Here is a 288,358-nt window from a genome sequence, read left to right on the forward strand (position 1 = left end):
GAGCGGCGGGTCAGACGCGGCTTTACCGGGAGCCCAGCATCCTGAGTCATCGCTCCACCCCCGAGTCCTCATGGACTGAAGATTCAGTCACTCAGGTGGGACATAGGCAGGGCTTTCAGCCTTTTCTCCACGGGGTGGGGCGCATGAGGGATGCTCTTCGAATGCACAACAGACACTCTCCCGGGGCTCATCTGGAGCCTGACAGACCCAGAGAGGCTGTGCAGGGGGTGAGCGGAAGCAGCAGCTCCTGAGCCCCAGATGAAGGATGACTCTTCAGTGCTGAGAGGGACAGAGAGAGCATCTCTGCCCATCTGCACTGAAATCGGCCCCCAGGGGTACTCGGAGGTTCCTGATGAAGATCCTGTTGTCTGTGTGGACTCCTGGATGGGAGTGAGCTGGAGGTAAGAGGTGAGCAGGGGCGGGGGGCGGGGCTGTTCTGGCTGGTCCCCGACCTCGCCACTTCCCTGGGCTCCGTGTTCTTCTCTACTGTGATGATGAACAAGCCGCCTTGGTCTTTGCATCTCTGCTTCCACAACCCAGTCTCAGCCTGTAGACTGAGAGAAATCAGTGACAAAGCCACGGGAGGGGGTGAAGAGAAATACCCGGGGTGTGTCCATGGCCTTTATGCCTGTGGGTAAAGGACAGGCTATTGCAGCACCTGGAATGAGCAGCAAAACATCACCTCTGGGCTTCTCTGGTGGCTCAGTGGTTGAGAGTCCGCCTGCCAATGCAGGGGACGTGGGTTCGTGCCCCGGTCCGGGAAGATCCCACATGCCGCGGAGCGGCTGGGCCCGTGAGCCATGGCCACTGAGCCTGCGCGTCCGGAGCCTGTGCTCCGCAACGGGAGAGGCCACAACGGTGAGAGACCCGCGTACCGCAAAAGAAAAACCAAAAAAAAAAAAAAACCCCAAAAAATCACCTCTCAGAAATCACCGTTCCTGCCAATCTGTATGTGATGTAACCATCACACTGAAAATCGTAGAGATAACCTGTTCCATAATTGACTTCCCATAACATCTGCCTTTGGAGAGGCTCACATAAATACGAACAGGGTGCAGGTGTGGAAAGGGATGCCAGAGTCCAAGAGCATCATTGCAGACCGAGAGGTGTGCTGATCCCAGTGCAATTCGGGGAAATGTGAAGTTCAGAAAACGGAACACTGTGATGACCTTCCTGCAATCTCACTTAACAGTAATAAAAACGATCCTTTAGAGAAATCAAGTAGGAAAAACGAGTCACCTTCCTTGCTTTGCATGAATATTAGTCATTTCCAGACGTGAAACTAAGACTGAGATTTCAGCTGCTGAATAATTCATCTTCATTTTGTTTTTTTTTTTTATTTTGCTGTACGCAGGCCTCTCACTGCTGTGGCCTCTCCCATTGCGGAGCACAGGCTCCGGACACGCAGGCTCAGCGGCCATGGTTCACGGGCCCAGCCGCTCTGTGGCATGTGGGATCCTCCCAGACTGGGGGACGAACCCGCGTCCCCTGCATCAGCAGGCGGACTCTCAACCACTGCACCACCAGGGAAGCCCATCTTCATTTTTTTGAAGAGAGGACTCAAAAAACTCCGCTGAAGTTGTAACATAAAGAGTTTCAACCGTACTTCTCCTCTGACACGCAAAGAGGCAGCAGCAATAATTTCTGCAACCCTGTCCCCAGGACACATGGGGAAAGTCACTGGTAACAGAACCAGGCTGTGTCATGGGGGTGTCAGCACCTCAGGTTTCCGACCTGGCTGTGCAGGAGCTGGGAGAACTGGGCCGTGGGAATATTGCAAGAGGAGGAAAAAAGGACCAAGAGCAAAGGCAGCAAACAGAGGGGGCCAGTGAGGGCCAAGGAGGGGATGCCAGAGTGTGTGTGTGTGTGTGTATGTGTGTGTGTGTGTGTGTGTGTGTACAGAGAGGGTAGCTGTGGATCCAGGAACCGTCCTCCACCCACCCCCTCCCTCCTCCATCCCCCTCCCTCCTCCATCCCCCTCCCTCCTCCATCCCCCCTCCCAGCTCCATCTCCTCCTCCCTCCTCCATCCCCCTCCCTCCTCCATCCCCTCTCCGTCTCCATCCCCCCTCCTTCTGCTCCCCCTCCCCCGGTCTCTTCCTCCTCCCACTTCTTCTTCTCTTCCTACTGGTGCAGGAAAGATAATTGAATCTTAGTCTCTTTAATGGATTCCAGTTGACAGCTGGAGAAGTGAGCCTTTTGAACAGGTATATGCTGGGTGTGAGTCACCTCTGCTCTCTGTAGAGGAGTTGTCCCCACCTGGGTTGTCAGGGCCTGAAGTTCCTGCAAAGGGAGGGTGTCAGGCACCTGTTTTGTTTCCATCCCCTTGAGCAAACGTAACACAACCACCCAGGACCTCGGGTCAGTGCCCCCCTCTCCCCACTGACCCTCCACCTCGCTCAAGAGCGGTGGGCGCTGTGTGTTTCCCAGCAGCCTCTAACCGTGCCCAAGCTTTGGCCCTTCCAGAATTCTCCAGGTCTGCTTAGACGTGCTCCTGAAGGAAGTCCACGGCGCTGTCCAAGACCCTGGGCTTCTCTCAGGAGCCATGAACTGTCACATCCCATGGGCAGCATGATTGACAGTTCCCGGGCCGTAAATACTAAGCAGGGGAGGGCGGGGGAGGGGGCCGTGAGAAAGGAGAGGAGAGGGAAGAGAAGCAGGCGGGAAACGGAGGTGAGGCGGCTGCTGACCACGTTTCCACTCCGGTGAGGCATGCAGGGGAATCAGTCCCAGAGCCGTTTCTCAAAACCGCCCCCCGCGAGCCTCAGGACCCCACTCTGAGCCACTCATGGCTGCGGAGGGTCGTCTTATTTGATGTCAGACACATGATCTGTGAGATTCATGTGTCCCCTTGTAACTGCCGTGTCCCCGCCCTGAGCTGGCCTTTCAGACACCGTCCTCTGCCACCGTCCGCAGGTGGCGTCTCTCCTGCCCCAGGACAGCTGACGGCCTCTCTCCCTCCCTGTGGCACTGGCCTGTGACTGCGGGTCATCTCTGCTGAGACAGGGATTAAAGCCATGAGCCTCTGATTAGCCCCTACAATTAGCCAGCGGCTCTCAGGGCGCCGCTGGAACTTGACCTCTGACCTCCTCTTCAGGACCATCACTGGGCCCCAAATGGTGATTCGATGTGGGCTTGGGGGGCTGACACACTGGGGTGCTTCCGCTGGTCTGGGAAGGCAGGGGCTGGAGATCAGGATGCATCCACGTCATTCCCACGACGTTCCCAAGGGGGAGGGTGACCAGGCCTCCTGTGTTGCACAGTGAGGGCCCGAGGGCCCGGGGGACTCCTGCCGCCCCTCAGAAGGAAGGAGAGGAGGCGTGACTCTTTCCATCTTAGAAGGGATACAGGGGCTCCAGGAGCAGCAGGACCACGAGACAGGGATGGTTTCGGTGCCGGTTTTGTTCCTGCAGCTGGAGGCCCCCAACAGTGCCCGGATCGCACATCCCTCAGTCCTGCAGCCGCCCTGCCAGGGGGTCTTACCTCCACCCCACAGAGCAGCAGACTAAGCCCATGGCTCCCAGGAGATGGAGCGGGGCTTGGCCTCAGTCTCTCTGACTCTCGTGTCACTGATGTGTCACTTCCGTCGCCGGGCGGGGAAGGAATAACTGGACATTGTGGGTCCATCAGTCTATGAGGACAAGGGAGCAGGAAACACACAGGCGATGGGGGAGCCCCTGGTGGTGCCAGAGATTGAGGAAGTGTGAACACACATGCCTACGGTGATGGGACAGGACACATGGCCCACCTGAAAGAGCTCCCGTGGCCAAAGTGGAAGAGCCCGTCTCCCCTGTGGTCTTTGGTGTTGGTAAAAGAAATGTTCACATATTGAGGTACAGGGAAGTCATTGTGGCTTATACATCAGTTCACTTGGATTTGATGTTAACTAAAATAGCCTGTTTGTGGCCTGTCAAACATACAGTGTACGTCTGCTTTAATTCGTAAAGAAAGGGGCACATTGACCAGGAGTCAGAACACCTATAAAGATTAAATGGCCCTCTTCCTGGGACACCAGCGCTGGTCCCCCTTTGATGATAAGACTCCCTCCCAGGTGCCAAGGCCACGCTGACTCGCTGCATACCTGCTGGTCTGGTCTTTTTTTTTTTTTTTTTTAAACTTTGAAGACCTGTAACCCTGACTTGTTTAATGTTCTTTTTTTTCTGACAAGACATAAAACTGTGCTGAGAACCCTGCTTCTCCAGAACTGTTTCTCAGAGTCATCTGGGAAGCAGGCTTCTACGCTAGTCCTCAGTTTGGCTCAAATAAAACTTTTTTTCTATTCTTATTATTGATTATTGATTATTTTCGTTGACAGTGTCCCTAGACACTCCTTGAAACATTGGGTAAAAACTAACGAAGAACGGATAAAGTGTGGACTTTAGTTACCAATAATATCAATATTAATTCACGAACTCTAACAAGTGCGCCACAGTCTGTGCGATGTTAGTGATGGGAAAGCCATCGGTGAGGTACAGGAGAACACTGCACCATCTTCACAGCTTTTCAGTAAAACGAACACTATTCTGGAATAAAAGGTTTCTTTAAAAATGTACATAACTACTGGGTGAGAGTTTGGGCTGCCAATCAGAGACGAGGGGCTGTGACGCCCTGAAACTGTTCCCCCCAGGGAGATGATTGAACACAGTGCGGGCAGCTGAGCTGGGCTGATCATATCCACGACTGCCCAGACGCCGTTACCCCAGGGAAGGGGACTGTGGACATTTCTTTTGCCTTTATCTCCCCAAATAAGACATGCCTATGGTTAAAACTGTAGAGTATAAAACAGGATACAGTGGAGAGAAAAGGAGCTTCTTCTTTGTGACTTTGACCACAGAGTCTCCCTGTCGGCCTCACCAAACGCAGCCATCGTCATCGTGTTTTCAAGGTCTTTCCAGAGATGCTCCAACCAAGAACAAGCATGTAGAAGAATAAGCACGAATGGGATAAACATATACATGTATATGTATTTCTGTATATTCCACAAATGGTAGCACACGTATACGTCTTTATATTATACAACCTTCCTCTTCACAATGAACAGAAATCTCGAAGATTCTTCCACATTGCTGGAACTACCTTGCTGTCGTTACGGTCAAAGGCTGCAGAGCGGCCATTGTACAGACGCCCACAGTTCACTGAAGTGGTTCCCTATCTGCAGACGTTTACCTCAGTCTTTTGTTACACCAGACAAGCCTGCAGTGAACATCCGCGCACAGACGGTCTTATGCGCATCACAGCACTATTTTTACTGCTGCTTGGAGAGCTGTGAGAATACTGCACAATAATTTATTTAATGGGTCCCTGTTTTTAAACCTTTTGATTGTCTCCAATTTCTCCACCATTATAAATAGCATTGCTATGAGCATAAATCTTCACACGCATCCCTGAATACTTCCTTGGGATGAATCTCTAGAAGGAGCTGCTGGGCAAACACGTTTTAACCTTGAAGCTGCTTCAAGCCCATTTCCCGAGGCCTGAGACAGGGCTGCCCCGCTGGGGGTGCAGGTTGCCCACGGCTCAGAGGTCCCAGAAGGGGCAGGAAGGGGCTGAGGAGGAGCCTGTGGTCCACTCCGCAGGCATCCAGGTGCCCCCTGGAGCAGGTAACTTTTTCGAGTCTGCACAGAGGCACAGAAATTGCTCCCACTGAGCCGTGTGTAACCTGCACCCCCAGCGGGGCAGCCCTGTCTCAGGCCTCGGGAAATGGGCTTGAAAGCTTTAGGGTTAAAACGTGTTTGCCCAGCAGCTCCTTCTAGAGATTCATCCCATGATTGTATGCCAAGATTAATGAGCATAACAGTGCTGTTTATAATGGTGGAAGTACTGGAGAGAATCTAAATGTTTAAAATCGGGGATGCATTATATAAATTATTGTACATTATCCTAACAGCATTCCACGCAGATGAAAATAATGCTGTCATGTGCATCAGAATATCTGAACAAAGGCGTTCATTATGTTGCTATTTGTGGTAAAGACAGAGATAAATGTCTGTTGATAGAGAATTGCTTAAATAAATTACGGGGCATCTATACTAAAGGACATTCTGAAACCATGAAAAATAATGAGTGCTGTGAATGTACTTATTTGAGGAATTGTATAATATAAAAAAATGTATATGCACAGGCTGGGGTGTGTGTATGTGCATGTGTGTGTATATGTGTACGTGTGTATAAGTGTATGTGTGTGTGCGTGCGTATATGTTTATGTATGTGTATACGCGTGTAATGTGTGTGCTTATGCATGTGTGTACATGTGTATGTGTACATGTGTGTGATGTGTTTGTATCCCTGTGTATCCTGTGTGTTTATGCATGTCTGTGCATGTGTGTGTGTGCATGTGTACCTGTGTGCATGTGTGTGTGCGCATGTGTACCTGTGTGTATATGTGTACATGTACATGTGTGCCCTTGTTCACGTTCGTACCGTCTCTGGAAAGATTCTCAGAAACAGGGTGACAGCCGCTGCTTTCGGCGAGGCCAACAGGAGACTTGTGGTCACAGTAACAAAGGAGAAACGCTTTTCTCCCCACTGGGTCCCATTTTATTTGAGAGATAAGAGAAAGAGAAAGATGACAATTGAATATGCGACCATCTTAGGATGGGGCAACGGCTTCTGAGCTGAGGCAGGAAACGCTGAGCTCGGCCCGGGGGCCCTCCGTGTCCAGCTCACCTCCATGCGGGGAGGAGTTTCAGGGGACCACAGCTCCTCGCCTCCAGCTACACACCCCGACACCAACCACATTCCATACTTTAAAGACGCTTTCAATTTTAGAGCAGCTCCAGATCGACTGAAAACTTGGGGCAATTACACAGAGCCTCTCACGGCCGCCCAGTTTCCCCCCCCTGCTCACCTCTCATGGGACCGCAGTGCATTAGTCCCCATTAAGGAACCAGTACTGATACATTATTACTAACCAAGCCCTTACTTTGCTCACCTTCCCTCGTTTTTCCCTAATGTCCTCTTCTGGCCCCAGAGCCCCTCCAGGGACGGAATTACACAGGGTCGATGTGTCCGCTTGGCTGTATTTCGGCTGGGCCCCGGCACAGCGCTCCTACGGCCGTCTGTGCCCCCGACACGTGGGGCGGGGAGGGCCTGGGAGGGGCGGCTTTCGGGGGGTCCCAGGAAGCAGGGCCCCTCAGGGCCTGGGGCTCCTGTCACTGAGGGAACGGCAGGAGCTCCTGGGGTCAGAGCGAGTCGGGGTGCTCAGTGCACAGACCCAGGGTCAGAGGAACCCGGGACTGGGCCTCCGTCGCCCATGTGCCGGGTGGCGGCAGCCGCGTCGCACTGGAGGGGGTGATGACTGGACCAGTAACAGGCAGAGCAGGCCCAGTGCCGGCGCCCAGCAAGCAGGAATAACTGGGGGGGGGTGGGGAGGAGGGCTTCTGAGAGGCGCAGGACGAGCCCCAGGTCCCACGGCATGGGGTGCGGTTAAAGGCTGTTATGGGATGAATTGCGTCCCCCAAAATTCACATGCTGAACCCCTGGCCCCCGGGACCTCAGGATGTGACTGTGTGTGGAGACGGGGCCTTTAAATGGGTGACTGAGGTAGAACAAGGTCAATAGGGTAGGGCCGAATCCCACGGGACTGGTGTCCTTAGAAGAGCAGGCGATTGGGACACAGACACGCACACGGGGAAGACCATGCGAGGACGGTGGGGGAGACGGCTGTCTACACACCAAGGGGAGAGGCCTCAGAGGGAACCAGCCCCGCGACACCTTGCTCTTGGACTTCCAGCCTCCGGGACCTGGGACTGTAAATGTCTACTGTTAGAGCTGCCCGCTCTGATGCTGCGGGGGGCACGCCCAACCCAGCCCCGCCCCCGTGCCCACACCCAGACCCCTCCTGGGAACGGAGGGTGGAGCGTGGCCCTCACCCAAGAGACCTGGTCACTGCACCAGCAGAGGGTGGCCGTCACAGGGCAGTGGGCGCGGCTGGACGGGACCGAGGGCCCCAGGGCCCCAGCACCCAGGAGGCAGGGGACAGTCAGGCAGGATGGTGGTGGACAGAGTCAAATATAAAATTGTGACAGGTTTCAAGATGACATCCACAGAGCATTAAACCCCACGCAGGGCCCTTCTGAGGGTGGACTAGGCCACCGGCCCGGCAGACGCATCTGCACTGGGCGTCCCGAGAGCGAGAAACACTTTTATTCTGAAGACGCTGAAATCGCAGGAAGTGCTCCCACAGCATTACCCTGACTGGTGGAGAACTATGGTCGGTGTTCCCATTTCACAGAGGAGGAAACTGAGGCTTGGGGCAAGCCTGGGGACTCAGGAGGTAACAGCAAACCTGGGTCCCCAGCCAGGCTGTTGAGCCCTGCTGGGTGCTGAGGGCTCGGTGATTACAGGTGTTGCTACACCATCCTTGATGTCAGCCTGACCTGGTGGCCCATGTCCCAAGCCCTGCCCACCCAGAGTGCTGGAATCTTGGGGGGGGGGGCACCCTGCTTTCGCAGGCCGCGCTTCCCAGGCAGGAATGTCTGCCCTGTTTCAGCTCTCTTTGGAGAAAGACTTAACACATTCTGACACAGATGGACTTTCTCTTTGACTTTGTCACTGATTTCTCTCAGTCTACAGGCTGAGACTGGGTTCTGGAAGCAGAGATGCAAAGACCAAGGCGGCTTGTTCATCATCACAGTAGAGAAGAACACGGAGCCCAGGGAAGTGGCGAGGTCGGGGACCAGCCAGAACAGCCCCGCCCCCCGCCCCTGCTCACCTCTTACCTCCAGCTCACTCCCATCCAGGAGCCCACACAGACAACAGGATCTTCATCAGGAACCTCTGAGTACCCCTGGGGGCCGATTTCGGTGCAGATGGGCAGAGATGCTCTCTCTGTCCCTCTCAGCACTGAAGAGTCATCCTTCACCTGGGGCTCAGGAGCTGCTGCTTCCACTCACCCCCTGCACAGCCTCTCTGGGTCTGTCAGGCTCCAGATGAGCCCCGGGAGAGTGTCTGTTGTGCATTCGAAGAGCATCCCTCATGCGCCCCACCCCGTGGAGAAAAGGCTGAAAGCCCTGCCTACGTCCCACCTGAGTGACTGAATCTTCAGTCCATGAGGACTCGGGGGTGGAGCGATGACTCAGGGTGCTGGGCTCCCGGTAAAGCCGCGTCTGACCCGCCGCTCGGGGGCCGCATCCCCAGAGCTGTAGACGCGCCCTTACCTCCTGGCAGTGTGCTTGCTGCAGTTCGTTGCCCCAGGATTCACGCCGAAGCTGTTTTCCTGCTCGTGGTTCAGACCGTGCAGAGGCCGAGTGAGAAAGGTCCTGACCAGGCACCACCCAAGGCGGCTTTGCCCCCGTCATTAATGCTGCCTGGGCCTGTGCCCGTGCTCTGGGGGCAGAGGAAAGAAAAGCCGGACTCTCAGTTGGAGCCGGTGGGGAAGAGCCTGGGATTCGGGAGAGGAGGCCCCGTGGCCTCCATGTGCCGGGGGTTCCGGGACCTGCTGGCAGGACACCCAGGTCTGGGGCAGGAGGACGTGCAGCTCGCAGCCGCGTGCCGTGGGCAATGACGTCACCGCTCCGACTCTCAGCTTGCCCGTCTGTGAAATGGGGACAGGCATCATGTTGACGTCACTGAGTCGTGAGGAGTAGACGGACAACCCCGCTAAAGCGGCACAGACAGCACAGCCTCCATCAGGGGGCGCTCGTTCCCCGTCTCACCTCGAGCCCCGCGCCGCCTGGGCGCCCCTCCTTTGGGCTCGTCTCAGCACCACCTTCTCCTGTCTGCATCCTCAGCTCTTCTAGAACAGAGCTGAAGACTTTCCTCCACGACCTCTGTCTGGCCAACCCAGAGTCAGGCCCTGGCGCCCCACCCCAGCCGGGCCCCACCTCCCAGGGGAGAGACCCGTTAGTCCAGCCACGTCGTGCATGTTTACTGAGCACAGACCGCGCCCACGCTGCTCTGAGCAGTGGGATTACACGCGTGAGGGAAACGGGAAAAGCCCACCTTGTAGAGAACATCCTGCAATGAGCTCACATACAGACGAGTCACCCATCCTCAGCCTCCCCTCCAACCCACCGGCCCTCTTGGGAACGGGGGGAGGGGCCCTGGCTCCCGGGGAGGAGACTGAAGCAGAACGGAGCTCAGGAGATGCTGTCCCGGGCCGGCTTCATTCTGGAGCAGCGTGTTTTGATCTGCAGGTTCTCAGAGGTCATTGGACTGCCCAGCTGTGGCCCCCAGCCCGGTGGGAATGAGTCCGTGGCCCTACTCTGAGGTCAGCGAGCTGGCTCACTCCTGATTCCTTGCGGGATGAGGGGTGCTTGTGTGTCTCCATGGAGCTCTCGAATTCCCTGGGGAGGGCACAGTTGGTGGACCCGTGACACTGTCACGCCTGTGGATCCCAGCACTCTGGTTTGGATAAAGCTCACCTCCCTCTGGCCCTGGAAGACTTTACCCAGCCCCTCCTTCCTACCCCCAGCCCAGCCAGAGCCCTGCATCTCTGTCTGCCCAGAGGGCCTGGCTGGAGTCGCCTGGGGTCTGTTTCCCTGAGCCTCCGTCACGGGTCAGACAGGTGGGGCTCTCATTCCCCATGTAATTCTGTAATATATTTTGATAAGATACAGCCAAAGATTACGTGTGCATGAGCCAGTGTGAGTGTGTATTAATGTGTGTGCCACTGTTGATACAATAACTGGATTCAAGCATTTGCATTGATCCTACAATGAATAATAATGATGTCACACAATTTACATGCTCCTACTGTCTGCCAGGTGATGTACTAAGCATAGATAGATAAACAGATGATAGATAGAGAGATAAATAGATGATAGGGAAAATATTTTCATTTATTCACCTCAACACCTTACAGATACATAAAGTGTGGTACATGTGAATTCTACACAGCAGTGAATGAACAAATGAGCCACCACTACAGTCTTTACCTCACTGAGAAGAGCATATGTTGAATAAAATATGCAAATCGCAGACAAGCATGGGCTGGGTGACTTTGTCATATAAGTGAACAGTGAGTGACAACGATAAACTATTTATGTTAAGGGTCCATGAAAAGATGGAAAAGTAAAAATAAGATCAAGGAACTGATAGATGCAAAGTGAAGGATGAGGGAAGAGGGGGTTGAACTTGGGAGGCGCTCAGGAGGGGTCTGAACACCACCCACTGCAGGGTGCGCCAGCCACATGGGGCTGTGTCCATTTAAACTTAACCCAAACTTGAATAAAATTGCAGGTTCATTTCCTCAATCACAGGACTCACGTTTTCAGCGCTCTGTGGGCCCCCGTGTGGAGTGCTGTGCCGGGAGAGCAGATACAGGTCATCTCATCGCTACAGGAAGTTCGGACAACACCGTCCTAGGACTTGACCTGGGAGGGAATACACAGGTATGTTTAATTCTCTAATGTACACAAGCCATTTTATACAAGGTGTGACGACACTTCTCAATTCAAACTGTATTTCTGGAATACAGGAGGTGACGGTGTGATGGAGAGACACAGGTTCTATCTCTAGGATGACGGGGACGGGTCCTCTGAAGAGCTGACTTTTCAGCTGAGAGCCTCATGTTGAGGAGAAGCCCGCACGTGCAGGGCTGGGTGGAAGGGTGTCCTGGCAGAGGGAACAGCATGTGCAAAGGCCCCACTGTGATCCAGGACCAGAAAGAGGTCCCAGGGGCTGAGTCCTTAGGAGTGCAGGGCGGAGACGTCCAAGGTGAGCTCACAAGACTCTCAGGGGTCTCTGCACCCTCAGCTCAGGTCACCCCTTCCTCCTGTCCTGCCCATGACCACGGAGGCGGCAGTGATGGCAGACGGGGGGCGTGGAGCTCAGGTGCGGTTCCTTCCTGGTCCCACCTGTGACCTCGTCTCCCCTCTGTCCTCTCATGGCGGGTCCTGGATGGTCAGGGCCCAGCGTTCAAAGTGGCTTTAGACCTGACTCCCCAGGGCGATTACGTTACTAAATTAACCTAAACTCATCATCCCATCTGCACTAGTGTGGAGACCACAGGTGGGGGTTGCTACGGCACCATCACCATGCTACCCGGGCAGCCAATGACTTACATCTATTGTGTGTCTGTGGAGGGCAGCAAACAGCATCAGTGTCAGCGCTGCAGGATGCCCGCGGGATGTGAGCCTCTGCCTCACCTCTGTCCCCTGATCCCCCCTCCTGGGGACATCCAGGGCCCCTAACCTCCTCTCTACTTGCGCCTGGGGCCACAGGACCAGGTGTGCACTGCAGGGTCCCTCTCGTCTATTCTCCCAGGACTCTGCCTGTGCCCCCTCCATGCCCCACAGAGGGCTTCCACCTGCATCTTCCATCCAATTAATTAATTGGATGTGCCCGGCCTCCTGCCAGCTGCTCTGAGGGCATCTCTACGGCAATCCCCACAGGGACCCTACAGCGCAGGCCTGTCCTCAGCCCCATTCTCCTGACCAGGAAGCCGAGGCTCAGACCTGCCCAGGCCACACGCCAGTGTCTGAGCCCCGGCCCCGCCAGGCTGAGCCCAGAGCCCTGCTCAGAACAGATGCCCTCCCGCACTGATGGAGTTAGAGGAAAATGAGCAGATACTGTGGGACCCGCTCTGCTCCTCTCTCTGGAAACAGCGCTGACACTGGAGCTCCTGGCCGTTTTGGAGATGAATGAACTTAATCTTCCAGAGAGTTGGTGAACCTGCATTATCTCTGGTTTCCTCGTAAAGTTTAACAACTTCCATCCAATTAATTACCAGGATGAAACACAGAACCAGAAATCATCTTGGATTCCAAAACTTTCATTGCTCTCAACGCAATTTAACCCTCTTCCTCCTGCCAAATTAGAAATCCCATCAGCAGCCTTATGGGTTTGCCTTTAAACAGCCCATTGCACTGTCTCATTAATTAGCAAGTGTCCTCGGGGCTGTGTCTCTCCTCCTGGCTGGTGGCGAGAGGAGCAGCCCCTGAGAAAACAGCCCAGGTGACGTGTGATGAAGACGGGGAGACAGCCCAGGGTGCGGTGGGGCAGCGTGGGTGACGTGAGGCTAAGGCGGCCAGCTCTCCTCCCCGTGTGGCCTCTGAGGGGTCCATCCATGTTTGCCTGTTTCAGGCGTTGCTTCCTTGGGACCCGCAGACTCATGAGGAGAGAAAGCCTGATGGGCATCTTGGGTGCTGGGAGATGGCGGCCACCACTTCCGCAGGAGGAGTTTCTAAAGCCCAGGGTGACAGGGCCACGGGAACCCTGGAGAGACGCGGGGAGACCTGGGCTCCTTCCTTCTTCTGGCTCCCCAGGGTCCCACCCCGCACTCTGCCCATGTGGTCTGTGTGAGGCGGACTCCACCCCCCAGGCCCAAGGGAGCTCACGTGACTCAGGCCTATGCAGACTAGAACATCCCATCCCCGTGGCCTGGACGGTTGATGCAGGGTGGGCAGTAGGATGGGCCTGCTTGGAGAAGAGAATTTGTTTCAGTGAACATAATCCCGGGGAGATGCTGGCCTGGAAGGGACATGGACACAGGAAACCTGAGCCACAAGGTAAAGAGGGGTCAGGCCCTGAAGTCAGTGTTTGAGCTGCTGGATCAGACTGTGCCTGACGCTGCTCCTTCAGGCTCCTTCAGGCATCCTGCATCCTGAGCTTTTCAGTACACTTGTCTTATGCCTGGGCCTGTTTGGGTGTTTTCTCATTCCTGGCTCATAAGCCCACCTGTGAGACATCAGGACCTGCTACCCGTCAGGGGCTGGTCCCCAAAACCATCTCTGGGAGCCTCTGCAGTATTTCTCATGACTCACTCATTCAGTCCTGATGCTCTGAGCTGGCTCTGCCTTGCCCCCTGCAGGTTGTCACTCAGTCCCCAACATTGTGCTGGGGTTTGAGCCCCAGGGATGTCCCTGCCCCTCCCCCTGCTGCTTTGAGCCAAGGGCCCCCTCACCACTGGTCACCTCCCCCAAGGACACGCCCCACCAGTTTGTCCTCAGGGCGCCCTGCAGCTCAGGGTCTGCTGTGGGGGGCTGGGAGGGGAGGAGACGCCCTGTGAGGAGCAGCCCTGCCACCCCTGGCATCTCTGCTGGACCCACAGGTGTCCCCCTCAGGGTCTGTCTCAGGGGCCTCCTCCCAGGAGGAGAATCAGGACACAGCCACTCAGAACAGGTGGCAGGTGGAGATGGAACAGAGAAGGCTGGAGCGCACCCCACTGGTCTAGAGGGTCTGCGTCTACATCCAGCCATCAGGGGAGGTGGCTCCCTGGGGGGCGGGTGTGCAGGGACCCCAAGTCACCATGGGGGCTCCCCTGCACTGGCTCCTTCAGCCACCTACCAGCCTTGTGAGCACCCAGCTCCCCACATTAACCCCTCTCTGACCTAACGTCACTGGGAGCTTCGTCCCCACCCTGACCTGACGGAGGCAGCAGAAGCTGGGATCACGGTCGCTACACGGGTCTCAGGGATGGGGGGCATCTCCGCCAGGGTCTGCAGGGGTGCAGAGACCCCAGGCACCCACCGGCCCCTCTTTCCTTTCAGCCCGGGTGGATTCCCGTGTAGCCGCAGGAAGTCGCCCCAGGAGCAGCAGGGAGGCACATGAGGGCAGAGCTGTGATGCCTCCAACAGCTGCTGCTCCTTCCTGGGGCCCCGAGTGAGCGCAGGGGGCGCTCTGTGCCCCTCGGCCTCCTCCTGGGGCACTGATGCCAGAGGCTTTCCCAGCAAGGACAGTCCAGGGACTGGAGCCTCAGAGAGGCTCCTGAGTTCCCAGGCTGAGTCGCGGGGCTTCCTCCTCATTACAAAAGATGAGGAGAGACACCCTGGAGGCCCGTTATTTTTTCACCCCTAAATTGGGCTGTAGATTTTCAGGGGACGTTTCTGCGGAGCAGGCCTGCCCTCTCTCTTCCCCTTTATGTCCCAGAGACCATTTGCTCACTGGGAAGAGGGAGGGGACTGTCTGTATGCTTATCTCTGACCTGGAGTGAGGGTTCTGAACACCACGGTGCTCATCCTGCCAGGTGGGGGCTGAAGGATTCCCACCTGTTCACTCATTTACCCTCAAGACAGCCCCGCGAGGCTCCCCTGCTGTGACTTTCACTCCCATTTTACAGATGAGGAGACCGAGGCTCAGAGAGGCTGAGTGGCCCCGCTGGCTCTCCAGCTGGTACCTGGAGGGGGTTTGACTCAGGTCACGGAGGCCGAGTCACCTAGTGGCTCCACCCTGAGCTGACCATTCAGGGCCGGCCACTGCCCCCCGCATCCCCTGGTCCAGTGCTCACCACGTGCCCGGGCAGGGGTCACCGTCATCTCAGCCTGTGCACCGCCTGGGCCCGTCTGCTGACTGTGGTCTTTGCTGAGTCTCCTTCTGGGCACTGAGGTTAAAGGGCAGCTCTCCTGACCCTGCCCTGGGGAGGCTCCTGGTCTCCACCCAGAGACGGGAGGGGGGCGGGTGAACCCCTGAGGGTGGTCATGACAGGCGTGCCTGGGTAAGGAGGGGCCTGGACTCGCCCCAGAGGAACGGGGAGCCAGGGAAGGGCGTAGAGGAAGGTCAGGCAGCCCCCAGAATCCCCGGGGGGCCTCTGGCCACTGTGGAGGCTTTATCCACATCCTTCCACGCAGCTGGGCCCTCTGACCCCCTCCCGCCCTGAGATCTGTCACCTCTGCCCTTGGTGAGGTCACAGCTGCTGGGAGGGCCCTGGGGCCGGATGTTCCAAGCTACAAATAGCTCCACTCAATGCCCCTGTGTCTGCGAGGCTAGAGACCCGAGCTAGAAATAGCCCGACAGCGACCCCACACGGTGCGGGCCGTCCGGCCACCGTGGCCAGGCCGCCTGCCTGCTCAGGAGGGAGGAGATCGGCGCCTGGGAGGCTGGTCCCAAACACGGCCGCCTTGTGTGGCTCCCGGAGGGCCTTTCAACATCCGCCTCCCGCAGCTGCAGCCCCACCTCCAAGGACCTGGGGTCCCTTCCTCGGCGCCAGGCCAGGAGGCAGAACAGACGGGGCAGGGTGAGCGGGCCCAAGGATGAGCCCAGCGCTCAGGGGTCCCACAGCTATCCAGCAGCCCCTCCTACCCCCGGGCCCCTCCCAGGTGAGGGCCTGTCGGGGGCACAGGGTCTGTCAGCTGCTAACCTACAGGGAGGAGAAAAGGGAAGGCGAGAAACAGGGCAGGACGGCGGCCCTCGAGCAGTGTCCTGCGCGTGCCGCTGCCCGTGCGCCAGGGCGTCCAGCTCCGGAGGTTTCCGTTTCAGGCCGACCCTGCGGGTGCCCATAACAGCCCGCGGTGGTGTCAGCACCCCGGGAGGGGCCCCTTTCCTGCCCTCCTCCCAGGACCCCCGCAGACCGGGCCCTGGAGGCAGGCGCGGTGCGCAGGGTCGCAGGAGGGCCGCCCTCGCCGCTTCCCGGCCGCGCAGGCTGGTGGTGCTCCTGCGCACGATCGCCTATCGATGGACCCATGGATCGGCGGGCGGACGGGCGGTCTAGCGATGATTGCTCTGAGCAGGCCAGGCCTTCAAGGACAGCAAATCGGGGCGCGCTGTCCACCTGCCGCCGTGTCCCCAGAGCTCCTCTAGGTCATCGTGTCCCTCTCAGGCCTGTCCAGCTCCATCACCAGCATCAGCTGCCCCCACGTGCTCCTCCAGAAGGTTCTGGAACATGCCCCTGAGCCCTCAGTCTCCTGACACGATGGGGGACATGTCCTGTGGCTGCAGACCTTCCCATCTTGGGGGAAGCTGGCTCCGGAATGTCTTAAAGGTGTGACGTCCTGGGCTCCAGGGTCCCGGGAGCCCTCCCCCTGCGCAGGACCCCGGAGGCTCTCGGGACGGTGACCTCCGAGGCTCCGGAGGTTCGGCGGCAGCTGCTTCTGGAGGAGCAGAGCCGGTCCCGGCCCAGCGGGGCCTGGATCTGCGAGGTTTGCAGAATGAGGCAGATGGGGACCAACTCGGGGACAGAAAGTCCTTTTCAAGTGCATGAAGCAGATGGAGAGGTGGTGGTGGTGCTTCCCGCACTGTGTGTGCGTGTGTGCGTGTCAGTGTGTGTACAGGTGTGCTTGTGTACCTGCGTGTGCACGTGTATATGTGTGCCTGTGTATGGGCATGTGTGTGTGTGCATGTGGTGTGTGTGCATGTGGTATATGTGTGTGCGTGGTTTTGTGTACAGGTATGCGTGTATACATGTATATATGTGTGCGTGTGTATGCCCCTGTGTGTGCATGCGTGTATGTGCATGTGTGTGTGTGCACGCGTGCTGGTCTGTGTCCGAGGTGCAGAGTTGGCCCCGGCCACCCCTGCGGTCGGCGAGCACCCTGTTCTCTCTTCCACCCACTCTGGCCCCGCCCACGAGCTCGCCTGGCACTGAGCTTGGGCTCTCACGCCAGCTCCTCCCACCTCCGCCCTGGGCACCAGGCAGTAGAGCACGGACGCCGGCACTAAATGAACCCAGAGCAAAGGGAGGTAAGAGTCCAAGGTGCCACCTGCTGGCGTCCGAGGCTCAGAGTCAGGTCCAGCCCTGCCGACCCCCCTGCTGCTGAGGAAACAGCCTCGCCAATGGGCATCTCCTTCCCGGCGGGAAATCACGAGAGCCTCTGTCTGGGAGAAGTTTGCACTTATCTGCTCTCCAGCATCATCCTGAGCAGAAGGTGGGGAGAGTGGAGCGCAGCTCCTGGGGGTGCCCAGGAGCCCAGCCCTGGAGGAGCCGGAGGGACGCCGCTCTTCTGCTTTGCCCACGCTGGTCTCTGGGAAGACCGTCTTCCTCGAGAGGCTGCGTTTGTGGGGACCGCACCTGAGAATAGAAGCTTCCTAAAGGCCTTGAGAATAGTGCACATTCCTGGGCCCCAGCCCAGGCTCCCGGATCAGAATATGGGGGGAGAGACCCAGGCACTCGCATTTTAACAAGCTCCCCAGTTGTTCACGTGTCTCTAACGTGTGAGGACCAGTGCTGTAGGAAGAGCTGTGGGGTCCGTGCAGGAGACGTGCTTCTTCTTCCCTTCCTCCCTTCTTTCCTCCCTTCCTTCCTCCCTTCCTTCCTTCCTTCCTTCCTTCCTTCCTCCCTTCCTTCCTTCCTCCATCTAATTCATCAGTGCCGGGGACATAGTGACTGGGGCAACCAGGCTGGTGCTCGCGGTATCCATGCTCCAGTGGGAAGACGGGGTGTCAGTGTGGGCCCCACGGGAAACGGGGAATCCAAGGGCCACCTGAGGGAGTGTGAGGGAGTCTGAGGCTTGGACCAGGCGGTGATGCCAGCAGGGCAGAGCAGGTGGTCTGAGAGTGACAGCGTCTGAGAACCCGGGGGCGCCAGAGGCTGCCGAGGCCTCACCGACAGCACAGCTGAAAGGCTTTTCGGGCCACTGGCCCCTGCGTGCGTGACGCAGCATGAGCCCCCGCGGCCTCTCCACCCTCGAGAGGCTGCTGACTGCGCAGGAGGCTGCTCTGAGCGCCAGCGGCTGCCGTGCTCGCGGTTAATTATGGACGGCTTTTAGAGTTTCTCCTGCACAGCCGGGCCCATCGAATATTCATAGCAGCCAGACATCTGCCTCCCAGCAAGTCGGAGGCATTGGGGGAAAAGGACACCGGCGTGAGGGGGGCACAGGACAAGCTGGGCACCCGAAGCCTGCTTGTGAGACTCCAGCAACACTGACCCACAGGCCCTCCCTACGGGATTCCAGAGAGGAGCCGGGTGGTTGGTAACCAGAGGGTTCATTCATTCATCCGGAAACACTCACTGAGCACCTGCTCTGTGCAGGTCCCGCACTAGGCGTGGAGGAGCCGCAGTGAACGAGAGGCCAGGACCGTGTGCTGACGGAGGCCACGTTCCGGGCGTGGGGAAGGCAGGATGCCCAACTGGACTGGAGTCCCGGGGACGCCCGGAGCAGCAGAGTGGATGTCGGACCCGCTTCCCTGATGGGGAAGGCTAAGAGGAGATGGGACGGAACTCGAGTTTGCTTTGCGCAGGTTGGGCGATGGGAGTCTCGGTTATTGGTCCCGAGACAGGTCCAGCACCCACGGGGCCTTGGGTGGGGCTGTGTGTCCTCCGGAAATGAACAGCTCAGGATTCCAGTCGTGGACCCCCTGGATAATGCAAGGATATGGTACATTCTGGTTCCCAGCTATTGGGAAACTGGTAGATCAGGAGGACAGACCCCGCACACGATGCAGGTTTGAGTCAACATTTCATTATTCCGGGTGGAAAGAGGGACCCGAGGGCACAGTCCATTCTGGGGAGCCGCACCTCCCCCCTCACCGTCCTCGCGCACCACTGATGCTCATGAGAAGACCCGCCAGGGGCCGGGCCAACTCCTCGGTGATAAACAGCTTCTCTTAATGAGGAGCCTTAGAGCGAGAGCGGGTGCAGTCAGCGTGCCGTTCTCTCCAGGCGCTGGGGGCCGGAGGAGAGAAATAACTTATTATTAGAACTTTCATATCAGAGGCTTCACTCATTTTCCAGGAAGGAAGATATGGGCTGAGAAAGTCGGAAATCATCTTTCTTCTGTTGTTTTTGGATTTAATTTCTAATGATCTTCTCTCTGCAAATGACTTTGAGTATAAGAGCTGGTGGACATTTCATTTAGTTTACTTGAAGTCTTGGTGAAATCCACTGATTAACTTGGAGATCCCACATTAAATTATATAAAGAAGCTATTTTCCTGACATTCTTTGCTACACAAAAATCACAAAGCAGACCCCTTCCCACTCCTGGTGCTAGTTAGCTCAACTCTCAGGCCTGGTACATGGGCACTATTTTTTTTCTTAAAATAGAAACAAAAATATTAGATAAAATAATTACACAATGAGAATTGTGTTGAACAGTCCTGTGTAAGTAGTTTGAAGGGGAGAGGATTTATAATTCATCTGTCCACTTAAGCTCTGCTCTCAAACCAGGATCTTCCTGGATCAGAGTTGGATTTCCAAGATGATAACTTTATACTCTCTCTGCTTCTTCCCGCACTGTTCCATGTGCATATAGAGTTTAAATTACCCCTGGGTATGTTTGTTGTCTGAGAATAACATCTGGTCATTTCAGATCTTTGAAGCATCTGGAAGTCTATAAGGGCTTGAGAATCTAATCTTGAAACACTAATGAAGATAAAACTTGTGTAAGACCAGCACCGTAAGCTGCCTCTCCACCTCAATTATTCATGAAATGAACTCGTTCAATGTAGATCGTCATGGTAACAAGCGGTAGGAACAACATTTTACAAAGTTTGGAAAAGATAATCTTGGTTGTAAGTGACCGAGAGCGGGTTCTTGCTGGATCAAGGGGAAAAGTGTTTCTTTGTTTGGGGGAATGTTTGTTTGCACACCTTAAAAGGCCAATGACTTCTGCCGTTCCTGCAATCAGGGCTCAGCATTCTCATCAGGACGAGAATCTCTTCATGGAGGGTCTCTGCCTTCTGCTGCATTGCAGACAGTGTCAGTCTCCATGTGGCCTCTCTTGAAAGCCCCAGCTCTGAGCCTTGGTATCAGGAATCCCAGAGTCTAAACAAATAATCACCAGATGGCCACTTTCTGATGAATACCACAAAAGCAAAGTACTGAAGAAAGGAATTTGATAAAGTCGGGGTGGGGGGCAGTATAGGGAACGTGTCCCTGAAGAAGTGACACTAACCCAAAAGCTCAAGAATAAGTACGAACTAAACCAAAAGGTGGTGCAGGGAGCGCATTCCAGGCGGAGGGAATTGCAAATGCTGAGGCTCCGGTTCTGTTAAGATCCCAACTACCTGGAGAACTGATTCAAGGTCTGAGGCAGGCGATGTACTTGATGAGCTTGGGTCATCTTGAATTTTCATTTGTCAACAGGACACAAGAGCCAGCTGGGTGGACCTCTCACTGGACAGGGGTGGGTTAAATCAAACATCAAAAAGAATGACTGTAACATGGAGACCACACATGTGGTTGCCAAGGGGGAGGGGGTGGGGGAGGGATGGACTGGGAATGTGGGATTAGCAGATGCAAACTATTATAGGTACAATGGATAAATAACAATGTCCTACTGTATAACACAGGGAGCTATATTCGATATCCTGTGATAAACTATACTGAAAGAGAATATAAAAAAGAATGTATATATATATGTGTGTAACTGAATCACTTTGCTGTAGCAATTAACAGTAGCAATTAACACAACAGTAGCAATTAACACAACAGTAGCAATTAACACAACTTTGTAAGTCAACTGTACTTCAACAACAACAAAAGAATGGCTGTAATAGATTAAAAGACATTAAGCATGTAAAGAACTATGATTAAAATCAGAAATGAAAATGAGCACAATTATCCACCCACAGAAATGAAAGGATTACAAACAAGAGTAGAAACAGCTGTACACCAACAAATTAGACACCCTAGAAACAAAAAACAAATTCTGAGAAACAATAATAAAAACTGACTCAAGAAGAAATAGAAAATTTGAACAGACCTATAACAAGCAAAGAGATTGAATCAGTAATCAAAAATCTTCCCGTGAAGAAATTTCAAGACAAGATGACTGTACTGGTGAAAACTACCAAACATTTAAAAGAACTAACACCAAGCTCATAAAAAATGGAATATGAGGAAACAGTTTCTAACTCATTTTATGAGGCCAGCCTTATCCTTATACCAAAGCCAGATAAAGACAACAAAAGAAGAGAAAACTATACACCAATATCCCTTATGACTATTGATGCATAGATTATCAACAAAATACTAGAGAGCCTAATCTAGCAGCATATTAAAAGCATTATTAAATTCCATGACCAAATGGGATTTATCTCAGGGATGTGAGGACGGCTAAACATACCAAAACCATTCAATATTATATAACACAAAAGCAAGGGAAAAAATATGATCATCTCAATCAATACAGAAAAAGGTTTTGACAAAACCCAACAGCCTTTCATGATGAAAAATATACAGCTTTCCAGTTAAGTTCAGGAGCAAAACAGGATGCCACTTCTATTCAACACTGCATTGTTCTAAACGGAACAATTAGGCAAGAAAAAGAAATAAAAGGCATAAAAATTGGAAATGAAGAAGTAAAACTATCTCTATTCAAAGATGACTTGATTTTATATATATAGAAAATCCTAAATAATTCACAAAAAAAACTATTAGAGCTAATAAAAGAATTTAGCAAAGTTACAGGATACAAATTCAACACATTAAAAACTAGTTGTATTTTTATACCCTAGCAATGAATGATCCCAAAGTGAAATTAAGAAAGCAATTTCATATGAAAGAGTATCAGAAAGAATAATATACTTAAGAATAAATTTAATCAAAGAGGTGTAAGACGTGTACGCTGGAAACTACTAAACATTGATCAACTTGATTAGAGAAGACGTAATAAAGGGAAATATATCCTGTGTTCACAGATTGAAAGATTTAATATTGTGAAGATGTCAAACTCCCCAAAGTATACACGAATGAAACGGAATCCCTGTCAAAACGTCTATGGCTTTTATTTTTTTAGATCTGGTAAAAGCCAGATCTTAAAATTCGTACGGAATTGCAAGTTATCCTAAATAGTCAAAACAATACTGAAAAATAAGAACTAAGTTGGAGGACTCACAGTTCTCTATTTCAAAACGGATACATCGCTACATTAATCAAAAACACGGTGGTACTGGCAGAAGGATATACTTATAGACTGGTGGAATAGAAGTGAGAGTCCAGGATTAAACTCCTACTTCCATGGTCAGTTGGTTTTTGACGAGCATGTCAAGACAGTTCAATAGAGAAAGAATAGTCTTTTCAAAAAAAAAAAAATGACGGGAAAACTGGATTTCCAGATGCAAGAGAATGAAATTGAACTCCTATCTCATTCTATATGAAAAAATCAACTCAGAATAGATCAAAGAGCTAAATGGAAAAGCTAAAAGTACAAAAAGATTAGAAGAAAACCTAGGAGTAAATCTTCATGACTTTAGATTTGACAATGGATTCTCATGGCACCAAAAGCATAAACAACAAAAGGAAAAAATGGATAAATTGGACTTCATCAAAATGAAATATTTTGTGCATCAAAGGAAATGAAAAAACAACCTACAGGATGAGAGAAGATATTTGCAAATCACATATATGCTAAGGGTCTGAAATACAGAATATATAAAGAACTCTTACAACTCAACATCAAAAAGACAAATAACCCATTTTTTTAAAAAATTAGGCAAAGTACTTGAATAGATATTTCTCCAAAGAAGATATACGAGCAGTCAACGAGCACATGAAAAGATGTTCAATATCTCGAATCATTAGGGCAAATGCAAATCAAACCACAAGGAGACACCACTTCATTCTAAATAGCGTGGCAATTAATAATAATAACAACAACAACAGTAACGGAAAATAGGAAATGTATTCTCTATCTATACTGATAGATAATACAACATGGTTGAACCTCAAAAACATTATTCTAAGTAAAAGAAGCCCGAAAAATAGTCATATGTTATATGATTTCATTTATATTGAATGTGCAGAATCATTAAATTCATAGAGTCAGAAGGCAGATTGATCAGTGGTCACCATGGGGTGTGGGACCACTTCAATAATAAAACCTATGAGCAAAAAAAAAGAAAAAAAAAAAGAACTTGTGAGGGGTGGTGAGGAGGTGCAGGACTCACTGTGTACCCCTGAGGTTGCTAAGATGCCAACCTCTTAATCCGAAAACGGTAAACAAAGGGGAAAATTAAGGATGGATCCTGGCATTCTGGTATGACTTCTATTTCATGGGAGACTCCCAAGGACCTGGGGTTCTTCATGACAGATGCAGCGGGAAGCCGCCAAGGGAGAGGCGGAGTCTAAAACCCAGCGCACCTTGGCCGGTACACTGAGCATCTTCACGCAGCCACAGGTGTACCAGGAGCCGCCATCACAACACATCCATCCTGGGATGGATGGCGAAGGAGGGAAGCGGGGGCAGAAGGTGATGGTGAAGAAGAAGGCTTGGAAGCGATCAGTGAAGAAAGGGACGCGGACAAAGGAGAAGGTGATGAAAAGGATGATGAGGGAGGAAGCGGGGGATGGGGAGGTGGCCCAGAGCCTCTGATGCATCCAACCTCACACTCACTTCCCAGCTCCTCCACCCTCTGTGCTCGCTTTGTCCTTTAGGTCTCTCTTCTCTCCTTTACACCTGGGCTCTCAACTGACATTTGGAGAAACACCTTGAAAGGAACACAATGGGAAAAGAATCTGTATGCATTTCCGTTCCAAGTTCATTTCCATCTTTTCCTGCCTCACACAAACTTCCTGGCTCCATATCTGGGAAGTTCTGAGAAGGGCTTAGGTGCAGCTGATCCAGGGTTCACTGATGTCCGTGGGATGACACGATTCCTCAGCTCCAGGTGGGGACCTTCCCTCCTCCCGCAAAGAAAGAGAAGAAGCTGGCACGGGGATATAAAGGACCATCTGGAGAGATGGAGAAAACCCAGGGAAGGTTGGTTTGCCACAGGTCGAGAATAGAGGGGCCACCTCATCTCTGATGCTCCCAACGTGCCTGCTTCGTTATTGGTTCCCGGCAGGTTAGATTTCTCAGGAGCTCCACCTGCTGGGCGGAAATGGTCCCGAAGCTCTTGCACCTCTTCCAGTTTAGAGACCAGCCCGCTTTCAGGTGGAATCTCCTGGCTCCAAGGTCACCTTCCCAGGAAGAGGACTCCATTGCCCAGCTCTGGCTGGGTGTCCACACGGGCTGGTCAGCTGGGGCTGGAGGACAGAGTCACATTGTGACCCAATGTGACGGATCACCCAGGTCCTCTGATTCACCCATCCCAACAGCCAGGGTCCCACGGGTGACCTCTCACCATAGAAACTGTACACAGGGGGGAGATGCCTTCACTCTGCCATCCCATGAGGCACACGGATGCGTCAAGTTTGCCTTCAGAAATGCAGACAGAAAAGGCCTCCCGCAAAAATGTGACTAAATTGTCTTTTCTCCTCATGAGCCCATTGCAGGAAGGAAACCTCAGCTCAGAATGGATTCTTTCACAAAGCACTTCCTTCAGGCCAACATGACGATTACATTTCACTACTGAGCCCCCAAGTTTCCCCTTGGAGGACCCACCGTCTGAGCCCTTCATGAGCACAGGCACCTGCCTGAGCAGAGCATCGCCAGCTCCTTCCCCGGGTGACCTGCGCTGCCCACGCTGGGCTGGGGGAGGCTCAGGGCTGCCCTCCCATCGGGACCCCATGGTGCACCTGCTGCCCTCACCTGGGCCGCTGCGGCTGCCCCCTTCCCGACTTCAGCCTCTGTTTCTTTAGACTCATTAATCAAGCTGACAAAATCTGCTCAGAACGGACGTTTATGGTTTTGGTTCTCCGGCCGGTGCTCTCTGATCACAAACTACCCAATCTCCTCACTGTCCGTTGGTACCAAGGGCTCTTCTTTCTGACTGAATGAGAATTGGGCCAGAGCCTGGACTTCCCCTGAGGCCAGCCCCTGAAACATGCTTCTGTTTACTGAGAGACACAAAACCATGCACCAGGCAGGTCGAGGCTGGGGACACACTATTCCATTTCCCAAGATATTTAATGCAGAAGTTCTCGAGGCATAACTTCCTGGTGACCTACCATGAGATGTGCTGTGAAGGATGCTGCTTTCAGCAACGTGTACCATACACCAGAGACAATGTTACTAAACGTGTATTTTGGACAGAATGGAAACATCCAAACTGGGCTCAAACAACACCCGTGGTATTTGCCTCCAGCCTGAGCCCTGTAGGTGACCACAGAAGTGGTAGGAGATGTGACCCAAGAAATCAATCCTGGCTGCCCAGCCTCTGCCTCATTTCAGAGTGACGGTGGGGATGGACGTTCAGCTGTTGATTCCCAGTGTTTCTGGAAAGATTTGAATGACACTAGCACATGCTTCTACACTGTTTTTATTTCTAATTGGTTTTTTCACTGGACTGATTCCTTGTGGAAAGAAAATAAAGCAACATAATTTAAAAAAAACCCTCTATCCTAAGCTCCTAGAAGCCAAATGAAACACATACTCTTGTAAATTAAAACATGCCCTTCTCAGATATGAATTCAAGGGGAAACGTCTACATTGGAACTGTAATGCTTTCATTTACCGGCCTTCAAGATTTAAAAATTCTTCAATGATCCTTGTCGAGCAAATCTAATGATTTCCTTCTGTTACTGTGACCAGCCCACCGAATTTGGGAAGAAGAAAGCGAGTGTATCAGGGTATGGGAAGGCCGTCACAAATTATAGCACAGAGACTTTTGCAAGGTGAAAAAAACTATTGCAGGCAAGCAAAAAAAGAAAAACTGGTTGTTACAGTCTGAAAGTTTGTGTTTCCCCCAAATGCATATGTTGAAATCCAAACCCCCAAGGTGAAGGTATTAGGAGGTGGGGCCTTTGGGAGGTGATTAGGTCATGAGGGTGGAGCCCTCATGAATGGGATTAGTGCCCTTATAAAAAAGAGACCCCCCCCATGGGCTTCCCTGGTGGCGCAGTGGTTGGGAGTCCGCCTGCCGATGCAGGGGACGCGGGTTCGTGCCCCGGTCCGGGAAGATCCCACATGCCGCGGAGCGGCTGGGCCCGTGAGCCATGGCTGCTGAGCCTGCGTGTCCGGAGCCTGTGCTCTGCAACGGGAGAGGCCACAACAGTGAGAGGCCCGCGTACCACAAAAAAAAAAAAAAAGAGACCCCCGAGTTCCTTCACCCCTTCTGCCATGTGAGGTCACAGTGAGCAGATGGCATCTATGAACCAGGAATCAGGTCCTCACCAGACACCGAGCCCGCCAGCTCCTTGATCTTGGATTTCCAGCCTCCAGAGCTGAGGTAAGTAAATCTCTGTTGTTTATGAGCCACCCAGGCTCTGTTGTTGTTGTTGTTTTTTCCTTCATAGTAGCCCAAGCAGACTAAGACACTTGTGGTCCATGGCAACAGAACTTACAGCCAGCTTCTCTCTCTTCTTCCCCAAGCAAAGGCATATAAAGGCATAAAGTTGGAGGAGTCTTTGTTCAATATAGTAATCATTGCTGGAAGGACCCGTGATGTGATGATAATTCATTACTCGCCAATGCTGGGAACATCAGCCGATCTTCAATAAGAGGGAAACATCCTGAGGAATCACAGGGATGAGGAGAGGTTTGTGAAGGAGAAGATGAGTCTAATGTGTCTTGAGACCATCCCCAAGGGCACGAAGACCTTGTGGGCTGAGCTGTCTTATAATTACTACTCACTCTGAAGAGTGTTACCAGATGCCTCACGTGGTTGGCTGTTCTTAACAGGATATTTATTTTCATTTCTGAAGCAAATGGTCAGTGTGCTGAGTAACACATTGACGTACGTAACATGCGGGAAAAGTCAGTCTCCTCTCCCTGCCCCTGTGTCCACCCCATGGACAGGCACTTTGACCAGATTCTCAACTCCAAGAGGTGGACCCAACCCACTTCTCCTGAGCACTTACTCCTATGATGCACGATGCTAGGGGCAGGGGTCAAAGGCCACCTTGTCACTTCAAGGTCAAACAAGATGCTGTCTTGACGGCTGCATCTCTTGAGTTTTCTTGTACCTTCATGATCATAAATACCGGCTGCTCCTTCGTATTTGCCCACAGGCATGTGTGATGCCGGATAAAATCACAGAACCATAGACTTGCCGGGAATCTCAGGGGATACTAATCCTCCTTCCACTGACTTACTGACCTGTCTGTGGATGAGAGATGAAGTTAAAGTCTGTGACAGTGGAGAGCGCGAGGCATCGCGATTAATCATCAGTGCGTCACCCAGATGTAACCACTTTCCTTCCTCATATCTCCCACGGAGCCCCTCAGGCTCAGGGCGCGATCGATCTGTAATTCATCACAAAGGTTCCACTGGGATTAAATAGCCCGAGGATGACACTCCAGATGTGGGGACGTGGTGGGGAGAAGCGAAAACTGGCATGAGTGGAAGGATGGTGAGCGCTGCCCGTGCGCGTGAGCGGAGGGACCGCCCAAGCCCATCCACCCAGGACGCTGTTTCAGCAACACCCTGGGCAGATGGGAGAGAAATACGAGGATATTTCCAAACGTGCTTCTTCCAGCAGGACATCTCCTGAGAAATAGTCCAGAAGCTTCCAGTCGGAAAAGAAAAGAAGTGGGGCGGGTGGCAGGGGGTGTTGGGGGAAGCCTTAGGATAAAAGGCACAGACATATTGATAAAAGGCTCAGAAAAAAAAAGACGAAGTTGTGATTTTTCTGTGGTTGCTTTGGAAACCAAAACATCCTGATGTTGGGGAAAAGCGGGAAAAAAGATTTATTTGTTTGGTGCTTGGGTTGTTGTTTATGATGAAACGTGGCTTTCCTTTTTCTGAGGTTTTTTTCTTCCAGAAATTATGTGATGAGGGAGCGAAAGGAAAGAGACACCGGTTTGCCTCCTGGAGAGGCTGTGGAGGTCGGGAAGGGAGCGAAGGCTTAGAAGGCAGCGACTACCCTGATCGGCTAAGGCAAAACGGGGCACTTATCCACTAGACGAAGGCCTCGGATTTGCCTGAATCCTGCGGCTCAAACTACGATACAAGAAATGTATGTCCCTCTTCCCTCTGCTCGTCTTTCTTCCGCAATAGCTCAACATTTTGGTAAGCTTTCCTGGGCACGTGGCCAAGAGGTGGCTGTAAATGCTCGAGGCTTCCCTTCTGTCCACTGAGCGCGGCCGTCCTGGACAGAGTCCCTGGGTTCTGATTGTACAGGTCGGGGGTGGGCAGCCCACCTCAACCACAGGAAATGAGTGTGGAGGATGGTTCTCAAGGGGCGCTGAGGCAGGCTGCTGAGTGATGTTGATGCTGAGGAAACCGAGGCAGCCCCAGGCTCTGCACCCTCCCTGCTGGGCTCTCCCTCTTCCTGCCGTAAAAGAGGAAAGCAAAGCAGAGAGGACAGAGGGGAGGAAATGAAAAGGACCGGGGAGAGGAGAAGGGAGCGGAGGATGGAGGGAGGGAGGGATGGAGGGAGGGGAGGGGAGAGAGAGGGTGGAGGGAGGGGAAAGGAAAGGGAAGGGGAGGGGAGAATTGGGGATGACAAATTTCAAACCAGGGTTGTAAAAACAGTGGCAGGTTTTCCGTGTTAATACAAGCAGCTTAGAACTTTGGAGACACAAAGGCAGGATGCATTATAATTGTGCTATGCACATGACATTGAACAGACTTGTGAATACTTTCATTCACGCGCCTCTGTGGAAAGTGTGGTCTCATTAGTAACGGGAGGCTGGATGCTGGCAGAGGGAGCCTCCCTTGCATTCAGCCTGTGTCTCCCTGGTGACGGTCCCACAACCTCATTATCTCATTCTGAGATAATTTCAAGATTCTGAATTGAATGTCCTTGGGTAAAGTCGGCCTGCAAACAGCCACCCACCTCTCTCCTCCACCCCAAACAGGGCTTGAGGGGACTGAGACACCAGGTACACATTTTCATCCGAAGAATCAGCAGATCTGTGAATATTGTAATAGAACTTGGAGTATCCAACAAAAATCACACTGTTCCTGGGTTTCTGTCTCTCATTTTTCTTTAGTTTTAGTTTTTCTTCTTTTTAAAATTCCCTCCCCTCCATCTTTCCGTCTTCCTTTCTCTCCAGGTTTCCTCCCAGGCTGTGTTGTGCTCTCACCATCTCTTCTGGACACAGGCACTGCTGACGGCGCATTTCCCCCACCTGCAAGCCTCCCAGGTGCCCAGGACGGTCCATCTGCTCCAGGGCGAGGGGCAGGGGCCACTGCATCCCCCCATCCCGGGACACCAGGTACTCAGAGCTGGCTGAACTTGATACCGACCAGGGTTCTTCGCTTTCCCCAATCAATAGAAATTGATCAGAGGCCAGACAAGAAATCCAGGCAAGGCTTTACTGGGGTCCCTGCTGCTGCACGGGGAGCAAAAACAAGCATCAGGTTCCCTTGTTTGCCTGCTGCCTGGGGGGGGGTGCCAGCTGGTTCCTTATATGGCGTGAGGGTAGGGGTGTGCTGGGGGGTGGGGCTGGAGACGTGGCTTAGGTGGTCTGCCCCACCCCCCCGCTTTGGTGGTGTTGATTGCCGGGGGCCTGCGCAGTGCCCGTCTTTTGCTCCCCACCTCCTGCTTTTGCTCCTGGCTCTTCAGAAGTAGCAGTTGGGTTTTTTTGGTCTTTTTGTATCTTGTTGTCCACAATTTGCCCCAGCTAGGCATGCATGCACTTATTTTTAGTCCCTTATAGTTTCTTTGTATTTTGCAGCTCGAGGAGACGTGTGTCCAGGTGCAGGCACTGCTGCAAAGGGTCCCAGGTCCCAGGTCCCAGCCGGTCTCAGACAGGGACCCGTCTGTCTCCTCTTCATCGTGGTGTGGCTGTGTGGAGTGTGACCCTCACCTCAGCCGGCTTCTCTCTGCTCTAAACTAAAAAGGGGAGCAGCTCTCGGACCACCGGGATAGACCAGGGCTCCGGCCAGGCCATTGGTAATTGTTTCTGCCTCTCACCGCCCTTCCTCTTGTGGTGATGGGATGGGGCAGGTGGGAAGGGGGCTGTGCCTTCATTCCATGTCCTTCTCCTTGGCGCCCCCGGGAGGGCAGGGGGGAAGGGGACCCCACTGGACAACTGATGGCAAAGACCGCTTGGTTTGTTTGTTTCATTTTCTTCCTGTCCATCCTCAGGGTTCCCGGCCAGCAGACAAGGGCCCTCTCCTGCCAGAGCAACTGACGCCTGGTGTTCCCGCATTTGGGGTCGGTCCTCCCCGGGGTTGTCCAAGGTGCTGAGTGTGGAGCTGACACACAGGCTTGGGGTCTGGGCCTCATCCTCCAGCATCACCTTATCCTCTTGCACCTGAGCTCTGAGGTGGTGGCCCGGGTGTGAGCACAATGTTCTCCAGCCACTGGCCTGGATGGATTCCTGATGGCCCTGAGGCCCTGGCTCTCAGGTCAGTCCCTTTGTCCTGTGGGTTCCAGGTGCTGGACATCAACTCGAGAGCCACTGACTCCCCGGAGCCCCTTCCCCTGGGCAGATGCTTCCCTGGCTTATGTCCCTCCCACCCTCCCCTGGTGTCCTTCCCCCATCACTGTCCCTGCCCTGCCATCAGACTGTGAGCTCCCCAGGGGCAGGTCATCTGGGTCCCCTTTGCAGCCCCAGTACCCAGCACATGGCCCTGCTACATGAGGACTCATGCATTCACTCCTTCATTTGTTCAAGTGATATTTATTAAATTCAGGTGACACCCCTGCTCCGAGGGTCCATACAATGTGGTGGGAGAGACAGGCAGTAAACAAGCAAACCACGAAGAAGACAGCTCAGCTCCAAGTGGATGAAGCAGCATGGGAGACGGGGCCATAGTCGGGAGGAGTCCCTGCCACATGCTGGGGGCCCCTCATCGGCCGGCTGAATCTGGTTCCCACCACTACCGCCCCTCCCCCTCCTCTTTCCCCTCTTCTACCTTCTCCTCCCCTCCCCGTCTCCCTCCCCCAGCCCTCTCCTCCCCAGCCCCTGGAGGACCCCAAGCCTGCGGGCCTGGATGTGAGCTCCCTGCAGACAGAGCTCTAGGCTGGTTTCTAGCAGCCTCCATCCATCTTCCTGCCAGCTTCCCCTTAATGAATTTCATCAGCGGCTCAGGAGCTGTGTTCTTCGCTCTGATTGGGCTAGACTTGGCTCTGGGCCTAAGAACAGGCCATCTGCAGGTGGCTGGCCTCTCTCTACCTGCAGTTATTAATTAGGAAGGCGGTGGAGGCTGACCCAGGGCCCCAGGAGGTCACCCTGCAGGGAGGGCCCCTCAGAGAGGCCGCTTCTCCGCAGATTTCCTCCCTGCTCTTACACCGACCCTCAAACCACCTGAAGCTGGTGGGAGTGGCACCAAAGGAACACCTTCCACTGACTGTCCTTCAGATGCCAGGCCCCCTGCATTTCGTGGTAAGGACTGTTGTCACCCCCATTTTACAAACAAGGCAGCTGAGCCTCAGAGAGGTAAACTGACTGCCCAACGTCACCCAGCTCTGGATCAGCAGAACCTGGGTTTCAACCAGGGAGTCTGGTCCCACATTTGGGATCAGATAAGACCATCCCACGGCCTCCCAGACACACAGGCCACCGACATGCTGACCTGGCCTCTCATCCTTACACAGATTATCTTCCACGTATCTGGAGACACAGGAAGTAGGAGGGTAGTGGGACAAATTCATGGTCATCAAATCCTACTATGGAAGAATCTTGCATTTGTATGTGGTCAGAACTAGGGAAAATGTGTCTGGGTTGCAGACACACTCTGACTTGGCACAAAGCTAGCTGTTACTCAGAAGAGACTGTGAGGCATCAGCTCCAGGCATTCGGTGCCTTGCCAGGAAGCTCTGTTTTCCGTTTCCCTTTCATTGCCATTTCAAATTTTTAATCAAGGTAGACTTGTGAGAGTCTAAAATTGTCCTCACTACAAAGGATGGGTGGTGTTCTAGACAGAGAGAACAGGAGGGACTGAATTCCAAGTGGAGGTAAAAGAAAGCTACATGTGAGATGCTCAGGCTGACCCTATAATCATTCTCAGCTTCCAGCGGCTCCAGCGGAAGCCCGAAGAGCAGCTGCAGTTGGTGGGAGTGGGGTCCTGACCCTCCCCTGCGGGTCCTGATACGCTGATGCTCTGGAACACCCTGGGCTTCACAGTTGGTGCGAGTGGGGTCCTGACCCTCCCCTGCGGGTCCCGATGCCCTGATGCTCTGGAGCCCCCTGGGCTTCATCTACGCAGGGTTTCTACCCCGCAGGAGCCAAACTAGGTGGATCAGTGAATGGCCAGCGTCAATGCTCAGCAAGAACAGGCGCTGGCTCCTCCTGGCTCCTGTGCTTTGCTCCAGAGGTGGAGGTCTCAGCACACTCAGGGCTTAGTCACAGTATTTCCAGAACCTGGAGCTGGGTCTGCGCTGCACCCATGGAATCCAGCAGCATCCACGTGATGGAGTCCTTAGGTTATGTTGCCCAGGAGCAGGGCCTCAGGGACATCCGCTTCCTCATGCAGAGGAAACTGTGGTCTCAGCTCTTTGCACCTGGTCAGGCACCAGCCCTGCCCCTGGATCCAATCTCTTCACGCTAGACTGTGAATGCAGGTGCACATCAGCTCTAGACCCTGGGCTGGGCTCCTGAGCCCTTCACTGGCAGAGGGAGCAGAGGAGGAGGCTGCTGTGCTCAGGGTGGCTGGGGGTCCTGAATTCCTCACTGACGATCAAGTTCGGGAAGCTATTTATTAAGTTATTTATTAACAATTTCCTGAGACAAGGGGGACATCAGTTCATTGACCAATAGGCAATTGTTAATCACACTGTTATTCAAACAATATAACATCAAAAATGCTTTTGTGTTAAGTAGATATAACCGCAGCCAAAGTGTAGAAAGTAGAATTGAACCATAAAATACATGTATACGGAAAAAAATAGTACTGGGAGGCAACAGACAAAATGACATTTTATTGTGCTGCGCTGCTGGTATTTTGGACACCTTTCTCCTGACTTCCCCAGACTTCCTGTAATGAGCTGCCCTGTCCTACATGTATAGCAGGAGCCTTGCAGAGTCAGGCCAGCTCTCCAGGAAGGTGGTTCATTAAAGCTGGCAGTCAGGAGGGCCTGTGGAGCTGACTGTGCCACCAGGGCCCCTGGAGCCAGGAGCTTCCTTCCTTCCTCCCCTCCCTCCCCCTCCTCCCCTCCCTTCCCCCTCCCCTCCCCCCCTCCTCCCCGCCCCAGCCCTCCCCCTCCCCGCCTCCGTCCCCTCCCCTCCCCCTCCTCCTCCTCCTTCCCCTCCCCCTCCCCTCCCCCCTCCTCCTCCTCCTCCTCCTCCCTTAGCCTGGAGGGACCAGCTGAGATTCCCCAGGCACATGCTCTGGTAGATGGGAGCCTTGGCCGCTGAGGCACAAATAGTCCCAAGTACTGACTCAGGGGGTTCTTTTGTTTCCCTCCTTTTTCCAGGGATCTGAGAGATGCAGTGTCCTGGTCAGGAGCCCTTTCTCCTGACCACCCCCTGGAGGGGAGGGTCAGTGGGTGGAAAGGGACCTTTGCTGTCTCTTCTCCCCCCCACTTCCCTGCAGGGGAGCAGAGGGAGAGACCGTGCTCAGGGCGCTGATCGGACAGAGGCCCTGGGCAGGCGCCGCTGCTTTCTGAGCAGCTGCAAGTGTTGTTTTCAGAAATAAGCCAGATTCTCAGTCAAGGTCCTCAGAACCCACGTGTGCGTGTGGAAGGGGTGGGGATGGAGGTGCGTTTCCGATGTGTGCTCTGCAGAACAAAGTCCCCCGACAGCTGGGGCGGGAACCGCTGCCTCTCAGCCTCCCTGTCTGAGATCCACATTAGCTCATAAAAGGGAGCTGCACAGCGTATCTAGGGGCTCAAGTGACGTTCTCAAGATTTTGTCTTCCTTTTGCTGTCTCACATAGATTTCTCCATTTGTGCTTTGCTGCTTTGCATATGGTACCAAGATAGCTGCCTGGGTCTGAGTCTCACTAGCACCTGCGTCTTCTCAGAAGCTCAGCATTTTTCTTTCTCAACAGTTTCAATGAAAACTCCAGAACTGTGTCTCCTTGGTCCACCCACTGCTACATGCCTACCCCTGGGGAGATCTCTGGCAGGGGGATCTGATGAGGCAGTTATCCGGGCTCGGGTCACGTCACTGTCTTAGATCGGGAGGGGATCCAGCCCCCCGACCTCACGGAATGATGGGGGTGATGGTTCACCGAGGAGAACGCAGGTTCGGCTTCTAGATGGAGGAGGACTTGGTGTAGACCCAGCAGCACCAGCAGGTGGCCGTCGCCCTTCAAGTCCAGCCCGTCGTTGCCCCTTCCTTCCTCCCCAGACCTCCTACCGGCTGGCCTGCTTCCTGCCCCCCCTCCCCGCTGCAGGTCCCGCTGTCCCGGGCCATCCACGCTGACACGGCTCCTGGGGTGTGCGCGTGGTGTCTGTGTGGTTAGACTCTGGGCTCTCGGAAGGGCTGTGTCTCATCTCACGTCTGCTCTGTGACCCCAACTCTTAGCACATCGTGTCTGCATCTGTCGAGTGTCAAGGTCGTGCTTCAGGAATGGACGGAAGGAGGACTGGAAGGGAGCCTGAGTCAGCCAACGTGCTTTCCTGCTCTGACGTTTTGCAGGTTCTCGTGTCTTGGTCTGTATCACGTCCCCATCGTCGGCCTGGGACAGCTGCAGAGAGGGCGTGAAGTCAGGCAGGAGGACCCGTGTGCTGCCTGACCCTGCGGACTATCGTGACCTCCGTGGGCGAGGTCACCTCAGGTCTGGATGTCCACTGTCTTGGTCCAGAGCATCGTTCCATGTGGGGATGGCTGCGGGGTATTTAAGGCTGCTTTTTCCTTTGTTTTGGCTTGTGATTCTTTGCAAGCCCTGGGCAGGAAGGGCCAGGAGGACTGGGAGGCAAGTCCAGCTCAGACACACACATCTGGTCACACACAATTGTGTGACCCTGTCGCTGATTTGGGGTGGCCGCCACAGAGCTGGTGTACAATAAGGTAGGGGAGGCTTACCATTCCCGTTGTTTTTTACAAGAAGGTAGAGATTTTTGTGGTCCGAGATCCCTTGCTGCCACTTGGATATTACAGCTTGTGTGAAGCCACAGTTGAATCAGAACAGGGATGGGTTTGGGTTAAGAGCCCAAGCTAGGTTCCTAAGTTCCAAAGAGATTATTTCCCTTCCTTACAAGAAACTGAAAACCGTTTTACTTCAAATGCCTTTAGGAAGCTACTCCCTCACATCAGCCAGGCTGAGGAGGCACTGAGCGGAAATGTTAAAAGAAAACATCAAGAGCGTTTATGAAGAGAAAGGGAATTGAACAGTTGTTACAGCTTCAGGATGAGAGAATTTTTCGGCTGAATTGCTAAAATGGGAGGAATCTGGCCTTTTCTACTTGAGGAAGACAATGCTCTGGAGATGAAGCACTTACAGAAAGCGCCGAGTGCGAACTGAAACAAGAAGGATTAAACAACCATTGTTCTCGCCCATTCCTTGCAGTCCTGGAATGTTTCCGAAGTTGAGGCGCTAATTAAAAGAAGAATGTTCTCCTCAGACACATCTCAATGGCATTTGTTCCATTTTATCCCTTTATCCCGTAGGGAGCTTGTGGCCTCCGGGCCGTGCACAAGCGCGTGGTGTCTGGACTCCAGGGTCTGTGTCTGTGTCTGACCCAGCAAAGGTCCCGAAGCTCACCGAGTGTCTGTGGAGGGCCGGGGATCTGAAGGTCCTCACCCACTTAACGTTCTGCACGAAAATGGTGGAAAGCACAGGCTTCCTCTTGCAGAATCCCCACCCTCCCAGGGAGCTTGGGTTGGAGCTGCCCCTTTGCAGAGGGACCGCCAGACTCGACGTGAGTTTCCATGTTAAGTGCCGCGTCCTCAGACGGGAGGCTCTTTTCTCCAGGCTCTGGGTTCCAGACGGGAACGAGCCTCTTACAGGCGCTGTCACCTGTCTGGGGCATTTCGTGTCTCCTGGTCCAGGAGGTCTCGGGGGAGGACGCGGGCAGCAAGGCAGGGTGCAGGCGTGGACTCGGGTCCCCGAACGTCCCTGGGCCTCAGCTTCCTCCTCTGCAGGGTGGGGTCATCACAGCGCCTGCCTCAGCGGCGCCGTGGGGTTACGGGGGGCGGTGCTGTGCTGTCAGGGGGCTGCGCTGGGTGAGCATGTGTGAGTGAGTGACCAGGCAGCCCTGCAGGGACATCCACGTCCTGCGTCCGTGAGGATGCGCCGTGCGCCTCACCGGATCCTGGCAGGTGTGCCAGGCCCCCGGCGCTGCCCCCAGATCCAGGGAGGTGACGTGTCTCAGGGACCCCGGGATCTTGGCGGTTCTGATGCTCTGGAGAGGAAGATGGTAGTCCTGCCTGAGTTCCTGGAATCGCGTCTCATAAGCTGTCGATGGTTAAGCGCAATCTCGTTTCAGACCAAATCCTCCACCACCTTCCCCGTCCGGAACCGTCTTCAGGAATCTAAACAGCCACTGCCTCAGGGAGCAGCATCTCCAGCCCCTCCTGCGGCTTCCTGCCGCCCTGAGGTGGGGAGGGACTGCCAGTAGCCTGCAGAAAGCCTCAGGGAGTTGGGATGGTTGTGACGTGATCTGAGCCCATTTGGTCATGGACAAGGGTTCGGTTATCTTTTTATTTTTTTATTTTTTGCGGTACGTGGGCCTCTCACTGCTGTGGCCTCTCCCATTGCGGAGCACAGGCTCCGGACGCGCAGGCTCAGTGGCCACGGCTCACGGGCCCAACCACTCTGCGGCATGTGGGATCTTCCCGGACCGGGGCACGAACCCGCGTCCCCTGCATCGGCAGGCGGACTCTCAACCACTGCACCACCAGGGAAGCCCATTTCTCTACTTTTGATTGGACCTTTTACAGAAGAGTGTGGCCGGCCCTAGTTAGAGAGCGGTCCTCCCGAGAGGCTTGCTAGATTCATACCTGTCCATGCCAGCTTCCTCACCTGTGCGCCCAGGGTAAGTTCTGCACATTGCTTCCCCACGTGCAAGATGACTGAGCTATGGCCCCAGTTTCTTACCCCTCCCTGTGGGGTGTCCACCCTTTGACCTTGACTTTGGGTTTAAGCTCTGGCCAGTTGAATGAGGAAGGAATGATGGTGACCACTAGGTCTTCCAGCTTATGAGTCCCCAGCTCTGCACTGTGCCGGGAATCCTGAAAGCAGTAAGAGGGGACCGTCCTCTACTGCATTCTCTGAAGATGCCAGGCTTCTGTGGGCTGACGTGCTTGTATACACTTAACAGGTAATTTACAGCCCATGTATAACAAACACAGAATTACTGCTTATGGATGTTTTATGACTGAGGAAATATATTTCTGATTAGAGGATTCTAAGTAAGAAAGATTGTCCCTCCACAGGCTCCTCCTGAACAGTCATTTGCGATGCACTTACTCACAAGGAATGATCAGATTGTGCTAAGTTTTATATTCAGAGCACAGACACATCTGTAAAACAGTCCTCAGTGGGATGGTCTGATCATGCTGGCAAGTCATCAGAAGTGTGAGGAGAAAGCCCATTCCCGGGAACGGATTTCTAATCAGCACAAGCAGCCCCGAACTCGGAGATGTGGGCTCCCTGGGGTGGCGGAGTCTGGGGCACATTGTGGGGAACTAACAAAAATGCTTTAAGCCTATTTTGGGCCCCACAGGAGGCAGAGATAAGACCCAATGGATCAGGAATCGCCACGTCTGCCCCCAGGGTGGGCAGTAGGGACTGTGATGTCCGAGTCCAGCGGAGGACACAGCAGGTCTGGGCTATCAGTTGTGCAGAGGGCAGCCCTGGGGTCCCACGCTGCTGCATCCGGAGGAGATTAGATGGCTTTTCTGAAATATTGTTTCCCTTCTGCTTTCGCCTCCGTGGATGGAATATCCATGCCCTTGAACTCTGGGCTTGGTCATCTAAGGTGTTTGGCCAATGAAGTATTAGTGGAAAGATGCCCCCACAGGCTTGGAAGGGCTTTTGTACGATCAGACCAGCTCCCTGTGCCTCTGCAGTCACCATGAGAACAGCCGGCTGATCCAGAAGGATGGGAGACGCACGGAGCAGAGCTGACCACAGACGGAGCAGAGCTGACCACAGACGGAGCAGAGCTGACCACAGACGGAGCAGAGCTGACATACAAGCTGCCCAGCTGAGCTTCCTCGAGATTAGCCAGCATAAAGCCAACCCTCGGATCCTTGAAGGAGCCCCACCGAGCTGAGCTAAGCGACCCCAGCCTACCTGCAGACCCCGGGGGAATAAGTCCTTGTCATCTGTGCCACTGAGCTTCGCGATTGGTCGTTACACAGCAAGACCCGACCAATAGGGATTTCTTCCACTCGTTCTGCTCCCGGATCGGGCAGCTTCCTTCGCTCCGGGGCCACGAAGCACCGCGAGCAACCCAAAGCCCCCCATTTTTTGTTGTTGTTCATTTTGTTTTGTATTTAACAAATTTAGAGACGGAGAAAATTTGCTGTGCCTTCAGCAAAGCCTTCTCTGTGTCCATGTTGGCTGGTATCCAAAGGACATGCTCTGAGCTTCACTCGCGGATTTATTTATTTTTTGCGGTACGCGGGCCTCTCCCCGCCGCGGCCTCTCCCCGCGCGGAGCACAGGCTCCGGACGCGCAGGCTCAGCGGCCATGGCTCACGGGCCCAGCCGCTCCGTGGCATGTGGGATCTTCCCAGACCGGGGCACGAACCCGCGCCCCCTGCATCGGCAGGCGGACCCCCAACCACAGCGCCACCAGGGAAGCCCTTCCCTCGGGGATTTTGAGGGCTGCGTTCTCGGTGGGACTTTGCCCGGTGTGTAGGGCCTGCTTTGCCCACTGCTTGGGTACTCTACAAATTAAGTCAAGCGAGGAGGACAGTAACAAGGTGCACTCTTTTCTCTGGGCTTTGGAAGCTAGTTCAGAGAAGCAAGAACATGAAAGGGAGGACCACTAAGTCCCCTGCCCTTTACGCTAAGTCCCCTCCCTCCAAGTCCGAGCAGAATGGAGGCAGAGGTCAGGGTGCCCCCCACCTCCATCTGCCCCCACATGTCCCACCTCTTTGCTGATGGGCAGGGCCATGTGACTAGTTCTGGCCAATAGGCTGAGGGCAGGGGTGCTGCAATGATACCTGGGATGAGGTAGAGAAGAGCCAGGCTGTATCCCTCCCCCTGCATCTTTCCTGCTGCCATGACCAAGGGGGTCACGGACTCCTGAGACTGCGGTTATGACGGTTGGAGACTCTGTCCATCTGGGACCCTGGGTGGCTTGGAGCTGAGCCTCCCCCTGCTGTGTCCATGTGAGCGAGAAACTAACTCAGGTTACGTGATGCTGCTGAAACTTTGGAGATGCTCGTTACAACCGCAGAAGCTAACTACTACAGGGATCACAGACCTGGGACCCCTAGCTCAGTGTGTCTTATAAACTCTGTCTGTCTTACTGTCCTCATCTGTAAAGTGAGAATAATGATGAGGATGACTGTAGTGGAATAACTGAGGACATGGAAAGGAGACGTGACCCATGGGCCAGAACCCCTCTGCAAGGCAAGGGGCTGGTACCTCTCGGCAAACCGAGGGCGGGCGAATAAGCCGGGACTGCAGGCAGTCCTGGGTACTTTGGGCACCGATCCATGAAATGACCTCAGTCTAATCAGAACACAAGGAAACGTCCCTGTGCTGCTTTGGTATAATCAGAATGATGGGAACACGAGGAGATGTCCTCGTGCTGCTTCTGAGCTCAAGGACGAATCGCGGCATGTCTTCAGGGAAGCCCATTGTTGCCTGTATAATCAATAGACGCATATGTTGCTGCTGCGGCATTTCTGGAATGTTAAGAAAACAAGTCTTAAGATGTAAACATAGATAATGCGTAAATAAAAGTGACCACAGCAGGACAGACGGCGCTGTCGTGCCTGAGCGAGCGGCAGCCCTCTGCTGTGCCTCGGCACGATTCATCTCGCAGGATGAGGTTGCTTTCGGCCCTGTCCTGAGATAAGCTGCAACAGATGATGGGGATGGGGATGGTGATAATACTACTAATCCCCACCTCAGATAAAGTGACACAGGCCATGTTTGAAGTACACTGGGCTGCAAATGCAGTCGCCATGTCAGCGTTGGCTCTCGTAACGGGAATCAACCAGGCTGAGAGGTTGGGCTTCATTTCACAGACCTCCCTTCTTCATAGTGTCTTTGGCAAGCACTCATTCTGCAGATATTAACACCTGTTGCATGAAAACAGTATTCTGTGATTTCTTTTTTTTTGAGAAACACTTGAGATGAAGCAGAATGAATGCATTTGTTTATGCGGAGTTTACTGCCTTTAAGATAAGAGATGGAGCTAACAGGGGCTGGCGGACAGGGATTTAACACTCATTTTTGTCAAATCATTCACCTCGGCTGGGAGAAGGTGGGAGGCACTTGGCAGACTCTGCTCTGATCTCTGAACCCAGCAAACAGGCTTCCTCCTTGGAGCTGCCGGGCCAGGTGACAGCATCACCGGTTCCTGTGCCTGATGTGAGATGTGCGCCTGCCGGGGTTGAGTCTGCACCGTGTGAAGTGGAGCCTGTTCTCTGCTGGCCCTTCTGAGACTGAACGACTGTATTCTCACCAAATCCACGTTTAATTCCTAAGAATTCAAATATATGCATTTTGCCAGAAAAAAAAGAGAGAAATCAAATTGAGCTGTAAAATGAAATGTACACATGTACTGTTTATGACACGCTGTTCGTTTCGGTACGCATTCTGCATTCTGAATACATTTGCATCTATTCTGTACGCGTTTTGCAAAGCTGTTGGGTATTGGTTTCATGGCTGATCTCAGAGATTTGTAGAGATCCCCACTTAATGTGCTTTTATCCTGAGCCAGGCATTGGGACAGAGCGCGTCTAGCTCAGAACCCCAGCTCCCTGGACAAGAGCCCAGCCCAGCCTCCTGGACACAGAGCCCATGCGGAAGCTGCAGGAACATAACTGCCCTTTCGTGAGTTTGGAGCAGCTGCGGGTTCCAGCTCTTGAAAGGCTGCAGGGTCACTGCCCAGTGGGAGACCATTAACTTGAGTGAAGAGGAAGAACCCCAGAGAGGGTTGCTCTCGTCCCTGTGGAGGCCGAGGGCAGGTTTGTTGGGACAGCAGGGGTACGTCCTCCCTCACTTCGCAGACCCTACAGGGGCCCCTGCCCCCTTACTCTGGAGGAAATGCCTATAGACGCCATGGACACAAGGGCATCTCTTGTTGGTTCAGGCTTATCCCCTCAGCCCCTGAGATTTCGCAGTTGGCAGAATTTCCCATCAGTGTGGCAGGGACTCATTTCTGGATTTCTAATCCATCCATGAGGTCTGTCCTAGGTTCTCTTTAACTCCTTGGCTGGGAAGCCTGGAGGTGGGGTTAGGGGGCTCTTCCTTTTTTCCCAGGGCAGCAGAGTGGGGTGTGGAGGATGAAGAGAAAGTAGCAGAAGGAGGTGGGTCCCAGGTGGATGCTAAACCTTGTCCTGGCCCCCTCTCTCTGCCCTGGGCAGCTGGAGGGGGTGAGCCTGAGATGGTCAGGGCCCTGTAGCCAGTGTCCCCACACACTGCCCAAGGGGTGTAGGGCCATCACAGTGTCTTAGCCACTCAGACCAGCTGTCAGAGACCTGCCGTTCCTCCATCCTCATGATCCAGGATGGCATATACTCATCCACTCCCATCTGGGAAACAAGAGAGGAAGGGAGGAGAGAATTTAGAGAGAAGCTGGAAGTAGAACTTATTTCCTTTCTCACCCCATTGGCCAGAACTTGATCATGTGACCATGTCTCACTGGGAATTGTACTCTTTATTCTGGGAGACCGTGTGCCCGGCTAAACCTTGGGTGTCCTTAGCTACAGCACAAGGAAGAGAAATGGACTTTGGGGCGCAGAGTCACTGCCCCAGGGGTGGGCCCAGAGGATGTTTCCAAGCCATATGGGCCCTTTCCATTTGTAATTAAATCATTGAAGGAGATTGGCCAAGCTGGTATAGTAGAAGAACTCTGAGCTCACCTCTCATGGGTACACCAGAATTGCAACTATTTACAGAACAATCACCAATGAGGATTGAAGAATAAAAACCATATGATCATCTCAATGGATGCAGCAAAAGCTTTTGACAAAATTCAACATCCAGTTATGATAAAAACTCTCCAGGAAGTGGGTATAGAGGGAACCTACCTCAACATAATAAAGGTGAGACATGATAAGCCCACATCTAATATCACTTAATGGTAAAAAGCTGAAAACATTCCCTCTAACATCAGGAACAAGAAGACCTGCTCTCACCACTTTTATTCAACATAGTCTTGACAGTCCTAGCCAGAGCAATAAAACAAGAAAAAGAAATAAAAGGAATCCAAGTTGGAAAGGATGAAGTAAAACTGTCACTGTTTGAAGATGACGGGATACTATACTTAGAAAATCCTAAAGACACCACCAAAAAGCTACTAGAGATCAGCAATGAGGTTGGTAAAGTTGCAGGACACAAAATTAATTTACGGAAATATGTTGCCCTTCTATACACTAACAATGAACTATTGGAAAGAGAAATTAAGAAAACAATCTCATTCACCATCTCATCAAAAAGAATAAAATGCCTAGGAATAAATCTACCTAAAGAGGTGAAAGAACTTTACTTGAACAACTATAAAACACTGAGGAAAGAAACTGAAGACAACATAAACAGATGGAAAGATAGCCCATGCTCTTGGATTGGAACAATTAATAGTGTTAAAATGATCACACTACCCAAGAAAATCTATAGATTCAATGCAATCCCTATCAAAATACCAAGGGCATTTTTCATAGAACTAGAAAAAATAATTTTTAAATTTGTATGGAAACACAAAAAGACCCCTAAGAGCCAAAACAATCTTGGGGACGAAGAACAGAGCTGGAAGAATCATGCGCCCTGACTTCAGACTATACTACAAAGTTACAGTAATCAAAAAAGTATGGTACTGGTACAAAAAACAGACACATAGATGAATGGAACAGAACAGAGAACCCAGAAAAAAACCCACACACAGTCAATTAATCTATGACAAATCAGGCAAGAATACACAGTGGAGAAATAGTCTCTTCAACAAGTAGTGCTGGGAAAACTGGACAGCTACATGTAAAAGAATGAAATTAGAACGTTCTGTAATATCATATACAAAAATAAACTCAAAATGGATTAAAGGGCTTCCCTGGTAGTGCAGTGGTTGAGAGTCCACCTGCCGATGCAGAGGACATGGGTTTGTGCCCCGGTCCGGGAAGATCCCACATGCCGTGGAGCGGCTGGGCCTGTGAGCCATGGCCGCTGAGCCTGCACATCCGGAGCCTGTGCTCCGCAACGGGAGAGGCCACAACAGTGAGAGGCCCACGTACCGCAAAAAAAAAAAAAAAAAAGGATTAAAGACCTAAATGTAAGACTGGAAATCATTAAGCTCCTAGAAGAAAACATGGGCAGAACACTCTTGGACATAAAGTATAGCAATATTTTTTCAGATCTGTCTCCTATGGCAAAGGAAACAAAAGCAAAAATAAACAAATGAGACCTAATTAAACTTAAAAGCAAAGGAAACCATCAATGAAATGAAAAGACTACCTACTAAATGGGAGAAAATATTTGCAAATGATACGACCAATAAGGGGTTAATTGCAAAAAGATAGAAACAGTTCATACAACTCAATATCAAAACTCAATTTCTCCTCAGAGAAATGCAAAGCAAAGCCACAATGAAATATCACCTCACATCTGTCAGAATGGCTGTCATCAAAAAATAACACAAATCGGGCTTCCCTGGTGGTGCAGTGGTTGAGAGTCCGCCTGCCGATGCAGGGGACACGGGTTCGTGCCCCGGTCCGGGAAGATCCCACATGCCGCGGAGCGACTGGGCCCGTGAGCCATGGCCGCTGAGCCTGCGCGTCCGGAGCCTGTGCTCCGCAACGGGAGAGGCCACAACAGTGAGAGGTCCGTGTACCGCAAAAAAAAAAAGAAAAAAGAAAAAAAAATAACACAAATAACAAATGTTGACTAGGATGTGGAGAAAAGGGAACACTTGTACACTGTTGGTGGGAATGTAAATTGGTATAGCCACTGTGGCAAACATTATGGAGGGCCGTTAGAAAACTAAAGATAGAACTACCATATCATCCCACAATTCCGCTCCTGGGTATATATCCAAAGAAAATGAAAACATTAATTCCAAAAGATACAGGAACCCCCAGGTTCATTAGTGGCACTGTTTACAGTAGCCAAGATATGGAAGCAACCTAAGTGTCCAGCACCACGTGAATGGATAAAGAAGATGTGGAATACACACACACACACACACACACACTATACATACATATATGTATATATATACATACATACATACAATGGAACAATACTCAGCCATAAAAAAGAATGAAATTTTGCAACAACATGGATGGACTTGGAGAGTATTAAGGTTAGTGAAATGTCAGACAGAGAATGACAAATATTGTACGTTATCCCTTATATGTGGACTCCAAAAAATTGAAGCAAATTTAGAGAACAAATTAATGGTTACCAGGAGGGAAGGGTGCGGGCCAGATAGGGATAGGGGGTTAAGAGATACAAACGACTATGTATGAAATAAATAAGCTAGAAGGATATATTGAACGGCACAGGGAATATTTTATAACTGTAAATGGAGTATAATCTTTAAAAGTTATGAATCACCATACTGTATACCTGAAACATATAATATTGTAAATCAATTATACTTCGATAAATAAATTTTAATAAAATAAATAATAAATTATTTAATAAAATACAATAAATGGCATGGCTAAAGAGATAGATGAATGAGGCAGAATCTGAGAGAGTGAGTTCAGCTGGGTACAGGCGGTTACCGATAAGGTTAGGAAGAGAGCTCAGACAGATGATTTCGAACAAAGAGAATTTTAGGCCCGTGAGACCCATAAGTAATTGGATGATACAAATTTAAAATTTAAAAACAAAAAGAAGACAGGCAGTTCCACATAGAAGGGAGATGCAAATTGCTTTTTAAAACATTTATGCCACAGCAGCCAGGAGAGCCCACAAGGAATGTTTGATGATATTTTAAGTAGCTCTTGTGCTGCTGGACTCTCCTTAACAGTCATTGCTTTTATTATTTGTCACAAAGACAAGCTGTCCTCAACTCTCCTCCCTCTCAATGTTAAGTCCAAACACACCGTTCCCTCAAACGGCCCTTCCCTTCCATGCTTCCACGACCTCTGACACCACCTGGTGAAGCTTATCGTGGGGCGACAGGATGCTGTGTCCAGATACTCACGCAGATCTAATCACCCAGACATGGGACGCCTCTTCTCACTGTGCACCAGACCCAGACTTCACGCAGGGAAGTTGTCATCGGAAAGGAGCATTGGGATGCAGAGCTAGTCCGACGCTTGTCCTGCTGAGACATTTAAAAATGAGCGTTCCCCGTATCTGCACACTCAAGTCGGTGCTGACTACTGTGGAAGGTCAGCTCTCTATTTACGGTGATTTACAGGCACAGCGGCCTCTAACCTTTCACTTCTAGGAACAATGGTCCACCTGGGTGCCAGATAAAATCGTCTCAACTGTATAGTCCAGGAGTGCAAGAGTGTGCTTTCACACTCAGGCATCTACGTCATCTTTCTGAACGAGCGTCGACATTTTTGCTGTCGACATCTAAGTCTGTCCTTGAGACGCAGCTCCTGAAAAGTCCCCAGGAAGCGCAGGTACACAGACACTTGTGTCCAAATCTGGGATGATGATCTAGAGAGTAGACACCCAGTTACACTTCTAATTGTGCATTTCAGGAATGCCAGGAAAGTAGTATATCACTCTTTCACTTAAAATAAGGAGAGAAATTGCAGCCCGAGAGTCAGTAACCTCTGGTCCTTTCTTCGGAAAGGTGAGAAGACAGAGAAGCAGCGGCGTCAAGGTGACCCTCACGTCAACGCTGACAACACTCGGGGATCCAGGAGCCCCGGCTTCTGGGTCTAGGATGGAGGTACTTCAGACTGGACCCCCTGAGCTTTCTGGGGCGCAGGCCTCCAGAGAGGCCCCGAGAGGGTCCAAGGACCCCCAGGCTGGGGCAGATCAGCTCAGGTGGTGGTTTGCGCATCTCTGCAGCAAGGAGGGTGCTAGAAGGCTTCAGACCAGTTCTCGTCCCCTGGCTCTGGACCCGTCATATGCCAGCTGTTGTTTCCACAGAAGTCGGAGCTCCAGGCCCCAGTGAGTCATGGGGTGACCTGTGGTTCTGCAGCCAGTCCTGACAGAAGCACGGAGTGTCTTACAGGGCAGATGTAGGGGCATGTCCCTGTGGGCAGGTGCTACGGCATCGAATTATCATAGAACTCGTTTCTCCTGGGCTTCCTAATACAGCACGTGCTTTCCCGTCAGACTCTCCTTCAAGTTGAGGCTCTGAACCAAATGTTTGACATGGATGGCGTCATCAAAGGACACTTTGTCTCTCTGTAAGGAAGACTGGAGCTTGTGGTACCACCTCTATGAGGGCGTGCGTTCCTGGGCCCCTGGACCTTACGCAGGGCAAGCAGGTGACCCAGGAGCACATTCAGGGAGGTCCCCACCTGACGCCACGTGAGGAGCCTGCTCTGCTATCAGCTCCTCCTGGGCCCCTGGCCCCGCCCTCCAGGCCAGCATGGCTCAACTGCCCTGTGTCCTGTTTAAAGAACTCAGGGCTCTGCCCGGGCAGTCAGGTCTCCGTGGTGCAGACTCCCCTCAGGTCACTCAGTCAGGGAGGGGAGATTCAGGGTCCATTGCCTCTCAGGCCCTCAGGGGTCCAGGACAGGAGCGCCCATACCCCATTCCAGGAACCTCCCCTTCCCAGGGAGAAGGTCCAGCTGGACTGGGGTGCACCTCACAATGTCCCTTGGGGACCTGGCGAAGCAGCAGCCAGTTGACCCCCGAAGCATCGTCTGTGGACTCCAGGGAGGCTGGACTGGGGGGCGCTCAGCACCACTGCATCCATCCCCAGCGTCTTCTTCTCTGTGCCAAGCGACTCACCCAGGGTCTTAACTCTAATAAGTGTCAGAGCCTGGAGTGACCCAGGTAGGCAGGCTCTGGGGTCCCTGCCCTTCGCCTCAGGGCTGTAAGGATGCTGGCCTGACCTTGTCGGGGGGCTTGTCCCTGAGTCCCATCACTCTCCCCGCAGTGCTCAACTTCTGCTCTTGGATGTATCACCCAAGAGCGTTAACAGAGGCCACAGTGGTCCTTCACTGCCTCCCCCTTCTCTCCCTGCAGGGGGAAGTCCTCCCTCATCAGTACATCTTACGTGTGGCTTCTACGTCCTTGAGAACTTTACTTTCTAGCTTGGCTACCAAATCCCTTCATTCTGCAGCAAAATTTAACCACATTCATCCTGTTCCCTCCCCTTTTCTCACTCCATTATTCTGTACGGATAACCTTTACTTAGAAGACTCAATTCACGTATCATCCATTATATGAAGCCTCTGCGCACCTGGAATAGAAGCCCTTTTTCTGTCACCAAGTTCTTCTCTCCATAATTCATTCATTCATTCACTCATTTATTCATTCATTAAACATTTATTGAGCACCCACTAAGCACCAGGAACTGCCTGGGGACACAGAGAGCAATTAGCTCAGAACCCCTTCTCGCTGTCCTTGACCAACACATGCCCCACTGGCGTTTAGAACTGTGTTTCTGTTGCCTGAAACTAGGAGTTCTGCCAATTCAGTCTGTTTCCATGACTGTCTCCCTGTTGGACTATAATCTTCTCAAGGACCATGCCTAGCTCAGGTCCTGGTATACAGTAGGTGCTCAACATTTAATGAATGGCTGGTTGGATGGACACTAAAGTCTAAGGCATGGCTACAGCATCCTTACAGATGCTACCAGAAGACTGATAACCTTTGGCCTGGTTGCATCACGAGTCCTTAGGTGAAAAACAGCACATTTTGATCTCTTCCAAGTTTGGCTGCAATAGAGTTAGGAAGAGGCTGGGGAAGCCGTCACAGAGCCTCTCTTTTATGGAGACTACTGCCAAGCAGGGTACCGGTCTCCCAGCGTCATTCAACTAATAGTTTAAATGAAAGGATAAAAGGGAACGAGTGACTTCCCCATGTCCTTGGGAAGCGATGTGCCCCTCCTACAGAATTACCACCCCTCTATGACCTCAGAAGGGCAGTGGGTCAACCACGTAGCTCCCAGCTCTCCCCAGGAGCATCATGACTCAGTGACACTTCATTCCATGGTCCCACCTCATCACTAACCAGACTAGATCTCTAAGTGTGAGCCAACCTCAGGTCCCAGACATCAGACCCCTACTTGGATGGTGGACAAACCTACCCCCCTGAAGACAGGTCAGCTGTTCCTAATGCTGCGAGGCTTGGTGTCTGTGCTGCTGGGGAAGCACCGCTGGGGAGCTGGAAACGGACAGACCAGTCCATGCAGCTTCAGGGTGAAATCTGGGAGAAATGCCAAGAGTCTGTGCACAGGTGACCCTGATTCTCCGGGGAGTTTACAGTTCTGTCACCAAGGCAGCATTGATCGTTCTCCAGTTGAGTCTCAGCTCGTCAACGTGTCTGAAAGATCCCGGTCCCACCCTCCCAGGCAATTCCCCTAACAGTGATTGTGTTTGCTGTGGAAAGTTCTCCCAGCTGGGACAGCCTGTGACCCAGTCTCACGCACCCCCGTACAAGGTCAGCAATAGCCTCTAACCCACGCTCTGTGTCAGGGAGGGGGCTTCTGCAGAGGAGCAAACGCGGCTGAGCTCCAGCAGATGTCAGTGAGAACCCAGCTGGCACGCCCCACTTTTGCGCATTAAATAAGGTGGTTTGAGCTCCTCACGGAACCCAAAGCTGAGCTCGGCTCAGGACTGATTCCAAGAGCTGCTGAGTGCTAGGTGTCTCCTCGTGAAGATGTGGTAACCTGGCAATGGTCGCAAAGCCACAGATGCCGGGACTGCGTTCCCCACGGTGCTCTCCTCTGGGCTGTGAGCTGGTCCAGGCAGGAGGAAGCGTGCCCCTTGGGCTCCATCGCAGGGTGGTTTTGTGGCTACAGGGAGACAAGCTGCTTTTCCAGGACTGACAGGGAAGGGGAGAGAGAATGAATGAATGAATACGGAGCCTGTGAACTCAGCTAAGCCACTACTTTGAAATACATTGGAATATAAATCATTTTTCATCCTGACCAATAACACATCCTACTCTACACATGCAGTCTTTTCTTATCTTAATTTCTAGAAACATTTGCCGCTTCATCATACAATCTCTCAGTAAAGCCCAGAAGCCTCTGAGAAAGCCTTGAGGGGTTCCTCCCCTGGGGCTGACAAGCACCTCTTAGTTAACCCCCTCGAATGTACCATCGGCTCTCTCTGGATGGTGGGAAGGGTCCCGGTGAACGTTCTATTACATGCCACTCTGAGGATAAAATTTCCAACAGCATGTTCAAGTTCTGCAATTTCCAAAGAAAGACAGTTATTTTTTATTGCAGTGGGGCTGGGATTGGAATCCACACCGTCCAGGCCCAGACTCCCATCTCTGTTCCTTTATAGGAGCTATCACACATGTGGAGCTCTAGCTCCACGTCTCCATTCCCTTCTCTGAGACTCTTGGAATCCAGGCCCTGGGTCGGGTGCTGGTACCCCTGCTGGGCGAGCTGTGTTCACCTTTCCAGTTGCCACTAGCGTAAAGGTCAGATATAATGAAAATGACAAAGGGGTCTCACGGAAGTCGTTTCATGCACAGATTAAATGAGCGTGGGCAACACCTGAGTCATTTCTCTTCTCATAATGTGCCCAGGCCATTTCTCTGGCACTGATTTCAGCACAACTTCCTTTACCAGAACCCAAAGCTGAAAACTCATGTTGGAGGGTGGACTAGATGATCTATCCTGTGGCCCATCTTGGCCAAATGTGGCAGCGAATTCAATCACAGGTCCAAACGTTAATATAAGAGGAAGTTTTAAGAAAATTTTGCATAGATGCCTGGATATCAGCCCGTAGGAATGTCCATACAGGTATTCCTGGTTTCCTGTCACGTGCTAAACTCTTTGTTTTAATGTGATCAACTCCCGATGTCTTCAGGGCTAATGAATCAGTTTAGATTAATGCAAAATGCTCATTTTCCCAGTCCTACTTCCCTAGGACCATCCATTTGTCCAGTGGATGCCGGGCAACAGACCAACAAGGCAGCGGACCCTCCAGCGTCCACCACAAGGGGGCTGGACTGTGACTGACCATGAAAACTGAACTCATGGGGGGAACTTAGGCGCCATCCTTCTGTTCTGAGTGAGAGGCAGGAGCGTGGCAGATGAGAGGGTGGGCAGGGATCCCCAGGCCGAGACAGGAACGAGAAGCACAGGGACCCATCCTGGGCCCAGACGCCTCCTTGGCTGTGAGCAACGAGCGAGCTGGGGATCTGAAGCCGAGGCAGATGCGGGCACAGTGTCCAGAGTGCCTCTGGGAGGGTGCCACTCACCCAACAGGGACAGGGCTGTGAGAGGGGGTCTCTGTACCTCCAGTGGCAGCCGAGGGGGCCTCAGCCGACCCAGGGTCCCAGGGGAGATGGAGGGAGAGGGAGCCTGGCTAAGGAGGCTGCTTCCTAGAAAGCGACCTCCACGGAGACTCCTAGAATCCCATAACCCTCCACTCTGAATCCTTAGGGAGAGGAGTCTATTTTATCAGGCCAAGGTGACCAGCTGGTTTGATCAGCAGCTGTGCTTTACACTGTAAATTAATAACCTGGGGCTCTGCTCCTATAGGCAGATGTGTAGTGGTCAAGGCCACGGATCCTGGAGCCAGACGCTGGGTTCTGCACCCGCTCTGTTGTCTACAAGCTGTGGGGCAGCAGGAAAGTTGCTTAATCTCTCTGTGTCCCCATTTCTTCATCTGCAGAACAGGCTTCTGTGTGCAGGTAATTTGAACAGTGCTGACACATAGAATGTGCCCTGTGTTAGTTATACTATACATTTCCATCCCTCAAACACGGAGTTAGTAGAAGTCTCCTTTACGAATGTGCCGATCATTTCTGCCAACAAGTTCTTCCTGTTCCTAATGACTTGGCCTGACCCCAGAACTATAGAGGGATCCCTCAGGCAGTAGATCCCTTTAGAAAAACTGTACCCGTTTTTAATGGAATAGGTGAGTTACGTCTTTTTCAGAAGAAAGTTCTAAAGTCAGTACACGGGATGAAATCGTGAATAACCAAAGTTGCCCTTGATGTTATACCTTAGATAGTCCCTGAACTGCAGTGTGAGGACACAGCATCTCTCAGTGCCTCTCACAGTTTTCCGGCAGTGATGGACCAGATCCCTGTTTCTGTAGCTGAGCGTCAGATAAGGGAGACAGCTTGCGTTTAAGAGCCACGTTGTATGAAAGACGTGGGTCTGCATGTGCTACAAGTACGCGTGGCAAAGTATCCACGCTGAGGGACTCACAGGACCTGACGCTGACCCAGGATGAGCAGGTTCACGTCTGCACCTCACATACTTTGCTACTAAGTCCCCAAAGCTTCCCTGTGGCGGACCCACTGTCTGAACCTCTCATGATCACAGGTGTCACTATCACCAGCTCCTTCCCTGGGGTGACCTGGGGAGGCTCAGGGCTGCCTTCCCACCAGGACCCCACAGCTGGTCCCCCCCGTTCTCATAAAGTCTACTGAGTACTGTCCCATTCCCGATACCAATTTCTACTTTTTGAGGCAACAGAGTGCAAAGTATATTCAGAGGTATTATTTGAACGTACTCACTTGGTTCAAAAATGGAGTTCATGGTTTGGATTTTTCTCTCCAATTCTCTGATCACAAGCTGTCTGAGCTCACCACTGTCCATTGGAATTCAGGGCTGTTCTTGCTGGTTGAATGAGAACTGGGACAGATGCTGAATTCCCCTGGAGGCGGGCCATTGAAAAGTCTGTTCCTATTTACTGCAAAGACACAAACCCATGCACCAGAAGGGATCCGGGACACACTGTTCTGTTCCCCCCAAAATTCTGGGCAGATGTCCCTGAGACACAAGTTCTGTTTGCCTACCATGAAACGTGCCTGAAAATGGTGCTGCACTAGACAACGCACGCCACACATCAGAGACAAACCTTCCTGAAGAAGTACTCGGCTGTGAGTGGGAGTATCCAGAGCTGGGCATAAAGTACATAAACCATGAAGGGTGCTGCATTTCGCATAAGGGCTGCATGTCTCCATAGAAACGACACAAAATCTGACCAAGGAAATGAATGCTGAATGTAAAGTATTTGTCTCATTTTAATGTGAGTAGTTTTTAAGCTGTTTATTCCCAATGCTATTGAAATATTCACATGGTAACGGTAAATGCCTTTAATCTCTTTGGGTTTTAAATTGGTTTTTCTGGTGGACTGACTCCTTCTGGTGAATAAAGGGTGGACACGAAGCAATGTAAACAGAGCCAAAATCATAGACGATGAAAGGGCAAATGCAAACAGAGTCCAGTGGGATTTGTAATTAGAACCAACCCATCTCAGGCACAGATCCCGGAGACCCCTCTACTCCAGAACTTCAGTTCTATCAATGCTGGCCCTTCAACATTTCTAACCTATTGCTTTTAATTATATTTTCCTGACATATTGAGTAGTGGTCTCTCTGATTACAGTTGCCATCTGCTGGATTTCAGAGCAAAGCTTGCCTTGAGTGGGAGGGGCAGGAGGGGTCTTCTGCTCAGGGCTGCTTCCTGAGCTGAGGGCAGGTCACCCAGGTGTGCTCACTCTGTGGAAACCTACTGGGCTGTGCACTTGTGATTTGTAATTATATTTCACTAAAGAGAAAAATGAGCCATTCCCTGAGATAATCGAGGACATCTATTTTAAGAAAGAGGTTGTGATGGGTTCCATTGTCTTTATTAGCTTCTCATCCCCGGGAGAGGACCACGTATCCCCACCTGCTCAACTCAGGTGTGCTCTAGTGCCTTGGCCAAATCAATGGGGGAGGGACAGTGTGTGTCACTTCGACCAGAAGCTTTAAGAATCCCTCTCTCCCCCTGCATTTCTCTCCCTCACCCCCATCCCTGTCTCCCTCCCTCCTCTCTGTCCCCCTCCCTCACCTGCCTGTCCTTTGGTTGGTGGTGCCTTTTACCTGTGCCACTGGATGACACCCCATGGGAAAGGCATAGGGGAAAAGCCTCCAGGGGGAGAGACAAAAGCCGTGTGGCATGGTAAAGAGAGCCTGGGGTAGCAGGCAAAAGGAGGAAGGAAAGGGAAGGAGGAGAAGGAAGAGGGGAAGAGAGGAGGAAGAAGGTACCAGGGAGAAGGAGGGAGGACGCAGGGAGGGATCCACAGCCCGCACAGTGGGGATTGGGGCTCCTGCTGGGGGGAAGAGCCTGAGAGTGACACAGTCAAGTGGAGGGGCAGGTTAGTGAGGTGATGAGCTGATTAGGGGTGTGTGACAACATGGATGCGTCCAGTGCACTTGACAAGGGGCTGGGATTGGGGATAAGAAGATCACATATCTGCATCAAAGTCAGACCAACCCTCGCACTTTGCATACCACACCTGTATGACCGCCTTTGCTAACACTTTTTTACTTTCTATAAAATGACCCACTTTTAACACGTGGAATTTGATACAGGGTACCATTCACACTAGCACCTCCCAAAATGGAATACTTAGGTATAAATCTAACAAAATATAAGAAGATCTATATGAGGAAAATTAAAAATCTCTGATGAATGATATCAAAAAACTAAATAAATGGAAAAATACTCCACGCTCATAAATAAGGAGATTCAACATTGTCACGATGTTAGTTTTTTCCCAAATTGATCTTTAGATTCAATTCAATCTCATTGAAAATTCAAGCAAGTTATTTCATCACTGTCGACAAACTGATTCTAAGGTTTATACGGAGAAGCAAAAGACCCTGAAGAACCTGCACCATATTGAAGGAGAACAGAGTTGGAGGGCTGGTGCTACCCAACTTCAAGGCTTAATGTAAACTACAGTATTAGGACAGTGTGATGCTGGTAAAGGAATAGACAAATGGATCAGTGGAACAAAATGGAGAGCCCAGAAACAGATCCACGGAAATAGAGTCCACCGATCTCTGACAAGGAGCAAAGGCAACACAATGGAGCAAAGATAGTCTTCTCAACAAATTGTGCTGGAACAGCTGGGCATCCAGATGAAAAACAAACTGAATCTAGATACAGATCTTATACGTTTCACAAAAATGTACTCGGAATGGATCTTAAGGCAAAATATAAAATGCAAAGCTATAAAACTCCTAGAAGATAGCTTAGGAAAAAGCCTAGATAACCTTAGGTGTGGTGATGACTTTTTAGATATGGTATCAAAGGCGTGGTTCATGGAGGAAATAATTGATAAACTGGATTTGATTAAAATTTAAAACTTCTGTTCTGTGAAAGATATTACCAAATGATGTTAAAGACAAGCCACATCTGATACAAGACTGTTACACAAAGAACTACTAAAATGGAAAAATAAGAAAATAAACTATTCAAAATGGGCCAGAGACCTAAACATATATCCCACCAAAGACAAGACATACAGGTGGAAAATAAGCATATAAAAATGCTCCACATCATATGTCATCAGATAAATGCAAGTTAAAACAATGAGGTATCACTACATGCCTATTAGAATGGTCAAAGTCCAGAACAGTGAAAATACCAGAAAGGATGTGGAGCAACAGGAGCTCTCATACATTGCTGGTGGGAATGCAAAACTATACAATCACCTTGGAAGACAATTTGGTGGTTTCTTACAAAACTAAACATAGTCTTATCATATGCTCAACCACTTAAGCTCCTTAGTATTTATCCAAAGGGGTTGAAAAGCTGTGTCCACACAAAAGTCTGAACAAAGATGTTTATAGCAGCTTTCTTAATAATTGCCAAACCTTGGACGCAAAGAATATGTTCTTCATTAGGTGAATGGATAAATAACTGTGATAAATACAGAAAATGGAATATTATTCAGTGTTAAACAGAAATGAGCTGGAGGGTGATGCCCACAACACCATGGCCTAAGATGTCCCTCTATTTTGTCTCCCCTCAACAATAAAAATTAACAAAGATAAAATTGACGAAACTAGTTAGACTAAGGAAAAAAAAGAGACATCTCAAATAAATAAAATCAGAAGTGAAAGAGGAGCGATTACAACAGACACCAAAGAAATACAAAGGATCATATGAATAATCAAAGGCCAACAAATTGGATAACGTAGAAAAAATGAATAAATTCCTAGAAATACACAACCTACTAAGATTGCATCAGGAAGAATAAGAAGATCTGAACAGGCCAATAACAGGTAAGAAGATTCAGTCAGTAATCAAAAGCCTCCCAATACAAAAAAAAGCCTAGAAACAGATGGCTTCACTGGTGAATTCTACCAAACATGTAAAGAATAATTAGTGACAATCTTTCTCAAACTCATCCACAAAATAGAAGAGGGAGAAACATTCCCAAACTCTTTTTACAAGGCCAGCATTACTGTGATAGTAAAGCTCTAGACCAGGATCCCTGATGGATTTAGAGGTAAAATTGTCGTCCAAATAGTAGCAAATTGAATTCAATGGCACGATTAAAAGGATTGTACATCGTGATCAACAGTGATTCATCCCTAGAATGCAAGGATGGTTCAACATACAAAAAAATCAGTAAATGTGATACATCACATTAACAGGATGAAAGATGAAATTCATATGATCATCTCAATATACGTAGGAAACACATTTGGCAAAATACAATATCTCTTCTTGATAAAAAAAATAAACTCAATGAACTGGATATAGACTGTACCTCAACACAACAAAGGTGATGTATGACAAGCCCACAGCTAATATCATACTCAATGGTGAAAGGTTAAAAGCTTTTCCTCTAAGATCAAGAATAAGGTAAGGGTGAACACTCTCACCACTCTTATTCAACATATTACTGAAAATCCTAACCAGAGCAATCAGGTAAGAAAAAGAAATAAAGGCATCGAAATCATAGAAGAAGAAGTACAATTTTCTGTTTGCAGATGATATGATGTCATGTATAGAAAATCTGAAAAACTCCACCAAAAAACGTTTAGAACTAATCAATGAATTCAGCAAAGTTGCAGGATACCCAATCAATACACAGAAGTCAATTGTGTTTCTCTACACTAAAAATGAAATATCTTAAAAAGCAAATTATCTCATTCACAATACCATCAGAAATAATAAAATACTCAGGAAGGAATCCAGCAAGGAAGTGAAAGTATTGCACAATAAAAACGACAAGACTTTGATGAAGGAAATTGAACAAGACATACAGATGGAAAAATATCCTGTGTTCCTGGATTGGAAGAATTAATATTGTTAAAATGTCCATCATACCGTTAAAAGGATCATACGTCATCTGCAGATTTAATTCAATCCCTATGAAAATTCCAGTTAAATTTAATTCAATCCCTATCAAAATTCCGATCATACATCATCTGCAGATTTAATTCAATCCCTATCAAAATTCACAGAAATAGAAAAATCCTAAAATTTGTATGGAACTATGAAAATTCCTGAATAGCTAAAGCCATCCAAAGAAGAGAACAATGCTACAGGCATCACACTTCCTATTTCAAACCTATAATACAAAGCTATAATTATCAAGACATCATGGTACTGGCATAAAATCAAACACATCAATGAGACAAAGTTGAGAGCTCAGAAATAAACCCTTGCATAAAACTGATCTTTGACAAGGGAGCCAAGATTACTCAATGGGGTGAGGATAGTCTCTTCAATAAACAGTGTTGGGGAAACTGAGTAACTACATGCAGAAGAATGAAATTAGACCCCTATCTTACACCACTCACAAACATAGATCGAAATTGATTAAAGACTTAAACATAGTACCTGAAGTTATAAAACTCCTAGAAGAAAACATAGGGAAGAAGTTCCTTGACATTGGTCTTGGCAACAATGTTCAGGATATCACACCAAACTCACAAGCAACAAAAGCAAAATTAATAACTGGAACTAAATCAAACTAAAATGCTTCAGAAGAGCAAAATAAAAAATCAACAAAATGAAAGGGCAAACTGTAGCATGTGAGAAAATATTTACAAATCATACATCTGATAAGGGGTTAATATACAAGATGTATAAAGAAATCATACAACACAATAGCAAAAAAAAAAACCCACCCCAATTTAAAACCAGCCAGGGGAACTGAACAAACATCTTTGCAAAGAAGACACCCAGATGCTCAGGAGAAGAAAGGGCTCTGGTTAGACTGCCTCATGCCATGTGCTCCTAAAGGCGGTTCCGCTGCGCCCTGGAGGGTGAGGTCAGATTGTGCGCATGTGGCAGGAGGTCCACCCCTTAGTGTCTGTATCTCCAGGTCCCCAGACACACCCTTTCCAATGGCCACCCTCCAAATTTTGCCAGGGGTGTGCCCTTTATGGAGAAGTCCATTCACTGTTGCGATTCCACAGGGCATGCCGTTAACTTATGCAACGGGCCATCAGAAATTCAGACCTCAGGCTACTGATGGGGTCGCAGAATTCTCCCCTCCAGTCAGACAACCTCAAGTCAGAACTGAGTCTTTCACGCTGCACGCCAGTTCGGGTCAGCACGACACAGTTACACTTGGCTACCGATTCACCCAAAGTTAACCCGTCGTGGACCCATTGTCTGACTCTCTCATGATCACAGGCATTTGCACCAGCAGCTCCTTCCCCTTGGGTGAACTGCGCTGCCCACACTGAGCTGGGGGTGCTCAGGACTGCCCTCCCTCCAGGACGATAAACACCCTCTGTGAGCAGAGCGAGTACATCTAACGCCTCTGAAACGATTAGCACTCTGTTGCCTCAAAAAGCAGAAACTGGTATCGGCAGGTACGCGTCTATGTGTGTGTGTGGCGGAGGGGTGACCTACCTAATGCAGAGCCCTGAGCAGGGAGGGGCCGGGATAAACGCCCACCTCCCCTCCTCGTTCCCTCCGTCCTCCTGCTGGCAGCCCTGATGTCCAAATCCCGCAGAGGCCAGCGGGCAGGGAGCCCGGGAATGCTGTCCATGGAGGTCGGAGGTCAGCCCCTCAGCCAGCGCAGGGCAGGGGGTGTGGGGAGGTGAGTGGAGGGGAGAATGCAGAGTCCAGGGCAGAGGGCATGGGGTAGCTCCGCCCTCCCTCCTCCTGCACCCGGCCTGCTGCACCCCTGCCTGACCCTCCTAGACCCCAAATGTCTCAGGGCCAGACTCTCTGCCAACCGGCTGCCTGAAACCAGGCTTGACACCGGGGCGTCTTGCCGCCCTCACGTCCGCCTGCCTCCTGTTCCTCGCCAGGTCAGGGCACGGCTGCCCTTTGTCTGATGCCCCCACAGACGCCGACCCTGGCCCTCCTGCCCCGGGCACCTGAGCACCCAGGACCTGCCCCAGAAGTTGGGGCCCTCAGAGCCTGAGAAAAACAGTCTCCTTCCCTCCCTCCCCTTTCACTGGAAAACCGGGGCCACCACAAGTTTACTTTTAGAAACTAATATTCATTAAAAATCTAATAGTCTGAATTTATGGTTGCACTGGAGGGCGAATTAAAGGAATAAATAATCCACACGTCTTTAAACGTGTTGTCCTTAAGCCGAAATAGCTCCAGCTTGATTTCCATGCTTCCTACTGAATTATTTAAAGTAAGATGACTCGGGCACTTGGGTCTTGTCTGCAACCTGCAAGTCAGCCCGCTCCCCGAGGCAGAGACTGTCACGGGCAGCGCTGGGCAGAATGCAGGTGGGAAATGCTTTGCAGGCCCTGCAGAGCGAGTTCGGGGGCATCAAGGCCCAGAGCCCCTTGAGGGTCCAGGTCACCGCTGCCTGGGGCTCCATCAGGTGCCCCTGGGTGTTCTGGGCACCTCACCTGGACAGAGCCCCTCCCCCAGGCTCCCCGAGGCCCGCTCTCCACCCCTGATGGGACTAAGCACAGGCAGGAGAAAACCTGGCCTGGTCACCTGAGCCCATAGCTCCTCCCACCTTCTGGGCCCTGTGCTGACATCACTGCGACCAGCAGAGAGTGGGTTCCGGAGTCACGTCCTGTGGGAATCTGGGGATCCAGCAGTTTCCCCCGGGTGGAGGATCTGCTCCTGACAGGGGTTGCAGAGCCGTGCTGGGGGCCCCTCCTAGGACTGGGCATGTCCGGCCACCTGGGCATCTCTGCCCACTGGGAGCACAGAGCCTGCTGCCACCTGCCGCCTGCTCATCCAGACGCCGCCCGCAGGTCCCGTCCTGAAGGAGAGCGATGCTGAGGGGCTGCCGCGTGGACTCAGCTCCCTGCGCCTCATCCTCTGCCCCCCATGTGTGCACAGACGGACTGGGGACTCGGGGTTGACTTGGGTCCTGACGGTCAGTCCACACACATCACAGCACCCGATGTGGACCCTGCTCCCCACTGGAGTTTGCTTTCAAAGCAGGACCATCTGCCGACTGCTCGAGGAGGGTTGACTCGCTCAGTGCGTGCCTAGTTGTCACAGCGGGAAGACCCCGTCCTGCAGGACGATGCCATGGGCTGGGGACAGACTTCTCCGAGCGCCGCCTCCTCCTGGGGCTTCCTGCTGGGGTGTCACTGTCCAGGACTCATCTCCAGAGGCTGGACGCTCAAGACCCCCAGGGCTAGGGCCCTTGTCTCATAGCCCAGGGGCCGGGAGAGGGGAAGGGGGCACTGATCTCCCTGTTTGAGCATCTGCCTGGAGCTGGAGCTGTTCCGGGCACTGGGATGGAGACCCCTGCCCTCCTGGAGCCCTGTCTGCGTGGAGCAGGGTCCGAGGTCAATCCCAGGCCTGGGCTCTCAGACCCCAAGAATCAGGACCCTCAGATCCGGGAGCAGCTGCAGAGGCAAGGGCATCCTTGGGCCCCACCCCAGACCCTGAGTCAGATTCTGCAGGGAGAAGCCAAAACCCTGACATGCTAAAGCTTCCCAGATGCCATTTCCAACATTTATCATCAGGGAACCTGATGGAGAGGAAGGTCCAACTTCTCCCCAAGGACTGAGCTGCAGATCAGTCACCCCATCTCTCTTGAACCCTCCCAGTGATGGGGAGCTCACCACCTGTGGAGCAGCCCTTACATGGGATTGTGAGAAACTCCTTCCCTGCGGGCCCAGGACAGCCGTCCTCAGCCCTCACCCAGCCCAGCTCTGCAGATGGCGCTGCCCCACCCTCCTCCCGCAGGGCTCCTGCCTGTCCTGAGGCTTGTCCCCCGGCAGAGCCCCTGCACACCCTGGCCCCAGAGCAGGTATGTGTCCCAGGGCTCCGGCTCCAGCTGCCGCCTCTCCCCGCAGACCTCCCCCCACTTCCCTCCTACAGCCTAGGGGGGCAGAGCCAACCCCCCCATCACCCCTCAGATCAGGCGTCGGGGCCGTTTTGACAGCTCGGGTGGGACCGTTAGAGGGGACGACGCCTCTGGCAGAGGCTGGGGTCTGCGTGTGCTCCGCGTGCTCCGAGCCCCCAGCTGCTGTGCAGACCTGTGCTACAGGGAGGGGTCGAGTCCTCACCTGCAGGCTGGGCTCTGCTGTCCCTCGATGTGCAGCCCACAGGCACTGGGTTCAGGGACCCGATCACCTAGCGCCTGCAGCCTGGTGGGGCTGGAGACAGGAGGCCCGCTCTGCGCTCCGGAGGCCCCTGAGCCTCCCTCCACAGAGGAGCTCCACTGTTCCCACCTGGGGCTCAGCCCCTCCTTCTGTAGCTCAGACCTGCAGGTACAGCCACAGAGCAGGAAACACACCACCCTGCATCCCTGGGCTCAGCTTGGGTGACACACAGAGCAGGGTTTGAAGGGCCCCTGGGAGGCTCAGACCCACCCTCGGGGCTGCCTTTCCTGCAAAGCCTCTCACCTGGTGACGCGTGCAGGTGTGGACATGGATAAAACCTGCTTCCTGCCCCACAGCCGGCCCTGAGCGCACCAGAGGGAACGGAGGACAGGGCGCTGCAGGGACCCGGGGGTCCTCTGACTGCTGTGCCGGAGCAGGTCCAAACTCCATTCTCTGGAGACACGTCAGCTCCGTCCCTCAGGCAGAGCAAAGGTCTGAGGGTGGGTGCGGGGCCCCCTCAACCTGTCCGCTGGCCCCGTGGCCCAGGGCTGCGGCAGCCTTCAAGTCCTGGGGCTCAGACCCCTGGGAAGCTCTTCTGGGTTCTCCCCTGGGGGGTCCTCCCCTCAGGACCTGGGCGGGGTGTGTCTGAACTTGGTCAGGCCCCTCACTGTGACCGCTGACCCCAAGTTACTCCTCTGCAATTTGGGTTTAGTGTCTGGAGTTCATCTGGCCATGGGCACTGAAGTTCCTTCATGGAGAAAAGGGATCCATTCTCCAGGTTCTAGGAAAAGGAGCTGTGTCTTCTCCCACAGACTCCATCCTGTGAAAGGAAGTGAAAATGGAGCTGGTATTGCTGAGAGAACTCTAAAATATAGCCGAGAGGCCATTGAGGTAGTGTGATTTATGGACATCTCAGCCTGGGTGGAATCTGACGTCTTGACCGCTGTGGTCTTAATGCAGGCGTCCAGAACCTCTGCCCAGTGTTCCAGAAACTCAAGATACTTATCAGGCCCTTACCCTAAAATAACTCTTGATGTTTACCTACTTATCAGACACTTTCTCTAAAGTAACTTGCACAGCACATTCTTTAAGGACAAATTTTTCCTTTATTGCATTAGAATCAATCATAATTCTTTATTTGTTCTTCTCCCAAATTTTTGCTTCGCCACATTTACGTGTACTGACAAATTAATATATTTCAGTGGCTTTATGTTTCCGTTGAACAGCCATGCAATGTTTTATTGGCAGCATCTGTGTATTTTAAAATATTCTGCCTCAGCAATGCCAATTTTTCATGTAAATGAAGATGAAATGTGAGATTAAAACACTGGTAAAATTTTTAAAGATTAGAATTCTTGAACAACATTGTGGCTTTTGCCTTTATATGCCCCTGACTCTTTCTTTTCTCTGGAACACTCTTGGTTTATCCAAATTTGTGTCTCCTGAATTACAAATCTTATTATTCTTTGCAGCCTTGATACCACTTATTGTTCAACATTACATGGTGTCAAAAGTGGGATCCAAAGTGACTCACCTCTACTTCCAACAGTGCCATGGACATGAGTAAGCTACCTATAAGAGTCCCTTGTACTCAGTCATCTCCTTGGCAGCCCTAGGTCATGGGTGTAAGTCCTCCCATTTTGGTCAAGATTCTGAGTTGTTTGGGTTTCCTCTGGTGTTGGCTTTATCTGGGAAGGGAATCCTTCATCTTGTGAGTACTCTGTTATGGGGAGTTCAATTTCTAAGGGCACTGCTGATGGGCGGCTGCCATCCAGAATTCCAACTCATTTCAAAACTTCCTCTTGTAAATTTCTCAGATGTTGGACTAAAATTACCTGCCATGACTTGAAACTCTCTTGGTCCACTTGGGGCTCATTTGAGATTTCTAAACGAGTCTATTTTCATGCTCAATTGGGAAAAAATCTATAGGATAAGACAAGTATGGGAAGCATATTGCAACTGATATCTGACGCCTCCAAATGAATCCACTATTTCTTCCCTCAAAGAAACTAACTCAGAATTATCGCAAAGGATTTCCCAGTTGGAAACATCCTCTGAGGTTTCTGAGAGCGTTCTCTCTGGCTCCCTCTGCTTCTTCCTGTCCGTCTGGATGTCCCCACAAGGCTGTCCTCCTTGCTATTCATCTCTCTCTGACCTTCATTTTGCAGAAGGCTGGCCTTACTGCCCACCACCCTGTAATGACAGCCCCATTTAAAATCAGGTATAATGTAGTTGAATGGGTGGATCAACCTATGATGTCATTTAAGTTAATGAAAAATAACTGTATTTTCCTAAACAAAAAGATTTGAGGGAGAAGAGCAGCGCTGTTTCACAATTTTGCAAAAACTTTTTAATGTCTGACTTCATAGAAGCCTGCTGAGTTCTCATATCTGCTCCTTCAGTCGGGCTACTGTGATTTGTTTTTGTTTTTTTAAAATTTATTTATTTTACTTATTTTATTTTTTAATTTATTTATTTTTTAAAATTAATTAATTTTTATTTATTTATTTTACTTATTTTATTTTTTAATTTATTTTTTAAATTAATTAATTTTTATTTATTTATTTTACTTATTTTATTTTTGGCTGCGTTGCTGTGTGCCGGCTTTCTCTAGTTGCTGTGAGCGGGGGCTACTCTTTGTCGCGGTGCACGGGCTTCTCATTGCAGTGGCTTCTCTTGTTGCAGAGCATGGGCTCTAGGCACGCGGGCTTCAGTAGTTGCAGCACGCGGGCTTGGTAGTTGTGGCATGTGGGCTTAGTTGCTCCGCAGCATATGAGATCTTCGCGGACCAGGGCTTGAACCCGTGTCCCCTGCATTGGCAGGCGGATTCTTAACCACTGAGCCACCAGGAAAGCCCCTGATTTGTTGTTTTGGTTGAAAATCTAGCATCACACAGATGTGTAGCTGGAAAGAGGAAGGAGTGTATTAATTACCTTATTAGATAATTATGGGTATTTTTCTTTGACTTCATACTGGAACTCACCAAATGGTAGTTTCTTAGAGGTCTGCCGAGTGTGGAATATGAAACCTTATCCAGTGAAGGTTTCATGCTCTGTTAGGATGGATAAAATGACTCGTCCAATTGGTACTTGGAATGGATACTGTACCCACACATGATTTTTTGATCACTCAGAAAATACTGGTTCACTGAGTGATGCAAATTCTCCAAATGCTGGCATATTTCATTATTCAACATCGAAAAGTCACATGTGTTAACATCTTACAAATCTTTGTAAAACTGGACATGCATCTCTAGAGGCAGTTAAAACCCATTCATTTTTTTTTCCATCGATCTCCAAACCTCCCCTATTTATCTCAAAAGGCTTCTAACCTCTTTGGGAACTCTTATCTAGACCGCCTCCAACTCCCAAGACTGAGGAAAGAAAGAGAGAGGGAACGGGGCCTCTTAATATACGAACTGCTAAAAGGACTCTCTTGCCCGAACAGCCTCCTTAAAATTGCTTGTCAAGAGCAAATAAATATCTTAAAAGTCTTCTCCACAAATAACAAGACTTTAGCCATCTAAATGGATAGACTTATTTATTCCAACTGTTATTTATAAACTAGTGGGTTTTGTATTGTACCTGTTCATGAATAATGTTTTAAAATGAAAACTATGGGACCTCTCTGTGTATCTGTATGTGTGTATATCTATGTATGTATGTTATAGAAATGGTATTTTTTTACCTCCAAATGGTATTGCCAAAATTAATTTGTAAAAGAGCTCTATTTAATTGAGTTTAACAAACAAGCGTTTGCATGAACTTCTCAGAAATATAGTAGAAACCAACCCAAATTAGTTTCAGATTTACGTGATCTGGGAAAATATTCAGTATTACAGCTAGTCTAAGCCTGTTGGTTTAATTAATATAGACATGTCTTCAGAGTTAACAACATTAAGAAAACTACTTTTATTGCACTCAGGTTAACTAAAAGTCAAATAAGTTCATATTATCTCTGTTACAAAATTTGTCAGCAAGAAAAATAACTTGGTATGGTGTTTTCATAGGTAAACTAAATAAATGTAAATGGAATCATAGCTTTAGGTGAACTCTTTAAGAATAATTATGTTTTATGATATGTCAACTTAAAAAATAGCTTCCCAAAATTCTTTGGTAACTTATACCCTTAGAATGTTGCTAAATTAAGTTAAATGAGTTAAGTTAAATTCATTAAGTATGTAGCTCATTCCCAAATAAGATACTGAAACATTAATTACTGAACATAGGCTTCCTTTTGCAGAGAAACTAAAGATATTTGGGACGATTAGTAAACAGGTTTGGTGCCACACAGAAATGTTCTATGAGGAGGCATGTTTCTAGAAATTATAAAAAGTATAAGTTTGCCAATCTATGGAATGTTAATGTAAAAGGAAGTTCATAACTGCTTCCTTTTTAGTTTTCCCCAGGAAGGTTTCTAAGGGCTTGAAATTTTTAATGTATGTGATTAAAGCGAGAGAGAGAGGTCAAGAAGATTTATGAAAAAGAAATCTTTGGAAAAGGATTTTATATGTGGTCAGGAATGGATAAGATTGGAATGAATTTAATTAAGTAAACGAGTTTTTATATCAAAAGTAAGCTAGTCCAAGTTAAAATTTGTTTTTCTCTCTGTTAAAAGAACGGTTTTTTAGATTATTGGTCTAGTCTTAGTGAGAAATTGTAAGCAAAGATTGCATGTACCTTTAATATAATCTGTATAGAAAAACAAGGATGCTATAAATTGTAGGTAAGGCTTTTTACAACTATTCAACTTTCTGTATTTGCCTGTGAAGTCTTTGTCACTTTGATTAAATGAGTAAATAATGTTTCACAGTGACCTATGATCCTATTTCGCCAAGTGTTTTTAAAGCTTTTGATATTTTTTAATAAGCTTCCCACAAATCACATTCTAAATGAAGTCTTATTGACCGGAAATAACTTTGAGGTTTTCCAGAAGGTCCCCTGGAATACCTCAAAAGATTTATTTTCTCTCTCTATAAAAGAGAGACATTAAACTAATTACCTTATTTGGTAGGCTAAATTACACGGAAGCATTGTCAAATAAAGGCTGATAAATCTTCCTGGGTTGTATTGTATGGGTAAATGTTACTAACATAAATGTGCTAGAGATTATATGAAATTCCTGAAATTTGGATATGTCCTAGTATAATGTTATCAGTCATAATTCTACTTATTATCTTAAAATTACGTGTGTCACAGAGATAATCAATTTTCATTGTCAATTCCATTCTAATGTATCAGTTCTTTAACATAAAAACAAATCTTGAACGACATATATGAATTAACTCATTGGAATACTGATAAAATGAGGAAAGCAACGCAATTGGAAGTTATCCCCAAAGACGGCCTCCCGAGTTTATCAGAGACGTCAAGTCTGTCCTAAATATGACCCAGAAAAACCTGTTTATACATCTATGGGACATTTTCCTCTCCTCTCAGGAGATACAGCAAATAGACTTCATCCAATTGCCTCCCTCTCGAGGGTATGATTATGTTCTGGGAATGATCTGCGTGCTTTTCTCACTGGGTAGAAGCATTTCCTTGTCCCAGAGTCACAGTAATTAGCGAAGCGCTATTAGAAAAAATTATCCCGACTTGAAATCTCTCTGAACTACATGGTGACAGAGGCTTCCACTTTGTAGGACAAATTTTAGAGTCTGTCTGTAATATTTGGCCACTTATGCAACCTTTTCACTGCACCTACCATCCTCAGTCCTCTGAACTGGTCGTACATGCACGAATGGAATCATTTAAACTATTAGTTTTAAAATTAGTTGAACCTTTTACGCTGCCTCGGCCTGAAGCACTGCCTTTGGTTTTGCTTAATCTCAGAATCACTCCCTCAGGAAAAATACACTGTCACCATTTTAAATTGTTACTGGCAGTCACATGCAACTGGGTGAAAGAATATGAGTCTGCTGTGACGAAAGGAGATCTCCTCACCTTCTTCCAAGAATTAACTGAAGCCCTTAAAATTAACACAAAGGTTGTACAGCAAACTTTTCACAGCATGCTCCTGGGAGACGAAGACCTACAACATCATGACCCGGCAAGTATGTCTGCTGGGACCAGCATCTTCCCAAAGTCACCCTTCAACCTCGTTGGAAGGGACTTTACCAGGTACTGTTAACTTGTGCCACTAAATTTAAAGGCATTGACTCATGGGTTCATGTTTCTCATTCAAAGAAGGCAACACCTCCTGCCTGGACTTCACAACCATCTAGAGACCTGAAACTCAAATTAACCAGACAAAAGCCAGGATGACGAAGCAGACACATCTGCTGTGGAGAGCTTGCCCATGATTTGGGACCAGGTCTGTATAATCTTCCTTTTTATTTGCCTTTTCCCATATAGCAATGCTTTTGATTCGAACATTTGTCTCCTACGAATCCCATTGTTGGATTTGTGGACAACTGCCCTTGTCCAGCACTTCTGAGTTACCTTGGTGAATATCTCCATTATAAGGGTTTGACTGGTTGGCTTTAAGAAAGTTCATTTTAGAAGAAAGAAATGCTTGTATTACTTTAGAAATCATGGATATCATTCATTGGAACCCACATGAATGACCCGTCAACCAAACCTTAAATAACTCTGTGCATCGGTATTTGTTTTCTCTTAGTGCTACCACGACCCAATCTCAGGAAAGAATTAGGATGTCAGAACTGAAGAATGGTACCTCTTGTCTTTTAGGGTGTTCCCCAGTTACAGGAAAGATTTATATGGTTAACACTGTGTTAAGGACATCTCAGTACCATTGTGCTGGAAACAGTTAACCTTACAAAGGTGAACTTACCTAATAATACCTGACGTCTTGGATGGGCACATGATTCTTGTGCCGCAGCTACCACTTTAAAAGCTACTGGTTGGTTGGCTGAAACTAACGCAACATTGTAAAGCAATTATACTGCAATGAACATGTTAAAAAAAAAAGAAAGAGCGAGCTAGTGGTTGAGGACTTCCCTGGTGGTCCTGTGGTTAAGAATCCGCCTTCCAATGCAGGGGTTGTGGGTTCAAGCCCTGGTCAGGGAACTAAGATCCCACATGCACGAGGCAACAAAGCCCACGTGCCGCAACTACTGAGCCTGCATGCTCTAGAGCCCACACGCCACAACTAGAGCGCCCGTGCACCGCAACTACTGAACCTACACTCTGCAACTACTGAGCTCATGTGCTCTAGAGCCCACATGCCACAACTAGAGAGCCCGTGCACCACAACTACTGAACCTACACTCTGCAACTACTGAGCTCATGTGCTCTAGAGCCCACACGCCACAACTAGAGAACCCGTGCACCACAACTACTGAACCTACACTCTGCAACTACTGAGCCTGCATGCTCTAGAGCCCACACGCCACAACTAGAGAGCCCGTGAACCGCAACTACTGAACCTACACTCTGCAACTACTGAGCCCATGTGCTCTGGAGCCCACACGCCACAACTAGAGAACCCGTGCACCACAACTACTGAACCTACACTCTGCAACTACTGAGCCTGCATGCTCTAGAGCCCACACGCCACAACTAGAGAGCCCGTGAACCGCAACTACTGAACCTACACTCTGCAACTACTGAGCTCATGTGCTCTAGAGCCCACATGCCACAACTAGAGAGCCCGTGAACCGCAACTACTGAACCTACACTCTGCAACTACTGAGCTCATGTGCTCTAGAGCCCACATGCCACAACTAGAGAGCCCGTGCACCACAACTACTGAACCTACACTCTGCAACTACTGAGCTCATGTGCTCTAGAGCCCACACGCCACAACTAGAGAACCCGTGCACCACAACTACTGAACCTACACTCTGCAACTACTGAGCCTGCATGCTCTAGAGCCCACACGCCACAACTAGAGAGCCCGTGAACCGCAACTACTGAACCTACACTCTGCAACTACTGAGCCCATGTGCTCTGGAGCCCACACGCCACAACTAGAGAACCCGTGCACCACAACTACTGAACCTACACTCTGCAACTACTGAGCCTGCATGCTCTAGAGCCCACACGCCACAACTAGAGAGCCCGTGAACCGCAACTACTGAACCTACACTCTGCAACTACTGAGCTCATGTGCTCTAGAGCCCACATGCCACAACTAGAGAGCCCGTGCACCACAACTACTGAACCTACACTCTGAAACTACTGAACGCATGTGCTCTGGAGCCTGCACGCCACAACTAGAGAGCCTGCACACCGCAACTACAGAGCCCACACGCCGCAGCTACTGAGCCCACATGCTCTGGAGCCCACATGGCACAACTAGAGAGAAGCCGCATGCCACAACTAGAGAGAAGCCCATGCACCACAACTAGAGAGAAACCCACGTGCTAAAATGAAGATCCCATGTGCCCCAGCTAAGACCCAAGACAACCAAATAAATAAATATTTTTTTAAAAGCTAGTGGTTGGGGCTTCCCTGGGGACGCAGTGGTTGAGAGTCTGCCTGCTAATGCAGGGGACACGGGTTCGTGCCCCAGTCTGGGAGGATCCCACATGCCGCGGAGCGGCTGGGCCCGTGAGCCATGGCCGCTGAGCCTGCGCGTCCGGAGCCTGTGCTCTGCAACGGGAGAGGCCACCACAGTGAGAGGCTCACGTACCGCAAAAAAAAAAAGCTATTGGTTGGTTTGGAACTGATTGGAATACATGGCACAGTACTTACTGGGTAATCCGAAATGGAACCCAATGGCTTTGTGAAACTAACTTCTGGCCTTGGGTCCCTCCCAGATGGATAGGATGTTGTACCTTAGGATTTCCCTGGACTCAAGGGCATATTCACACAACTCTCAACACAGCGCCTGAAAATTATCCCTTATAGAAAGCAAGGTGGGCTAGCTTAGTCATCTGGCATCCATCTTTGTTCCCTCACTGGGACTTGAAGACGTCATTGCTCATATAGAAGCTTTAACCAGATTTCCCCAACAAGCTGTAAACCTTTACAATTCTGAAATATCTTTAATAAGAAAGGCAGTCTTACAAAACTGGCTGGATCTGGACATTATAACAGCCTCTTACGTTGGTACCTGTGCTGTAAGGCAAGCAGAATGTTGTGTTTTAACACCAGGTGAATCTTCTAATGCCACCAACTTAATGAGTCATGTGAAAATACAAACAAATGCCATGAATGACCCAATGCCCGGTTTTGTAGAAACACGAAAAGGCTGGTTAGGCTCAGGTGAAAGTAGGCTAAGATCCTTGCTTATGACATCGCTACTGATTGCTGCAATATTAATAAGTGTGTGTGTTCTATAAGTTGTTGATAGTTTGTATCTCTCACTGTTGTGCTGTGACACCCTCCACAGGGATAATGATAGCTTGGTGTTTGGAGATGATTAACCACCCCCATAAGATTTCTCCTAATGAAGATCTATTTTGAACGCCAGTTACAACTCACTTCCGAGATGCATCCTTGTTGCCCAAATGTGGCCGTAAACGCTCTAAAACGATACCTCTCACGTAACCACCTCTTTCCCTCCTCTGTGGGAGAAGACTTTCTGGGAATGAGACTTCCCAGTGCTGAGGAAGTCAATGCTGATGCCAGATAACCAAGTGGTTGCTCATCGGTGCTTTTTCCAGAGAGGATCTCTACCCAAAGGGGGAAATGTGAAAGGAAAAGCAAAATGGAGTCAGTATTGCTAAGAGAGCTCTCTAGCATGGAGCTGGGAGACCACTGAGGAAGGATGACGTATGCCTGTCTTAGCCTGGATGGAACCTGACTTTTTGACCAGTTACTGTCTTAATGCAGCATCCACAATACCTGCCTGATGTTCCAGAAACTCAAGATATTTATCAGACGCTTTACCCTAAAATAACTCACGAAAGCCCACCCCTTAGGGAACACACATTCCCTTTCTTGAATCACAGTGCATCATACGTCTTGAACAACCTTGTGGCATTTGCTTTTAGGAGCTCTTTTGTGTGTGTGTGTGCGGTACACGGGCCTCTCACTGCTGTGGCCTCTCCCGTTGCGGAGCACAGGCTCCGGACGCGCAGGCTCAGCGGCCATGGCTCACGGGCCCAGCCGCTCCGCGGCATGTGGGATCTTCCCGGACCGGGGCACGAACCCATGTCCCCTGCATCGGCAGGCGGACTCTCAACCACTGCGCCGCCAGGGAAGCCCCCTGCCTTTATGAGCTCTTGACTCTTTCTCTTTCCTGTTAACACTCTGGTTTCACCTGAATCTGTATCTCCTGAATTGCCCTTCTTAAGACCCCAAATAAAGCTCCTTGTTCTTTGCTGCCTCGACACTGATTACTGTTTGACAACCATCAGAGAAGGCAGCCTCGCCCTTAATCAGTAAACCTAGCTGAGAACAGAAGAGTCAGCGTCAGACAGGAGAGCCCCTGTGAGGCAGGGCTAGCTTATTAAGTGCGCTGATGTAGGGAGACAAATATTTTCCCTCTACCGTCCTGTGTTCTCCTTGGCTGGGACTCTATAATGAAAGACAGATTAACAAGGGAAAATCAAACAGAAGTTTATTAACATATGTACCTCAAGTACACATGGTAGATACCCAGGAAAATGAGTGACTCCCCCGAGCTGACTTCGAATCCAGACTAAAAGCCATCTGGATAGGGAAAGGGGAGGGGGATGTAGACCTCTTAGGGGAGAGTGAAGGAGTCTTAGGAAAGATGACAGGGCCCCTGGAAGAATAAATGGGAGGATAGTTTGTGACAGGCTTTGTCAGAATGTGGCGTCTCCTCTCCTGTGGCAAGAGCCAACCTTCCCTGTTGGTGAGCCTTCCAGGAGGGGATCTGTGACAGCTGAGGTCCTGGGAGGATCTGACTTTAGGCAGACAAGGGAGTTCAGAGAAAGTCTCTCCTGCATTTGCTGTTCCTCCAGTGCCGACAGCTCCAGTAATCAGTGTACCAGCGTGTGTACCAAAGGGCACACTCGGGGTGGCGTGTGTACCAAAGGGCATACTCGGGGTGGTGTGTGTACCAAGGGGCATACTCGGGGTGGCGTGTGTACCAAGGGGCACACTCGGGGTGGCGTGTGCTGCTGTCTTCCACTGATGTGAGAGGTTTTGTCTGAAATGGGTTCACAGCTGCAGGAAAGGGTCCTGGACTGACCCAGGAGGCCTGCCTTTGAGTCTGTCTCCAAAATCTGGGTCTGGGAAGGAGAACACGGGTCCAGTGGCTCAGTGACCCGATGTGGAATGTCTTTGGCCTTTTCACCCGGTGAGTGGACGCCTGTCTGGGACAGTCACGGGGAGCAGATGACACCTGCCGACCGGGCTGCTAAGCACGGGCTCAGTCCTGGTGGGAGAACCGGGCTCGGGTGGAAGAGGCTTCCCAACAACTCGGGTTGGATGGGCGTCCTGGAGGGATTCTCGCTCAGGATGCAGGGCCTCGACGCCCCTGGGTCTGGGACCAACCGTGTGCCCCGCCGTCAGCCTGGGGAGCTGGCTTCCCGCTCTGTGCTGCCCTTTCCCTCACCAGCCCCAGGGAGGGCGCTCCCTCCTGCCCCCACCTCCTCCATCATTTGCCCACGTGGATCTGTGTGCCAGGTGTCTGGGGTGACCTTCTCTGTGTCCTCCGAGTCTACAGGAGCTCGACTGAAGCTCGAGGTCTCCCACCAGCACGTCTGTGTTCGGCAGTCCCAGCGTGGGCGCGCTGTCGGGCCTGGTGATTTATAACAGAGGGAGCACACGCGCCTCCACCAGGGATCCTGTTCTGCTCTGACTCTGAAGCCTGCTTGCAGGAAGGACACCGAACTCCCTAACGAGAGCTGCGACTGCGACAAGGCTGTTAACGCTCCAGCTAATGTGACAACGTGAGGAAAATTACTGTGTGGTTTACTGTCCCGCCACCTAGATGTTCCCATCGTAAGATGCTGGTGTCACCAGCTGCTCAGCACACAGGCATGAAAACAGTGACACATGTGTGACACAACTTTGCAAAATCCTCTGGAAATTGTCTGAGACTGGGTAATAATTGCAACATCCCTTTTAGCCAAAGACAAAAATAAAACAATTTAGGAATGAGCTTGACCCCCTTTTTTCAAGGAAAACAACCCATGGGGTGGGGGGTAAGCGCCTCACAAGCAGGGCCGCACCCTTCCCAAGGGATCTGAGGCAAGATTGAGTTTTTTAGTTTTATAACTTTATAGTTTTCTTTTCCAAGATCACTTCTAGGGTGTCGGTCTGTGTTCCCTTGCTAAGCAAAGGCAGCATCCACGCTCAGGTAAGGGGGTCATTAACTTGGGGGATTCTAGTTCATGGTGGTGGTTTAGGGCTTACTCACCCTTTCCCACCCTTCAGGACACTTGCGATGCCTTCAACGTTCCCTCCTGGACAGCTGGACCCACCCTTCCCACCACGTTATTTCTATTCACCAACCAAGCTCCACTCCAACACCTTGCACACGCACCTGTCCTCAGGTGGAGCGGCCTTCCAGTCTGTGCAGGCTGAAGATCAGCTGTTTCTTCCAGAAACACAACCATCTGTATAGTTTCCTCTTGCTGACCTAACCAATTACCACAAACTTAATGGGTTAGACAACACGAATTTGTCATCTCACAGTTCTGCAGATCAGAAGACTGACGTGGGTCTCACTGGGCTAAAATCAGGGTGTCTGCAGGCTGTTTCTTCCTGGAGGCTCTAGGGGAGGACCTGCTTTCTTGCTCATCTGGGTTGTTGGTAGAAGTCAGTTCCTTGTGGTTGTAGGACTGAGATCCCCGTTTCCTTCTGACTGTCGCATGAGGGTCTTTCCACCTGCTGGGGGCCATGTATGTGCCTTGGTTCACAGCCCCTCGCTCCATCTTCAGAGCCAGCAGTAGCAGTTGCGTCCCTCTCGTGCTTTGAATCTATCCTTTTTCTTCTATCTTGTCTCTCTCGTTGACTAAAAAAAACGCACAACTGAAAAGTTGAGGGTTATGTTTTATTTGGTGGACATTCTTAGGACTTCAAGTCCAGGAGGCAGCATCTCAAGTGACCCCGAGAGAACTGCTCCTGATCTGGGACGCAGGCAGCAGTAAGTGGCAGCTTGCAGGAAGCAGCCGTGAGCAGTAGCTGGAAGCAAGATCCTAGCTCCTGGACTGGGAGCCCTAACCACTGGACCACCGGGGCCAGCAGCTAGGGCCTGGGTCCCTAGTTCTCGATGTCTTGTCAAGAATGAGTTCAGGGCTTCCCTGGTGGCGCAGTGATTGAGAGTCCGCCTGCCGATGCAGGGGACGCGGGTTCGTGCCCTGGTCCGGGAGGATCCCACATGCCGCGGAGCGGCTGGGCCGGTGAGCCATGGCCGCTGAGCCTGCGCGTCCGGAGCCTGTGCTCCGCAACGGGAGAGGCCACAACAGTGAGAGGCCCGCGTACCGAAAAAAAAAAAAAAAAAAAAGAATGAGTTCAGGCAAGGAGGCAGAAGGTAAAGAGAAAAGGGAAAAGTTTATCAGAAAAGCAGAGTACTTGTGGAAAGACGCTCTCTCAGAGAGAGAGAGTCATGAAGAGTTGTTGCGCCTTTGGGAAATCTAAATCACTTTAAGGGGGCAGTCTTCCGGGTCTTTGTCTTCTTCTTGGTCAATCGTACTGTTTAGACCCCTAATTTGTCTCTGGACCCTCCCCTGGGTGTGTACACACCCCTCAGTCGAGATGGATTTCATCACAAAGGCGTCTGGGAGGAAGATAGCAAGACCTACTATGGCCTGGCATCCCCTGGCTTACTGACCCCTTGAAGGCTTTTGTACATGTGCAACGTCTCCCTTGCCCCAAGGATGGGAAATGCATGACCTGTTGACCTTTGAACAGGGTTTAGTCCCACTCCGTCCCTGCCACAAAAATGTCCAATGTCTGGTTATTTACCCTATTTCTATTGCTGTTTCTTATATCAAAGTGCAGATCTCAAAATATAGACAGGGGCTCCCCTGGTGGCGCAGTGGTTGAGAGTCCGCCTGCCGATGCAGGGGACGCGGGTTCGTGCCCCGGTCCGGGAAGATCCCACATGCTGCAGAGCGGCTGGGCCCGTGAGCCATGGCCGCTGAGCCTGCGCGTCCGGAGCCTGTGCTCCACAATGGGAGAGGCCACAACAGTGAGAGGCCCGCGTACCGAAAAATATATATATATAGACAGGAGTGCGGTCATAAATATGTATTCCTGGAGCCCGTTTGTCTCTTGCCTCAGGAAATGTAAACAGGGGGCTGGTAAGGAATGTCCAGCCTGGAGCCCATCTTCTTCTCGCCCCAGGAAGTGTGAACAGTTGTAACTGTCTAGCCTGGAGTCCAACTATCTCCTGCCTCACTCCTAGGAGGTGAGGGGGGAGCCAGGATATATAGAAGTTTTTGCAACAAAGGGCAGGTAGTCTGAACTTCAAAAGATTATTGTTATTAAAGAAAACCAGATATTTCAAGTTAAGGAATTTATGCTTTTCTATGTATTGGAAGATGCAAGAGTCTGGGCTCGCTGAAATCATTCCTTCCATATGCACGTCAGCTATGGGGTTGGGGGCAGTATCCTGTGTTTTCACATCCTGAGTTCCCTGAAGGTGCGCCCTTGGGGGTGGCTGCCGTCTGGTGGCTGCTAGACGGCAGGCATTCTTCTCTCCTTCCTGAGTTCCCTCAGGGCTCACTGTCGGGGGTCAGGGGGCTGAGACATCTTTGTTTACTGATATGGCTAGCAGTATTTTATTTCTCACTCTGACAGGATGGGAAGGATTACCCTATTTTAAGGACTCATGTAATTAGATTGGGCTCACCTGGCTAATCCAGGATGCCGTCCCCTCACCTAATTGCACCCTCAAGCCCCCGTCTCCCAGGTAAGGTAACACAGTCACAGGTCCTGGGGATCAGGGTGTGGACGCCTTTGGGGCCACTATTCTCCCAGCCACGCCATCATGGACTTGAATCAAGGTTCTCCCCCTCCGTTTCCCTGATGGGATGCTGTGCTGTGATTTGATGAACTGCTTGTCTGTCCCCATCCTCTGACTTGAGGGTCAAACCTCCTCAAGGTCAAGAAGGGTCTCAGATTTCCAAAGGTCCGTTCAGTGAATATGAACTGATGCAAAGGTGAATCCTCAGGACACCCACGGGCAGGAGGTGACAGGAAACTACGGACCAGGAGGGCCTGGGGCGCTGGTGAGACTGTGCCCCACGAGGGGGTGTCCTCCGCCCGGCACCAGCCACGGCTGCCACGTGGCACGGGTCTCAGAGCTGCCTGAGCCCTGACTGCTCGAGAATGTCAGGAAGTCAGAATTTTAGGCAAAGCATCTCAATCTTTAAGCACTGGCCACTAATGGACATTGTTCCAGCACTGACTGGGTTGAGCACCGGGAGGTTGCCCAGCCTGTGTTCCTGCAGTTTACAATCTCCTCCCTGGGGAAGCTCTTATGTGACAAACCCGCCCAGCCCAGCGCCTCCCTCCCGGGCCTTCAGAGGGACATCTCTAAGATCAGATCTGGTGTCTCCCACTCACGTCACACCCCTCAGAGGCTCTCTCCACCCCCTCTTAGCCTCACCTGCTGCCCCAGCCCCTCCTCCGACGTCCCACCGCCCCAGAACAGTCCTCAGCCCCTACTGTGTTCACACCCTCAGCCCCAGTATTTCCCAGCAGTGGAATGTCCCCGCCCCGGTCCCTGTTTCCTGCGGTGTGCACTTGGAGAGAAAAGGTTCACGTTCCCAGGGAAATGCCTTCGACAATTCCCAGGTGTGAAAACCTGTCTGCTGGTTAGAGGCACACAATCTGCTGCCTCGCAAAGCATTGCAACAAAGTCAACTAAACGCTGCGATGAAGTCACCACCCCGTGGAGACCAAGCATGGGAACTTAATTCTTTTTTTTTTTTTTTGCGGTGCGCGGGCCTCTCACTGCTGCGGCCTCTCCCGTTGCGGAGCACAGGCTCCGGACGCGCAGGCTCAGCGGCCATGGCTCACGGGCCCAGCCGCTCCGCGGCATGTGGGATCCTCCCGGACCGGAGCACGAACCCGCGTCCCCTGCATCGGCAGGCGGACTCTCAACCACTGCGCCACCAGGGAAGCCCGGGAACTTGATTCTTAAGAGGAACCTTGATAACGTCACGTGTGGCTGAAAGTGAGGCCACTGGTGAAACGATTGCTGGGAGTGTCTGGACACTTTACACAGAAATTAACAGTGCTCCTTGGAAGCTGCTTGAATAATCCGCTGCTGGTAGACGACAAGACGAGGAATGCTCTACGGCAGCGGCCCCCAACCTTTTTGGCACCAGGGACCGGTTTCGCGGAAGACAATTTTTGCACGGACCGGAGGGGCGGGGGTGGATGGTTCAGGCGGTCATGCGAGCGACGGGGAGCCACGGGCAGCGGCGGATGAAGCTGTGCTCGCTCGCCACTCACCTCCTGCTGTGCGGCCCGGTTCCTAACGGGCCACGGACCGGTACCGGGGTTTGGGGACCCCTGCTCTAAAGGTCTAAGGCAGACTTGAAAAGACCCACTGGGGACCTGGAGTTTGGGGCTGCTGAAATTCTAGAACTATTCACAGCCCTTTTTCCTGGAGCTGCTGAGGAAGCATCCAGACAGTGTGACCAGCAACATTCTACCGACGTCCCCAGTCCTGGAACGTTTCTCTTTCGTCTAATCCACATCTCTAGAGCAAGGCTGCCTTCGTGCTCAGGGCAAAGGTTTGGGCACCGTCCGTGATTTCCCCCTTTGCCTCACATCCCACATCTAGCATCTCATAAGTCCTGGAGGGTCGACCTCAAGCATATGTCTTAGCTGATGAGCCCCCAGCTCCGTACATGACCTGGCCCCATCCCCTCGTCACCCACGTCTCGTCCCATGAGACTGCTCCGCTCTCCCTGCGCTGCACCCACTCCTGCCCAGCTCCTTTCATCTTGCCGCTCCTTCTTCCATTATTTTTCCCAAGGCTTCAGCTTCACCGTCAACCCTCAGAGAGGCTTTCCCTGACCGCTGTTCTAAATTACAATTAGCGTGCATACGCACACTCACATATATAAACACACACCCCTGCTGTGTACTATGCCTGCACACGTATGCATATATGCACACCTTCACACATACAGATACATACGCACCCACAGACATGCCCACTCACAGCCACACATACACCTACCCACTTACACATCCACAAAACTCTACACGTTTGCACATACACACTCCTACACGGCACACACGCACGCACATGCGCACACGCGCACGCACGCACACGCACACATGCGCACACACGCGCGCGCACACACGCACGCACACATGCACACGCACGCACACACACGCGCGCGCGCGCACGCACACACAGTCTATCACGTCTCCCTGCATCATCGTCTCATCGCCCTCAGAACGCACACCACCAGCTGGTGTCACCATGTCCGTGGCTCAGTTACTTGATCACCATTGGCCTCATCCGCTAGGACGTCATCTCCGGGAGGACAGGAGCCTTGTCTGACCTGTTCAGTGTCTCCTCCACAATTTCTAGAACTTTCCCTGCCATGTGGCAGGTACTCAATGAACGTGGGCTGGATGGTGAATAAGGCTTCGTCTTCAGCAAGGTCCTGAGGCTGTAGCACAGCCCACATCCGTAGCAGGGCTGCGTCACCCCCGCTGAACACCACGCTGTCCCCTCGCCTCCGATTCTGCCCGCTCCACACTGACGACGGTGCCCTTGTGATGTGTCGCACAGACCTGTCCCATCTCTGCCACGAAGTCGAGGCAGCTTGGACTCAGCTTCCTCACGTGGGTGGGGGTGGAGTCATACTTGCCTCGTCTGCAAGGGTGAGGACCTGGCACTCCTGCCACCCAGCCGGCTCTCACCCGTGGTGGGCATTCCCACACATCCACCTCCAGACGCTCCCAGGGTCTGCAGGGTGGCCTTCATGTGACTGCTCCAGGCACGGACTGCGCACCGTCCCCGTGACCAATGGAAGCCACTTGTGTTAATTTACAAACCTGGTCACTGGCCCGCCAGTGGTAGGCATGGAGTGGTTCTGTGTAAATCCCAATGTGATTCTGAACGTTTGTTTTATTTCATCTCTCCTAAATTTATCACTACCGTGTATGTCTTTAAACATGCGAGTCCTCTCTTAGGTTTACACGGTGCCAGCAAATGTTTTAATACTTACTTTTGGAGCGTTTAACTTAATCAGATATTTGTGTATCCCTCCCTCCAGTCTTACTGACCTAGTTGCAAGTGTCATGGTGATTCAGAACACACTCTCTGAGGCTCAGGTCCCTTGTTTATAAACAGTGAACGCTCCATCCAGAAGTGAGAACACAGTAAAAACTCTCTGAACCATGTTTTTTAGCTTTGGAAAAACCATGTGTGAGCCCAGAGGCGAGATTAAAGCTGCAGTGAGATTCTAATTCTATGACATGAGCAGGAAGCATTGAAGCAAAAATAAAATATAAATAAAACTTTAAATAAGATTAAGATTAATAAATTAATTAAATAAGATTAATTAATTAATTAAGATTAATTAAAATAAGATTTAGACTAATAAAATAGATGTGCCAGAGGCAAATAATAAATAAACCCTAATCCTTACAGGAGAGGATGTTCTAGGAAATGTGGGTTTCGGCTCCGAGCCCTGGAATGCGAGATAACGAGACAATAGGTAAGGCTGTGCAATAGATTAGCTAAATGTGGTTGCGAGGGAAGCTCTGTCTGGTGCCCAACACGCTTTAGTCTATTATCAAACCTACTTTGGGACTTCCCTGGTGGTCCAGTGCTTAAGACTCCGCGCTCCGAATGCAGGGGGGCCCGGGTTCGATCCCTGGCTGGGGAACTAAGATCCTGAATGTGCCTGGTGTGGCCTAAAAACAACGCTGCTTTTCCTGATGCACACAAAGGTTTGCAGCCGTCACAGACAAGCCCCACAGCTCAGGGACCAAAAAGGACAATCCGTTTGTCACCCATGCCTGGTGACGATCATGGACTGACAGGGCTGCTCTGCTCACCACAGTTGCCCCAGGACCCAGGCTGCTGCAGTCAGTCACCATGTCAGAGTGGGGAGGAGCTCCACAAGGACGTCAGATGCCCTGGGATAGAAGTGAGCATGACCTCCATCCAGCAATCCCATTGCTCCAGGTGGGTGAGACGAGCTCTCTAATGGGGCTCCACCCTGTGCCGTGGAGGCTCAAAGGAAGGAGCATCACGGGCAGACTGGGGTCTGGGAGGGCTTCCCAGGGGCTCAGGAGAGGCGGCCTCGCCCATGAAGAGGAGGGCGTGAAAGGCTGAGCCTCAGACGTTTCTGGAGGCGGGTGGGGGTCTGAGCGCCGTGTGGGTCTCAGCCTTTGCCTCTGGCGGTTCCTGTTCTTTAACTGCGGATGTGAATTCTCCCCAGCAGCACCGAGAGCAGACCGCAGAGCAGCCCGTCTGGGCGCTGTCTCCACCTAAGGACAGGCCGCCACCACGGGAGTGTGCGCACCTCATCTGGACACACGGGCTGTTGTAGCCCCACCTTAGACCTTACTTCTGGGAGCCGTTCCCGCCAGAGTCTCTCATCTTTCCCAGCGATGGCTAAGCCGTGGGCAGAGGACATAACCCTTCCTGCTGTGCAGTGTTCCCTGGTCTCTTCTCTTCAAAGTGTGACTGACAAATCAGTACACGATAGAGGGCGGACACTTTTGACCCAGTAATCCAACTTCCAGGATTTATCCACGACAGCTGATGTCTGCAAAGGTCTACCTACAGATATTTCATAATGGCAATGATACCCCTTACAGACTTATAATGGCAAAAATATCCCAAGAATCCAACAACCTGGAGTTGATTAAATACAAGAACACGGGCATCCATAAGGTAAGACAGCAGAGGCATCACCGCCACCAGAGGCATCACCATCACCACCACCAGCAGAGGCATCACCACCACCAGAGCCCCCTGGGAGAGCCTGGGGGTCGAGGTACTTTTAAAGTCTCTTCAGGGGACTCCATTAGCCAGAAGACAATTCCTGCTGGAGAAGAATGACTGATGCCACTAAAAATGATTACACTCTATTCATGCATTTAATTGTTAAGAAAGAAACAGTTACAATGAAGTGTGTGCGATCAGAACCCATTTTCACGAAGATAGATACACACTCAGGCGTGCGTGTACACACTCAAACTCACATACACACACCTGAAAAGCCACAGAATATTTATCACTGTTCTCTCACTGTTGATTCTTCTCCTGCCTTTTGCTCATCAACAATTAAGACATTTTCTACAATAATTATGCATTTTTGCAGTAAAAAAGGTTAACATTTTTTAAATGCTTCTTATCATCCAAACAGAGTTGTTAGCACTTGGATGCTGGCGGATGGATATACAAGATGATGATACCACGGAACGAACGAACAATTTTAGCACTGCTTACAGCGATGGAAATTGATGTGAACTGGAAATTAATTTAAATACATTTGTGTACCTGGAGTCTACTATTCACTGGCTAATTTTTCCCCATCATCCCTAATCTTGAAAATTCTTGCTCCAGAAACTGCTCTTTAAAAATTCATAAATGCACACTTAAATAAATAGATGAGCTCCCTAAAACTTGATTCGTTGTTCCAAAAAAAATGGTGTGGAGACGCTTCACACACAAAGGAGCAGAAATCGTTCAGCCGGCGCGGAAGACTGCACAAGTGCGCGTGGGAGGTCTGGGGATTCATCACGGGAGCCAGGGAAGCCCAGGCTGCGTCCGTGAGGGGCAGTGGGATAGCGAGAGATGGCGCTGAGGACTGTGGGACCCCAGCGCAAGGTCGCGGTCACAGCGCCTGCGGCCCCGCCCTCCCATCCAGGCCCCGCACCTTCCCCAGCATTGTTTTCAGTGAGTCTGTGCAGGAACCCCAGGGAGGACGGGCGGGGCTGGAGGGAGAGAGACCCTGTGAGTCCAGGCAGACCCACGGTCGGGAAGGGCGTTGAGCGTCGTCAGGTGTGAGTGACGTAATCGGGGCTCCTGGGCTGCAGCCCCTGATTTCTAACCAACCTTCGGAAGACAGAAGGGGAGCCACTCTGAAAACCCAGCAAATGGCTGGCTCAGAAAACCTGCTTCGAGGATTAAGAAAAGCATGAAACTGTTAACTCGTCCTCTGGACCCTTCCTGGGCCTCTGATATCACAACGATGCCCCAGCTTCCTGCTGTGGAAGGAAGGTTGCAGGGGAGGGGAGGGGACGTGTTTCCTCTACGACCCACATCACTGCAGAGGCCCTGCTCCCCCCGGGCCCATCACATGCAAATCCTCTCTGCTGACCGCTCTTCTGCAGCAGCTGCTGTTGTGTGCCGAGCTGGACAGGAGCTGCCCTGCATGGGGCAGGTGAGAGCACCCAGGCCGAGACCCGTGAGGCAGATGAGTTCTAGGCCCCAGGGGTGGTCAGGGAGCTGCAGCCTGGCATCCCCTGAGATGTGGGGAATGCAGAATCCCAGGCCCCGGCCCCGGCCCAGGAATCAGCATATCTGCAGTGCAAGCAGTCCCAGGGGACTCATGAGCACGTTGTTCTCTGAGGAGCCGGAGGGCAGCTGCTCTGTCCAGTCAGCACAGCACAGGGGGCAGAAATGCATCCATTGTGACTGCATCGGGTGGGGCAAGTCTGCTGTGAGCGGCTGCAGACCTCAGTCCACAGGAGCTCACGTGAGACAAGCTACTCTCTCGCACAAAACCCAAGTGTGGAGAAGTGTGGTCCAGGGCTGGCATCATCATTCACAGTCATAAGGGAAGATAGCTCCTCTCTCTTGCTTCTAGGAACTCCTCGATATTGGATTCTTCCTCATGTTCCAAAATGGCTGCTTGAGCTCCAGCCCCCACATCTACATTCCAGCTGCCTGAGACAGGCAGGTCACCGTCCTTATCTGACTCTACTCTCTCGAACTTCTCTAGTTACCTCCAAGCTTGGGGACAAGCTTCACACAGAGCCACGGCAGCCACAGCCTGTGTCCTGGGAGGAGTGCTGGGCAAGTCAGAGAGATCCTCCCACCAGGGCCAGGTGTGAGCATTCCGTGTGCCCCAATGCTCCCCACCCCACGTGGAAAGAGTCTGTACAGCGTCCACCTACAGGACCCAGCAGGGAGAGAAGGGAGAAAGTCAGTACACTTAGTGAAGAAAAATCTCTCAAAACTCGGGAAATCTGTAGAACCAGAGACAGAAACGGGGGCCAGGACTGTTTGCTGTTTAACTGACAAACACGGCTTGAAGCAGAGGAGGTTCCGGAGTAGCCATTTCTGTGAACGAGCTACACAGGACGCAGCAGTCAGGCCATTAGTGCATTCATCTGGACAGACCCCATTAGGTCCATTACTCTTCTTGATTAAATCTCCTCCAGGGATGCCTGTCAGAGGTGAAGCAATAGTCCCACATGGGCTTGGGGAGATGCCAAGGCAGCATCTGGGTGGTGTCCCCCCGGATTGCAACCTCCCTCAGCCCCAAGCAAGAAGCACACAAGGCCCTTCCTGCTGCTCGGGGACATCCGGGGGCCCAGCTGTGAGCAACAGGGAGCTCTGCTGGCTTCTCTCCCAGCTGCACCTCCAGGGCCGTCCACAAAGCTGCTCTGTCCACAACCAGGGGTCCCAGCTGTCTCCATCCTCCCCACAGCTCTCCTTGGGGGGTAGCGGTGGCCTGGCTCCCCCGTGTCACGCCGTGGTGCCACACTTCCTGAGCAGACACCGGTGTTCCCTCACACATCATGGCTGAGGTGCCTCCCCGGGACGGAGAACGGGACCATGAAGGCCATTTTAGACCAGGCAGGGTTTGCCCCTGCACTGGTGTTGGGTCACCCTTCCCTGAGTCATCCAGGAGATTCAGTGTTCTCTCAACAAGGAACAAGGTGGGGTCTTGGACGGAGACCCCGTGTCTACTGCCCCTGCTCCCCTCTGCTGTTCGGAGAACGGAATTAGAGCTACTGCAACTTCAGGTTTTCCTTGTTTTACGGAATAAAACCTCCGACAGAAGTGGAAGGGACTCAAAATTCACACTGACATGAAGAAATCGACCCCTTCTGTTTCAGATTCCATCCTGCCAGGGCGGCAACTTAACCTTGGATGATTTGGGGATTCCGCACCCCCTTTCCACCTTTTCTCCAGAGATGAGTCCATGTCCGGGGGCATATGTAGCACCAAAGTATCCAGGAGGGAGGATCAGAGCCCTGGGAACTGCACCTGAGAACCTGCCCGCTGGCTTCTCCCTCCTCCGTCTTCTGAGTCTAAAGAGGTCAAGGGACTGGAGGGGAGAAAGTACTTTCATTGTAGCCACAGCGCACCTCGGTGAAGCGACAGGAGAGAGCTGGCAGCCATAGCTCGCTCCCATCCTATTATCAACAGCTGCCCTGCTTTGCCCGGGATGTGCTTTATCAAAGCCGTATTCCATCTGGGGGAAGGGCATTCCTGACTTCCCAGCCCCCTCTGGGCTCCCTGTCTCCCCAAAGAGGGGGAAAATGCTTTATCACTAGAGAAACACTTCTGAGGGTCACCACCCTAGACACAGGCCCACTAAAAGATGCAGATTTACCATAATGTTACAGAACACTTCTCCTACCACACATGTTAACACCACAGCAGAAAAGGAGCTGGTATATTAACAGATTAGGCTGAAAGGGCTGCAAGCTGCGGACTCTATGAGGAGTACAGTCCACAGGGGAAGTCCAAAGTCAAGGGCAGAGAAGGAAGAACAGGAAGTTGGAGCCTCCGGCACCTACAGCTGCAGCGAACAGTCTACAGAGCCCAGCTCCTGGTAGATGAACGTAAATCCTCACACTAACGTCCTAGTTACCTGTTTCTAACACCCAATACAGATATGTTTAGCTTTTAATAACGAAAAAAAATTGTAAGGGATACCGGAAGGCGAAGAAAACAAAACAAAAACCAAGCCTCGTAGTATATTTAGGTGTGCGCCATAATGACTTGATACCTGCAGTATACACTGCAGAACAATCGCCACAGTAAGTCTAGTTGACATCCATCGCCATACATGATGGGATGGACGGCACAGCCACAGAAGTGTTCTCTTCTCGTGCTGAGAACTTCTAAGATCTTCTCTCTTCGCAACTTTCAAATAGGCAAGACAGTGTTATTAACTGTAGTTGCCACGTTGTACATTATAGCCCCAGGACTTATTTTATAACTAGAAGTTTGTATCTTTTGATCCCCTTCATCCATCTTGCCCACCACCCAACCCCCCACCTCTGTCACCACCAACCCACTCCCTGTTTCAACAGAGAACACACTAGTGGTTACCAGTGGAGGGGGAAGCAGTGCAGCGGAGGGGGAGGTACAAACTATTGGGTGTAAGATAGACTCAAGGGTGTGCTGCACACCATGGGGAATAGAGCCAATATTTTGCACTAACTATATATGGAGTATAAACTTTAAAAAAATTATTTTTTAGTTTCGTAAGCATTTCTTTTCTTTTTCTTTTTATTGGAGTAGAGTTGATTTACAATGTTGTGTTAGTTTCTGCTGTACAGCAAAGTGAATCACTTATACATATACATAGATCCACTCTTTGTAAGATTCTTTTCCCATATAGGCCATTACAGAGTGTTGAGCAGAGTTCCCTGTGCTGTGCAGTAGGTCCTTACCTATTTTATATATAATAGTGTGTATATGTCAACCCCAATCTCCCAGTTTATCCTCCCCCCTTCCCACCTTTTCCCCTGTGGTAACCGTTAAGCGTGTTTTCTACATCTGTGACTCTATTTCTCATGGAATCTAAGGTAATGGTACAAATGAACTTCTTTACAAAACAGGAATAGAGTCACAGAGGTCAACATTTTTTAAAGACTTTAAAAAATAATAAACCAGATTTAAAGACTTAGTATAGAAAAAAAGAATGTAAAATAGCTCATTAAGTTTTAATGTTACGTGTTGAAATATTTTTGACACATTAGCTTAAATAAAATATATTGTTAAATTTTTTTAAAAAAAGAAGCACCCGCATTCTGTCCAGTACATTAACCTGGGGAGACACAGGGCTGCACACATGCCACTACCTGCCCCACCCAGGGAGGCTCCTGAGAGGCCAGGGCATTGCCCATCACAGTGTCCCGAGAGCTGGAATGTGCTGGGCACAGAGAAAGCACTGAATAAATGTCTGCTGAGTGAATCCCAGGGCTGGATTTTACCCACGTGTGTTTCTCTTCAGATGTTTGTCGTGAGACCCGCTGTCCTGCTCACCTCCCGCTAGCAAAAGACGCTGAAGACCACACTTTAAGGACATTAGGGTTTTATTTCATGACAATCACAACCTACCTTCACTGTGGAGTGGCATTCGTCGTCTCTCCTGTGCTCTAAGCTACTTTAAACACGCTCTTGTCTCCAACTGCTTCTCTGTGGCCACATTATGTGTAGATAATAAAATACTGCAGAAGCCAAATATGTAGCCTATAAATAAAGTGCACTACTTTCATTCTTGAGAAATAGAGAGTTCGCTCGTTACTTCTCCTGATGTTAGCTATGTAGGGTGAATATGCAGAGAGTTAAAAAAACAACAAAACCAAGAATTCCATCTAAAATAAAAACAGTTCCTTACTTGATTTGCTTCACCAGAAACTAAATAAAAAAGAATCCAAGTGTCAACCTTAGGAATACAGTGTTCTCACTTCTCGGTGCTCTTGGGCCTGACAAGGATCTAACGCCAAGTTACAAGCGATCTGGTTTCTGGAATCACGAAGAGAGCCTGGAGCAGACCTGGGCGCACTTTTCGCCAGACACGGGGTCTCTGCCTCCATCTGCCAGGTTCATCCCTGCGGCACACCCATGGGGAATGCCCATAGCATTGTCACAAAGTGACATCTGGGACCCACCCGGACAGAAGGACAGAGGTTAACCCTGCGTCAACATGCCGCTCGGTGTCCCACGCCCCTCCCGGTCCCCCCACCCCCCACCGGGGGAGATGCCTGAAGATGGCTGTCACAGTCATCATCATCGGGGCGTGAGTTACTTCACGAAGGTGCCAGAGGAGGATGGAAAAGGTCTGCAAGGCGATGTAAAATGTCACTCGGAAACAAAGCAGACGTGTTGGGAGAGGCGGGGCGACGCGGCGGGGAGGCCTTTAATGCTGTCGCCGTCACAGTTTCCAGGGAGGATTTTCCAGTACCGAAAACAGGTTGGAATTCCGTACCCACACATCTCACAAGCACTCGTGGCGCCGTCATCACAGGGTGACCTTTCACAGCCTGTTTCCCAACTTTTCTCGATGGCGTTTCGGTTCACGTCTATGATCGAACCCTAGCGTTCCACGGGGCCCCGCCCCCACACGGAGCCCTAAGGATCATCCCATTTCCTAGGGGGCTGAGTCCGGGTCCATAAATTAACATCAACTCAGAAGCTACAGCTATTGCCACCCTTCCCACCCCCGGTCGGTCAGGGCCAGGGTCCTCCCCCGAGCAGCCCGCCGAGTGGCTCTGTGCGTCAAGGTCTGCCCCTGTAGCGACACGAAATCACGTACTGCGCTCCCCTCCGCTGTGATCCGCTCGCTAGAAACACGGAAAAGCATTTATAAGTGATGACGAAGAAACTCTCTGCGGGACGTTATGCCTTGGGAGACGGTGGCTCTGATGGGCCACCGTGGTGAACACACAGGAGGCTCAGGTGCCAGGAAAGGGGGCGATCTGAAGGCTGACTTGGAGTCGGAAGAGCCAGCACTCACGAGGGAGGTGGGAGAAGCTGTCGGAGCAGAACCCCCCCACCCAGGCTCTCCGCCTACGCCCGGCCCGGCGCACAGACAGGGGCGGGGCACCTGGGCGTCGGCAGGTGCCTGGCATCGGGGCCCTGCTTTGGGTGGAGTCAGCAGGTGGAAAACATCCTCGGGCACGTCCCCACGCGCCCCCAGGGGCCTCCGCCCAACCTCCCCTGCGGGACCCCACCTCTCTGGTCCCAAGTCCCCATCGTGGCGCTCGCCGAGGCTAAACTTCCCTCCTGGCGCCACGGGCCTCCTGAGCGCACAGCGTGGAGGGTCTGGGGCTCTGCGCACTTGCAGTGACAAAGGGGAGGGACCGCTGTGTGCTCCGGGGGGCCCGCCGTCGCCGTGTATCAGGCTGCGGGCTCAGCGGTGGGCTGTCACAGGAGCGGGTCGCAGGAGAGGATGCTGTCACGGGGGGCGGGGGGGAGGGCCGTGACCCCCAGGTCCAGAGAGCGACGAGGAAAGGGTCCCAGTTGCGAAGGCAGAGCGATGCTTGCGTGTGGTCTGCAGTGGGTCCGGGGGTTCCGAGCGGCAGGCTGCCGGGTCCACGGCCTCTCTGCTCACACGGCGGACAGGTCCACGCGGTGCCCGGAGTGGCTGCTCTTGTCCCAAGGGGTGAGCTTGGTGGAGCCTGTACCAGGCCGGGTCCCGTTCATCTGCGGACCACACAGAGGATGGAGAAATGGAGACTGCTCTGAGACGAGAAACCCAAGTCCCACAGGAGAGCTGAGAGCAAAGCCTTGTGCCAGAGAGTTGCCTGGGGATCCTCCTGGGGGCGGCCCCACCGCTCCCCAGAAAAATGAGGACCCAGAGGGCGCAGTTCTCTCCACCTTCTCTGCACAGGTTCCCCTGCCTCACGGCTCCCAGGTTCTGGGGTGCACTCACCCCGGCAGTCATTCATTCCTCAATCTGTCGTTCACTCATTCATTCACTCACTCATTCACGCCTCTATTCATCCGTTTGTTCACTTATTCCTTCGACACTGATTTATCGAGCAGGCTGGGCACCGGGGCCTGTTCTAGGCTACGGGGTCACACCAGTGAACAAAGGCGACCAGACCCTTGCCCCCGGGGAGCTCGCGTTCCAATGGGGGAGGCAGACAACGGCCATGAAGCAAATGAATAAACCAAACAACCACCAGGGGTCGCAGGCACAGGACGCTGGGGTGCGGTGGGAGCCTCTTTGTTCAGTGCCGTCCAGGAGGGACTTCCTGAGGATGGGACCCCTGAGCGAGGGCCTAGCTGACAGGTGGGACACTGCAGTGCAGTGAGAACCCAGGATATCGCCTGCTCCAGGCTGCCCGGGGGCCCTGCCTGGGGGTCTGCGGGGCGGGGGGATGAGGGACCACTTCCCACAGGAGGAAGGTGAACCAAGCCCAGCGCTGGGAGGTGAGCGGCTTGTTCAGACCCCTGACCATCCAGACCCAATTTCTCAGGCAGCTGTAGGGGGAGCAGACCTGATGCAGAGGCCGGGCTGTGTCCAGTGACTTTTGTGCCTCTTACAGGACACCCTCAGCATGTCCAGTGTCTGCCCCCCGGTCAATTGATCCTTCCATCCCACTAAGTCAACATAAGAAGTACTGGCCCTGGGAAACGGGGCAGGAGAGAGGGCCAGGTGATTTCGTGAGGAGGGGGACCCTGCTGTGGGTGTGACATCAGCTCACGCTGCCTGCAGGCCTATGTCAGGTGTGAGGAGCCCAGCCCCCGAGCCGAGCCTCCGTCACGACCTGGGCAGCCGTCCGCCGACACTGATGGTGCAGACGACGGAGCTCGGGGAAGGAGTGAGCGGAGGGCCCGGGGCTCGGGCTGCAAGAGACGCAGCCTCAGGACCACGTGGTCCTCTGTAAGGCAGAGGCTGCGCGCAGCTCAGTGAAGCTGGAAGGCAAGTCCCGGCTGACGGGGACCGAGAACAAGAGGCCTGGGTCAGTGTGGGCTGAGGAGGGAAGGCACCCAGGGCAGGGTCGGCCAGCGCAGGAGGGGCGTACATGAGACACCACACACACTCACGATGTCCGAGTTGAAGGGCTTCACGTTGGCCTGGCGGGTGGAGCTGCTCGTGAGGGACCAGACCTTGGTTTTATGCTTGAAAGCAGCTCTCACCTTCAAAGGCAGAATGGAAGGCTCATTAGAAGCAATTTCAGAAGTTGCAAAAGCAACAAGAGGTCATTCTAACAGGTCCCGAGGAACTTGTGCTGCAGGGTGAGGACAGGACTCAGAGGCATCAGATCCCAACAGTCAGTGGTTCCGGAGCTGCGCTACGGACGTGTCACTGGTTCGTGTGACAGATACAGGCTGTGTCCCCGCGCCGTTCCCAGCCCTGCACGGGGAGAAAGCTGGACCTGGCCTGCCCTTTGCCGACCTCAGTGCTGGGTGGGGAGACGGGACACACTCGACGGTGAACAGCCTGGGAGCCGAGCGTGTGACCGGCACAGAAACCACATAAGGCAGTAAACGACGAAGCGCACGTGTGGGGCGGGGCCGCGTGTGGTGCTGAGGCTGCCGCCCCCTCCTGCCCCCTCTGCCACGTGGATCAGTCTCAGGCCCTGCTTGGGCTGCTACCTGGTCTTTGCAAACACGTGACCTCTCCTCCGCTGGCCGCCATCGTCCTGGGCGACTCACCCTGCCTGCCCCTCCCCCCATCTCCTCCCTCCCCGCCTGACCTATCCTCATGCAAATGGATGGACTCTCCTGGCAAAGCACAGAGGCGGGTGGTGCTTCTGCCCTGTTCTCAGTCACCGTTCCAGAGGCGTTTCCCCAGGACCACAGCCTGGAAGGGACTCAAATGCCAAGGAACACGATGCCACCCCCACAATCTACAGGTAAAGCTTCTCCCACGGACTATGGGTCCCGAGCGACAGGGTCTAGAGCACCTTCCACCATCCCCACGGCCAAGTGCACCAAGAGGAATGGGCCCGCGCCAGGTACCCCAGTGCCCTTGGAGCCCACATCACGAAAGCCCCCTCTCTAAGCCCTGCAGTCAGGAGTCCTCCTTACACCCCAGGCCAGCTTCCTGAATGCCTCTGGGAGGATCTGCTGGGAGCACATCTGCATCTTACTCTCCCTAATATGCCAGATGCCAAGCAAGGTCCTGAATCTGCAGCTCAGCTATTCCACCCTGTCACCCCCTCCCCTGGTCCTCCACACAGCCAGCAGTGCCCGTGCGACATCAGTGAAGGAGGATGTGCGTATGTTGCTTAGCAACCAGGATGAGGGACGGAAAGCAGCCTCCCTGCACACAACCTGTCACCAACACCAAGGCTTATTCAGGGTTACATTCCTGGACGCCAGCCTGATGCGGCAACACTGTTCCTGCTCTCTGTGCCCTTTCAGAAATGAAAAACCAGCTTCATACTGTCACGAAGTGGAGCAGACATACCTCTGAATTCAGGAGACAATGAAAAAGGAAGATGAAAAATCCCTGGGGAGGAAGGGGAGGAAAACACAGAATTAGAGCCACTTGCATTTTGTCACAAACACTTTCTGAGGGTTCTTTCCAACGCCACCTATGGGCTCTGAGAGTGGCATTGGCACGGCTTGGTGTTGGGGAGCATGTGGGAGTGCGCTGTGATGCTGGACCCTACGGTCTGGAGTCCGTAAGCGTGGAAGGGCATCCTGTGATCTAACCTAAACGCAGGCAGCCGCCATGGCCAAGATACAAAGACAGGTGGACGCCCAGACAGGCTTAACCTCAGAGAGGAGCAAACACGCTGGGGCGGACAAATGGGAGGGCACGAGCGCGTCACCTAGCGCGAGCCCTGGTGTCCTCACCTGCAAACTGAGGATGACGGTCACAGTGAGAACAGACACAAGCTGAGGATATCCGCAGACGTCTAGAGACTCTGCCCCTGTGTCTGCACCAGACGAACACTTCACGTGGGTCATCTCACTTAGTGCTAACAAGCAGCCCCCGCAAAGTGGTCCTGTCGTTGTTCCCACGTTCCGGAAGGGGAAACTTTATGGGACACAGAGGATAAGTGAGGATCCCAGGACCTGGGGTGTGTGGGGCTGCGGCCAGGACAGCCGACCCCCTCTCGTTATAAACAGGCAGAAGGAAACTAGGCACGGGGGCTTCTTACAACTTAGAAGCCTGACACCGTCACCGGCTGTGAAGCCCCAGAAGCAGCAAGGACACCACGGTGAGGGCTGGGGCGGACTGAGCCTTCGGCTCGGTGGCGTAGGCCGTGTGTGGCCACGGGCGCCCACCTCCACCCTTCCTCTGGGGGCTTGTGGCTCTGGGGACTCAGACTCTGGGCTCCCAAGTCTCTGGTTTCCAGGCTGTTACCCTTGCTGTCCTTCCATGCAGACAGCAGATGAGAACTCAGAACCCAAGGTATCCCCATCACCACCTCTCCACGCCTGGCTCCCTTGCAGGAGCTGCCCACGTGCTGACCGTCTTCCTTTCAGGCCTGGGTGCCCCTCCACAGACACTGTCCAGGAGGACGAGGCAGCCCTGCTGTGAATGGGGTCCTGCATAGCCCATCTGCTCAGAGACCCTGGTGCACGCCCCATCCACGCCTGTGTCCTCAGGCCTGGGGGACCCTCTACGCTAGGGGTCCACGAGGTGCGTGCGTGTGGAGGGGACGGAGCACAGGGTCTCCCTCCTGCCTCAGAGGCACCCTGCTCCGCACGTCCAGTCACAAAGCCGCTAGTCCCATCGGGCCCTCACCTGTAAGGAGTTGAGTACGGCGAACATGTACTGAAAGACCACAGCCTGGTTGTTGACGGCGAGCACGCCAAAGACCCACGAGGTGCCCAGGATGGGCAGCAGCACGGCCACAGCTTTCGCTGTCAACCTGCAGGAGGAACAGGGAGGGTGGGCAGGCAGGGCGGGTCCAGACGCCACGCTTCCGGCGGGAGCAGAAAAGGCCCTGCTGCGAGTGAGACCCGGTTCCTCCCTGCAGGAGGCCTTGGGTCAGGAGCTGCCTACCCGGACGCACAAGACAGGGTCCCTGCAAGGCCAGCTCTGGGCCAAGCAGACAGCTCTGCTTCCGCTGGACTGCAGCTGGCACCGGGCTTCCGGGAGCCGGCGCATCCTCTGGGCAAACTCAGGCTGACCACCCCAGTCCAGCTGGTGGTGATGCTGAGGGAAACGCTGATGCCAGGTGCCCATGGAGCAGAGCACAGCCGAGGAGTCCGGGGGTAGGAGACACACCCAGCGCCGGGGCACCTGCAGCGTCAGCCTTGAGGCTCTCCCGTGGAATGTGAGTTCCGAGAGAAGAAGGATCTGGGTCCCCCAGTGTCCGCAGAGCCCAGAACAGAGCTGGTGTGGAGGCAATGCCCCAGGGACTGTCTGAGTCCTGGCCGCCTCTGATACGTGCTGCAAATCATCGTACGCTAACCGGGGCCCGGCCTACCCTGACTCAGCCAGCTCAGCTCTCCACAGGGCGGTTTCTGCACGTAAGCATGAGAGGGAAGTCCAGAGACGGATGGGTGCCACGCTGCCCAGCTAAGCAACCTCCAAGGCCCTCGTCCCTTGGCGCTGCAACCCGCATGGTCTCCCTCACTAGATGGTGAGTCCTCTGAAGGCTGGGCTCTGCATCTCTGCAGCCCCAAAGCCAGCACAGCACCAGGACCAGCGGGCAAGATGAGGAAGAGGCCACGCAATGGATGAAGGACGAGCCAACGGTGCCGCTCAGGGATCCAGCCCCCCAGGAGGAGGCGTAATGGCCCTAAGGAGCTCCCTGGTCAGAAGCCCGAGGGCCCGGCATGGACAGCTCCTAGCAGCAAAGCCCTAGAAAACCAAAGATGTGCTCCCACACGGCATCTGTCAGGGAAGCTGCAGCTGCGTGTTTTCATAAAGTCAGTACGGTTAAAATCAGACACCTGAATCTGGGGAACAAAATATCATGAATGATTTAGATTCCATCTTTAGATCCTGGAAAATCCATCATTGAAAGGAGCAGCTGCTGAGAAGTCGATATCAATGTGTTACTTTTAAAGGGATGGTTCATTTTTACTTCAAAAATGAAGCAATAAATGATAAAATCTGGGAGGAAACTCCTCTAGTTGAGGCTCTCTGAGGACTTGTTAACACAGCCAGAGCAGCCAGGTCCCCTTGTCAAAGGCAGAAGGAGCGGGGTCCCTGCAGGAGAGGAGGCCTGGGCAGGCGGGGGACGCAGTCCGGACGCATAAGACTCCCCGATGCCCGTCCCCCTGCTCCCCGGGGGCCGGCATCCACCTCCCTCCCGCCCCCAGGACCCGGATCTCACTTGGGAAAACTGAATGTTCTCTGCTGCTTTCTGGGGAGTCTGGAATCATGACCGATAAACAGAGGTGAGAAAGCAGGTGGAAGGCAGCCCTGTTAAGGCTCCTGAGCCTTAAGGCTCAGCCTTGTTAAGCCCTGTTAAGGCTCTCATTGCGTTAAGTCACTGAGCGCTGAGCTGCTGGGCAGGAAGGAAAGGCCTAGATTGAAACCAGGAGAGGGGGGCCACAGGTGTTCCGAGGAGGCTGTGCTGCGTCTTCCTGCCCGGCTCCCGGGCTCCTGCTTCACCAGCCCAGGGAGGGGACGCTAGGAAGGGAGTGAGGCGTGACCCAGGGTCCCGCTCGGCCACGTGAGGAAGAGGCGGGGCAGGGAGCGTGCTGGGTGGAGAGAGTCGGGGGTCTGTCCGGAGGCACGGGCCGGACCCTCCAGGAGGTCGGTCCTGGGCGCCGGGTCACGTGCAGGACACAGGAGGGCACAGCGGCAGTGCCCCGGCCCTGCTTCTGCAGAGACACGGAAACGCCCTTGCGATGCACGGCCCCTACCTCCCCCGTGTCAGCCTCCACTTGGGGACCAGGTCCCCACGGAGGGCAGATGGGTCGTGGGCTCAGCTGCCTTTCAGGGCCGCGGTGTGTGAAGAGGGGCCGGGGGCAGAGACGGGGGCGCGGGTGTGGAGTGAGATCCGGGCTGCTCTGGGTGCCGCGAGGCCAGCGGTCCTGCGGGTGCCGGGTCAGATGGGGCCCTGCGCACCGAGGGGAGGGCCTGGGGGCTGAAGTTGGGGTGAGGGAGGGTCAGGCTCCTCCCCAGCCAGGCCCCCGGGGCCGGGGGACTGGCGGCCTCACAGGGCAGCACTGCCTGTTCTCGCTGATGGACGAGGAAGGGAACTGACCCTGACCTAGGAGCATCTCGAAGGTTTCCAGGGGCTGAAAAAGCCTGAGGGGGCCGGAGCCACTTGTCAGGTTAATTTACGGTGTCTGGAATTCATTACAGAATAATTGTCTTATCGATTTGCTGCTGACATGTTTACTGTTTTCCCTTTCAGATCGGAAGAGATATAGTGTAGATCAAGTAGATAAAGTAACTTACAGAGTGCCAGCGGCCTAGGAACTGCACCCTGTCTCTACAGCAGTCCCTAAATTCCCTGCCCCCACTTCCTGGCCGGGTGGTTCGGGGGTGCTTACTGCACCCCAGAGCCAGGATGGACCGTGTGACTCAGGCCAGGGTTAACTGGTGATTTCCATCCACTGGGATTGATTTGTGGATGGGCATGTGGTCTGGTCTGAGTCTCGGTCTCCAGGCTCAGGACCTCTGATTACTGGGGAAAGAGACACACTTTCCCATGGACTTGAACCTCCTGTTGCAGCCATTTGTTCACCAGGAGGCAGAGTCCGTCTCAGCGTGAAGCCGACAGACGGCGGGCGTGGAGCTGAGAAGTGCAGGAGGAGCTGGGCCCTGGTGGTATTATTTGATGCGCTGGACCAAGCTGTTCTAGACTCATTCCTGGACTTATGGTTGCCTGTGTCGGTAGGTACGTCTTGTGCTTTAGCCAGCTTGCATTGGGTTTTCTGTCACTTGCAATTGGCAGAGCCCCGACAATGGGGTGGAGAAACCCCAGAAGGCAGTGAGTGTGTGGGTGGAACAGCCCCCATTCAGAGACACCTGCTCCTTCGGAGGATGAACCAGACCCAGAGCAGGTCAGGAAGTTCCACCCTCCTCAGGACAACCTGTAAGACGGCCGCCATCACCCTCGCCGTGCAGACGAGGAAATCAGGGCGTTGAGGGGTTGAATAGCTCACAAGGTCCCAGCAGATGGTAGGGCTGAGGCAGGACTGACCCAGGCAGGGCGGTCGGGCTCCAGAACCCTCCTCTGGACCCCAGCGCCAGCTCCTCTAACCCTAGGGGTGAAGCAGTCTCTGGGAGAACATCTAACGGACCCCCTTCTTTCACAAATGGGGGCAGCGAGCTGATGCTGGTCACAGAGACCGATGAGGACGCACGTCATGAGGACACCGGGCAAGCCCAAGGGTGTGACCTGCCCTCCTGCCACCCGCGAGCAGCCTCTGTGGGCAGGGGGCATGGCTGACAGCCCAGGGAGCCGCTTACTTGAAGGCGCTGGGATCTCCGTGTATCTTGTAGTTGTCGGCGCTGATCTGTGAAATGACCCTGGTCACCGCGATGAGGATGCCCATGTTGACCTGCGTGAGGAGAACGGGAGACAAGGTGAGGGCCGGAGCCACACCTGCAGGGCATCCGAGTCCACCGGGCCCACTCCCCAGCCAGGATTCCCAGGCAAACAGGCGGCGTCTCTGGGAGAAATCGAAGCCGCGTCCCTGAACTTTTACCTGCACAGGTCACCTGCAAGACCGCCTTCTGGGAGCCCACACCTGTGCTCCCGAGAAAAGACGGCCAAACACCCCAGGCCGAGTCCCCAGGAGCACACGGAAGAAAGCATTCCTCTGCTCGCCACCAGGGCAAGGAGGCTGTGAACCTCAGACCCAGACAGAGCTGCTTCCAGCCTCCTTTCACCATGTGCTCCCTGGGTGTGGCCCTGGGTAACGTACTGAAGTGCTCCGAACCTCAGTTTTTCCACTTAATGAGACAGAGTAGGAAGGCCCACGGTGCGACCTGAGCGCCGGAGCACAGCCTGGCTCTCACCTCCTGCCCACACCCCAGGCCCACGGCTGTGCGTCCACAGAGGCCACAGCATGGGATCCCCGGAGACCACAGCAGAGGGTTCTTCATCTTCTGCCCAATGCTTCCTCCTTGCTAGGAAAGCTCGCCTTGGGGGTCTGGGGGTTGGGAGACTCCCCTTGGGGGTCTGGGGGTTGGGAGGCTCCCCTTGGGGGTCTGGGGGCTGGGAGGCTCCCCTTGGGGGTCTGGGGGCTGGGAGGCTCCCCTTGGGGGTCTGGGGGCTGGAAGGCTCCCCTTGGGGGCTGGGGGCCGGGCGGGGGCTGTGAGGGTCTCTGGCAGAGGCTCTGGCACAAAGTGTCCCCTCCCGTGGGCAGCTCTCCAGGGTCCTGAACAGGAGCCTGACCAGGCAGGTGACAGCAGGGGAAGTGAGGCCCCGCCATGCCCTTCCGCTACAGGGTCCACAGCTGGATTCGGGGCTGTGCTGCGACGGGACCTCTCCCTTGTATCTGAAAACTTCTGAGGTCATTTACAGAGTCGGTGAGGAGTCCCGCTCCCGGCCACGTGTGAACCTTCAGGCCTGAGCACAGGCAAGGACAAAGGCGTTCCTGGCAGGCCACACAGGGAAAGTGGCCCTCCCCACACAACGCCTGGGCCACAGCAGAGCATCCCCAGCTCTGAAGGGGACGCAGGCCCCTCCTGCCCCGGCCGGCCACGCCGCACACATATCTGCGTTCCTGGCCTGAACGCCCTCGTTAGAGGCCTCCTTCTGGGGGCCCAGCCTGAGGCCTTTCCAAAGCATCTCTGCTGACCCCTTATCTCAGGGGCCTTGCAGACACTTCTCCGCGAGCTGCCTCAGTGTCCAGCTCCCAGGTCCAAGGCTCAGCAGCAGCCTCTCCCTCAGAACGCGTCAGCAGCGAGGCACCCCTGCCCGCGCGGCTCTGCGGGAGGGGGTACTGGGAAGCTGGCACCCCTGCCCGTTTAGCCCCTTGCTTATACCATCACTATAAGTGAGTAAGGCTTTCCTCATTAGTCTTTAGAGCAAACACAGAACAGATGCTGTCAGTGGGGCCCCTGTCTTCGCTGACCATCTCCGCACCCGGCAGCTTGGCTTCTGACAGGCTGCCTCACTCGCCCCCTTTTTCTCGCCTGTAAAGTGAGGATGACGCTGGAGGTCTTCCGAGGTCAGGGCACACAGGAGAAGTCGGCAGATGGGAACACCAGTGCCCTCCAGGCCTCCCCGGCCCGCACTGGTTGACCGGGTTAGCGCCACAGGAAGGCCTCACTCCGCAGACAAGAAAGGGGCGGGCCAGCACGGACGCCAGGCTATTGGTGTGACAACGCAGGGACTTTGCCACTCAAGCGGCTCAGTGACCGAAGCCAGGGGACTAACTGGTTGGCGCTTTAAGCATGGGGATGTCTATTCCAGACGCCGAGGTCCAGTGAAGTCTGCGAATAGCTTGCTCTGAGGTCACACAGGCGCTGCACCCGCGCGCCCGTAAGCCCGTCCTCACCTCCAGTGACAATAGCTGCGTCACGGAGCTGGGTCGCGGGGCCCGAGTGGCCAATCAGAAGCCACAGTCCCTGCTGCTCTCACCAAGATTCAGCGATTTTTCGTGATTAAAGGCTTTTCAGCCTGTGGTTGATTTCTAGAGTTCTGAAATGTCTGGGTTTTTTCCACGTATAATTCTTCCAGTAGCTTCTTTGTATTCTAGGGGGAGAACATTTACTGAGGTCCTCCGCGTACCATGCTGTAAGTCCTGCCTCTTCCGCTTTGGGAATTTATATCCTGGGCTCCTCACCCGCTGGCCGAAGCTGAAGCCTTGTTTATAACCAGAAAAGACTGGAAACACTTGAATTGTTCCCGACAGGGACCAGGTTCGGGGCTACTGTGGGCAGCCTACTCTGTGGGTGCATCACGGACCAAGGCGGCTCCTCCTGTGCGGATGAAGCCGGAGGTCCAGCACACACTGTGTGTGCGGAAAAGGCACAGAATGAGGTGTATATATATTTATATCTGCCTACATCTTCAGAGCACCCCTAGGATACACAAGAAGTTAGCATCAGGGGTTGTCTGTTTGTGGGGCGGGTGGAAACCAGGGACTTAAGAGAGAGACGTGGGCAGAGACTGCTCAAAATATAATTACTAAGCTTTGCTTTCAAATTTTTAACCATGTGTGTTAATGTTCAAAAATCCAATTGCTTAATTACACTATAAAAAGGAAGTAACATCAATCCTTTTTCCTGTGCACGTCCCAGTTATGACCTTGGGCTCAGGAGGAAAACAGGCTTAACTGTGAAGTGTCCCAATAATTCAGGGAAGGGGATGGAGAAGCCACAGAGCCTGGGACCCGGGAGACGGATGCCAGGCAGCCTCTGGGGAGGAGCCTGAACACCCCACGTGACCCCAGAGGTCTCATCACAACCACCTCTCCCTTTGCCAGCGGAGGCTGACCCGGGATTCTGCCCTAGACCTCTCAGGTGTGACGCCGGGCAGTTCACACTGCTGTTCCCAGACGCTGGGATGTGGCCGCTGAATGGATGATCAGATTACGGCAAACTGTTTCACAGACACAGAAATGCTACAAGTGATTAACTCGATTTCAGGTCTTCTGTTATTTCTTGGCCTCTGTATTTAAGACCCGGAAGGAAGCGTTTCAATGATGTTTAAGCTGCCCAGGTGATTGGCTGTTACAATTCATCATCGCGCCCATGTCTCCGAAGCTTTTGCTGGGATTTATTTATTTCCCCTCTCCCTCTTTCAGCCGGGGGCCTGTCTGATTTCATTTGGCGTGCACGCTTCCCCCCGCGTTGGTAAGACAATCACGTTGGCCACGGCAGCATGAGAGAAGGTGCAGGCTAACCTCCGAGCCTACATTAATGTGCAATTAAGTGGGAGACAGCAGCTGAGGGTGAAACAAATCTGGCGTTTCATGAAAATACAAACCAGAAGCGGGCCTGGCCCCCTCACTCCATTTCACTCGCCCTGGCTTGCGCCTGGTGCAGACTGGGAAAGGCCCTGGGGTGAGGCGTTTATAACGTGAATGTGGGGTATTTCATCAACTAAGTATCTCTGCGTTAGAACAGCCAACAAGCTACTTATGACAGATGTCAAACCAGTAATTCACAGGCCGCATTTCAGCAAAAAAAAAAAAAGGAGGGGAGGGTGGAGGGAGGACACACTCAGGACCACGGGGATTTTTGCTGGGGGGAGGGAACGGCTGGGCAGGGCTCTGGGGTTGGGACCACGCTGTGTTTCTTGACCAGACTCAGGGCCACTTAGGTATTTGTGAAAAATCACTGGGCTGTGCACCACGATCTCACAGTGAAAGGTTATACATGCAGACACACACAAAGACAGAGTAAACGCTTCATGTGTATCTATACCTGTTTCTGTGTCCGTACAGGTGTTTACGGTTCTGTATCTTTACGTCTGTAACTATCGCTGTAATTGTTCCCGTGTCCATATCTGTTCTCAGGAACTGGTAACTGGATCTGTATCTATGTGTCTTTATTTATGTACCTGTATTTGTAGTCACACAACTAGCTTGGCTTCTCCCCAGCTGAGAGGAGGATTTTAAAACTCTAGACTCTTTCTCTTCCCGGACTTGGAGGTCTTTTTCCCGGGAGTCGCCGGCACGGAACAAGCCCCCTGGGGGGGCTCAGGCTAAGGTGGCCCCTGTGGCCCATGGCGCCCCTGCTTCTGTAAGACCTGCCTGCCCCGTGGGCACTTTTGCACTCAGCCTCACTGGAGTCGCCCAGGAAATGGCATCCACGTCCCTTCATAATCGGGGAGAACAGTCCGTGAAGGGACAGGTGGGGGGTGCGTATTTGGCAGCGGGGTGACAGGTAAGCTGTGAACCGGAAGGGGCTCGGTTCTGCCCTTTCCCTCCCAGCACTGGGCCCACCAGGCGCAACGGTGACAATCCTGTCCCACAGGTTCCTGTCCCTCCGGGACCAACCTCACCGGGACACAGCGAAACCGCACACCCCAACACGAACACGCACCTTTCCAGTGTTTTAGTTTAAAATGATGCTCGTGATGTGTGGGTGTTTTTAAATGGAGGGATGTGCAAGCAAGTACCCCCCGGACGCAGACCCCTCTCTGGGGAACGCCATCCCGTGTGCATCCACCAGACATTTCTCTCCCACGGACGTGCTCACGTGAACGTGCGCCCGAACAGAGCTTTGCACAAGCTACACAATGGGGCCGGGCCCCACGTGTGACGCTGAAACCTGCTGTCTGCGGAGCGCCTCTGGGGACAACGGGGACGACTCAACACGGCACAACCCAGGGTCCTCAGAGGAAATGAGAAACACGGGACACTTCCACCCCCGGCCAGCCTGAGCCCTGACAGTCGGAGAGGCTGGGTCCCAGGACCCTTCTGCCGCATCCCCTGGCCTGGGGTCTGCATGCTTTTCCTCTCAAGGTCCAGGGAGCAAACATCTTTGGCTTTTCAGGCCTCCCAGTCTCTACTGTAACAGCTAAGCTCAACGGCTGCAGCGTGACAGCCGCCGCAGTTTGTAAATAAGTGCCCGGCACCTGCGCGGGATTTACCACATGAGCCGCAGCCAGCGGACCCTGCACTTGACCGTTCTCAGCGGACATCCCCTCCCCCCAGCCCAGGGCTCTCCAACTTCCCACAGCCCACCTCGGACTGCAAGCCAGCTCCACACCGGAATCACCGGGAGCTCTGAAAGGTCCAGTAAACCCAGAACCTCCCGGGTGGGGCTCAGGCAGGAACCGTCCCCAAGCTCCCCAGGGATTCCATTACTAACAAGAGTGAGAACCACAGTCCTCGTAGGTGCGCGGCTGACGTCAAGGAGAGGGGCTGGGGCGGGGCGGAGGTAATGCCCCCTCTGGAAGGACAGCAGGGCTCCAGCGAGCCTGGAGGACATGGGATGCGGGGACCCCGCTGCTGGACCCCTCGCTGTGGTGGGTGGTAGGGAAGGATCCAGGCAGGGCCGCCTCGGATCCCCCGCCGTCACTGACCAAAGTCAGAGGAAACAGCTCAGCCGGGGAGTCTGGGAGCGGGCGATGCTGCCGGGCCCTGCAGAACTGGGGGGTTAAGTCAGCCAGAGAGACAGCAGGGCGAGGCCTTCCACACTCACTCACTCCCCTTCCACCCCTGCCACTGCCCGCGCTCTGACCAGGAGGGTTGAACTGGCGGGGGGACTGGAGTCGGGTCTGAGCCCGAGCCTCCGTCTGGGTGACGAGGCGAGTGGTCCTCCCGGACCCCAGGGGCAGAAGGGAGGGCGCCCCGGGGTCGCCCACGGGAGCCTCTGTCACTCTGTGAAAGGCCGGGTGGGAAAGTGACTGCAGATGGCCCTCACGCAGCCCTGGGACAGGGCACAGCCTGGAGGGAGAGCTCAGGGACGTGTCACCGCGACAGTGCACCACCTCCCGCAGCTGAAAGCAATTGATGGAAGGACCCGGGCCTGTACTCAGAGCTCGGGGTTAACGCCAAGGACGGACGCCCTGAGACCACAGTCCCGTCCCTTTCCCGACCCGGCAGCCCTTCCTGGAAGAGGCCTCCTTTACAGAGCCGCTGTGTCATCGCCCTGGGCTGGCACGGACTGCAGTCCCCCTTCCCGCACAGAGGTGACACAGCAGTGTGATTCTAACCGCCTGTGATGGACAGAGAAGGAAACATCCCCAGCACCACAAGGGAGCCAGCCGCCGGAGAGACGGCCAGGGCTCACGGGGTGCTGGGGACACCAGCTCCTGTGACACAGAAGGGCTGAGGGCGGAGGGACAGCCTCAGGGACCCTGCGGCCGGCGCTGCCGACAGGAGTGTGGCCTGTGGGGGACGGAGCACCGTGCACCCACTGCCCTGCGTGAGGGATCGGGGGGTGCACTCCTGGCCCCCGTCTCCTCCCTCCCTCTGAGCCTGGTCCGTGTCCATCCGGACCGGCCCCCGGGGACACTGAGAACAGGAGGGGAGTGGCATGGGAGGGGCACCCAGCTGACGCACGCAAGACCCGTCTCCCTGTCGCCCACCCCTCCCACCAGGGCCCTGCGCGGACCCTACAGAGAGCCCGGTGGGCCCACGAGCCCTGCAGAGCTGGGAGCACAGCCCCGCCTCTCCTCTGGCACAGAGGCCCGGGGGGCTGGGGCCACGGGTACCCAGGAGGCTCGCAGAGCCAGCACGTCAGGGAGGGAACGCCCCCGTCTCCCGCTTGTCCCCGTGGCCGTGGACGCCCCTGAGCACACGTCACCTGGCAGGGGACCGGCGTGGAGGGCAGCGGAGTCAACGCAGCCTGAACGGGGGGGCGTGTGTGGGGCTGGCGCACCCCCCCCCCATGTCCCGAACAGATGACGACACCACGGTGATGCCCCCCACCCTGCCCTTCTGGAAACTCTCTACCAAGAAGATGCTGCTGCCCCTCTGTGTGGCCTGAGGATGTCTGAGTGGAATTTTAATTAAGGAGGAAGAAACCACATCTTTAGGCGTCTTCCCTTGGATACGTTTTTAATTAACCACCAGGGCCCACGGCCTCAGTCAGTGCCACCAAATTTGGAACAAAGTCAAAAGCAGCTTTCAAATCAGCCGCTGGGGAAGGGAGCGGGGGGTGAGTGAAAGGAGGGCTGGCGTCACAGTATTTAGGAGGGGATGCAGGAGTGGTGGGCTTCAGTGCTACCCACAGACCCTCTCCAATAAGCCCACCCTCCGGCAGCCCTCCTTGGTGACACAGAACATCGGATCTGTCCTTAGGATCAGGACAGTTCATGGGCCACCACAGCCGGGACACCCGACGGGGGAGGCGACGGATGAGGACACCAAAGGCTCACGTGTCTCTGGCTGGAGTCCCTTCCCTCACCTTCTGTACCGGGCTCACCTGGGGGCTCAACACCCTTCAAAGGCAGCACCCTCAGAGGCAGTGAGCATGGCCTGGCTCCCACCCTGGAGGTGCGTGGAGAGCATGTTCTGGGGTCCCAGCCAAGGGTGTGGAGAGTGTGTTTTGCGGATTTGCACAAGGTGGGCAGGAGGGATGGGGGGTGCCCTGATGTCAGCCCCCAACACCTGTGGGGAGAGATGCCCAGACTGGGACAGCATGGCGATGCCTCACCTCTGACCAGACCCCAGCCAGGCTCAGCACCCAGGTACCGGCAGCCCCCTCTCCCAGGCCCTTTTCCTAGGGCTTCTTGGGGATCCCCACCTCTAGCCCCAAGAGTTCAGGGGGATAAAATAATAAACCCTGCCCCTTGGGCCTGACCAATCATCTGCCTCCCTCCAAGCCTCAGTGATTGGCTCTGGAACAGACACCTGACCCATGGGAGCCAATCAGAATCTGCCCTGGGACTTCTGCTGGGACTGCTGGGAACAGTGCCTCCCTCCTTACCCTGAACTGCAGAGCTGGAGGATGTGTCAGGGTACCAGCTCCATCATGTCCCCCCCAGGAAAGCCTGCCTGAGATGGAGCCAGCAAGGAGGCAATGGGACCACGGGGTGAGCAGGAGATACCTGTGGACATCACTGAGTGCCTGGAGCCAGCCATGCCTGATTCCCCTGTTTCCCAGGACTGAGCCTTTTCTACTCAAGGGCACTCAAGCTGGTTTACTAGCACCTGGGGAGAAGGGGGAGGAGAGAGAACAAAAGGAAGAGGGCCAGTGGAAGGATGTGGGGGAGGAGAGGAAGGGGACATCTAAACTAGTACAGCTACCATCACGGGCCAGAATTTTATCATTCTACTTATTCCCTGCACCTTAATTTGCCCCTCTGTAATAACAGAAATTACCATCTCTCCAAGCAGCTAATTTAGGGGCAAGTAAGAGAGAAATTTAATGTAAAAACACATTCAGATCTTAAAAAAAAAAAAAAAGATGCTCTATAAATTTGAGCTTTATTTTTGTTTTTGTTTTGTTTTTTTTTGCGATATGCGGGCCTCTCACTGTTGTGGCCTCTCCCGTTGCGGAGCACAGGCTCCGGACGCGCACGCCCAGCGGCCATGGCTCACGGGCCCAGCCGCTCTGCGGCATGTGGGATCTTCCCGGACTGGGGCATGAACCTGTGTCCCCTGCATCGGCAGGTGGACTCTCAACCACTGTGCCACCAGGGAAGCCCTGAGCTTTATTATTAACGTTAAATAACTTCATGGGAAACCAAGTATAAGGACCCAGGGTTACAGCTGTGGTCCAGTCCTTTGGCCAATCAGAGCATTTCATTCTTCTGGCCACAGTGAGGGCTGGCCAATCAGAACATTCTGCTTCCACTGGCTTCAGTGAAGGCTGGCCAATCAGAAGATTCCGTTCCTCTGGCCAATGAGAGCATTCTGCTCCTCTGGCCTCAGCGAGGGGCCCATGGTGGGCAGAGTTCCAAGGCAGGTCCATCAGAAATGATGAAAACCGATCCCAGGATTTGGTGGGACGCGTCGGTAGAACCATAACAAGAACAACAAAGGAGGGTTTTTTCCCATGGCAGTTATTATAATTCTGTGTGGTCCTAGAGTTTCTTAGAAGCATCTGGGGCAACCTACCTAAGAATGGAGCCAACTGACAGGAAAACAGAGCTGAGAGGTGGGGCACCAGAACCACGTGGAGACGGCCTCGTCTGAACCCCAGACGCACAGCCACGGCAAACGTTCCTGACTGTGAGCTTAGAGATCCCCATTTCTGTCACCCTCTCTGAGTAGGTCCCTCATTATCACAGGAATTCTGTTTTGTGTGGTTCTTGGGAGGCTCTGACGAAAACTCCCTAACAGAGCCCTGGATCCTGCATCTCCTTGACCACGGAGATGTGCACGTGAGGAAATCATGGAAGAGCATCGGGAAAGAAAAGAACCAGTTGGGTCTGCACTGTCCCTCCTGGACACACACCCACACCTGCTGCTTCAGCATGAAAAGCACCGAGGGCCTTAAACAGATCTGCATTAAACCTGAAAACCTGCCCAACCTTCCTGAGTATCATTCGGGGAAAGGAGGCTCTGGGTCACACCCCCATGAGGGGCTGTAACAGGACCCATGCTGCCCCAGCTTAGGACGTGCTCTCAGGGGGCCCAGCTGCACCTCCACAAAGCCCAGGGCTTCCTCCACTCCGGCCCCTCCCCAGCCCAGCTCCGCGCCCGCACGGCAGAGGACGTACCACGATGATGAACAGCGCAGGAGCTACGAAGGCCCAGACGGCACCATTCCCGAGCGACAGCCAGCAGCTGTGGAAGGGGCAGAGGGTTACTCCAGGGCATCATCCCACGTCCCAGGGGCCCTGCATCCAGGACAGTACAGGGACACCGTGGGGCGCAGTCACAATGACACTGTTAATCCCCACAAACGTGTCTGTATCCTGTCCATGACCTCACGCCCCCCGCTCTTGGGAAGAATGTTCTAGGTCTGTGGACTGGCTCGGGGAAAAGAAGGCTTTTCCAGGTCACCTCGTTAGTGGAAAAATTCGCAATCTCTGAAGAGTCTAGCCAAAATCCAAAGGAGGTTTGAATTTTATTACGAGAAATAAATAAATGGGCTTTTGCCAGGGGCCGGCTTCCTTCCAGAGCATTTCAAACACTGACTTCACTAGTGTCTTCTGCAGGGATTCAAGGAGTGAGGAGGCATCACGTGACGCAGCGTGGACCATCTTCATCTTCTCATCAGCTGTCGGTCAGTTCCATCGCCCGGCAGTGCCATCCCCCAACCCCGCTCCACAACCGAGACGAAAGGTCCCAGTGGGTCCCAGCCACGGCTCTGATTTCCAGAGAAGTAGGGTCCAGTATGAGGATATGAAATTTCTCCTGGCTTACGAGACATGATTCCAGGAACTCAGGCAGGACTACCATCTTCCTCTCCAGAGCATCAGAACCGCCAAGAGCCTGGGGTCCCTGAGACACGTCACCTCCCTGGATCTGGGGGCAGCGCCGGGGGCCTGGCACACCCGCCAGGGTCCGGTGAGGCGCACGGCGCATCCTCACGGACGCAGGACGTGGATGTCCCTGCGGGGCCGCCTGGTCACTCACTCACGCCTGCTCACCCAGCGCAGCCCCCTGACAGCACAGCACCGCCCCCCGTAACCCCACGGCGCCCCTGAGGCAGGCGCTGTGATGACCCCACCCTGCAGAGGAGGAAGCTGAGGCCCAGGGACGTTGGGGACCCGAGTCTATGCCTGCACCCTGCCTTGCTGCCCGCGTCCTCCCCCGAGATCTCCTGGACCAGGAGACACAAAATGCCCCAGACAGGTGACAGCGCCTGTAAGAGGCTCGTTCCCGTCTGGAACCCAGAGCCTGGAGAAAAGAGCCTCCCGTCTGAGGACACGGCACTTAACATGGAAGCACATGTCGAGTCTGGTGGTCCCTCTGCAAAGGGGCAGCTCCAACCCAGGCTCCCTGGGAGGGTGGGGATTCTGCAAGAGGAAGCCTGTGCTTTCCACCATTTTCGTGCAGAAGGTTAAGTGGGTGAGGACCTTCAGATCCCCGGCCCTCCCCAGACACTCAGTGAGCCTCGGGACCTTTGCTGGGGCTGCCTCGCTCTCGGGCACATGAGTGGGTGAGAGGCTGACATCAGAAACAGACCGTGGAGCTGAGACGCACGGTGGGCGGCCCAGCATCTGCGCTCCCAGATGGAAAGACACGGAACAAGTGCCACTGAGATGTGTCTGAGGAGATGTTTCTTCTTTTAATTAGTGCCTTGGCTTCGGATACACACAGGCTTGCAAGGAACGGGCCAGAACAATGGATGTTTAATCATTCTTACTTCAGTATGGACTCAGAGAGCGCCTTCCTTAAGTGCTTCATCTTCAGGAAATTGTTGCCCTAAAGCAGAAAAAGCCAGATTCCCCCCAGTTTAGCAACTCAGCTGAGAAACTCTCTCAGGCTGAAGCCGGGACAGTGTTGAACTCCCTCTCTCTCCTCTTGAAAGCTCTCCGTGGCATCGTCACTCAGTGGTCTTCAGCTTGGCTGACGAGAGGGGCAGCTCCCTGAAGACAGGTGAGCTAAAGCCTTTTTCTCTTTGGGAGGAAAGGAATTCAAATTTCTGGAAGGTGAACACCTGACCTGGTTGCACAGTCCCAACCCAGCCTCTTCCTGATTCAACTAGGGACCCACCAGCTGCAGTTTCAAAATAGCGGCACGAGGTCTGGCACGTACACAGTCCCGTCTGCTGCTGCCCCAGCGATGAGAGCGCCCCCTTGCGGGTGCACATCAGACTACACTTATTCACACAGTCCCGTATTCACTCGGCTGTAATTTAATGGGACTTCTAATGTACGAGGCACTTGCTGACCACCCCAAGAAAGGGTCAGCACAAAACAGGGCTCCACAGGCGACCAGGCTGTGCGTCCAGGACAGCCACGTGGATGAAAAGCTCCCATCAGAGACTTATCGGGACCACCCAGTGCAGGAGGCACTCTGACCCCCTCGATGCTAGTTCCAAGGTGGGACGAAGCCCAGAGCACCGCCGGGGGTGTTTTTAACTCTATCAGGCCTTTTTTACTGCCAGGGCCGGAGGATACCAGCCTTGGACAGACCCCTCCCGAGAAGAACACAGCAAGACAAGGAGCCACGGGGACCCGCACCGTGCCCCTCCCCACGGGAGTCCTGCCCACACAGGGATCACCCCTTCACTTACTTCTTACTTGTTCCGTAACTGTCCATGGCAAAGACTATTGAAATGATACAGATCAGAAGAGGAAAACCTGCAGAAAGTGAGAGCAGGAAACTTTATTAGCTTTGCTCCAGTCTCCTCGGACACGTTCATTCATTTATTCATTTATACCTGACGTGTACAAAGAAACGTGCGCTAAGTGTTGAGGACACAGAACAGCCCCTAGGCTCCAGGAATTGAGAGTCTAAACAAAGAGACAACTAACGCGCGCGCGCGCACACACACACACACACACACACACATGCATTTTAGGGCAGATCTGTTATGAATCTGATTCTGTATCTGAAAACAACGCCCTCCCGGCTGCTGGGGAAGCGGCATGCCCAGGCCTCTGTCCCATCAGCGCCCTGAGCACAGCCTCTCCCTCTGCTCTCCTGCACGGAAGGAAGGGGGAAGAAGAGACAGTAAAGGGTCCCTTCCACCCACTGACCCTCCCCTCCAGAGGGTGGTCAGGAGAAAGGGCTCCTGACCAGGACCCTGCATTTTTCAGATGGCTAGGATAAAAGGGGGCAGGGGAAGATACATTAGAACAGGCGGCTCCTGTGCCCCTCTGGCCGAGCCTGCCCAGCCCGTGGGAGATCTGCTCCAGGACCCAGAGGGAAGCCTGCTCCGGGCTCCAGGCCTGGGCGCCTCAAGGCCTCAGCCCTCCTGCGACCCCTGGTGGCTGGGTCAGCTCCACACCGGCCCTCTGAGGGTCAGCGTTAAATGATCTCCTTGAAAAGGAGTCTCTGGAGAGCGGTCCTGTCTCTGAAACACTTTGTCTTGATGTCAAAATAGTCTGACCACATCACAGGACATCTGGACAAGACAGTCGCCCGGCCCTCAAAGGAGACCAGCGAGCAGCCTCTGGGGAGAGGTGGACAGGCCAGGGGCCAGGAGGGGACGCACCTCTCGCTGCTGACCCGCCGTCACACTCGGGTTTTCTACCCACGTGCACGACCTCATGGAAGCCAGAGCGTTTCTCGATGTCGGAGCCTCTGGCTGCGGCCTCCTGCCCTGATGGACTCAGAGTCACAGGAGACAAGGGGGACGCCGAGGATCCGGCCCGCACCTGCCGCCCACTCGCTTGGGGCCTCGGTTTCCTCAGACGTTGCAGGGAACCCCGCTGCCTGGCTCTCTTGGGAGGATCACATGGGCCCTGAGATGGTGAGGGGCCCTGGGGACATTGCGCACCGACTCCCCCCCGTCCCATCTTCCCAAGGAAGCTCAAGCCTTGGGGTGTGGGAGGAGTGGGCACCGTGTGAGCTCTGGGTCCACAGGACAGCCCAGCAGGTGCACACGGGACCCTGCAGAGTCCCCAGGGCCCTGTCCGCGGGTGTCGTGGAAGGTGCAGTAAGAACCCGAGGTGCCTGGAAGGACGGATTTTCAAACTCAGTGGTTGAGGCTTCACTTTGAGTCAACACCACATCTCCCTCCCCGGATCGTGGCCACGGCGGGGGCCCAAGTCAGGGGCTGGCATCCCTTTGCTGCCCAAAGTTAAACGGAGGAGGTGAAGATTCTTTTTCTGCCTGCACAACTGACACGTTTCTCCTACGATCCCCAAAGCAACACTGACACTCAGAGGACAGGCCACAGGGCAGTGATGGAAGGGTCTGAGAAGAAGGTGGGCCCTACCCTCTGCTTTCTCTGAAACGCGCTGCAGGAGCCGCAGCACCGCATTCTATTCCCAGGATCCCCCAGAAGAGCTGTGCAGCCTCAGGGAACCAGCTGAGCCTCTCTGGGCTGCCACGTTCTCACTCTGGAAACGGAGATGACAGCACGTCCCATCAGGCTGTGGTGAGGATCACACGCGCTGCGGCCACGGATGTGATGAAGGATGCGCTGATGTATGAAGCCCGTCTCTGTTTAATGATCTCCGCTCTTATTAACTAGCTCTGATGCCTCTTCCACTGTTGCTATCATCTGAAATTCACACCCCATAACCCATGCAGACGCTTGACGTGCTTCCGCAGTTGGGGGTCCTCTGGTCCTGTCCTACGGACAGTGACTCTGTGGCGCTCAAGAAGCGCTCCCTTTGGAACGTGGTGACCTTTCAGAGGGACCACACTGGCGCCTCCCTGGCTGCTGCCCCTAGGATCCAGGGAAGGAGGGAGGGGCGATGAGAGGGGCAGCCATAAGGAGCATTGCTGTGAAATATTAACCCAGGGGCGCGGATGCCTCGACAGAGAAGGGGCGGAGAGATGACAGCGCTGGGAGACAAGTGGTCCGGCCTCCGGCAGGGGTCGCCGCGCCACATCCGGATGCCTCGTTCTGGGCACGCGGTGGCTGGTACTTCTGCACCCTGGGGCTGTTGAGCTGTCGGCTCCTTCTGGGCAGTGAGCTGTGGACAGAATTGACCCATGCCTCTCTCGGCTAAGTATTGATTTCCCGGGTGACATCTACCCAGGTCGTCTTCTCTCTCACAGCATCCAGCAGTGGCTCCAGGCAGCAACTTCTCCATCACCCCGGGCTCCTGAGGGACTGTCCCGAGCACAGCCCCTCCCACTGCCACCGGCCCGCTGAGGACACGCAGTGTGATCAGGAGATAAATGCTACTGTTTCCACCCCACGTGAGCTGGAGGCTGCTTGTCATAGCAGCATAACCTAGCCTGCCCTGACTGACGCACGTCCCAGGGTCTCGGCACTGTGTCACCTCCCTGGGACACCAGCGCAACTTCAGAGAAAGGCGGAGTCCAGAATGAGCTCTGATGACGTTTTCACCCTCAGATGAGTGGGCGCTCACAAAAGAAATGAAGTCGTAACAGAGAAAAATAAAGCAAGCTGTATTTCCTTCGCTTCTGAGTTTATGATTATTTCTTTCGCTTCTGAGTTTGTGGTCAGAGAGTCGCGTCTGCTGTTTGTGGTCAGAGATTCATGTCTACTGCACCGACGTGTAAAGGCTCAACTGTTTTCTCACTCACCTGCTCTCTCCGTTCCCACATGGACCCCTTGAGGACAGAGATTACATTACACTCACCTTTCAAGTTCAAGCACAGGACCTGACGTACAGCTAAACTGCAAGTATGTTGTTAAATCTGACACCTCCAATCCCAACTCAGCCAAAAACATAGTCCTTGAGTTTCAAAACATGATACCGTCTGAAGGTCAGGGTAAGAGCACGGTGAAAATCTCCAGGGAAGTGGCCTCTCTCTGGGGGACCCTCCCTGCAGGGTGACCGCCCCCCCCCCCCCCGGGGCCCTGGGTCAGCCTCCAGCTCCCTCTTAATTCATAACTGCAGGTAGAGAGAGGCCAGCCGCCTGCAGACTGTCTGTACTTAGGCCCACAGCCAAGTCGAACCCAATGAGAAGGAAGGACGCAGTTCAGAGCCGTGAGGAAATCAGTTAAGGGGACGCTCACGTGGAGACAGAGCCCTGCTGGAACCCAGCCCGGCGCTCCATTTGCAGGGAGCGTCTGACAGAGGCTGTACACTCAGACACCCACAGGGGAGGCGCTGGTATCAGAAACCATACAGTCGCAGCCAATGCTGTCAAGTAGGAACGGAAGCTCAGGGTTCCGAGATCACCTCACCTTTCAAAAGAACTCTATAATTTTATGCAAAATCTCTCCATTTTTACGTGTTGGCAAATCATTCATTTTTTTCCTCCAATGCTGTGCAGACCAAAGAAGAGATCCTTCAGGGCTGGATTGGATTATGACCCACACCTCCATCTTGAACCAACATACCCGACTCCTGTCACAGCAGAGACCAACTCCACACTTTTCATTCATTTCAACTGCCCTGCTGTGGCTACGGGGTGTGTGCGTGTGTGTGCGCACATATCTCTAAGCTATTCGACCGTTCCCGTAAAGAAACCAGCCGTTACAGGTGGTTGGTCACTTGTCCTGTAAACCTTTTACTCAATGAAGTCAGAAGCCGGAGGCAGGAGCGACCCTCCTCTGTCAAGGAGTCGCGGCAGAACGGAAGGAGAAGGTCATGCCTGAGTTGGGCTCACCAGGAAGGAACTGGAGAGGAGAGGACATTCCTGCTGCTGTGAGGAGCCCAGCCGAGCACAGGCATCCAGGTGCGGAGACGCGCGGCAGGACGGCCAGTCTGCCCACAGGCGGGACGCAGGGCGTCACTGGTCCCGCAGGGCATCACCGGCAAGCACCGGGAGTTCCCTGCGAGGCCACACCAGTTGGGAGGCGGCTGCTGTGTCTCCTCTCTCCACGTGGGCCCCGGTGAGCCTCTCTAGGCTCCCGGGAACGCCAGGAGGGGCACATAACTTACCTCCACTACGTCCCCCCAAATGAACCACGCTAGGAGCTCAAAGCACAAAGTAAAATGTTTGTATGTTCCCTGCGCCATGAGGACCATGAAAATTAAATCTATCGCAAAAAAACTAGAAAGGAGTAGCAGGTCCCTTATGCTGCATTAATGCTTTATGGCAGATGCAAGAATGCCAGGCGTCAATTACTCTGGCGGGAAGCAGGGTCTCCTGTGCCCTGGGGCTCCTCACGATGGGCAAGAAGGAAGTTAAACAAAGTCAAGCCACTGGGGAGGTGACTCCCAGATTGAAGGACCACCATAACTCGTGCAAGTTAGCTTTAAAACAACACAACCACTTAGGGTCTCTATACATTTTCTTAAGGGCATGCAGCAAATTAAGAAAAATTTATTCAAGAAAGCCTACTAAGTCTGGGTAAACCTGACACGCTGGGACACCTGGGCTACAACCTGCTCCGCTCCAGGCAGCTGTGGCCAACAAGACAGGCTCCCTCCCCCGGGACCCAGTCGAGAGCCACAATATCTCCCTGGGGCAGGCTGCCTGCACTTCTCATTCTCCCCAGGACCACGGGGCAGAAACTCTATTCCAGGCAAGAGCGACCGAGAGATCAGAATTCCTTTCCTCCCTCCAACCACAAGCCCTAGTGTACAGGGTCCATCCCAGGCGTGGCTGGCTGAGAATACAGGGCCCTGACTGCCCCCGCCCCAGGGCACCCATACACTGTGAGACTAGAGGCCACCTCCGTGCCTGATGCCCTGCATTAAAGCCGGGGTGTCAATCCGAGAGAAGCAGGCCACTGTCCCCGCACCGGCTCCAGAGCAGTGCCTCTGGGATTCTTCCCAGGGAGGAGGGAAGCCGACCATTAGAACAGAGAAATCCAAAGCACTCCCCACGGAAACTGACTTTTCTGAAAAACAGTGAGGGGAAGTTCAACCCGAAGAGCACCTGGCCTCCTAGAGGCGTTTCACATGAAGATGAAATCACAACCCACCTCTGCCCCAGCTGCCCCATCCCATCCCCACCTACCCCATCCTATCCCATAGTAGTAGCGGTGTTTGCTGTCCTCTGATCCAAAGACCTTGATCACCATGCTGTAGAGATGCAGCCCTTCCACCAGCATCCACGCAAAGACGCTCAGGAAGAGGTAGTGCAGGAGCACGGCCAGCACCTGGCACGGGGCCTAGGACCAAAGCAACGGCAGGGAGGGTAAGCTCTCTCGGGTGTGAGCAGTGGGTGCGTGCTGTTGCCCCAACCTCCCTGCACCCATTTTCTGGGGGGCGCCTTCTAAACACGTGGCCTCACTTCCTTCCTGGGGAGTCACAACTTGCCTTTCCCAGCTGAGTGATTTGAGTGGGGCACGTGACTCAGGCAGTAGCCAATCACTGCACCACACCCCCTCCCGGGTACTGTGATTGGTTCATGAGAGGGCAGGGACTCAGTCCGGCCAATCAGCGTAAACATCCCCGTCCCTGCAGCAGGATTGGCTCAGGGGTGGGCACGTGACCGGCCGGGTTGCCGGGCGTGGGTTCTGGGGTGGGCGGAGGCGCCGGTGAGCAGGTTTCCCTCCTTCCTTTGGACGCAAGGACCCAAGGACAGGAGCCCGGAGCTGTGGAAGCCACCCCGGCCCGGAGGCGAGGCGTGCAGAGGGGAGCGCGTGAGGGGAAGGGAGTTGAGGGGCAGAGAGAGAGCAGCGTGTGACGTGGCTGAAACCTCTAGACTCAGGAATTTTCAGTTCTCCATTTCAAGGTGTTGGTTACCTACCTGGAGCCGAAAGGCCTGAGCGACACGGCCGCTTCACTGGGCTTTACTCTCAGCAGGTGTAATGGACAGAGGTGCACAAACTACCTGTAATGTCTGTTCCCTCTGGCTGCTCGGGGCACTGATACCCAGAAGGCCCCCCTGCCTTGCGTGTGACAAGCAGGCAGGGGCAGGGCCTGCTCAGCACTGCGCGCTCCTCTCCCCTGTCCAGGGCGGCAGCGGTCTGCTGGTCCCCCTTTTTGCTCCTAGTGTCTTGGCCACAACTCCAAGCTCAGCCATGTGGGCTCAGATTCCCCCGGAGCCTCAATCAGAGATCCCCCCACCCGTGCTCTCTGTGAGTCCACCGCCACCCATCCCTAAGCTCGGATACAAGGGCCAGGGAACCAGGAGCCTGGGGAGAAAACAAACATGAAAACCGAGAACAACCATCTCTATGAGGGCCCCATGTCCTGTCCTCCCCAGGCCCCCTGATCAGTGGATTCTCAGGGAAAACCAAAAAGGAACAAGTTACTGAAATGCCGCGCTTCTGGTCGTTAGGCTCTGTTAAAGTTACATACAAATATGGGACACGTCTGTTATTTCTGTAGTCCCAGCACCGGTGGCCCTGCGTCTTCTAGGACCAGCTGCCCCTTTCATGTGGGGAGCGGCCCCTCCCCACACAGAGACTGGCCACCACAGTCACCTGTCCTGTCTGCCACAGAGGTGATCCAATGGACGGATCACTGAGAGCCCTGCCTGGGATTTTAGACACACAGGAGATTCCCCCGGTCCCTGGGGTCGCCATCTGCATGATGGGCGCCTGGACCGCTTCCCCTCCTGCTGCCATCACACAGCGGGGGCTCACTCCTCGCGGTGTGGCTTGGACAGGCAGCCTCAGCATCACCTGAAAACCTGATGGAAACAGGAATTCCAGCTGAACCCAAATCTGTATTTTAAGAAAACCCCGTGTGATGATCCACAGTGGAGCTTGAAAAGCATCCAGTAGGAGAGAATGAGGCGGGCGCAGAGGCCTCATCTGTCCACGGCACCGCCAGGAACTTCTTAGATGCTTCGCTGAACCCCCAAACCTGTGAGCAGAGGAGGACGGATCTCTCCTTAGGCAGTAGCCCCAGGACGGGCAGGTGGGCTGAGGACCCTGCTGGGCAGGGAGGACAAGACGCCCTGCTGACCCTCACTTCATGGGATAAAGAATTCATCTTCCATTAGCCAATCGTGATCGCGCCCCAGGACAACTGACTTACACTGCTTGGTTCCCCTTCCTTCCTGGTGTAGCGCGAGCACATCTCTGCTTCTTCTTCCCTTCAACCAGGTTTACAACCCACGTCACCCAAGCCTGGGTCAATCTGGTCTCAGCATTTCACTTTCTGTGAGATCTAAGACTTCCTAGGCCCCCGGAGAACCCCCAGCCTGATACAAAGGGCAGAGAAAAGGTGGGTCTGGGTCTTCACAGACCCTTTGCAGAGAGCGCCGGCCCTTGGCAGGCAGAGGGGGTGCGGCTGTGTGTATGGTCAGAGCAGCGATAGAGGGCGGTGTCGGCAGCAAGACGGCACGAGGTCAGCACCCAGTCAGTGCTCACCAGGCCACCCTGGGTGAGTGGCTGTAACTCCCTCGTGCCTCAACCTGGCATCTATAGCAGGCGGGTTACCACGGCATCACCTCGTGGGCTTGTGACGAGGATTGACGGAGTGGATCTACGTAAGCCCTCAGCACGGCGCCCGGCACGCGGTCAGGGCCGTAAGTGTGGGCATTACCGAGACTGATGCTGAGCGGGGAAGCCACTCGTACCTGTCATCTTCCCTGTCTCTCCCAGAGGAAACAGAGCCTGGCTGTCCGGTGGTCTGAATTCTGAACTGAAGCCAGCAGGAGAAGGTACCACCCCTGACGACGTTCGGGGGAGGAGGGGATGGGAGGGAGGCCGGCTGTGGGCCCAGCAGGACCAAGGGGGCCACTCACCGTGCCCGGCTCGAAGTGGAAGCTGATGAGCAACACGACCTGGGCCACCAGGATGGCGCAGGACAGGTTGGCGTGGATGTGGTAGCGCTGGTTCCGGATGGTGCTGACCGAGCTGGGGGCAGAGAGGTAGGGGTGAGGCCACCAGGGAGGGCTTGATAAGCCCAGATGCTGCCACTCCCGGCTGTGAACCCTCGATGGCTCCCCGTTACCCTTGGAAACGACGCAGCTCCTTCCACAGGCCCTGCAGGGCCTGATCCTTGCCTGACTCAGCTCGTCCCTTCCCCTGCTCACAGACCCCCTTTTCCTGGAGGCTCTCCAAGACCCCCAGCCCGCTCCCGCCTCGGGGCCTTTGCACCAGCCGTTCCTCTGCAGTGAAGTCCCTTCCCAGGTCTCCCGTTAGAGAGAACTTCCCGAGCCTGAAGGAGCCCCGCTTCCTCTCTGAACTGCTCTCAGGGCTCGGACGGCTGTGAAGACCTGTCTCCAGCCTGTGCGTCCTCACTCGCTGTCTGCCCCCCACCCCCGCAGCCAGGTGTGTTTTTATCTGTCTCGGGCGCAGCTGCGTCCTCAGAGCTGACTACGCGTGCGTAGGGCTGGCTTGCTGAGCAAATAGCTGGGGAACGAGGAACGTCCTGAGCGTAGGCTGGGGTCCCTCCAAGCCCGCGCCGGTCTCCTCTCACCTGTCTCGGATCCCTCCAGAAGCTCCTGTGTCCAGGGTGTACCCCTGCCCCCACCCCCCAGGGCGCCCAGGTCCCGGGTGGGCAGCAGCGGGGATGGGGGAGCCGGGGAAGCTGACAGCCTCAGCCCCGGGCCAACCAAACCTGGGAACCCCCAGGAGGAACCCCAGGAGTGGAGGAAGAGGGGCAGATAAACTCCCGCGCGTGCCCGGAGAGCGGGCCCATCCAGGTGTGGGGAGAACGCCCTCCTCTGAGGCCCAGCAGCTCGGAGGGGAGTGTGCGAGCAGCGCTCAGTCAGCTGTCCGCCCAGACCCACGGCTCTCATCTTAGTTTTCTGTCCCAGTTCAGAAAGGGCCACGGATGGACTGAGCTGCCGGCCTCCACTTGGGGGGCTGCAGGGTGCCCTCAATCTCTGACCAGACGTGGCTTCAGCCGGCAGGGAGCCCTGTTCCCACCCCGGGGCCTCCTGCAGCCCAGCCCCACAAAGCCGGCTGTTTTGATATCATTTGGGGGGTCCTCAGTTCTGGCTCTCCCCTGGCCAGAGGACAGAAAGCCTTGTGGGCTGGGGGCCTTTCCAGAGCCTTCCAGGTTAGCTGAAGCCGGGTGCCCTCCAATTCCACGGCACCTCCTCTCCCCTCTCTCTTTCCCAGCGCCCAGAGCCCCCTCCCTGCGCCCCAGATTTCAAAACAAAAGGTAATCGAGGACCAGCCGTCCAGCTGTCACACACCGTGTGCAGACTCTACATAGGGGCCGGCATTTGCCGCCTCCCGAGTACAAGTGCCAGAAGGGAAATCGAAGTGGGCAGGGCTGGCACTGACATTTGCACAAAGCTGCCCAACCTCTTGGGAGACCCGGGGGACAGCAGAAGGTGACTCACGATAGCACGGCGAAGGTGACGAGCGTGATGGTCAGGCAGAGCACGGACAGCGAGCAGCCGATGTAGCTGACGGACGAGAGCGCCACCTGGTGTCCGCGCGTGAGCTGTGCGGGAAGCAGAGCGGAGGCAGTCAGCCGCCGCCGGGTCCGGGCCCTAGAGGGGGACTGGCCCTGTGGTTAATGTGGCCCGAGCCTGATCGCGGGGCTTCAGGCTGGAAGGGGTCCCAGGGCTAATGCAAAGCTGAGCACGAGGCAGCCACTAGACCGTCCGGGCTTGGTGGTGACCGCCAGTGCCTGCCTCTCCCCCTGACGCCCTGGTGTTGCCACCCAGAGGGCCAGTCCTTTGGTGTTGGCCCTTGGTTCTGCGCGTTTCAGACGCTCCAAATGGCTCCACCCATCACTCACATCCCTCCAGCCCCTGCGCTGCTACCGCATCACCTCCCTTCCCCCACTGCTCCCCGCGCAGGCCGCCCGCCCGCCCCGAGCCTCTGCGCCCCGCATGCAGGGTTCTCTTAAGAGCCTGACCCACAGGCCCCGGTGCGAGTCCCAGCTGACGACCTAGGAGTGAATTTTCATATGTGAAGTGCTCAGCGCAATGTAAGGGTTCTGCTGGTATCCCTGATGCCCAGTAGAGCATAAACATACGCGGTAAGTCCAGTGGATGCAAAGCCACAAGGGACGGTGACAGAAACCACAGCTCACCTAGCAGCACAACCCAGGACTCCAGGAGCTGTGGCCTCTGAGGTCATGTACATCTGACCCTGGGATCCAAGAAACCCCGGGCTCCCTAAGCCACACGCCTAGGAGCGCAGCTTCCCTCGGGGCTCGCTGCCGGTTCCTGCTCCCCCGCAGCACTGAAGACCCAGCCTGGAGCTCGCGCTGCACTGGCGCCGGCGCCAGACCTCAGGGTCCCTGCAGCCTTGGCCAGGACGCCGGGGCCCTCGGCCTCCAGTAAACTGCCTTCTTCCCTGTTCCCCGGGACTTAACTGGGAACAAAAGGAGGCAACTCTGAGGTTCGGAAAAGGGCTGTCGTCCAGGACGCGGGGCCCAGGAGGCCCCACCAGGAAACGTAAGTGGGTCACAGGGAACAATCTGGGAGCCAACCGGTCGGTTTCCGAGAACTGATAATGTAATGAGGGGTCAAGAAACACTTTCAGTCCCTGGCTGAATCCCTGGCAGGGGAGGTGGAAGCCTGGACCCAGCAGCCCTGGACAGGGGGGCGGGAGGGCCCTCATGGGTAACCCCTGTCTGTGCAGGAAAGCAAGCTTCCTAGACAGGAGGGGCCACCAGTGCGTTCCTGCAGCAGGCTTCTCGGCAACATCCCAAGATCTGGACCCTAAAGTTCTCCATCTGCAGATAGAAAGGCCGAGCGGTGTTCTGAGCCATCATGTATCTGAGGAAGGCAAATGGAAATATACTCCTAGAGCCGCTTTCCTGCACTGTATTGCTTCACACTAATTCCTGAGCGATGCTGTCACTGCTCTTCTGTGAAATGATGTTTCTGGTTTTCGATAAGTTTCGGGAAAGCTGCGCTCTCTATCTGCCTTTAAAGACTTCTGGTGAATACAAGCAACGTAAGGCTTCTGAGAGTCCTTCAGGTAAATATATAGACAGAGAGAGGTGAATACAGGACTTCTGGTGAATATATAGATAGAGAGAGCTACGTCAACCTTGGCATTTCTCAAACTCTTTGGGGGAGGGGAAGACAGTACCTTTTCGGCAGTGCCGTTACTTGAAGCAATACTTTTCAGAAACGCAGAACTAAAGCCAGGTGAGGAATCACTAACATTATACCAACTATGCCACCTTTCTCTGCTGTCTCATGAGACAGCTGAAAAGTCCTGTCCCACCATCGCAATGATCTCTGCCTAGAGGTGTAGGAAAGTATCAGTTACCAGAGTTTACGGGCATCACAGACCATCAACCGTTCTTAGAAACTACGGTTCACCTCTGCAGCACTCACCTAACTGAAACTAACTTAATAATCAGTGGAAACGAGAGCAAGTGAAGGACAGCAACACGTCAGTATCCAGGAGCTAGCCTGGCCCCCTGACACCTTCACCCCATTGCCACTGGGACGTCCCGGTCCTAGTCTGGCCCTGGGCCCAAGTTCTCCGCATGAGTCCTCGCACCCCGAAGTCTCAGCTCTACCCGTCCCTGTTCATCGCTGTGCCGCCCAAGCATCTCACAGCCCCCCAGTGGTACGCGTCCCACTTACTGTCCCACTTCACGGCAGAGTCTTCTTACTCCCAGAGAGATGGTGAGCTCTTTAAGGACAGAGATCACGTTCCTGAAACTTCCACCGTCTCATCAACCACGGCTCTGAGAACAGCAGGGTACTACTGAGAATGATGGTTTTCCACAGGTATTTGCTGAAGGTTTTAGGGTAGAAACAGCCCTCAAGTCTACTCCCCTGACTCCCCCACTGATTCACCATAAAAGATGAATTTAATCGACATCACTGTTCGCATACCTCTTAGAGAGATAATAAGGTTTACCTCCTCCACTCACAGAGCTGTAGGGAGCTTCCAGTAGGCTCACGTGAGAGTTCACTGCACAATGTAGAAGCTTCCAGGCGTGAGGGCTGTACCTGGCCAGCCACACTAGCTGAAATCTTTCCCTGTTTTCTGCACACACACTCGGCCTAGAGCTTCTGATAAATGGGAGTCCAGCCCTAGCCTCAGACCCACACCTACTCACCCCTGTACCATATGCCTTCCAACCCCAGCATCAGTCAACTCCACCACCAACCAACCCTGTTATCAACCAATTCAACCATCAACCAACCCTATTATCAACCAGTTCAACCATCAACCAACCCTATTATCAACCAGTTCAACCATCAACCAATCTCACCATCAACCACTTCAACCATCAACCAACCCTATTATCAACCAGTTCAACCATCAACCAACCCTATTATCAACCAATTCAACCATCAACCAACCCTATTATCAACCAGTTCAACCATCAACCAACCCTATTATCAACCAATTCAACCATCAACCAACCCTATTATCAACCAGTTCAACCATCAACCCATCTCACCATCAACCAACCCCACCAATCAACCAACTCTTCATCACAACTTTCACCAAACCCAACCAAAGCCAGCCTCAAGCCAGGCACGACAGGGAACACGTAAAAAGTGAGATATGGCCCCCGCTTGCTAACGTCCTGGCCAGCCCATCTTGCAATGGTTACACAGAACATAAGGCGAGGAGACTGGAAGGTCGCATTTTCCGTGGCACCTGAATTATAAAGTGAGGCCATAAGGTAAAAATGACAGAGGATCAAAAGGACCCTTGAGAACCCTAAGACCCCCCATAATCTGGAGCACCCGCAGTCCGTGCAGGAACCTCATATATCCTTCTTCTGTGCGGTGGTCTGAATAGCACTGAGGCAGACCAAAGGAGGGACCAGGAGAAACTTGCCTGCAGACGTCGGGGTCTTCAGACCTTTCTGGTTTCAAACAGCTGTCAAACCCGCAGAGCAGAATGGTGTGTGTGTCGCTGGGGGACAATCTGAGAGACCCTGGCTGCCTGAAGGGTTTGCTTCCCTCTCTTTTTATATAAGAGCTTTATAACTTTAACACACGTTCAGCCCATTGGGTTGTCAGTGTATTAAGTGAACTTGCATCCTGTGTTAAACGCGGCTCCACTGTAACCTGCAAACAGCCTGTGCCTTGTGAGGTTGGACGGGACGGGGTGTGGGCTTCACACAGGCCCCGACACACAGCAGGAAGTGCACAGAGAGGACAGGAGAGGGTCTCCTGGGCTGGAAGCAGCACGCTCTCTAAGTGGTGAGGTCCACGGAGACAAGAGTTGACGGTCCTGCTCGTGTCGGGGTCCCCGGCATCTAACAGCGGACTGGCAAACTCCAGATGCTCTAGAGATGAACCAAAGATCGGAATGCCTGCCTGGGGTAGTGGAGCATCACAGAGGAAAGGATGGTTAAGAGGGGAAGAACGGAGCTGCCTTTATTGGGCACCTGCTGCATGCAGGCGCTGAAACCGCAGAGCAGCCTGTGGGCATCCTGGTTATCACGATGAGGAAACGTGACTGCCCGACACTGCACAGCCGGCAAGACAGTGCTGACCCCAGAAGGCCTGGGCCCCCATCTGCATCAAGCACGTATTAAGCGCCCACTGTGTGCCAAGCCTGGGGCTTGCACTGTGGGGAAAGCAGGTCATGCGCAAAGGCATAAACGGATAAACACAAGAGAGAAGAAATAAGGATGCCAGTTCTGAGACTGACCAGGCTGTGATGGACACAGAGGCCGTGGTGGAGGTGATCGGTGGGGGACGGGGAGGGGGGCCCAGACCTGAGAGTCATCCTGGGTCCCCCCTCTCCCCTCAGAGCCCACGCTCACCCAGCCCTGTCGGTCCCTCAGCTGACAAGTGGCCACACATCCCTCTTTCTCCCCAGTTTCCAGAGCCTCTGCCTTAACCTCCTATACCCCCCGGACCCCCCAGTGCTCCCCACTTCAGCCAGTCGCCACTCAGCACACATGGCTCCCAGCTGACCCGCCTCCTGGGCACCCCTGCACCTAGAATGAAATCCACACCGTTCCCAGGGTCTCCAAGGCCCCCGAGGGATCAGCCCCGCCTGCACCTCTGCCTCCACCACCTCAGTCACTCCGTCAGGAGCGTCCACGCCTCTGTAAAGATTCAGCAGAGGGGACTGAACATAGGAAGTAGGTGTAAAAGTGTGGGAAACCCTGAAAAAGGAGATGATGGTGAGGGTCCCCAGAGAACAGCCACAGCAAGAGCCTCTGCCCTTGTAGGGTGGGAGGGACAATGGGAAGGGGTGATGTGAGCGGAGCTGGGGCCACTGGCAGAGCTGGAAACACAGCAGGCCTGTCCCAGGAGCTGAGGTCGGCGGCGGAGGGGGCACGGCAGCAGCAGGGGCCACGGAGGTGACACAGGCAGCGACAGGAGCATGTGAGCGAGAGCAGAGGTGCAGCACGTCGTGCCTGGCTCTCATTGGCTGGGCTCGGCAGGAAGGGAGTTGTCAGGGGAACCTGCGGCCGAGCAGAGTGAAGGACAAGTGGGGACACATCTGAGCGCACAGCCCACTCGCTGGATCAGCCGGGTGCAGATGCTCTCAGCCCCCGCTGCCCCGGGACCCTGTGTTCCATTTCCTCTGCTTCTGCCACCCAACCCCAGCTCTTCGCCAGGCCGGCTCCGTCCTGCCTCTGGTCTCCGCTCCTGCTGGGATCCAGGTGGAGCTGCCTTCCCCCCCCCACCCCACCCCACCACCCCCCCCCCCCCGGGGCGGCTGAGCCACAGCGCCTTCCTTCAGCCCTGGACAGGAGGGGCGTGCAGCCCCTGGGCAGCCGGGGGTGTGGTGACAGTCCCTGGGCTTAACAAGCCGCAGGTTCTGCCGGCCACACCCGCTGCGCTGAGTCCAGACTGCAGGTGAATCTCACATTCCAGTGGTGGAAATAAGCCCACAGCCCCAAGGACAGGCAGAGATGAGCTTCTGTCCAAAGTTCATCTGTACGAGACCGTCCCACAGCCCTGCAGCGGTGCATCGGGTGGGATCTCTCCCCGTGGGATGCATGAGGACTTGGCTCCTATGTCTTTCGAAAGATGTCAGTGACTTGCCTTCCTCAGGCTAGTTATCTCATCAAAGGAGTCAGCGGGGGCGAGGACGGAGCCCCTTCACCCCTTGTTACCCAGACAGGCTCCTGGGGATGCCTCACCACCTCCCCTCAGCCACACAGCTTGCGTACCGGTCTGGGGCCGGCGAGGAAAACAGTAGCCGCTTTAGCCTCTCAAAGCTTTGGAAATTTAATTCAGGGCAGTGTTCACGAAGGGGAGAGGGGAACAGAGATGCCACAGGGAGGATGGCGCGACCCAGGCATTAATTAACCACAGCAGGAAGCCACCTGCTCTGGCCCATGGTCACCTGGGGAAGCCAGGGCCACGGGCTGCAGGAGCTGCCCAGCGGGGGGCTGCCGAGACAAGGCCAGGAAAGCCGCCTGAGGCTCGCGAGAGAGGGTGGGCGCGGGGCCTCACCGCCTTCCCCTCCCATCTCCTACCAGAGCCCCAAGGGGCAGGGACCTGGGAAGCCAGCCAGCAGCCGTCAGCCCTGAGAGGCAGAGCCCAGCGGGGGAGGGGTGCGTCTGAGAGCAAAGGCCCGGGACCTGGACAAGACTGGGGTCCTGGGGAACGGATCTCTCCTGCGTCCAGCCCTGGGCAGCCCAGCCCCCAAGACACTAACCGGAAGCTGTGTGACCTCCAGCTTCACACACGGGGGTGGGACGGCGGTAACTCAACACTGAGACTGCAAAGCGCGTACAGCCTCTGTTGGGGGGGACACCAGTCACCCCAACACTCTCTGCACGGAGGCGGGGCTGGAGCAGACCCCTCCCCATCAACGGTGGCTTCGAGCGTCTGTGAAAAGTTAAAGCCTCGCGCGGCTTGACCCAGCACGTCCCCTGTCACAGTGGAGGGAAGGGCGTCTGCACACAGATACTTATTGTCCGCAGCAGCCAGACTGTCGCCACCTGACGTCGATCCGCAGAGAAATCACGGGGTGGGCGGGGCGAGGTGCGCAGCGGTGAAAATGAATGCGGTAGGTCCGCGGAGACAGAGACGGGACGGTCACCAGCACGCACCGATACGTCTTTCAAAAGCGCACCAGTCTTTACCGCACGCAGCCCTGTGCCGAAGGAAGAGCGGGTGACACGGAGACTGCCTGCGGTGACACAGCCGCCGCCGCTCCGGGCGAGGCCCTGGGAGACCCGGGGTGGGGGGGGCCGGCGTGCTCAACCCCGCCTTCTGTGTTGTGGCACTTTTCCCACGTGCTGTAGCATCTTTACAGCAAACACACCCCAAGGAACTGACCCTGGCTTCACCTCAGGCCGGCAAGGAGCCCTTGGGCTCCCGTGGGGCTTCCCACCCCCTGACACAGGTGGCGGCAGCTTATCAAAGATGGTTCCCCTTTGCCCTTTTCCACCACCATGCGGAGATCCATAACGCTTAGGACAAACAATGTGGAATCTACCCGATCTGGGTCATAACACTCTTCAATCCCCAACTCAGTCCTCCAGCCCGGAGCTGACCACCCCGAAGCACTGGGGAGCCCTTGGCACCCCTGCCTCGCCTCTCTCTCTCTCTCCTGTCTCCCCTGCTCTGGGGGGCTGCACATCAGTCTTTGGATCCTCGGGATGGAGACACCCCAGCTCCACCCTGGCTCATTCCCGGCATCCTCGCTCCTGGCCACCATGCTCACACCCCAACCCCACGGAGGGAGCTCTCGAGCCTGAGGGCAGCCCTGAGACAGGACCCCTCGGGGACCCCGCTGTCAGCTTCCCCTGCAGCTCAAGCCCCATCACAGCTCCAGAGCAGATGCTCCTCAGAAGATTCTAGGAGAAATGAAGCAGTGGCTGCTTTTCCCCTGAAGTAGCAGCCTGGGTCTCGGGGGAGGACCCTGGGGGATAATGAAACTTGCCAGCGGGGGGCGGCGGGGAGTCCTGACCCCACAGAGAGGCACCGTTCCCAGGACAGCAGGGCCGGGCCCATGGCCAAGCTGATATCCCCACCGCACCAGGCTGCTGTCTCCTGCACCCTAATGTCTGCTCCTACCTCCTCAGCCTGTTTCCACCAGTCCCAGGTGGTCGCATGCCTGCGTGCCTGGGGCTCTAGGGGGGAGACAGGGGATGGCAGGCAGTGGCCCAGCCCCAGAGCTCAGCCAACATGCCCACCCCAGAGAGGCAGCAAGGCAAGGACTCAGGGAAAGGGCCCTAGGAAGCTCTGGAGGGAGACAGGAGGGAGAGAGATGGGAGGGGCAGGGGAGGGGGAGAGAGGAGAGAGAGAGAGATGGGAGGGGCAGGGGAGGGGGAGGCAGGAGGGAGAGAGATGGGAGGGGCAGGGGAGGTAGGAGGGGGGAAGGAAGGCACTCTCTGCACCTCTCCAGTGCCCCACTCAGCACCGTCCCAGGCTCTCCGGAGAGGCTGGTGAGATTCACTCCGTGGACATGGATGGCGGGTGGGAAGAGGAAGTTCCTGGTCCGAACACAGCCTAGAAGGGCTTGGCTGGTGAATCAGCAGAAGGGAGAGAGCGGGGGTGCAAGGCAGAGCCCAGAGGACCGTCCAGGACCCAGCGGGAGCCTGTCTGCTACCCTTTCCTACATAACTGCAGGGACCAGGGAACAGGAGTGATGCGGGGGCCTTTCTGGGTCTGCAAGAGGAAGGCATTCAGGACCGGCCCCTCCGTGTGCAGATGCACAGGGTGAGGCATTACATCCTGGGTGGGGGGGAATAAAGGCAAAACAGGGGACTTTTCAGCTCCCTCCTCCCGCAGGACCCCCGTCAACAAGGAGACAGTAGTCCTGACTCCGCACCTAGAGGCTCAGGGCCCTGCCGTCCTCCGGAAGAATGAAAGAAGCAGGAGAGACACCGCCGGAGCTCTGATGCTGCCTGCGGGAGGTCTGTGGTCCCCAGGCTCAGCCCCGCTCCATGCCAGTCCCCTCCCTACTCCTCTCTGATGAGGCTCCTCGCTGCCAGGACATCCCAGGCGGGTGCTGGTGCTCACATCACCGCGGCCTCGGTCAGGCCGGGTGCCTGGGGCTGGGTGCTCCGAGCTCAGTACTTGGGCTGGGAGGTGTCTGACCCCCCCCCCAGCTCCATGAGGAGGGGGGGTCCTCACCCACGTCACAGGCAGGGAAGCCAACGCTCAGAGCGGGCCCTTGCTCAAGGTCATGCGGTGTGTTGGGGGAGGGACTGAGTGCCTAGCTGACCGGGAAGCAGAGTGGGGCCGCTGCTGGCCACACCCCAGTGATGCGGACACAGCCACACACAGGAGGTACTCATCAGAAGCTGCCTAAGTGACACGCACGCTTGGAGATCCTGGAGGAAAGAACCTGCTTCCCGATGGTGAATCAAGCCCTCGCCAGCACCGGACTAAATGCCGGCCTGGCCTGTCTGCGATACGCCCACCAGGACCACAAATACAGCTCAGAGCGGGGGCATTTCACCAGCCCCAGGGCCGCCCTGTAATTAGGCTCCTGCGCCCCTCCCTGGCAGCTAGAGTCTGAGGGTGTGGCAGCCACCGGTGGGTCCTCTAACCATCAGCCAGACTGGACATGGGCCCTGAGAGATGGAGAAGGGGCTCCTATGAAGGCGGGACACCACCCCCTTCCCAGCCCCGCACTGCAGCTCCAGCCTCAGGAAGGCGTGGTGTGCCCCAGCCGTGCCCTTCCTTTCCCACCAGCGGCTAGATTTAGAAATGCCCAGAAGAGCCTGGAGTTTGCTTCAGGACACGGACCCCTCTCAGTCAGAGACCACAAACGCCAGTGCCTCTGGAGAGGCAGCTTATATAAATCCAGGAGGCCAGCCGGGAGTGTGCATACATGCTGGACAAGGGAAACTATCCTTCCAGAAAGAGGCATCTTTATCGCCCTTCCTTTTCCAATAGCTCCTCTTAGTGTGTATGTCACTTTCCCAGCGGAGAAGAGAACAAGAAGCATTTTACTGTCTTCCTAAAAGCAGAGTAATGAGAACATGATGATGAATGGGTTAGGGTGAGGGAGGTGATAGGGAGTGGTGGGGACTGTGGAGAACTGCAGTGCACACCCCCACCTGCAGGGAGCAGGGCTGCTCCGCCAGGAGTGAAAGCTCTGTGTGGCCAGATCTTCTTCTTTTTAAGAAAACCAGAAATCCAAAATTTTAGATAATATCTCTGAGTTTTGAAATGTTGACAAATGGCAAAATGGCCATCATTTTAAAAAGTCTACAAACAACAAATGCTGGAGAGGGTGTGGAGAAAAAGGAACCCTCGTACACTGTTGGTGGGAATGGAAATTGATACAGCCACTATGGAGAACAGTATGGAGGGTCCTGAAAAAACTAAAAATAGAACTACCATACGACCCAGCAATCCCACTACTGGGCATATATCTGGAGAAGATTATAATTTGAAAAGATACGTGCACCCCAGTGTTCACTGCAGCACTGTTTATAATGGCTAGGACAAGTCAGACAGAGAAAGACAAATACCATGTGATATCACTCATGTGTGGAATCTAAAATATTATACAAATGAACTTGTCTATGAAACAGAAACAGAGACCTAGAGAACAGACTTGTGGTTGCCAAGGGGAAGGGGGTGGGGGAGGGATGGAGTGGGAGGTTGGGATTAGTGGATGCAAACTATTATATCTCGAATGGATAAACAACAAGGTCCTACTGTAGAGCACAGGGAACTATATTTAATATCCTGTGATAAACCATAATGGAAAAGAATATGAAAAAGAATGTGAATCACTTTGCTGTATAGCAGAAATTAACACAACGTTGTAAAATGTTATTTTGTCCAATAAAATAAATTTAAAAAAATTAAATATTGACTAAAGGGCTAACTGAAACACGTCCACCGGCCAAAGTCAGCCTGCAGACCACAGGCTGTGACTCTGTCTCAGGAAACAGTTCCTTCCCTGTGGCTGCCAGGCCCCCGGCCCCAGGCTCCCTGACTGATGGGAAGGTGAAGGGGCCCCTGTGGTCCAGCCTTCCCAGGTGCACCTGTCCTGGCACACTGCTCCTGCCGCCTCCCAGGACAGACGTCCAGGCCCAGGCTGCTGTCAAGGAGCCCTTGAGGGAGCCAGGGGGCAGCCCCTGATCCTGCCTGCTCTGACTTCCCTTCCTACCTATAAACTCCACTCATAAGGCAGCCACTGCGGTTACTGCTGCTTCAACAAGAAACCCGGGGTGATACCCGCCTGCCCCCTGCCCCGGATCCTGCCTGGAGCAGAGCCCACCAGAGCATCCGGGCAGCGGGAGCCTCTGTTCCTCGGTCCCCGGCGGCCGCTGCTGGTCGGTCCTCAGAGATGAGCGAGGTTCTAGCGCCCGCCGGCCTCCTCTTGTGCACCTTTGGTCCCTGTGCCTGGGAGTCAGGGTTACCGACTAAACCCGCATGCACTGGGCTTTCGGGCATCCAGGGGGAGTGCTCCTGCATTTCTCCAAGCTGCTCTCCCGTGTGGAACCGACTACCTCATGCACACACTTGTTCAGCCGGCGGCTGCCGCACGCCAGACGCTGGGCACCGGGAAGGAGCCACGAGCAGTGTGCTCTCAGACCCCAGCAACGGCCTCAACAAGCTGCGAATCGTATTCTTCTCTCATCTGAGGTCATTCCACACAAATGCATCACCAGGGGCGTAACACACAGGCGGGGGGCTCGGTCCAGTCTCTCCCCACCCTTGTTTGACTCACTCGGGGAGGCGGGGGTCCAAGGGCAGACCCCCGAGGCGGAAGCTGGGTGGGAGGGGAGCCAGGAGAGACGGGCAGGGAGAAGCAACGCGGGCTCGGAGGAGAGAGCCTGCCCGGGAGCCCGGGAAGGCGCGGGCTCGACACGCCATCAGGGAGGTGAAGGCGTTCGTACCGTTTGCATTAATTCTCCAAAAGCCCCACAGATCTGGCATCTACCTGTGATAACCGCCTTGTTGCTTTTTTTAACGTTCATGAAAACGTTCATTTTTAGCACAGCTAATTTTAAACCATTTTCAAATCGACCTTTCCTGGCGATGAGTAGATATGATTTGCTTCCATGAACACACCCACTGTGTCTAAATCTGGTGTTGCCACTGAGTGGTGGCAGATCTGTAATCACAGATGCTCTGTGACCCCAGTCGTCCAGCTTCCTAGACGGAGCCGCCTCTCCTGCCCCCTCCCCCACCGACAGGCACAAGCACAGCTTCCTGCTGAGCGTTTGCCCCTCTGCCCACTCCCACTGCCCAACAGGCCCACCCACGTCACAGAGGAAACTGGGTTTAGTCCTCGGTGGGTAAAGGGTCCAACCTGGGGCGCGACCACCAGCCTGAGCTTTGCACAGGAGGGCAGAGCTCAAGTCCGGACTCTGCCCCCAGGTGACCGTGGGGAAGTCCCCCAACCCTCATCTGCGAGGCCCGCATGGCGAGGCCAGAAGGAGGGAAGAGACCCCAAAACGGTGCCTTTCCTGTGTTCACTGTCACCAGCAGGCACTCTGCTCTGTGGACCCCCAGGACCACAGCCCACCTCCAGTGACCCCAGAGCTGCCACGCCTGCAGACAGAGCACCTGCCCTTCTTCTGGCTCTCGGTCTGCCTGCAGCTCACTGTAGAACAAGTCTTGTTTCCTGCGTCCCTGGAACTGCTCTCCCAAGAGGCAGTCTCACCAGTGTCCTCTGCATCTTACTTCCTGGAGGGCCATCTGTCCCACTCCCCCCTTCAGACCCCCAGCCGAGGTCCCATCACCTGCTACAGAGCACACGTCGGGAATCAGACTAAACCTAACTCGCCCTTCAAATCTGTAACCACCGGCCCAGCCACTTTCACGGGACTTTGACAGACAAGGTGCCTGACTCTAGGGTCTATTCAGAGAGAGGTCTGGGGCCAGCAGTGCCTGGGCACCGCCTGGGCCCTGTGGGCAGGGAACCACCCAGACCTGAGGAACCTAGATCAGCGTTTTCACAAGACCCGACGGTCCCTAAGCACATGGGGTTCAGGCTGCTGGGCTGCGGACATCGGACTGGCCCAGGCCACGGATACACCTCTCACACGTGGCCTAGAAGGGATAACTGATGACACACCTAAAAATCAAGAGGTTTTGCACAAAACCCATCTCCAGCCTTTCTCAATCAAAGAGGGAGCAGCTCCAGTCCGCACGCGCAGCGGCTGCCCCGTCAGCGGGCAGGGGCTCTCAGTGCACCACACCCACACCCTCCGCGATGGCCTCCACCCCCGTCGCTCCTGCGGCCTCTCGGCGCCCTGGGCATTTGGGTCTGAAGCTCCCCGGCACGTGTCCTGGGAGCTGCACCAGCCTCCTTGCCGTTCGTGCTCAGGCCTCACACCCACGGCCCCTCTGCCCGGACGCCCTTCCATCTGCGTCTGCATGGCTCCCCCGCACCCCCCGGGGTCTCTACCCGTCACCCCCCGCTCAGGAGGCGCTGCAGGGCCACCTCTGTCTTCCGGCCTGCCCCTCCCACGTTTGCCCTCACAGGCCGCGTCTCCGTCCGCACTCAGGACCTTGAGCACTGCATTTTCCCAGAATAACGCCTAGAAAGCCTAGGGGTCACCTGGAACTCAACAATTCACTGATGGATGGACGAGAGACCACAGGCTGGGCCACCTCGCCCTCTGGGCTTCATTTTCTCCACTTGTCACAGGACAAGGAGGGGGCTTGGTCACAGGACCACTCAGACCTCCGGGCACTACTGACACAGGCTCTGCGTGGCGGCAGGGCGGTGCCTTTGCCGGGGGCTAATGTGAGTGGCTGAACTCTCCCCTGTGACACCAGAAGGTTGCAGACTGAGCCACAAGGGCCGAGGCCCGGGCAGGAGGGAGGAGAAGGGGGCCCCGGGTGGAGGACGGAGGCGGAGGGTGAGCCTCACAGAGGTCGTGCTTCTCATCTGCCAGGGCCTGATGTGCCAGGAGATATGAGTGGTTTCAGGACCCGTGGACTAGGATAAGCAAGGGTGGCAGAGGAAGCAACTGAGTGGACGGGCCAGTAGAGCGGATGTCCCGTGCAGTCAGGGGAGCCGATGCTCAGGCCTCACGAACAGGGGCTTACTCTCCCGACTTCAGTGCACTCTGCTATGTTGTCATCTCATTTCATTCTTCTTTAAATCACTAGCAACGGCCCACCGCACTGATCTCCCCGGCTACCAACGGTTCACAACCCAGTGTGCGCCCCGACTTAGGATCAGAGAGCTGCAGGTCAACGAGAGAAAGGTGTTTTTTTCTGTTTTTTTGGCTGCGTCGGGTCTTAGTTTCGGCACGCGGGATCTTTCGTTGCGGCGCACGGGCTTCTCTCTAGTTGTGCCGTGTGGGTTTTCTCTCTCTGGTTGTGGCGCGCGGGCTCCAGAGTGCGTGGGCTCTGTAGTTTACCGCACGCGGTCTCTTTTGCTGAGGTGCACAAGATCAGTAGTTGTGGCTCCGTGGCAGGTGGGATCTTAGTTCCCTGACCGGGGAGGGAGCCCGCATCCCCTGCATTGGAAGCCGATCTGCCAGGGAAGCCCTGAGAAAGGGCTTTGACCGAGCACGTGTGAGGGATGGAAACGAAAAGGGAGGAGGTGGCAGTCACTCAACTGCCCCCGAAAGGTCACACCTTCAAGAAAACGCTCCCACCGGGACTGTTTGTGGGGGGTCACACCTGTCTGGACAACAGGTGCGCTGGGCGGACAGGTGGGCTTGCACCCCTCAAGTCTACGACAGGACTGCCTGCTCTGAAACTAAAAGCTGGGCTTCATTTCACGCGTCGTCAGTTTTCCCAGGAGTAACCTAGCAACTCCTGGCGACTCCGTCTGATGCTCACCCCACCCTCGCTTGAAGCTTCCTCACGAGCAGAGCAGAGGGGGTCATCTGTTCAGATCGACAGTGTTGCGTGTGTCCGTGCGGGGAGTTCGCGGGATTGGGGGGCGGAGCAGCCCCCATGTCCTCCTAGGGATCGCCAGGAACTCCTCTCCTGAGTCCCCATAAGTAATCCACAGTCTGCTTGTAAAATCCATGATACGCTTTGCAATGGAAAGAGCGCCCTGCTCACCACCTTCCACCCGCAATACGCCAACCTCATCAGCCCTCCTGCCCTCTGCACTCGCTCTTCTCAGCCTGGAATACTCCTCTCCCAGGCCTTCTAGAGACAAGACTCTGCTGGCCATTCAAATGTCACTTCCTCGGAGACAACCCCCCAGATCACACTCCCCGAAGGCGTCCCCCTCCCCACCTGCCGTCTCCTCCATCGCTCCCTCCAAGGTTCTTCCTACACTTACTGCTCTTTGAACTTGCTGATTCACCCCCTCATTTGTTTATGCTCTGTCTTTCCCACTCGAATATAAACTACTCCAAAGCAGAAACGCATGGTTTTTCTTGTTTACAAATGAACCTCTGGGCCTGGCGATACACCCGATAGGTATCTGTCGAATGATGGTGGATAAGGAACCAACCCTTAGGTAAATACTGCTTGCAGTCTGGGTGTTGCTATAAGAACCACACCTTCCCTAACAAAACCGATGCAATCACGGGCTCATCAAATACTTCCTGACGCCCAGTGTGTGCAGTGCCTGGGCTACAACACTCAGGAGAACAGAGTCCGTTCATAAACAGACAGACCCTGAGAGTGGATGTACCCTGAGAGGGCGGGGCCGCGTGACGGGTGGCGGGTTTGCCAGAGCAGGTCACACAGCAACTGGAGACTCAGCCGGCCCGGGGCATCTTATTGCCCATCAGCCGCCACCTCCCTTCCCTCAGGCACACGGGAGTGGGGAGGTCAGAGCATCCTCCTGACAAGTGGCCGGTGTGCCGAGCGGCTGGAGGACTCAGCTCCACTGACACAGGAGGAGAAAGGCCCTGCCCAGCTGCAGCCCCACTGCCTCAGGTGAGAGCTCTGGCCCAGCATCACCACAGATCTTCAAGAGCAGCCAGAGATTCACAGTCGTGAAAAACCTTCAATCTCCAAAACCAGTGTGGGATGAAGCCAAGCTTGTCTCAGGCGCCCGAGCCGCCCTGCGTCTTAGGAGATCCTAGGAGAAGCCCCGTCGACTCCCTGCTCTCCCACCCCCGCCAGGAAATTCAGTTTTCTCCGTGGGCCTCAGAAGCCAAGGAAGTCGTCACGCTCAGGTGTCAGGGGCTGAGCACGGCTCAGAGGATCCTACCACGGGGCGTCTGCATTTTTGTAAGTTATTTATTTATTTTGGCTGCATTGGGTGTTCGTTGCTGCACGCGGGCTTCCTCTAGTTGCAGCGAGCGGGGGCTACTCTTTGTTGAGGTGCGTGGGTTTCTCATTGCGGTGGCTTCTCTTATTGCGGAGCACGGGCTCTAGGTGCTCAGCCTTCAGGAGTTGCGGCACACGGGCTCAGTAGTTGTGGCTCGAGGGCTCAGTAGTTGTGGCTCGCGGGCTCTAGAGCGCAGGCCTCAGTAGTTGTGGTGCATGGGCTTAGTTGTTCCGCGGCACGTGGGATCTTCCCGGACCAGGGCTCGAACCCGTGTCCCCTGCATTGGCAGGTGGGTTCTTAACCACTGCGCCACCAGGGAAGCCCCACATCTGCATTTTTAAAGATCACTCTGTCTTCTCTTACAAGCTAGGCCTCCCTTGAACCACAGAAGTTAATCTCTAGCTCTTAGTGCTGACCAAGCCTAGTAGGCAATAAAGATGAAATATTCTGAAGCAGAGAAACCCAACCAGGAGGGGCCTCTTCCATCCTTAACCTGAGGATAGACGTCCTGGCCCCGTTTGGAGAGAAGGACGCAGGGGGTGGTCAGAAATCCCGTCCCCCACCTCAGGGCTCACTCCCGCTGGGGCTGGAAGTCAGGTCCCTCAGAAACAGGTCCAGGGCCCCATCTGCAGCCCAGGGTCTCCTGTCTCACAGCAGAAGTGCTCCGAGGACACGGTGTGGCCACCCTGGACATAGATGCAGCTGTATGCCACCACTGGTAACACTTTCTCTGGACATCCAGGCACACTGCTTATAGCCGAGGACCTCACTCTGCTGGACATGCCCATGGCACAGGGAGGGTCTCACAGCCCAGTGACCAAGACAGAAAACGCGGCCATGACCACCTCCTGGGCGGCACGTGCATCCTCGAGAGGGACCCAGGGTCTGCTCAGGTGCTGGCTGAGGAAACCTGGAGCACAGGAGCTTCTGCAAAGAAGCGGAGCCTCGTGGGGGTCCCCAACCACCGGGCCTCCCTACCTGTGCAGGCTCCCGTCTGCCCTGCTGCGGCTGAAGCCCCCGGCGCTGACAACGAAGACCTGCCACCCGGCCCCCACTGCAGGCTGACGGAGAGGGGGCACCTCTTCGCAGTCCAAGAGCCCTCCCCACCTGGCGCTTACCTCCAGCGGTACCACCTGCATCAGGATGGCGAAGTTGGTGAGGTGTGTGCAGCGGCAGACAGAGTAGCTGAGGTTCCCCTCGGCGAGAGCGCAGCCCTGGTTCGACCAGACGCCTTCTCCGGAGCTGAGGACACAGGAGGAACTGTCAGCGGGAAGCAAAGCCCACCCTTGGCCCGTGGGCTGAGACAGCGTCCTCACCACCAGGCTGAGGAGGCTAGGGTGTTTCTGGCGTTGATCAGGGCCCACGAAACAGCACCTCTTTCCTCCCGGGAGGGGAAAGCGGCATAACCACTCTGGCCCAATCACTTTGCAGAACACCTGGTCCAGCAGCCAATAAACATGGAGTGTCTCCTGGCCACCTGTATGTCTTCTTTGGAGAAATGTCTCTGTAGATTTTCTGACCATTTTTTGATTGTTGTTGTTGTTGTTATCGAGTTGTATGGGCCCTTTGTATGTTTTGGAAATTAAGCCCTCATCAGTTGCATCATTTGCAAATGTTCTCTCCCATTCCGTAGGTTGTCTTTTCATTTTGTTGATGGTTTCCTTTGCTGGCATATACCCAGACAAAACTATAATTCAGAAAGATCCACGCATCCCAATGTTCAGAGCAGCACTGTTCACAGTAGCCAAGACATGGAAGTAACCTAAGTGTCCAGCGACAGAGGAATGGATAAGGGAGATGTGGCACGTATATACAATGGAATATTACTCAGCCACAAAAATGAATGAAATAATGCCATTTGCAGCAACATGGATGCAACTAGAGATTATCATACTAAGCGAAGTTAAGTCAGAAAAACAGAGACCAATACCATATATCACTTATATGTGGAATCTAAAATACAACACAAATGAACATATCTATGAAACAGAAACAGACTCACAGACCTAGAGGACAGACTTGTGGTTGCCAAGGGGGAGGGGAGTTGGGGGAAGGATGGATTGGGAGTTTGGGATTAGTAGATGCAAGCTATTATATATAGAATGGATAAACAACAAGGCCCTACTGTATAGCACAGGGAACTATATTCAGTATCTTGTGACAAAACATAATGGAAAAGAATATATATATCTATAACTGAATCACTTTGCTGTACAGAAGAAATTAACACAACATTGTAAATCAACTGTACTTCAATAAAATCTAGAAAGCGTGAAGTGTGCGGGTCCTGCAACCCAGCAAACCCACTTCTAGAGAATTCCGAGCTCTGTGCACAGGGATGTGTCTGGGGTATTTACTGAATGATGCGTGACACTAGAGAACATTTTAAAGTTCCCTAATGTCCACCTCGGGGACCTGGATAAAATTTGGTAGGGTGTATACATCAGTCAAAAGCAGCATGTATCCATACGGATAAAACACAGAAACTTCATATACAATGTTGAATGCAATAGTAATGATGCAAGGGCGTGACACGCAAGAAGATCGTATATTTTCTATGAACATAACCATAAATTATAGATAAATTATTGAGAAAACTCCCCACAGAGAGGGCAAGAGACCAGGATAACCATAAATTATAGATAAATTATTGAGAAAATCCCCACAGAGAGGGCAAGAGACCAGGATAACCATAAATTATAGATAAATTATTGAGAAAATCCCCACAGAGAGGGCAAGAGACCAGGATAAGATGTAAAAGTCTTTTACATATTTACTTTTTTATAATTTTTTAAAGGATAATGTTTTGACTATTACTTGCTTTATTTCTTAAAGTATAAACCTAGACAAAAATGACATGAAGCAAAAATGCACAAATGTTAACTGTGGTTCAGTCTTGCGGTGAGAATATGAGCGACTACAATTTTCTTCCCTGTATCTCTCTATAGTTTCAAATTCACAAAAAGGATGCTTAAACGGTTCTTCCCAGAAATTGCAACTTTGAGTGATCAGCAAAGACAAATCTTTGCTTCGGCCAAAGGCAGGGGCCCCTGGGGAAAGCTTTTATAAAGCTGGATAAATTTAAAGGCTCTAGTTTCTCTTTGCTGTACGTTCCGTTTTCACGGCAATGTCAGCCGCGGGTGAGAAAGGTGGCCGTCCCAGAGGGGGGACGGATAAACACAGTCCTGCCGCGCTCCTGCGGAGTTCTGTGAACAAAGCACACACTAGCGGCATCTTTATTTTCATCCCTGAGGCAGAGGGTGTCCCTGTGAGGATGCTGTGCGGTTGTAGCTCTCGGTGAGCTTGGGCAGCGTGGAACCCGAGGGAAAGGTGGGAAGGGTCGTCTGGAGGAGGCTAAGGGGTGGCGCTGAGCCTGAGGGCCGAGGCTCGGGGACAGCGGCTTCAGAGGCAGCGTTTGTGATGAGTGAGGTGGGGAGCATTTAGCAGAGACCAGAGAGCACAGCCAGCACCACTCGAACCTACCAGTTTTCAGGAGCAACCCCCCAGTAACATCAGGATCAAAGGCCCTTAAAGATGGGCACGTCCTGCCCCGCCCTGCCACCTGTTAGGGCTAACCTGTCCCCGGCCCTCGAGAACAAGCGACACCGGCTGCTGGGCTGTATGTGACCTTTGTCCATGGAATGTATGAAGGCCACACTTGAATTAGAGGGTGACCTGAGAAGCAGCGGGCACGAATTCAGGGAGCGTGGTCCTAGGGTGGAACGTGTTCCCTCTGCTGGCGCCAAGGGTGACTGCGAATTAAAAACCGTGAAAGTCACATTTTCCCAAATGGAGCCACGAAGCCGTGACGATGTCTTCATTAACCAGGGGAGCTGAGCCCCGCGTGGCATCCCCTCTGTGTGCGTGTGAAGACCCACATCCCAGGGAACCCGTGGAAACAAGAAGCCTGGTTCCCCGACTTGTGAGTAAATAGATCTGCCATGGCAGCCAGGTCAGGAGATAGCAAATAACAGGAAAATACGTGTCTTACCCTGTGACCTAGGAAGCTGGCATCTGAGCAGAAAACTGTTCTTTCACGAGCATAAATGGAATGTGTGTATATAAATATGAAAAAAATACTACGTATCAGTGAAAAGAGATGTGGGCAGAACACAAAATAAGGATGGTGGAATGATGCAAGAAACATGGAACTAAACAACACCATACATTTCCCAAGAACATAAATATAAAACATGCATAAATTATCAAAAAATACACACAAAAATCTCCCCACTGTGGCTACTACAGGCAAGAGGAGAGATCAGGATAAGATCTAAAGGTCCAATGGGACATATGCTCTTCTTATAATGTTTTCTTTTTTAAAAGAATAATGTTTTGATATATTGCTTCTATCATTTGTTAGAGTGTAAGTCTAGGGAAAAAAAGCGACCCAGAATTCTAAGCTCAGTGAGAATATCTTTCAAAAATAAAAGTCCGCTGAACTTCCTGCCAGCAGACTCACACTACAAGAAAAGTTACAGGAATATACCAGACGGAAACTGTGACCTACGCAAAGAAATGAAATAGCTGGAGATGGAAAAAATGAAGGGAAATATGCAGTTATTATTTTCTTGATCTGAATTGCTTTAGAGGATAACTAACTTTCTAAAGCAAAAATCCTAGCGATGTATTGTGTGTTTCTGGCATCTGTAAAGGTAAAACGTACAACAGGAATAGTGCAAAGGATGGGCAAGAAGAATTGTGAAAAGATTGTTGTAATGTCTCAGAGTACATGTGTGGTGGTATAAAATATTATTGGAAGGTAGACACGGATGAATTACAGATATATACTCTAAGCCCCAGGGCAACCACTACAAAAAATTAAAAGGAAGTATACACCAGAGGTCAATAGGAGAGATAAAATGGTACCAAAAATACACACAAATACACACTAGGGGGGTGGGATAGGGAGGGTGGGCGGGAGATGCAATGGGGAGGAGATATGGGGATATGTGTATATGTATAGCTGGTTCACTTTGTTATACAGCAGAAACTAACACACCATTGCAAAGCAATTATACTCCAGTAAAGATGTTAAAAAAAAATACACACAAAAATCCAACTGGAGTAAGAAAAAGAGAGTATAAGAAGCAACAAAATAAAAGTAGATCATAACCTGGACAGGCGTGTGACCGAGCATGGACACCCTGGGCCCCCTCCCGCCCCTCCTCTGCTCCCTTCTCGCCCTGGGACCCTCCCACGCAGATAGTACCTGAAGTCCAGGAAGGCGCAATACAGGAAGATCCGGTTGCTCTCATTGGTAGTCTCGATGTACTGCCTTTGAGTCTGAAATGACAGAGGATGGACACGCCTCATGATCCAGCTGGAGAAGCCGAGCTGCCAACACTGCTGTGACAGCCGCACCCTCACAGCCCACAAGACCCCACGGGGCTGGCAATACACAAAGCCCTTGACCTCCCGTCGCAACCCTTGTGGTCAGAGAGGGCGGGTCACCCGGCCCCATCTCTCTCCCGGCTCTCCTTCGCCAGGGCTGCCGCCTCAGGGCCTTTGCACTTGCTGTGTCCTCCCTCTACAAAGCTCTCCCCCAAGACAACGCCGTGGCTCCCACCCTCCCGGCCTTCTCCTCAGGAGACCCTGCCGGCTCACTCAAAACAATACCAACCTGCCCATTCCTCTTACCGCGTTTCTTCATAGCACTGATCTCCATGCAGCACATTATGTATTTACTTATTTATTTGTGGGCTGTCTTCCTCTCTAGAGCACGCACACAGTGAGCTATCTCGTTTACTGCTGTACCCTGGTGCCTACCCTAGTGTCTGGCACGCAGCAGGCGCTTACTAAGTATTTATTGAACCAATGGACAAAAGAACGAATAAGTGAACAGTTCCATCAATGACCCTGTTCCTAGGATTCTCGCTCGTCCCTGGGCTTTTCCGGGATGCCAGCTCAGGGCACCTGGCAGCAGCTGCTCTGCCTCAACGAGATGCAAAGACTCGTCCAGGAATCTTGCCAGGGAGCTTGGGAAGCCAGCGGCACCACAGGAGACTGGGCTCAATGGTATCTAATCGACTCCCAATCAATAGTTCAAGAACCTCTTATCTGATGTCCCCGGACACGCAACCACCGGGCTGGGCTGCAGGAGAACGCGTGGGTCAGAAACCGACAGGGGCATCCTCTCGCTGAGCACCCACTGGTTCAGGAGACAGGGGCCTGGTACTCAGGGAGCTGAGCTTACCTGAGCCTCAAACCCTATAAGGAAGCTCAGGGAGCAACACAACCAAAGGCTCAAGGAAGTCCACGGGAGAAACCCTAAGAAGGTTCAGCCTCCCTTTTCCTCACCCTGTTTTTAGGCTGTGTCCGAGCCGCCTGACCTCATCCACATGCCACCTGGGCCACCCCGGCTGGCACCCCATCCCACGTTCAATGCTGAGGACGGTTTTCAAAGAGTGGTCCTCACAGCAGCCTCAGCATCACCCCAGGCCACCCCTGGGCCCCAGCACAGAATCAGAAACTCTGGGGGTGAGGACGGCCTCTGGATTTTCACAAGCCCTTCAGGTGAGGCACCTGAACCTGAGAACCACTAGAAGCTGGACAGAGGCTGCCTATTCTGCCCCCTCCTCGTGTCTCAGCCTGCTGTGACCCTCACGCTCAGTCCCAGACAGCCCTGTGGCTGCAGCCATTCAGAGCCACAGAAGGTCATTAGCAGGGGAACTGCAGTGTGCGATGTGCAAACCCCACAGAATCGAAATTACACGTAAGAACCTGCTGGTGACCCCTGCCCAGTCTCAGCGAGGCTTCCTTGGCCCCGGGCAGGACCAGACCCTCCAGGACACTGCTATGTGCCGTTTTTCCCCCTTTTTTTCTCCCTCTACCCCTATATTGACCCTCCCCACTTCCCTCTCCGCACTGGTAACCGCTAGTTTGTTCTCTGTATCTGTGACTCTGTTTCTTCCTTGTTGTATTCACTAGTTTGTTGTATTTTTTAGATTCCATATATAAGTGACATCAGACAGTATGTGTCTTTCTCTGTCTGACTTATTTCACTTAGCACAATGCCCTCCAAGTCCATCCATGTTATTGCAAATGGCAAATTTTCATTCTTTTTATGGCTGAGTAGTATTCCATTGTATATATGGAACACATCTTCCTCATCCATTCATCTTTTGATGGACGCTTAGGTACTTCCATACCTTGACGATCGTAAATAGTGCTGCTATGAACATTGGGGTGTATGTATCTTTTCAAATTAGTGTTTTTATTTTTGGTTTTTTTTCAGCTATAGACCCAGGAGTGGGATTGCTGGGTCATATGGTAGTTCTATTTTTAGTTTTTTAAGGAATCTCCATACTGTTCTCCACAGTGGCTGTATCAGTTTCCATTCCCGCCAACAGTGTAGGAGGGTTCCCTTTTCTCCACACGCTCATTTGTTATCTGTGTTCCTTTTGACGATAGCCATTCTGACGGGTGTGAGGTGATATCTCACTGTGGTTCTGATTTGCATTTTCCTGAATTCGTGATGTTGAGCATCTTTTCACGTGCCTGCTGCCATCTGCATCTGCTCTTTGGAAAAATGTCTATTCAGTTTTTCTGCCCATTTTTAAATCAGGTTGTTTGTTTGTCTGACGTTGAGTTATATGAGCTGCTTCTGTAATATATGTTGGATATTAACCCCTTATCGGTTGTATCATTTGCAGATATCTTTTCCCATTCAGTAGGTTGTCTTTTCGTTTTGTCACGGCTTCCTTTGCTGTGCAAAAGCTTTTCAGTTTAACTAGGTCCCATTTGTTTAAACTACGTGTGACGCTTGTGCAAAGTAATGAAATGTGACGGCAGCGGCACTAGAAGGGGGCAGCAGCCAGGCGCCCGCGTCATCAGAGGCCCGGAAGCTCCCCCAGGAAGAAGGGTCACCCCTCCTCTCATCGCCAGCCCTGCTCTGAGCGCAGGGAAGCACTTCCACGTGGGAGCGGCACAGAGGCCGAAGTCCTGACCCTCTGACACTGGATCTAAATCACTCTTCAAGGGGAGTTTAAAAATCAGGCACGACCCACGAGCCAAGTGCCTGTGTGGTCGGCAGGTGGAGGGCAGACCGGGGTCTGGGGCCAGGATCACACCCAAGACGGGAAACTCCTGCCTCTGTCTGGGTTCCTCCCGGCTCCGCGCCTGTGATGGAAAAAGCAGATCCCCTCGTTCTGTGTTTGAAGTTTGCAGCTGAAATGGAACAAAGGCTCTCAGCACGTCTCCAGGGAAGGAGACCTAGACGGTTCCCAGGAACACCACTGGACGGTGTGAGCACACCGGCCACGGCGCTGCCAGAGAAAGGAGGGCGAGGCTTCCAGGTCGCGGCCCACCTTCCCAGAGGCGTGGGGGGCGCCGTCCGCCCAGCAGCCCCCCGAGTGCCTGGGCGACATCCCAGCCAGTCACCCCGGGGCCCAGGAGGTGGGGTGCCCCATCAGGGTGGGGTGGGCGAGTAGCATCCCCCTTGAACCCCTCCTGGGTCCTGAGGCCGAGGACCCTGTGGAGCCCTGTGGTCCACAGGGAAGCCCTGACTCTTCACCAGACGTGTCCACCTAAGCACATCCCATGGGGAAGGGCTACACGGGCCCTGCGGAATCTCTCCTACGGGATCTGAGACTTCTGCCAACAGCCATAAGGTCTTCCCATCTGGGGAGAAGCAAATGGGACTAATCGAGGATGCACTGTCTGCTGCCAGTACGGCAAGGGGTCTGCTTCTGAGAGACACACATCAGGAGAGGAGAAAATCTACCCGACAACAGCCTGTGAATGTTCCTTGTTCAGAAATGTGCTTGCTTTTTAGGCCAGTATAATCGTCCCTCGGTAGCCATGGGGGATTCGTTCCAGGAGCCCCGAGGATACCAAAGTCCACAGGTGCTCAAGTGCTGTATAAAAGGTGGTGTCGTTTTTGCATATAACCTACACATCCTCCTGTATACTCTGTCATCTCTAGATTACGTATAACACCTAACACAATGCAAACGCTATGTGAACAGTTGTCAGTGCATGGTAAGTTGATATTTTGCTTTTTGGAAATTTCTGGAATTTCTTTCTGAATATTTTCCATCCGAGGTTAGTTGAATCTGTGGATATGGAACCCTCAGATACGGAGGGCTGACTGTATATAGTTTAACTTATACATTGGCCGGAAAGGTACTTGCCTATCTCTGTCCCAAGCAAAACACAGATGTGTCCACAGCCCTTAATTTTGACCCTTAGTAAAGCAATGGAAGGGCCCAAGTGCCCCCCTCATAGCTGTGGGCAGCTGCGCACGGCTGTCGGCACCCTCCCCTCCAGCCAGGCTCACCTCACAAGCCTGGGGCCAGGACTCCGCATGGTTGAAACGTCCCACCTTTAGGGGAGGCAAGAATCACAGAGGTAATGTCGAGTGGGGCTGACGGGGGACAGCGTGCATCCAGCCTCAGCCTCCTCTGGCATCTTGGGGCGCTTCTCTCTCCCACAGAATCACAGGCAGTCCCTCCTGAAGATGCTAAGACAGACTCCAGCATCTTAGCCTCTGGCAGGACGGGGGCAGGGCAGGGCCCCATGAAGGAGACATCTGAGATTCACCTCTGGAAAGGGAGACCCGGGCAGCCTGCTGGGCTGAGCTGGCCCAAGTGCTGAGGGTGAAAGGTCAGACAGGGTGAGATGCTGAGACCTTTGACCTCACAGAGAAGGGGCTCCCAGGGGCTTTGCGGCTCCATGCCCTCACCACCCCAGCACCATCTGCACGGGATACAGCGGCACGGCCACCGGGTCCGGGTCAGAGACGCCCACCGAGGACCCGTCCAGAGCCGGGGAACGCGGGGTCCACACGTGCGGGGAACTCGGGTTTCCCCGCCTTCCCTGTCCCTGCGGGGTGCTGGGCGCAGGGGTGGGTCCGGTGCCAGAAGGGAATTCAATTCTAACTGTGATCGCCCGTGGTTCCCCAGGCCCTCTCTCCTCTGTTAAACCTCACGGCTCCAGTTTGAGAGGAACGGGGCCTGCAGACTCCTGACTTTTACGCTCACGGTTTATATTCGGTGTGTAAACCTGCCTGGCGGGTGAGGGAAACACGCAGAGAGGAAATTGCTCCGATGCTTCCAGCAAAAAGCAAAGAAAAAACACCTGTGAACTTACATGGGGATCTGGAATTAGAACAGCCGGCCGCAGAACTGAACAGAAAGTGTTTTCAAATCGTCCCCGTGGCGGAGTCTCAGAGCAGAGAGGTGGGTCCCAGGGAAGGCGGAGCGGGGAGCAGAAAACAGAAGCAGAAAGAGGCAGGAATGCGTGAGGACGAGGGCGGCCGTGAGCGCCTGTCAGCCCGCAGGTCGGGGCTCTTTCCATAAGCTCCTTCCCCATTTCACAGGAATGGGCTGCACAGATTCTTGTTTTTTAAAAAATGAAAATCTTGGGCTTCCCTGGTGGCGCAGTGGTTGAGAGTCCACCTGCCGATGCAGGGGACACGGGTTCGTGCCCCGGTCCGGGAAGATCCCACATGCTGCAGAGCGGCTGGGCCCGTGAGCCGTGGCCGCTGAGCCTGCGCGTCCGGAGCCTGTGCTCCGCAACGGGAGAGGCCACAACAGTGAGAGGCCTGCGTACCGCAAAGGAAAAAAAACAAAAAAAACCCGGAAAGTCTCGTGTTGAGCCACACACGTGGGACTGTTTGCTGCCAGACATCTTATCTATTTACAGCTCTCTCGTGAGTCTGGGGTCGCCACACAGATTTGCTTCCAGTTTTGTTTAAACAGGACCAGGGCACCCGTCCTGGCCTCAGATTCCTAACGTTTAATCCCACTTCAGCCCTTGCCCCCTGATTCCCCGCTCAAGATAACCACAGAAAGTCCTCCAGGGAACAGCGGCTCACAGACCCCAGTGCCAGGCCAGCTGTACCTAAGAGGGGCACCTTGACCCTGGAGGGTTTAACTCCCAAAGGAGACCCTCAATGCCCTCTCCTTCCTAATCCAAGAGGGGAGGGTGGAGGACACCTTGGGATTTGTCTGAATTAGGACAAATTCATTAAACTAGCAAAAATGTCTTTTCTAGGGAAAACATAAGATCCTCATTTTCCTGGAATCATCTCCTCCCATGAGAAAACATGCTCGATAAAAATATAAGTGCCATTACTTTTGTTATAGTGACTCATAAAATACATTCTGTACGTGCCCGCAAGTCTAAGATAACAACATTGTCCTAATACGGGGTGAATTTTCAGAAAGAAAATGAGTTACAAAGACACATCCTGACCGCCAGCAAATAGATCAGTGGAACAGAGTAGAGACCCAGAGACAGCCCACACAAGTCCAGTCAACTGACGTTTGACAAAGAATCAAAAATAATTTAATGAAGGAAGGATGGTTCTTTCACCAAATAATGCCAGAGCCACTGGACATCCATAGGACCATCAATCAATAAGCCAACCTAAATCTCACACCTTACAAAAAATTCACTGAAAATAGATCCTACAGTGAATGTTAAACATAAGACTGTAAAACTTTTAGATGGTAACATAGAAAAAAAATCTTCAGGACCTACAGTCCATTGAAGAGTACTCAGCTATGACGCCAGTGTAGGAAATACATTCCATAAAATTGAAAAATAAATAAATTGGGCTTCATAAAAACTAAAAACCTCACACTCTGTGAAAGACCCTATTAAGAGGATAAAAAGATGAGCCACAGATTAGGAGAAAACATTTACAAACCACGTATCTGACAGAGGAGTCATATCCAGAACATACAAAGGATTCTCAAAACTCAACTGTAAAAATAAAACAAAGAATCCCGTTAGAAAAAGGGGAAAGGACGTGAAGAGACATTTCCCTGAAGAGGATACACAGACGGCAAAGAAGCAGAAGACAAGATCTTCAACATCACTAACCCTCAGGGAAATTCAAATTCAGACCACAACGAGAACAACTAAAATAAAAGACGACTGAACCAAACACGGGCAAAGATGCAGAGAAACTAAATCGCTCGTACATCGCTGGTGGGAACATGAAACGGTACAGCCCCTCTGCAAAAGCGTTTGGAAGTTTTAAGAAATATTGAAAATACTTATCCCATGACCCTGCAATTGCACTCCTGGGCATTTACCCCAGAGAAAGAGAAACTATTTCCACACAAAAACCTGTACACAATTCTTCATAACAGCTTTACTCGTAATTGTCAAAAATTGGAAACAACCAAAACACCCCTCAGTGGGTGACTGGCTAAACACACCGCAATTTATCCAGACCCTGGATGACTACCCAGCAAAAACGGTTTGAACTAGCGACACACGTGACAGCTTGTACGGATCTCACGGGCATTAGGTTGAATGAAAAAAGCCAATTTCAAAAGGCAAGGTCTGTATGATCCTATCATATACCCTTTTCAATATGACAAAATCATAAGGATGGGAAACATCGTTGGTTGCCAGGAGTTACGGATGCAAGTGCAACCAAAGATGTTTTGGGTGGTAAGGTGGTTCTGTATCTTGATTTCAGTGATGTTCTTGTGAATCTATCATTATTCCAAAATAAAAATTTTTTAGAGAGTTAAACCAGCATCAGATGAACGATCATCAAACCAAGCTTTCTAGCTGGAGGAAACACAACTTGGGCAGGAGATAAAATGTCCCCAACCATTAAGCCAGGGATTTTAATATCTAAGTTTCATTTTGATTAGCTGAATTCTGCACAGGAACGTGGAATTAGGTGGTAAGCCAGTTAAGGGGACCACAGGTCTCCTCGTCAGGGACAATACAACCAAAACTCATAATTATCCTCTCCTCCTCCCTGGCGCCTCGGATCTCAACTATTTGTCACCACACGTGAGTCCCAGGCAAACCCAGCACATCGAGGTGCACGGCAGACCCGGGTGTAGGCCCCCTCACTTCCTCCCAGGACCTCCTTCTGCCGCCTGGGGCCCTGGTTGCTGTATTAACATCCCTTTGGGATCCTGAGGTGTGTGTGTTGTTCCCACTTAAAGCACAAGTATCTCTTGTGTGGTCTGGGCCAGAAGCAAGGGAAACGATCGCTCCACACAGGGTCCATCCACAGCCTTCCGGCCCCCATCAGAGTCCGTCCCCACGCACAGCAAAGCGGTCAGTTTTTTTTTTAACATCTTTACTGGAGTATAATTGCTTTACAATGGCGTGTTAGTTTCTGCTTTATAACAAAGTGAATCAGTTATACATATACATATGTTCCCACATCTCTTCCCTCTTGCATCTCTCTCCCTCCCACCCTCCCTATCCCACCCCTCTAGGTGGTCACAGAGCACCGAGCTGATCTCCCTGTGCTATGCGGCTGCTTCCCACTAGCTATCTATTTTATGCTTGGTAGTGTATATATGTCCATGCCACTCTCTCACTTTGTCACAGCTTACCCTTCCCCCTCCCCATGTCATCAAGTCCATTCTCTGCGTCTTTATTGCTGTCCTGCCACTAGGTTCTTCAGAACCTATGCAGATCGCCAACAAATACATGAAAGAATGCTTAACATCATTAATCATTAGAGAAATGCAAATCAAAACTACAGTGAGGTATCACCTCACACCAGTCAGAATGGCCATCATCAAAAAAGCTAAAAACAATAAATGCTGGAGAGGGTGTGGAGAAAAGGGAACCTGCTTGCACTGTTGGTGGGAATGTAAATTGATACAGCCACTATGGAGAACAGTATGGAGGTTCCTTAAAATACTACAAAAAGAGCTATCATACGACCCAGCAATCCCACTCCTGGGCATATACCCTGAGAAAACCACAATTCAAAAAGAGTCATGTACCACAATGTTCACTGCAGCTCTATTTACAATAGCCAGGACATGGCGGCAACCTAAGTGTCCATCAACAGATGAATGTATAAAGAAGATGTGGCCCATATATACAATGGAATATTACTCAGCCATAAAAAGAAACGAAATTGAGTTATTTGTAGTGAGGTGGATGGACCTAGAGTCTGTCATACAGAGCGAAGTAAGTCAGAAAGAGAAAAGCAAATGCCGTATGCTAACACATATATAGAATCTAAAAAAAAAAAAAAGCGGTCAGCTTTTACCTTCAGGTCTCCTTCTGGAATATTTCTCTTCCCAGATGCCTCTTAGTCGTGGAATATTTGTGTTATAAATTTTTACCCTGGACACCTGGTTTGAATTTTTCAAAGACGTTTCACAGACTTTAATGTTATCTGAACTGTGATATAAGAAAGGGGAAAAAAAAGAAGCTAGACTTAAAATATGGCTTCAATATTGATCGGTTTGATCGTCCCCAAATGAACTCACTGCCTTTCCTTCCCGCCCTGAAGATGTTCTCCACGAAGGGAAAAGGAAGGGCAGTGATCCCTAAATCAATCGTCCACACTGGCTCTTACTTCCAATGTCACCTACAGCCCGAAAATTCTGGGAGTATAAACTCAGCTATAACTTTTAATGTATCTCTGAAAAGAGTCTGCGATCAAAACAGGTAAATGCTGGACTTCCCTGGTGGCTCAGTGCTTAAGAATCCGCCTGCCAATGCAGGCGACACGGGTTCGAGCCCTGGTCCGGGAAGATCCCACATGCCGCGGAGCAACTAAGCTCGTGCGCCACAACTACTGAGCCTGCGCTCTAGAGCCCGTGAGCCACAACTACTGAAGCCCGTGTGCCTAGGGCCCGTGCTCCACAACAAGAGAAGCCACCGCAATGAGAAGCCCATGCACCGCAATGAAGAGTAGCCCCTGCTCGCCGCAATTAGAGAAAGCCCGCGCACAGCAACGAAGACCCAAAGCAGCTAAAAATTAATAAATTAATTAATTAAATTAAAAAAAAAAACCTTCCCCATCTATATCAGTATCCTCAGGTGGGAGGGAAAAAATAGTATTTCCATAACACAAACTATAAAGCAGAACTCTCGAAATAAATTTTTAGGATTTGCAGATAATCAGGAAATTTCAATTAGAGGTATACCCCTGGGAGTCACATCAGAAGGCCCCAGGGAGTCGAATACTTTTATTTCTCTGCAAATAATGAGATGGGTTTAAAGGTTATAAAATTCTGATCTGTTTTACAGCCTGGTTCTGTGGCCGCTAATAATAATAAATCCTGTTTGTGGTCTTGAACCCTCTTACAAACCACATTAAAAATGATGTTATTTTCCGTGAATGATGAGCAATTTTTCTTAGAAAAGAAAGTAGGAATTTAGAAGCCCACGACTTGCATTCTAGAACAGTCTAATGAAAGATGTGCTCAGTGAACCCTCCCCAGAGTGTTCTGTGATACGTGTTCCCGTGAGTCATCTTTGCTTCCCGTTTTCCTGCTTGTTACTCTATTTTATTAGCTCATATACAAGATAGTTTAACCCAAATTTCCCCAGGCCTTAAACTCACACATGCAAAAAAAAAAAAAAAAATCCTTTTCTTAAGGCAATAGAGAATATATAAAGCTTTTCCCTTGAAATTCTCTTCTCACATATTAAAAGACTACTCAGATATAAAATGAACACCTATTAACTATATTATCTAACTCATTAATGACTGAAGCAACCGCTAAGATGTTAGTATCTCTTCAAAGGAAAATGCAAAGAATCAGACATCTAGGAGGCCACCGGGAATGCTGAAGTGAACCTGCTTAACAGATACAAAACTGGCAAAACTGGTTGATATCCACAGGGAAATAATCATTCCACTGACTCCCCATCTCTGCCAGACAACATCTGCATTTCAGTGGACAGAATTACAGATCTCAGTGTGAACAGTTCATAGAAGATGATTTTGTAAGCCAGGTCCCAAAGGCCCTGAGATATGAACGTGGCCAATTACTTGTGAAATGAACACCTGTCATCCTCAGGGTACAAAAACCATGTGAGATTTTTTTCCAAACCACTAGGTTTGCTTCTATGGAAAAGCTTCTACTTAAAGGTATATATCTTCCTGAACTGGCAGAGCAGACCAGCAGAATTTAGCAGCACTGAACACAGAAGTGCTTCCAAGAAAAAAAACAAAACGCTCATCATCCGTCATGGTGTACATATGGCCAAAAGGAGGATGCAAATGTGAGAGCACAGGACAAGGACAGAGAAGGAGCTGACACACGGCCGCGAGCACGGTGACCGCTCGGTGACATCCTTGGTTCCGCCGTGACAGTGCCAGTCCCATGAAGGTCGTCAGGAAAGAAAATACAAGCAAGACTGGAAATGACGCTTTGGAAAACGAGCACATGATGGGGGGTGGGGTCTCAGTGCCCGGATCCGAGAGAGAACAGCCCCAGGCTCTGTGCACGTGAGGGGACCCTGTGGCCGGCTGAGTCCCCCAGATGCGTTCTATGCTGTAGACAGGGGCCAAGGGGCCTGGGCACCTGGTCTCGGATGCACTGCGCTGACGGCATTCTGGCAGGATCAGCAGACCGCTGGCCGGTCTGGCTGCTGACGTCCTTCCCCTGGGTCCTTGCCCCTTCAGAGCTCCTATGATCCCTGAAGAGCTCATGAAACCATCTTCCTTGACTTAAGTGCATAAAGCCGCCAAGGAAGGCGGTGCCCTCAGCCTGCACCATTTTGGCCGCTCGGAGCCTCTTCCCGCGAACCTCAGTTTCACCTGATTTCACTCCGGGGGGTCTGTCCGCTCTCCCTCTCTCTCAGCAGCTCCGCATGAGCTGGGTCTAAGCTAATCGGTGCATTTTCGCTCCCTGACCATTCACTGAAAGAGAAGCCCGTCGGGCCCTGGAGGAGGGAGGGGGTGAACACTCTCCATCACCCCCAGGAAAGCCCTGGAAGCTCCTGTGGGTCCTCGATGGCCATGAACAGGGGCGGTCACTCCGCCCGCAGGGAGAGCAGGGCTCCTGCCCCAACGGAAGGTGCGCTGAGTCCAGGCGCAGACGAGACGGCTCAGAGACGTGAATGAGGGTGACCACGGCTGTCGGTGGAGTGGCTGGAGGCCGGGCAGGAGCCCCCAGGACGGCTCAGGGCCCTGGCCCTGCGGGGGCTGAGCTCTGTGCAGTCTCAGGCCCTCCTGCGGCCACAGCCGCAGCCCGTCCTCCTCCAGCCCCTGAGCCAGCGGCTGTGATGGAGGCTTAGAGCTGCCAGAGATGGAGGGTGAGCGCCTGGGGCGGGGGCCACCACTGCAGTGCAGCACTTACAGGCGAAGCTTTTCCAGGGTGTGGTGTGGGCAGCGGCCTCCCTTGGCTCTGCTCTTGGGAACCCCTCCTCTCCTGATACCTGCCGGAGTCGTCTGGAGGTTCTCAGATCAGAGCTCACTGGGAAGGGCTAAGAAAGTTGTGATTTCTGTAGCATGTGGAGGAGAAGACCTCAACATAAACCATTTAATTTAAAAAGGTGGGGTGAGACATGAGCTTGGAAACATTCTTTAAAACAAGCCTGAACCCCTCCTTGGGTGAGTGTCATTTCATTGTCCCAGACACCCTGGAAAAGAGAACCCCCTCTCTCCCTTTAAGTAGCTCCCTATTGGTGGAGAAATGTTAAGAAAGATTTAGGAAATCAGATGTCCACTGCTGTCCCAGAGATCTTATGCTCCAGGCAAGTATGTGTTCTTACTAAGATTTCCCAATCCGTTTAAAGAGAGGAATCTTGATGGAAAGTTACCATTTAAATACAAACACCCAAGTTCTGTTTCAAATCAAATGGAAAAGACAATGAAATGAATATGCCAGTGGCCTTTGTTGACATCCATCGAAAGAGACAAGGAATTCTTGTTTCTTGAGGCGTATCAGCAGAATCCTAACCCTTACACGGTACGGCATGACCAAGAGGACCGTATCCTCATCCCGCCAGATAAACACAGGCGGTGAACGTCGGAAGTGGGGCAACCACGGGAGAGGTTCATGGCCTCTGGAAATCTGGACTAGAGAAAAACACAAGTCAACTTGTAGTTGGAGCAACTCCAGAACAGCTGGCCCACCTGACTCACAGCACTTCCTGCCATGGATGTGGCCAGCGTGTCCTGAGAACTGCATTGATGATGATGATGGTGATGGTGGTGGTGGTGATGGTGATGGTGATGGTGATGGTGATGGTGATGATGATGATGATGGTGATGGTGATGGTGATGGTGATGGTGATGATGATGGTGATGATGGTGATGATGAAGGTGATGCTGGTGATGCTGGTGATGATGGTGATGGTGATGATGGTGATGGTGATGATGGTGATGATGATGGTGATGATGGTGATGATGGTGATGATGATGGTGGTGATGGTGGTGATGATGGTGATGATGGTGATGATGGTGATGGTGCTGGTGATGATGGTGGTGATGATGGTGATGATGAAGGTGATGATGGTGATGGTGATGATGGTGATAGTGATGATGGTGATGGTGGTGATGGTGATGATGGTGATGGTGATGATGGTGATGATGGTGATGCTGGTGATGATGGTGATGCTGGTGATGATGGTGATGGTGAAGGTGATGATGGTGATGATGGTGATGGGGATGATGGTGAGGCCGTCTGCAGACAGCATCACAGGCCCCACTGGTCACGGAAGGAAGCTGAGAACAGAGACCTCCAGGAACTAGCCCAAGGTCACAGCTGGGTCTTGAACCCAGGGAGTTAGCTCCAGAGCCTGCACTCTGCCTGTGGGGAAAGCAGTGGCCTGGCTTAGCCCCAGGGAGGACCCAGAGGCTGACAAGGCAGCCGGCCTCCCTGCTGCATTCTGAGCGCCGGGACTGTCAGCAGGATGAAGCACAGGAGAGGGGGCTTATGGAGGAGAAGGCCCAGGTCCCCTCACGGCCTCCAGGAGGAGAGGAGGCAGGTCCTGTTGCCCAGAGCCAGCAGGACGGGCCCCTGAATGCGGGTCTGTCCCGTGCCAGGCAGGAGGGCCACGCTGACATCTGAGAGTGATCGCGTCCTGCCCGCAAATGAGGACAAGAGTCTCTGATGTGAACTATAAAAAGTTCCTGGATCAGCAACCTGCTATCATCGTGGAATGAATCACTGATCCGAGCATCAGCTGGGACACGCCTGGAATGCCCTCCACCCTGCAAGTCCAAGGAGCCCAGATCACCAGAAACTCCCTCCAGGGCTACACGCCAAGCACTCTCCCATCCCATCTCACTGCTTCCCAGGGGTAGGGGGTTCAAACCCAGGAAGGTCGGGCGAGCCCTGGGCGCATCTGGGCTGCACCAGATCGGCAGCGGGACCTCCGAGCCCAGAAGATGGGTGGCCGCGCCTTCCGGCCAGCTGCAGGACGGCTGAAGGGAAACGCCCTCCCCAGGGAGGTAGAGACTCAGAGATGATGGGGCGCCCCACCCAGGGCTGTCCACAGCCCCATTCAGTTTCAGAAAGGCCGCTGGCCCTGGACTGACCCTGCGTCTGCTGCCTCCCCCTCAGCAAACAGGATGCACAGCCCCGAGCACCCAGGTGGGGAGCCGTGACAGACGGACATCTGTTCTCCATCGTGCAGAGAAAAGAGCCTCTGACTGACCCTACAGAGACCACGCTTCCCACCCATGAAGCTGGAGTTGCCACGTGACTAAATTCTGATCGGTGGACGCACTGCGTGGAGGTACCAGGAGCCTCCCGCAGAGGAGGTGGCGGAGGTCCAGCCCCAAGATGCGTGACATGGCGGGGGACAAGCAGGGCACCATCTTGGGCTTGGAGGACAGGGTCCAGATCCTGACGGGCTGGTCCCCAGGGCCCCGCACTGCAAGGCTCGGGACTATTCACCCCCAGAGAAACAGCCCGCCGTTCAAGCTGCTGTCATGGGGGCTGGGGGGTGAGGACTGATGATGACGCCGTTTTACGGGAAGCCGAACCTCCTGCCACTGACGCGTCGCCTTCTATGATGCGCCGAGGTGGGGCACTTACGGCCTCACCAGCACATGGAGGTAATGCCCCTCCTGCTACACCAACTTCTCTCCGGAAAGGCTGCAGCTCAGACAAGAATTCCTGCCCCCAACTTGGCAGAAGGAAGCATCTGGTAATGACATGAAGGCGGTGCTGGCCACTTCCACATCCCACAGACCACGTGCCCCCCGCCTCTGCCACTCCTCTGCTCAGGGCCACAGGCCAGACCGCCCGGTGACCGGAGCTTCCATCCCGGCGGCCAGGCCAGGGGTGCAGAGGGTCCCTGGAGCACCCCATCACCCGACATCCAGGGTGCGGGACCTGGGCAGTGGGGGAGTCATGGGAACCGCCAGCGCCTCCTGGCCATGGGTCTCCACCTTTCGCCCCCCAGGGAGCACGTGAGAACAGAAGCTGGCAGCACCCAGGGCTGCAGGGCCATCAAACCAGCCAATCCCGTCCTCACCCCCCACGGAGCCAAGGGCCACCCACCCTCTTGGACCATAAGCCTGTCCCCTCCAAGGCCCCCGGGTGTTTACTTTGCTCCCGGGTGCAGCCCCGTGGGTCGCCTGCTGTGCTGCCGCCTCCCCGGTAGCGAGCGCACGTGACTGACACCCACGTGGGTCTCACCCAGGAGTGTCGCCTGTAACCCTAGTGCTATTCACACACCGGACTGCAGAGGCAACATGCCGGCCCCAAGGTGACTGTGCAGTTACACGCCCGCAGCTGTGCCATTTCCACATGGATCGTGGAGCAGCACACGCCCCGCAGTGGGCTCATTCCACCATCCCTCCTCCATGGGGTCCAAGCCTGGTCTTCCTCCCGTTCTGCCTGTTCTCAGACACAGGCCCTGACCCACCCATCCCAGCAAACCCACTCCCTCTTCTGCATCCCCGAGCTGTGGCGGGAAGTGAATGAGAACGGGTGGGAGTGGTTTGTACAAAAGCAAAGAACTAATATCACCCTGAGCCCGGCTGCTTCTGGGGACGCTAAGGGCTCAGTGCGTTTCCGCCTTGGTTGGGTCTGTGCCCCTCGCTCCCACCTCACCCCTCCCCCAACTCCACCCTTTGCTTGGCTTTGAGTTGACTCAGGAGGTCTGGAGGCCCCCAGCTGAGAGCAGGAATAACAAACCCACCTTCCCACGGGGATGGGCGGGGCCGGACAAGGGGACAGAGGCACAGGTGGGCCAGTGGGAGGAGACCCCCGCCCAGGTAAGGAGCCGGCGGCCACTCAGCTCAATCATCGTCACCAAGGAAGGCGCCCCTGAACTCTGAGTGTTCCCCAAAAGGCCCCACGACTGGAATTTATCAGCTTTTAATTGTCACCAGCTAAATCAAATTATCCGTCTGACCGGAAGCCACCGTGTCAGACTCTGGCCTGAATCCTGCTCCAACCTCCCTCGGAAGAAATGCAAACTCTAGAGTTTGTGCCGCAGAATCGCACGTGCTCAGGACGCTGTTTACCCACATCCCTTCCCCCCGCTCGCCTGGGTCACCCCACAAACAGCGAGCCGTCCCACCAGGGGCCCTGCAGACAGCACAAGACGGGGGGACGTCCCCTGATACGTGGGGGTATTTCCTTCAAAACAAAACGTCTTCAGTTTGGAAAGCGAGTAATCTTAACTGTTTTTTCTGAATGGAGAACATATTAAGTCACACGCTACGTTGGATGTTTTTCTTTAACCTACACATCATTCATTCAACAAACATTTATTAGATGTCTGCTGTGAGCCCAGAATACAGCAGTGAGCAAAACGGCTATTTCTCACCTCCACGGGATTGCTTTTCTAGTGCAGGGAGACAGACACTGAACAAGACGAACGTACAGAATACGTGATATTTAGCCCCCGGTGTGTGTTATGGAGGGAAATGGAACATGGGAATCAGAAGGGCGGGAGGATGAGGGTTAGCGGCCAGCGTTTGGAAATAAGGTGATTGAACAGGAGCCGCTGGCCTCGAAGCCCCTTTGCAAAGCTCAGAGTCCCGGCGGCTCGGCCCCACCCCAGCCAAGAGGCGAGAGGCCTGTTTAACGGGCCGCGTCCTCCAGGCCACGTCGCCGTGGTCTCCCTGACACTGAGGCTGCCGTTTGTCACCCCACGCCCGTTTGGGGGCCTGGTCCCCAACACGGACCTGGAAGCCGTCTGTCTGCTGGGCGGCCCTCTGCACTCCCATCCCCACTCCTGCAGCTTCCTCAGCCTCCCGCCCGAGCTGGTGTGTCTTCACCTCCCTTTCCATCCTTGACTTCAACCCTCAGCTCATATCCTGAGGTTCAGGACTACGGCCAGCCCCAAGGGAAAGAGATGTTTCCAGAATCCGGACTGATGGGACATCCAGGAACAAGGCGGGCATCCTTCCCGCCTCCTTCCCAGCCCTGGTTTGGTCTCACCTGAGCAAGACAGGACTCGGGTAGGACCCAAGGACCAGAACGAGGACGTGCGGCGATGCTTGACGCCTCTCTGATGGCTTGGAGGTGGAGCGCCAAGGCAACAGGCCAGCTCCGTATGAAGGCCGGGTCCCCCGAGGCCCTCACACGTGAAGGAGGACAGACGGGCCCTTAATTCACCCCAAGGCCTCATTCTCAAACTCACTTCCCAGGGGCCAGCGCCCCCGACCTCCTGTGGTCCGTGAAGTCCTCACTCCCCCTCCCACCCCAGGATGCACCCAGGAAACGGGCACCCCACTGACGGAGGTCACACCTCAGGTGACGGCAGGGAAGGCCAGCGGACGACGGCCCCTCCCGGGGGGCACAGGGCACAGCCACCACTCAGCCCCAACCATCCCGCCACAGAGCAGGACCTGCTCGGGTTTCTGGAGAGGAGCTGGAAGTTAAGATGCTAAGGTTAAAAATCCCCCGATTTCGAACATCGGCAATGGTTTCAAAACTGTTTGAAACACGGCCCAGGTCATCCGTGGGCTGAAGGTGGTACAAGGGCCACTGTGCAAGCTCAGAGCCAAGGGCGAACAGGACTTTGCAGCTTTGTGATGACGTTCACCTGTGATCGGTCCTCCCCACTGCCCCGCAAGGCCGGAGCAGACGTTACTACTGTGATCCCTGCATTACGGACAACAAGCCTCGGCAGGTGGACAACTTACCCCAGATCACAGAGTCTACCCAAAATACGGCGATACATCCGGGGCTTGTCCAGAGCTGTGTGACCCCAAGCCCCCTGTTAGCTCAGAGTTTCCTGAGGGGCCAGCAGTCTACCACGGGTGCTGCAAGACGAGTTTAGGTCCACAAGGAACAGAAACAGAAGCACTTTCTACTTAATAGTGATGCATCTCTTTGCAGGTATATTTGAAAAACGTACGCCAAACACAAGATGTTATGGGGACTTCCCTGGTGGTCCAGTGGTTAAGAATGTGCCTTCGAATGGCGAGGACGCAGGATCTATCCCTGGTCGGGGAACTAAGATCCCACACGCCACAGGTCAACTAAGTCTGTGTGCTCTGGAGCCCGCGTGCCACAACTAGAGAGCCAGTGCACCGCAACTAGAGAGAAGCCCGCGTGCTGCAACGAAGATCCCGCGCGCTGCAACGAAGACCCAATGCAGCCAAATAAATAAATAAGTTGATTTTAAAAAGTTATGTATGTTATTGCTTAAGGCTTTACCCTCCTCTTAAGAAGTAATATAAATGTATTTTACTGAGTATAAAAATATAGAACCACACATCAAGACCGTGATTCACAAGCATGTTGCTTTTAATGAGTGGGTTCAGTCTCTTCTGAATGAGAGGGAGGGGGAGGGGAGGGGAGGCCCAGGAAGTGACAACGCGCTTCTCCACACTGGCTGCACACGCCTCGTGACAAACGCCTCACAACAAATCCCGTTCATCTCTTCCAGAGCCCGGGAAAGCAACGGAGCTACGACAGACCCCCCCAGGGGAGGAAGAGCCACTCCACCGGTCGCACACAAGGGTTCCTGCACGGCCCGCCCGGGGGGTGGCGCACCCCTGGAAGCCATAGCAGCCCCGTCCCGCCGGCAGGGGACGGGCCTCTGCGGGGACCCAGAGTCCAGGGGACGGTGGCCCAGATGTGCATTTGGGCCCCCATCTCTGATCCTTTATTTTCCAAGGGAGAAAACGGACGAAAACGCAGATTTTCCTGTGAAATCTCCCAGCCTTAAGGTGTTTGCAGCCAACTCACTGTTTTAAAGCAGGAAGCCCTCCCCAGGCCCCGGGCAGAGCTGACCTTCGCCAGGTGACGCTCTTCCCCTCACAAGGTGTGTGTTGCCACCTTGTTCTAAGCGGGGACGTGCTTGGGGAGAAAAGCGACGGCCTCCTGATAGACACAAAGTCAGCCTCCCGAGGCCCGATGTGCCCAGCCGTCCCTCCCGGGCATCTCTGCAGGGCCGACACTGCTTTGTCTCCTCCCCGCTTCCTTTCTTTTCCATTGTCTCCAAACGGCCACCACGGGCCCCAAGCAGTGCGTGTCGCAGTCCTTCCAGATGACGCCCACACAGTCCCCACCGGGACACCTGTCTTTATGGAAACCCCAGCCCAGGCTGGGCTGGGTCCCCCCTCCCCCCATTTCCCTGGCCCTGGAGCAGAGCAGTTGTGTTTGCTGTGAGGATCCTGCTGGGATGGGGGCTGAGACAAGGCACCGGAAGAGCTGAGTCTTCCACCAACCGCCGCCACCTCTGTCCTCTGTCCCGGCAAAGGAGAAGGCAGGGGATTCCCGGCCAGCAGCCCCTCCTTGGGGCCCCCCTGGGGAAACCTGTTCTGTCCAGCCCCAGACACAAGCTCTGAAGGACACCTCTTCCTCACTCGTGCACCCTTTTGAGGAGAAGTCAGCAACGCCTGCTGCCAGAGGACTGGGGTTCTCCCTGCCCTTCCTCCCCACGAGGGCCAGAGGCGCGCCCACCTGCCTCGCACGCTCAGCCCGCACCTGTTCTTTCTTTTTGAGCGTTGTACATTGTGAAAAGTCAGATTTCTTGCAAAAGCCACTTCTCTGAGAAAATGCAGCAGGCCAGGGAGACAGGATGTGCATCCCCTCCCGCGGCCCCATCAGTGGGGTGAGGGGTCCCCACTCACGTCCAGGTTTCTCCTGACTCCGAGGTCAAGGGTCAGTCCCAGGCACTGTTGCCGGGGCCACGCTCTTGTCACAGAGTTAGAGGAAAGTGGGCCCCTCCGTCCCCTCTGACCCTAAGCAGGCAGGAGCAGGTCCCACGGGTGGGAGAGGATGAGTAGACAGGGGTCTCACCCCTGGGCTGCTTCCAGGCTGGCTCCCCGGGGCGTTAGTTTGTCACACCTGCCCCCAGATTCTAGTACAGCCCCTCGTTGTCTGGCCTCAGTAGGGGAGGAGAGAGGATGTGCTCCCAGCTGGACAGCCTGGGTGGGCTCATGCCGTCAGGGAGGTGCTCCAGCCAGCGCCAGGCCGGGCAATGCTCAGGAGCTGGGAGCTGCCGTTTGCACCATCATCACAGTGGAGAGGGCGGGCACACGGGGGCTACACAAAGGTGACGTCCACCGTCCTGGGAAACCAGGCTCACCCCTGGCGGGGCCTGAGCTGACCTGTTCCCCTTCCACTTCCATCTGACTCACTGTCATCTGAGCATCCTTCAATCCCGCTCAGGACAGAAAGGAGTCACCACCCCCGCAGAGCACCCCACCCCCAACCCCGGTTCCTCACCTGCTCAGGACCTCCTTGTCTACATCCCCGACGAGGTCCGAGCCCACGGAGCCCCATCTCCCATGTTTACCCGAAAGCCCCCTCCTGGCTGTGTTTCCATGGTTCCAGAGCAAACCATCTGGGAGCAACACGAGGGGACTGCAGTCGTGCAGCTGGCCCATCCCTGTCTCCAGGCGTATTTTATGTGCCCTGAACGGTGCTCCAAATTTTTGGAAATTTTCATATTAAAAATTCTAGATTCTCTTAAGAAGCGGGAAGCTTGGTCAAGTCTAGTTTAGAAAATGCAGGGGGGGTTGTGTTTGCTGCCCTCTCTCTCCATCAAGCACAGCCCCCACTCTGAGATACAAAACAAACAGCCAAGATGCTGCCAAACAAAACAGCCAAGATGCTGCCTGGGCTGAGCCCGGGACCTGCGTGGCCCGCGGGGAGGGAGGGTCGGCCCAGGTGCCGGGTCACTGAGCCCTCAGCTGCCGCGGGAACGTATGTACAGATGGTGAGCGCGTGCAAACAAGCACCCGCGTGAGCAGGCTGGAGACTGGAGCAGGTTCATGCTTCCCCGACACTGGTTTGTTTTTAGAGCTTTGCTTATTTTTTGGTTTAAGTAGATAAACAAGGAGGAGAATAAGAGCACTTACTAGTGGCATAATTTTTCTCTCTATTGGTTTTGATGTGGATGAACCTCCAAGCAATCATCTTGTCTTTTACGGATATATTGAAAACAATTAACTGAGAGAATAAAAACTTCATTTACATGTGATTCCCGCTGTATAAAATGCATGCATGAGCGTAAGGCATTAATAGGTCTACATCTAGGAAGATGGGCGCATTTTTCTTCTTTTATTTTGACTTCCATTAACACTGTTATAATCTGGTTCCTTAAAAAAATAATAACAGTATCACACCTGTTAAGTGATGGACCATTGCAGTGTTTCTGTTTTCAAATCTTAAAGCAATCAACTCAACATCATGTTTGAGGACGGGCTATCAACATCACAGCAACAACTAAATGCACAAGAGCTAAACCCTGAGCAGCGTATGTTTCTTGTTCGCAGCATAAAGCATAGAACAAGTTCGAAGGCGCTGACTGAAGTCCGCATTTATTTCCCAGGGAGGACAGGCTGCGTTTTAAGGCACAGCTTTGGTGGCTCGCAGACCTGGACTCAGTACCTGCAGCCAGCGCTCCCCAACCAGGAAATGTGGAGGAGGTCGTTTCACTTTTCCAAGGTCAGCATCCTCATCATCAGAAAACCCCACTACGCACCACATGCTACACACAACACGAGAGGCAAAAATGCAGGAAAGGTACAGTTTAGGGGAAAAGACAAGCATTCATCCAATGACCACGTGATGAGTGTAAGTACCACCAGGGAATGGGACACAGTAGTGTCCAGGTGGGTCAGGGAAGGCCCCTCAGAGAGTGGCAACACAGCTGATCTAAGCTGCAGGCAGATGCGGCACGTGCAAAGGTCCTGTGGCTGAGGCAGACAGGGAACAGGAGGGTGGCACGGAACAAGGCTGAAAAAAAGACAAGGCTTTGTGGACTTAGATGGTACTCGAAATGCACAGAAGGCTGTCGAGGGTTTTAAGCACGAGAGTCGCACAATCCAATGGACATTTCGAATAGTCGCCCCTCGGTATCTGAGAGGGACTGGCTCTAGGACCCCCCTCGGACACCAGAATCTGAAGACGCTCAAGGCACTTACACAAAATGGTGTAGTATTTGCATGTAAGCTACGCACACGCTCCCATATACCTTAAATCGTGTCTAGATTACTTATAATACCTAATACAATATAAATGCTATGTAATTGTAAATTCAATGTAAATGCTGTGCAAACTGTTGCCAGCATGCAACAAACTCAGGTTTTGCCTTTGGGAACCTTCTGGAATTTGTTTTTCTAATGTTTTTGATCTGAGATCGGTGGAACCCGTGGGTGCAGAGGGCTGACTGTATTCCTCTGGACGCTGTGTGTAGCGGGGCAAGCCTGGCAGCGGCAGAGCAGGTGAGAGACCATCACGGTGGCTCAGAGGGGCGATGACAGTCTTGGGCAAGGACGGTGAGTGGAGACGGGGCAGGAATGATTGGGGGACGGGAGCTGGGAACCCAGCCAGCAGGCTGGTCTCGTTTTTTCCTGCTGGGTGTCATAGGGGCCAGCAGGAGGCAGCAGAGGGCAGGCTCTGTCCTGCCAAGCGCACAACGCAAGTGCTCCGCCGCTAATGCCCCAGGTCATCAACATGCCCAGAATCTTCTTCAGCATCATGTGACACCGTGTGTGTCCCCAGTCCTCACCCACCGCACCGAGGCCCCAGCATGACTCAGCCGTTCCCGCCCCCAGCAGATGCAGCGGCCGTGGAAGCAGTCACAGGGCACCATGCGGCTGGGCCAGCTCCTGGCTAGGACCACGCCCTTTGCCCCTCCCGCGGTCATCCACACCCCACGGGCTGTCCTCCCTCCAGCAGGCAGAGAGGCAGCCCAAGCCTCCATCACCTCAACTCCCGCTAGCTAGACAACAGGGGTGAACGCTCACTTTCCCATCAAAGAGGTGCCTGTCTAGACGCCCTCATCGACGCACACACTCTCCCAGCCTAGCCCAGCCGCAAATAACAAGTGCACGCATCCGGGCTGACCTCAAAGGAGAAGGGATCGATAAACCAATACTGCACGCCCACCCTCCCAGCGGGGGAGAGAACGCCACGTGCGGACAAGTCTGTCCTGCTTATCGGCGTTCCCAGAGTCCACAACGGTGCAGAGCACGGGCGTGGGGCTGAAGCAATGTCTGCCGGATGAATGAATGAAGGTCTGCATCACCGTTTGCAGGATTCCCTACCAGGATGAAAGCAGTCCAGGCCATGGCCAGCTTGGGAGACCTCTGCCTCCTCAGACTCCTCCCCGCCACCCTGCCCTGCCAACCCCTGCCTTGGCGCTGCTCGAAACCACAGCCCAGCCCCATCTGGATGGGCTCACAGGGGCCCCACCCAACAGCCCGCTCGCACAAAACAGAAAACTTGGCATCGCCAGCTCGGCTGCTGCGTGGCCGAGAGTGGAAAATGCAGGCAGCTCTGCGCAAACCACAGAATCATCAAGCGCTTCGGGAACGGGTGTTATGACAGTTTTATTTCACGGGGGAGAAGAGGAACCAGACTAACGGAGTGGCCGCTGGGACAGTCTCAGCGTTTCTCCGACAAACAGAACCCTCTTGGGACAGGGGGACGAAGGAGGAAGCTCACTAGTGGACACCCGACAAGCTGTGACTGAAGCTGCAGGGTCACCACTCTGCTGGCTGCCACCTTCCAGGGGCACCGGCAGATGCGCGGTCGGACCTCCCACGTGCCCCTAATAAGCTGCCCGCCGCCACGCTTCATCACAAAGGTCACAGAATGATGACTGGAGGCTTCAACCGACACAACGCATATATTTTCAGGAAACCAAACTGAGTTGTGAAACCTACCACAGAGCTGAATTTTCAGTGTCAGAATCCATTAGGTGACTCGTCCATGGGGAGAGTAAGAGGAGCTACAAGCTGAACAATAAAGGGTGGATGTGCGAGACTGTCTTTGCAGAGAGGCAGCTCGTGAGCTCGACCAGGACCCCAGGCAGAAGGGCTGCTCCAGCCAGTATGGGACCCCAGGCAGAAGGGCTGCTCCAGCCAGTATGGGACCCCAGGCAGAAGGGCTGCTCCAGCCAGTATGGGACCCCAGGCAGAAGGGCTGCTCCAGCCAGTATGGGACCCCAGGCAGAAGGGCTGCTCCAGCCAGTATGGGAGAAGCAGCCCAGTGGCAGGGGGCAAGGCGGGGGCTGACGTGCACCCTTCGGGCGAGAGGCTGTGAGCCTGTGCTGACTCCTCGGGGAAAGCTCTCATGGCTTGTGTCTGCAGGGCTAAGGGCCGCGTCTGCATGGAAACATCACCTCTTCTCTCTGAAGGTCAAAGGGGTCGGAATCATGGGACTCCCCTGGCGGTCCAGTGGGTTAAGACTCCGTGCTCCCAATGCAGGGGGTGCGGGTTCGATCCCTGGTCGGGGAGCTAAGAGCCCGCGTGCCACAGCGCGGCCAAAAGAAAAAGGGGCGGGTAGGAATCTGCATGAGGAAGGAGGCCAGCCTGGAGTCATTTCAAAGGCACGCTGCCCAGGTGGCAATTCACAGAGGAGTCACTTGAACAGCAGGTACACACCCCACATTTGGGAGGTGGGGCTGACGGCATCTTGGGGGTGTTTTTGAGCTGCAGCAAAACCACCCAGTGTTTGGCACGCAGAGCTGGTCCCCGGAGGGAAGGTAGGTCATCTTGCCTAAGGAGCCCGAGGTCTCTGGGGAGACAGGTGGCTGGCACCCGTGTGCCCCATCACGAGCTGCGGAGTCTCGGAGCTCTGTGTGGCGGACCTGGGTGGTCCAGTAAAGGCCAATGGTAGAGAAAGGAAATGGGTCCCCTGAAACCCTGAAACCAATGACCTCATTTAAGACAGGGACTGAATTAAGGGTGGAGGGCTAGTGTTTGCTAAGACCCAACCTTTTGGAAAAGATAAGCACGAGAATGAATCTGTGCACTGGCAGCATGGAAGCTGGCGTCGCAGGTGGGGACGGGGTGGGGTGATTAAGTGAAAAGCACAGGTGTGTGAGGGGACCATATGGGGTCTCGAGGTGTGGACCTAGTCATCCCAATAATGGGTCAAAAGGTAGGTACAGTCCAGCTAAGTCCCAGAGTTTCCATCAATCCCACAAAATCCACCAGGACCCACAGACTCAGATCCTGGAAGAAAGTCAGCCAGGCCTGAAGGGAGGGAACAGGAGGACGGCCCAGAGTCTCAGCTGAGCCGGGCCATCAGTGGCCTCTCGCCTCCACCACCAGAGCTGGTTCCGCTCTCAGGGTCCTCAGCCCAGTGCGTCTTCAGGAAGGGACGTGGGCTGGCCCAGGAGAGAGGGCTGGAAAGACACAAACCAGCCCGAGACACTGCACCTCAGCAGTGATCTCCAAGGAGCAGCCGTAAGCTAAGGTGGGGAGTTCAAGCAGGCCGTCTGGGCAGCCTGGGGCCCTCTCCATCCGCGTTTAACTGCAGCTACAGACAATGCGACCGAGGCTTTGCCCGACCCCCATTCCCACGGTGTCCGCGTGGCGATTTCAAAAACACAGAGTGAGAAGCGGTATCTCCTCTGCCCGGGTGCACCTGGAACGCCCCACGGGAGGATGAGAAGCGGTACCTCCTCTGCCCGGGTGCACCTGGAACGCCCCACGGGAGGATGAGAAGCGGTACCTCCTCTGCCCGGGTGCACCTGGAACGCCCCACGGAAGGATGAGAAGCGGTACCTCCTCTGCCCGGGTGCACCTGGAACGCCCCACGGGAGGATGCTGGGTGGTTAAGACCTGCTGAGTGATGAGAGGCACCCGGTACCCACAGTCACGCCCAGGACCACATGTCGGCTGGACAGGCTTCCCTTGCACACAACAGGTGCTCTGTGTTTGGCAAACTGGCCAGTTAAGTGATGGGCTTTTACACGAGTATCAGATTACTGGTCTCCTGTTTCTTTTCAGTGTACTTGGGAAACACGGCAGTTGCTACGCACTGAATTATCCGGCATCCATGTTTGGCTATAAAAGCGGTGGAGAGCACTTTCGCTGTTCCCCGGAAGCGGAAAGACCACTGTTTCTAGGATTCAGGCTGACGTCCTCCACGCCGGCCCTGACACACAGCTGAGCAGGCTCCTCTGTGGAGGGGCGACGGGGCGCAGCGACCATGTATCTGCCTCCGTGTTCCATCACATCAGTCAGAGTGAAAGGTCTGGGCACAGAAATCTCACGCCTTAGAGGGGAGATCTGCCACCCCGCAGTGGTGGCTGTCTCACTCAGAAACCTGGCCACCCTCCCCGAGGGTCTCAGTAGCCCTACTGACCTGGAAGGGGCTTCCTATAGACTCCTACGCTACCCTCTGCGGTAGACAAAACGACACCCCCTCGCCCAGAGAGATCCCATCCCAATCCCCGGAACCTGTGAGTGTTACTTTACGAGGGAAAGGGGCTTTGCAGGTGGGGTTAAGTTAAAGCTCCCGAGATGGGGAGATTATCCTGGCTGTTCCACAAGGACCCAGTGTGATCAACCAGAGTTCTTGTGAGAGGGAGGCAGGAGGGGCAGAGGCAGAGGAGAGGTGACCTCAGAAGCAGAGGCCAGAGAGAGAGGTCTGAAGAGGCCGTGCAGGCAGAGGGAGAGATAAGCCAAGGAGTGGCGGGGTCTTTGGAAGATGCAAGGACACAGAGCTCCTTGGAGCCTCCAGAAGGAATGCAGAGCCGCCGGCACCTTGACTCCTGCCCAGGGAGACGGAGGCTGGAGACGTGGCCTCCAGAGCATGAAGATGATGAAGCCGTGTCGCTTTAAACCATCCCGTTTGTGGTGATTTGTTACAACAGCGACAGGAAGCTAACACAGCCTTCTTCTGGAGAAAAGGTGGCTACGTTGGATAATATAAAAACATTCAACTTGCACATGCCCAAAACAGTCAAAATGAAACATAACAGACAATGAGTTCATGCTGTGACAGGCACATGGCCCTTAGAAGTCAAAGGATATAAGCAATGAAAATGCAAATGGCCAATTCAATAGGAAAAAGTGTCTAGCCTCACGCATAATCAAAGAAATGCAAATAAAAGCACAACAATAACATTACCAGGAGACGTCTTGCCACCAGATTTTGCCAGGATGTGGGGAAGTCGGGGCCGCCTGGGGACAATGTCAACTCTCACAAGCTTTCTGAGGGCACTATGCGTATCAAAGGTGTGTGTCGATGTGTATCAAACGTTAAAGTGTGTATCTCACCCAAAGTAGCCAAGGCAGCCTGGGAGAGCCAAGCTGGGGGGGTCTGAGCCCCTCTCAGGACCTATTAGAGATCCGCAGCAGTTTGGAGAGCCAGGAATTGGCACCAGAATAAACAGATAGGAGCAGAGTCCAGAAACAGAATCGCACGTAAACAGTGAACTGATTTATGGCAAAAGTGACACTGCAGTGTAAAGGGAGGGGAGGGGATGCTATCTTTTCAACAAACAGAGCGAGGTAAATTAGCTATTCACCTGGGAAAAATAAAGAAATCCTGACCTCCCCTTCATAGCACACACAGAAACAATTACAGAAGGACTAGGTCCAAAGGTGAGGGAGAAAACTAAAGCTTTCAGGGAGCTCGGGGGACTGTCTTCATGAGCTTGGGCGAGGCGACATTCCTGCACCAGGGCACAAAAGCCCGAAGCGTGAAAGGACAGCTTGATGAAGTCGACCACGGTGAAACTTAAAACTCCAGGAGGCAGCCCAAGAGTAAACAGGCAAGACCCCATCGGAGAGGATATGTGCAGTGCATATGTCCAACAAGTGACTCACACCCAAACTATACAAAGAACCCCTAAAAAAATCCGCGAGAAAAAGAAAGCAGACGTCCCGATACAAATGCAGGCAAAAGACCTGAATAGCGCACACGAAAAGGCACAGCAGGATGGTCAGCGAGCACATAAACGGTGCTGCAGGTAAGAAGCCCTGCCCGAGACCCATCTCCTCGAGGTAACGCGGAGCAGAGGAAGCCGGGAGCATCTCAGTCGGGAGGTCAAGTGCCCGCATGTGTCTGAGCCGCAGTTCTGTCCAGTGGGGACGTTAAGGCCAGAGGCTCGGGGTCACTCAGGAGCCACCTGGAGTCCACCCCGACGGTTCTCTATTCAAGCACCTTGGCTGGTGAAACGCGCGCTGACTCAGGGACCAAGGTGCCCCCGAGACATTAAACAGGCTTTTTGGGAGAAGAAATCTGTCCGGCTCGGAAGGCAAAGCTCAGGGAAGCTTGGGGGCAGGGGGGATGGGGGCAGGCCCCGGGGTGTGACTGGGCCCCAGACGGGCCCCCCCATCCACCCCGGGCCCCTCAGCATGGCCCCCTCTGTCGTCTCACGGTGCCCAGGGTCAGAGGACAGGCTGGGCTCACGAAAGTCCAGATCCAACTCGCCCTCTGCAGCCTGACCGTTCTGACTAACTGATGGGACCCGATGTCCTCGGAAAGGGACTGATGACATGACCACGTGGTGTCCCAGAAACGCAAGCCCAGCGTCTCTGGTGGGCCACCCTCATGCTTGGGTTTAACTAAGTGTCCCCCCTAGGACCCCCAGGACAGGCCTGGGGACCGGCGTGCGGCCACTGTCCCTCAGAAACCCCAGGGAGTCCCCACTCTGTGCCAGGAAAAGACGCCACGTCAGCCCAGGCCCCGCTGCCGGGCTAAAGCGCAGCGGCTCCGAGCCACGCACCCCTCGACGATGACGGGACCCAGGACCATCCCCACGTGTCCTCTGAGCCCCTCTCGCCCCGCCCCCGCCCACCAGCGCGGGCTTCCGCAAAAATAGTTTCCCATCGCACAAATCATTTTAACTCAAAAGAGCATGCCTCCACAAACATCCTCAGAAATGCAAAAGCAACGTTCAGAAGAAAAACCCCCAAAACCCTAGAGAACGCCCGGCTGAGACAAGCCGCAATTACTGTCCTCGGTTGGTTTGATAAAATTTCCTCCCCGCCTCTCCTCAGGACGACAAGCCTTCACTCAAAGACTTTCTTTTTTAAAAATAACTACAGTAACCCACCATTAGAACAGAGATTGCATTCTAATCCACCCTTTCTTTTTCTCTGGTTTCCAAACTGGCACCTTCCTGACTTCAGAGAAGGAAAAAATGTAAACTTCTACAAAACGTCCAGCAGCTGCCTCGAGGCCAGCCCAAGCCGGAATTCAAGCTACAGCAGGAAAGTGAGAAGGATTTGCGAAGGACTGACCCCCCTGCCGCCCCCGCCCCACTCCCACCACCCCCCACCCCTAGCCCACACCATCTTCTGAACTACTCCAGTGACAAGAAGGTGTCAAGGACCAGCGAAAGACAGTGCCCCAGGGAGCCCCTGCCCAGAGCCTTCCAGAACAAAGGGATGCTTATCCAAACATCTCTCCTTCGCTTTTGGAGTCTGGGAGGGTGGTGTGCTTAAAGAAAAAAGAACTGTGTTTTCAAAAAGCATAGCAACGCGCAGTTTCATCTGCTGCTGCTTCTCCAGCCACCCCTGAAGCCCAGTGGCTTTCAACAGCACTCGAAGCCATCCCCCGCCTCCCTCCAGCCGTGACCCAGGTCACATAGCACAGCTCAGGAGGAGACGTCTGCACCTGCTTCCTGCCCACGCCTTCCCGGGCCCCTGTGCTGGGGCCCAAGAACGCACTGTCACTGGGGGCAGCGGGTTCCGGGAATGCTTCTCCTCATGTACTGCTATTCTTCTGGGTCATCTGGACGATTATTATTGTCTGTGGTTGACAGCTCATAGTGCTGCATCTTCAGAAATGAATTAACCACACACACAGCTCACAAGAGCAGCAGAGGGGAAGGAATCTGGCTGGCGGCACCCATTCGCACAGTGACCTCACGTGCAGAGACGGAGCTCTTCCTGTTCTCTCTGCTATTGGTCACTCCATTGCTCCCTGAACCGCTAGAGGCGCGAGAGAGCAGCCTGGGGAGAGGGGTCCATTTGCAAGTAGACACACACTTTTCCAAGAGCATAGAAGAGAGGCTACACCTCTCACAACGGGAAAATACAGGCAAACAATGTCATTCCCTCCAACAAATTGCTGGCAAAATACTGGAACCAACTCAAGTGCCCATATGCAGGAGGGGAGTTGACAACCACATGACGGTTGAATAAATCCGCACACCCGAGTGCCAGGCAGCTGTAAAAGAAAGAAAGGAGGTGGACGATCTCTATGAACTGCTTTCCAGGGGAGACTGTGGAATGGACAACTGCAAAGTTCAAAAGGGTGGAGTTTTTTGGTTTTTTTTGCAGTACGCAGGCCTCTCACTGCTGTGGCCTCTCCCGCTGCGGAGCACAGGCTCCGGACATGCAGGCTCAGCGGCCATGGCTCACGGGCCCAGCCGCTCCGCGGCACGTGGGATCCTCCCGGACCGGGGCACGAACCCGCGTCCCCTGCATCGGCAGGCGGACCCCCAACCCCTGCGCCACCAGGGAAGCCCCCAAAAGGGTTTTTATAGCACTCTACCCTCATGGAAGCAAGGAGGTATCAGACAATGCACCTATTTGTTCAATGCAAACAAACCACAGAAAGGATAGACCAGAACCTAAGAGAACTGCTTACCTAGAGGGCATGGCTGGGGATGGAGTGCAAAGAACAGAGGACGGAGCAGGACAGGGTGGGGTGCCACGCCTCTGAGTGCACCTGCTTGTGTAGATCTGACCCTTAGGACTGTGGTTACATTTCACATACCCCCACCCCAAATACATCAATAACTAAAATTGGCCAGAACGGGGCACAGCCATCACTGAGTACACACAACCACAGACGAATCTAACTGTATCACAAATGATTAACCCGCTCTGAAGGGAAGGGAGCAGAAAGGAACCAACCTAGGTAACTCTGTGAAACAGAATTTCCACTGTACAGTGTAAGCTAATGGCAAAGAGAACGTGAACAAATATCGTCCTCCCACGGGGGCATGGGTTAGCAATCCTGAACGACTCTGTACGTGTAATATATTTTATTTTACCAATAAGTAAAAGTACTGAGAATTATGAGAGCCAGCTTTGGAGAAGGAAAGATATTAAAAAAAGCCTCGGGGCTTCCCTGGTGGCGCAGTGGTTGAGAGTCCGCCTGCCGATGCAGGGGACACGGGTTCGTGCCCCGGTCCGGGAAGATCCCACATGCCGCGGGGCGGCTGGGCCCGTGAGCCATGGCCGCTGAGCCTGCGCGTCCGGAGCCTGTGCTCCGCAACGGGAGAGGCCACAACAGTGAGAGGCCCGTGTACCTCAAAAAAAAAAAAAAAAAAGCCTCGAATGAATCCTGTGGTCTTTGATTGCAAAGCGTTATCAGAATGAACTTACACTTTTTAACATATACATACAGATGGATAAATATAGATAAATATATAAATGTATGTGTTTGCTTGTTTAAGTACATACATACATTTTAGAAGCAATGACACCCCAGTAGAAATGAGCACGCTTTGCACCCAGATCCTGGTTTCTAAACACCACTAGCCAATAAAATGAACAGGGCCCCTTGGAGAAATGGTGGAGTCCGTGAGCCTAGAATATCTTTAATGCTAGAAAGTAAGGAAAGACTCAAAAACGAGGAAAGCTTATCGGAAGGACACAGAAGCCCACTGGGAAAAAGCTCCCAATGGTCAAAGCTGGGACAACTTGAACAACAAAATAAATAATGACAGTATTGGATTAGAGCCTACAGAACAAAATGTCCAAGAATCATATTGACATGAATAAATAAGTAATTTGCCCTTATATTAAAGTTCCAACTAACAAATGTAGAAAGAATGATGGAAATAGAAAATCAACATTAGGCAAACACTACAGTAATAATTTTTGCAGGTAATAACCATTGATGGACACTAAAATTTTTGGAGAAAGTATCATGAGAGGTATGACAGCTGTGTGGTTTCATGGTATCTCCCTCACAAGAGATTATAATTTGCAAAGGGAAAAACGGTAACTTTACGATGGATAACGCTGGAAAACACCCCCTCAACCAAGCAAGCAAAGTGAGCATCACTGATGATGATAAATGCCATCCTTTACTGCCTGCGTCTGGTCTGAATTGTGTCCCCAAATCCATCTGTTGGAGACCTAGTCCCCAGGACCTCAGGATGTGACTGTATGTGGAAACGGGGCCTTGAAGGGGAAATTAAGGTAAATAAGGCCATAGGGTTGTTCCCTAATCCCATATGACTGGTGTCCTTATAAGAAGAGGACAGAGGTCACATAAGGACACAGCGAGAAGGCAGGGTCTACACACCAAGGTAAGAGGCGTTAGGAGGAACCAACCCTGACGACACCTTGATCTCCACCTTCCAGCCTCCAGGATGCGAGACCATGAAGGTCTGTTGTCTAACCCCCTCGTCTGTGTTATTTTATCCAGTAGCCACAGGAAACTCACACAGTCCGGTGTGATCCGACAAGAAAGGCACAATTTCACTTCTGTGGTGCTCAACCTCGTCGTGAGAAAACGTCAGGTAATCCCACACTGAGAGACGCTCTCCGAAGTGAGCGTCCTGGACAATGCAAGCGTCGAGGTGCTGCAAGACCAAGGAGCTGAAGAGCCACGACAGGCTGGGAGGTGAGGGGACAGGCGAGGCCCTGCATGGAAAAGCCCTAAGCAGGAAAACTGACAAGCTCCAAAACACCTGTTGACTAGTTAATATCACTCTTAATTTCCTGGTTTCAAGAACTGTACTTTGAACTATTAACATTAGGGTGAGCTGGGGGTATGGGAACTCTGTCCTATTTTGCAGTTTTTCCTTAAGTTTAAAATCATTTCAAATAAAAATCTTAAAAAAACCATCGAGGTTATAAACTGGTGACCGACTAGCCCAATTCAACCCACAGATGAGTTCTGGTTGAAAATGTTAACAGCGAATTTGAATTCGCTGCCAGCAATACAACCCCAGAGATACAATTTCAAATCCAGGTGTGTGGCTTCCCTTCAAACATCAGAAGCTGCGGCGCTACCTCTGGGCAAGCCACGTCGCCCACTGCATCTGCAGGACCAAAGCCCCCCGTGTCCTGACGCCGCTCCCCGCATCCAGATGGCCTGAGAAGGTACAACCCTGAGGGCACAGGGGCCCCAGCCCCCCACAGGGGAGAGCCCAGGGCTTCCCTCAGAGCTTGTCCCCAAGCACGTGTGTGTCTCGAGACTCAGAGGGAAGTCCTGGGGCCGGAACTGGTCAGGACTTCTGTGCACACGGCCCACCCCAGCATTTAGATGCTACAGTCGTCAAGGTGCACGAACCCCACACAGGTGATACTGGGAGAGCGACACCCACTTCCCCGCCACCCTCTGGCCCGTGACGGGCATACAAGCCTCACACAGCAACAGACATCCTCCCTCCTGCTCCCTCCTGGGGCTTTGAACTGTGAGGAGGGGACACACGCACAGACACAGAGGCGGCCCTCACCCAGCACCAGCGCAGGGCCCCTGTCTGGCCCTGACCACCCCTGGGTGGAGCTCCCTCCAGCCCTGTGAGCTGCAAGATGTCCTGGAAAACGCCCTCTTTGCTAAAGCTCCTCCGAGGCTGGAGTCTGTTCCTGCACCGCCGACTATGAACTGAACAAGCGCTAACTAACCCCCGTCCCGGCTTACGAATGACGAAATGCAGGCAGGGAGGCCAACACCCCACTCGAGATCACAGCTGGTTTTTGTTGAGTCAACGTATGAGCCAATGAATAAACATCTCGGAGAACAAATGATACCCTCGTGTTTACTTGTGAGTGTTTCATGACGCAGATTTTCTTACTACCCTCTAGATTACTCGCTTCTCTCACTATGCAACGACTTCAGACGGGCGATTCCAGCCCCTCCCCACGAGGCTCACACTGTGAACAGCAGCCACACTGCCCCAGCCTCTGAGCTGGTCGCCGTGATGGTCCTCCTGTGTGGCTGGTCCTCCTGTGTGGCGGCCGCCGAGCCTCCCACGGACTCCCCACGAGAGGGGCACGGCCGTCACGGGTCAGAGCTGGGCAGGCAGCTCGGTCTGTGCTCTGACCACAGCCCCATCGCTGGTCCTCCGGGACGGGGTGTCAGACGCGCAGAGGGGCGGACCTTCCATTTTGGCCACTTCCCGGGCCAAACATCACTGATGCTAGGACATCACTGTCATTGGACTCAATCCCTTCCGAACTTTATGACAATCCTGATGGATGGACGGCCTGATTGATGAGTAATTTTTAGACAATAGCCATTGAAACTGAACTTAGCTCTTCAAGAGACTGGCTTTTGGTTTTCTAATTCTCAGAGTTTCCGAAGAATCTGCTTCTCTCAGGCTTTGCTTCCTTCTGGGGGTAGCAAAGGTCTCATCTTCGTTGACCAGGGAAAGGTGACCATTCAATCTTGATTTACAAATCAAGGTTCTGATTAGAGGCTGTGAGCATTCTAACTGGCCAGAACATGGCCATTTCTGACCCATCTTTTAGGCAGGGGACTTTGTCACTTGCTACAGGGACCAGTTAACCACGGCAGCATTGTGCCCTGAGTAACTTCTAGAGGGGGCTGTGCATCTGCTCCCCGTTTCCATCCCTCTCAGCTGGACGGTCTATTGCAACAGCCTCTACGTCACTGCCGGCTGCCCGGCCAAGGGCCCTGAGCTGGGAAAGGCTGCAGCCCAGCAGGCTCCCCGCGCCGGCCGGGACGCTCAGCAGAGCAGCAGAGACCACCTGCAAATCAGCACGACTGGGCGCGGCCAAACGACAGGGTCGGAATCTGGACAGTCTGATGGTTTGGGAAGCAAGGGACATAAACGAAGCAAAACACTGTGATGGGTTTGAACACAGGCTCTGAGGACACACACGCTGGGCCCCAGGCATGCCCGACACAGAGATTCCGGAGACGACATGGAGCAGAAGCCCCGGCTACACGGGCCACCACCATCCGTCAGCCGGGTCCCACCCACAGACAGCACAGAGCCGTAATGAGCGCCGGGGGCTCAAAGCAAAGCCCCTGGAGATCAGGGCAGTGGGCTCTGGCTTGTTTATTTCATTGTACCAGTAACCGGCTCGAGTTGGTTTCCTAAGAAAATACTGAGAACATTTTTTTTAATGTAAGGATCTTTATGGCAGGACATCCCAAAAGACATTGGCTGGTGGTGAGGTCCTGAGGGTAGGGGCCCCTGGAGACGGCCCTACTCAGAAAGGGGCTTGGGGGGAGGGAGGGAACCCCGATAAACAAAACAAAATCAGCCCTGCTCTTCAAGCTCCAGGTTCACACCAGCCTGATCTGACAAGGAGGGTGGGTGTGGGCGTGTGTGTGGCTGTGTGTGTGTGTGTCGGGTCTATGCGTGTCCTGGGTGTGTCTGTGTGTGTGTGGCGGGTCTATGTGTGTCCTGGGTGTGTATGTCTGTGTGTCTGTGTGTGTGTGTGGCGGGTCTATGTGTGTCCTGGGTGCGTGTGTGTCTGTGTGTGCGCTAGGTCTGCATGTGTGTGTCTGTGTGTGTGTGGCGGGTCTATGTGTGTCCTGAGTGTGTCTGTGTCTGCGTGTGTGTGGCGGGTCTATGTGTGTCCTGGGTGCGTGTGTGTCTGTGTGTGCGCTAGGTCTGCATGTGCGTGTATTTGTGTGTCAGCGCACGTCCTGGGTGTGTGTGTGTGCATGCACGGACACGTCCCTGCCCTGTGAACTCACCGAGGGTCTGGACGCCGGGAAGCCCTGCGTTCAGGCCACGCGCCCCTCCCTCCGCTGCCCGCTCAGCCTCGCGCCTCAGCTGCAGGCCCTGGTCCCAAGCGCCCCGCTCCCCAGCACAGCCCACAGCCGCAGCACAGCCTGGCCCCCAGCGACCACCGTGCCTCACAGCCCCCTTCCCCAGGGCCACTTCAGCCTCAAGCACACATCGCTTCCGGAGTCGTCCAGAGCAAGGCTTCTCTGCTTCTGCACACTGGGGTTACAGACTTGCACATCTCGATGCCACGTTATAAAACCCCCAACACTGGAAGCACTAAAATGCCGCTGCTTCCCGCCAGGACCAAATTTCCAACACAGGCTGAGCCCGCCGAGCTCACTCCTGCCGAGTTAGCTGCGTCCGCACCATGGCAGCAAGGGAAGAGCCTCCGCCCGGGGACGAGCGTCTCTCCACAGAAAGGGGAGCCACACAAACATACACGAGTAACAGCACAGCTCCTGACGAGGCTACTCCACGGTGCTGTGCCTCTGAGCTCGGCACTTCCTCAGCAGCCATCTACTGAGCCGCTGCTGTGAGCCAACGCTCAGTGCCGGGCATCGTGAGGAAGGAACCAGTGATCCCAAACAGGGTCCAGGGCAGCCCCTCCAGAAACGCACAGGCTGGCTTAAGAGGTGATCGATTTGCATAAACAATAACATACGGTCCTCGGAGGTGGTACTGACGCAGTGCAAAGAGGGAAACGTGGCCCTTCCCTGGGGACATCAGAGAGGGCTTCATGGAGGAGGTGGGACTGACCTCAGAGACGTGGAGAGAAGGCCTTCCAGACAAAGGGAGGGGCACATGCAAGGGTGGAGGCCCACCAGGCCTGGACTTCAGGGGAGAGCGAGCATTTCCATTCCTCCAGACAGACATTCAAGCAGAAAGTCAGACTGGAAAGGTCTGCTAGAGACCGACCGTGAGGCCTGGAGTTGAAATGTGTCTTCAGGGAAACCTTAGTCACCGAAAGATTTTAAATAGGTGAGTAAGGCCACCTGGCATGTGTTTCTGGAAGATAAGCCTGGAACTCGGGGAGAATGAAGCAGGGAGAACAGTCAGGAAGCTTCTAGCTCAGGCAGAACCAGGGGAGGGATGGCGGGGCAGAGCCGGTGCGAGGGATGCTCTGAAAATAGGGTCACAGCCGGTCCTGCGCAGGGACCAGGACCCAGGAGGGCGCCAGGGTGCCAGGCTCAGAGCGGAGAGAAGGCAATGTGGTGACAGAGGACAGACACAGAGGACGTGCGGGCTCGGGGGTAACGTGCCCACCTGCACACCTGGAGCCGAGAAACCTGCCCGGAAACAGGAGCGAGGCCGAGGGAAGAGGTGGGTTTTGTGTCATCGGGAACACCTGCCCGGAGGTGATGGCTGAAATCACGGCATCCCCGTGAATTCAGAGAAGTACACGTTCATGCAGAGGGGCTGAAGGAACACCTGTGTTAGGGAGTTACAGCAGGTGGTGCCGCAGAGGTGGGGCTGACACCAGGGAAAGGGCGGCACCTGCAGGGCGTGGACTGCCAGCCCGGGGCTGGGGCGTCAGGGGCTGCGGCGGGGCACGGGCCTTGACAGAGCCCAGGTGAGCAGGGGTCTCTGGAGACGTGTGAGACCATTTTTGCAGTTCGAAAATGTGTATGGAAAGTGGAGATAGTAAAAATCGACTTTAAATAGTTTGAAGAAGGGAAGGGAGGTGGACGTCACATAAGATCTCTGGAACTTGGGAACCAGCGATGCCACTTCTGCACGCACACACCTAAAAGGACCAAAAGCAGGGTCTTGGAGAGACGCTTGCACACCCACATTCATGGCCGCATTATTCACAATAGCCTAAAGGTGGGAGCAACCCAAGTGCCCATTGACGGATGCCTGGATAAACAAAATGTATGTCGTCCGTCCACACCAGAGAATATGATTCAGCCTTAAAAAGGAGGACGTTCTGGGACTTCCCAGGCGGTCCAGTGGTTGAGACTCTGCCCTTCCTCTGCAGGGTGCGCAGGTTCAATCCCTAGTCGGGGAACTAAGATCCCACATGCCGCATGGCACTGCCCCCCCCACAAAAAAGGAGGACTTTCTGACATTTGCTACAACACGGATGGACCTTGAGGGCTTGGTGCTCAGTGGAACAAACCAGACACAAAAGGACAAACCCTCTATGACTCTATTTACACGAGGCTCCCAGAGTAGCCAAAATCATAAAGACAGAAGGGAGAAGGGGGGGTGCCGGGGGCGCGGGGCTGAAGACGGGAGTGGGAGCTCGTGTTTAACGGGGACAGAGTTTCAGTTTTTCGAGATCAAGAGAGTCCTGGAGATGGAGCGTGGTGACGGCTGCACAACAACGTGAAACGTACTTTACTCCCGTCGCTGAACTGCAGGATTGAAAACGGTTCAGAAGGTCAATTTTATGTTATGTGTATTTTACCACAATTTAAAATGTTTTGTGATCTTCAGAAAGAGAGGGAGAGAGGTAGGTAGGGTGAGAGGGGCATTCTCAGGTCAGGACAGTTTGCCTGTGGATGGAAAGGGCGTGAGAGAGAGGGATGGAGCAGGCAGACAGCGGGGGCGGAGGAAGGGAGGGAAGGTTCCCGAGCAAGAGAAGGAAAACGTCCTTCCCTGAGGAAGGAGGGAATGATGACCAGAGGGAAGTGAGAAACCGGCGAAACCGTCAGGATGAAAGAGAGAACAGAGCAACGGCTGTCGGGTGATGCCATCAGCCTGCGAAAGCACAAATACAGACGAACACTGGCCAGAAAGTGTGGATGGCTGGGCGGAGCTGGGTTCTGAGGGAACCAAGACGGGGCCTGACCTTCGTGGGGAATGAGGGTCGGGGGGCAGGGTGAGACGGGAGCTGCAGTGAGAGCGACTATGTCCTGACTCACTGGCTTCCCTCGAATGCCGTCTCACTGAGGAGGGGACGAAAACACAGGTGGACGGACCCGGAGGCTGGCACATAGTAGGGCTTCAGGTAATGTTGGTGGAATGGGATGGAACAGTATACAACGGGACAAAATAGAAAATCCTGGCGGGAAACGTCTTTGTGTGACTTCAGGCAATCAAACATATATTTAGTTCTTATTACTGCACATACGGAATGGATAAACAAGGTCCTACCGCACAGCACAGGGAGCTACATTCAGTAGCCCACAGTAAACCATCATGGAAAAGAATATGAAAAAGAATGTGTGTATCTATATCTATAAATATTTTATATGTATAGCTGAATCACAGCAGAAATCAATGAAACATTGTAAATCAACTACACCTCAATAAACTAAATTTTATATATATCTATATATATTGCATTTTCCAATAAACTCCTTGAAAAATCACACCGTCAAGTGTCGAATCAACACTGTATCACAGCACACGATCCTGACACAGGGAAAACCGTACTTTTTAAAGGACAGGTGCACATCTGTGTCCCCAATACATTTGTCGTTCTTATCGCCGACAAAGATAAACTGAAGGCAGAGAGAATTACGGTTACAATGGGGCAAAACAAACGGCTCACCACTCAAAACCGAAAGCATAAGAAAAGTCTCTTCAAAACACTGAACTGTTTCCCAGAGAGAACCAAGCTCTCCAACTGACTAATGGCGATTATCAGGATAAGGGAGAATCAGTCCGTATATCCCCCTCCTCCAAAAACGACATTTATTGTAAATCAGAAATACCCATGATTGTGGCGCACACATCTACGAAGGTGACATCTGTTCTTAGAAGCCTTTTTACCCAAAGTCAATACCGTGTGTCCAACCCCACTGCCATCCGGGGGATTTTCCACCGCTGTTCACAAACAATCCCAAGAAAACGAATGCTAGGAAGAGGGAGATGCTAGTCCTGGCCAGCACCAATCCATCTAAGATTCTTTATACAATCATACACATGAATATTCCTCGCTGCAAAACGAAATCAAAGAAGAGAAATGAGGACAAATTCACTCGAACTCACCAAATGGTGCCAGAGATGGACGGTGATGAGGGGGGAGCCCGATAAATTCTGGGAGAGCTTTGGCGTCGGGAAGACCTCCAGGGAAATCAGGTAGCTGCTCACAGACAGCAAGCAGTGCTTGTAATTTGCTGCCTCAGCAATCCTTGGAAAGAAATGAAAAATCATTACAAAACACACAGAAAAGAAAAAAACCCTTGGGTTTAAAATTTAATGTTAAGTCTGAGATTTTTTGAAATCGTTTTTGGAGGGAGCTTTGATTTCTATCAAAGAGCTGCTCTCTCTAGGGCTTGATGCTGGTACCGAAAGGTGAGAGGGAGCCCTTGACCTCACAGAGCCTATAATCTAGTAGAAGAAGGGGGTTGGCCCAGGACGTGGGGAAGAACAGAAAGGTCAAAACAATGAGCCTGAATCCCAGCCATCCATTTACTTGACCTTGGACAGTGACTTACCTATTGGAACTCTGTCTGCCCTCACTATAAACCGGTGTGGTAAGTAGTAGTGTGATAGACAGCTGTTGTCTTGTCACCCAGTAGCCCTTCACCCTTCTCCTGATAAAGGCACCTGAGCTTCCCTCCAGGTGATACCCCTTCCCCACGTGCAGCCCACGTGCTTTGGAGGCAACTCCATCCTTGACTAAGAGTAAAGCCTGCTATCCTGACCTGACTGCACCAGTGCACTGCATTCCTCAGACCATGCTGACTGTTCAGACGTGAGCACATGGTCCAAGAAGATCCGAGGAGAAGTGACAAGATTCAGAAGGAAATGCTGGATTCTCACTTCTCTCTGCTAGACATCAGCCCTGAAGCATGAGGTCCCAGAAGTGGTTTACAATCACGAGCAGAGAGACTGACTGGGAAGGGGATCCACCCCCTGAGAGCTGAGAGATGGAGTTGAGTGACATCGACTGGATGCTGGATCGAGCAGCCCGTGCACCTTTCAGCTCATGTGATCCAGCGAACTCCTCGTTTGCTTAAAACAGTTTACGGGGCTTCCCTGGTGGCACAGTGGTTAAGAATCCACCTGCCAATGCAGGGGACATGGGTTCGAGCCCTGGTCTGGGAAGATCCCACATGCCGCGGAGCAACTAAGCCCGTGTGCCACAACTACTGAGCCCGTGCTCTAGAGCCCACGAGCCACAACTACTGAGCCCGTATGCCACAACTACTGAAGCCTGCACGTCTAGAGCCCGTGCGCCACAACAAGAGAAGCCACCGCAATGAGAAGCCCGCGCACCGCAACGAAGAGAACCCCCGTTGGCCGCAACTAGAGAAAGTCCGTGCGCAGCAACAGAGACCCAACGCAGCCAGACACAATAAATAAATAAAATAAAATAATAAAATAAATAAATTAAAAAGAAAATTTAAAAATACAGCTTACGCTGGGGTTTCTGTCACTTACAACCCAATCAAAAGAATCCTGACTGGTATACACAGTACTTATCTCATGGAGTTATGAGGCTGAAATGATATTCAGGGCCAGCACTAGGGCTAGGCAAGCAAGGAGCCTGGGGTGCAAGATCTAAGAAGGTGTTCACGTTCAGGGCCTGCCCCTTGCAGTGCTTGAATGACTCCCAGAACGCACACCGACCTGAATGTTGTGTTCTCGGTGTCTGCTCGAGCCCTCGCCCCGCCTGGAGTGTGGTAGGTGATCAGCAGATGTCTGTTGCCTGAATCTGAATTTCAGACACAGCGACACTAGGATGCTTTCGGCGTGGAGTCATCCGGCCCGCGCTCGGGCCGCCCAGTCGCCTGCGGGTCTCTTGCCCAACCTGGACTCTGCGTGTCTCCTATTCACTCTCCAAAGCTCGACTGGGGATTCTGCCCCCCACGCGCGTTTATGCCCACAGGACTATCTTCGTAACATCGAGCCGACCCCTGGGAGCCGGGGGCACCATCCTCTTCCTCCTCCCTCAACTACTTGCGCCTACTAACTGGCCTCAAAGCTGCTGACCTGGACTGGAGCCCGCGGGACCCACGCAGCTCCTGCAACCGCCCCCCTTCACACACCGCACCCGGCTCTGCACACAGGGTCCTTATACGTGTCCCTAAAAAAGAGCAAGTCCCCAGGAGCACAGAGAACTGTTCCTGGAATTGTCCATATGAGATGTTTAAAAAAATATCGCTGTAAAGATTTAAAGCCCAGCCCTGTCTTCAGGGAAAGACCCTGCAAGAGGGTCTTTCCAACGGAAGGTCACCAAGGACCCCGGTCTGTAGCAAAACAGAGGCATGGTTTCCTCGTGTCTGAATATCACCGAGGTTGGAATCTTGAGCAGCTGCTGGAAGCTCTAGAGAACATGGCTGGTTTTCTGTCTGATTGCTCTTCTCTGGGTAAATGGCACTGGTGCAAGCCCAGGACGAGAAGACACACACAGAATAAGTCACACACATTAAAAAAAAACACAAAAGACACTGAAAAGAAAGGAGCACGCTACTTCAGCGTTTCTCAACCACTGTTTTCCTCATCACCCCCTCAAGAGTCTTATTAGACATTTTTTTCCTAACACCCCGCCATTAACCCACCAACACCCCGCCCATCCCGTGAGATTTTGGTGCCACAGAGATACAGTAAATCTGCTTACGTACATAAAACACGCTCTATACAACTCTGCAGAGTCACAACCACTGTCATAGGTCAGACTCCTTGTCCCCAAAACCAATCTTCACCCCACAGAGGTGATATCACCCCCACTGAAAATGTGTGGGGTTCAGCCCCTGCCGTGGAAACCTAAGACTGGCTTGACGTCACCAGGGACCAAACCAGACCCAAAGACAGAAGGATGTGGTCCCCGGTGACACAGAGGCCAGCTCGCTCGCAGAACGATGGGGCTGCCCAGGCGGACGACCTCTCCGCCCATGATTCCGGGGAGCTGAGATGTTCTGCGCTCACCCTTGCCAAGACCTCACAGCCCACGCTTCCCTCCGCAGGACTCCGTGCACTCATCACGTACGTAATTCCAGCAAGCAAGCTAGAAGTCATTCTTCTAGCAAAAATTAGGACTCCAATATTAGCCAACAATAAAATCACAACCCTGGGCATAAAACTCTAAAAATACAGCATCATTTGTCACACACGCCTCCTCCCCCTCCGTGTACGTTTTCTAATAGATCATCCAGTCAGCTGTCCTCTCCCACTGGGAGGTAAGGTCCCTCAGAGCCGCATTCTTACCCATTCTGTTCATTGCTCTCCCAGCTCCCAGAACCATGCCTGACACACGGTACGTTTTCAATTAACATGTGTTGAATGAATGAATCTTCTCACAGGCAGACAATATGGAACATATTGGAACAAATATAAAACACATGGAGAACCTTCTCTCGACAGACAGAACGCAAATCCAGAGCGGATTCCTGGGTTCCACCCCGGGAACACGTGGATTCAGCCAGATGTAGTCTGGGAAACACCGCCTTTGAGGGCAGGAATTGATACCAGACTCACCAAGTCACGGGAAGGCTGACGGTCTACACTGCACCCTCAGGAGCATTTTTCATCCGGAAAAGTGCGATTTCCCAATATGGACAGGTTTACAAGGATGCTCTCCAGTGACTCACTTCTCATGCAGCCAGGGAGGCCCTGCCTCCTGGCTGGGTTCGCCCTGTGGAGAGGCCCCGCTGGGGGTCCAGGGTCGCCGGGCCAGGAGGAGCCCACCGCTTCAACGCGACCCACCCAAGTCGACAACGACGAGACACCAGAAGAACTAAGAAATTACTGTTTACTTTTGAGATGCGATAACGGCGGGAGTTTACTCTGTAGTTTTTAAAGAGTCTTTATCTTTTAAAAATAGAGACTAAATATTTACAGATGAAACTACATGATGTCAGAGATTGCCTCCAAATAACTGGTGAGGCCGGGTGGACAGAGGAAGCCCAAACGGCCGTGGGTTGTCCTGGTCATAACCCGGTGATGACCGTCTCTCTGTTTTTACAGATGTTCAAAATTGTTCATAATAAAAAGAGGGTTGTTTTTGGTTTTGGTTTTTTTTCACCGCTTCATTTAATCTCTCTGGTACCTCCAACTGTACTAAGAGTTTTGCTTTGGTTTCATAAACCTGACCCAGGTTTGATTTTTTTGTTTTTAACCTATTTTCCAGGGAGCAGTAACGCCTGGAGGCTGGGTTATCTGTCACTTTGGAGCTGATCATACCAGGGCTTGGGGGTCTTTTCTGGTTGGAAAACCAGCTCATTCTAGATGCAAGGAGGGAACAGGGCAAAGGAGACAGCCAGGGGGCGGGGGCCGCAGCGTTACGGCCCGTTCCCTCCTCTGCACAGAGCCCTGCCCCACGCTGCCTCATCCAGGCCCCATGCCCTCTGCTTTGGGTGCGTTCAACCAACGGGACCACCAGTAGGAAGTCAGAGGCGTCAGAGAGGAGAGTGAGGCCCACACAGGGCTGTCCCCGTGGGGCCACCCCAACTCGGCCCCAGCCCACCGAAGGGCCCGGTACCCGTCTGGTCCCCGCACGCACCCCACCATCTTTGCACGGGGCACCGTGTTCTCCCGCCGCCTTCAGCCCAGGGCCGTAGCAGCACCCCCATCTCCTTGTTCCGAGGACTTTCCTGTTACTGTACTCTATCCTTTTTAGTGGGGAGCCCACCCCGACCATGGCCTTGCAAACGGCCCCTCCATTTAACTTCCCCCAAGTCACCCATCTGGCCCCCATGGGGGACCCAACTGACACAGCCCAAAGTCCAGCCCTGCAGCCTCACCTATTTCGGCACTTTTGAGCCACGACCCCTCTGTGGGTCATCTCTGCCTTCAATTAAGCCCAGAGAGGATGGAAGATTCCAGGATCTCAGGGGCAGATCTGGGAACTCTGAAATCTTCAAGCAAAACACCCAAGCGTGTGGAGAGATGATCTCTGGTCCCCAAGCAAGAGAAGTTAGCACACATGGGATAAGAAAAGGGGCCTCAGGAAGAACCACTCCGAGTACAAGGGGCCCACAGTTAAACCAAGTTGTATAGGGAAATTTAAAAAAAAAACTTTAACTGCAAATATTCCCTAGTCAATGAACTACTTTTCTAATGAGTTCCCACTCAAACATGGTGCCCTGCTCGCCCTGGGGTCTACCCTCATCCATCCCGTCAGAGCTGTGTCCTCGCTGACCGTCAGGGGAGCAGCAAGGAGACACTGAAAACACCAAGCAAAGGAAACCTGAACCTCATGAAAGATGCTGCCCCTGGTGACAGGGGTGAGAGCGCCGGAGGGACTTGGGAGAATTCTCGAGTGGACGTGAGGCCTCTGGCCAACGGACAACCGAAGAAGAGAGCGCCCACCAGGATGGAGGACGTGAGCTCCGTGGTACTCAGGTAGCTGAGTAGCCGAGTTCTCCATGTCCAGAAGTAGTTCAGCGGGGTTTCTCAAGAGAGAACGGCAAGAACCGGAATTTCCCTAAACCGGGACCCTCCTCTCCAAACTCTGCATTGCAAGGGTCACGCCCACAGGAAATTTGCTAGACACAGTGCACCTAGATTCCCACCTCCTACCGTTCTGCCACGTTTGCTTTAACTGGCATCTCACACTCTAGACACACACAAACACACACACACACACACGCCTTGCTGCTGAACCATCGGAGAGTACATCACGACACTCCACCTCTGAATTCGTTAACAGGGACCTTCTAAAAATAAAGACCGCCTCCTACATAATCACCATCCCATCATCACGATCAGAATCTGACATGGCTTCAATCATCACCTGGTGCCTGGTCCACTGTCCAACGTCCCCAGCGTCCCCACGGTGTCCTTCAGAGTGAGGCTTCTTTCCCGTCAAGGAAAGGACGGCATCCATGTAGTCACCATATCCCCTCAGTCCCCTCTGATCCGAACAGTCCCCACTCTTGTTACTGCTTTTACTGCATGCATGTTTCACAGTCCAGACCAAAGTTTTGCAAAATGTCCCTTGACTTTCCTCGTGGGGAGCGTCGGACCGAGCGTCTGGGGGCAGGATGACCCTTCCCACTGCCTCACATCAGGGGACGCAGGATGTCAGCCTGTCCCGATGTCGGTGACACCGAGCGTGACCCGTTGGCTGAAGTGGTGCTGACAGTGTCTCCGCTCCTGGGGACCTTCTCACGAGGTGATTAATGGGTCCCCTGAGGGGTGACGGGGAATAACCCTGGGCCCTCACAACCCTTCACCCGCTGGTGTCTGCCCCGAGGAGGTTTGCCCGATCGATGGCTACACCGAGGGCTGCCACGTGGCGATCGTGACCCTGCCAGTCCTTCTGCCTGGATTGCTCAGCGTTACTCTACAAAGGAGAAGTGCAGACATTTACGCCAAGTCAAGCCCCATAGAACGTGTCCTTCTGAAGCACGTGTGAGTCCACCACTGAGATGCTGAAACCCAGAGGCACGAGTCCCAGCCCTGCCGCTGCTGCTGCAGCCGTGGAGCGCCGTACCCTCTGGGTCCCGGCTCTGTCTGTGGAGGAGAAGCAGGTGACTCTGCTCCCTGCTCAGCTCCGACGGCTCTTTGGAAGGAAACGGCGGTCCCAGCTGCCGGCCTGGCAGCTGAGAATCAGCAGGAACCCGACACTCCTTATCACTACAGGGCCAGGGGCCGTGGGCCACGGAGGAGCCCCCGAGTCCAGGCGCCTGCAGAGGCCAGCAAAGCCCCCACCCAGGACCTGTGGACGGTCAGGCGGTGCCTTGGGCAGCCAGCACATGGGCCCGAGCGGTCTACCCAGGGCGGGGGGGATGGAGAGCCCATCCTGCCCCGACCCCTCCTTGTGCTTTAAACTCACGCGCTGACTCCACTCCCCAGGGGGTTAAAGGACATTAGGATTCCACTGCATCCTTTCGATCTCACAGAAAACCGTAAATGTGTGTAGATGACGATGCACAAAACTAAAAGGGAACGAAGTCGGCTGTGCGGGCGAGTGGGGACGCTGGAACGCTAACAGCGCGACAACGGAATGAAGTCAGCTGTGCGGGCGAGTAGGGACACTGGAACGCTAACAGTGCGACTGCGCAAATCTGCTTCCAATCCTGTGTGGAATTTGATAATCATCTCAGAGGCGGAGAATGGGAGAACATCCAACCACCTCACGAAGTGATAAGGGAAGTGCTTATATATCACGTTCCAGGGCTTTACTTAAACCATTAACTCAGTGCTCACGGAGACCCTCAGAAATCGGGATGGCCGGCCTCCCTCTTAGAAAGGAGCATGAGAGCAAAGAGACCACCAGCTGGTCAGGGCAGCCGGCGGCAAGAAGAGAGCCGGGAGCCTGGCTCCCAAATCCAAGGGTGAACCACAGCACGACTGTTCAGTGTCACCTCTGCGCTGCCGTGCGTGCGGGAGCAAGCACAACAGGGACCACACTCGGAGAGCTTCCGGGGTGATTTTTTTTTTTTTTTTTTGAGGTTAATGTTGACAGTAAGACATCTTTGCATCAAGTGTTGGCTTTAGAGCTAAAGGTTCAACACCTGAGAAATACACCGTCATCACTGCAAAATCATTCTGGTTCTGACTTGAGGAAAATGAGCACTTACAGTCTCTGCTGACAGAGTTCAGAGGTCAATGGTGTTCAGGCCAATGGGTAGAGGGCTGCGAGGAAGGGGATATTCTCTGCTTGTGCGGGTCTCCAAGCCCACGATTTGTAGGGGGTATAAGAGTTGATCACGGCGCCCCGGGTCCTGAGGTTCTCGGGAGTCCTGCTGGGTACCCCTGGGCAGTGAGGACGGTGGAAGGAAGGGAAGGCTGGAGCCCTTAGGACGGAGGGAACCACACCCAGCGGCCAAGCTTCAAGCTCACACTTCGACTCTCCACAGCAGCTCAAAGTCAGCCCCAGCCCCGTCCACTGCTGCCAGCACTGATGCAACTGTCCGCCGGGGCTGTGCAAACCACAGGCACTGCCTAGTCTTATAAATAAAGTTTTATCAGCACACACCACTCCATGTCTTTATGTATTGTCTGGGGCTGCCTTCCCACAGCTCTGCTGCAACAGAGACACTAGGGCAGGTAACGCCGAAAATATTAACCACCTGGCCCTTTATGCAAAAGCTTGCCAACACCCAGATAGGGCGATGGTTCCGGTCACATGAAATCAAAGTGCCTGCTGCCGTCTGCAACCCTCGATCCTGCCTTCCTTCCCTTTCCTGAGGATGAGGGGTACCGAGAATGTGGCACAGACGCCGTCCTCCCCACGCCCCTACCCCGGCCCGCGGCAGGGCTCGGCCATCCCCAGAAATACACGGTCATGGATTTCACCGGAAAGTCCGTTTCAGTCGGAACCTCCAGCAGTGAGAGCTGTGAATAAGTGTTGATAAATTGGGGCCAAGGACGGATCCGCTATTCACTCCTAATCTCAGGTTTGGGGAAATTTCCCCCAAATATTCAAGAAGGCCTGTTTCCGAGGAAAGTGTGTGGCATCTTCCCTTGTGACTTTCCTGAAGAACTCTGGAAAGCACACCCGGAGCGCCAGGTCCCCTTTCTGTAGTTAGAAGGCTCCCCCGGGCAACCAGGCCCAGAACCGGGCTTTCCTCCAGGTCTGCAGCTAAACCACGACTGTTTGCCCCCTTCCCCCGCCCTCCTCCAGGGTTTTGTACAATGAGCTGGTCCCTCACATCAGGCGGGAGAGGAGCCTGTCTGAGAGACACATGATATCAGGGCTCAGGTATCTGCATCATTAGAAGGTATTTATCATTTCTTGTTTATCTGTACGCGGTAAAAATAACTGCCTACTTTTCCATCACACACGCCTCCAAACACCCAGCAGCAGAGCCAGTGTCTGAAACCCGCCCCCGCAACGCCTTCCCATCAGCAGAGACAGCGAACTTGCAGGAATGCCTGTCCTCATACCATCAGCTTTCCCAGGCTCTGTCCCGGCGGGGGAGGGCAGCGGGGCCCCGGGGCCAGGGGTGAAGGCCCTGTGCGGCTCCCTCTGAGATGCGCGGCTCTCTCTCCAGCACCTTTTCGGAGCCCCCCGCTCCCCAGCTCTGGGCCCGGCACCACGCCAGACGTGCGGGAACAGAGATGGACCAGCCCCTGCCTGCTGCCCTCTGCGGAGCCCCTGTCTGGGGCGGATCTGTGCCCAGCAAAACTGGCTTCACCTTCCAAACACTAACTGCAGAGAGGGGTCCCTTGGGCTCATACCTCGTTGGCCCTTTCTCGGCACCGGCCCTGGGCTCTGCCTCCCTGCCCGCTCCCAGGGACCCCATGAAAGGGAGGAGTGGACCCCGGCCCTAACCTCTCCTAAGGGAACCAGCCCCTCCCCGTGGTCGGAGTAGGGCTACCCACCCTCCCAAGCCCCAGTGGGTCATGTGAGCAGACCTGGCCAACGAGAGTGCAGGGGCTGGGGGCCCAGATGGTCACGTGACCCAAGTGGGCCAATCACAGCCCTCTCTGGATTTTGAATGAAACTGACTTTTCATTGCTGAAAGAGACTCGCTTTCCTTCTTGAGACCTCAGGACCCCAACCCACGTGGGCCTGAAGCTACCCAGAGCCAGCCATGCCTCTGCGGAGGAGTCTGCCTGGAACTGAGCTGACACGGAGGGGCCCGCCTGGAAATGAGCTGACGCGGAGGAGAGCAGAGGCAGGAGACACAGAGACAAGGTCAAAGAAGCATCCTCTGGGTCCCTGGATCCAGCCGTGCCTGAACCCGACTGACTCCTGCCCTTCTTAGTCCTTGAGTCCTCAGTTCCCTGACCTTCTGCCTAAGCTGACATATCCAACACAGTCTTGACTGATATAGGCATGTGCTACGGGCTTCCCATTCTACAGAAGTGGAAACTGAGGCTGAGAGGTCACTTGACTTGTCCAAGGTCACACAGTTCCAGGTGGAACCGATATGGTCACTCAGCCTATGCTCCTGACCCCTGCACTGTCAGCCTACACCCCAGGGCTTGCTGAACCCCCACTGTAGGAGTCCCTGCGTCTTCCTCCTTTGCCCTAACAGTGAAGCACCAGGAATTAGCGCCACAAGTCCTCTGATACAATACTGCGTGTGTTGGTGATGGTGAGGAGGTGCGGGTGTCACAGCCGCCAGCCACCCAGCAAACAAGCACCCCCTCTCCCGCTCCGTGCTGTGTGGCCCCCAGAGACTCACTTGGTGCTGGCCGGCTGGATGTTGCTCAAGTAATAGTGCACCGAGCGGTAGAGCAGGCCCACGACGGTGGTCCAGGCTGGGGAAAGAGCAGATGGCCAGACACCTGTCAGCATCCCAGGTGACAAGCAGGAGAGACACAGAGCTCCCTGCCAAACCCACTCGCCCAGCAACACACAGCGCAGACCTCACACCCAGGAACCCGGCAGCTCCTCGGGGGGCGAGGGGAGGGACACTCAGGGGCAGAACTGGCCACAAGGACAGAATTTGAGGAGAGACCCCCCTCCACTCTTCAACTGTGAATCCAACCACAGCAATCGCTCCCTACGCTGCCCGGGGGACTCAGCTCTGGACACACGGACGCTGCAGCTCCCCGGGAGCCAGACACCATGAGCTTCTGAAGGCAGAGCCCCCATCGAGCTGTGGGCGGCAGCGCCAGGCGACAGTGCTGCACTCGTGAGCGCATCTCAGCGGCTGTCTGCGTCTGGAGTATTTACAGCAACGGCAGCGCTCGAGAGAGGCAGGATCTACAGTCACCCAGACGTCTGTCAGGCCTTCGGCTGGGTCCCACCCCTCTGTGATATTCCAACTTGGAAACAAGAATCATCTATTCTGTTACCTCCGTGCACGAGCTTAACAGGAGGCTGGGAGGAGCAGCTGCAAGCTGACCTCCGAGCTCTTCGGGATGTTGGTTGAGTGAGTTAAGATTTCAGCGACGTAGTTAATAATTCACATAACACTTACCGTGTGCCAGGTACTGGTATAAGCTTTGCTCTGTTAATTCTCACCACAATATACTGCGGGAGGTACTAAGACTGTCTCCTATCACAGATGAGGGAACTGAGGCTGGGCAGGTTCAATAACTTGTCCAGTAAGTAGGTGGCTGGCCCAGGATTCAAGCCCAGGAGTTCCATCCACAGAGTCGGTGCTTGTGACGAACAAGCTCTACGGCCAAGTGTGAGAAGCTTCCGGACGTACAGACCGTGAGGCTGCGGTCCTGCCAACTCCGAGACACTGAGGATTTCTAAGGGATCGTGCAGCCGTGTGAGATGAAAAGATCCCACGTGCAGTCGGTTGGCCTTGGCATTGTCCCTGGACCCCCCAATTTCTGTAGTTCACCCTGAGTGCGGGGGGACAGCCCCCTGAGAGCAGGACACCCCAACATCCCTGAGCACCTTTCACACAGGCAAACCAGAGGGTACAGGGAGCAGAGGTTGGCTCCCAAGGGCTGGGGAGTGAGGACCCCGTGCTGGGGACGGGACACCATGGCCCTGCACCCCGCAGCCCGGCCCCCAGTCCTGAAGGCAGAACCCAGGAAATGCATGGCCTCCGGCCAGATTGTCAGGAACTGAGAATCCACGACTCCCCAGACCGCCCGTGGCCCCTGGGACGGAGGGACACGCCTACAGAGGCACAGTCCCTTTTCAAGGGGCAGACGGGACAGTCATGGCAGCAAAAATGGACAGAGCCACCCGGGCCGCCGACGGTGCTCCAGGGCCAGAGAGAGTAATCGGGGTCCCCTCGGGGCTGGTTCCTCACGGGCCTTGACCTGGACCCACCCAGGAGGAGGACACCAGGCCCCCCAGCAGGGACGGGAGGTGGCCACATCAGTTCACGTTCCGCTGAGAATCGCCTAGCGAGCCCGTGTGGAATGCAGATTCCCAGCTCCTCCTCCCCCCTCCCAGTGCATCAGGCTGCAGCAGACTCAGAGGCGAGTCAGCGCTGTGACAACATCTCAAGAGCGTCTGATGACACACTGTGTCCCCACAGGCACACAGAGGAGGCCTGGGGGCAGCCCCTCCACCGGCCGACAGCCACGGGGCTGAGTCCCTCCCTGAGGGTGCTGGGGTGCAGGTCCCCCCAGCTGTGCTCACCTTGGCTGTGGAAAGCCTCGTGGGGGATCTCGATGTAGTTCTGCCCCTGGGCCGGGAAGCGGTAGTGGGAGGAATTCATGGTCTTGGGGAGCAGTTTGGCCAAGGAAAAGTCTAGAACAAGCCAGAGAGAGGAAGCTGCAGTCAGTCAACTCCAGGGCAGGAAACTGGGCGTAAAACCCACCTTCTGATGTTTTGTTTTGTTTTGTTTTTTAACAGAACGAGCTCTCTTGGGGAGTGTAATTACCTTTAGGAAACGAGAACCTAAAAAATAAGAGTGTCCAGGGCAGTAACTGCGGCCACGTGGCCGACCCACCCATCTACCACCGCTGGTGGGGCTTCTCCCAGCCTGCGGTGACCCCTGTGCCCTCAGCGCACCCCTCAGCTCACGACGCCTCGGGTACTGACTGCGTCCCGTCCTGCAGGAGACGCCTGTGCTGAGGGCCCCTCCTCCACGCCAGGGACCCCGCGAGACGCAGGAAAATGAGACACTAATCTACGTGAGGCAAACTCAACATCCCATGGAGGGGCCTGTCTTGGCCGACAAACTCCCATTAAAACGAACCCAAGTGGGTGAATGAAGCTTACTTTCCAGAGAGTGGCTCTGGCGGTAAAGTATTAGGGCACCACGCTCCCTAGACACAGACCCTGAAAACAGAAGGGCTGCGACGTCGGCCTGTAGGGGACCCCGTGCCTGTTGTCTTGGAAAAGCCTCCAGCTGACCCCGGGAAACCTGCTACCCCACGGACACTCCAGGGGCTGCCGCTGCTCGCCTCCTGTTCTGAACTGAGACAGTTGTCACCCGAGATGAATCTGGCCCCCAAGTCAGCATGCGAGGCTCCCGTGGTCCCGTGTGCACATCCCAGCTGAGCACGGCTGCCCCGACCTAACTCTGTCTTCCCCCAACATATCATTGTGCATCAGGCAGCCTAGTTTAGGACAGCGGAGAGGTGCATCTCCAGTGATGGTGTGTGAGGCTTATGCGTCCCTGGGCGTGTGCAAGAAAACGCAGGAGTGGAGTGGAATTCAACAGGCGGGTGGCATCCCCTGCACCCCGCTCCCCTCCCGCCGCCCAGCCAGTCCCCGCCCGCACCCACGCCGCCGAGCTACCTGCCACGGATGAGGAACCCGTGATGGCAACCGGGGGCTCGCTGGCCTGCAGGTTGAAGGATATGTGGCCCATGACGGTGTCCACGGTGTCGATCAAGCCCAGCACCACGGCACCGTCCTGCAAACAGCACGACACGAAGGAAGGAGACGTCAATACGGGGCTCGCTCAGCACGTGCACCCGACGGAGGCAGCAAATGCACCAACACGCAAGATCAAGGTCATGCTCACTGTCAACATTCCTGCAAAGGAGCTCGCCCAGCATCTGCTGAGCAACATGGCGGGCCAGGCTCTGCCCTCACGATGGCCAGACAGAGAGGAGAGACAGTCGTGCCGCTACTCCGTCTCACAGGCGCGGAGGGGACCACTGAGGTCACCCAGCCCAGCTGAGCTCGCAGAATGTGGACACCGGCTGAGGTTGACCCTGGTCACCCAGACCGTCAGCTCCAAGGCTTCCACGCTCAGACACAGACTGACCAGACCTGGCCCCCGCTCCACTCTGAACTCACTGGGGCCCTTGACAGGTCTCTGACCCCCAACTCCATCCCCTTGTGTTTCACGAGGAGGGGGGTCACTGCTCCCAAGTGCCCTCCAGGACGAAGACACCAGCACTTGTGTCCTCGGCTCTGTGAAGGGGAGGAGGCTTCGGAGATGCCAGCGCCTCAAGCCGGCCCTGGCCTCTCCGACGTGCCTGGGGTGTCCCTTCCCCTCCAAGGGCCTCTCTCTCCACTCTGAGTCCCCAGGGCAGAGATGACCCCAGTGGATCCCCAAGAAGGCAGGGGTCCCTGGTGGTGGCCCCGTATCTCTGCAGCCAGCTCGGATCAGGCTGACTATCTCTCATCCTCAGACACACGTCTAGCAGGGCAGGGGCGTCTCAGTTCCCTGGGAACGCGGTGTGTGGCTCTCTGCCATCACACCCCTTCTCTCCTTCCCGCCTTTCTGAAGAAGCATCCGTCTGTTGCTAAGCGTCCCAGGCGTTCTCTCAAAAACACACGCTCCATGAGCGTCTAACGAGCTGGAAATAGAACACTGAGGCCAATTTTAGACATTTTCTTTCAGGCCTGTGGCCTGATTTCAATCGGCCAAGCACAGTTAAGCACATGAAAATCTGTGTTTCTGGCATGTACAGCTCTTGGGTAGTGGCTGATTCATACCTTCCCTTTAATGCACAGTAGAGCCGGCCTGAGCCTGAATAGTTTCATGATTATTCATAGTTTGTGGCAGTGCATTAAGAAAAGGCTCATTTAAGATGATGCGGAAAATACATCTGCTCAGGCCCATCCTCTGGGTGTTTCCCAGGCAGCAGCCCTGCACACATCGTCCCCCCGGAAATCATGAACTCTGGAGTGCTGTGCCTTTTAAAACAGAATGTGTTTCCAGGTAAGATTATGTCGGTCTTAAGTTCATGACCGTCTTTCTCTCCCTTTGCCAATGGGAAGCCCGATCTCGTTCCATCTGAAACTGTTCAGATAAAAAGTTCATCAAATGTAAACCCTGGAGCCACCTCATTCATAACGAGAGAAGGTGATGTCGTTCTGCTTCAAACTGGCAAACATGTTTTAAACTTTACAGGAGTTCAGGAGAGGGAGCGCTTTAAGTAACAGTGTGGTCCCAGCCCTTCCAGGCAAGGCAGTTAGGAGTCTTCCTCCCCCTTCTCCACCCCTGCCGGGCAACCTGGAGGCCACATTTTTCAGACAGCAACATCAGAAAATGGACAGAGCCAGGATCCCTAGGTCACTGGGTGGAGAAGAGCTGACTCACGTCAGACTTGACATGAATGAGAAGTAAATGTCCACTGTGCTGAGCCACTGAGATGTAGGGCCTATTTGTTACTGCAGCATAGCCTAGCCTAGCCTGACTGACAGAGCATCACAGAAGATACTTAATATTATTGGGAAATGTCCTTGCCATAATTAAAGAAAAACAGGCAAATTCAGATATATAGCATATATGCAGACTGTATATGCATGTAAGAGAATTGAAAACTAGACTTGAAGGGATATATACACGAGTGTTAATAATCATTCTCTCTCGGCCTGAGGATTTCAGGTGATTTTTATTTTATATATATCTTTATGATCTGCGTTTTCTAACTCTCTACAACATATTCACTTGTTTTATTTCTTAAATAAGTAAAATCAAGAAAGTTACTTTCAGAAAGAAAAGAAAAGGTCTTCCATTCCCCTAGTGCTTTAGTGTACAGAGGAAAGGAGAGGCTGCTGTGATATTTACTCTTACAATCATGAAGAGTATATTGTCACATGTGCTACTTTTTTCATTTAATCTAGTGATCTTTAACCATCAAACATGTGTTTTATTATCATTCAAGAACAGTGTGATGGTAAAAAATAGGTTTCTAAAATGAGAAACAAGCATACATTCCTCATGCAGAAATCCAACTGTTTTCCTGTTCAGTGTTGACAACAGGACCGTGGTACTGATGCTCATAGAACTGACCCATAGAGAAGGCAGAGCGCTGCAAATCAGCCGTATATCCAGTCAAAATTAGCTCTGATATCCCAGAGATGCGTCATTTCTCTTACAGATGTGAATTGGGCCATACTTATGCCACTTCCAGAAAGACAAAAAGGTGCCCCTTTTGAAGATCTCAACGTTCTTTTCTCTTACCTCTGACACAGCAGTCCAACTGGGCAAAAAGAGAACCTCTCCCACGGTCTTTAAGAAAGTCTAAAGGAAGACAAGATGACACTGCTTAGCATGTATCCTTAAGCCTCAAAATTATAAGACCTTTGATTTTCCCATCTCTGTCAACCACGGGCTGGGTTTTGCATGTACACAGTAGTAAACCAAAATACCTCCCGTTAGTGGATCTGGTTACGTTGTACAAAGCCCTTTTATAGATGTTATAGATGTTATCTTATTTGCTCCTGGTGACAGTCCTTTAGTCAGTGACAAACATTTAGATGTTAGATGTGTGTTCACAGCTTAGTTACGGCAGCAGCCCTAAGTACAGTACCTGGAAGATATAACCGGCCCTCGGTAAAAACCTGTTGAACAAACGAATGAATGAATGAACAAATCATGGCCTGCTCCGTGTGTTTTTCTTGGCATGAGAAGCCAAGCTGACATAAAAACCCACTTGTTTAATTGGAAATGACCCCTCCATAAGCAGAAGTTACTCGGGGTCCCTTGGACAAATCACCTTAAAACCATGTTTGGTTTGGCTCACTATTGTTCTAAAAAAATGAAAGTAGCTTGTAACATCTTCAAATCGGGAGATTTAAATGAAACTATGTGAATTTCCTCCTTCTTGTGAAAAAAGCAGAAGCTTGGACAATTCTTATCCCTTAGTCCCACATGGCCACCATTGACCAAAACAGAACAGCAGCTGACCCCTTAGGTAGTTGTGCTTTCTCCAGCTCACCCCAGTCCTCACCACTCCCTATTGCCCTCCACCTAATCTGTTTCACTCATTTACATTACTCATGTAGGTTTTTAACCGTGCATCTCCTACTACAGACACCAGAAGCACACTTAGAGCCTGATCTAAACCTCCTATATTTCCACAAAACTGCCTTCTCCAAAATGCCACATCCTTCCTCACACTTTTAGATGCTAAATATTTAGAGAACACATCATCAAAATTCCTCACTCTTTCATTTATCTTTATTTGATAAATACTTATAAGACCCTAAAGTGCAATGCCTTAAAATTTAAAGATGAAATTTAAAAACTAAACATGAAAAAAACAATCATGATCCCGGCCCTCGTTGGGCTTGAGGCCTAGGGGGCAGAGTTTATAATCTAGAGCAGGGGTCAGCGCTTTTCTTTAAGAGGATCACCTAGTAAAAATCTTAGGCTTTACGCGCCATACAGCTCTGTCACAAACACTCAGTTCTGCCACTGTAGTGCAAAATTAGTGACACACAATCCATCACTAAGTGAGTGTGTTACAATAAAACTTTATTTACAAAAACAGGCAGTGGGCTAGATTTGGCCCAAGGGCTACAGTTTGCTGAGTCCTGATCTAGAGCAGTTCAGCTGAAAAGAAATATAATGCAATCCACAGTTTTATTTTAAAATTTCTAATAGCCATATTTTAAAAAGTGAAAAGAAAACAGGTGAAATTACTTTTCAATAATACATTTGACTTAGCCCAATATATCTAAAATATCACTTCAACATGCCATCAATATAAAAATCATCAATTTGATAATTTACATTCTTCTGTTATACTAAATTTTAGAGATCCAGTGTGTGTTTTAGATCTTGATTTGAACTGATCACAGTTCAACAGCTCAAGAGCCATGTGTGGCTAATGGTCTCCTTATTACCCAGCACAGAACTGACTTCTTGTCGCTTTCCCGTTCAACTGTTAGTGGTGAGAAGCCAGGGCATTATGGAAAATTGGACACGGATGCCAAAGATGTTTATTTCTCATCCAATCAGAGATGGGTGGAGTTTGGGGTAAATCTCCAGGATTCCTGTCCAGGACACCCAGAGTCAGGTATCTCAACATGGGCCCCCATCAGAGGTCTCAAGCTGATGGCCCACAGGCTGAATCTGCCTCATGAATGTCTTTTATTTGGTTTGTACACAATTGCTTTTAAATTTCAGTTAGCTGTCCACTTTTTTTTTTTAATTGGATGATTTTCCACTTCAAAATCAGGTACGGAGTTTTGCTTGCAAAATCAGAAGCGGTTACCCTCAAGGTGAAAGTCAGGGGACTCGAGCAGCTCGATGCCACTCCCTGTGGGTGGGCACCTTCCAGTTTGCCATGGTCTCTACTCCTCCCTATTGTCTATCTGACCCAATCATCCATTTACTTTATTTATCTGGCCCCTGCATGCATTTGAGTTTGGGACCTCTGACAGTGTCCACTATATCTGAGGGGAAAAGGGGAGTCGAAAGGAAAGAGGAAACCACCAAGCTTCAAAAGAAACTGTTTGCTACGTAGACCTGCCTTGAATTCTGTTCCCACGTAGACATCTCTTCGAGACTATGGAGGAGCCGGACCCTCCCGTTCACCCCTCTGGGCAGTCTGCTCCCTCTGGGCATTCTCACACCCACCCCTAGAGCTCACGTGCAGAGCCCGGAAGTGCTTCCTGTGGGGAGCCCGGAAGTGCTCAGAGTGCTGCCTTGGCCCCACCCATACTGCCATATGATTGGCTGAGCTCCCAAGCCAGGCCTGCTCCCCTCGGCTAGTGATTGGTCTAGGTGCAGTCATGTGATGGATCTTTGCAGGGGGAACCATGGGAAAGAATTTCGTCCCCTATAAAGAAGGAGGAGCCCCCTGCCCTTGCTTTCCCTCCTGGTGGTTGTTAGTGAGGTGTGGTGTTTGGAGCCGTTCCAGCCCCTTGGAAATAGAGCAGAACGCCAAGAGAATTGTCCTGCTGCTACCCAAATCCCTGCTGTGAATGAAGACTGAAGTAGTCAAACCTGGAGTGAAGCAATTAGATGCCCCTATTGTTTTTAAAATAGTAATATGACTGTTTATTTGCAGCCAGAACCATTCTAGGAGAGAGACTTGGGTCATCAAATTATCCCCATAACACAGACTGGGAAACTGAGGCTTGAAGAAGTTAAAAAGTTGCCCAAGGACATAGAGCTGGGGGTCAAGCCCAGGCTTGCCTGACTCCAGTGTCCCTGAGCTCCTGCAGCTCGGGACATCCCCTCACAGCACTTTTCAGACTCCATGGTGCACCTTCACCCTCTCAGCCCTGAGCTTCTCGGAAGCAGGAAGTGGTTCTTGGTCGTCCCAGATCCTCAGAACCTAGCATGTTCTATGAATGAATGAACGAAATCTGAGACGTCTAACTCTTGCTTCTGTCGCCTGGGCAGGAAGGCTATGGCGTTCAGGACCCACCCTGCGTTTCAAGATGTCTTTGTTTACAGAACACATGCTTTCAGGTACTTCTCTGGATCTGTCTTCAGCAAGGAAACCAGTAAGAATTAAGAACTCTTAAAAAGCACTCGCCCAGTGCCAGACACATACTATGCAATAGGAACCCTTTTAGTCCCCAGTGAGGTGAGTCCTATTATCTCCCCATATCTCAGACGAGCAAAGTGAGGCAGAGACATGTTACATAACGCGACCAAGAGTGCACCGTAAGTAACCGGCAGAGACATTCAACCCAGCAGTCAGACCGTATCCATCCTGCTCCTAACACTTACGCTGCACTTTTGCAGTGAAGCGGTCTCAAGCACCCCTTCTGTCCGCACAGCAACCGGAGCCCTGTGCTCAGATCGAAGTCACCAAGCCCCCAAGAGCCCAGCACCCTCCCCACCTTGACCTAGAAAGATTTTGAGAATGAAAAGAGAAAACACCTTGGTTCCAGTGCCATACGTGGTGCATTCCCTAAGTGCTTTACGTAACTTTGGGAATTCCCACTGAGATACAAGTCACAGTGTTGGGGTCACACTATGGCCCCACGGTTAAACCTGCCAAAGACCCAACTCCACCTTCTACCTGTTGCCAAGGGAGGTGGCAGAGTCTACAACGGGAGCTGCAAACCCAAATGCCTACAGGGGCCAGGTGGATGGAGTGAGGGGCCTGGCTGGCTGGGCACTGGGAAAACAAGACGAAGAGTCGAGTCTCATCTTCAGGAGACTCCACTGAGCTGTGCAGAGCCGGCTGGAGTAGCCACGCCGCCTGGTTGAAATCCAGACTTTTATAGTAAAGTTTCTGATTTTTTCAGCCCTGCGTAGGTCAAACAAGGCACAGCTGTGGGCCGTGGTCTGGCCCACAGAATCAAATAGCTTTACCTTGGTGAGATTTAATGCTGTTTCCTCTGAGAGGGATTTATTGGGTAAGCTGAGGGACATATTCTGAAGGTAATTCAGAACAATTCCAGGACTCTGGAAGTTTCTTCTCTCCTCTGTCAAGTTGGTTATGATGGGATGGTAGGCGTCAATGGGCACCTAAAAGAAATCAGCGACGTGAGTTCCTTTAAGAACTAAAGCCGAGATTTGTACAGAAGTTCAGCGTGTCCTCCGGGCCTCATGCTTCTCACACCATAGTAATCATGGTAATAGCACCTACTATCTACCAGGCAGGCACTCCTGTGACTACTTCACGAATAGCATTAACATTTCATCCTTTCAGCGGCCTCATGAAATATGCACACATTTGATAGATGATACTAAGCGTGGAGAGGCTTATGCAGAAATAAATAAGAGAACTGGGATTTGAACCCAAGCACATGGTTCTAGAGTCTGTTCACTCGCTATTACATTAAAGTTCCCACGGAAGGGAAGTTGATTGATCACAAATTAATTCCAGAGGGGAACGCTTTCTAAACGTATCGATCCTTTCCTCAAACATCAGAAGAAAATGGCGCAGAGAGAAGCCAGGTGTCAAGGCCGGCTCCTCTCTGTTCTCAACTCATGGTGCCAAGTGCCCCAGAAAACAGTCCCGGGTCGGGGGTGGGGGTGGGGGTCCCCAGGAAGTCTTGGTGACTCCGTGTAGGCACCGGAGGCTACAGGCCACACGGGAAGCAGGTCTTCCATTTAGTCACTCCGAGCGTTGAGATTTAGTGCCAGCGTTGGCTTCCCCTACATTTATTATTTCCTCCCAGACATTCATTATACTGCCAGTAAGACAGGACCAGACTGTGAAATGGGATTCCCACTCTCCTGGCATATAGTCCAAGCAAAAAGACATCACCAAGATGGGGAGGTGGGGACAACATTAAATGCATCTGCTCACCATGGTGTTTGCTGTGGCTGTCGTGAGGAAGCTGGGTGGCGTTGAGGACGACAAAACATGCTTTCCTGGAAAAAAATCAATCATGCTTCATTAAGGGCTAAGCCATGGTCACCTCGTTCGCCCTCAGGAAGGCCTGTCCTTATTCAAAGCTCTCCCAGCTTCAGAGACAAACTAAGGAGAGTCTGAGAATGTTTTGAGTAGCAGTGTCGCTGGAAAGATAAAGGCCTAATAAATCAGCCAAATGGGTAGATTGTATGGATTTTCCCAGGTCAAATTATTTTTCCATTTATAGTCTAAATTGCTTGGGAATAGTCTTTAGGCAGGTCATCATGTAAAAAGATGACTTTATACCTGCTTTTACTGATTTCAAATACATAAAGACGCAAACGAAATGGATTTCCATTGCATCTGGACTACTTAGAGATAAAACACAGAGGGTTGTGAATCACTGGGCTGGGACAAACAGAGGCCTCGCCACCTCCCCTCCCAGTGAGGTGACACTGGCGTGGACCCCATCAAGTGGTGGGGGACCATCTTCCTGAGCCCCTCCCATCCCGAGGATTCTATTCAAGACCCCTTTTGGTCCATTATGAATGATTATAATAATGAAGACATCCAACTCCTTCTAATTTTAGTATTCCCCAATGAAAACACAGACTTCACTAGATACTCTACTGCATTTCTGGAAATCCCTCAAGTTGCTTTGGGTGGCCTGAGGGAATAACCTCATCACCCATCCCTGGTTCCAGGAGTAAATGACCCCGTGGGTGGAGGCGGGTAGCTGGGGAGAGGGTAAGGTGTGACCCTGCTCTGGGGATCAGAGCCCCAGACACTCTGTTCTCCAAGTCGGAGTCCCATCAAATTCACATTTAACTCATGTGAGTCCATAAGAGAAAGTGAAGGACAATAAAACTCATCCCAGCGGCCCTGTCCATCCTCGTAACTGATGACCACGTGAGACTAGGATGAGAAACGAGAGTCGGCCGCGGCCTCAGTCAGTCTCGGTTCCCAACTGGCTCTTGTTATAAGAGCATCTGATTGTGCAGAGTGTGTTTCTAGTGTCAAAGGAACACACTTTCAAACCATGGGACTCTGAACAAAGCCTTCTGCTTCCTTGGCTTCTCTGCAGAAGGAACGGCCAACCGTCGCAGGGCTGGGGGGACACCTGAGCAGGGGGAGAGCTGATCAACACTCTGCCTTTGTGTGAGTTAGAAGAGAAGAGGCCACCTCGGCTGGACCAGCCCGCCAGGAAATGGTACTGCTCTAGCTAACAGGTTAGAGGAGGGGCCCCTCCAGACAGGTCACCCAGGGAAACGCCCCCTTTGGGTACCTGCAGCCCTAGCTCACGGCTTCCTGTGCAGACAGATCTTTACGCAAAGGAAGGCAGAGTCCAAAACAGAGATTCCTAGTGACGTCATATGAGACACGGAAGGTCACATATGGTTCCATTTATATGGGATGTCCAGAATAGGTAAATCTATAGAGACAGAAAGTAGATCAGTGGCTGCCGGGAGCTGGGGAAGGAGGACGGGGGACCGACTGCGCACTGGTGCTGGGTTCCTTTGGGGGTGATGGTTGCACAACATGTGGACATAGTAAGCACCACTGAACTGTACACTGTAAAATGGTGACGTTCACGTTTTATGAATTTTACCTCCATTTCTTAAATTAGTGACTTTCCAAGTCCCACAGTTCATCGTGGTTGACTGAGGACCTGAACCCAGGTCCAACTGTCCCCTGGGTTCCTGATCTGAACCACTGCTCTGTGCTAAGCAGGAAGGGGGCGTCCTGGGGGCGCTCCGAGGGCCCGTGGTGGGTGAGTCTGGCACGCGGGAGGCACGTGGTAAACATTTGTGGATCAAATGCACTAATGGACCTGGAACACTTGATTCCCAAAGCTTTCCATAAGCATCTGTCACAAACACCTGGAAAACTCCCTGGTGACGGCAGGAGAACATTCATCTCAGCGTGTTTCTGGTAAATTGTGGATTCCTCCATCTCAGAGAGCAGGGGCTCTAGAAGGCCCACCGTATTTGTGAGGCCGATCAGGACACATCTCAGCCTGCAGCGCTGACGGCCGCATCAGGAGAGGGAGGAGAAGAAAAACGCTGGGAAGGGGAGGTGGCTACGAAGCCCGCCCCCTCCCCAGGGCTGACGTCACAGCCGGCCCGCAGCCCCTCCCCTCTCACTGACCAATGGCAGCTGTGAAGTACATGGCGATCTCGTCCGGCGTCAGGGCCCGTTCCCAGATGATGAACTCGTCAAAAGCGCCGTTCTCGTAGCGCTTGGGCTGGCGCTCGTCAGACCCTATCACGAGGTTGACATTGGGCTCCCCGTAGGCATGAGACACTTTTCCACTTGGGTCTGAGGTGGTCAGCGTCCCGTTGACGTAGACTTTGAGGCCCTCCTTGGACTTCCATGTAAATAGGACATGAGTCCAGTAGGGGCCTGGGAAAGAGCAGAGACACCCTTCTCACGGTGTGGGTCGAGCTCTCCGTGCAGTGGTCATGCTAGCTGTAAGCACATTTCTCTTTCTTATGATGATGGGTCAGTGCTACCGCTGGCTGAGTCCTCATACAGGTCATAATCCACATCTCACTTCCCTCAGTCCTTAGGAGCACAGCAAAGAAGTTCCCCCCCACAAACCCCGGACGCCGTTCAAAGAGACCCGTTGCCATTTTAAATTAAACGAAGTAATAACTAATGGTCATAACTTGTTCAAAAATATTTTGTTAATCCGGCCTAGGCCAGCACAGGGCAGGTCAATGAGACCTATCTGAGGACCTGATTGAGCCCAAAGGCCACTGATACCCGCCTCTGCCTGACCTCAAGCAGGTGATAGCAACCAATATGGAAGCACCGAGGGAGAACAGACCACTCCCGGCTCCGTCAGGATCCTCTACCAGGAGCCTTGGGGATGACTCGTCTCTCTGTCATGAGAACCACGTTCACCAACAGGAAGAAAGTTCACTGGACTCTGATGGTAGCTTGCCCCACAAAGGGCCACACCTCGTGTGCAGGTGTGTGCTCAGACGCCCTCAGGGACTTGCTGCTGGAAGACGCCCCTGATAGGGAGCCTATGACCCGAGCCAGGCCGTCATCTTAAATCACCCAGCAGTTACCCCGGGGTTCTCGCTCGGGGTTGTGCGACTTTCTAACCACGAGTCTCCGGAGAGCTCTTGGATCTGAGACAGGGCCAGAGTACCCCTGCCCTGGAGTGGGAAAATCCCTTCAATGAACAAATAAAGAGCACACTGCCAGGCAGAAATGTTTACACTTCTCCCCATTCCTCTGGGTGGGGAAACAGTCAGGATCCAGCAGATCTGACCTTAAAACATGTTCAAGATAAACGACTGGGTGCCTGATACTGTGTCAGCCCCAAGGGGCACGGAGATCAGACTCTTACGGAAGAGACTGATAGCAGGTGGAAGGTGATAAGAGCCATGAACAGGGGCAGGACAGGCAGGTCTGAACAGGTAGAGGACGCAGAGACAAGCTCTGGCCTCGGGGATCGGAGAGGGCAAACACGCAAGATTCTCTCAAACTCCGTGGGCACCGAATTTGCCCCTTTTCCGGGGGTGGAGGTACGAGCTTGGTCCTGGCTCACAGCAGCGGCAGAATCAAGCAGATACACCCGGTGCCCACGGGGCCCCTCTCCCGTGGGCTCCTTGTGTGTGAGCTCATTCCTCTCACAGTCACCCTATGACCCAATGCTGCTATTGTGCTCACGTTACAGACGAGCGCACTGAGGCACAGAGCAGGCGGGTAAGGCGCCCCGGTGCGCACAGCTGGCAGAGGGGTGCAGGGCGGGATTGACCCAGGCTGCGTGGCTCCAGGGTCCATGGTTTTTTAACAACTGAGACACGCAGCCTCCTTTAAATGGTCCGAAAATGAATTCTCCTTGCCTGTGTCAGAGATGTCATTTCCTCCTGAAGGAGATTGTTCTAGACTCTCACTTTGCCCTCCCCCTCCGCGATTCCCTTCTTAGTCTCCAGTCTGGACTGGGCAGCCCGTCCACGCTACCTCGAGACATTCTGAGTCCCCCATCACCTCTCCCCATCTCAGTTCCCACTCCAGACCTCCGGCCTCCCCCAGCTTCCTGGCCCACACCTCTGACCTCATGCCCGGCCAGCGACGGATCACACTGAGCCCCGGAGGAAACAGGACTCGTCAGAGAGGACTGGACCACGTGGCTTCCTGACACCCACCTACGCACTCAGCCACATCTGCACACACCCAGTCCCCACACTGGTCCAGACCATCCCTCCTGAATCCCAGGCCCTCGCCGGCCTGGTGCCCACACGCCTCCCCTCCGCCAGCTTTCTTTCCCCTAATCGTCAGCCCCTCTTTTCCAAAACCTTTTTCACGGCGAAGTCTAAACATCTGCAAGTCTACAGCACTAAAAAGAAGGAGGGGTAGAAGGAGGAAGGGGAAGGACAGGAAAAGAAGGAGAAACAATAACCACTGTCCTAAGCACGCCACATGCAATATTCCATTTAATTTCCCCCAAGCTGTGAGGTAAGTATCATTAATGCCTTCACCAGGGAAACCGAGGCTCGGGGCACTAAGTAACATGGTGCGGTGGCCCAGTCATCCCGTGGTCAGGGGGAGCACAGGCGTCCGCCCGAAGGACCCCGCCCCTCATCCGCCGTGCAGACATCTCCGCAGAGGATGTCATCTCACCCTTTCCAGCAAGTCCTCCCAAGCAGCCCCTGAGAGGGCGGGGCTCAAGCGCCCGCAGGCCAGGGGACCGACAGCGGAGCGTCTGGCCTCCATACGCCTCCCTGAGCATCCCTCCGGGCCAGCGGCGCCCTTACCTGGGGGGCTGAAGGTGGCCTCCCACGTCATGGAGTTCTCACGCGTGTACAGCTCCACGGAGCCCTTGCCACCGCTGGAGCAGACTTTGAACCCGTTGGAAATGACCTGTCCCCCGAACGCGAAAGGGGTTGTTCTGGAATGTTCTGCTTGCGTCTTCCAGAAAAAAGAGAACGTGACCCCTGAGGACAGAAAAGGCGTGGGGTTATTTTTAATGAAAAACGGAGGGGACTTAACCTCTCCGAAGCAGGTCGTTCTCACTGCTCTTTGTTTTTCATTTAAAAGGCAGTTTTCTTTTTTCTCATTCCAGAGACAGTGTATGCTCAATCCAGAAAATACAAACCATAAAAACAGGTAGCTCACTAAGTACCAGACACTTTACTAAGGGTTTTAAATGACTCCTCTCCTCATAAATACGACAAAACCTGATTATCATTCATCGGCTTACCCCGTCAGGCAGATGAAGAAACTTGAGTCCGGTTTGCCCAAGGTCCCTGAACTAGAGACTGACTCAGATTAGACCCAAACTCAGTCTGACCTACAGACGTCGGCAGTTAAGGTAGCCCCTTCCAAAGCGTCTCCATAAACATATTTTACAGAGAAAGGAACCAACTCACACATACCGGTTTATAAGCCACACGTTTTGAGAACTTACTACATCATAGACCCCCTCCAATGGCCATAAATACACCTCTATGTCATCATTGTTTGTATCTGCACCTCATGACATTCTAAACAGGAACTCTAGGGAATTCCCTGGCGGTCCAGTGGTTAGGACTCTGTGCGCTCACCACCGAGGGCACGGGTTCAATCCCTGGTCGGGGAATTAAGATCCCGAAAGCCGCGTGGCATGGCCAAAAAATAAAATAAACAGGAACTGTAATTTTTTTTAAAGAAAAAAAAAAAAAACAGCAAACCCCTTCCCCCATGGCTGGGTCTTAAAGTTTCCTTCGACTTTTAATTTCCCAAACAGAACTGGAAGCTAAACCTTTCTGCACGTCTCAGATTAGATGCCTTTAGGATACATTCCCAGTAGGGCATTTCTAGTCAAAGAGGAAGCCACTTTGAAAGGTTTTGAAACCTACAACTGTTCATTCCCATCAAAGTGGGGCACACGAAGGCCCTGGCAGCCGAGACGGCCAGTCCGCAGACTCCTAAGTCCTGAGCCCGGTCCCCAGGCTCCACGTGGACTAAATGGTATGAACAAGCTGGCCCATTGGTGGGTGTGTCTCCATCACTGGAAGCAGGGGGAGTGTAAGGAACAAGGCCAGCCCTTGATGGTGAAGACCCTGACCCGCGATCACTGTGCAGTCCAGGGGCAGGCTCCCGGGCGAGGGGCGACAGTGGCCACTCCTGGCCGGAGGCTCCTGGAATTGCCCTTTGGATCCCTGATTACCTCCACTCTGCTTCTCTGAATCCAGTAACATTTACCCTTTCTTTGCCCATAAGTAAACGTGTGTGTGTGTGTGTGTGTGTGTGCGCGCGCGCGCGCGTGTGTGTGTGAGAATGCATGCAGCCTGCCTGGACTCGGTGGTGAAAGCCAGAAATAACTCAGGCGGCCTCAGCCCTCCCAAGCTGGCCCAGGCTCTGTGGTGGGAAGGCTTCATTGATGCTGAGAGAGGAGGTGCCCAGACTTGATCAAAACAGGCCCAGGATGGGGCTGGGAGGGGAGCGGGGGCGGCCATTGGCCCTGGGCCCTATTTATATAAATGGTACCAATTTTAGACTTTGTATCTTATCTTCAAGTGAGATGATGGGCACAGTCCAAGAGAGTCTGAATGACAAGAAGACATTTGTCATCAAGTATAAACTTCTGTCGCATCACCACCCACCCTGGCTGTAATGCTTTTTGAATCAACATATTTGTCACAAGTTGTTCAAATGTCTTGTGACAATATAATTGTGACAACTACATTGCATCATACCTTTGTAGGTCGAAAGCCTTAATACGATGAATAGAAACATGTAAAACATGGCATGATTATATAATAATCATGGGAATATTTAATTATTAATATATAATTATATATTATAATTATATATGTAACTCATAATAATATATAATTAATATATAATTCCCTGGTTTGGAATTTCTCTAATTTTTTTTTTTAATGTAGAGAGGAACCTCAAAACAACAGATGAGGCTCAGATAGACTCCAGGGTAGAGCTCAGAGTCATAAGCAGCATGTTCTCAGGGCTATTGAGGAAAAAGGAAAGTCCCCAAAAGTGCCCTGGGACACAGGTCACGCCAACGAAAGGATGGGACTTGGGCAGTTTGCTCAGAGGGCGGCTGGGCTGCCCCAGACACTGCCCCACTCAGCAGGTGGAGGGGACTCCCAGGCCCGGGGCATCCCAGTACTTCTGTCTGCCTTGCACTGCAGTGGCGCAGAGTCCAGAAACAAAGCCCCAAGCCTTCCTGCCATGCCTCTCCACTCAGAAACAACCAATTTCGCATGGACACGAACACGGCACATTGTGAAACTTTTGTTATGAAATGAAGTCCCAGCGGGATTCACAAAAGTCCATTTTTTCCAAACACGTAGCTGCATTTAAAAATTCCTTTCACTCCTGTCTTGGCCAAATATCTTTCTGTCCAGGAAGAAAAATAAAAATAAAACATTCAATTTGGCATTAGGTAAGGGAAGATTGAAGCAAACAATGGTTACTATCAGCCAAACTTTTCATTTTTGTTCATTCAGCCTACAGAATAAGCATTTCTATCTGAGGGACAGCTTGTGTTTAAATATCAATTTACGTCTTCATAGAGTCTTAAAAGATTCACAAGGAGCCCTCGGACATTAGCATTTTCAGGAACTTTGTTTCTTGCACTTGGAATTGTCAATACAAAGGAGAAAAAATCTGAAAAAACAGAAGTGCAATATTGACAAATTGACTCAATACTTTTCTTCTTCTTATGAGCATTGAATCCTCATCCGTCCGAAAAAAATAACGTGAGGAAAGTTCTTTCTCAATAAGACCAAAAAACAAAAAGAAAAGAAAAAAACTCCAGCTGTCCCAAGAAAAGGTGGATACGTTTGAGTGCATAAATACTATAAAATTTTGCAAGGCAAAAAATTTACCATGACAAAGTCAAAAGACAAATGACAACCCAGGAAAAAATTATTTGTAAAACACTGAACAAACAAGAAATGAATTTCCTTACTATACAAAGAACACTTTATAAAGAAAAGTAGGATCACTACTGCTTAAAGAGAACTTACTTTGAGCAAGACAGGATATCTCAAGAATTTTCATGTATTAATTCTTTTATTCCCCCTGACTAGGGTTAGGGTTAGGGTTAGAGTTAGGGTTATGAGCTAGGTGTTAGTACGGTCCCCATTTTACAAGTGAGAGGATTGAAGCCAAGAGAGGTAAAGTTACTTGTCTAAGGCCACACAGCCAGCGACAGAGTCAGGATTTCAACCAGGCAGTCTGGCTCTGGAGTCTGCACCTGTCATCTCTCTGTCTTCCCTTAGAGACAGTGTTGTTTGGGAGAGGACTCACTCACTGAATTAGACAAAAAAGATTCGAAGGCATTCCATGGAGGAGAAAAATGCACACTACAGACCTGGGCTAGGCGAGGAAGTCTTCTTGTGCGTTATCCGCTCGGTGTCTGCTGCGGGCAGGGCAGAGGCGGCAGGCAGGGGTGGGTAGGGAATCTCTCCAGGTAGAGGAGCAGCTCTTCCCAGACCCATGGACTCAGCACTGTGCCCTGCATGTTGGTAACTCAAAGTGGACCAAAGCAGCAGGCAGCAGGGAGGGCAAGGCGACCCGCAGGTGATGCAGCAGCCCGGCATCCATCCTCCCTCGCCCAGCACAGCACCTCCACGTTCTTGCGGGGGGACCATCCTCCCCACTCCTACTTCCTCTAGATCAGGTGGGGCCGACCACACAGCCCCAGGTTCCCATGGGCTGGACCAGTCGGAATCACAGGCACTGGCTCAGAGATGGACAGGCTTCAGCCAATAAAAGGGAGTCCTGGAGACTCTGGGCAGACATTGCGATCACACCTGGAAAGCCTTCTTGGAACAGAGCCAGAGCGATGGAGGAACACAAACTTTTGGTGATGTTATCTAAGCACCTGGACCCAGCTTGTGGCACGCTCCATCTCCCAAAGAAGCCACACCGTCTCCCATCCCATCTGCTTTCATGCCATGTGACCTTCCCGCTCTCCACCTGCCCTCTGGCTGATTTGACCAAGCGGAGTCAACGGAAGTGGCCATGGCCAAGTTCCAGGTGCAGCTGTTAACTGCCTGGGAGCTTCAGCTTTCTGCCTCTTGGAGCTCAAAGCCAACATGGAACAAGTCCAGACTCTGCTGGTGGAGAAAGAAACCACATAGAGGAGCTGGAGGTGCCAGAGATGTGAGTGAAGAAAGTGGTCTTGGAAAAAAAAAAAAGAAAGTGGTCTTGGAAAAAAAAAAAAAAAGTGGTCTTGGAAAAAAAAAAAAAAAGAAAGTGGTCTTGGCTATCCACCTCAGGGGCACCTTCAGAGGACCCAGTCCTGGCCGCCACGGCTGCAGCTGCGTGAGAGCCCTGGCAACCCCCAGAACCATGAGAGGGGATGCTCAATTGTGTTGCACTTGCTAAGTTTGGGAGTGCTTGTTACGCAGCAGTCGATAACCAGAACACAGGCTTTACCTGGATCCACTCAATAAACCCCCGAAGCCTAGCTGAGTTGCATTTCTGTTGCTTACAACATTTCAGCTGAAGTTTGACGATGCACAGAGGAGTCCCCTTCCTGACCCCAAAGTCCCACCAAAGGCCACCGCAAGGATGTGCACATGGCTCCCTCCTTCCTTCCTGACCACTGCTGTGGGTGGCTGATTCGGGGGAGGACGCTGGAGAAGCGGCTGCAGGGTGAGAGGGGGAGCAAGGCGACTCTCCACCCTTTCCCGTTTCCAAGAGGACTTGGTTCAAGACAGAGGCGGCCCTAGGCCTGTGAGAGACACACGTCCACCTACAGTGCAATGGCATGAGAGGACATGAGCTTATCCACGCATGTCGACTGTGACAACCAGCTGAAAGCAAGTTTCCATGAGAACCACCCAGAGCCAGCAGAGCAGGCTCAAGAATGTTCTGGAGTGGTGGAGTGATGCTGAGAGCATCAAAACCAACGCCATCCCAACAGGCACATGAAAAGATGCTCAACATCGCTAATCATCAGAGAAATGCAAATCAAAACTACCATGAGGTATCACCTCACACCGGTCAGAATGGCCACCATTAAAAAGTCTACAAATAACAAATGCTGGAGAGAGTGTGGAGAGAAGGGAACCCTCCCACACTGTTGGTGGGAATGTAAACTGGTGCAGTCATTATGGAGAACAGTATGGAGGTCCCTCAAAAAACTAAAAACTAGTGTCATATGACCCAGCCATCCCACTCCTGGGCATATATCCAGAGAAAACTCTAATTCAAAAAGATACATGTGGGCTTCCCTGGTGGCGCAGTGGTTAAGAATCCGCCTGCCAATGCAGGGGACACGGGTTCGAGCCCAGGTCCGGGAAGATCCCACGTGCTGCGAAGCAACTAAGCCCGTGCGCCACAACTACTGAGCCTGTGTTCTAGAGCCCGCGAGCCACAACTACTGAAGCCCACGTGCCTAGAGCCCGTGCTCTGCAACAAGAGAAGCCACCGCAATGAGAAGCCTGCACACCACACGAACGGTCTCTCACCACAACTAGAGAAAGCCCACGGGCAGCAACAAAGACCTAACGCAGCCAAAAATAAATAAAATAAAATAAATTTTAAAAAAGATACATGTACCCCAATGTTCATAGCAGCATTATTTACAATAGCCAAGATATGGAAACAACCTAAATGTCCATCAACAGATGAATGGATAAAGAAGATGTGGTACATGTATACCATGGAATACTCCTGAGCTATAAAAAAGAATGAAATAATGCCATTTGCAGCAACATGGATGCAACTAGAGATTATCATACATAGTGAAGTAAGTCAGAAAAAGAAAGACCATATGATACCACTTATATGTGGAATCTAAACTATGACACAAATGAACCTATCTATGAAACAGAAACAGACTCACAGACCTAGAGAACAGACGTGTGGTCGCCAAAGGGAAGGGTGGGTGGCGGAGGGATGTAGTGGGAGTTTGGGGTTAGCAGATGCAAACGATTACACTTAGAATGGACAAACAACAAGGTCCTACTGTAGAGCACAGGGAGCTATATTCAACATCCTGTGATAAACCATCATGGAAAAGAATATGAAAAAGAATATATACCTGTATCACTGAATCACTTTGCTGTATAGTAGAAATTAACACAGCATTGTAAACCAACTATACTTCAATCAAAAATTTTTTGATATTAAAGCCAATAAAACTTAAAAAAAAAAAACAAGGCCATCAATTTCCCTCTCGGGCTGTGGTTTCACCTTAGATAACACCTGACGCGGTAAGCTCGGGATGCTGTAACGGAACCTCACAGACTGGGCGGCTTAAACGACAGCTATTTCTGACAGTTCTGGAAGCCGGAAGGCTGTGATCATTTTGCCAGCAAAGCCCTCTTGCTGGTTTTATCCTCACGTGGCCTCCCTTGATACGTGCACACAGAGAGAGCCCATGTTTCCTCCTCTGCTTATAAGGGCCTTAACCCCTCACCCTCGTGACCTCATTGAATCCTAACCACCTCCCAGAGGCCCACCTCCAAATACTATCATAGGGATAAGATTTCAACACGTGAATTTGGGGAGCACACATTCAGTTCATAACAGCACCCTCATTCATTCAACGAACATTTAATCAGTGGCTGATACACATCAGACATTATGAGGGAGGGTCCGGAGGCAGAAAAATGAGCAGACGCCGGGGTCCCTGGGCTCCTGGACTTACTACCGTGTGGGCAGGGAGAGACCAACGTGAATAGTCACGCGGGAGTCCCCCCAGTGACGGGTGTGATGAGCTCAGGGAGGAGAGACAAGAACGACAGGCATCGGGGCAGGGCGCCATCTACCCTGGAGGCTGGGAGAGGCTTCCTGAAGGTCTGAAGGGAACGGGTGTGACTCGGACAAGGGAAGGCACAGGACGAAGGACCGTGGAACGTTTAAGGAGCAGAGACCTCATATCAGTCTTGCGACAAGATGTGGCCAGGAGGGTAAGAGGGAAGCAGGTGAGGCTGGTGAGGCAGATGTGGCCAGGAGAGACTTGGGTCTGAGAGCTGCGGTTAGGAGGGAAATCCGAGACGGTACCTCTGTGTTAGTTTCCTACAGATCACCGCATAGTTCTATGCCTGGTAACAACACGATTCACTCTCAGGGCTCTGGAGGTAGAAGTCCCGCTTGAGCTAAAACCAGGTGAGCAGGGCTGCGTCCCCTTGGGAAGCTGCGGAGGAGAATCTGTTCCCACCCGCTTCCAGCTTCTAGAGGCGTCCACGTTCCTGGGCTCCTGGCCCCTCCCCCAACTTCAAAGCCATCCTCACATCTCTCTTTGACTCTGCCCCTCTGCCCCTTCCCTTTGTAAGGACGCCTGTGATGACCCTGGGCCCACAAAGGAGATCAGGACATTCCCCACCTCAAGTTGCTTGACGTAATCACTCAGCTTCACCCACTGCTAAATGGGTTAAGGGTACGTTGGGCTGCTTTGTATTATTTTTTACAACTGACTGCGTGTTCATTGACAATTATCTCAAAATAAAAAGGATTTCATAAAAATAAAAAAAAAAGAAAAGAAAAGCGATTCTGCTCGGTTGGGAAGGCCTTTAATCTGATCTGGCTGGTTCAACATCCAATTTTATTGCGGCGTATCTCAGGCATGGAAGTTGGATGTTCTCCCAGGTTTTGGTCAAGAGAGGCTCCAGAACTGGGGCTGTAGTTTCTTTATAAAGAATAGAGGACGCCAAGGGAATCTACAACTGTAGGATTCTAAGTGCGTTTTCTGTGCGGGGTGGCCAAGGAGGAGGAGGAAAGAAGCAAGTGTGCAGGGTTCTGGGGGCAGAGCATCTCTACGGAGTGACCACCTGCCGAGTGCTTCCAAAAGAGCACAGGCTGGGAGAGTGGGATGGGGAGATTTGGGCTTCCTGGCTAAGCTGAGAAAAGACCCAGACACCTAGGTAGCGGTCCACCAGCAGTTCCTGCCATAGATGCCTAACTCTGATTTTGTAAGACGCTAAGGTGTGATCCCTACCTCTGCATTTCAGCAGAGTACAGGTTGATATGAGGATTTTCACCTACATCTTTCTAAGAGTTGACAATTCCACCCCCTCTGGTGTCGGACACTTTCTCCAAGAAAATCTTAGCATACAGGCATGCTTTAACATAACATGAATCACGTGAGTCCCCTCTCGAGGGTCTTCCAGTTCTTCTGATTGTGACAAGGAGAAAGTCCATTCGTATGTAAGTAACAATTGCTAATCCCCATTTTAACACAGAAATGCCACATCTCAAATTTAGAGCCTCTGGTGGGCCACGGTACCCACGTAGAATTCAACAGTATAGGTGTCTTCTACTTATGGGAACCAAGATTGGTTTTCAGTTCTTGAGGGTGATATAAAGTTTCCTTTTCAATTGAATCAAAGTAAGTAAAATTTAAAGAAATGGTATAAGTATTATAGTTCAGGTGCTATGTGTATATGGCTAAAAAAAATCATGAAAACAATTTAAAAGTGAATGAAATTTAAGAATCACTAGTCTTAAAAACATTCTAGCATGACTGGAAATTTAGATAATTACATCATTCAACCTCAACCTATTAAAGTAAATAACGCGCTCTTGGCCTTCTTCTTTGGCATAAACACATCCTGCCTCACTGCCTGCATGGTCGACGTTACAAAAGTTGAGTTAAGGGGATGACATGCCATTTTTTTTGGTCCACTTTAGGACTATGAGAATAGAGTTACATCTGGCTGTGTAAGTTTCCTCGGTACAAATTTCAAGGGATCTACTCTCATCCATTCTCAATATTGTGGAGACCCAGCTGGCAAAAAACACAAAGAGAATGGTTCACAAGATTCTCTTATTCATCCTAGACACACAGAACAATTGAGGAGCCAAGTGTGAGGCTATATACGGTCCAGTGAACACAAGAGACCTTACTCTTAAAGTAGAAACATTACAAGGTATCAACTCCATGGACCAGTGCTGTCTTCCCTAATAATATCTGATTTTTACTTGACAAAGAGAAGCTGTGACGATGGTGAAGCTTCCACACTGTATCCTTAGACTTTTTTTCCCAACTCCATGATTACAAGACAAGGAAGTAACAATCAAATAAGGTGGGAGAAATGATACAGCAAAGAGCAAACTTTTGAGAGAGAAAGAGCTGAAGGTCATAGTGGCGGGGAATCTGGATAACAGAAGAGACACCGGGTGAAAGATAAGGAGTTCCATCTTCGGCCATAGTTGAGTTTGCAGTGATAGGAGAACATGTAATATACGAAATGCAGAGATAAGATGATAGAGACCCAAAGGGGCAGTGTTTCTCAGACTCTAGTGTACACGACAGAGGCCGTAAACTCAAAAGCCCATCTTGCCAGGAGGATTGACTCTGTAAGACAGCCAGTGTGTTTCTCGAAGGCAGCTCAGACTGTATCTTTCAACATGCAGACACGCTTTCTCAGATCAAACACTGCATATCAAATACTACTCATGTCTACCCTTCTTGCCCCCCAAGAAGGCTCGGTTTGATTTCTTCTAGAAATGCCTGGTGCTGTAGGACTCTCTTGCACACTAACCATTTCTCTTCTCATTATTATGAGACCAACAGGTGAGTGGCAGCTGCCCTTCAGTCTCAGCAAGCAGGGAACTGAGAACGCTGGGGACTCAGGAAATCTGGAGACCACTGGGCCATTCCAAAGGAAACAGTCAGTAACCAACCACTGCCAGGTGGGCAGGGAACACTGTCGGATTTTCTGATTTTTTTAAGAGAAGTCAGAAGTATAGATTTTTTAATGAAATTTTCTCTTATATAGGAATTAGACATTAATTTAAAAAAAAACAAACATTTAAAGCACCGTGAGAGAGGCTCTGTTTCTGCAAACAGTGAGCCAGGCTATTTGGACCCACCCGTCCTGTCGAGAACAATTTAGAAAGCTGATTAAAATATAAAATATGTGAGAATCGACATAACGCCAGCAAACAAAACACATCTGTGGGACGGAGTCAGCCTTGGCCAGTTCTGTGATTCGGTCCATGAGAATCGCCTGGAGGTCCTGGCTAAGACTGCAGATTCCCAGGCCTCATCCATGGACATTTTGATTCAGTGGGTTCTGGGCTGGAGCCTGAGAACTTCCATTTTTAACGATCTCTGCAATAGACTCTTCTGCTGATGGTCTGGAAACAACACTTCGAGATACTCTGCACTAAATCGCCATGTGCCCCCTCTTGTGCCCCCTCTGGGCCTCGGTTTCCCCCTCTGTGAAATGGGCGTACTGAATGAATACTTCTCTCTGAGGCTCCGTCAGGCTTTCCAACAGCCCCATAAGCCCCAGTCATCTGAGGGAGACAGAAGTTGGATCCATGCCCAGCCTGTATCCAGCAGACCATTCTGGAAATTACCGTCCTGAAACTCAATTCTGCAAATATTTTAGCATTTTGTTGACAGCTTTTTAAATTTAGTAACCTAATGCAAAGGGCAAAAAAAGTCCTATCGAAGTTGAGAAGAAGGGAATGTGGATGGTGAGATTTCCCAGCTGCTGCTGCGGAGCTGTAGCAGGCTTCCTGGTGTTTATAAGCAGGGGAAGCTCTAACGCACAAGAGGAAAAGCAAAGGGCGCATTTCCAGAGGGAGGAAAGGTAGAGCTAATGAGTAAAGCAGAGAGAATGTCTTTCCTGCGGGAAGCCAAGGTGATTTAGAGTTGAACTCAAATTAGAGATAATTACTCAAGATGGAATTTAATCCAATAACAGAAATAAGTTCCTAAAGGTCCAAGGAGTGCAAAAATGGGACAGGCCCCTTCAGGAATGGAGAAGGACCCATCGAGGGTGATATTCAAATGACAGCCCATCAGACATTTGCTGGGGAAGCACTCAAAGGAATTTAACATCAAAAAGACAGTTAAACTAGACGTATCTGTTCAAGAGACATGGATCAAACATCTACGACGCTGATACTCATCCCTGAAAACACAGCAGTGACCGAGACAGAGTCCCTGCCTTCACAGAGCTAAAGGCCAAAGAAGGAGGACAGACAAGGAGCAGGTCATCCCCCCCGGTGCACGGGCTGGAGGGAAAACATTCAGGGAGATGTGAGAACACAGACAGAGGAGCGCAGCTGGTCTGGGACGCATCCCTGCAAAAGTAACACTCGAGCCGAGCTCTCAGGGTCTACAGGGGAATGAAACAAGATGCTGGAACATTTCAGGAAGAGTCCCTTCCCAGGTTGAGTTTCCCCGCTTGTGTGTTTGCCGGTCGTGGGAGCTGGCAGTGAGACACCTCGGTATTTAAGGAACATAGACTGTGTTTCCTTCGGTTAATGTTCAAATAGCCTTTTTCTCTCAAAAGTTCCTCCTGCATTTGCACCCAGCACCCATGAGAAAACTTGCCCAGGAGACACCATTTGCCAAAAGGCAGGCCTCACGTTCAGCTCAGAGAAACAAGGGAAGCTGTCTGAGCGAGTGGAGAGAAGCCCTAGGGTGAGCAGGGTGTGGGTTCAAGAGCTTGGAGTGAGCAGCCTGGCAGAGGAAGACGATTCCACGTTCTACCTGAGAACTTGGAGAGGGACAGCTAAACTGCTCAGATGTTTTATCCTTTTTTGAAAAGCTCTAAACCTCAATCCTGTCTCCTAAAACATTCTTTAAAAAAAGTCAGCCAGAACTGTGAACAGAGGCCACGAGAGAATTGGGAAATCACAAACATGAAAACAGTTGACCGGCTGGACTGGGCATGGGGAGCGTTTCTCTCTTTATTTAAATGTTGGGGGAATTCTCTGGCGGTCCAGTGGTTATGACTCGGCACTTTCGCTGCTGGGGCCCGGGTTCGATCCCTGGTCAGGGAACTAAGACCCCACAAGCTGTGCAGTGAGGCCAATATATATATATATATATAAAACCCATTATTATTATAACAACCTTATCTATATACAAGTTTCGTTATAAGAATAATGGGACATACATTTGTGCCCACCATCACCTCCAAAAAAACATGTGGAGGACGCTAGATCAATGTATCTGAAAAGGCTGATCCAATGTTGCCTACGTTTTAATCACTCACATTTTCATCTTATCTGAACAGCACCTAGATGATTATGATGAAACACTGTTCTTTAAGTCAACCCACTCAAAGCTTACCACTTATTGAAGTCTCATCCTAAAGAATATCTATGAAAGCTATCTTAAGCTTCTGACGAGCTATCTTAAAATAAAAACATAGCCATTAATTGTTTAATCGCTCCAAGTGCCCCTGAAATCATCTCACCTACTTCACATGCTACGTGGACTTTGATTTGGAAAATGCTGGACAGACCTTCGCTGTTCTCCTTAAACCCAGAAATACAAGCTATTTGAGGCCCCAGGGAAACCCACCAGAGCAAAGGATATGCTCAGCAAAATGGGGAGACGCATGCAGTGGTCCTTAGGATGGTACCCATGCTCGGTGGCCCTGTCTGAAGACCACACCAAGGGAGGTGGATGGAGGAATACCCAACCTCCCTCTGCATTCGCATTAAGCCCCCCAGCAGCACAGTCTCTGGGGGCCAAGGCTGACCTGAGGTTCCCTGGCTTCCCTGGATATCTGCCATTCTCTAGAGAAAGTGGCCACCCGAAAAACACCTTAAAAAACTCCAGTTAACATGACACAGGAAAAGTTGTCAACAGGGTGGGAGGTGAAGCCAAAGTTCACAGCTCTCTCTACCACCTGAGCTCTCGTCTGTCTCGTTTTTTTTTTGAGGATGAAATGAATTAATACATGTAATGGGATTAGAACACTGACTGGCACGACGTAAATGATTAGCAATTGTAGGTCATTGTTATGATCAGTCCAGCCATGTCAGCCCCTGTCATAGGGTCACATACAAGCGAGCAGATTGGGTGAGTTCCAAGATCCTGGTGACAGGAGGGAAGTTTGGAGCCACCCAAACCTAACCCCAAGGGCCTCTCAATGCTGGACCAACCATGTGCCAGTCTTCAGAGCAACCCCATGAGCAAGGTACTTTGATTGACCCGTTTTACAGATAAGGAACTTGGACTCAGAGGTTAGATGGTTACCCAAGGTCACCGCAGAAAGCATTAGAACAGGAACTGGAACCCAGGCCACCTGGCCTCAGAGCCCATGCCGTTACCGTGCTCTGTGCCCAACCGGCCCAATGATCAAAGGGTCAGACGTCTGTGATGAACCAAAAGGCAATGTCCATCACAAAGGGGGCCGTTCCATTCAGCCCCACCCAGTCAGAACGGGCCGGCGGCTGGGAGGGCTGGACTTCTCAAGGGAAATTGGAAATTCATATTTTTATGTGAAATCTTCCTGTTTTTCAACATTGGCAACTAATTAAAAGTTTTTAACTCAGTGATTTTGCAAAACGAAATGCAGCCACAGGCCAGAGTCAGCTCGGAAGCCTCTTAATTTAGGACCGCAGCGTTCAGGTGAAACCTCCCAATAGTTCTGATTTGCAATAGCTGGGCTGCCCCACTGGCCCCATCATAGTCACCCTTCAAAGGCTGGTCACCTGTGATCGTCCCAGCCACTGGAATTCCCGGGACCTTCCATCCCACACGGGTCAATTCCAGTTGGTAGCGGAGGCTGTAGAGACACACCTGTCCTCCGGGAGAGGCCGTTCCCTACAGACCCAGAGAGAGACCAGGCAGAGACCCCCGCTCGCCGCCTCCCTGACCGAGGCAGGGCAGGGCTGAGGCAGGCGTGCCTGCCTTCTTGCTTCTCTGAGCCCTTGTAGCTGAGGCGGGGCTGTTTTAAATTTAGAGGAATAAACAAGGCTGCTGTGTTTATGGGGTTCTTTGAATTCAGGAACAACTTGAACTGTGGATTTGTAAACCTGGCGTGGTTTGGGACCTCGAAACCCTTTCTCAAAACTCTGGGTTCTGCGAAGTCCAAAACGTTTCCTTCCACATGTTATCACCTTGTTAAGCTTTTGTTTACTTTTACTGGAATGTAACCCATTATGGCCCAGAGTCAAGAACAATGAATTCATCACAGGGCGGTTTTGATAAGGCCATGGATGTCCAAAAAGCCTTAGGGCTTTCAAGTTGGCTTGCATTAAGCTTTCTTCTTTCCTAGAAAGAAAATGTTTTATTTCCTTAGGATAATGGAACTTGGAAACTGGGAGCTGATTTGGATGGCAAAGAACAATTTCCCAGAAAGTTTTGAAATGTGGCTCAGACGTCCATTGTCTGAAGCTCAGACACTGGAGAGCAGTTGACTTTTCATAGAAGAAGAAAAAAAAAAAAAAAAAGAAGGAATAGGTTCCTAACTTCTCTTTTGCATCTATGTGTTTCGTCCATGTGCATTATTTTAACCACAGACCTGCAACCTCTTGCTGGGACATCTCTCTCCACTGCCCCCTCCAATCTTGATGGATATAAAAGGAGCAAACCCATGGGACAAGCCTTAAAAGGCCCGCCCCGCCCAGATCCATCGCCAACATCCTGGAGCCAGAAATAATGTTCTGTGAGCCACACCATCAATTTACTTCCCGCAAACTCCACGGCCCCATCCCAACTCCAGTGTGATGTCACGGTGCCTGCTTTTATGGAGGGTTCTTTTTTGTTTGTTTCTTGGGTTTTCTGGTTGTTGTTGTGTGTTTGATTTTGCTTTACAAGATTAAATATTTTGCTCTCACGCCTTCACGAGACATGAGACGGTGTTTTAATTCCATCTCCAGGACCAGTCTCTCATTAGAATGCTAGGTGTCTGCTTCCCTATCCCTCCCCTCCCCTCCCCTCAAAGCCGTATGTGACATTTGCACGCATCCTGCCGCTGAACTTCGCCTTCACATCTGCCATGGCCCAGAGCAACAGATGGTACCTGGCAATGAAATGAACTTAAAAAAAAAAAAGAAGAAGAAAAAGAAAAAGAATGGAGCTCATCACTCACCCTCAGGGCCGCACTGTGCTGGATTACTGATGCAAGAAGTTTTGTACCTTCCGTAATAGAGAAATGTGACTCCTTTTTCCTCCTTGAGGTAAATGCCTTTGTTGACCTTTCCTTCTACAATATCTAAGTGAGAAGAATGGCAACACTGTAGGTTAATGATCGCATGAGATGCAACATCCAGAGATGTGTCAGGCTTACAAACAACTTACATCTAAGTAGACTGTGTTAATTTATATTTATAATTAAATATTTCGAACATTATATGTTATTATATAATGTCAACAGTAGTTAACGTTTCATAATTAAGAACTAAATCACAAATAATATACATTCGTGTCAATATTAAGTATTCTATCCTATTAATATTGTATCACATTAATTAATATCATACCAGCGTATACTAGGTACTGTAATATAACACTATTATAATTGCTACGTCGGCCGACAGTTGAGTTACCAGAAGCCATGTGATTAGACTCTCCTACTGTCCTAAACTTTCATTCCATCCACCTCTTCATGAGTTCTCACTGCCACCTTCACACTAGACTTTCCAAGTGAAACACTGAGATTCAAGTTTGAACGTAAAACTACATGGGAACTCGCTCTCCTTTTGAGTTCTCATTGAGAGCTCCCAATCCTAGACATGGGAGCCCATGATTTGCAGAGAATTCATTTTCAAACTCTAGGAAGGACATGCAGAGCTACACTTCGAGTCGTCCCAGAAGAGCCCGCCAACGACAAGACCGCAGGGCCAGCGGTCCTGGCAGAGACGCCAGCTCCGCCACCTTTTTGTTTGTCCCATTCCCATAGCAAACCTCTCTGATGGTGTCAGTGCGATGTCAGTGGTTTACAGAATTGAAGCCAAGGGTGATGAGTCACGCATTGTTGACTGGGGTCAAAGTCGCCCAGATGACCCTCTGCCCTGTGGCACACCCTCTGCCTTTGGAGCCGTTGAGCCAGATGGAGACGTACAGAGCACTGGAGGCTCTTTGACCGACTGCTACCCCAGCTCAGATTTTCTGACAACCCTTGGCATGTGGATACCAACTCAAAGGGCTTCAAGTTTTTCCTTATCGTGTTTAAATTTTTTTTTTTTTTTTTTTTTTTTTTGCGGTATGCGGGCCTCTCACTGCTGTGGCCTCTCCCGTTGCGGAGCAGAGGCTCCAGACGCACAGGCTCAGTAGTTGTGGCTCACAGGCCCAGCTGCTCCGCGGCATGTGGGATCTTCCCGGACCGGGGCACGAACCCGCGTCCCCTGCATCGGCAGGCGGACTCTCCACCACTGCGCCACCAGGGAAGCCCTAAACTTATTTTTTTTTAATCTATCTCGTTTATTGCTGGAGACGATCTACATATTACAAAGTTACATGGGCAACTCACAGTTCATGATTGAATGAGGCTGTATAAGCCCCTAACAAGACAGTTTGCTTGGCAAAATTAATTTTGGAAGCGAAACACCCCACAGTTGAAAGAGCAATCAGGTGATATATTGTAAAAAGATCAGGAGTGAGACCTAAATTACCTGAGCTGACCCTCCCCACTGACCAGAGAGCTGCCCAATTGCTACTATCCATTCTGCTCTGTGCTGCATAAGCAAAATCCGAAACACACGGGCTCTGGAGGGTATTAAATAAGATAGTCATTTAGCCATGACTCTTGTGGGTGTGTCTTAGAAAACAGCTTCTAATGATTAAAAAGAAAAAATTCCAGCTACAGAAGAAATGCCGATTTTAATGTTTGTAAGAGATCAAATTTTTGATGAGGTATTTTAAAATCGACTTTAATTTTCCATTCAAAGGGCATGTTTTTCCCCCTCCAAAGAATCCATTTAAAAATCCAAACAAGTTCTATTTGTAGAAACTACTCATCTTATGTCTGTATTGTTCTGAAAACCAGCAGCTGGTCTGGAAGACCCTGGTCGCTTGAAAGCGTATAGACACCCCCTAATATACTGCAATCCGTGGTAACTCCTTTAGACCTAATTCGAAGTTGTTATGTTCAATACCCTGGATCTTTGGCCCTTTTTCTGGTTATTTGCTTGTTTGCTAGTCAAGATATAGTGAACTCATATAGAACCAACTTGGAATGGCCTTTCAATTCATTGCAGATCCAAACTCGACAGAACACAGAAGAAACGTGTGCTCACCTACGGTTGCAGAGAAATTTGAGTAGGCAGAGTCATTGGTATATACAAAGGTAGAATTATGGGGAGGAAGCACAGTGAGGTTGTGGGTTCGTAATGCTGGGTAAAACAACAAAAGAGAAAAGCACAATGAATGAGTGACACGAAAAACAAATGGAACCGACATATCTCTCAACTCAACACGCATAGACAAGTGTGCCTTTCATCCCGCAAACAGCTTGGATTTTCTCTTCCGACCCCACCTCCCTCTTATTTTTTCAGGGGACATTAGGGCAACTCCAGCGGCCCCGTTCAGTCCCAAACCTAGGGCGTGATCGCCGCTGTGTTCGGTTGCGGTTTGCTGGCTCCCGTTCCCATCCAGATACTCAGTTGAGAGATATGAAATTGAACTCGGCCACAAAATAGCCTTAACAAAAGGATTGACGGTTGTGATGTCACAAGAACTGATGAAACAGCAACACAGCATGAAAACACCTGCATGTTATTATGACGAATGGACAAAACAACAGAGAATTCAGCGACAAATGACAAAGCAGTGTGTCCATGCAATGACTCCCAACACCATTCGACTGTCCCCGGGAGTAAAATTGAAACATGCCGGTAAAGCACGGTCACGTGAAGAATGGACCCAACAGAGCAGTGCAGTGAAACCTGCATCATAAAAGTGTCCTGGGACAAACACCGATAGAGCTCGAGATTTACGGGAAAATAACACTTTGGGTGAACAAACTTCAACCACAGTGCAATTCTATCTGATAATCTATGGCGATGAAATGAGGGGGTGAGGAGAGACATACGGATCTTTATTGGAGCTCTGTTTGAAGTAATTCCTAAAATAGCGCCTGGGTCCTAAACAAGGAGCTCTTTTGACAATGCAATTTCCACTTGGAATGATCTCATTTCAAAGGCTTTAAAGTAAAGGCCCTGAGAAAAGAAAATTAGATTATAACAAGGGGAAACCATGTCTTTTAACCTGAGGTAGTCATAAAATAACTATCAGAGGGACCTTCCATCCCTACGGTACAGACTATTTCGAGAAAATATGGAGCCCCGGTGGCCCAGTCCAGGTTTTCCTGTGGCCGCCACTGCTGCCTGATACGCAGACAAGCAAGAGGCAACGCAGAATAAGGCAGGGCCTCCGGTGGCCCTACACAGGAGGACAGCACCGTTCAGGGGTCCTGCTCCTTGACTGAGCTCCTCTAAGGATGCCAGCAGACTTCAGCTGTAATGCTTCTCAATTTGCAAATTAAAAAAAAAAAAAAGGTTTTAGAATCTGAGTTGGCAATTTACGGCAGCACATGAAGTCCCAGGAATAAGGAAGACACCAGTGTGCTGGTGTGGAAAGCGTAGTAATCAGCAATGGCGCGGGGGGGCGTTTAATCCATTACAAAGAACCCGTATAGACAATCTGAGCGCGTGCCAGGATGGCCGTACATAGCTCTCCCGTTATACACATCAGTCGTTGGACATGATCAAGTGGAAAAAGGAAATAAAAATTAAAATGTCAAAGCATCCCAAATCACTCAAAACTCAGACTTCAAAAAAGCTTATTATTGGAATGCAAAAATGCTCAGGGCTGTCTGGGGTTTCTCCTTCTCAGAGTGTCTGAATTGCTTCAGATAGAAACTTTATCTTCCATGGAATTGGGGACCCTCGGACGCATCTTAGGTGATGTTGGATCTTTTCACAGGAGGGCTTCCAGTGACGTGGAGAGGAGCTGACAGGTAGGTCGGGGGGGGTACCTTTGCTAAGTGAAGTCGTGACCCCGCAAACAAGGGGGTCAGTCTTCGTCGGCACGACGTTTGGCCCTAGGTTCCAATGGGCCCCCGCTCTGGCAGGCACGTAGATTACCCCATTTGTGCCTACCTAGAAAACGTACGTCGGGACTTGTCCAGAGACTGATCCACCATGTACCGCTTAAAGCTGAAAACAGCTGCATTTGTTTAAAGGTTGTTGGACGAAATGCACATCTTAATGTTTTGAAGCATAAATTCTGTCCTTCCACCATAAAAACATATAAAAGTTCTAGTAAAATCCTTTGCCATAACAATGATTAGGGAGAAGCTACACAAATGTTTATTCATCTCCGTCATCGAGGATGCTGTTTGTTCCCTTGTCCCTCCCAACGGCCCCTGATTCCCTAGGGAAAGTGCATTCCTGGGGCCCTGGTTACTGTCCCCACCCAGTCTACCTCCAGTTGTCTCCTGAAGTTCGTGGATCCCATCCACACTTTCCAACGGCCAGTAATGGGAAGCAGAAGCCAAGACGTCAAACCCTTGGGGGAGAAAAGAATAAAAATGTTACATCACCATTAGGAAAGAAAGAGCTGGACATAAGGAACCACTTACCACCTCCATCAGGAATTGGGGAAAGGGTAAAAGTGTCAGAGTGACTGTGGGATGTATTCAAAATGCATTTGAATAGATTCAGTACACACTCCCAGTGTTCAAAACACCCAGTAATGAAATGAGTGTTTTTACAGAATAAAACATAATAAATAGGAATAGAGAGATACCTTTTAACCAAAGAAAATAAAAGCCACCATGCCTAACGGTGCAACACAAGGAGCACACCCATGCGTGTCAGCAAAAAAGACAAGAATGTCCATTACCCCATTATGACTTCCTGCCTTTTAGAAGACATAGCTGATACAGTCAGACAAGAGAAAAAGATGAGGTTGAAGGGCTTCCCTGGTGGCGCAGTGGTTAAGAGTCCGCCTGCCGATGCAGGGGACACGGGTTCGTGCCCCGGTCCGGGAAGATCCCACGTGCCGCGGAACGGCTGGGCCCGTGAGCCGTGGCCGCTGGGCCTGTGCGTCCGGAGCCTGTGCTCCGCAACGGGAGAGGCCACAGCGGTGAGGGGCCCGTGTACCGCAAAAAAAAAAAAAAATGAGGTTGAAAAAGAGGAGGAAACCAACACCGATATTGTGCAGACGTTGTGTAAGGTTCTTTACAAATACTTCCTCATTTCATTCTAATGATACTCTATAAGATAACTGTACTCTTAGCCTATCTGTTATGACAAGGAATAAAATGCCCCCTCAGGAGTCACCCAGCCGACTGGTGTCCTCCATACACGTCTCCTGCATTGGTCCTGATCTTTCTATTATCTCTCTGCTTCCACCATACTAAAAATGAATCCTTCCAAAATTACCTTTATGCTCCTTGTACTTTGCGTAGACATCATTTTGTGCAGATATGTTCTTTTTTATTCTGCTCTTCTCACTAATACCATACAAATTATCTGATTTATTTTTTTCTCTCTAATGCTCATAATCGAGTTTGGGTAATAGTCCCTGGAGAGGCTGCACCATCACACACTGAATTGTTCTGCTAACTTGAATCTTCTTTTGGACTATTTCTCTGTGAACAGTTCCCAGAAGTGGAAATAATGGCCCAGATGACTAAATAATAATCAACTGCCTTGAATGTCTGCCAGATTACCAAAAAGATAAAATTAATAAAGTAATCTTTGTGTTGTTCATTGTAAAAGACGTGTTTTGGTTTTTTTTTTTTGCGGTACGCGGGTCTCTCACCGTTGTGGCCTCTCCCGTCGCGGAGCACAGGCTCCGGACGCGCAGGCTCAGCGGCCATGGCTCACGGGCCCAGCCGCTCCGCGGCATGTGGGATCTTCCCGGACCGGGGCACGAACCCGCGTCCCCTGCATTGGCAGGCGGACTCTCAACCACTGCGCCACCAGGGAAGCCCAAAGACGTTTTTTAAGAGGAGATAATATAATCATTATTTTCAAATGATATATGCCTGATAGTGAAAATGAAAAACTATTACAAATAAGAAAAGAATTTGGTAAGTGAAAACCTGTTACAAACAATAAAAGAATTTAGTAAGGAGGCCGATACAAATTAAATATGCAAATGTCAATAGCTCTCCTGTATTCAAATAATAATTCTAACAAACAGAAGAAAGGTTCTCATTTATAAATGCAGCCAAGACATTTAAGAACAAAAGAATAAGAACTATACAACATTCTCATGAAGAAAACAATAAAATCATGCTAACGGATATAAAAGAACCCTTGAAAAAATGAAGGACTTAACCTATTCTTAATTTTAAAAACCCCAAAATCATAAAAATATCTACTGAAGATGCTCAACTTTGCTAATTATTAGAGAAATGTCAATCAAAACTACAATGAGGTACCACCTCGTACCAGTCAGAATGGCCATCATCAAAAAGCCTACGAAAAATAAATGCTGGAGAGGGTGTGGAGAAAAGGGAACCCTTCTACACTGTTAGTGGGAATGTAAATTGGTGCAGCCACTATGGAGAACAGTATGGAGCTTCCTTAAAAATCTAAAAATAGAACTACCATAGGATCCAGCGATCCCACTCCTGGCCATATATCTGGAGAAAACTGTAATTTGAAAAGATACATGCACCCCAATGTTCATTGCAGGACTATTTACAATGGCCAGGACATGGAAGCAACCTGGGTGTCCATCAACAGATGAATGGATAAAGAAGATGTGATACACACACATACACACACACACACACACACACACACACAATGGAATACTACTCAGCCCTAAAAAAGAATGAAATAATGTCATTTGCAGCAACATGGATGGACCTAGAGATTATCCTACTAAGTGAAGTAAGTCAGAAAGAGAAAGACAAATATTGTACGATATTACTTATATGTGGAATCTAAAAAAATGACACAAATGAACTTATCTACAAAACACAAACAGAATCACAGACAGAGAGAACAGACTTGTAGTTGCCAAGGGGGAGGGGGAGTGGGGGAGGGATGGATTGGGAGTTTGGGGTTAGCAGATGCAAACTATTATACATAGAATGGATAAACAACAAGGTCCTATTGTATGGCACAGCGAACTCTATTCAATATCCTGTGATAAACCGTAATAGAAAAGAATATGTAAAAGATTGTATATGTATAACTGAATCACTTTGCTGTACAGCAGAAACTAACACACACTGTAAATCAACTCTACTTCAATAAAATAATTTTTTTCAAAATCAGTTCTTCAGCAAGAATTTCTCCTCCATACTTAATGTTTTGTTGATCCAGTTTGGTGAGAGAGAGGGGGAGGGAAGGAGGGGTATCAATATTCAAAAAGAAAAGCTAATAAAACCTTTAATTTTTCCTTTTCAGCTTTTATTCCAGATTTCCCCATTCCATCCCTTCCCTGTCACTTACTCTGTGTGTCAGTAAAGGGAAGCCCTCACCCCTTGAATCTGTGTAGGGCAATACGTGTCCACAGATTTTATTCGATGGAAATCTACACCACACAGAGGAAAATTGGTCCCTGCCAATTTGGGCAGATCTCGGACCCCTCCTGCCTGGCCCATGACACACCAAGCTCATTCCACAGTGCGACTCGCCTGCTGTCCCCCCTGCTCTTCTCTTGCTGTGCATAACCGACTCTGTCATTCAAGCCTCTGCCCTCAGGACACCCCCTCCAAGAGGCCTGCCCTGATCACCCCTCATCACCACCACCATCCACTCTTTCTCCCAATGCTTTGTTTTGTCTTCCCGTAGGGCTTACACTATAATTTGAAAGGTTTTGCTTGTTAATATATTTGTTTGTTGTCTGTCTCCTATACCAGACTCTTAGCGACTTGAGTGCGGAAAATTTGTTCTATTTGCATCTTAGCCCCGTGTCTAAAACACAGCCTGGTGTGTGTGTGTATGTGTGCATGTGTGTGTGTGCATGTGTGTGTGTGCATGTGCGTGTGTATGTGTGTGTGCATGCACGTGTGTATGTGTGTGTCAGAAATCTAGGTTTTTGCATTTGAACTCTCCCCCAAATTTTAATGTTAGCAATTAATTCTTAAAAAAACTATATAGGTGGAATGAATGATGAAATTGCAATAATGAATAAATAAAAGAATAAACCTAGAAAGACTATGTAATTCTGATGCCCCCCAATTTCTAAATGCCAAATTTCCATTTGTTCAATAGTGTATAAACATTATTTTTAAAAATTATATCATAAACACTTTTGTGTTTGCACTAGGACGATGAAGAATGAAGTTCCTACCATGACCTAGGGACTCTGAGGGTCCTTTATAGACGATACAACACGATGTTGGTGACGGATGTTAACTAGACTTACTGTGCTGAACGTTGCACGATATATACAAATACCAATTCATGATGTTGTACACCTGAAACTCATTATTAATTTTACATGCCAGTTATATCTCAATTAAAAAATAAAAATAAATAAAGGGAACAAACAATTGATTCACACAGGGAAAAAACCCACTACATAACTACAGGAATTATAATTACTATAATCACCTGTGTTAGCCTCCTTGCCATCTAAATGGGGCCAGTGAGGTGAGCTGCCCCCATCTCCTGGAAATAGAACCAGCCGCTCTGTGTACCCCAGGGCCAGGAAACTTCTGGATAATGACATGGTTTATTAAGTCCCCTCATTACAAAAGTTATCTGTAAAAGGCAGGTTTATGAACTCTTTTCAAGTGATGTGCAATTTCTTGGCCGTTGCCATTTATGGATTTCGATTTATCCGCCATCACAGCTTCCTAGCACTGTCCTCGGGGCCAGAGCAAGAAATCGGGCAGCCTGGGGCCAGAGAAAAGGATCCAGGTGTGGGATGGAGTCCCCAGTTTCCCCTCTCTGGGCCTCACCTCCATCAACTCTCGAATGGGGAGGTGGGCTAGAATAGCCCCTGGTGGTCCTTCCAACAGCATGCTATAGTTTGGCACAAAATGACAGTCACAGTCACAAACACACGAATGCTCGAAACGATTCGAAGTTCTTTTTCAATTACTGATGAAACTAAATACCTATCTATGCGGTAGAGATAAAGACCAGGAAAATATCGAGTTCCCTGGGCCAGTATAGAGAGGCAAGGCAGAAAACGAAGCCAAAACCCCAGCTGGGTGTTAAAATCACACAGGCTGTCTGTCATCAGGGACTCAGCTCACCAGACAACCAGCAAACCTTCAACGGACAGTGCGTCATGCAGCCAACAGGTATTCACCGAGCACCTAGTATCTGTAAGGCACAGGGCTGGGTACCATACCGAGAAAACAGGAAGCGCTTACTAGTCCTCCTAGAACCTTAGAAAGGAAGCTTTGGTGTGGTTGCCCTTCGGGACACTAGGGGTCCAGTCTCTACTGGGGACCCCGGCTCACCAAGCATCCCGGGCATACCTCCCCCACTGGGCTGACCAGGCTGTTCTCATCTTCAACAACCTCTGCATGAGTCTGACCACCCCCAGCTCCCTCCAAATTTGTGACCTTCGTTACCACTATGTCTTATGAGCGCTGGGACCTCGGGCAGAGCACTTACTCTTGGGCAGAAACGCGTCCTCACCTGGAGGCTGGCAAAGCCGCCTCAGGGCACAGGGGGGACTGCATGGGCGCTACGCAAAAGCACCCGGTACGCCATCACGCTGGCGTTTTTATTTACCGCCTCCTGCTCCTTAGAATACAAGGCTACAATTGATGTAGCCTTTCCCACACAGATGGGTATGCAGGGTGTTTCCAAACTTCTTCCCATTGGGAACAGGGTCTCTGCGTGTTCACTGTGTGCCTGGGCGGATGCCCTTGGGTGGAAGTCCTGGGAATCAGGTTTCCTCCACTGGGGCCCCCCTCAGGATGCCGCAGGCTTCAGGGGCCAGAAGCAGAAATGCACCAGGCCTCCCAGGTGCTGATGGTGCACAGATGACAGGGGTCAGGCTTTTCAGCAGGAAGGCGGTTGAGGAGGAAGAGAAGACAAAATAAAAGGACTGGAGGAGGAGCGAGAGGAAGAAAATAAGGGAGAAAGGATGACAGGGAAGAAAAGGAGAGAGAGGGAGAGAAGGAGGGAAACAGGAAGGACGGAAGGAAGGGGGGAAGGAGAGGAAGCAATAGGGTTTCGTCCATAGGGTATAAAAAAATACAGAAAAACACCTAGATGCTCAATAAATATCAGCCTTCCTTTTTATTCTTAGAAGGAAGGAAGGCGGGAGGAAGAAAAGGAAATAAAGGTTTAAAAATGTGGGGTGACCAAGGGGGGAGGGGGTGGGATGAACTGGGAGATTGGGATTGACATATACACACTATTGATACTATGTATAAAATAGGTAACTAGTGAGAACCTACTGTACAGCACAGGGAACGCTACTCAGTGCTCTGCGGGGAGCTACATGGGAAGGAAATCCAGAAAGGAGGGGCTGTGTGTATAGTAGAGCTGATTCACTTTGCTGCACCGCAGAAACTAACACAACGTTGTAAAGCAACTCGACTCCAATAAAAAGTAATAAAAATTTTTTTAAGTAAAATAAAATTAAAAAGGGGTGGGGAGAACAAGAAGAAAGAGAGATTGCTGGAGACGGGCGGATTCAATGCGGAGGAATCTCTCGCAGCTACGGAGCGCTGCTGACAAGGCAGCTTAGGACCCCAAACTCCCTGCACTCCAGCTGTCCGCCCAGGCCTCGGGGCACGTTGCTCCTTTGTAGTAACATTTCTATGATCGTCAGTTTTATTATTATTTCTCTGAGGTAGTTAGTTGACCAAGAAATGTTTTTTCTACCCTAAAGTCGGATGGAAGAGCAGCACTTTCTCTATGGAACCAAGACTGAGTTCAAGCCACTCCTTGAAGCTAAGGGTCAAGGATGCCAGTGGACGTGGGTGGAACCGGGGGGCCGCAATGTGGCCAAGGGACCACACGGCAAACACCCTACAGCTTCCCTTCCCACCCTGACTGCGGCCGGGGTCCTAGGGCTGCCTTGTCGCCTTCCTGGCCACACGCACGTCTCTCCTGGGAAACCAGCGTGAGCTGGGCTGTGAGTTAGCCACAGGGCACGAACAGCCTCCGTTTGGTGCGATGCTAGATGACCTATTTATCCCCAAATCCTTCTTTCGGCGTTTTGGCTAAGGAAAGGGGAGCCTGTGAAAATTCACCGCCCTCACACCCTTTTCAACAAAAGATTGAACTCAAACATGAGGATGAAAGAGACACGGCAGCCCCTGTACCACTGAGACGGCAGCGGAGGTGGCAGTGACGGCGGGGTGCTCCAGCACCCACCGCGACGGCCGCGTCACTCCAAAGGGGGCAGAGTCCCACCCCTCGTCTACCTTCACCCCGCACGGCTCTGGTGCTCCCACGAGACCGGAGCCTTCTCCTGGGAACTGGCTTCCCACCTGGGTGGGGTCGGGGATGCTGCACCCGCCATCTCCGGTGGGTCATGGAGTTGGCAGGACTGCCCGTGACGATAATCGTGGCCAGAGGCATGCTCACCCCCAGGCCGGAGTTGTCCTCCGGGCTCCCAAGCAAGGACTTGGGGACGTTAGTGTAGGGTCCCCTCTACCACGCGCATGCCAGCCGGGCAGCAAACGGGAACAAGGGCCGGCAAAGCGAATTCCCGTCACTGTCACGCAGGCCGCCCCCTCTGCGAAGGGGCAAGGGAAGTTTTCATGTCTCCTCTGTCCTCCCCGAGGAAAGCCTCAGGGTGGTGCTTCCAGACTGAGGACTCAGGGGGACAAAGGAAAAGCGGACCCAGCCGGATGGGCGAGGGGTTTCCTCAGAGGAAATGGAGGAATCAAGCTCCCATCGGAGGGATGGGGACAGGACGGGGTGGTGCGGGGAAGGGGGGGATGCTCTAAGTCAGCTCAAGTGAATCTGTGCTGGAGACACATGGTGTAAGTAAGAGACAGAAGGTGCTTCACCGGTGAACACCCCCGTGTCCTGAATGCCCCGGAACCAGAAGCATCCGGGCGCGGAGAGACCTGCTTCCCCGAGAGGGAGGTGCAGGATGACGAGTGACCCACGGGACAAGGTGCCAGGACAGCTGGTGGGGCCAGAGGAGCCCAAGAAGGGCCTCTCGCCCACAGCCTCAGAGACAAACAAGCGAACTGCTTCCAGACCCCGGGCTGGGCAGGGAGAGCAGGTAGTGAGCAGACCAGGAGGGAAGCTGCCTCACTTACCTGGATGGGCTTGTGACCTGGTGTCGGCTCCGTGCACCTGCACACAAAACACCACATTGTAAGACATGCAGGGAACCTCCCGGCGAGTCCCGTCTCAGCGAGCAGCACCTGGGGACATTACCTGAAAATCACAGTAAGATAACAGCAGGCAGGAGTGCCAGCAGCAGAGAGGCAGCAGTTTCCTCATGTTTTTTGCAGAGGCGAAAACGTGATCCAAGCAGAGTTCCTGAGCGTCTGGGACAAAGTGGCGCGTTTAACTTTCGCTCCCTTGGGAAAGGGACATTTTCACAGGTTCCAGAAAGAAGAAAACCTTCTGTTTCCCTAGAGTTTGTGAACTGCAGAGAGTTAAGGCAGAGGGTCGTGAGAGTTAATGGGTGTTTCGTCTTCGTCTCCGGACTCAAGGGTCTTCGGTGATCAATAAACACACGGGAACGATCAGACCGGCTCGGGGACGCAGGGAGGAGACAGGCAGCTTCCGATCGCAGCTCCCGAGAAGCAACCCAGGGCTGCGGCTGCAGTGCCGAGGCTCGGGGGCGATCGTGGGTCCCTCGCGGTTTTCTGTTTCTGTCAAGAGTCCTCAGTGGTATCCACCCAGGTTCGGAGTTGGAAGTTTCTCTTTTTCCTGGAAGTGGGAGGAATTGTGTCTGGAGCTCCCTCGGGCTCCTGGGCTGGTGCGTTGCTGCCCGACTCCTTCTGGTGTGACTCAGGCTTGCACCTCGTCCGTCTGTCTGTCCCCCAGCGCTTGGGGTGGAGAGAGTGAGGGATGTAAGGCTCTCTCCTCAAACTTTGCTCTGTTCTGCTTCTCTATTTATGTCCCGCGGCTGCTGTGTCCTTCCTGGGTCCTAACACCAGCCTGTTATGCACCACTGGGAATTGCCTTCAGGATCTGAGGTTCAGAAGCAGAGCAGACAGGCACGGGGCACATACATACGTCAGCTACCTTCCGCCAGCGCCTCAGAGGCAGCGTAAATATGCATAAGTTCAAGACGTACAACACACTGTAAACTCTGTTTAGAGCGGAGCCTCGCTTGCCCAGAGAGAGAAGGAAGGTGATTTAGGGATGGAAGAAGAAAATACACCGCACCCTCGTGCCCTCTGAGAGATGCCGGCCACGTTTTCTCTTTAACCCTTTCAGAGACGGATGAAACTATTTACAAGGTGCCCTGAGCGATCACACCAGTCCCCACAGCCCACCACAGCATCCAGGGCAGTGTTCTCAAGGTCACGGGTCCCCAGCTCCCGGGCCGTGGATGGGTCCTGGTCCGTGGCCTGTTAGGAGCCAGGCCACACAGCAGGAGGGGAGCGGCGGGCGAGCGAGGCTTCATCTGCCGCCCCCCATGGCTCGCATTATCGCCTGAACATTCCCCCCACCCTCTCCACCTCACCCCTAGCCCCCCATCCCACCTCCCCTGGTCTGTGGAAAAATTGTCTTCCACGAAACCGGTCCCTGGCACCAAAAAGGTTGGGGACCACTGCCCAAGGTGATAGCAAAGTGTCAGGCCCTTAGCCAGCCTCAGCCCACTTTACTAGAGACCAAAACTTTATACTGCATACATGTCCACACACACACACACATGCACGCACGATTATAATCACTGCTATAATGTGCTATGTGATTTAAATAACACTTACCTCACTGTACCATCTCCAGTGCTTACTGGCTGTGTGCTCTTAGGCAAGTTACTGAACCTCTCTGTTTCATATTCCTCATCTGTGAAATGGAGGTAATAGTTTCCGCTCCATAGAGTTGTAACAAGAAATGAGATGATACATACAGGGCTCTCAAAGCAGTGCTTGGAAAATACGTAGCACTCCATAAATGCTAGCTATTTTTTGCAAAGAAAAAATGTCACTCAATAAATGTTAGCTGTGATTATTATTACTATAAAGTAGAAAATAACACCCACTAAATGTTAGCTTATATTACTAGCTCCTTTGTCCTGACGCTAAGTGGGAACAGAGCCCTGAGTCCAAGTACTTCCTAAAGAGGATAAGAAAATGCCCTCCAGTCCCCATGGGCGAGAAAAAAATGTGATGTCAAAACCGTGAAGTGATGACTTTTAGTTTGTGCCTGCAGCCCGCAGCCTCCCAGACGATCTGATAGGCTGAACCAGGCTGCACAGCTTCAGCAGGGCTCCAGAAATTCACGTGCACGTTTCTCTATCTCTTTGCACTTGAAAAAATGGTGAATTCCACTGTGGTAATTGCCACCTTTATCCTGCCGCCTGGGCTGATCGCCTAAGGGGAAAAGTAATTTACAACTTTTATCCCCGCATTTCACCAGTTTTCTGTCCCTCCTGTTGCCTGCCTCCAGAGGAAAAAGACGCATGAGGAGGGACAGCAGACGCAGATTTTTCTTAGGCCAGGTCTTAATTTACCAAGAATTAGACAGATTGCTAATTAAATGGACCTCTCCCATCACCGAGACCGAACCACGCTGGTTTGTTCCTTTTTTAACCATAAAAGTCACCATCAACCTAGAGATTGTCATACTGAGTGAAGTAAGACAGAGAGGCACAAATATATGATCTCGCTTATATGCAGAATCTAAAAAGAGGGTATAAATGAACTTATTTACAAAACAGAAACAGTCATGGTTACCAGGGGGGAAAGCGGGGGGAGGGATAGATTGGGAGATTGGGACTGACACACACACACACTACTACATATAACATAGATAACTAATAGGGACCTACTGTAGAGCACAGGGAACTCTACTCAGTACTCTGTAATGGCCTCTATGGGAAAAGAATCTAAAAAAGAGCTCATAGATGTATATGCATAACAGATTCACTTTGCTGGACAGCAGAAGCTAACACAACATTGTAAATCAACTATAAGCCAATAAAAATTTTTTTTAAAAAATCACCATCAGATAACGGGAGGCATCCCAATACAATAACAGTAATAAAAACTGGACAGAGGGACTTCCCTGGTAGCGCAATGGGTAAGACTCAGCGCTCCCAGTGCAGGGGGCCCGGGTTCGATCCCTGGTCAGGGAACTAGATCCCACACGCATTCCACAACCAAGAGTTCACGTGCCATTACTAAGGAGCCCGCATGCTGCAACTAAGGAGGCCACGTGCTGCAACTAAGACCCGGTGCAACCAAATATATAAAATAAATAAATAAATATTTTAAGAAAAACAAAGGGATAGAAATCAAATTCAGCAGAACCTGCCCTCACTCACCATGGACTTACTTTTGCTCTCCATGCCAGATGGTAGGTCTGTGCTGACTCACGTCATTTACCTTTCTCACGTCCCGTTCAGGTGTTGAGATGAGCCCACCTCCGTGTAAGGCAGCCTTTCCCACCGTGGGGACGTTTTGGAAATGGTGCTGATGCGGTGTGGGTCTGGGAACCCGTTGCTGTGGATCCCTCTGTGGGCCTCCTCTCATCACCTCCTTCAGGCCATCCCGAATACCATCTTGACACTGAAACGTCCCCTTCCTAAAGCCCTTTCTTTCCTGTTATGTTTTTCTCAATGTCATTTACCACTATCTGACACCCCCTACATCTTAAATATTTATTTCATTCATTGATCTCTCCCCACCAAAACGTAAGCCCCATAAGAGCACGTAAATTTTTCTGTCTTGTTCTCTCTGTATCCTCACCTCCTGGAACAGGGCTTAGTACTTAGTAGATACTCAGTATTCAATTATCCAACAATTATTTTAATGAGTGTATGTGTGTTTAACAAGGGATGCAAAAAATTGTTACGGTTTGGTAAAAGTGTATCAGGTTTGTACTGAGGTAGACGTTAATTAAGTATTTTAAATGGGACCTTAATATCACTTATATGTGGAATCTAAAAAACATAAAAATACTCTCGTACTCAGAGAGTAGAATGGTGGTTGCCAGGGGGAGGGGGAGGGGGAAATGGGGAGAGGCTGATAAAAGGGTACAGACTTTCAGTTATAAGATGAATAGGTCTGAGAAGGACAAATATCATATGATATCACTTATATGTGGAATCTAAAAAAAATGGTACAAATGAACTTATTTACAAAACTGAAACAGAATCACAGATGTAAGAAACAAACATGATTACCAAGGGGGAAGTGGGGAGGGATAAATTGGGAGATTGGGATTGACATATACACACTACTATATATAAAATAGATAACTAATAAGGACCTACTGTATAGCACAGGAAACCCTACTCAATACTCTGAAACGGCCTATATGGGAAAAGAATCTAAAAAGAGTGGATATATGTATAAGTGATTCACTTTGTTGTACAGCAGAAACTAATACAACATTGTAAATCAACTATAATTTTTTTTTTTTTTTGGTACGCGGGCCTCTCACTGTTGTGGCCTCTCCCGTTGTGGAGCACAGGCTCTGGACGCGCAGGCTCAGTGGCCGTGGCTCACGGGCCCAGCCGCTCCGTGGCACGTGGGATCCTCCCGGACCGGAGCACGAACCCATGTCCCCTGCATCGGCAGGCGGACTCTCAACCACTGCGCCACCAGGGAAGCCCAATCAACTATAATTTAAAAAAATTTTTTTCAAAAGATGAAGGGGGGACTTCCCTGGTGGTACAGTGGATAAGACTCCATGCTCCCAATGTAGGAGGCCTGGATCTGATCCCTGGTCAGGGAACTAAATCCCACATGCATGCCGCAACTAAGACTTCGCATGCTACAACTAAGGAGCCCGCCTGCTGCAACTAAGACCCAGGGCAACCAAATAAATAAATTAAAAAAAAAAAAAGATGAAGGGACTTCCTTGGTGGTCCAGTTGGTAAGACTCCATGCTCCCAAGGCAGGGGGCCTGGGTTCGATCCCTGGTCGGGCAACTAGATCCCACATGCATGCCGTGACGAAGATCCCACGTGCTGCAACTAAGACCCAGTGTAGCCTAAATAAATAAATAAAATCTTCTTTAAAAAACAAAAAATAAATAAAATGAAGTGAAAAGATGAATAGGTCCGAGGATCTATGTATAACATAGTGACTATAATGGGTAATACTGCACTGTGTAATTGAAATTTGCAATTTCAACAGAGTAACAGAGTAGAATTTGTGTTCTCACCAAAAAAAAAAAAAAAAGATAAATATGTGAGGTGAGAGGTGAGGGATGTGTTAATTAGCTCTGCTGTGGGAATCCTTTCACAGTGTATATATGTGTATATCAAATCATCACGTCGCACACCTTAAATATATTACAATTTTGTCAGTTATACCGTGATAAAGCTGAAAAAAATAAAAATAAAAGGAACCTTAAATTCCAATTAGGCTCTATTCAATAAAGTTTTACAGGGATGAAGCAAAGTGTGAAGCCAGCTGAAGACGGGGGCATAAGTGGATTATTCACCCGCAACTGGATACGTGTCCTGCGGCCGAGCAGGACAGCCTGGACCTCAGGAAGAGTGCGGTAGAGCCTCCCAGGTGCTCGGAGCGCCGGCCAGGCTGTGAGGACGCTGAGTTCCTAGCGCCCGATTCTCATCTCGCCCAGAGCTACACCTCCCCAGATGCCACACATCCCTCAACAAACCATCGGCGCAGACCCCCGCTTGCCCCTGCTGTGGACACAAGCAGGGTTTGGGGGTTTCCTCTGCAGGGTGTTTCCTACACCAGCCACGTGCTTCCATCCGGTGGGCAGATGGTCACGAGGCGGGCCGGACCCCTGCAGCACCTCGGCGCGCCCCGGGCCTGCAATTGACCAGAGGGGTCATGCGTCCTCCTCGGCTCCAATCAGCGTCTTCCCGGGGCTAATATACCCGCCCTGGAAGAGAGGAGGCTCCCCTCCCCCCATGGCGCTGCTGACCCCCAAGGATCTTAACTTCAGGCTGCTCATGGCCACTTTGCCTCTACAAAGAGTAGAAAGAGCGGACAACTGAGCTAAGAGATTCGATGGTGTCTGCTGAGCTCCCGGACCTGAGATACAGCGGCAGTTTTCGCGGAGAGGCACCTATCAATCAACTCCTGTTTCCCCGGAGTAAGTCTGATTTTCGTTTCTGTCCCTTGCCAGCGGAGGTCTGGTGAGTGGGATGAATTTGAGAAGCTGCAGTCGTTTGTCATTCAGCGCCTGTGTAGGCACAGGAGGCAGCAAAGGCAGAGAGAGGCGGCGCTTGGCCGGTGTGTACCAGACCCTCCCCTCACCACTGCCCGGCGTCGGGCAGCCTCACTTCTCATCCCGGACGCGCTGGGATGCTCGGCCCCACACCAGCCTCCGCGCTTCCCTCCCCACCGTGTGTCTCTGCCTGGGGCCTCTCGCACTCGGCGGCAGGTGGGATGCCTGGGGGCCCCATGCAGCAGCCGCATGCACCAGCACCCAGAAACAGGGGCCTCGCTGACAGGGAGCAGCCCTGACCAGTGAGGCTCGGAGCTCAGTGGCTAAACACCCCTCGTCCTCCGCCACTCCAGGAGCAGCAGCGGAGTGACAGCTCCTTGAACTGACTTGCCCACCTGCCTGTTGTACTCCCCCCTGTAAACACTGCTGCCCCTAGAATCGGCTCCCAAGAAAACTACACACACATGTCAACCCCAGGCTCTGCTTCTGGAGAACCAAGGATAAGACCGACCATCGCGGGTGACGGTCCCATGGGTCCCGACATTCAGGCACAGCTCCATGGAGTCACGGAGTGCCCTGAAGTCGCATGCACAACTCTTTTGAACACACACACGTGAACTTCTGCGCGGAGAGTATCCGTAGCTTTCATCCCGCCTCCAAAGAGGAGTGAGGCGTAAAAGCTTAAGAAACCGTTGAGCTGCGGAGGAAGGTTTTAAGAAGTCTGTGCCTGGCAGACGTGGCTCACTCCCTGCCCCAAATGCAGTCTCTCCCTTCTCCCCAGGCAGTATCCCAAGCGTATTTGGGCGCCCGTAATCTCAGTTAAAAACGGCCGCTTCCTTTTCAGCTGGGGTGGCCAGGGGGCTACACACAGCGAGATCGAGGCAGACGTCGGTGGCACAGGCTTCCGAGAAAACGCTTTTGATCTCTGCTCTTCCTGAAGCCTGCTGACCTTGACCTTTTAGCTGGCTGGAGCACAGAAGTGATAAGAACAAGTGGAGCAGCTCTCCTGCAGTCGTGGGACTGGAAACCCAAGCTTTTTCTCTGAGGACATGGAAGGCTGGAAAGAGCATTACCCCCTTCACAGCAGGAGCAGCCTCCGTCTACAGCATCATGACTTTTCGTGAGTCCACTAGCAAAGAGAGGTCAGGGAAACTACCCAGCCTGAAATGTGGTCTGAAAAGACAGACCCCTCTAAGGAGAGGAGGGCGTGAGTGTTGGCTCACACGGGGCAGGGCATGGGGGAAATGGGGCCAAGCCAGTAAGGAGAGTTCAGCAGAAGAATTGCAATGAATTTGGAAAGGCCAATGTGGGCTAGGTGAGAGCACACAGCCCTCGGCCACTGCAGACACAGGGGAGTTCACACCCCATCCCAGGCCCTTCTCCATGACCCCAGCAGGTGCTCAGAGGAAGAGGGTGGCAGGTGGGAGCCTGGAGGCAACCTCTCAACAGGGCTCACCAGGGAAGTGAGTGGCCACCACTGAGAAGGCGTGACGCCTGCCTGGACCTTCTCCCCCAGGCACCAAAGTCCTGAAGTTACTGTAGAAGGACAGCCAACACTGCACCCCAGAGCACTGGGAAGAACCTGTGCAGCTAGAGGAAGGGGAGACTCCACCCTCTGCCCCCAGAGAGGGGCAGAGAGATCCCTTTGTACTGGGAGAGGGGCAGAGCCACTGGGGACATCCACCCGAGATGCAGGGACTCAGGCCACCTGAGCCTGAGGCCAACCAGGGAAACAGAATTCCCACCGTCCCACTTCCAGGCGGGCAGCACTCGGCACCCTGGTAACGGGAGAGGCGAGAGCATGGGGAGCTGTTCTGGCTGACGAGAAAGGGCTGGAGCTGAAAGTGGGGCCAGAACACTGAGGGGCTCCCTCTGCCGAGCCAACCCCACCACAAGTGCAGGGCGCTGCCAGCGGAGTCTGAGGCCTGTGCAGCACTGATGGTAACCATGGCGACAGAACCCAAGCCAGCTCTACTCCCGACCAGACTGACTGAACATGCATACACATGCACACAGGCATACACGTACTTGCATACACACATACATACACATGTACATATACACACGTGTATCGCACACATGCGCACATACACGTGCATGCACGTGCATTCACACATGCACAGGCACAAGCGAGCATATGCTCACCCATGCACACACATACACGTGCACACACATGCACACACGTGTGTGCACATATGCACACGTGTGTGCATTCACACGTGTGCAATGCATGCACATGTGCGCACATATGCATGCGCAGGTGTGCATTCACACGCGCACACATGCACAAGCAAACTGCTCACATGCACACAAGGCATATGCACACACACATAACATGCATAGGCACAGTGCATACTCGTGCGTTGAAATACATGCATGCATACTTGCACATACATGCCTTTCCACACATGCACAAGGACACGTGTGCACTAGTGCACACACACACACACACACACACACACACACACTAATGGCCTAGCAGAAAAGAGCTGTACCCCTTTCCTGGCACGAATACTGTTGACCTCAGTCTCCACTGTTTTACACCTGATGCCCAGCATTTATTCTAAAAGTATGACACACAAAAATAGCAAAAAAAAGCAACACACTGCCTAGAGACAAAACAATCAAAACTATGTCAGAAAGTTACAAATAATAACCCTGACTAATATGTTAAATGCTTTAGTGGGAAAGTGTGACAGCATATATGGACAAAGGGAAAGTTCTGCAGAAAGATGGAAATTATATGAAGGAGTCAAATGGAAACGCTGCCACTAAAAGTAAAACATATAACACACCAAGCACTCCTGCCACGAGCTCGTCAGTAAAACATATGACACACCAAGCACTCCTGCCGCGAGCTCGTCAGTAAAACATATAACACACCAAACACGCCTGCCACGAGCTCGTCAGTAGACTCCACACAGGCAGGGAAGAAATCAGGGAACCCTGTGATAGGTCGATTAAAATTATCCAAGCTGAAGCACAAAGTGAAAAAAAGGAACTTTTTTTAAAAACCAGAGCATGAAGGAGCAGTGTCCCAATATTCTGATATGTGTCTATTCTAACACATGTATAGTGGAAATCCCAGAAGTAGAAGTGAGAAAATGAGGCAGAAAAACATGTTTGAAGAGCTAACGGCCAAGAATATTCGAAAATAATGGAACGCATTCAACCACAGACCCAATAAGCTCAGAAAATCCTAAGAAAGATAAATCCCAAACACACCACACAGGTGTACACACACACACACCACAAACATGTGCATACACACACCATACATACACATGCACACACACCACACATACACACAAACACACCACACGCACACACACACCGCACACACCACACATAAACACACTGCGCACCCCTAGACACATGACATCAAAAGAGAAATCACAAAGGCAGCACGAGGAAAATCCACGTTACACACAGAAGAGCAAAGACAAGAATCACGGTGCACTTCCTATCAGAAACTATGGAAGTCGAAAGACAATGTAGTGAAATGTCGGGCCTTTGGGTGGGGGAAGAGGGATCCTGCAACCCAGAACTCTACATCTAGTAAATGGTATTTTTCAAAATGAAAGAAAAGGCTGAGAATAGGGGAGTGAGGAGAGACTGGTCCTGGGTATAGAGTTTCTTTGGGGCGGGGGACGACGATGAAAATGTCCTGAAATTAGACCGCAGGGGGTTGCGCAACCTTGCGAATACACTAAAAGCCACTGAATTTTGCACTTTAAAAAAGTGAGTTGGATGGACCTAGAGGGTGTTGTGCTCAGTGAAATGTCAGACAGAAAAAGACAAATACTGTATTTTTTTACTTATATGTGGAATCTAAAAAATAAAACAAATGAGCAAACATAACAAAACAGAAACAGACTCATAAGTACAGAAAACAAACTAGTGATTACAAGTGGGGATGGCAGCGGAGGAAGGGGATCAAGAGGTATAAGCTACTGTGTATAAAATAAATAAGATACAAGGATGTAATGTACAGCACAGTGAATATAGCCAGTATTTTAAAATATCCTTATATGGAGTATAATCTATACAAATACCAAATCACCATGTTGTACACCTGAAACTAATGATATTGTAAGTCAGCTATACTTCAGTTTTAAAAATGAAAGAGAAATAAACACTTTTTCAGACAAACACAAATTGGAAGATTTCATTGCAGCAGACAAGCACTGCTAGGAATGTAAAAGAACAGTATGCCACTAGACAGAAACGGGATCTACACAAGGAAATGAATCTATCCAGAAATGGTTACAATTGAGGTTTTTTTTGTTTTTTGTTTTTGCGGTACGCGGGCCTCTCACTGTTGTGGCCTCTCCCGTTGCGGAGCACAGTCTCCAGACGCGCATGCTCAGCGGCCATGGCTCACGGGCCCAGCCGCTCCGCGGCACGTGGGATCCTCCCGGACCGGGGCACGAACCCATGTCCCCGGCCTCGGCAGGCGGACTCTCAACCACTGCGCCACCCGGGAAGCCCCTTATTTTTAATTGCTATAAAAATTAAATTGTCCAGAAAAGGAGTAGAATATGCTGTAGGTTGATAGCATATGTGAAAGTATAATGTATGAGAAATACCACAGAAGGAGGGAGGGGAAAAGTGGGAGCACACAGCTGTGAGGGGTCTGCACTACACTTAGAGGTATAACATGATTGGAAGGTAGCATGTGACCTATTAAAGAGAGATATCTTAAGATAACCACTGGAGAAAAGTATAGTACACCTTAGGACAGCCACTGGAAAAAAATGTTATAGAGGTATAAATAGTAAGCTAATAATAATACATAAAATGGAATCATAGCAAATTCTGAATTCATCCAAAAGCAGACCAAAAACAAGGGCTAAGGGGAGAAGGAAGGACCAACGGAAGAAATAGAAAATAACTGGCAAAAAAAAAAGTAAAGAAAATAACTAGCAAGGAGAATAGATTTTACTCAGTCATTGCATTGAATCTAGATGATCTGAACACATCAAATAAAAGACAGAGATTCCCAGACTGGATAAAATAGAAAAGACCAAACCATATACTGTCTACAGGAAACACTTTTGAAATATAAATACACAGCAAGGTTAAACCTTAAAGTAGACCAGAAGAGGTATATCTTGCAAACACTAAACAAAAGAACACTGAAGCGGCTATGTTATCAGACAAATTAGACTTCAGAACAGGAGACGTTATCAGGGATAAAGAGAGTCATTACATTACAAAGGGATGAACTCAGCAACAACACGTAACAGTCCTAAACATGTGTGCAAGGGACAAAAGAACCACAAAGTACATGATACAAAAACTGGTATAAGTGAAAGGAGAAATAGGCAACGCTACAGGTATATCTGGAGACTCCTCCCTCAGCAATCAATAAAATAAGTAGGCAGAAAATCACTAAGGATACAGAGCTGACCAACACTGGCAACGCACATTGCTGACACGTATAATGACATTTATAAAACACTCCACTCGACAACTGAGAAATGATACCCTTTTAAGTGCACATAAAACATTCACCAAAATAGATCATATTCAAGTACACATAAAACATTAACCAAGGTTGATCATAAAAAGAAACCTCGACAAATATAAAATATCGAAATCATGTAAGGTATGTTCTCTAATCAATGGAATTCGACTAGAAGTCCAAATGAAAGAAAGGTGTCTGTATTTGAGGTGATTAAAATGTTCTAAAATTAGATTACGGTGATGCTTACATGACTCTGTCAATACACGAAAAATATTGTACACTTTAAATGGATGAACTTTATAGTATATAAATGACCAGAACTACCAAGTGAGTTTATCACAGTCACATGAAACAAAGTCAACATAAAAAAATTTACTGTAGTTTGATATGCTAGCAATGAATAATTAGAAATCAAAATCTAGACGTCCTTTATAATAGTGCCCCAAATGAAATAGGTATAAAGCTAAATATGTACAAAGAGCACCTAAATAAATGGAGCAGATAATTGAATACTGTTAAAATGTCCAGATTCTCCCCCAGATGATCCCACTCAAATCTCAACTCTACAACCCCAATCAAAATCCCGCCAGGGTTTCTGGGTAGAAATCAACATGCTGATTCTAAAATGAATGTGTAATGAAACTGGAATAGCCAAAACTATTTTGGAAAATATGTACGAAGTTGGAGAACTTTAATACCTGGTCTCAAGACTTACTATAAAGCTGCAGTCGTCAACAGAGTGTGGTATTAGCAAAATGTTACACATTTACGTGGATGAAATAAAAAAGAGAAGTAAACTTAACCTATACTGTTAATTGATTTTCAACAAAGGGAACACAATGGAGAAAGGGTAAGTTTTTTTCAGTATATGGGGCCGGAACTATTGGACAGTCACAAGCTAAAAAAAAGGACTCTCAACCCATACCTCACCACACGGCAAAAATTAACTCAAGTTGAATCATAGTTCTAAACATAAAATCTAAAACTATAAAACTTCTAGAAGAAAACATGGTGGGGGGGGGAATACTTGTGACCTTGAGTAGGGCAAAGACTTACTAGAAAAGACACAAAAAGTACAAACCATGAAAGAAAAAGTGAGAAATTGGACTTCATCCAGTTCAACGAAATTTTAAACCTAAGCTCTTGGAAAGACAGTAGTTAGAAAATGAAGACAAAAGACTGGAAGAAAATATCTGCAAAATGTGTATCTTGATAAAAGACTCTCAAATCTCAAAACAAACAACTCAGTACAAAATGGATAAGGATCTTGAGGAGACAGTTCACCAAAGAAGATATATTGATGGAAAATTAGCACATGTAAAGATGTCCAACAGCTCTGGCCATGATGCCAATGCACATTAAAACCACAAGGATTACACCCGTATTAGACTGAGAAGAAACTATAAGGCCGAGTGCTGGTGAGGAGACAAATCGGCTGGAACTCTCAGACATTACTGTTAAGAATGGTCCAGCCATGTTCCAGCCATTTGAAATACAAGTTTGCAGTTCTGTGTAAACCTGAACGCGTCCCCATCAGATGACCCAACAATCCCACTACTAGGTGCGTACTGAAGAGAAATGAAACATGTCCACACAAAAGCCTAGATGCAGATGTTCCTAGCAGGTTTACTCATAATCTCCAAAGACTAGAAGCAACCCAAATGTCCTCCAACCAGTGAATGGATCAACAAACCGTACCCATAAAAGGGATATCCGTAAAAGAGGACTTCTCAGTTTTTCTAAAAAGGAGAAATATTGATACACACAGCAGCATAAGTCTCACATTCCTTATCCCAAGTGAAAGAGGGAGTTCATTCCTATGAGTTCCTTCTTATACAGACAAAACAGTGGAGACAGGAAAGAGAGCAGTGGTTGTCTGGGTGGGGGTGAAAGGAGATGTTAGTTATAAAGGGGCACAAGGGAAAGTTTGGGGGGTGTTGAGTTTGTTCTATATCTTGCTATGGTGGTGGTTACATGACTCTATGTGTTTGTCAAAACTCATAGAACTAGACTCTAAAAGGGTGACTTTTCTGTACATATGAATTATATATATAAACCTGCCCCCAAAGTCATGTATGCTAATAATGGCAGAGCCAACAGTGAGAAGGAGCTTTGGGTCTTTAATGACATCATGGAACTACCATACCTGTCCCTCTGTTTAGCTAAGCCACTGGAGTCTAGTTTCAGTTAAGTGTACTCGAAAATAACCTCCAACTGATACAGGATGCCACGTTGATTTGGACGTCCTCACGATTACTCACCTTAGGCGATTTCTCAGTCCACTTTGTGTCTGAACTCGGCCACTTAAGCAGTCATGGGTACCTACCTACAAGTTCGTGTTCATTTTCATCTGCCTGCAACGGAGAAATAAACAACTCTAGATATTAAGATATTAAGAAATGGGAGCAGCGCCAGTGAGGAACTAAAGAATCATCGTGTGTCATTATCACCACCATCATCATATGAGCAATTAACATACCCTCCAGCAAACAATCGGGCTTGCCATTTAGAAGTGAAATCAGCTGCAGAGGAAAAGACACTCCTCGTGCCCCTCTTAGAAAATCATGCTGGACCACTGCAGCAAAACTCGTAATTAGCTAATACTTTACTGTCTGTCTCAGTGAATAACAACGTCAAGCTCCATTAAAAACCTTCAAAGACAGAGCTGCGTTTCAAGGGCTTTATTCCAGGAGTGCCTCCACATCAACAAATATTCTAATCCTGACTTCCATACCGACCCTACAAATGGAATTAAACTAGAAATTTTTTAAAAGATATCTGGACTTGAAATCCAGTTGAATTTCGCCACAATTTTGTCATTTATTAGCCTATTATAACTTAAACCATAACAAAAAATGATCATAGTACCCTTCCCCAAAATCGCCTCCTTTAAGACTGTGTCAACCAGGGTGCTTTCCGTTGGAAAGGACAGAAAAGCAAACTCAAAACAGGCTTAAACAAAAGGGGAAGAAGTTACAAAAAGTCCAGAGGATAATACGGCCATATTCGGAACACAGTCAAGGTCATCAGAAATTTAGTTTTTCTCTCTTTGTCAGTCTCTACTTACTTTCCGTTGCCTCAATTCTCTAGGAATGGAGAAAGAATAACAGGAAGAGTGGATATATGGTTAAGTATAATATACTACACTTCCCCCCCAAAGTTCTTTTAAACATGTTGACAGCTGAAAGCAAAATCATATTATAATAATAATAACAACAACAACATTGACCAATGGAGTCATTAATGGATGTGAATGTAATATGTAAGACGACCATGCACAAAGAGAAGGGGGTAAAGGAAACTATAGAGGGACAGGATACCTATGTTCAGACTGAAGTAGCAATATTCCAAATAGGCTGTGAAAAGTCGAGAATGCATTTTTGTAATCTCTAGAGAAACCACTAAAAACTTATGCAGAGAGACATAGTCAAAACGAAAATAATAAATAAAATGAAATGCTTAGATACAATCCAATAAACCAAAAGAAATCAGGAAAGAGGAAATAGAGAAATAAAAAATTGACCAAAAAAATAATAAAATGGTAAATTATATTACAACACACCAATTTTAAGACAGAAACTGTCAGATTAGATTTTATATGATGACCTAAGTATATATGCTGGCCACAAGAAACTCACTCACACATAGTGATATAGATAAGTTAAAAGTAAGAGAATGGAAAAAGATATACTATGGAAATACTAACCCCCTCCCCAAAAAAGCTGAACTGGTTATATTAACATCAGACAATATAGACTTCAGAACAAAGAGAAATACTGAAGATAAAGAGGAATAACACATATATGAAAAAATGACAGAATTGAGAGGAGAAAGAGACAAACCCACAATAAGATTTGGAGACTTTTGGGGCTTCCCTGGTGGCGCAGTGGTTGAGAGTCCGCCTGCCGATGCAGGGGACACGGGTTCGTGCCCCGGTCCGGGAGGATCCCACATGCCGCGGAGCGGCTGGGTCCGTGAGCCATGGCCGCTGAGCCTGCGCGTCCGGAGCCTGTGCTCCGCAACGGGAGAGGCTCATGTACCAGAAAAAAAAAAAAAAAAAAGATTCGGAGACTTCAATACTCCTGTCTCAGTAACAGATAGAACTAGGAGACAGAAAGTTAGAAGGGATGCAGAAGAAATGATCAACCATCTGGATCTAATTGGCATTTATGGGACACTCCACCCAACAACAGCGGAACACACAGCTACACATGAAGATTCACCAAGATGGACCAAATCCTAGGCCATAAAACAAACCTTAACAATTTACACAAGTGAAATCATACAAAGTATGCTCTCCAGACATAATGAAATTGAACTAGAAATCAATAACAGAAAAGGAACAGGTAAATTTCCAATCACTTGGAAATTAAACAGCAGACTCCCAACTAATCCGTAGGTAAACAAGGAACACTCGAGGGAAATTAGAAAAAAATTTTAATGCAGCGGAAAGGAAAAGGCAGCATATAAAAATGTATGGATTACAGCTAGCCTAGTGCTTAGAGGGAAATTTATAGCATGGAATGAGTGTATTAAAAGAAGAAAAGATCCCACATCAATAAACTAAGGTTTCATGTTAAGACTAGAACAGAAAGAGTAAAAATAAACTCAAATCAAACAGAAGGAAAGAAGTGTTTGCTAAGACATTATAGGTCACCAAAGATTTCTGAGCCAGTAAATTGTTGCAGAAATTAAGGCATCTAGACAATTTCTCAGCTTAGAAATCTTCAGTGATATATAATTACTCACCAAGAAGAGACTGGTTACTAATATGTCCCTCTCTGTTATGGTGCCACACGATTACCCAATATCATCATCTTCCCCTTCCAGTTTTCCAACGAAACTGAATATTTCAACTACCGTCATTCACCCCTTCCTGCCCCTTTTGTTCACATGACTCCACTTGGAACTTCCTTGCCCATATTCACATTAAGTTTAAATCCTACCCAATATCAGGATAAAGTGTCTCCGTCCTCAGTCCAACATATTGAAGACTTAATATTAAGGTGCTGTCTTAAGTGTCTTAATATGCATTATTTTGCCTAGTATTTCTGATAATCCTATGAGGTAGATAGTAATCTTTGCTATATTTTATAAGTAAAGAAAGTGAGGCACAGACCATTAAATAACTTGCCAAAGATCACACAGGTAATAAAAAGGGGAGCAGGTAATTGAACTCAGACAGCCTGGCTCCTGAATTAACCCTCCCAACCACTTTAAGGTCTGCCTCCCTTCTCTGGACCCTCAAAATATCATGTCTACACCTAACTTGCGTCCCCTATTAAATCCTGCCTTGAATTCTGAGTTTTTGTGTCCTTAACTCTCTTATTAGAATATTAATTCCTAGAGCACAAAGGCCAGGTCATATCGACTTTCTATTAAATTGAATTCAGGCTTAAGACAAATTTGTGGGATGGAGGGAGGGAGGGAAGATGTATTGGTCAGGGCTCTCCAGATAAACTGAACAAGTAAATATATATCAAGTAAATAAATATAAATATATATATATATGGATAGATAGACGTATAGAGACACAGAGATATGGAGAGAGAGATTAATTTACTACAAGAAATTGTCTCATATGATTATGGAAGCTAAGAAGTCATGAAATAGTGCTCAGCTGTGGCCTTTCTTCTTGCACCCACTACTACCTTCCCCCCAAATACTGTTTTTAACGCATCCACACCGTCACAGAAGCTTCAGCTGGGACAAGTGATCTGTGGATAAGCTTCATGTAAACCCATAAAACCATCATCTTAGAAGACCCTGGATAAAACACCTCATTGTCTGCAGTCCCGCTGCCACTCTCTTTTCAGAGGATTTGTTTATTATTAAACATTTATTGAGCACCTACTACCTACCAGCTACTCTTCCATACCAGCTATTCTTCTTCTGGGAATGGAGCAGTGAACAAGAAAAACAGCTGTCTGCCCTCCAGGAATGTATATTCCTGTAAGAGAAACACACAAGACATGAGTAAACAAAAAAATTGAAAATTGTGATAAGTGTTTTAAATAAAATAAAACACTGGTGTTCGTGACTGGATGGAGAGAATGGAAGTGTGACTCTAGATGATGGTCTGGGAGGGCCTCCCTTGCTGAACAGGTGATATTTGAGCTGAGTCCTGAGTGATTTAATGGAAACAAACATGCAAAACTGAGGGAAGACCATGCCAGATGCAGAAAGATTAAATTCCCTAAGGCAAAAGTGAGCCCGGTATCTGCAAGAATTCGAAAAACGGATGTGGCTAGAACACAGTAAGCAAAGGCAGAGAGGTCCAAAACGAAGGTGGAAGATGCAGGGGCCAGACCGTGAACAGCTCTGTAGACCATGGATTCAACGTAGACTGGGCAACCACTGGAAGGTTTTGAAGAGGAGAGAACGTGAGCTACTTGATATTTTTAAAAGACTGCTTCAGTGGCTGTATAGATAGAGAGTAGATCATTGGAGGGCAGGGCACCACTGCATGCAGGACATCTGGTTTACATGAGGTTGGGCACCATAGATAGGAAATCCAGTTTAGAAACTTTGGGGGACATCAAACCAGGAGGGAATGGTGGCTTGGACAGGGTGGTGGCTGTGGGGATGAAGAGGTACTTTGGAAATAAAGCTGGTGGGACTTGATAACGGATTGGATGAGGCCAAGGAGAGACCCTGACAAGTCTACACTGTCTCCTGGGCTATTGGTTTGAGCAGCCAGGTAGATGGTGAAACCGTGCAGGACCCTGTGGGGCTCCTGGGCATGGAAGCCTTTCTGTGTCCCCCATTTCTTATCTGTAGGGAATAGGCTTCAGCCTCCATGACCCCCCCTGAGTTCCAAAGGGCAGGTTCAAACAGTTGCTAATCAGGGGAGGGAGGGGATGCAGAGACAAGGGAGGGGCAGTCAGGAGACAATAGTGCAGCCTTGGGGCAGGTCCTGGTTCTGCCTCAAGGGATACACAGAACAGTATCTTTGAGCTCTACTGAAGAACTAAACCCCCAACAAATGGAAGATGTTAACTACCTGATGAAGCATTCTTCATTCCAGGGAGAAGGTCATCAGGAGATGTCCTGAGGCCAGATTAAAGGAATGCAGGCCCTAATCCTTATCAGCAACCCCATCCTTGAACCGTTGCTATAAAACTCCTCAGTAAGTCCTCCCAGTTTGGGACTCACAGTTTTTCAGGGCCATGAGCCGGCTGTGTTCCCCTTTGCCTGGCAAAGCGATAAAGCTGTTTTTTTCTACTTCACTCTGTCTCTGAGATCCGACTCGGCACCTGTGCACAGAGACCAAATTCTCAGCATCAGTGGTTCTGCAATTTAAGAAGAAGAAAGGAGCTGAATAGGAACTGGCTGGTGGCAGCAGGAAACTGGAATCCAGGGGGAGGAGGTACTGAACCCACTGGAAATAGAGAATTAAACAGATTCCAAGGGATTCCCCACCCCCTCTGCCAGGGCCCACATGGCCTCAGATGATGACCGGTGTGAGCTGAGTCCTGGCACGAAGGCAGATTGCTGGAGCACATCCTCACCCTGCTGCCGTGTTGGGGGCCCTCAAGGAGTGGCCTGGACACTGGGAGACTCAGGGGACTTGTGAGAACATCAAAAAATGTGAAAGCTTCCCACTTGGGATCCAAGTACAGATCTGCTATGAGGCAGAAGAAGGGACACGGGGACCCCTGAGGGCTCCTGGAGTCCCCACATCTCAAGGTTGTATCATACATCACAGCTCCTTGGTCTACTCCACAGCATGGGCTGGTGGAGCTCTTGAGAATTCACACACTGCCCACAAGAACCACTTCAGAAACTGCCTGCATAACTAAAAACGTCCTTCTTGACTTTTTGGTTTGTAATTTTAAGGGGTGGAAACACCCGCTACTCAGTTTGCTTTCTGAAGTGTGTTTATCTCCACTTCAGTGGAGTGGTCCCGCCGTGTCCATCCCTGGGTCCCAGCGGCTGGAGTTGTTAACAAAAGAGCCATTCACGGCCCCATAGACCTCTCCCTAGGATCCTTCTAGGGGGCTCACCCATATTTATTTGTTTTCAATGTGGTGTTTTGCTAAGTGTCCGTGGAATGTACCTCTCTTGCCAACTGAACTGGAACAGAACAGGAAAGGATGCAGCTGACACTACAGTCAATTCCTTAAAAGTAGCTTTGGAAAAAACAAGAACAAAGCACCCCCTCTGTTTCTATTCCTTCTCCGCTATCACAGATCTTTCCAGAATATAAGGTCCCTTCCTTTGATCTTTTCTTCTGAGACCCTAGAGCACGATTAGACCCAATGTCAATCTCAGAGCCCTCAAACCCCAACCAACCTCTGTTGTTTAATGAAATCACTTGGAATTCAGTAGATTAGATGTGATTTTGGCTAGTAGGTATGTCAAAGCAGGGAGGGGAGCGAACTTATTCAAACTCTCCCTTTCTGGCTGACAGAAATCTCATCAGTGTTTTGTTTTTCGTTCATTGGGTTTTTTGGTTTGTATGTTTCTTTGCCTTCGGGTTTTTTTGTAATCTCACTTTGTCCCAAAGAAGATAATATATAGTTTCACTTTTAAAAAGACAAATTCACTTGGAATTTAGTTGATAATATAGCTAAGAGACCCCTACGTATCGCTGGTCTTAAAATCTTTCATAAATCCTGGGAGGAAAGAGTTGAACAAACTTCCAGCTGTTCCGTTTCATCCCTGGTCAACCTCATTTCCCGTAAAGACTTACAACCCACTAAAAATTCCAGAGAGGACAGGTTGCCTCACATAGCGCTGTTTCTAAAGTAAAGTGATGACTGCCATTGACTGCTTATAGGGGTCTGACACTTCTCTCATGAGAAACGGAATAAAAACAGATGCTGTTAGTGGAATGATTTTGCTGATGGGGGAATGGTTTCGAGGACCAAAAGCCACAGTGCATTTATAGATTTGGGGTACAGGGGAGATGGGTGGGGGAAGAAGAGTGTAAGTATGCCGATGCTGGACTTCCCTGGTGGCGCAGTGGTTGGGAGTCCAGCTGCCAATGCAGGGGACACGGGTTCGAGTCCTGGTCCAGGAAGATCCCACATGCCACAGAGCAACTAAGCCCGTGAGCCACAACTACTGAGCCCACGAGCCACAACTACTGAGCCCGCATGCCACAACTACTGAAGCCCATGTGCCTAGGGCTCGTGCTCTGCAACAAGAGCAGCCACCGCAATGAGAAGCCTGTGCACTGCAACGAAGAGTAGCCCCTGCTCGCCGCAACTAGAGAAAAGCCCGCGTGCAGCAGCGAAGACCCAACGCAGCCAAATATAAATAAATATTAAAAATCAATAAATAAAATAAAATGACAAAAAAAAGTATGCCAATGCTCAAACTGTCCTTTTGAAATAGTGTTCAACCCCCAGCCTCAGGGGGTCAAGGGACAGTCGAAAACATCTGTTCAGTGATTACTGATGTTAATTACTGGATTTTTTCACGTTTGCCACAGAGTAGAGTAATCCAGGTCATGGAACTCAGATACCTAAACAGTTCATGTGTCTCAGTCTGAATGATTTTATTTCCGTGATCCAAAATTTCGGATGTCTCTAAACCACACCTAAGAAATTGTCTCAGAATGTGAAGAATTTTTGAAATTACAAAGTTTTTATGCCCTAAGCTCATCTGTTTCTCTCACATTTAACAATTGCAAATGGTTCCACAACGTTGAAGAAAAATATGTTCTTTCTGCAGTCATTAAAGATCCTACTTCCTGAATCCTGAACCTAATCTCTTACAGGCTACTTTAAACTAGTTAATTCCTGTTATTAATGTTAATATGCAGGTTGCATGGGCATCATTTATGCACCTCATTCCTTTTCTGTCTCTTTATCAAATTATTCCTATAATGGCAGGAATGATCCTTTTATTTCCCTTGTATTTGTGCTCAGAGCTTATCAGACAAAGAGCATGACATATACTAATTATAAATGTAGAAAATAATCCTGTTTTTAATCAATTTAAATTAATGATATTAAACTACTCAACAGTATATTCTTTCTTTCTTTCTTTCTTTCTTTATTTTTGGCTGCATTAGGTCTTCGTTGCTGCACCCAGGCTTTCTCTAGTTGCAGTGAGCAGGGTCTACTCTTCATTGCGGTGCACGGGCTTCTCATTGTGGTGGCTTCTCTTGTTGTGGAGCACAGGCTCTAGGCACATGGGCTCAGTAGTTGTGGCTCGCGGGCTCTAGAGCGCAGGCTCAGTAGTTGTGGCACATGGGCTTAGTTGCTCTGCGGCATGTGGGATCTTCCCGGACCAGGGCTCGAACCCGTGTCCTCCGCATTGGCAGGAGGATTCTTAACCACTGCGCCACCAGGGAAGCCCAGTATGTTCTTCTGAGAGCAGCTGGTTTAGGTTCGAAATCATATCCTGCAGTGGGGGATGGTGGACTGGCCAAAATCTGTTTGAAAACTGGAGTATGTCCTAGGGCAAAAGGCTCCCAATCTGTACACGGACAATGTCAGGAAAATCTTCTCAAAATCATTTGCAAGTTCAGAATGAAGTACTTCCAAGGAGTACAAAGCACCATGAAGGCCGTTGTGTAGGAAAAGAACAGACCATTGCTTATAAAACAGCAAGACAGATTAACCTTAACTGTGCAGACTGTCACATACCTTATTTAGACCTACAGGAATGGCCATTATATAAGTGGGAGAAAAAAAACCCTCGCATGTAGCCCTGCTCCAAAAGCATGACTGTTTCTGTAACCAGTCTTGTTTTCCTTGAATCTGTGCCACTGCTGAACTGGCCATCCAGAGGAGTCCAGAAACTAAGACCTTTAAGAGCCAAAGCAGAGGCAGTGGCACAGCGAAGCTTTCATTCATTTTGGAAAATGAGAAAATATATCTGAAACCATGACCTTCTGAGATTTTAACAGGCATGTTTTTAGATTTCTTTAACATTTTGTCTCTGCACTCATGAGGAGCTCCTCAGTCAGGCCAACTAATAGATACTGCGAAGTCTTGGTAGAAGTAGATTAGATCACACCCCTTTCTGTCACCATCTTCATCATCATCATCATCATCATCATGATCATCATCATCTTCTTCATCATCATCATAGACATCATCATCCTCATCACCATAGACGACATCATCCTCATCACCATAGATGACATCATCCTCATCACCACAGATGACATCATCCTCATCACCATAGATGACATCATCCTCATCACCATAGATGACATCATCCTCATCACCATAGACGACATCATCATCCTCATCACCATAGATGACATCATCCTCATCACCATAGATGACATCATCATCCTCATCACCACTGTAGACAACATCATCCTCATCATCACCTTCATCACCATAGACATCATCATAATCTTCAACACCACAGACGACATCATCCTCATCACCACAGACGACATCATTCTCATCACCATAGACAACATCATCATCTTCATCACCATAGACAACATCAGCATCTTCATCATCATCCTCAGAGCAGACAGCTATGGAGCAAGAACCCTGTGCAGACCTTGTTCTCTAAGTACCTACCTATGATAATTCATTGAATTCTTACAACAACCCTAATGAGATATATGCTAATATTTTTAATTGAAGTATAGTTGATTTACAATATTGTGTTAGTTTCAGGTGTACAGAAGAGAGATTCAGTGTTTTTTTTTTCAGATTATCTTCCATTATAGTTTATTACAAGATATCAAATATAATTCCCTGTGCTATACAGTAAATTCTTGTCGCTTTTCTATTTTATGTATAGTAGTTTGCAACTGTTAATCCCATACTCCTAATTTATTCTTCCTCCCCTCCATTTCCCCTTTAATAACCATAAGTTTGTTTTCTATGTCTGGGAGTCTTTTTCTATTTTGTATATCGATTCATTTGTATTTTTAGATTCCACATGTGAGTGATATCTTATAGTATTTGTTTTTGTCTGACTTACTTCACTAAGTATAATATTCTCTAGGCCCATCCATGTTGCTGCAATGACATTATTTCATTCTTTTTTATGGCTGAGTAGTATTCCATTGTATATATGTGCCACATCTTCTTTATCCATTCCTCTGTTGATGGACATTTAGGTTGTTTCCATGTCTCGGCTACTGTAAATAGTGCTGCAGTGAACATTGGGGTGCATGTACCTTTTTGAATTCGAGTTTTCATCTTTTCTGGATATATGCCCAGGAGTGGGATGCTAGAGACACACACTATTTTTAATCCCTGCTTTGCAGATGAGGAAACTGAAGCCCAAAGAAGTGAAGTAAGATGCCTAAGATCAAACAGTTTTTGAGTAGGGAGATAAGGAGCAGGGAGTCTTGCTCTAGATCCACATCCTTCACCACTGCACTGTACAGCCTCTCTATGTCCTAAATATTCCAAAAGAAAAATGTTCCATAAGAAAGAAGTGTACATTTATATATATATATAAATTCATTTACATGTTTATTTATGGCTGCGTTGGATCTTCGTTGCTGCATGCAGGCTTTCTCTAGTTGCAGCGAGCGGGGGCTACTGCAGTGAAGACGTTGCAGTGCGCGGGCTTCTCATTGCGGTGGCTTCTCTTGTTGCGGAGCACGGGCTCTAGGCGCGTGGGCTTCAGTTGTTGTGGCTTGCCGGCTCTAGAGCACAGGCTCAGTAGTTGTGGCGCACGGGCTTAGTTGCTCCGCGGCATGCGGGATCTTCCTGGACCAGGGCTGGAACCCGTGTCCCCTGCATCGGCAAGTGGATTCTTAACCACTGTACCACAAGGGAAGTCCCAGAAGTGTAAGTTTTTAAAGTTTACTACTACCTTGATATTATATTCCATTAGTGCACAAATACGTAGTTATCACCAGCACACACACAACTTATGGTTGCCTCAATTTCGGTTTTTTTTCAAACATACACACAGTCTCACATTCGCACGCGCCACTGAAGGAATTAAGTTTTTTACACTGGTTTCATGTGCAACGATTCAAAGACTTTGGAAATGGAAATCTTGCCAGTCTCATAGCATCTACCTCTCAAGAGAATGCTTCTTTCTTTTCCTATTAAAAAACAAAAAACAAAAAAACCCTTCATATTCCATCTCTGCTTGAGCCTTTTAACAATAGTCCCTTCCCATTTGCCACCATAATAAGGCATGCAAATAGCTGGCCAATATGTCCAGCGATATTCTCAGTAAGGAAAAAATAGTACCACTCACACTTTGCTTTGCCTGAAATAAAGTCTGAGGCACCTTAGGAAGAATTTTAAATGTGTGAGTCCGTGTGGAATAAGAAAACAAAATCAACGTGCAGTGAAAGTGTTTATAACAATATAACAATTCGTAAGGCACACGGTTTTTTCTATTTGATGGGGAATGGGGTGTATAGGCCATTAGATGTCAACTTTTGGCAGGATCTCAAGAATGATGAATACAAGAAAACATCACTGTAACGAGGAGGTAGCAAATCTTCTCCATATGCTACTTTCCCAGTAAAATGTGTTGCCAACTGGGTTACGCTATAGTTGCAGAGAAAAGAATTCGTGCTAGATTTGGAGGGCTTGGTTATTTTTTGCCATGTTACCTAAGCCAAACATGAACTAATACGCAGTACCCGTCGTGACCATCGTGCCGTCACATAAGTCATGATCTAAGCTGTATACAGACTGTTGACCTTTTTGGTCTTTTGCAAGGTCGAAAGAAATAGTGAAGGAAGGGCGCCTTGGAGGGTGCTGCAGCCAGAAAGAAACATAGCAAGAGAGCAGAAAAAATCTGCCATGGAATCTCTGCCAGTGAGCGTCGTATCTGTTGCCAACCCATCTGATAGAGGCGAAAGGAAAATGTACAACTGGTCCACCGGAGGGAAAGGCCAGCGGGGCTTTCTGGCTGCGGACACAGCCGAATCCAGGAGCTTGAACGACCTCTTGTCACGCAGCTTTGCCCTCCCAATGTCAGCTGTATTCCCAGACCCTGTCCTTGTGGTAAAGAGATGTGGGAGGATGCTAGCAGCTCCAGGCCTAGGTTCCCTCTCTGACTCACTGTGATTACGTTTTCAGACCAGTTTCGGACAAAAATCATAGAAAAAGCATGACAGTTGAAATCTCAGTTAGCAAGAAATGGGAGAGGGCATAGTGACCAATTAATTTAGGCAAATGAGCATACGGGAGGACAAGGGGGTCTCACAGCAGAGAATGAAATGGAGCAGGACCCTGTGGGACCCTCCAAGGAACAAATCCTTTCTGTGTCCCCCATTTCTTGTTTATAGGAAATAGGCTTCTTTCAGCCTCCTTGACCTTCCCTAAGTTCCAAAGGGGAGATTCAAACAGCTGCTAATCAGGGAAGGGAGGGGATGCAGAAACAAAGGAGGAGCAGTCAAGACACCACAGTACAGGATGGGGCAGCGTCCTGGCTCCTCCTCAAGGAATATATGTAATAATATCTTTGCGTTCTTCTGCAGAACAAGTCCCCCACCCACGTGGAAAATGGCAACTTCAGGCCGAGGGCAAGATTCCGCCCTGTTACCTCACCACCAACCAATCAGAAGAAAGCTTGCACACAGCAGAAGATAACAAAGGCTCTGACCCCTCCCCCAATGATTCTCCTTTTAAAAACGTTCATGGTCGAGCAGAATCTTTGGAGTTGGTTTCTTGGACACCTGTCTGCCTTCTCCCCAGGTTGCCGGCCTCCTGAATAAAGCAAACTTTCCTTTCCAACCAACACGTGTCTCTCGAGTATTGGCTTTCAAGCAGCGAGCAGTCAAACCCGGGTTAAGAAATAAGAACACTCCCGTTTTTCCAAAAAGGAGCCCTGACTTGCTGCCGATACTTAAGGGGGAAACCTCAAAATGACTGGGATTTTAGGAAGCTTAAAAATATCTGAGGCAGACTTCCCTGGTGGCACAGTGGTTAAGAACCCGCCTGCCAATGCAGGGGACACGGGTTCGATCCCTGGTCCGGGAAGATCCCACATGCCGCAGAGCAACTAAGCCCGTGCACCACAACTACTGAAGCACACGCACCCTAGAGCCCGCACACTGCAACTACTGAGCCTGCGTGCTGCAACTGCTGAAGTCCACGTGTCTCCACAACAAAAGAAGCCACCGTAATGAGAAGCCCGCGCACCGCAACAAAGAGTAGCCCCAGCTCGCCACAACTAGAGGAAGCCCGTGCGCAGCAACGAAGACCCAATGCAGCCAAAAAAGAAAAAAAAGAAAAAAAAAATGTTACGCATTCCCTGGTAATGGAAGCAAGTCAAATTATATGAATTTTAGAGGCCCCAGAATTCCCCAAATGCTTTAGAAATGGCTAAATAAACAGATGTACGTTCATGTTTTGTGTTGTCGTGTTGTGTAGCTGCTAAAAGAATGAATAAGGTCTACAGGTACCAATGTAGTAAGATGTCCAAGAAATACTGCATGAAAGAAACAAGTTACTGAACCACTGATATAAGGGACACCATTTACATAAAGTACATGCACACACACACATACCATTATTTTTCTCTGGATCCTGTCAACTGAGAAACAACGCACCATCTAAAAGCTGAGAATCATGTTTTATTTGGTGGCCTTCCTGTAGCCCGGGATGGCAGCCTCTCTGAGAGCTCGGAGGGACCACTCCACAGAGGTCGGGGAGGAGCCAGGATGCAGAGGAGTTTTGCTGGAAAAACACATGTAGTCGATCATCAAAAAAATATTACTGCCTCACAAAAAAACAGACATCTCAAGTTAATGATATGGGTGTTTTTCTATGTATGGGAAGATGCGAGCGTCTGGGCTCGTTGAAATGCTTCCCTGGATGTGCACCTTAGCTGTCTAGGGCCAGTGTCCTGCTTTTCTCCATCCTGAATCCCCTCAGGGAAGCTGCTGTGGATGACGCTTTATGGCTGCAACATCCTTTGTTTACTGAAGTGGCAGGTGGCATTCTTCTTCCACAGAACATATAAATGTGTGTAAAGGCACAGGGAAAGTTCTGAAAGCATAGGCAGCAAGCTCAGAGAAGAATGTACCTCTGGAAACAGAGAGAGGGGCCAGCAGGCAAAGAGGTCTAGTCTTACATGGAACATTTCAGGTCTTCACAAGAAGAATGGCTCCAGCACATGACGACTAAATCCTGTCTCCTGAAAGTTTAGAGCATACAGGAGGACTTCTCATTTTAAGAAACCAGCTTGACTGTGGAGAACAGTTTGGAGGCTCCTTAAAAAACTAAAAATAGAGTGGCCATAGGATCCAGCAATCCTACTCCTGGGCACACACCTGGACAAAACTATAATTCAAACAGATACACGCACCCCCGTGTTCATAGCAGCACTATTCACAATAGCTGGGACAAGGAAGCAACCTAAACGTCCACTGACAGATGAATGGATAAAGAAGTTGTGGTACATATATACAATGGAATATTACTCAGCCATGAAAAAGAACGAAATAATGTCATTTGTAGCAACATGGATGCAAATAGAGATTATCATACTAAGTGAAGTAAGATAAAGTATCATATGATATCATTTATATGTGGAATCTAAAATATGGCAAACATGAAATTATCTGTGAAACAGAAACAGACTCAGATATAGAGAACAGACTTGTGGTTGCCAAGGGGGAGGGTACTGGGGAAGGTAACGATTGGGAGTTTGGGGTTAGCAGATGCAAACTATTATATAGAGAATGGTCCTACTGTATAGCACAGGGAACTGTATTCACTATCCTGTGATAAACCGTAATGGAAAAGAATATGAAAAAAAAATATATATATATGTATACAAATACATATATATATATATATATACACATATATGTAACTGAATCATTTTGCTGTGCACCAGAAACAGAACACTGTAAATCAACTATACTTCAATAAAATACGTTTTTTAAAAACCAGCTTGTTGCACTGTTTTTCATTATAGATTCAATTCTTCACTCATCTTTTGTTTTCCCAAATACGTGTAATTCACCCATAGGAGGTTCAAGAACTTGAGTGAGATCAGTCAACAGCAGAGGAACGCCCCTCCCCCCAAACCACATAAACTAAATGTATCCCTTACTTCCGCTCAGAAGCAGAAAATAAAGAATGTCATATGTTATCAAAGCTTCTGACCTCTATTTACTTCTATATTCAGCTCAAGCTTCTTCAGATGAAAAACTGTTTGGGCAACGTCGGCGGCCCTGTTGCAGTGTCCGCCTTCTTTAGGAAGAAACTGGTCTGTGTTTGGAAAACCACAGTCCCTACTTTTACTGCCTGGTTGGACGTGTTGGAATCAGTCATCTGTCAGAAACGAGAATGGTACGTGGCTCATTGTTGAGTGCTGGAAGGAACACAGATTAATACAACAGATGACTCCTGACCCAAAGAATTCACAGTCCTGCTGGAAAGACCAAGTGGACCCACACGAGCGAGAGTAAGGACCACGGAAGTGGTGTGTGATGGGCAGCCGTCAACCTAAATGTAACAGGGAGGAGCCAATTTTGACTCCTTGTTGGATCTGTTTCTTTGATTTTAGCTTTTGCTGTTCGTTGCTTTTGTTCTTTTTTTTTTTTTTTTTTTTTTGCAGTACGCGGGCCTCTCACTGTTGTGGCCTCTCCTCCGCAGGAGCACAGGCTCCGGACGCGCAGGCTCCGGATGCGCAGGCTCAGCGGCCATGGCTCACGGGCCCAGCCGCTCCGCGGCATGTGGGATCTTCCCGGACCGGGGTACAAACCCGTGTCCCCTGCATCGGCAGGCGGACTCTCAACCACTGCACCACCAGGGAAGCCCTGCTTTTGTTCTTATAATCATACATCGTGGGCTGCCTCAGGGAAGCCCACCCACCAGTGGATGGCTGCAACAAAGAAGAAAGACTGAGAGCCCTTTTACTCTACGTCCCCCCCACCTCTCCCTCTCTGTTCTGCCTGTTTACTTTACTTCCCTCTCTGATCCTATAAAAGAAACTGTCATCCAGACCCCAGAAGATGGTTTTCTGGAGACACTAGTCTGCCATCTTCTCGGTCTGCCAGCTTTTCCGAATACAGTCGTGTTCATTGCCTCAACACCTCATCTCCCAATTTCCTGTCCTGTCCTGCGGCGAGCAGCGCGAGCTTGGACTCCGTAACGTGAGGGCGTCTCTACTCGCGCGCAGCCTCTGTGGGAGGAAGATGACGTGGTGGCAGTGGTGGCAGGCAAAGGGTATCTCCTCTGCCTGACAGTTGAGAGGTCAGCAGAGGATTTCACCGGGTCAGCGGGCGCCAGTACTAGGTAGGATAACATTTCTGGTACTCGTTGGTGGGTTCTCTCCGTTCGCCCGTCTTCCCCCACCTCCCACATGGTTGTCCACCTGCGCCACGACCTCTCCAAGCCACTCTGCCTCCAGGCCAGACACACAGGCTTGAGTCACCTGATGGAAAAGCAAACTAAGGCTTCAAGTCTCGCTGTGTTTTCCCCTGGGCTGTGTGTGAAATGTGGCAGACCGGCAAAGATGGTGGCAACGGAGCGTGTCTGTCCTGCATCTGGCTTTGGTTGGGTCCCCAAGGAGCTGGAGCCCACCCTTCACGCAGAGGGGCTGCCCAGCTGGGGCTGGTGTCCCTGCAAGCACGTGACGAGGTGCTCCTGGGAGGGCAGAGAGAAGCTGGAAAGCTCGGGGTAGAGAGCCGCGTCTGGCCCTTCAAAAAAGAAGAGATGCAAAGGGCCAACAAGCACGTGAACACATAGGTGCTCAACCACGTTAGGAAGACGCAAACTGAGACCATGACTGCCCACCGCACACACGCCAGCACGGCGAAAACCACAAAGACGGGCTACCCCAACTGTTGGCAAGGTCGTGGCGGAGTCTGAACTCTCGCACACTGCTGGGAGCATGAGCTACGGGACGCTGGCGAGGACGGACCGCGTCTGCTAGAATGAGGGAGGAAAGGACACTGGTTGGCTTCTGGGCAGCGGAAAAGCAATCAGCACCTGCCCTGGAGGCTCCGCAGCTTTTCCTGGGGGTCCTGGGGACACAGTAGTTCCTGCCAGGTAGACATGAGGGCTCAGGTTTCAGGATCTTCTGATTTCTGTGGGGTTTTTGGAGAAGCTGGAAATTCTAAATTTTGTGTAAAACGCTTTGATTTTTCAACATTGGCAACTAATTCGAATATCCTGAAAAGGTGTATGCAGGCCCAATAGGCCCAAGGGCTACCAGTTTTCAGTCTCCGTAAAAGAGGATATTGACCAATTTTTAAAAATTTTTTATTATTTGTTTTTGGCCGCGTTGGGTCTTCGCTGCTGCGCACAGGCTTTCTCTAGTTGTGGCGAGCGGGGGCTACTCTTCGCTGCGGTGCGCGGGCTTCTTACTGTGGTGGCTTCTCACTGTGGTGGCTTCTCTTGTTGTGGAGCACGGGCTCTAGGCGCGCGGGCTTCAGTAGTTGTGGCGCGTGGGCTCAGTAGTTGTGGCTCGTGGGCTCTAGAGCGCAGGCTCAGTAGTCGTGGCGCACGGGCTTAGTTACTCTGTGGCATGTGGGATCTTCCCGGACCAGGGCTCCAACCCATGTCCCCTGCATTGGCAGGCGGACTCTTAACCACTGCACCACCAGGGAAGTCCCTGATCAATTTAAAAAAGGGATTTGACAAAGAAAATAATACCGCTTGGGTCAAAGGCCCTCACAGACGTTTAAATGCAAGGAGATGCATGGTGACATCTCCCCTCCCCCATTCCAGGCTCAGGATCAAATATTTTTTCTTAGAGCTGAGTATGGATGAGCACGACCTTGCCAAGCAGTGACCAGCCTCGGATGCTTCTTCCAAGACCTGTCAAGCACCCGGGATTCTTGGAGCTTTCTAATCTCTGCTCCCATAATCGCCCCGAGTGATACAACGTGGCGTTCTGCGAACGTTAAAACACTCATTCTAGGAAAACAGAACCGTCAACTCCGAAAAAGACCATTCCTACTTTTTGCTTTCTTGATCGTTTCTCGTTCCCCCATGGAGTTAAACATTGCTTCGATTTCAAATAGAAGGTAATTAACAGACAAATCCACCGTCTTCAGCTAAGGCGCTTCCTTCAGATGCAACGTTTCTGAAGAAAAGATAAAAGCCAGGCTGAAGTGATCACATTGTGTGAGGCTATTCCTTTTATATCTGTTGAAAGTGACCTCAGACAAATTTTCTTCGCCAAGAGAGCCAACGCCTAGTACACTTGTACTTTATTTGCTTGGCGTCCCTCGGGCCCTTCATTTTTCTGGTAATTAGGGAAATATTTGATGATAACCGCCCGCACTTGAGCCAGGCTCTCCCTCTTCCCTTCCTCCCTCCACCCCTTCCAGCTTTTCCCCAAATTGTGTCTCCCTGGGAAATCCAACCTCTCACCCCTGCTGCTTCCTTTCACTACCTATGGCTTATCTTGATTCAAATCTAGACTTTCATTCCAAACCCTCCCAATGAAAAGGAGAGTATATTCCAAGTGAAGGCCAGAGCCCAGCAATCCTTAAATTGGGTCGTGATGGAAAAAGGCAGCCCGGCTTTGGGGTAGACAACCTGGGTGTGAGTCCCAGCTCTGATTCTTGCTGGCTGATGGAACCCCTCTGCAGCCTGTTAAGTGAGTGTTCTCACGCGTAAAGTGCCAAGAGTGATATTTACTCCAAAGGGTTGTGCTGAGGATGAAATGAGATTATATTAGCCAAGTGCCTAACATCTAATAGTCCCTCAACAAATGCCGGTACCCACCCTGTCTCCTCAGATTCCCAGGACGCCACACACTCACGTCCAACCCCAGGAGCTGATACCGGTTCCTTTTTATCTGTGTCGGAGCCAAGCATCCTCTCCCCGAGAGCGCCCTCTAGCAGGGCCTGACAGTGTTCACCTGTATTCTTTTGCTTCTGTTTCCAGGCATCCCTTGAAGTGACATTGGTCTCGTCACCAGTTCTGGGAATGTGAGCAGAAGGGGCGCGTGTCACCTGTCTCCCCTGTTCCCATGCAGGTCAGGCCTTTAAGAGGTACTTGGGGCAGCTCCCCCATCTCTCTGCTTGAAGGCAGAGGGCGCTGAGGCCCAGGTTGGAAGGGCCCGCACCCCTGAATCTGCATAGCAGAGCACCGCCAACGAGGAACATGTATCTAGACCTTCCCATGGGAAAGAAAGAAATTTTTGTCATCTTAATTGTTTTGGAGGAATTTGCCATTGTACATGGGTGCAGCAGGAGGCGACATTTATCCCCACCCTGGAGGATGAGGGGACAAGACCCTCCATTTCCCCACCTCGGCAGGGCCAGGGAAGCCCGTGCGTGACCTGGGATCTGCGAGTGTGGTCCTTCACCCGGGCCTCTGCGTCCCAGGGAGCAATGGCCGGTGCGTGCTCACGCTGCAACCTCGCCGTGCTTCCCGCAGCCCAGCCTTCCCAAGCCCCCTCTGCTGGTTCTATTTTCCAAGCCTGACCCTCCAGCCCCACGACGGCTCTGAACCCTCCACATCCTTTCAAAACTTTCCCTTTTGCACAAGAGAGCCAGGGTCGGTCCGTGGCTTGCAACCAAGTTCCCTGACTAATATGCTTGATATCAGCTGGGAAAAAATGTTTACACACACTTAGTCTGTTCTCAGTCAAGCCGGCCACCCCTCCTCCCCACAACTAGATGGGATGCAACGGCCAAGCGGCACGCCCTTGGCAAGTCTGCAGGAACATGTCTTGCGAATTTACGACAGTCCCGACGGCCAGGCCCGGTCATCGTTTGGCCATGAAGCGCGCACTGGCAGAGAAGGGCCGGTGAAGGTGGTGCTGAATTCCACAAGCAGTGTGTGATTTCTGAGCCTAAGCGATAGAACCGGATTCCACTAGGAGAAAGGTCAGGGGAGCTCACGCCTCCCCCTGAAGACGGCACCCCTGGAACCTTGGTGAACCCTCGACGCCGTTTTGTTCCACGGACCACCCTGCGACGGTGTCACCACGCGTCCAGAGGCAGTTTGGAGAATCTCCGCGCCACCAGCTGGTTCTCCTTATGCCCCCTCAGCCCCCGAATCCGAAAGACAGCCTAGCTCTCTGTGAGGTAAGACAGTGCCAACTTCAGGAACAAGCAAGTCCAAAATCACCAGTGCCCACGCACAGTATTCACTTCTTGCTGGCATAGACCCCAAATGGCAGTCCTCCTCAGCAGGCAGCTTCCCTCCGTGAGGTGACCAGGGACCCAGGGACCCACTGACCTCCCTCAAGCCAGTGGACAGGACCTCGAGGAAACGGCTGCCAGCGTGGAACGATTTCCACGTCAGGCCTGGAAGCGTCGCATCCAGTCCGCTCACTTCCACCAGCCACACCTACCTGCCCCGGGAGCCAAGACATCAACCCGGTGCCCACCAAGAAAGGAAAGATGGGACCCCCGCACGGACCCCCAGGCTGGGTGAGCCACTCTCCCACCACCTGCTCTGAGCAGCATGTGTCTGACGGGACCGGCACATCCGAGGCCACCTGTCCACCCCGCGGAGCCAAGTCCAGGGCAGGACGAGCGACGCGTGACTCCAGCTGACGGCTCTGATTTCAGTGCAGGGAAATAGACGAGTTTTTTTTCCGGTGCTGGAGGGGGAGCCGCAGGGATGCTCGCGCGCTGGTGTCCACCCTGAACGATCGCACCCTTTCGGAAGCTGGCTGAGCCCCTCTGCCCTGAGATTATGGGGAGATCGGAAGCTCACTGTCTCCACCTAAAGAAACAGAAGAAAATGTAAGACAGGAAACAGCTATCCTCACGCACTGGTTCAAAGAGAGCCCTTCACAGCTCTGACCTTGACACTGGCAGGAAAGTCATCACCTGAAGGCTGTTTCCTCCCTCCTCTCCGGAGGGCTGTTTGCCAGCTGCTCCTTCCTCTGAAGGTGGAAGGGATGGGCAGCCTGATGCCTCTGAGATGGGATGGAACCTATCTGGCCACCTGTCCCCAAACCACCCACAGCGCTCCAGTGGACGGCTTCTTCCTGCTCTCCCTCAGATCTAATTCAGGATTTAATTACTTTTACCATCTGGCAAAGCGTCTGTGTGTCTGCCAGGACCCCTGCAACATATCCGGGTGGGAATTAACATCCACAGTAGTGCTGGGAGGTGTCAGCCACACACTCCGGATGAGACAGGCGAGATGGGGCAGGCAGGTGCCCTTCACCCTCTCCGTCTGTCATTGTCACCTGGAAACCGACAAGGACTGAAGCCAGACAAGCGGATACAGTGTATGTGGGCTGTGTGCGAAGGTTTCTGCCAAGGTATCTGGAATCTCAGCGTCAGGATTCAATGGCAACACAGTTTCAGTCCTGGGAGCCACAAGCCCGCTGGTCTGCTGCCCCCACGTGGAGATGCCTGCACGCCTCCCGGCTCCCTGGGCCCCGTGACGTGCCCACATTTTGCAAAGATAAGTCTGTCCCATGGAGACAGGCTGCACTTACTGTAAAGGCAGGGCGCCTGAGACCCCACTTCCCCTTAGTGTGCGGTAGCCTTACGTTGACCCCCTGGGCAGGACCACCCAGCGCTCCAGCAGGAAGAGCATCCCGCCAGGTCCCTGCCGTCCCCTCCAGCCGAGGCTCCAGCTATCCCCCTCTCACTGTGTCCCAACCACGTGGACCTTCCAGCTCTTCACAGAGACCCGGGGCCCTCCTGCCCGGGGCCTTGCACACGTGGCTCCCTTGTGCTCCCCCCAGCACCACCACCTAAGAGACCCCCAGCCGATCCCCCCTCGCCCCGCAGACCACAGCCCTCGGGCTCCATCCTGACTTCTGAAACAGCTCACAAGCTGTTACTTGTGTCCGAGACTCTCTGCCGTGCTTCGTTGCTTGTGGCACTGAAAGCTAGGAATCGCCCATCTCTGTGATTTTGTGTCTCCCAAACGAAAATAATAACCCTAACAGGACAGGGGTCAAGTTCGAGTTTACTAGCCATTCCCCTCCAGCCACTCGGACATGTGGTGGGAGCTCAGTGCTCTTGAATGATGGAAGCGGATGAAAAGGGGAGGTGGTGTGAGACAGGCTACGTCCTTGTAGAAGTCATCTCCCCAGGATGCCCACCTCGCTGTACCTCAACGCTAAGTGTGGTCCGAGAAACACAGACTCAGAATCTGCCGGGAGCTGGTCAGAAACGCAGACCCTCAGGCCCCGCCTCCCCCCCACCCCCGACCTGCTGAGTCAGAGGCTGCTGGTGGACGGGCTCCCAGGTGACTCCCGCGCTCCTTAGAAAACGCACGTAAGCAAGGAAGACGCTACAGCTTTTCTATCCGAGTCTTGCTGCTAAAATCCTGCCCCTCTCTTCTTTCCAAGCATCTAACGACCTCCAAGGTCTTAGGAATCCCCAGAGCGGCAGCCTTTGGCAGAGAGAGCTGTGCTGCGCCACAAAGCGCCCGACTCCTCCGAGGACGTTCCAGCTTCAGACATTCGCCCGGTGCTTCCACCGCTAACGCGCTCCCCTAAGCCCTGCTGCAAAGTCTGGCTCGCTGGACTGACTTTTTATTTTCAGCTCTTCGTCTGCCAGAGACACAATCTCATTTAGGCTTAGAACATTCAATGACGTCAGGACGCAGGTCCAAAGTGCACGATCATCTCCCTAAAAACCTCCCTGCGATGTGGTGTGTGTGACTGTAGCATCGGAGGACCAGCCTCTGCTTGAGTACGGCTCCAGCCTTGCGTGCCGAGCCCCGGGCTTCACCCCCTCCCTCCCTGGAGGTCCTCAGCTCAAGCAGCCCAGGGTAAAGCATTTCTAGCCACCCGTGCCTCTGCCTGGCATTTCAGGAGACACGTCAGCCTGTCCCACCCAGCCCACCCCGAGTCCCAGTGCTCTGGAGCACTGACAGTGGTCCCGGCGGCGAACAAATATCCCAGGCAAGAGCTAAGGAAACTGACACCAAAAGGCACGTGGTCCTCTGGTCCAGCCCAGGCAGCCAGACGGCACCGGTCCCCTGGTACACACCCGGGTGGCCTCTTTTGCCTAATAGCTTACAAACACGTTTTGCGGTCACTCAGAACAGGAGATTCACTCATGTCCCCTTTCCAGACGGTAAACTGGAGGGGTGATTATCATGGACAATTTTGTTTTGTTTTGTTTAACAGATTCGCACTGTGTGTGTCCACAAGCGTGGAGCGTGAGTGCCTCCTGGTGGCTCTTAGGGGAATTCATCCAGTAACTGCTTGAGCGTCTCCTAACTGAACCGGATCGAGGGCTCTGCACCCGTGGGATGGGACACCAGGTACTTGGAAGAAGTAGATGGACGCCTGACAGTCCAGCCCAGGCCCCCAGGACGGGCAGTCTGCTTTGCTCGCCGATGGTCCTGAGTGTCTGCAACAGGGTCTGACACGGGTGCTCAATACACGGCATTAAATGGACACATGAAAATACAAGACCAGGAGGGACCGCGGTGAAAGCTGCTACGGCAGAGGGTGACCGGGGAGAGGGGACCAGAGTCACGGAGGCGCCCCTCTGAGACGCCGCACGGCCTGACACTGGGATCCCGAGAAGGAGCCCAGCGTGAAGCCCTGATGGGGCCGGAAGCTCCCTGCGGGAGCGGGGCACCACACAAGCCGTGGAGGTGCTCACTGTGCCCCCAAGGAGGTCTGCGCTCTCATCCTAATGGAACCTGTGGAATTCACCAGGGTGAAAGGCCAGTGCGGGTGTGGCTGAGCTAGGAGCTCGGGCTGGGAGAGGGTCCTGGACCATCCTGGTGCCCCAGTGTCATCACAGGGTCCTTGTGAGAGGGAGGGGGAGGGTCACAGTCAGAGATGTGAGGACAGAGCAGAGGTCGGAGGGCTTTGAGGGGGCAGCCACAAACCAAGGGATTGGACCTCTTGAAGCTGGAAAAGGCAAGAAAACCTTTCCTCCTGAAGCCTCCAGAAGGACTGCAGACCTGCCAACCCCTTGACTTTTGACTCTGACCTCCGGAACTGTAAGAGACTAAAGTTATCTTAAGCCACTAAAGAGAGAGAGAGAGAGAGATTACAGGGAAACACAGACCAGGCAGAGAAAAGCAGCAGAGCAAAGGCCCCCGGGGTCCAGGAAGCTGGTGCATCTGAGGACCAGGGAACAGGCCGGAGAGGGAGAGAGTCCAGGAGGATAGCACCGGCCAAGTCAGGGGTCCCTGCAGGGCTGACCGCGGGAAGGCTGGGTTTCAGTCTCAGGGGGCTTTGCGTGGTGCACTTACATAGATCCTTTAAACTTTAAAGAGATCACTCGCAAGGTTTTCCTTTTATTTAACAGAATTTCGTTTCTTGGCCTCGGGAGACATGGTGGGTCTGAATCTGCTTATGAAGGAGGCGGAGCTACAGCCCTGCACACGTTCATCACACGAGGACACCATGCACAGGCCCGGTGGTGCACACAGCCACTGGCAAACTGTCTGATGACATAAGCACTTCATCATTCTGGATAGAAGAGAACCATCTTAGTGATTTTCCAAACTTGACTGATGGTAAGGTAATTCTAGGGGACTTTTTTAAGCTGACATTTAAAAATTTTATTTATTTTTGGCTGCGTTGGGTCTTTGTTGCTGCGCTCGGGCTTTCTCTAGCTGTGGTGAGCAGGGACTACACTTTTTGTGGTGCGCGGGCTTCTCATTGCGGTGGCTTCTCTTGTTGCAGAGCACGGGCTCTAGGCACGTGGGCTTCAGTAGTTGTGGCACGTGGGCTCAGTAGTTGTGGTTCGCGGGCTCTAGAGCACAGGCTCAGTAGCTGTGGCGCACGGGCTTAGTTGCTCCGCGGCATGTGGGATCTTCCCCGACCAGGGCTCGAACCCGTGTCCCCTGCACTGGCAGGCAGATTCTTAACCACTGCACCACCAGGGTAGCCCTAGTGGACTTTTTAAAAGGACAGATACCCAGACCCATCCTCTGAAGATTCTGACTCACTAAGTATGGGGTGGAGTCTGGGAATTTCTACATTCAACTATACCCCAGGTGTTTTAGAAATAGAAAATCTGAACACACCAATCATGACAAAGGTTCTTAACTGAATCGGTAATCACAAAGAAAAGCCCAGAACCAGAGGGCTTCCCTGGTGAATTCTACAACCACTTAAAGAAGAATTAACACCCATTTTTCTCAAACTCTTATGAAAAATAGAAAAGGAGGGAACACTTCCGAACTCATTTTACAAGGCCAGCATTACCCTGATATCAAAGCCAGACAAGGACGTTACAGGAAAAGAAAGTCACAGTTGACCCTCGTCAGGGCTGCCAACTCCACCCCCTGCACCCTGTACAGTGGAAAATCCACATATAACTTTTGACTTCTCAGAAACTCAGCTACTAATAGCCTACTGTTGAGTGGAGGCCTTACTGAAAACACAAAGTTGATTAACATGTACTGCGCATGTTATGTGTATTATATACTGTATTCTTAAAATAAGCTAGAGAAAAGAAAATGTTAAGAAAATCATAAGCAAGAGAAAATGCATTTACAATACTGACTGTGCTAACATGGTAAGTTTACATCATCTATGAGATGAATGTCCATCTGTCTGCCAGTACTTACATCAATGTTGCTTTACATGATACAAAACACTATAGATGTTATGTGTTACTAACACTTGACATCAAAAGTGAAAAGGTAGGACTTCCCTGGTGGCCCAGTGGTTAAGAATCCACCTGGCAATGCAGGGGACTCGGGTTCGAACCCTGATCCGGGAAGATCCCACACGCCGCAGAGCAACTAAGCCCGTGTGCCACAACTACTGAGCCTGCGCTCTAGAGCCCGTGAGCCATAACTACTGAGCCCGCGAGCCACAACTACTGAAGCCCACGTGCCTAGAGCCCGTGCTCCGCAACAAGAGAAGCCACCGCAATGAGAAGCCCGCGCACTGCAACGAAGAGTAGCCCCCGCTCGCCGCAAGTAGAGAAAGCCCAGGTGCAGCAATGAAGACCCAACACGGCCAAAAGTAAATTAATTAATTAATTTTTTAAAAGTGTATTTAAAAAAGTGAAAAGATAACGTGAAAAAGAACTCCACACTTATTTACAGATGTAACCGTTCAGGCCTTGATAGTGAAGAAGCTGTCATATGCCTTATGGTCACCTAGTGAGATCAGCGTGATTGCCTCATGGTGGCCCCGCCTACACACTAACGAATGAGTCATTATAAAATTTTTATGGCCTACAGCCTTACAGTCATATTCATAACACAGTACTAGAAACACTGTTACATTTTTCAAAAACCTCTTACCGGATGATAGGCTGACATGCAGTTTTTCCAGTTACGAGAGGGAAGGTCGTGCTGCAGACGCAAAGTCTTAAAGCAGTAGGAAACTAGCACGTTGGTAACTTTATATCAGATACCACTCAGTTTAAGTAAGGATGACTAGCGTCTACGTATGTTTTATGCATTCACGACATGCCTAAGTTTTTCTTTTTTTGATATTTCTAGGCTACAGGGTTTATCAGCAAGTTTTCTCCAATTGTCGCGAATCTCAAAAAGAATCCAATATATTTATTGAAAAAAATTCGGAGAGGGATTGGCCAGGATGGTGGAGTAGGAAAGAGTCTGAGCTCAATGCCTGTCACGGGCACCGACATCACAACAAATTACAGAGCAGCTATCGACAAGCTAGACTGGATCGCAGCGGAAAAGCTCTGCTACAACTAAAGACACAGAGAGAAGGAACCACAGCCAGACGGGGGCGAGGGGTGGAGACACGCTGCAGTCGATCCCCCCGTCCCTCACCCCACACACGGGAAAATAACTACAACTGCAGAGGCTCTTCCCAAGGAACAAGGGGTCCGAGCCCTGCACTGGGTTCCCGCACGAAGAAGACGAGCCCCCAGAGCCTCTGGCTGTGAAGGCCAGCGGGGCTTTCACCTTCAGGAGACCCACCCTTAAAGGGCACACACAGAGCCTCACTCACTCCACGACCCGGGGCAGAAGGGGGACTTTGAAAGGAGCCTGGGTCAGCCCCACCTGCTGATCTTGGAGGGTCTCCCTGAAAGGCAGGAGGCCATGGGTGCTCCCCCTGGGGACACAGACACTGGCACAGCCGTCTGGGGGGACGCGCACCCTACTGAGCGGACACTGGTGCTGACGAGTGGCATTGGTAGTCGTCCTACCTTAGCTCCAGGACCTAACCCGCAGCAGAACTGGGACGCCTCAGGCCAAGCATCTAACTGGGCACTGATACAGCCCCTCCCCCACCAGCAGGCTGGCTGCCTTAAGACCCCTTGAGCTCACAGCCATGCTGAGACCCAGCTCGGCCCACCAGAGGGCCCAGGACCCGGCACAGCACACCAGGTCAATGGCACAAGCCCGGGGGGAACCCCAGGGTCCCACAGCCAGCCGTCAAGACCCAGCACCACCCGCCAGCAGGCCAGCACTAGCTCCAGACCTGGCCTCGCCCCCCGGTGGGTGGGCACCAGCCCCAGGACCCCTCGGGTCCCTCAGCCAGCCACCTCGGGATCCAGATGCCCCCCCATCAGCTCTGGACCCTGTCGCCCTAGCCGTGTCGAGGGCCGGTCCCACACATCAGCCCGCCGACACCCACTCCGGGACCCCAGTGCTCTGCAGCCAGAGACCCTGGGCCCTGGCCCCGCCCCCCAGCAGGCCCAGACGAGCTGTGAGACGCCTTGGACCCCTCGGCCAGCCACGTCAGGAAGCATCCCTGCCCACCAGCAGGCTGACACTAGATCTGGGGCCCCCAGCTCTGCAAGCACCCACACCCGAGCTCGGCTCTGCCCATCCGTGGGCTAGCGCTAGCCCCAGGACCCCCCGGCATCGGCAGCCTCCACACAAGGCAGGGCCTGACAACCAACCAGCCCACGGGCCGGCCACGCCAACCAAAACATCTCACGCCCGTCAGAATGGCTGTTTTCTAAAAGCTAAGAAAGATGTGTTGGCAAGGGTGCGGAGAAAAGGGAAGCCTCAGGCACTATTGGTGGGAACGTAAACTGCAATATAAACTATGCAGAACAGTACGGAGAGTCCTCAAAAAATTAAACACAGAACTACTATATGATTTCACAATCCCACTCCTGGATATATAGCCAAAGAAAACAAAAGCACTAATCAGAAAAGATATATGCACCTCTATATATTCATTGCAGCATTATTTACAAGAGTCAGAATACGGAAGCAACGTAAGTGCCCACCACTGGATGAATGGATAAAGAAGATGTGGGAGGTATGTATATATATATTGGACCAAAAAGTTCATTCAGGTTTTTCTGTGCCATCTTATGGAAAACCTGAACGAAACTTTTGGCCAGCTCAATATAATTGAATATTACTCAGCCATAAAAGAATGAAATCTTGGGAATTCCCTGGCGGTGCAGTGGTTAGGACTCTGCGCTTTCACTGCTGAGGGCCCTGGTTCAATCCCTAGCCGCAAGGTATGGCCAAAAAAGAAAAGAATGAAATCTTGCCATTTGCGACAACATGGATAGACCCAGAGGGCATTATGCTAAGTGACACAAGTCAGACAGAGAAAGACAAATGCTCTATGATTTTACTTACATGCAGAATCTAAAAAACAAACCAAATAAACAAATATAGCAAAACAAACAGTTATAGATACAGAGAACAAACAGGTGGTTGCCGGGCGGGGGGGGGGGGGCGCATGGGGAGAGGGAAGAAATAGGTGGGGGAGATTAGGAGGTACCAACTTCCAGCTGCACAGTGAGTCACAGGAATGCAACGTACAGTGTGGAGAGTGTGGTCAACGGCTATGCAATAGCTTTGTACGGCAACATATTTGTAACTAGACATCATGGTGATCATTTTGAAAGGCACAGAAATATCAAATTACTACGCGTGTAACAGAAAACGACATAGTGTAGTAGGTCAATTATGCTTCAAAAACCAACAAATAAAAAAAAAACAACAAACAAACAAAAAAAAAACCAACAAATAAAAAAACTCAGAGAACAAGAGATCGGTTTTGTGGTTACCAGAGGCAAGGGGTGGGAGGCGGGGGACCTGGATGAAGGTGGTCAAAGGTACAGACTCCCAGGTACAAGGTAAATAAGTCTTAGTGATGCAACGTACGACACCATAAATGTAACTAGTGCTGCTGCACGTCCTATACGAAAGTACAGGGAGTGAATCCTAAGAGGTCGCACCCCAAGGAAACGTTTTTCCTGTTTCTTTAATTGTGTATCTATATGAGATTCACCAAACTTACTGTGATCATCTTTTCATGATGTCTGTAAGTCAAATCACTCTGCCGCACACTTGAAACTTATGGAGTGCTGTATGTCAATTATGTCTCAATAAAACTGGAAGGAAGGGCTTCCCTGGTGGCGCAGTGGTTGAGAGTCCGCCTGCCGATGCAAGGGATGCGGGTTCGTGCCCCGGTCCGGGAAGATCCCACGTGCCGCGGAGCGGCTGGGCCCGTGAGCCGTGGCCACTGGGCCTGCACGTCCGGAGCCTGTGCTCCGCAACGGGAGAGGCCACAGCAGTGAGAGGCCCGCGTACCGCAAAAAAAAAAAAAAAAAAAAAAAAAGAAAAAATTCTGCATATAAGTGGACCCGTGCCATTCAAACCTGTGTTGGTCAAGGGTCAACTGTATAAGGCCCACATCCCTGATGAACACAGACGCAAAGATCCTCAATAAAATGTTAGCAAATCGAATTCAACAGTACCTTCAAGGGACGATGATCAAGTGGGATTTATTCCAGGGATGCAAGGATGTTTCAACATCTACAAATCAATCAAGGGGATACACCACATTAACGAAAGGAATGATAAAGAGCATATGATCATCTCAGAAGATGCCAAAAACTGTTTGACAAAATCCAACTTCCTTTCATGAGAAAATTCTCAACATGGATATAGAGAGAACGTACCTTGACACGATCAAGGCGTACGTGCCCAGCCCAGGGAATTTCCTTCTAGTACCAGTTGGCTGGCAGTTTCGATCAGGAATGGCTACTGGATTTTGTCAAACGCTCACCAGGATTCTACTGGGATGATCGTATGAGGTACACCATCTTGAACAAATGAAATGTGGCTACAATAAGTATTTTCACATCATTTTCTAAAAATTCTGTCATTTTCTGGATTGCGATCAATGTTCTCCTTATTACGGGTCACATTTCTCCCACTTCTTGGCATGTCTTGTCGTTTTTTATCGGTCGCCAAGCACTGTAAACTTTACATTGTTGATGGTTCGATGTTTTCGTATCCTATAAATATTCTCAAGCTGTGTTCTGGGATGTATTCAGTTATCTGGAAAAATTTAACCCCTCTGGGTCTTGATTTCAAGTTTTTAGGCAAAATTAGAGCAGCTTTTAGGTCTAAGTCCAACTTTGTACCATTTCTGAAGCAAATTCTTTTGAGTACGTTACCTCATGCCCAGAAACTATGCAGTTTTCCTTTCCTTTCCTAGAAGCTGGTGGGACAGGAACTCTTCCCAGCCTTGCGTGTGCTCTGAGACTTGTTCTCTCTCAGAGAACTGGGTGGTTCTTTCCCTGCCTTGGATGTGTCAGGACTCCGCCCTCACACTCTAGTTGCTTCTGGTATATTTGAGGAGCTCATCTCACATGTTCTCCATCTCTCTGAGGTCACTGTTTTTCACTGCTTGAAGTTCCAAGTCTTAAAAACCACTGTTGTATCTATTTTGCCCAACTTTTCACTTGTTTTGGGTGTTTGTGTAGAGGGGAGGGAGAGAAATCCAGTCTCTATCACTCCCTTTGGGGTAGAAGCAGAAGTTGAGACTTCTCATTACAGGAAAATAAATACTCTTTAAGCCGCTTTTAGATGTTCTGTCATGTGCAATAGAAAGAAAGAAAGACCAAAAAACCCTGACAAAGACGACCACCATGTTGAACTGTTTCATTTTACTTTGTTAAAGTGTCTTCAATTACGTCAATTGAAGATTCACCCGGTTTACTCACAATCTTTTTTTAAATGTCAGTACTTCCAGTAAGAGCAAAGAGCTATCAACTCTTTCTCATTGAATGCAAATTGTTTCTGACTGCTTCCCATCTAATAGCTGGCTGAGATTAGCCAGACTGACAATGAAAAATTTAGTTTGGGGCGGGGGGGCCAAGGCGAGAAATGGTCTGAAATTTGGAGAGGAGATAGAGCAAGCTTTGGGAGAAAAATACATCTGGGGGGGAAGAAGGGAGACTTTTGTTCTGTTCGAGGATACTGGGGAGAAATATTTAAATGAAGAGCCCGAAAGGTGTCCAATCATTAGGCTTGATCATATGAACCTGCCATTTTGTAGGTCAAAAGGGAAACTATCGGACTCCCCCGGCGGTCCAGCGGTTAGGACTCCGCGCTTCCAATGCAGGGGCCGTGGGTTCGACCCCCGGTCCGGAGCTGAGATGCCGTGCGGTGCAGCCAACACTACCACCAACCAAAAAACCAGGCAAACTATCAGTGATTTCATGCCGTGCAACAAAATATTGTTTTCAAAACTTTGCAGTGAGCTGACTGGTCTGCCGCTCCCAGGAGGGAGAACACTGGCTGGTACAGGCTAGCCCTCCTGTGAGCGAGTTTATTTATGTATCCCCCATGGTCCTGACGCTAGGGATAGAGCCCTCAGGAAGACAGAAGAACTCACATGGAGCCTGTGACAAGGCTGGGAAACGGTGGTCAAGCGGTGCACTTGTGCAGCGCCAGCCATGTAAAAACCTTTCAGGCAAATGGGATGGAAAAGAAGGGCATGAGCGTGGCGTATTCATGGGACAGAGGGAATAATGATGTGCCTGGAGCGATGGGGACAGTCATTGCCGATAAACTGAAGAATCAAGATAAGGCTTTATATTTTATTCTCGGAGACATCAGACGTCACCCGGAGTGACTAAGTCCCATGGTTTGCCCTCTTTCAAAAATAATACAATGGAATATTACTCATCCATAAAAAGAAACGAAATTGAGCTATTTGTAATGAGGTGGATGGACCTAGAGTCTGTTATACAGAGTGAAGTAAGTCAGAAAGAGAAAAGCAAATGCCGTATGCTAACACATATATATGGAATTTAAGAAAAAAAATGTCATGAAGAACCTAGGGGTAAGACAGGAATAAAGACACAGACTTACTAGAGAATGGACTTGAGGACACGGGAAGGGGGAAGGGGAAGCTGGGAGGAAGTGAGAGAGTGGCATGGACATATATACACTACCAAACGTAAAATAGATAGCTAGTGGGAAGCAGCCGCATAGCACAGGGAGATCAGCTCGGTGCTCTGTGACCACCTAGAGGGGTGGGATAGGGAGGGTGGGAGGGAGACGCAAGAGGGAGGGGATATGGGGATATATGTATACATATAGCTGATTCACTTTGTTATACAGCAGAAACTAACACACCATTGTAAAGCAATTATACTCCAATAAAGATGTAAAAAATAAAAATAAAAAAATAACTCTACCACCTGGTAAGACATTCCCGGACTAACCTAGGAACTTAACTCTCACTACTTCTCACTCCCCTATGACACACACCTGATATTTAAAGTTGGGTGAGTGTGAGTCTTCGCTTTAGAAACATAAATCTGCTCCCAAGTTGGAGAATAACTCTATTTAAATAAAGCAGAAAGAGAAACTCCCATCCTCCTGGAATATATTGCTATTTAATGACCTATAAGACAGAGGTCCAACTTGACCATGGGCTCTTAAGAGATGAGACAGAGAGTGTCAAACGTTTTAGCAGAGAATCTGAGCGTTTCAGAGACAGTGCTGCTGTGCACCGAGGAGATAACACCTCCCGTTCCTTCTTTCTGGCCTTTTCCGTGAGGGGCACACGGACTTATTGTGCCCCCCTCCTAAACTTCAGTATTTGAGGGATTTTTCTATCTGCATCAAAAAGGTCAGATACCACAAAGACCACACTGATGACCTATGTTCTCTAAAAACACTTTCAGTTCAGATCTTCCGACATCAGGCACCCTTACCATTTCAAGACTGCTTGACATTTAGGGCCTTAGGTACAAGGTTGAAGTCAGTAGACAAACTCCTTATATAATTCCAGACTACAGAAAATAATAAAGAATTCTCATTTCATTTTAAGAAGACAGCGCACACAGGGAACAATATTCAACATCCTGTGATAAACCGTAACGGAAAAGAATATGAAAAAGAATGTTTGTGTATAACTGAGTCACTTCGCTGTACAGCAGAAATTAACACATTATAAATCAACTATACCTCAATACATTTTTTTAAATAGAAGACAGAACAACTTTTTCCTGACATTTAAGAGCACAGTGTATGCCAACCCTCTTCTAAGCGTTTTACGTGTAGTAACTCATTTAATCCTCATGGCAATCCAGAGAAGTATTACCTGTATTCTCACTTTACAGATGAGGCCACGAAAAGGGAAAGAATAAGTATTCCGTGGACACACAGCCAGTGAGTGGGGACAATGGGGCCCAAACCCAGGCAGTCTGTTCCCAAATCCTGGCACCAAAACCTGATCATGGTAATATAAAACCAGAAAACAACTGATCCATCCCCCTCATAAAGACACAAAAATTAACAAAGACGATGCAGAAGTGCACCACATAAATCCTACAACCAATGTATTCCAGAAATTCAAGAATGATCGATATTAACAAATCTATCACAGACATAGAGAACAGACCTGTGGTTGCCAAGGGGCGGGGGAGGGGAAGGATGGATTGAGAGTTTGGGATTAGTAGATGCAAACCATTATGTACAGGATGGATAAACAACAAGGTCCTACTGTAGAACACAGGGAACTATATTCACTATCCTGTGATAAACCATAATGGAAAAGAATATTTAAAAAAGAATGTGTGTGTGTGTGTGTGTATATATATATATATATATATGTGTATGTATAACTGAATCACTTCATCGTACAGCAGAAATTAACACATTGTAAATCAACTATACTTCAATAAAATAAAAAAAGAAATCTATCGACATTAAAAAGTTACATCAAAGGAGGATAAAACAAATTATTATAAGTAGATGATGAAAAGGCAATCGTTAGAGTTTGGTAATCGTTTCTAATAAAATCTATATAAATAAAATTTAAATACGTTAAAAATTCTTTGCCAAAGACCAAGAGTAAAGATCATTTACAGTAGTAAATATGAATGCTTTTTCCATTAAAATAAGGAACAAGACATTGATACGAATAATTGTCATTATTATTCAAATTGATTAGGGGTTCCAGAATATTGAAAACTGTGAGAAAATACAATAATCAATATAAATATTAGAAACATCATAACAGCCTCTTTCTGCTAAATGTGATTGAATACTCGGAAGAAAAGCAAAAGACCTGTAAGATAAAGGAGTGTGTTAGAGCCATTGGATTAAAGATAACTAAAGTTTAAACACTTTTTTTCTTCATGTTAGCAATAACCACCTAAAACTTAAAATGGAGAAAAACATTCCATTTGTCTAATGGGATGCAAATTTTAAAATAAAGTTAAAATAAAAGTAGAAGATCAATTTTAAAATGTGTCTTATTATGAAATAACATCTTCACAAGTAGAAAAATATACTGTGAAACTCACAGAAACAGAGAGATGGTTGCAGGGGCAGGAGGTGGGAGAAATGGGGAGATGTCGGTCCAAGGGTACAAATTTCCAGTTATAAGAAGAATAGGTTCTGGGATCTAATGTACAGCGTGGTGACTATAGTCAACAACAGTGTACTGTGTACAGTAAGTCTCCTACATACGAACCTTCAAGTTGCGAACTTTCAAAGATGTGAACGTGCGTGCGCATATCCAATCACGTAAGCTAGTTCACGTCTGGCGTACACTGTCACGTGCGGGCATCCGCTACAATTGGTGGTGCTTTTGTGTACTTTACTGTACAGTACTGTTGCTGTGCAACATGAGGAGCTTACTCATGAAGACCCGATGGAATTGGGGGCCCAGAGAAAGGATGAAGAGGGACAGGAGGAAGAAGTAACTGAAGAACCGAAGAGATTCACGATGCAGGAAGTGGCAGGGGATTTTCTTTATCTGAGGAGGCACTGTTACATTTTGAGACACAGGACCCGAACGTAGAACGGTACACGAAAGTTGCAGCTACCGTTCAGAATGCAATCCAGTGCTGCCGTGTCATCTACGACGAGAAAAAAGGAGCTACTACCCAGACATCACTGGACCGTTTTTTCAAGAGGGTGGATAGACTTGAATCCAGCAAGGAACCAGCACCTGAGCCATCAGCGTCAGGCGTGAGTGCAATTGCAGCTCGCCCTCCGTCTGCTATTGCTGACGGTCCTTCAGCTCTACCATCTCCCACCCCCCTCCCTCCTCCAGTCAGTAACTCTTCCTGCCTGTTCACTCGATGCTAGCCCCTGTGTGCCAGCTGTTGTGCGGCACTATTGTACTTTTCAAGGGATTGTACCGTAAGATTTAAAATGTTTTCCTTATTTTTTGTGTTGTTTCTTTTTATGTATTAGTTGCATGAAAAGTATTATAAACCTATTACAGTGCAGTACTATATAGCCGATTGTGTTAGGTGGGTACCTAGGCTAACTTTGTTGGACTTAAGAACAAAATGGGCTTACGAACGCGCTCTCAGGATGGAACTCGTTCGTATGTAGGGGACTTAACTGTACTTGAAGTTTGCTACAAGAGAGTAGATCTTAAATGTCCTCACCATAACAAAACCTACAACAACAAAAAATGTATATATATATGATGGAATACTACTTGGCCATAAAAAAGAAGGAAATATATGCCATTCACAGCAACAAAGAAGGACCTAGAGATGATCATACTGAGGTAAGTCAGAAAGAGAAAGACAAATACATGTGATGTCACTTATATGTGGAATCTAAAATATGGCACAAATGAACCTATCTACAAACAGAAACAGACTCACACACATAGAGAACAGACTAGTGCTTGTCAAGGGGGAGGCAGGGTGGGAGAGCCATGGAGTGGGAGTTTGGGGTTAGCAGATGCAAACTATTATATATAAAATGGATAAAACAACAAGGTCTTACTGTATAGCACAGGGAACTATATTAATATCCTGTGAAAAGCCATCATGGAAAAGAATATTTTAAAAAGAATATATATATATGTATATATATATATATATATACATATATATATATATATATAAAAACAGAATCACTTTGCTGTACAGCAGAAATTAACACAACTGTAAATCAACTATACTTCAATAAAATAAAATTTTTTAATGATAATTATGTGAGGTGGTGGAGATGTTAATTAACTCTGTTGTGGCCATAATTTTGCAATATATACAAGTATCAAATCATCACATTGTAAACCTTGAACTTACACAATATTTTTTATATATATATATATATATATATATATATATATATATATATATCTCAATAAAGCTGGAAAAATTAAAACACCACCATTTGGGAACTGTATAAAAGTAGCTCATAAATATTTAGAATTAATACAAAATAAATTTTCACATTATACAGAAAATGACAACTCTGAAACAAGCAATGGAAACCAACAAAAGCATTAGACAAAAATATTCTGTCTAACATAATTTGTTAATAATTAATTTTTTCAATATCTAAATTAAAGTTAAAGAAATTAGAAAAAGATCAAAAATTCCAGGGAAAGAAGGAATTAATAAAGAGGAAATAAAATGTTAATTAAGAAACATACAAATGTGAATGCTATCTTAAAAATCCAAGAACTTATGTTTTTTAACTAATCTAAGAAAAACAATAGAATATTCAAATGTAAAATAAATGATAAAGGAGAATTAATTGCAGAGAAAGAAAACTGAAGAAAACTGGAGGGAACAATTTGTTTACACCTATGGAAATACACTAGAAGACCTAAATGAAATATTTATTTTTCAAAGAAAGTGTAATCTACCAAAACTGCTTTCATAAGAATTGTTATATTAGCACAGAAAGTGATAGAAAAAGACCCTTAAATACCCTCAGGTGACTATGGTTCCAGAGGATAAACCAATGCAACGGGAATTCTCTCATTCATTGCTGGGGGGAACGCAGCCACTGTGGAAGACAATCTGACAGTTTCTTATAAACTAATCATCCTTTTATCATAAAATCCACCCATCACACTTCTTGGTATTTACCCAATGAAGATGAAAAACTGATGTCCAAACAAATGTTTACAGTAGCTTTATTCATACCTGCCCCAAATTGGAAGCAACCAAGATGTCCTTCAGGGGACTTCTCTGGCAGTCCAGTGGTTAAGACTCCGAGCTCTCACTGCTGAGGGTCTTGGTTCAATCCCCGGTCAGGGAACTAAGATCCCACAAGCTGTGAGGCACAGCCAAAATATTCAAAATTTTAAAAAATTTTAAATAAGATATCCTTCAGGAGGTGGCTGGATAAACTGTGGTCCATCCAGACAATGGAATATTATTCAGTGCCAAAAAGCAATGAGCTACCCACCAGTCTGAAAAGGCTACCTGCTGTATGATTCCCACCGTCAGTAAAAAGTGGTTTATTCTCCCCGGTGTAGGAGAATTGCAAATTAAAACCACGCTGAGTCACTATTTTTCACTGATCATAATGGCGAAATTACAAAAGTTGAATAACACACACTGTAATTGAAGCTACGGGAAAATAAGAACTCAATTTTGCCAGGGGAATGGTACCCTGAAATAACCACTAGGGAAGGCAGGTAAGTAATAGCTATCAAAGTTAATCGGTGACCATGATTCCACCCCTAGGAACTTATCCTGCAGATATATATGCACACACACAAAATAACAAATGCACAAGGATATACTTACTGCAGTGTTTGGCATAGTAAAATATCATAAACAACCCAGATACCCTCAACGGAAGACTCGTTACAGAAATTCTGATGCAGCCGTACAGCTGCAATGCGATGCAACTATTTACAGAGGGATCTTGGGACTTCCCTGGCGGTCCAGTGGTTAAGACTCTGACCCTCCACTGCAGGGGGCACAAGTTCGATCCCTGGTGGGGAACTAAGATCTCACATGCCGCGTGGTGCAGCCCAAACCAAAAAGAGACAGAGAGAGATCTCTTATACAATGTGAAATGATCTCCAATGTGGAACGATCTCCAAGGTCTATTGGTAGGCAGAAAAAAGTCAAATGCATATTGTGTAAGTAAGGTGACTTTTGTGGGTTTTTCAATGGTAGAAAAATAAGAGTCTATATTATGTGTTTGTTTATGCATAAACAAATTATGGGAGGATACATAAAGACACTAATAAAAGCCGCTACCCGCTGAGGTGAGACAGGAACGGCCAGGAGGGGGGTTTTCACCAGGGTGCCTTTCAGTGTGTCTTCATTTTTGGACCAAATGAATGTATTATGCATGCCCTGTTCAAATCATTAAAACCTCATTAAATCTGTATACACACACAGTATGGTATGTGGAACGATATCCTACCAGTTTGTCACCATTGATTACTGGGTGGGAGGAGGACGGAAGAAAAAGAGAATGACTGTCCTTTTTTAAAGTGCAAGAGGAAAAGAACATGAATGGTGACATGAACCACGAGGCCAAAAAAGGTGCTTGTCTCAGAACATGTGATTTCAGATGGCTTTTATATTAATATACATATATATAGAGAGAGATAGTCTGCATTTTTATATAATTAACATCTACTATTGTGTAATCAAAAACTGGTTATTTTCATTTCAAAGAAAATTTTCAACAAATCAAAACTACCATTTATTTCTCAAAAGGAAAAACCAAAGAAGATTTTACACTATAGAAGGAAAACATTTAGCCCATCTTTAGAAAGAAAATTTACAAATCAGAAATATGGATATCTTCTTTTAAAAAGAGAATTTTCTTTTCTTATTGAGACACCTTACTATATTCTTAGGTAGAAATAACACATTCCAAATTCAGTTGTATTTGGGTCTTACCCTATACTTTTTTACTCTCTTAAAAAGAAATCCTCAGGACCAGTATGCCTGACATTCAGTTTCGAGGCTTGGGAAACATTATTGAGATAATTATATGGTCATGAAATAATGTCTACTGTGAAACTTAGTGGTTTATAAATGCATTCGTTAATTGTTGACACTAGATCATGCTAGATAGGGTTCATTATATGATTCTATTTTCTGTACGTCTGGATATCTTTCTTAAGAAAAAGTTTTAAATTGTACAATACAAAATGAGTTAGCTGCTGAGATGCATTCCAGCTCTGTGTGATTTGAGAATCACAAGAAAAATTCACTGTTCTCTTCTTACATCAGCAGACTTTTAAAAAGAAAGTAATTTCTCACAGTTTTCCCTGGAAACCGAGACACACAATACTTTTGTTATCTTCCGTAAAAATAAAACTTTAAATGGATGATGAATAAAATATGTCGATTCTGGTCATTGTGGGAACTAAATTGCATTATGAAATGTTCAGGGAAACTCATACAGTGTGAGGACATGATGAATTGCAGCATTTCTCTTTGTCAGCCTGGCCGCTCCTACCCTTACAGTAACTATCACAACCCAGATGATCTGTGAAAATGGAAGAAAGAAATCAGTCCTACGGAGGAAAGAATTGGGGCCCGTAGATTTCACGTGGTCTGAACCCATGTCTCCTTAGCTCAAAAGCACTTTCTTTTTTCCACTTCCCCAAATCACCTCTGCACAAATGACGCACGGTAAATCCCTCTGGAATCAGTAAATAATATAAACTGTCAATGAATGGTGGCAAAGTGGAGAATGCTCATTGTGTGTTGTGACTTAAGATCAAGCAGACGTTGCATAGCAAAGAAAATCATCAGCAAACCGAAAAGACAACCTACGGAACGGGAGAAAATATTTGCAAATGATGCGGCCAACGAGGGATTAATTTCCAAAACATACAAACAGCTCATACAACTTAATATCAAAAAAAATCCAATCAAAAAATGAACAGAAGATCTAAATAGGCATTTCTCCAAAGAAGACATACAGATGGCCAACAAACACATGAAAACATGCTCAACATCGCTAATTATTAGAGAAATGCAAATCAACACTACAGTGAGGTATCACCTCACACCGGGCAGAATGGCCATCATCAAAAAATCTACAAACAATAAATGCTGGAGAGGGTGTGGAGAAAAGGGAGCCCTCCTGCACTGCTGGTGGGAATGTAAACTGATACAGCCACTATGGAGAACAGTATGGAGGTTCATTAAAAAACTAAAAATAGAACTACCATTTGACCCAGCAATCCCACCCCTGGGCATATATCCAGAGAAAACTCTAATTCAAAAAGATACATGCACCCCAATGTTCACTGCAGCACTATTTACAATAGCCACGACATGGAAGCAACCTAAGTGTCCATCACGGATGAATGGATAAAGAAGATGTGGTACATATATACAACAGAATACTACTCAGCCATAAAAAAGAATGAAATAAAGCCATTTGCAGCAACATGGATGGACCTAGAGATGATCATACTAAGTGAAGTAAGTCAGACAGAGAAAGACAAATATCATATGATATCACTTATATGCGAAATCTAAAAAAAATGATACAAATGAACTTATTTACAAAACAGAAATAGACTTACAAACATAGAAAACAAACATGGTTACCAAAGGGGAAAGGGTGGGGAGGGATAAATTAGGAGTTTGGGATGAGCAGATACAAGCTACTATATATAAAATAAATAAACAACAAGGACCTACTGCATAGAACAGAGAACTATACTCAATATCTTGTAATAACCTATAATGGAAAAGAACCTAAAGCAGTATATATAGATATATATATTACTTTGCTGTACACCTGAAGCTAACACAACATTGAAAATCCACTATATTTCCAGTAAAATTGTTTTAAAAGCCAAGCAGACTGCCTGAGTCAAAATCCTGACTCCATTACCGTGAAGCTTGGACAAGGTCTTAATGTCTATCTTCCAAACATCCATTCTTTCTCTTCTAAAATGAGGAAAGCAATAGTATGGATCTATTAGGATTGTTAAAAGGATTAAATGACATGTCAGGAAGGTACTCATTGTGTCTGGTTCATACATGTCATAAATATTAGTTGTCTTTATTATATATATATATATATATGTTTTTATATATATTTAACACTAATAATATATATTTTATTTACATCATATAAAAATAGATACAAACAAAATATATATTATTAGTGTTACCACTAATATATATCAAAAAGCTATGCCTTCCATGAAGAAACTGAGATATTTTTAACTCAAATCAAAACCAATTTATCACCGTCTTAATCTTTTAGAGGCTATAGAGATTCTACCTAGTTGTACAAATTTGCAGGATCAGTTGTTTTGTTATTTTCCAATGCATTGCACACTCAGGCCCTTTCTGGACTTTTTTGGATTTGCTTGAGTTTTGGTGAAAGAAAACACTGACAGTATGTATGTGAGAGTTGTTTTAATGTTAAGAAGCAAAAGAAGAGAGTTCTTTGAAATAAAATCCACATTTAAGACTTTTCAAAGGCATGCATGTTCACATTGTTGATAGCTCTAAAAATGTCATCTTTTCAGAGTGCCTGTCACAGTGCCAGGCCTAGCATGTGACAAAAGGCCCAGAATGACCACCGTGTCCTAGCTGTGAGGCCTTGTCTGGTGACAGGATCACTCTGAGAGTCAAACAATGTACAGGAGGGCCTCATCACCCCATATTCCTAATAAGAGGTTGTGAAAGGGGTCAAACGCCAAAACACAACATTTTTCACAAATGACCTTTTTTAAAAAAATTAATTAATTAATTACTTTGGCTGCATCGGGTCTCTTCTCTCTAGTTGAGGCGTGAGAGCTCAGTAGTTGCGGTGTGAGGGCTTAGTTGCCCCGCGGCATGTGGGATCTTTGTTCCCCGACCAGGGATCGAACCCACGTCCCCTGCATTGGGGGGGGGGGGCAGATTCTTAACCACTGCGCCACCGGGGAAGTCCCACAAATGACCATTTTTAAAATGACTCCTGAACATCCTTCCCTGCTTAGTGCCTGCATCTGTCATGGCCCAAGCCAGGAGGCAAACACCTCCCATCTTAGTGACTCCAGCCCTCTCCGACTAATGGAATTACAGTAAAAATTCAGCAGCAGGGCTTCCCCGGTGACACAGTGGTTAAGAATCCGCCTGCCAATGCACGGGACATGGGTTCAAGCCCTGGTCCGGGAAGATCCCACATGCCGCGGAGCAACTAAGCCCGTGTGCCACAACTACTGAGCCTGCGCTCTGGAACCCGCGAGCCACAACTACTGAGCCCACGTGCCACAACTACTGAAGCCCGCGCACCTAGAGCCCGTGCTGTGCAGCAAGAGAAGCCACCGCAATGAGACACCCGTGCACCGCAACAAAGATCCAACGCAGCCAAAACTAAATAAATAAATAAATTTATTTTGTTTTAAAAATCAGTAGTAGTAAAAATCTCCTTCAATTTTAAGTCCTGCAACAGATGCAAGGTTTGTTAAACTGGATAAAAGGCATGTTGAAGAACTGCCCAAATTTCATGCAAGGTTACCAAAACATAAGTTATCTGGCAGAATTTGACCAGCTACAATTGCAGAAGAGAAATCAACAGGGGTGATCGGTGCCCCAAAAGGGAAGGATTCAAATCCTGCAAGACTAATCAAGGCCTAATCAGATATTTTTACAAAAAAAATTATGATTATGCTGTGAAAATTAAGTGTGACTTGAAGCACAGACCCTAACTACCATACAAATTGTATTCCTCCCCAGTGAACACAGTTCATTTCTGGAGAACTAGTATATAACTTCAGTTACAAACTCAATGGCGTTAGATAGAAAACTTGTCATAATTTTTAGTTTCATTTTTCAAAATAAAGCCGTAATCATTTTTCACTCTTCACTTGAAAATGTTGATCCTTGTTTTAAACATTCATCTCAGGCGACTACTTTTAATACCTATTAGACTACAAGGACATAAATCAAAGAGCTTTATTAAACGAGAGTATTGTAAGGATTTAATATTGCCAAATATTTGGTGATTTAATCTTCAAATGATCACTAACCAGCAAAATCTGCATCTTTCTCAACATCGCAGTGATATTGCTGCTACCAGAAGCGCCGTTCCAAGCCTGTCGTCTTCATCCTCCTGCGACAATTCTCAATCGTCTGACATAAAAATCCGACTCCGGATTTGGATGTCGAGGCCAGGCCAGGTCCCCCACACTTAACCTATACAGACACCATTCCCTCTGTGCTGGCTTCTCGTTAAAATAAAGATAAAGGTCCTAAAATAAAGTTGAGAGTCCCACTATTTCAAACTCCACTCAATTTCTATAGAATGAAAATAACAAAAACTTTTAAAACCTGAAGATCTACTGATTTCTATGTTACATAAAAACTGTATAAAATGTACTGAGTCCTCTCTACACACACACACACACACACACACACACACACACACACACACACACACTCATACACACTCTCAAATGGAAATACTGCTAAAGCAGATACGTTTTCTGTCTCAGTCACAGGCAATGATGATTTAAAACCATGAAGTACCACTTATAACAGAATTCACAAATTCAAATGCCTACAAACCCATGCCTGGGCTGGGTGTAAGCAAATACACAAAAATCTGTCAGCAGCGGGAGTACTGACCACCAAGAGAACCCATCCCATCCACGTGGGAATAGGAGAGGGGTCCCCAGATCTTTCCAAATCTCAAGAGAAAGAAAAAATCTAAATTTTTATGAAAAAGTTTGTAAAATGAATAACTTTTTAACAATGATTGTGGCCAAAACAGAAATAAGCAAAGCTAACTCTGTACCAAGTTGATGGTATGAGCAAAAAGAGAAGAATTATTTCAAGTGATTTTAAAACACTGTATTTTGACCACATGCTGTTAGTGGGAAAGAAAACACATACACAGAAGGAGATTGTAAACTACATTCAGTGTTATTCTCATAAGTGGTGAAATTGGCATTGTTATTCTAGATCTATGAGATGCAGTAGGATAAAGCATTAACAGTGCTAAAAACCAAGATTTCAGCATAAAAAGATGTAACTATAAAATCAAAGAAGTAAAAAGTGCAGTCTTAATGTTTACTTGAAAATAACAGTATGAACTATTTTTCCCTTTCAGAAAAGACTTGTTTCCTGTCTTTGTCAATTGAAAGGCTAGAAGCAATGACAAACTAGTAACAACAAACGGTCCTAGCGCTCAGATTCTGGGCTCTAACGAGCGTCTCTCTAGGACTTCCTGGAGAAATCTGAGGTCTGCAACAGGAAATGTATGGAAGGACCTAGGATATCTTGTCCCACCTCAAGCAAAAATGTTATTAAAAGAGAGAAGGGTCGTATCAAAATTACACAGGAACTAACTGGATGGGGTCGCCAAGGGATAAAGATAGTACAAGTTGACCATCAAAAAAGAACGTAAGGACTACAGTATATCGAAGCATACCAAATATATTAAAATATATGTGTCCCTAATGATACGACAAAGAAAAAACAGAACCTCATTGGTCAGCATCAAATAATTACTCAGACAATTTATGGAGGACAGGACTTAAGTATTTATTCTGTCTGTCCCACATGGACCATACTTCAGGGCAACCAAAGAGTTGACGAAGAGAAGTTATTCCTGATAAAGAGGCCAGCCAACAAATCTAGGAGGAGTGACAGAACGAGGAAATGGCCTTTCTTCCATCCCTAGTGAACCGATGGATCTAGAACTGGTCAATGACTGCTAAAGCTATCAGGTGAAAGATTGAGGCAGAACGTTTATCAGTTAGATTTTCATTACAGAAATTTTCAACCATATGCCAAAGCAGACTTTCAAAAAACTTATCAGAGCAAAACCAAATTAACCGTAACTCCTTCTAGGGTCATCAAATATATAATCAATGCTCGGATTTCTTGGATTGTCTACCAAACACATAATTTTTTAGACTTTGTCAAAATCCATATCCAAACGAGGGCCACAGATTGCTTCCAATTCATGTTGATCTTAAGTGTCTGTTAAGCTATCATTTCTCCCTTGGTTTGTTTTTTTTTTCCTAGAAGGAGTTTGTTCTGTTCAGTTTTTTTTCATATTCTGGATTTTGCAGACTTGATCTGAACAGTGTGATTTGACATATTCCTCTGATCCCATATTTTTATAAATCGGTGGTTACGTTTAAGAGCTTGATCGATCGATTTTTCAGGTTAAACTTTTGGGCAGAAATATTTCCCAGGTGGGGCTTTGGATTATGATGTTGGCCATGGTGGCAGATTTTTACTCTGCCTCTGCCTATGAAAACTGACAGAGAACCTAGGGTAGCAAAACAA

General features: G+C 51.0%; 1 protein-coding gene across 2 annotated transcripts; it reads right to left on the reverse strand.

The window, feature by feature from the left end:
* Positions 1 to 85,002: 85,002 nt before the first annotated feature.
* Positions 85,003 to 231,251, reverse strand: ADGRD1 (adhesion G protein-coupled receptor D1). 2 transcript variants are annotated; one of them, XM_033836704.2, is made up of 25 exons: positions 230,013 to 231,251; positions 229,892 to 229,928; positions 222,157 to 222,240; positions 217,823 to 217,945; positions 202,823 to 203,002; positions 200,199 to 200,453; positions 198,006 to 198,070; positions 197,063 to 197,218; positions 192,965 to 193,024; positions 190,339 to 190,456; positions 189,232 to 189,342; positions 187,361 to 187,436; positions 177,321 to 177,462; positions 138,058 to 138,131; positions 133,964 to 134,087; positions 117,158 to 117,261; positions 115,607 to 115,718; positions 112,922 to 113,075; positions 107,655 to 107,721; positions 105,187 to 105,253; positions 95,580 to 95,671; positions 91,944 to 92,070; positions 90,654 to 90,695; positions 89,285 to 89,377; positions 85,003 to 87,934 (listed from the first exon to the last, which is right to left on the reverse strand). In XM_033836704.2, exons 1-25 carry the CDS (start codon positions 230,076 to 230,078, stop codon positions 87,839 to 87,841), a joined length of 2,625 nt encoding a protein of 874 aa, XP_033692595.1. In that variant the 5' UTR covers positions 230,079 to 231,251; the 3' UTR covers positions 85,003 to 87,838. The 2 variants fall into 2 exon arrangements, 1 of the variants encoding a protein (XP_033692595.1); XR_012325096.1 differs by lacking the exon at positions 85,003 to 87,934 and adding an exon at positions 91,046 to 91,229 and having other exon boundaries at positions 89,288 to 89,377.
* Positions 231,252 to 288,358: the final 57,107 nt, after the last annotated feature.

The sequence above is a fragment of the Tursiops truncatus genome, chromosome 13, assembly GCF_011762595.2.
Source record: "Tursiops truncatus isolate mTurTru1 chromosome 13, mTurTru1.mat.Y, whole genome shotgun sequence".
Taxonomy (NCBI): Eukaryota; Metazoa; Chordata; class Mammalia; order Artiodactyla; family Delphinidae; genus Tursiops; species Tursiops truncatus.

Bases quoted from the DNA above. Each gene is read 5' to 3' on its own strand.
- ADGRD1 (XM_033836704.2), bottom strand. From the start codon at position 230,078: ATGAGGAAACTGCTGCCTCTCTGCTGCTGGCACTCCTGCCTGCTGTTA. The intron at 193,025-197,062 runs GTAAAGCTATTT...GTCTTCCTTTAG, and splicing joins CAGCATTAAATCTCACCAAG to ACTTTCTTAAAGACCGTGGG. The intron at 87,935-89,284 runs GTGAGTGTGTGT...TGTGGTCCGCAG, and splicing joins AGCCCTTCAACTCGGACATC to ATGAACGGGACCCGGCCTGG.